General features: G+C 47.0%; 5 protein-coding genes and 1 non-coding gene across 6 annotated transcripts; 3 read left to right on the top strand and 3 right to left on the bottom strand.

The window, feature by feature from the left end:
• Positions 1-34823: 34823 nt before the first annotated feature.
• Positions 34824-38706, top strand: LOC119457991 (uncharacterized). Its single transcript, XM_037719780.2, has 4 exons — positions 34824-35051; positions 35924-36023; positions 37018-37136; positions 37908-38706. Exons 1-4 carry the CDS (start codon positions 34913-34915, stop codon positions 38048-38050), a joined length of 501 nt encoding a protein of 166 aa, XP_037575708.1. The 5' UTR covers positions 34824-34912; the 3' UTR covers positions 38051-38706.
• Positions 38707-43039: 4333 nt separating this feature from the next.
• Trnal-uag (transfer RNA leucine (anticodon UAG)) lies at positions 43040-43120 on the bottom strand. Its single transcript has one exon. It is a non-coding gene; the product is annotated as a tRNA-Leu (tRNA).
• Positions 43121-43658: 538 nt separating this feature from the next.
• LOC119457990 (alpha-ketoglutarate-dependent dioxygenase alkB homolog 6-like) lies at positions 43659-48370 on the bottom strand. Its single transcript, XM_037719779.2, is given in 7 exon segments — positions 43659-44520; positions 44522-44713; positions 46245-46367; positions 47205-47309; positions 47854-47900; positions 47985-48114; positions 48252-48370. Coding segments are annotated over 7 exon segments (726 nt in total). The 5' UTR covers positions 48309-48370; the 3' UTR covers positions 43659-44448.
• A 62-nt stretch (positions 48371-48432) lies between these two features.
• LOC119457988 (endoribonuclease Dcr-1-like) lies at positions 48433-93870 on the top strand. The gene is given in 22 exon segments (XM_049670603.1): positions 48433-48609; positions 48748-48889; positions 52943-53099; positions 53398-54110; positions 55889-56132; positions 58287-59026; positions 63126-63296; positions 66930-67081; positions 68741-68888; positions 70346-70421; positions 70528-70679; positions 72111-72290; positions 73053-73269; positions 75092-75184; positions 75187-75242; positions 76166-76290; positions 77932-78192; positions 81168-81450; positions 84677-86773; positions 88285-88450; positions 90129-90204; positions 90502-93870. Coding segments are annotated over 22 exon segments (6474 nt in total). The 5' UTR covers positions 48433-48568; the 3' UTR covers positions 90686-93870.
• A 5513-nt stretch (positions 93871-99383) lies between these two features.
• Positions 99384-100669, top strand: LOC119457989 (spindle and kinetochore-associated protein 1). Its single transcript, XM_037719778.2, has one exon. It carries the CDS (start codon positions 99747-99749, stop codon positions 100518-100520), a length of 774 nt encoding a protein of 257 aa, XP_037575706.1. The 5' UTR covers positions 99384-99746; the 3' UTR covers positions 100521-100669.
• Positions 100670-106701: 6032 nt separating this feature from the next.
• LOC119457987 (alpha-actinin-like) lies at positions 106702-203309 on the bottom strand. Its single transcript, XM_037719776.2, is given in 17 exon segments — positions 106702-110255; positions 111859-112017; positions 112879-113256; positions 114780-114862; positions 114865-114882; positions 115890-115974; positions 116789-116947; positions 119016-119273; positions 120184-120397; positions 120694-121001; positions 122219-122311; positions 125107-125192; positions 128094-128175; positions 128287-128365; positions 129118-129205; positions 131738-132059; positions 202804-203309. Coding segments are annotated over 17 exon segments (2673 nt in total). The 5' UTR covers positions 202906-203309; the 3' UTR covers positions 106702-110096.
• Between the last annotated feature and the right edge of the window lie 20444 nt (positions 203310-223753).

Below are 223753 nucleotides of genomic sequence, written 5' to 3'. Positions count from 1 at the left end.
GAAATGGTGGGAATTCCCCAAGGATTGAAGCAGGATGCCCTCTGTCACCATTGTTGTTCACGCTTTAACGTCAGGGATAGAAAGACGACTGGAAAACACGAATAGGTTTTTGATTTATCCTACATGCGTATGGACAAATGGTGCAACAGAAAGATCCCTGGACTGATGTACGCAGACGACATTGTGCTACTAGCGGACAATAAAAAAGATTTACAGATACTTGCGAATATCTGTGGGACGCAGCGACAAATCTAGGCCTTAAGTTTAGCAAGAGAACTCAGGATTATGATCTTTAATCCACACGAGTAACTTCGTGGTGTCAATTCACAGCACGTACTACCCATATTGAAGCAATATAGACCTCGGCGTACACATAAACGAAGGAAAGAATTACTCAAGCAACCACCAAGATAATCTGAAAATAAGGGAAGCTGAATGCAGCATTAATGAAACACAGAGCACTGTGGGGCCACAATAAGTATGAGGTGGTGCGTGGAATCTGGAAAGGAGTAATGGTGCCAGCGCTAACATTCGCAAATGCCATATATGCTTAAATCGGATATATTGGCGGGTTTGGAAGTTAACCAAGATCAGTAGGCCGGTTGGCTTTGGGAGCACACGGTAATACGACAAATGAGGCAGTGCATGGAGACATGGTTGGGCCTCTTTTGAAGTCAGAGAAGCACAAAGCAAAATTAGTTTTGAAGAAAGGCTCAGGAACATGATGAAAATAAATGGGCGGCTAAAGTGCACAAGTATCTCTACATGAAAAGCGTGGACACAGAATGGAGGAAGAGGGTCAAGGAAGTTGGCAACCAAGTACAGGATAATCGAAACTGTAAATAGACAACCAGGGGTCCATCAAAGAAAGAAGTGAGAGAAATAGAGCCGTGATTGGATGAAAAGAATGGAAACGAAAAGGACAATGGAGATTAACAAGAATGAGAAGAAAGAAATTAAAGGGCAAATCTGTAGCCGCTAACACAAAGGGCAGTGCCTTGCTATTTGAGGCTCGAGCCGGTTGCCTAAGGACGAAAACATATCGGAACAAATATTCGGATTAGATGAGACATGTGTATGCTGCAGTAAAGATCCAGAGACCACTCAGCACATCCTAATGGAATGCGACGGGATCCACCCAGCGAGAACCGTAGGTAACGTGCAACTCCCAGAAGCGCTTGGGTTTAAAGTGGAAGGAAACATAAACAGATCAGCCGTAGAGATCAGCAAGAGACGATTAGAGTACTGGTGGAAAAAAAGTAGGGAAAAGATGGATGCGACCTGATCTCTTAAAATCATAGGCAGCGGTACAAGGTAAATTTTGAAAAAGAAAATAATGATAGGTATACAAAAATGCAAGATAAAGAACATGTATAGTATACCTGATTAAATCAAGCAGGCTAGGTGACTATTTGTCGCCGCCCCGTTTCAAAGGGGATGCCAATAGATCATCATCATCATCATCATCATCATCGGGACGAATAGGTGACCCGTAAAAGAGCGAAGGATTCTGGGATGCGCCGTCTGTTCGCTGTTACCGGTTCGAGGAAGTGCAGCCGCCGACACTACTTCGCCGTTGAAGCCTATTGATACGCTTGCAGTGCGGCTTTGTTACACACGAAGATTACCCAGTTGCTGGCGCCTAGCAAAACCATGGTGGGCTGTTTAGCCGCTGGCTAAACAGCCCACCATGGTTTTCAAGCGCTAAAGGTAAACTCATGTAACTACTGCCTTGCAGCCTCCCTTGCTGAGTCAGCTACATGTGCGCAAGCATCAGAGGCATGGCTGCCACTTCCAAAACTGAGCCATCAGTGAACAAAAAGCAAATGAACGTACAGTGGCACTTATCAGGCGGCAATGATCTGTGTAAGGGCCGATACGGAATGATTCCCCAAGATATTTCTTTCTATAACATTGACTCATTCAACAATAACTATTTCAGCACTCGCATGCACTTATAGAGAGATGTATTGTGAAACATGCTTTTACGGCGCAAATTTAAACGGGACACAACGAGATACATACTTAATACTGTGAGTGATGTGATCCAAGCCCTACAATACTCGCAGCCAACAAGCCCACCTAAGTTCCTTGAACACAGATAGGGATAACGCGCAGCCGTAATATGTCGGCGATACGACCATTTCCCCATCTTGTTGACAAAAAAAGCGAAAACTTCTAACGTACCACTTGAAATGAACCTTGAGTTTCGACCAAGAAATGCCGTTGACAGCGCGCAGTTTTCAAACATTTTCAGCACTTCATTTTCTAATTACGCTAGCTGCGCCGTTACTGACGATATTGGTTGCAGCGACGATCACAGAGCAGCATTTACCAGACCGCTGTAGCCATGGCCTCGGCACCCGATTTTCTAAAGTAATGCTTCTATACGCTTGATAAATTATCGGATAGAGATAGCTTTTTCATCTGTCTGACTGACCCGCAGGCAGAGCAGTCAGTGACGGTGCGTCCAAGCAGCGGCAAATGTGGCAGAGCTAAACCTGGCAGACACAAAAAAGGCCGCCGGAACGAAAACCAGATTTCGTTTATGAATAAAAGTGTATCCTTGCCTTTCTTGGCTTGTCATCGTGGTGCCCAGAGTGAACTGAAACCTAAAAATCAGCTGCATAATTAGTACGACATTTCTGGTCGACAAAGCGGACGGAAAGATTCGCACGACTGACAGTTGAAACCGCGTAGAAAAACACATGATTGCGTTCGAGCGCCCTCGGCGAAAGCAACCACCTAAAAACGCGGTACGCGCGAGCGGCGCAGCGTGGCGCCAGCGGTCGAGCGCTGTACGGGGGCGCAAATAGAAATACGCCGCCGGGCATGCCGCCGATGCCGCCGCGTCGTCCGTCGAACCGGAAGCTGCTAGCAGACGGCGCGCCCCCCAATTCCCTGCGATCTTTCGTTTTACGGGAAGCCTTTAAGGGAACGGCCTCGTTCAGGAGAAGGAGAGTGCGAACGCTCACCACGCTTGCGGCCGCCGCTCGGTGCACGGAAGCCAGTTCCAACGTATTTTCCAACCGCCAGTAGCCCAGCAGAGGGAAAAGCACTGACGCGCACACACGAACAGACAGACACCACTGGCGTCCCCTCGTCCAAGGAGGAAAAGAAAGAAGGAATGCACACACGAAGCTTTACCGTCCCGTTCGCTGAAGGGAGACAGCACTGTGGAACCTACGCAGACATCAGGGCGTCGTGCAAGCCGTGGGCAAGGAGGCGAGAATGCACGCACAAAGGCTGAAGCCTTTTCGCCGTTGCGGCCTCCCAGGCGTTTTTCAACGGCTGCGGTCGGCGTACTTAAAACGCCCAGGCTTTCGCCGTGGCTTGTTCATTGTTGTTCACCACATAGGCCAGTCGTAACAGCACGCCCAGAATTTAGGTTTGTTTAATATCTCTAATACGGACACGGGGGCGTACGTTGTGTACATTTTCTTGCAGTGACTGTTTTAAAGCGATAGCCTTAAAGGCCCCGTGTCGCAGAAAATCCGGCGTTGGCGAAGGCGCCGGTATCCGCGGCTGAAAAAATCATCCCGAACCACCCCGACCACGCAGGCCCTACGCGTGGCGCAGAGGCGTTAGTGAACTAATTGAATTTCTCAAAGTAAAACGCGTCAGAAAAATCGTGAAGTACGACTGAACCCCAACCTACAGACGTGATAGCGTCGGATTGTAATTTTTAATATACGAGAAAACATATTCTCTTACGCGGAAACTCAAACACAAAACCCCTCTTCCAGCATTTCAACCATTCATACGGCGCACGAGTAGCTCCTTGCAAGAACACCATCCAGATGGCGCTCGCCCCCTCGGCAGCCGCGTGCGGCGGCGAAGTTAGAGAGAGAGAAAAAAAAGCTGCAGTTACCGGGAAGCCTGATAAGCCGTCAGCGATTTTTTAATGCTATCGCGTTCCACTCTTAAAGGCGAAGATTATGCGTCCTCCAAATTTGTTCACCACCTATCCACAGTTACAAAGTTATCGCGACCGGTGCGAGACGCGCCTACATGTAGCAGGACTTTCCGCTAATTTCCCTTCCTTCCTTCCCTGCTCTCTCTCCCTGTCATCTTTGCGTTCCCTCTTCCCACTCCCCCGGTGTAGGGTAGCCAAGCGGACGTTATTCTGGTTAACCTCCCTGCCTTCTGCCTTTCTGTTGCTTCCTTCCTTCCTCCCAAATGTTATCGCCGATTGTACAGCAAGAAAATATTTTCTAATCAGATTGCATGGGCGACACGAATAGTGAATTCGTGACCCTCAGTGTTGGTGCGGTCTGCTGGTTTACCATCACTACGACGCGACAGTACCACGTGCCACCCACATTTTGTGCATGAACCATATATGTATACGGATTGATAATTATTAAGTTTTCCGGAATTTTTCAAATTGCCTGCGGCAGATTTGTCAATTGGCCAAGAAGGCGTGACGTCGACGGCACGACGAGAGTCGGATGACAAAGCTGGAATGACACCGATGGAACGCCCATGATCATGTATGCCTAGTGACCCAAGCTGGTTTACCATTTGGGCAACTGGGTCAGCCTAGGAGGCTAGATGGATAGGATAGATAGGCCCAACAAGCTTGAAGTAGGAAAAGAATATGTTAATCACATTAAAAAAGGAAAAAAAAGCGCGAGCTCGTTTGAAACGCCGCCGCATCGCGATATGATGATACTCTATAGACCGTTTCATTGGCGAGGAGGAACGTAGCCTCGAAAAACCGCGCCGCGCCACTCGTAGTTAATTTTGGAATCGTTAATTTATGCTTTTTTAATGCTGAATTCATGCTTGGCGCGTACTATTTCTCTTGCGATGCCATCTTGGCGAGCATGCCTCATAGCGTCAGTAAAGCTTAGTTAATCGAGGGAGCAGCTAGTTTTCTATTGGTTTATTTACTTTCATTTATTTGTGAGTATTTTTAGTCAAGGTTTATTTTTACGCTACCTACTTTCAGCTGTCCGTTTGATGATTGCGCTTCGTGCTCATACTCGTATACGATGCTCATTCTATAAAATTGAGTTCTGGACATTGTGATTCACAGAAAATAAGGCGATTCGTCGTTGTCATGCAAAACCGCAAGCGACCTTATCTCTCTCTCTTCCTCTATTATATAATATAAATACATATATATATATAGAATTACTATTACAGGAACCGAAAGAGCCTAGAAATGCGTCTCGCAGTTATTTTTATGTTTAACAAACATAGACCTCTCTATCAATCACACATGGTGAACCACGGAGGCCCGAAAAATTATTTCTATTTGCATTTACCTCTTGACACAATATAAAGTATATATATGCTACAGGGCAAAAGGCAATGAGTGCCCAGAGGTCTATGATCCTGCCCAGAGCAGCAGTGCAGCGCACGTAATTAATTATGGCGTTTAACATGCCAAAACCACGATGTGATTATGAGACACGCCGCATTGGGGTACTACGGAGTAATTGGAACCACCTGGGGTTTTTTAACATGCACCTAAATCTAAATACACGGTTGTTTTCGCATTTCGCCGCCATCCAAATGCGGCGGCCGTGGCCGGGATTAGATACCGCGACCTCGCCCTTAGCAGCCGAACGGCCACTAAGCAACCCCAGCGGGTTGTGCAGTGCCCATAAAAAATAACATTTGTTACCGACAATTTTACTAATTAAACAAAGAATTGTACCTGCTGTTTAAGTCTACAGCACGAATGTATCGCTAGTTAAGGTAATACTATTGTCGAGGTTATAGACAACGAAGTACAATAAACATGAATGACTTGCAATATTCACTAAAAAAAAAAAAAAAGACAGCAGATGTGTGCGACCTTACAGAATTACAACAAAATTTCCAGCTGAACTGTTTCTGTCGATCAGTTTGAATAAAAGTTTCGGTTACCGGCAATTATAACGTATAGTTTAAAAAGTTGCCCGTTTGCGACTGTTCTGTGTGAAAGCTTGTCCGCATGTAATGCTTTGGAGCACTTGTTAGAAATTTTGAAAAATCCAGTAATTCCTTAACAAATCTTACTTTGCCATAACATTTACCATTTATCTCCGTCCCCCCCCCCCCCCCCCCCGCCCGCCCGCTCAAATTTTGCTAGCGTTGACATATCGGTTGAGTTCACAGCTCTCCCAGCGCAGCGGGACACATTCTGATTTGTTCATAACACATTCATAAAGCTCCGAATCGCATGCTTGCGTAATTTACTGCAAATATCATTACTAGTCCCCCTTCTTTGAAGTTTACTTACATGCTACCTCTTCTGCCAAAGTATAAAATACCTGAAACGCAAAGACATTGGCATATTGGGAAACCTAGCTAATAATAGCAGCGTGATACTTTCGAATACTTGCTTACAGTTTTTTAATAGCGAAGCTGTTTAAGTCAAACGTAATTCGTGGTTCGTATCAAGAAACTGCCGCATCGTAGCCATGGCAACCAGGAGGGCGGAACGGCGCATGCGCACGCGGTCACCTCCTCACCAGTTCCCTCCCTCCGTGGGGCGCTGAACCAGGAGAAAAAAAATTGCGAAAGCTTGCACTAGGCCGCGCAAAGCTCAAGACAAAGCGAAGCTGGCCGCTTGATATCGAGCGGCTAGCCTCCAACGCGTTCGGCGTTGGCAAGCAACAGCGTTCTTGGAACTGTGCCAACCTTGGTTAGCGTGCCTGCGTTTGTGGCATGCCATGGAACGCTATCGCTCGGAGGCGCCCACCCGTCCAGTGCTACTCACGCGAAATGTCGCGAAAGGGAAGGTACCTCCGAAAATGATCGCTCGAGAATACCTTCCTACATGCGTAGTTAAGTTAAACCAAGTTAAGACCTAGCAGCAACCAAGTTAATACCTAGCAGTAGCAGCCAGTAAGACTTGAGGATCGACAGTTTCGGTGTGCCTAAGCTTTGCACGACCGAGTGCAAGCTTACCCGTTTTTTAAACTGCATTTTATCAACACGCATTTACCATCGCACATCGCATGGTGAAATTGGCGTATTATTCCATCCAAGATCGCGAAACTTGAGATCTGTTGTAGTTAAATCTACGGCAGTGCAGAAGTCTATTCTATTGGAAAAAGACGAATTTAACCCACTCATTTGGGACATTACCGACATATTGCCCATGCTATGCCCGAATTTTCCCCAGATATAAACAAGATGCTTTGTTTAGCTCACCGGGGACACCAGAGAAACAAACTACGCATGTCGTATATAGCACAAAAAACGCGAGAAAAAAACTATGGTTTAATAATTATCTGCAACACTTCCACTTAAAACAGGAAATTGAAAGTTTAGCCACGCATTGCGCTTAAAATTCTCCCTATTTTCACGGAATTTCAAGTCCATATCTTGTGCAGTTGTTTTAGGAGTCTGGGAAACATTTCGACTTGCGGCAGTATGACCCCCACCCTGGAACACTTCAATCAGTAAATTTCTGCAAAGGCTGTAATGAATCTAAACAGAATAAAGATAAATCACTCGTCACTCAGAGCGTTGCTTGCTACTTCGAATAAATATGAACACCGTGCCCCGCATAGCTTACCGAGGATACCGGGGAAGACAACTGAATGCCGTGCATAACGCAGAACATTGGGAGAATGCGAATATTCGGTAACCGTTTTTCGAGCACATAAGCTACCTTTTTGGGTACACGTCACCAAAAAGTGGCCTCCATTTCTTCAAAATATGAAATATCTGTTGTCCTTGCTCATGTAGGGAAACAAGTAATAGTGTAGCTCTTATTTAGAAACGGCCTGAAAATGAAATCCTAAAAATAAGAAGCGACACATGCCTTTAGAAATAATTCAATTCAGTATTCTATTGGTATTGAAATGGCTCTGTACGTTTGACCAAGGTCATTTTCACGAAGATATCCCCGATAAGTCGTTATTACACAATGAAATTTGATAGTTATACCCTCAAGTGGTTTGATTAAATTTTTGATGGTGATAAGATACTGAGACTGCAACGCTATGTGGACTATCTCTGGACGGAGATGCAATAGTTCCAGCATTTGATAATCCAGCGATTTCATGCCGTAAGGCACACGAATCGTTGGGCGCGGCTTACTGTAAAACTTTATCCGGACCTCTCCCTTCGCCCGCAGGTTAAATATAGCAAGCTGAATGTGTTTTTAAATACAGTTAGGTGGTCCCAAAAAAGTGCGCATGATGCAAGTAGTGCAAGTGGACATATTTTTAGGGCGGGAACTGTCCAGCGCCAGGCCTCTCCGCAATGCAAGCGTGTATGGAGAATCGCGCGCGTCGCCCGCTAGAGCGCGTCACGAGGAGGCACAAGAGACAATCCTCGCTGCCCAAGTAGGGGATACTTAGTAAAGAAAAGCAGTACTTACGTGGTCACTCTATTAAGAAAGCAAATTTAGCTTCAGCTGCAGTTTTGTTGGACTTTCCGGCATGCATCCATAAGTGCCCGCTTTCAAAAGTGTGTGTGTGTGGGGGGGGGGGGGGCAATGGCATACTTTGCCCCCCCCCCCCCCCCCCTTCCCCCCGGTAGATATGCCTATGGTGTGACCGTTACTTTGAAGCACGGTGTTAGAATAAGGAGAGGTGCTGACACTCTCCCCCCAACTCGCGCGAAAGCTCCGCTCGCTCGCGTCCAGATTATGTTCGGCTTGGTTGCAGCTGGTTCGGCACCGTCGTAGAGGGCGCTGCGGTATGCGGTCCCAGCCTCGGCGGCAAGGCGCGTGCTGCCGCTGCTTCGTCTTCCTGCTTGCATGTGCGGTTGCGCTGTTTTGAAGGCGTGATTTTGGTCCCCTTCGTTTCATGAGCTTGTGCTTGGGTATTGTCGCCACGGGCCCTCGACGAAGGTGGCAGCGGCCTTCTGAGGGGCGTTTGAAATGGCTAGAAAGTGCTTCGTTCTGAACTGCAATTCTGGATACCTGACTTGTGCGGATCGTGTGCCTTTATTCAAAGCGCCGTCCGACAGCGGTCGTCTAGAGCAGTGGCGCCGTGCAAATCTGAGGGCAGACCGAACTCTAACGCCTACCGACCATGTCTGCACCAGCCATTTTTCAGAGGATACGATATCGATGGCATATTACACGGAGCGCTCGATAAAAGGATTCCCACCTTATTTCCAAACTGTCCAAAGAACCTCACACCGTCAAATAAACCTCGAAAGCCGCTGCGGAAGAGAGAACCTCCTGTGTGCCACAGTAGTTGGCGCAAATTTTTCTGCATGTACAAGATATATACTGGGTGGTTTACTATCATGCACCAAGATTTGAAAATATGTAAATGTCAGGTAGCTGGACAGAACCAAGGTAATGTTGTCTGCCGTCGCTTGGAGATACTCAGATTATTTTTTTATTCCGCTTAATTACATAATTATTTTCATAATTCATTAATCAACTTTTTAATGCTATAACTGGATAAAAAGTGTGAACGAGAGAATTGTACAGCAGCATGGAAAACTCCCAATATAACTTTCTGTTGCTGAATACGTGATACATAAAAGTGTTTTCCGAAAGTGAACGAAACCCGCGAATACAGCAATATTGCCGCGCGACTGGCCGCTCGAGGTACTTTGCGTGTATTCGTGAGCTTCTTTCATGCTCGGAAAAACACTTCTACGTAGCGCGTATTGAGCAATAGAAAGCTGTATCGGGAGTCTTTCATGTTGCTCTACAAATTTCTCATTGACACATTTAATCTAATTATAATAATTGAGAAGTTGATCAATAAATAAGACTAATTATCTAATTAGGCGGAATGTAAAAAAATAACTGAGTATCTCCAAGGGCCGGCAACAACATTACTATGGTTCTGTCCAGCTACGTGACATTTGCATATTTTGAAATATTTGTGCACCCCGCTAAATTTTGCGGTTTTCCGTGCAGATGTGTGCCTGATTTTCAAGTTTGTTCCATCCTGGCTACTGAATTTTTTTTCTACAATGCGTGTGCGGTGTATATTACACGCTTGCATGTTTTTATACAACATTTTTCCATTGTGGGAGTGTATGAGAGCGCAAGCTTCTCGGATGGTTATCACCTATTAAAATTATCGAGCTGCTTCATGCACAAGTTTTTTCGTATTGTGTCTATGCAAAAAAAAAAAAAAAGGTCTATGGGATTATTGTGAGGTGGGTGTAAGTGTATTTGTGGACAGGCTGTAGCATGCATTGTCAAACACGCTGACATTGGCACATTCTCATATGCAATTTAAGAAAAAAGAAAGTCACCTCCTTTTTTAGATCTTGCAAGAGCCACTCAGTCCTCAATGGACGAAAGCCCAATGAATAATATACACGGTCTATGTTAAGTGGAATTAGAGTAAAAAAGGCATTTGCCCAGGTTTTCATCAGTAAACTGTGGTAGTGATGCTCTAATTCAAGATAGACGCCTGCCTTCGTCCCGCCTAATAAATTCCCATTTGAAAGAGTTTTTACATAGCTGATGTGTATTCTCACCTTAATTTCTAGCCATGAACAGCCACTTTGCTCTAGTGCATTGCTTATCGCAAGCTTGCGCCGTTTCATTTCTTAACTTATATCGCGGCCACATTGAATTCGCGCAACGATGATTGAACGGTTTTCTGAGTGTGAATGGAAGCAGCGATAAGCTTGAAATACATTTTCTGGTGCAGTCGCTATTTTCTTCTGATCGAGGGGTAGCACGTGGACTAACACTTTCATTTTTTTATGCTTGGATGAACGGCTAGACCGGACGAAACAAATTGTGCGTGCGAGGGTAACTTCAGTGGCTTTGAGTGCTGCCCGATTGATCCGTGTTCACGTCAGCCACGCCCTGCACAAGGAACCTTCATGTTAGCGAAGCCTGGTACACTTATCACTTTAATGTGAAATAACGATTTTTTTTTTCGCGCTTTGAGATTTACTCACTCCACTATGAACGAAAATTTAGCGGAGGCAGAAGAATGCCAAGCCGCCGGCGCCGCTAAGTTGGATGATGATGATGATGATGATGATGATGATGATGATGATTTATTGGCATCCCCTTTGAAACGGGGTGGCGACAAATAGTCACCTCGCCTGCTTGATTTAATCAGGTATACTACACATGTTCTTTATCTAGCATTTTTGTATACCCCCCCCCCCCCTCTCATTATCTTTCTTTTTCAAAAATTTAGCTTGTACCGCTGCCTATGATTTTAAGAGATCAGGTCGTATCCATCTTTTCCCTGCTTTTTTTCCACCAGTACTCTAATCGTCTCTTGCTGATCTCTACGGCTGATCTGTTTATGTTTCCTTCCACTTTAAACCCAAGCGCTTCTGGGAGTTGCACGTTACCTACGGTTCTCGCGGGGTGGATCCCGTCGCATTCCATTAGGATGTGCTGAGTGGTCTCTGGATCTTTACTGCAGCATACACATGTCTCATCTAGTTCCGAATGTTTGTTCCGATATGTTTTCGTCCTTAGGCAACCGGCTCGAGCCTCAAATAGCAAGGCACTGCCCTTTGTGTTATCGTACAGATTTTCCCTTCTATTTTCTTTCTTCTCATTCTTGTAAATCTCCATTGTCCTTTTCGTTTCCATTCTTTGCATCCAATTCACGGTCTCTATTTCTCTCACTTTCTTGCTAATGACCCCTGGTTGTCTATTTACAGTTTCGATTATCCTGTACTTGGTTGCCAACTTCCTTGACCTCTTCCTCCATTCTGTGTCCACGCTTTTCATGTAGAGATACTTGTGCACTTTAGCCGCCCATTTATTTTCATCCATGTTCCTGAGCCTTTCTTCAAAACTAATTTTGCTTTGTGCTTCTCTGACTTCAAAAGAGGCCCAACCCATGTCTCCATGCACTGCCTCATTTGTCGTATTACCGTGTGCTCCCAAAGCCAACCGGCCTACTGATCTTTGGTTAACTTCCAAACCCGCCAATATATCCGATTTTAAGCATATAATGGCATTTGCGAATGTTAGCGCTGGCACCATTACTCCTTTCCAGATTCCACGCACCACCTCATACTTATTGTGGCCCCACAGTGCTCTGTGTTTCATTAATGCTGCATTCCGCTTCCCCTTTATTTTCAGATTATCTTGGTGGTTGCTTGAGTAATTCTTTCCTTCGTTTATGTGTACGCCGAGGTACTTATATTGCTTCACTATGGGTATTACTTGCTGTTGAATTGACACCACGAAGTTACTGGCCGCGGCGCCATCTATCTGCTCGCAGCAGAACTACTCGGGCGCACATAATCTGGACGCACGCTCGCGTGCAGTGTCAGTACCTAAATATTCTTCCACCGTGCTTTGAAGTGACCTCTGATGTTGTTTTCTATCAGTGATCATTTTAGTGAGCTGGTAATTCACATGAGCTATAAGCCTGTGAGTCCGAGTCAAATGAATAAGTGGGCCATTCCAAGAGATTTAGTGGGGCCTGATCCCATGATTCCGTTGGTATGATTCTGTACGTAATTGCGTGAATCCAAAATAGGCCGAGTGAGTGTAAGTCCGTGAGACTTTGGCGAGTCTAAATACGAGTGAACTAGGCTTAGTCTCAGTCTGAGTGAGCTCGGCCGAGAAGAATATTGGCGAGTCTTGAGCCCGAGTGAGCCCGTCTGAGTAGAATTGTGTTGAGTCTGTGTATTGAGTGATCCTAAGCAAAAAAATAAATTTTGTGAGTGAGTCTGAGTTCAGTTTATTTTGCCGACCTATGGTGAACTGTGCTAATTAATATACACCGGAACACTAGCAGGCAGCGCACTGATCCAGCACGCTTCTTGATTGATGACAACTATTGGCCAATAATAGACGTCTATGGAAATCTTGCATACGGCAAAATATGAAAATCACTGCCAGCTTCGAAAAGGATGAGGAGAAGGCGCCTGCTTGAAAAGAGGTGGTTTGGTAAAATGGTAAATTCGTGCAGCGCTTGTGAACTCCACGCGCCGCGAACGACTACAACATTTGGTTTAGATGTTCGTAGCAGCGTGTGCTATTCGTGGAATGCGTTTTTCACCCAGCTCGAGGGGTGGTTCAGGGCCCTTTTCCCGTGGAACTTAGTGACGTGGCTGAACATCGTGATTACCACCACACTCTTTAAAGAACTTGGACTGGTGCCAGCGGATTACCGTGAGCTACCTTGCCGCGCCAACAAAAAAGAAGAAAGAAAAAGAAAGAAAGAAAGAAAGAAAGAAAGAAAGAAAGAAAGAAAGAAAGAAAGAAAGAAAGAAAGAAAGAAGCCTGACAGGCCCAGCAGGCCTGACAGCTGGATCGTGAGAAAACACAGAAGAGCGGGTGGAACGACGGGCGGCGCCCACAATGGGACCGCGCTTTCGGCGTCATACCCTGCACGCACATCTTGTTTTAACAGTTTCCAAAGCCACGCGATGCATTACGAAGTCGCTTTCGTGGGCAGGCTCTGCTTTTTGTATATAGCTGAAAATAGCAGATAGCGATTTTATTTCTTCCATTTTTCAGTTCCCCTCACGTCGCCTCTCGATGACTCCTCTTGTGTCTTCAGCTGCGGGGAGGACCTGACGTGGACGAAAGCTTCTATACTGCGGAATCGGCCATGCTGTGGTCAGGCTGGCTTAGAAAAGGAGCATCGCGGGTTATTGCGCTTTGAGAAGTGCGCGAGAGCGAGTGGACAGCCCTGAGGTCGAAATGCAGATGCGCTTTGCGGTACTATACTACAGCGACAGCAACTCGGTCCTCCTCTTGTCACTGAGAGACCAAATCACAGTTTCACGTTCGTCAAAGCCGCTGCGGTGAACGCTGCGTTCGCGCAAGAAGCCTAACTGACCTTGGATATTTCTCCTTTGGACAGGAAGAAAAACGTTTTGCCAGTGCTGCCAACTTGAGAGTTTTCGACTCGAACGATGTCGCTGCTACTGTTTCATCGCCTTCTGCTTCTGTACTGGTCAGGTGAGCACAACTGTCACCTACGATGCGACGAGTCAGCTACTGTTATACGGCGTGCCGTAATTTCGCAATGGTAGTAAGAGGAAAAGTTGCTTCGCCGCTTCGATGTGGTAGCGGAGTGTACAGGCACATTTGGATAGCTGGGTTGAATGCTGGATAGCCGGACGCGAATGTTGACCATTCCAGTAACTATCTCGTCGCAGGACGTTTTCCGCCTGGTGGGGGCGAGACTGTCGGCTCGCCTCTTACCACTTCGCTGTGTCTGGCAGCGACTACAACCACTGACAACATGCACTCGCAATCTGTCCATCATTTTTTTTTTTCATTTTATAGCTAAGCTGTTAGCCTCTAGTTGGCCTGGAGTTTTCGTGGCCTGCTCACCCAAAACTACGGCAGCTGGGAAAGGGGCTTGTGTTTGAATTTCCGCTTAACAAAATTATGTTTTCTCGTATATTCGAATTACAATCCGATGCTATCTTGTGTGTAGGTTGTGTGTAAGTCATACGTTACGAATTTTTTGACCCAATTTAATTTGATAAATTCAATCAGTTCAATACAATTTGGTGGTTAAAGAAGCTAAGAATAGGAACAATGACATGGTTACAGTTTCATACAAAACTCAGGCTGTGGATCCGTTTGAGAACAGAACTGAAAAAATTTAAAAATACGAACTAAGAGGCACATTGAATACAATGCAAAAGCAAATCATCAGAAAAGTCACAATGTGAAACGACAATCGCAAAAAAAGGCAAAACACATTAAGGTCATCAAAAAGGTTAGAGTTTGAGGTGATCAGTAAGAAACCGTGTAAAGATAATGGGGTTGCGCTTGTTGACAATTATATCTGGAAAGCTGTTCCACTCTGCGATGGCGCTAGGCAAAAACGATTGATTAAAAAAGCAAATACTTGTGACAACATAAAACGTGAACAAGGTTTATGTTTGTATTCATAATAAATATGAATGTACCTTGCTTTTAAAAACACGGTATGAGCCGATCTCCTCAATCAGGGTAGCTAGAAAAGGCTGTTGGTTTTAAAAGTGCGGAATCTGATAGCTCAGTTTCTCAGTTGCGTAATTGATGCGTGTTTTTTTAAAATATAAATCTTATGACGTAGGTTGTGGCAGTGGTCTTTCGCAAGATGCCTCTGAAAAAAAAAAAAAAAAAAAAACCTGGAGGATTAGATTTTACTGGATTGTAAATTACCATGGCCATTTTTTTTATTACGTTTGTAATGGTTAGTACTTCATGTTTTTTTGAAAAGAGGCGCCGTGTGAAACCTGTGTGGTACTCCTTCAATTAGTCGTACAGCTTGTGTAGTTCAAATCCAGAGCTAATGCAGCTCCACTAACGCGAAACGCTTGCAAGCGCTTGCTGCAAGAGTTAGAAAGGCAACAAGATGTGCGGGTTGGTAGGAGGAGAAGCTTTCCATGTTTTTGTGGGAAGTTATATCGTATAGTCATTGGAAAAGGCACAGCTTTGCAGTTTTCCGATGGCACACCAATGGTTCGAGTCCTAGGGATGATTCAATCGCACTGACACTCTCTTCACGGCTGTACCTGGAAGTGATTATTCTAGCGGCATGATTTTGTATTAATTCTGAAGTGTTAATTAGTAAGCTTGGTGCCGGCTCCAAGTAGTTAAGGCGTATTGAAGTTTACTTTTAGTACGAATAAAAGTTTCATAAGCTGGTTTTCGTGTGGACGAGGGGCGCAGAGCAAGGGTGCGTCTGACGTAACCAAGTGACTTGGCAGTGTCGGTAGCCAATTTTGTGATGTGGTCGCACCAGGTCAACTTGCTGTTAATAGTGATACCCAGATAACGACATGAATCAACGGTGGATAGGGTTGCGAAGTTTAAAGATTACGGGTAATACTTCTTAGAATGTTTACGGGATGTCTGCATAACTTTACATTTGGAGTTGTTAAGTTTCATTATAGAATTGGAACACTAGGTTTCTTATTAATGTAAGTCTTTTTGAAGCGTTACATCGTCGGTTTGGTCCGTAAAGCGATGATAAATTACGCAGTCATATGGGTGCATATACGGCAGGCATTGCCAAATCCTGACTGGGAGCTTACCACTGTCGTTGAAAAGAGAAGTCTACAATCATTGCATTCTACCGGTGCTAACATATGGGGCAGGGACTTGGAGGTTAACAAAGAAGCTCGAGAACAAGTTAAGTACCACACAAAGAGCGATGGAACGAAAAATGTTAGGCCTAATGTTAAGAGACAGGAAAAGAGCTGGGTGGATAAGAGAACAAACGGGGGTAGCCGATACTCTAGTTCACATTAAGCAGAAAATATGGAGGTGGGCAGGCCTTGCAATGCGTAGGATGGATAACCGGTGGATAATTAGAGTTACAGAATGGGTACCAAGAGAAGGGAAGCGCAGTCGAAGACGGCAGAAAACTAGGTGGGGGGATGAAGTTAGGAAATTCGCAGGCGCAAGTTGGAATACGCTAGCGCAAGACAGGGGTAATTGGAGATCGCAGGGAGAGGCCTTCGTCCTGCAGTGGACATAAATATAGGCTGCTGCTGCTGCTGCTGCTGCTGCTGCTGCTGCTGCTGCTGCTGCTGCTGCTGATGATGATGATGATGATGAGAAAAGTCGCATAGAGGATGAAATGCCGTTAGGAAGGTCGTTTATGAAGATGAGAAAGAGAAGGGAACCGAGAACGGACCCCTGTGGTACTCCGGAGATCATGCTAGCAGTGGCTGAACAATTATTTCAGACAGCTGTGTACTGTGTATGTCATAATACACAGAGTCTGACGCCATACATTCCTAACAACACGATACATGACACGCAAAGAAGAAGCAAGCCATTATACATATTTAGTTAGCGGACGTATAAATAAAAATGACATAAGTTCAATGCAAGAAATGTAAGAAGGGTAATGATGGTATGTTTTCAAGTTTACAATATAGCGGAGCAGCTCGTTCTTTGTGAAGTGCGCGGTGTGGTTATACTCGTTCAAAATTAAAGAAATGTTATGTTGTAGTCATGCACGCCATGTATCCAGACATGTACACTACAAACAGATGCACATCCTGTGGCGAGGTTGCCACACTTAATCACATGTTATTTGAATGTCAGGACATAACAAACAATTCGGGCCGTGCCGACACCTCCGTCTCTTCCACCGCCAGCCTCCCCTCGCGTTGGAAGACCGCACTGCTCAGCTCGAACCTGACAGTACAACTCTGGGCCGTCCAGCGAGCCGAGGAAGCCGTTTCGATACACGGTCTCGGAACCGCGTCCGCGGCGGGTGCCCAGACCCACTTAAGTTACGCCGGACTCAAATCTGATTGATTTGATAATAAAGTTTACGTTCTTCTTTTCGTGTTGTAGTGGTTGAAAGTTGTAGTTTTGTTCGAAAGCGAGGAGTGAAGAATGTTTCTATTTTGTACGTGCAGACAATTAAATTGAGCCGATTTACTCTTAATGAAATATGCAGTGAACAGTTTAAATGGTCTGCAAAAGAAAAAAAAAAGAAATGACGCCGGGGATCTGATCAGCCCTGCTCTTAGAGTAGGTGAGATCGCAAAATTTAAACACTGCTGTTAAATATAAGCTCTGTTCCGGCCCGAGCTTTTCTGTTCTGTCCAGAATAGCAGTTATGCAGCCTGGAGTCTCTGAGACGTTATTAGGCTTGCGTTATATCTGCCGATCTTTAACTGGAAAATCGTTAGAGATCGACATCGTTGTTTGTGAGCCATTCCGAGTTTAAAAGTGTCAAAAAGAATCAGGGCGCAAACAAAACGATACAGCTATACACAGCGCATGGCAGTGCGTTTGCTGTTTTTTTTTTTTTTTTTTATTCATTGGCACCGTTCAAATCAGAATATCAGGAAACTACGGCTCACAACTTGCCCAGGACAAATGCACTTTCACAACCTGATTCTACGGAATATTGCTTTAATTGAAATAACGTTTCTAATTTTCATTAGTTCCTGTGTATATCTTCGTTATACTCCGCCGCGGTAGCCAAGTGGCTTCGGTGTTCAGCTGCCCAGCACGAGGCCAGGGGTTCGACTTTGGCCGTGGCGGCTACACACCGATGGGAGCGGAATGCAAAAGGGCTCGTGTACACCGTGCATTTGGTGCACAATAAAGAACCTCTCGTGGTCAAAATAATCCGGAACCGTCCACTGCGGCGTCCCTCATAAACCGCTCTATGGTTTTGCGACGTTAAACCGTACAAATTAATTTTAATGTCTTCGTTATAGCCTATTTCGATTATTCGCTGTGCCTAATACAAACTCTTCGCTTCGCAAAATACTCGCGAAGCAAATTTCCAGGAAACGTCGATAGTGCGCTATCTACAAAGTACTTCTGCGCCGGAATATTTTCCAATGTTTCAACATTTTTCAGTGTTTTTTGACATAGCCCATTTTGCGACGTAACAAGGCGACAGTGCAAGAATTAAGTTCTTTCACGGAAAGAAGCCGTAGCGCAGTTTTTACAACGCTCAGCTGGAAGGTTTGGTTCGATCTTTTGTTTGAGTCCATGTATACCTACATGCACATTATCAGGTTGTGGTGACACTAAGGAGCAGAAAGGTGCGACGTAAGACTAACTCTCCAGTAGCCCAACTTATGCCCATCAATACAAGCAACACTCAAGCCACAACGATAGCCGCGAGCACGGTCGTCACTGGTGCCAGCGCACGATTGTTGTTCCGAAAGTAAGTTTCGTCATTTATTTTCACACGAAAAATTTATTGCCAAAAACCTTTCACCATGACATCATGACCACCTTGAACTATGCACTATGCACAACCTCCTTGCACTATTTTCCCACATAGTCACCACCAACATCGAGACATTTGTCGTAGCGTGCAAACAGTTTGAAGGAACCACTCTGGTAAAACTCGGTGCCCTGCAGGATGCAAGGAATTGTCGCACGTACAGCCTGCTCCACCTCAGCAATTTTTTGGAAGTGACGTACGGAGAGTGCGGCTTGTCTTGTAGTCTCGTAATGTTGTTTTCATTCGTGGATGTGGAGGGACACCCACTTCGACCTTCATCCTCCACACTCTACCTTTCTTCACTGAACATGCGACACCAGCGATCAAACATTTGACGAGACATGACATCTTCCCCATACAAGATCTGTAGGCGTTCATGGATGATGGACACACTAGTCCCACGTGCCCATTCATACCGGATAACAGCACACACATCCATTGGCGACCACGTTGTCAGCACACGTCTGTCTGCTATCGTGATTTGTACTCGAATAACCTCGGGCACTGTCACGACTTTCGGTGGACTAAAGACAGACAGGGACAAGTCGTACGTTTAGGACAAACATTTATAATTGAAAAAACTAACGGCAAAGACAACAGCACGAAACAAACAATATACAGCACGAGTAAATTCTAGAAATTCCCCAGAGTCCTCAGATATCAAAATTCATAAGTCCAAAGTATTTACATTAAGTCCCTCGACGTGGCCACGTCACCTCGTCGTCGCGGCTTCCGGCGACTCGTCGTTGGGCCCGCCGATGCGTCGTAGACTCGAAGTCGCTGTGTCCGACGTTCGGTCCACGGTTGGCCTGGTTCGGGGGTCAGGACGGTGGGGTGACCGAGGCGCCTGGATCGCCCGATCGACTCCGCTAGCCTGCGGATCGTAGCCGCAGGGAATCCGGGAAGCGGTGCCGTCAGCCTGTAGCTGCGGCTTCCAGTGGGACGTCCACTCAGCTCGCGGGTCGTGGCCGCGGCAGCTGAAGAACAGCTTCCATTGGGTTGCCGCCGTCTCCGTGATCCACCCGTCCTTTCCGACCTCCAGCTCCTTCTGCCCCGCGTCGTCCCAGAGCGTAGCTGGGCTGCTCTCTTTTGCTACGTGTCCCTTCTCCCATTGGCCACGTAGCTGCGCGTGCACTTTTGCGCTTCTTCTTCTACTTTCATATTGCATTCCTTTTATTCAGCCGCTCTTATGTTCTAACTTCTTTTTCTTTATTTCTGCCACCAACTCCTCGTGTCTTCTTGTTCTCTTCTTATCTTCTGGTTTTTCTTCTTCTTTCTTTCTTCATTTTGTTGCTCATGACATATGCCCACCTTCAAGAGTTTTTCCATTTGAAAAACTGCTTCTTCCTCCTTGTATCGTCGTCTTCATACGTTGTTCCAGCACTAACACTTGTTCTCTTCCACCATTTTTGTCATTTGCACCACTGGTTATCTTCCCCACACATCACTTCACTTCACTTCATTTATTCACTGCATGCACTGTACACATCGTCGAGTTCACTATTGAACACGAAAAAGTCATTGTCGAACACTACATTATCAAATCCCCGCTATACCACTTGTCTGTGTAGCACCCAGTGGTCCACTGCTTCACACCAACACGTACACCACTTAACCAACATTACTAAACTTACTACATCACTAAACACCGCTCCTACAACACTACTCACAGTTAGCGATCAGCCTTCACGCGACTATACTTAACCACTCCGCCACTTCACAATCTGCGCTACCAAACTCTACAAATGGCAAAATACTATCAGTGGTTTTCGTCCTACAAATAATTTACAACCAAATGTGCGTTTACACGCAACATTACCTTAAATATATTCTTAGGATATTACCTACCACAATGATGGCAACATATGAGCACATTTAGGAACACTGTTCTATTACTGATATTTATACAACAATTTTCATAACTTTTGTGGAACCATTTCTTAAATTCTTCTGAACAAATATCCTGCTAACAAACATCCGCCCTTAAATGCAAGGTACACTCTGACTCTTTCCGCATAAACTATTTTACGTCCTAAACAGGAGTGGTATTCCCAATCAGCTTAACTATTCGAACCGCAAAAGAATCCGTATCCTCTCCCTATTGGAATTCCATTTGATACCCTCAATGTTGTCGTAGTGCCTTTCTCTTGCGTCGCTGTCGAGACCGCCTAGGGTGCCTACTTCTCTTCTTAGTTCTTCTCTTTCCTGTGCCTGCACGGTTCCTTCCTGGCTTTGAAAGTCGCCCGTGTAGTTCAAGTTTCGCTTCCTTTTTAATTGATGGACAATGTTTCCTGAACTCATGTTTGTTCATGCGCCATCTCGCTCTCAGCAGTCTCCTCATCTTCCGTCTGTACTTTCGGCATGTCTGCCTTCTTGAGCGATTAGTGGAGCTGCTGGTTTGGTCCTTGAACTTGAAAAAGTCACTTTTGAAAATCTTTTTCTTCTTTTGGGGACATGCTTGGGATCTGCAGTTAAATACACGTCGCTCTTGCTCTGAAACTTTGCGACGTTCTTCGAAGTCATCATCTTCAGATGCTCTGCTACTTCTCACCCCAAATTTAAATCCCCCTCTCATGGTTGCGTTGCAATGAGCAATGCCATAAAGAGTCGCCCATTGGTGCTTTCTTCGTGTCTTCTTCTTGGGTGATGATTTCGTCTTTTTCTTTTCCTCGAAGCAATTTTTCGATCTGCTCTTTCTCTTATGCTTCTTTCTTTTCTCTTTCTCTGTTTTCTCTACTATCTCTATCTCTCTGTTTGCTGTCATCGCTTCCTCAACGCGCTCTTCTTTCTCGCCACTCTTAAAACTTGTGCACCTGTGGTCGTCTGGGTCAGCAACATCTTGCTTGCAGGTCACTAGCTTGTGTTCACAGGGGTTTCTGCAGTCGAAAGTCTCCATCTCTTCAAAAGCCTTGCCGCAGTCAAGCACTCTCCCTTCCTGCGCGACATATCCAATTGCTCTGCACTGAACACACACCGTATGCGGCGTTGCGGTATTCCCCCCCTCGTCAGTGTCCTTCGTTTCTGGGAACCGTTCGCCCTCATGAGCACGACCCTCTGGCACGTACACTGCACTACCGAAAACACACTCTTCATTCGGGTGTTGTACCCCTTGCTCACCAGTGCAATAGGACTCGGCGGCGCGGTCATCGATAGCCTTATAGTGGCAACTATTCCGTCGCAACAGTTCACTTGTGCGAGACTTCTCTTCAGGTATGCTATGTATTAGGTTGACTGCTTCTGGCATCTCTGTCTTTTTCTCTTCGAACTGTTTTTTCTTCTCACATGCTTGCCGAAGTGTCTCAAGTTCTAAAGATCGAGCGGCATGGACACGGTTCATTACATCCTCAATTAGTTTAAGGCCCTGCTCCTTGCTGAGCTTCTTCTCGCGAACAGTTGCTAATATGCTGTCCCAATCCATCTCTAGACCGCCAAAAATCTGTGACAGGGCCGGAGATGGTGGAATATCCTGGCAAGCTCGCCAAATTGTCACGACTTTCGGTGGACTAAAGACAGACAGGGACAAGTCGTACGTTTAGGACAAACATTTATAATTGAAAAAACTAACGGCAAAGACAACAGCACGAAACAAACAATATACAGCACGAGTAAATTCTAGAAATTCCCCAGAGTCCTCAGATATCAAAATTCATAAGTCCAAAGTATTTACATTAAGTCCCTCGACGTGGCCACGTCACCTCGTCGTCGCGGCTTCCGGCGACTCGTCGTTGGGCCCGCCGATGCGTCGTAGACTCGAAGTCGCTGTGTCCGACGTTCGGTCCACGGTTGGCCTGGTTCGGGGGTCAGGACGGTGGGGTGACCGAGGCGCCTGGATCGCCCGATCGACTCCGCTAGCCTGCGGATCGTAGCCGCAGGGAATCCGGGAAGCGGTGCCGTCAGCCTGTAGCTGCGGCTTCCAGTGGGACGTCCACTCAGCTCGCGGGTCGTGGCCGCGGCAGCTGAAGAACAGCTTCCATTGGGTTGCCGCCGTCTCCGTGATCCACCCGTCCTTTCCGACCTCCAGCTCCTTCTGCCCCGCGTCGTCCCAGAGCGTAGCTGGGCTGCTCTCTTTTGCTACGTGTCCCTTCTCCCATTGGCCACGTAGCTGCGCGTGCACTTTTGCGCTTCTTCTTCTACTTTCATATTGCATTCCTTTTATTCAGCCGCTCTTATGTTCTAACTTCTTTTTCTTTATTTCTGCCACCAACTCCTCGTGTCTTCTTGTTCTCTTCTTATCTTCTGGTTTTTCTTCTTCTTTCTTTCTTCATTTTGTTGCTCATGACAGGCACACCGGTCTGCTTCTACTCTCTCTTCTTGAGCGCTCTGCGCATGCGTCATTCCTCCTTCGCTGACGCTCCTTCCGTCTTTGAACCAGCATCAGGCGTGGATTCTTATGGCGATTGTTTGTGTCACCTGGTGTACCATGCTCTCTTGAAAAAAATGTGGTTGATCCCTCTTATATAGGAATCGGTATAGAACACGAAAGTGAAACGTGTCTTCACAGAAGTAGTGTAATGTTTATTGCACATTGATATATAATGTCTATTGGTGTTTTGTGGCTAAAGCGCCCTTAGACGTTGATGCACCCACGCTGACGCCTGGTGGCACGTCTCCTCCATCACGACTACCAACGTCGATGACCATGAGCAACCGTCGTGCATATGGAAGCTGCACTACGCTGCACACGCTAGCACAACGCGAAAGACGAAGCACGTAACTGACACACTAATACAACGCGCAAGACAAAGCACGTAACTGAATCGTCACCGAGTCAAATCAGCGCGTACAGCGCGTCGTAATTGCAGCCTCCGCGATCAACTTCAGAAACATTTTCAGAGCTAATTGCAAAGGCCACGCTCCGCTGTGCTGAGTACGGTGAACGCCACTACCAACGCCACCTAGGTGGCGTTGGTAGTGCTTCTTGATGCCAGCGTCCCTTCGAATGCTGGCATCGAGACGTCGTAGTGGTGAGACCACCGAAGCGTTCACTGTCGGTGCGCGTTAGTGTCATAATGCAGTACTTCTCTTTTCTGCTCGTAGGCGGCGGCACCGCCCCGAACAAGAGCGCGGGTACACGGAGGAGTGTTAGATATATAAGGCGCGTCTGTGTAGCTCTCTGCAAATGCGTTGTGGCGCAATGGGTTAAACGCTGGCGATCTATCGTCGCGGACCGAGAGGTCGTGGGTTCGATTCCCAAATTTTGCATGTTTGTGGAACTTTTTTCTTCTGGTTTCTTTCTTTGTATTATGTTCTATGACGTATTTCCGTGACGGAAATACGTCAGTGAAGTCTTGGTGGACCCCGGCATAAAACACTTTCGTGTTAAAAAATGACGAAACTTACTTTCGGAACGTCCTTCGTACATTCGACTATGCACTGCCGTGCGCAACAGTAACAAAGCCCTGCAAGCACGCGGCCGGATTGTACTGAAATATACCGATCTCAATCACCACGCCAGGTACTTCCTTTCCACTTCAGAAAAACGTTGGTTTGAGAGCACCTGGAATTCGAGACCCGTGCAGGCTTCGCTCAGTCCGACGCGCCAGACTTCCGCTTGAAGAGTTCTGCGTAAGACGCCACTGCCTGGCGGTGTGCCACTGACACTCCTCAAAGCTACGTGCGGAGGTGTCGGTACGAATCGGCAGGATGTCGCCGGATTTCGCCTTACGCCACAACTAGCACGCCGATATCTCCCTAACCACTCATAACGCGTATAGGAGTGTTAAGGCAACAGGCGATGGCTCGCGCAGAACTGAGAAAGCGATAGCGCGGTGAACTGGATAAAGCTAGCGACCGTGCAAGCGAGCAATATAGGACAGGTATTCACATTCCGTGGGTCTCGACAACAGACTCGGGCTCAAGTGGCGAGGAAGCAGGTGGAGCGGTCATGCAGTTCAGCCTAGAACTCAAGTTCAGCCAAGCCCAGCCACGCGCTCGCAGGGGCCTATCAATTTTGCTCACGACAGTACAACAGCTGTTGCGTCACGCGCGCCATCTGAGCAAACAAAGCTTTCGCTATTAAATCGATGGCCGCGTTCAAGATATTCGGGATACACGATGCAGCTCAAGCAAACTAGGTGACTATCTTTTGCCTCCACGTTCCAAAGGGGATGTCATTAGAAATTATCATCAAGTCGAGGAAAAGTTCCGTGTCAAGGTCATGGTCTAGGTTGTGAGACCGTATCAACTGGTACTCCATCTTGTTGAGTATCGCGAAACCAGCCAAAAGACGCGGAAAGAAGAAAGTGAGCCGTAGACAAGCTGGACTTCTTTTTGGATCCTTTGTCTGGTTTCGCGCTGCCCAACAAGAAGAAACAACGTGGTCTAGGCTCATTTTAGAACACGAGGGTAAGCCCTGCAACATCACAGCGCGCATGTATTCTGCGATTGCACGAGTGCTCAACATCAACAAGCATGCTCAAACCGCAGGACGTCAAATTGCACTTTCCGGTGCGGAGGCAGTTCCTGGCTTGAGTGCGTACGACGACCCCGTGAGGCGCACCAACTTGTACTTCGACGAGCTGCTGGCTGTAGCACTAAAGGAAGAGGCTGCCGGTCTGGACACGCGACCACTGCCGGCTTTCGCATTCGCCTTCGGCCGACTGCAGCGTCACGTGGCCAACTTCACTCGCATCAAGGTAACCGAACTTAGTGCTGTCCGACCGGTCATCAAGCGAAGCATTACACGCGCCGGCGCACTGTGGCAGTCATACATAAGGTAGCCCAGCACAGAGCAGGCGATAAAGAGGTGATTAAGGCCATACATATCTAACTAAAGTAAAAAAAAAAAAAAACGCCATTCGAAAGAAAGCGGGTTAGCAAAAAGATAGTAACTACACATCGAACTACAAGCAACTACATGCTTCTTGTCGCCATGATGGCAGAATAGCTTCTTGTGATGATAGTTGGGCTGGTCGCGGTCTGTACCCTCACGCGTTATTTGATGATCCTATCAAAATTACGCGTTTTCGCAGCTCTTAGTGCATGCTACTAATTTTGAAAGTTCTGGCCTTGTTTATTTCATTAGCTTGACGACACGTGACTTCAATTAATTCACCTGATAGCGTTACGAGGGGGGCGTTACCAAATACGCAGCACGCGACATAGTGAGCTATTCAGGATGGGAAGCAAAAGTGCGTGTTCGTTGTGCGTTGCTCTGTCAACTTACTTAGTTGTGATACATTTGCAGCGATCCGAACACGCATTCTCGAAACTCCTGCTACGACAGATGGTCTCCTCGCAGGCCGGTATTTAGGCAACCGTCAGTTTTGATAGCGAGACGAACGTCGCTGTGAGGCAGCCAATCGCGGGCGACTTTTGCATGACAGAGGTTTCGTGAATAGAGCTTGTGGGGCTTTTGTTTCGTTTCTTGTCTTCCTCGGGCAACTTGAAGTGTTCATGGGCCTTGTGAATAATGTCGTATCCATAGCAAACCTTAAGCCTAATACTTTCACAGAAAAGGTTGCACCCTATTCGTCCAGAATTCTGCATCACAACAACGGCACTTGTTCCTTGGCCATAAGCCTTGTGCGCCACGTACACAAATAGTGTAGACATTTCGCACATAAGGATGGCTCCAGTCGCTGGTACAATTTCAAAGGCCTGTGACAGGGAACAATACCTTATGTGCACGTTTCCATTGTTTTTATTTCTCCCTTCCTAATCGTTCGAGCAGACATGTTATCAAGATATCAAGAGCAAACTCTTCATATCCTCTCAGCCATCCCCTGCAGAATATGAAGGGCACTGGTTCCTTCAGATAGCTTCAGCTGGGTTCAAATGACCCAAAGAACCAACATAGTTTAAAGGGTCCCTGAAACGGTTAAGACAAATTTTGTAGACGCGTAGGGTGCAGCTACAGTAAAACATTCGCGTCACAATTTAAGTGAAGCGTCTCATAAGGACGATTACAAGTTACCCTCCTCCCTAGCCATGCATTTCCTCCTCAACTCGCTCGCCGAGTGATCGGGGATAAGCTCCGCCTGCGCTGGTTCTACGTCATGTTGTGACGTACGTTGTCGTCTATTTCCGGTTGTCTTGGAGCCAGCGCGCGAAGGCTCGCCAACTTCTCCGCTAACTGCCCGGCTGTCGATCCCCAGCGAGAGCGATCAAGCAGCGTGCGTTGCGAGCGATGTGTCGCAGCGCCGAGCGTGTCCGGTATTCCGGTAACCACAGGCGGGCTGGGTGTTTTGACGGATATCCAGAGGCGTAAACTAAATCCCCGCCATACTGCTATGATGAAGGAGCTTTGTAGACGTACGTGAGCGGCCTGATCGGCATGCACGGTCCAGCCATCTAGTGGCGCAGAGCTAAAACAGCCAAATGCAGGTCTAATATTCCTGTAACCAAGTGTAAAACATTTGAAACATATAAAAAGATAACGTGTTCAAGATTACGCTCGTGCCAAAAATTTGAGCCAGCAGCAAAGTAGAAAAAACTTGGTTACTGCTATATTAGCTGTGTGTTTGGTTGAGCTTTGTGCCGCCAGGTGGCTGCACCGTGCAAGCAGTTCACGTTTGCCCCTCCGTTCATCACGTGGTAAAACGGCCAGTACACTTACGCTTGCGTTCACCTGAATACCGGACAAGCTAAACTCTATTGTGGCAATCCTTCGACGTGATGTGACGGCTGCAAACGCGTAGATGCTGGCGCCGTTTGGATACCGTCAATCCGATGCGCTGCAGCCACTGCGCTCGTCTGCTGCCTTGCAGCGGGGCACGATGTCGCAGCTTGACATGTCGCCGATCGCTACGTTTGCAGCCCACAACGCAAGGGCGAACCATGGTGCTTGCGAAAAGAAAGAACAAGACCAACACTGACCGCGCAGCTCTCGTCAACACGGAGCACGTTGTAACACAAGCAGACGACACTTGCTGTGGGCCGGAAGTGCTTTTTGTGTAGTGATACATATCCTTGTGCATTCTCTTTCTTTTACTTTCTTTTTATAGAAACAAATTAACTGACATCTAAACTATTACGAACAACATTTGTTCACCAGAATGCTGGAAAAATTATCGATGACGCGCCCTGGGCAGCCAATCGGATAGCTGACCCAGTGACGTATTCTGGGCAAAACACGTCATCTGGGCAAAAAAAAAAAAAAAAAAAAAAAAAAAATCAGCCGCTTGGCGTGCTGCAATCGGTAGCGATGTACATTTTTAAAACCTTATAATAAATTACACGCTTTACGTGGAGCGCTTAGATGCGTCAAATAATGATCAGAAGGACCTACTCTAATGACTCAGTACGTTTGTACACAATCGTCAAAATCGTTTCAGGGCTCTTTAAGGATAGTTTCAGACAATGAAAACATGCACCTGTAGATACACAGTCTAAATACGATATTAAGAAACTTAGTGGTCAGTCCCGCGCATTTATCGCGCTTGCTTAATTCTTATCATCAATTTTCTGCAAAAAAAAAAAAAATGAAGCATGCGCTAGAGCGAGCGCGAAAATGCGCTTTTCTGGTGATTGCGGTCTGAATGTCTAACGACACGCAATGTCCAATAGTGGACACTCCGTCTCGGTTGGAAATTCAGGCTCGCTAGAAATTCAGTGGGAAACACTATACACTGAATTCACGGGTGCTACTGGCTGCGATCATTCACTCGATACGACGAAAGCGCGGGCTCCGTTAAATTATGCACGTTGTGTCAATAATTCGCTATTGCTATTGGTAACTTAAGGTGCACTTTCCGCGGTCGCGGGCCTCTCTTATCGGTTCCCAAGCAGTATGCGCCAACGATGCGCCAACGCATTTGTTTTTAAATTTTTATGTGTATTTGACTACGCCGGTAGTTCTAGTTGTGAAACGTGCTCGGCGGCAAAAGTTTTTTCTCAATATATTACGAGATGACATTGCTCTGCTGAGCTCGAGCTCACGGGCTCTATCGCGGCCCCGGTGGCCAGATTTCTATGAGGGCGAAATGCAAAAACGCTTGCGTGCTCAGATTTAAGTGGCCGCTAAAGAACCAAGGGTGATCAAAATTAATCCGCACTCTCCCACTGCGTCGTGCCTCATAATCAGCCTCGTGGTTTTGGCACGAAAAATCCCGTAATATAACAATTTTTTTAAATTCCGGGAGAATTCGCAGTGAAAGCCTTGATTTAAAATCTTAGCTTAATTAACTACCGTTACTGTACGTTCGGACGGTTTTATCTTGGCGGATATTGAGCTGCGCAGCATGTTTTTATTGGATTCTAGAGGACTTTCATTGTTGAAGCGGAAACTGTGTAAGAAGAAATGGTAGGGAAATGGCCGCAACATAACCAATATGTTATTGTATACCAGCGTTATAACATATATTCAGCATATAAATTTTATAGCGACAGATGTTTGTATTCCGTAAGAGGCCAACTATTTAACCATGCATTTCGGCCACCGCTGATTGGCTGGAGTTGTAACAATGATGAGGAGACTGGATGCGAATGCTCTGTCCTTCTCGTTGGTGCAGCTCCAGCCGGTCAGCGGAGTCCGAAATGCGCAGCCCACTACCACTAGCTGGACACTTACAGAATACCCCTCTCACCCCCCCCCCCCCCTAATTCCCCCAGGTGACCTTATTTGTTATCTCTCGTCGCTGATATCACAATATATCGATCATCCACATAATTATCCTGATAACCATGTTTATTTAGTGTAATGCAGAAAGTAGACGGAACATAACATTATTTGACCCTCCCGATCTCCACACCGCTCTCATGACGATTTGTAGTTCTGTCATGTCATCCTAGTCTGTAATTGTCAAAGAAGACTTGCTATTTCGAGCGGGATTGAGGGATTTCGATCGATCGCACAATCCAAACGGTGATCTTTTCTTTTGCATTTACCATCTACCTTCGTCGCATCGCACTGCTGCATCACACGACCTGCATTTTTTTCTCTGTTGTCTTCTACCCACTTACTTTCTTATAGGGCCTTTCTTCTCCTTCGCCCCATTCCCTGCAGAGTAGGACGTAGGCGAAAATGCGCTGGCTAGACACTCTGCATTTTGAATGAAGAGCTCTCCACATCTCTCTATTCAACGGCCATTTACCAGCGTATTTTCGCATGGAGGCTTATGCAATCGCGAAGGATGTTTTCGCAGCGCAAGTCGTCTCAAGGCACCGAGCTTTCCATCCCCTTGTGTCACTTGGGGCACGTTGCTCCGGTTTCTTCCACACCCACCACGTCCGCGCTCGCCCCTTCAACTCGCGCGTCTATTTATTTCGAATGGAGGCTTATTTAAAGAAGCCTGAGAGCGGGGAAGACCGAAGGCTCACTCGGGGTGCAAGCAGCCCGGTTTTGGCTAACCCTCACGCGGTCCCACTAATGGTTTGCTCTTCCGTGTTGTTTACATATTAACGTATTCCGCAAATGGCGTCCCGCAAGGAAAGAGTGGTTCGCGGCAGTATCAGCAAGTCGGTGCTTACTCCGAGACATCAACACCCTTGTGCTCTCGTCCTGTGTTGAGCATCCGCCTTTAGCGCGTAGCAAGCGCTCTTTTTGTTGAGTGTCTCTTCTCTATTGTTCTCTATTTGTTTCTTGTTTTTTTTACTTCATGATAGAGCCTTAGCTCTCATAGGCACGTGCGAATGCGATGTACTTTAATGATAAAGTTGAAGTTCGGGCAAGTCGGTGTGGCGTACTTGCTAGTGCCAAGCGCATTGACTCGCGTAACATAAAAAGAAGAGGAACAGACACGCACAGAACGCTCTGTGTGCGTGTGTGCCTCGTCTTTCGTGTTTCGCGATTCAATGCGCTTTCCACCAGCAAGCACGCTTCTACGAGTTGGTGCAGCAAAACAGCGTGCGATGTATTACAAACAGAATGCGGCGCTTTCGCGAATCACAGGCAGCGATAGCGAGGTTGACAGTTGACAGTTGACAAGAACTTCATGGAAAGGACCTGAGGAAAAAGATTGGAGGAGCCGAAGGCACCCCAATCAAGTTGGTGGCTCCGCCCATGACGGAACCGGGAGCTGGTGGCTCTCGGCGACGTCGCGGGCCTCTGGACGGCCTGTCGTTGATGCGTGAAGTCCGCGCTTTGCAGTAGGGCGTCCCACTCGGACTTGTCGTGAAGATCAGAGCCCGCGTTGAACGGGCACAGCCAGAGCATATGGTCGAAAGAACAGTACTCGTGCCCACATTTGGAGCACGATTGCGGGAAGTTGGAATCTATCCGAGTGAGCGCTCTGGGGGTGAGGTACGATATCGTCTGTAAGAGCCTGAACGTGACACACTGAGCTCTGTTTAATTTTTGGTGAGGGGGAGGGAGTTTCCTCCTGCTCAGTCTGTAGTTGGATGTGATCTCGTTAAAGGTGGTAAGAGGGTCTTTAGGGGAGCAATCTTGTGAGAGAGCGGGACCGTTAGCCCGAGCACGGTTCGTGAATTTATGCGCAAGGCAGTGGGCCTGCTCGTTGGGGTTGTAACCCGCTTGATTACCTACCCCTTTAACGTGGGCCGGGAACCAGGCGATGTGGTGACCTGCTGTCTCGTTGTCTGCAGTATTTTGGAGAGATTTGTTTACTAGGCTAGCCGCGTGCACTAGGGCTGACGAGAAGGCCCTGACAGCAGTGCGCGAGTCGGAGAAAACAGTCGTTGGGCCTTTGGCAGCGTAAAGGGCCAAATCTATCGCGATTTCCTCCGCCTCGTTTGCGTGCTTAGTGCAAACGGACGCAGCGCTAATCAGCGTTCCTCGCGCGTCTACGACCGAGATTGCAAACCTGTTTTCGCTGCCGTATTTGGCCGCGTCCACGAACAGTGCATCTGCCCCGTACGGATTAACTCTTTGAAGAATGGCTTTAGCGCATGCAATTCTTCGGCCCTCGTTATATACCAGATGAATGTTTCTCGGTACGGGATCGACCGTTATACCTTCCTTGGCTTCTTTGGACAGGGGGTATCTGTCGAGCGGCGGTTGTATGGATGATATAGCTCCTTCGTTAAGGATTTTGTTACCCGGCTTAGTTAACGAAAGCCTGGAGATCTGTGCATTGAGATGCGCCTCGATTAATTCGTGGATAGTATTGTAAGCACCAAGCTCCAATAGTTTCTCCGTGCTAGCACACTGTGGGATGCCGAGTAGTCTTTTGATACCCAACCTAATGAGCGTGTCGAGCTTCCTCCTTTTCTGCTTTACTCCAATCCGCCTTTTTCACGGCGCTACGGCGCATGCGCCCTGCCCTGGCGGATTCGTCGCGAAACGTTTTGGTAGGGTCGCGCGCGCGGCCGTGCGGCCCCGTCTCGGGGAAACGTCCCCCGAAAAAAAAAAAAAAAATGCGCTCGCACGCGCTCTACTGCAAGTGCAAACTCGTGCTGTGTACCTCGTTGAAACCTCACTGGTAGCTCGACGTCGGTGAGGTACCGAAAACGTGCGTCGCGTAAGACTGCAACTTCACTTTTAACAGAAAGCGGTGAGGGCTTCGTCTAGACTGCACAGGGAACCACGTAGTTGCCGCCTTGCATTGATGGCTGTAATAGCAAATTTATCGATAAACCCCTGCGTTACACTTGGACGACACTTAAAAACACGTTGCTGACGAATACTTCATGCAGCGTCGGTCCTCGCTTGCTGGTAGTGGCAGCGTGTGGCCCGACTTCACGTACTCGTTCAAGGCGCGGTAACACTGGGTCGATACGAGACCGACAAGACGCGCCCGCCTACGATTGACCGACCATTCAGCACTGTGTCGCTGAGACCATTTTATCATACCAGGCCTACAAGACGTAACCGACGAGCGCGAATTGTCGTACTGCGACGGGCTTTCTTGTCGACGGCACCGATAAAATCAGCGTGCCGACCATCGTTCGAACGAACCCCGCGCGATCGGCCGTCGAACCGATAACGCGATAGCCGCAACGGCTTCGTTAGTATATATAAACAATCGCGCTCAAAGTGAGTCGAGACATGCCTACGAAGTTGAAATGCACAATATTCGACCCTCTCAATCCGTGCACATAGGTTTGAGCCAATGTTGATCCTGTTCAGCGAAGGTTAGGCCTGGCACCGTCGAGTTCGCGCACCCGCTACCGGCGGACTGGTACTGAAAAGTAAGCAAGTTATAATGAAGGAAACTGCTTTTATAGACCAATTCTAGCCTTAGCGATTTGAAATAAACTACCCTTCGCTTCGATCGCCGCGTGCGCAATAAGCTGCAAGCGGGGACACAGGGCTGTGCCCAATGCCTGTGCCAACATCTGTACGTCACCGTTCCCGTAGTCTGCCGGTCGTATTCGCAACGTAGATAGGTGGGTTTTTACGTGTTGGCATGCTGACACATTTCTTAATTCCTGAGATGTAGTACTTTTTATCGCTGCGTCAAACTCGAAACAAGAGACGGTACATTCGGCACAGCAGCATAAACAGCCGCTTCGCTCAGTTATATACCAACGGTGTCAGCGATGGCATCCGCGTTTTTGCAGGAGAACAACACGGCCTTTAAATGAGCGCTTATGCGAGCACAGTTTGTTCTAATAATGCTTTATGACACGTGCAAACTAACTATCGTGAAGTTAAAGAAAAGCGAGAATCAGTAAAAAAATTAACAGCCCGATATTTGTAATTGGATCACAGCCGCCATTGTTTAAGTGGCTCAGCCGCTCATACTGACTCGTCTCACGATGGAACAACCTGGCTGATATGAGCAGATATATGTGTTTTATTCTACGTTTTGACATTCTTTCATATCAGCGCCTTTCCCCCATTTTTTGACGCTAACAACGATCTGTGGCTGTAGATGCCGATGTAACCAATTAAGTGCATCGCTTTGCTAAATCCGACGCGGAAGGCTGCGCAATCGAAAACATCTTATTTATGTGAAATCTCTAAAGAATATGTAAAAAGAATTAAAAAAAAGCGAGGTGCAAGTGCAGGAGTTAGCGACAACAAACTCCAAAGCAGCCGCGACGGCAGAGGGAACTCAGCGTGCCTTTATCGGCCGCACTATAAAAAAAAGAGCACTCTCAGGCCTGCTCACCCTACATGTATATATAGCTGGTGAGTGCTACATGGCTTCCAGGAACGACATGCTGCCCCGCAGAAGCCATTAATAATTATTCACGATCCACGAAACGCACAACCGATGCGCACTTAACACGGGCGCAGGTTCACAAATCAACCGGCGAAAGCCCCAGCACCCTACCAAAACGTTTCCAGCGGCGCGCGGCAGAGGGCAGCACAGGGAAATGAAAAAGACGGAGCGCTCGCTCCAGGATTTCGGCGGCCGCTCCAGATCGACCAGTGAAAAACGCTATTACTTACTTACTAACCTCGAAACTCGCCTCTTTGCAACCATGTCTGTATAAAAAATAAGCACCGAAAAATAAAGATTCTTTTTTATTTTCTTCTTTTTTTCTCCTTTTTCTTCTCTCTCTGGTTCGTCTTGCACTTGCCATATCTCGTGGGGGCGAGCGCCGAAGCCGTGCAACGTTTCACTTGAGCTGCTCATCGATCGCGGCTCGCGTGTGTGTAACTCGTTCGAACAACCCTATAAACTACACTTAACTCCGAGAATGCCTTTCCAACCTTATTATTCACAAGAGAAGTGGAAAGGTCGCTGCGATTCTATGCACGGAATTTTAGGTGAACGCCGAAGCTGTGCAACGTTTCCGAGGAATCATCATGGCACAGCAGCCGATGAACCGCAACAAACGAAATTTGCCGAGACCGAAATGAAAATCAAATTGTAGTGAAGTATGCAGTCTCATAAATTTGATTTAGACATTTTATACACGGTGGCATCGCACAAGCGCCGTTGTATACGTGTATTCCCTAGTCCTCCGCCTCCGCCCGCGCCGTGGTAGCGCTGCTTCCATGCTACTGCTAGCATCTGAGAACGAGCTGTATAAACAGGGACGTAATTTAAACACTTTTACTGCCTGTTATATTTACAGCGATACTTGCACGTTTAAATGTCAGCGTTTCCAAGTAGGTGGTGTTCAAATCCACAATAAATGGTAGTGCTCTTTGATATAAAATGCGGATCTTAAAGGCTATGCTTTTGGTGGTTGAATACGGCGGAAGTTATTGCAGGAGCCAAATCACGTCATAGACGTGTTTTGGACACCACCTATAAACGCTAATGATAATTTTTTAATAAACTCCATGCTTTTTTTTACAAAAAAAGTTCAACTATTACAAAATTTATTTTAGTGAACGTAAAAATTTTAAACTTGCCGTGTAGCGGCGCTGATCAACTACCTATTCAGGACAACAATCGAAGTAATTTGTCCGCGCGTTTCGGCAAAGACGCCACTTGCAGACCAACATCGAATGCTGTGTGCGTTTAAAAAGCCTGTCGTTGTTTAATATCTGGCCGGTGCAAACTGGAATTCACATTGAAGAGACCAAGGAAATGACGCATTGGCTGGTGCATCCTCTGCGCGGCTGGCTGGCGTTCTTGTCGCTCACAAATTTGGGCACCGGTCTTCGATGCCTCTGGGAGGATAACTTCCTGCAGCAAAGGATCTTCACCAAGCTGAAATGCGCTGACGGTGAGCTTGCCTGCTTTGTTTGCTTTCTATGGAACTCAGTACGCTCGAATGAGGCCATGTTTGTTCTTTTTAAAGAAACACTACATTCGCCGTATGTTTTGTTCAAATGTGTTCAAGTATCCCCTCAAGGTGTTCAGAGTTGGGCTTCTCCTAAATGGTATTTTTGTGCGCAGTGAAGTGGGAGTTACAGGGGTTTCACATTCGTCTTGACGCTGAGGTCATTGAACTGATGTCAGCGTAGCTCCCGAGCCATTGTGTAGATTTGTTTGTCCTCTTGAACTGTGGCCGTTTAACGGTTCGAATAGGTTGAAGTAAGGGAGCGCGGCGTATCGAAATTGGATCACGCTAAGGGGCCTTTCGTTTTCTTTGTAGTCTTCGACACGTGTTTGTGTTCGTGTCTTGATTCGAAAATGTTGTTTTCTCCTTCCACTGTTTCAGAGAGCTAATTTATTTCGATTTCGTGTGGCCTTGAACCAGCTTGCACGATTTTCTACAATGTTATATCGTTTACATTTCCGTACAATCTCCAGGAGAGAATCCCCAGAAGGAAGCTTTAAACAGCGAAACAAGCAAATAAGCACACAAATGAATAACGAATGAACAAATAAATGGTTATAGACAGGCGAATGCTTGCAAATTTTGGCATTCGGCTGCATCAGCAATTTTTTAGCTCATGCAGATTCAGCCCGTTATCGTTTTCGAGCACGTCTTTGGTCGGCTTTAGTTAACTTACCGTGATTCGACATTTTCTTTCTTTCTTCTATCTATCTATCTATCTTGTCTTGGTATCTAACGTGTCGCGTGGACCGGACGAAAGTCTCGCACTGTGAACGAATCATCCACAAAGTCTCATGTGTATATATCTCCTGCAGGCATCCCAGGATGTCCAGAAGTGGAGAGAATGTTCGGCTTCTGGTCGATATTCAACGCCCTGCTGTTTATGCATTGCAGCCTTTTTATCGAAGAGCCACCGTATGTGCACTTTATTTAACTATCGATGCACGCTCGCCAGTATACGCGCAACGTAATTGGGACTCGTACCATATTTGCCATATTTTCTCGAACCTAAGCAGCCCCCTAATCGTTTTTCATAACGGTCATGATGGGATGCTTAAATTTGAGAAAATACGGTATTGCAACTCATGGTGAAAGACGGCTTTGGTTGGTTGGTTGCTAGAGCTACAAGACGGCTTCACAGGACAGGCCACAAGCCACTGAGCTGCTGCAGCGGGTAAAAAGAAAGAAATGTATAGGGGAAAATTATTGAACGGAATCTGCTTCCGATCACAGTTGTCTTTCAATTCGCCAATGAAAGCCACTACCGGCCAAGAGAGGCCTTCACTAAAACTTGCGGGAGAACCTCCCTCGCCCACAAAACTTAGCCGTTTTTAGAGAGTGAAGTGAATCTATGCAAAGGTCGATAGACTATGTAAGAGGCTTGTGCCGCTAAATGTAGACGAATTGGTCAAATTTATATATTAATCAGGTGATTCTCTATTCCTTTTATCTACATACATGCATACGTACGTACGTACGTACGTACGTACGTACGCACGCACATACATACATACATACATACATACATACATACATACATACATACATACATACATACATACATACATACATACATACATACATACATACATACATACATACTTACATACATACATACATACTTACATACTTACATACATACATACATACATACATACATACATACATACATACATACATACATACATACATACATACATACATACATACATACATACATACATACATACATACGTACGTACGTAAGTACGTTCCCTAGCACAAGGCAACTTTGAGCCCGTACTATACCGGCATCCTTTGCGGCAGCGTTTATTGAAACTCGTAGTGAGATCGATCTGTTTATAGGCTCGTCTCGCTGTTCTCTAGTGCTACGTACTATGCCGATCCTGTCTCCACCGTTTGCTCGCAGTGTCTTCTCCATGACCGTGTGCTCTCTGGCGCTCTACCTCGGCTACTTCGGCAACGAATTGATCATGCATCGATCCATATCCAATGGAGGAGCGGCTTTCTTCCCCATCTTCTTGAGCGGTGCGGACGTGTTACATGCTTTGATTTCAGTGACGTATTTCGCCTTGTTTCTGTGCCGGACCAGATTCTGATGATGATGTGAGAATAATAATAAACTTTGTAGTATTTAACAATGATGAATGGAACTAAAGCGTAAACTTTGTAACCTGTACAATAACCAATGGAATAATGAATGAATCTAAAGAGTGTATAAAAGGCGCCCTCTACGAGTTTGAGAGATCCTGTACAATGCAATAATGTTTTACGGGCTGGCGTCGTTTATTTAGCAGCTCTGGTGATCACATTACGGATGATTATCCTGTGTGTGTGCGCGCTCGCGCCTTAGACTTTAGGCTCATATGACAATAAACCTTTTTAGCGATAACGAATACGCGTCAAATAAAAATGCAGCCAGTTCCACGAAGTGAAATCTGTCGAAACAGCGGAGCTGTGGTCGTTCTTTTTCTGCGATTGTCGCGTATGTTTCTGCGTATTGCCGCTCGAGCCGAGCGGCGTCCATTGTGCGAAGAGCGCGCGGCGCAAACACCGGCTACAATACAGGCCGCCGCCTCTCCTCCTCCTCCCCGGCGCGCGCTCCGATTGGTCGACTCCTCTCCTACCGGCGAGCGGGTCACGTCACGTGACCTCTCCGGCTCTGCTCCTGCGTGACGGCGCCGTCATCGGGGGCGCACGCTCGACTAAGATCAGCTCCACTGTTAACGTGTTGGCGTATTAAAATTTACGCCAGAGACTTAACCTTTCTCTCTCTCTCTCTCCTTCCTGTTCTTTCAGCACTCACGATGACCTGGCTGCTGGTCGCCTGGAAGTTTATCCGGGCCCCCCGTCGGGACGATGACGCTGACGAGAACGAGCAGCTGGCCGAGCGCCTATCCCTCCACAGCTTGCGGAGGCAGAGGAGAAGCAAGCACTCCTGACCGGCGGCGTATGCTTTCGTGCGGGATCCTGCGCGCTACCCGAGATCGCGCCTCAACTCTTTGCACCGCGATTGACGTAGCGCCTATGCGCGGCTTAGAGCAGGCCGTTAATTATTCCGCGCGACGTATACTGCTGCCGTTAGGCCTATCGCGACGCGGACGATATGGCTGCCCACACGAGTCGTCATTATCATCATCATCATCAGCCTATATTTTATGTCCACTGCAGGACGATTAAGGCCTCTCCCTGCGATCTCCAATTACCCCTGTCTCGCGCTATAGCCGATTCTCAATTTCCACCTGCAAATTTCCTAATTCCATCACCCCACCTAGTTTTCTGCCGTCCTCGACTGCGCTTCCCTTCCCTTCACACCCATTGTGTAACTCTAATGGTCCACCGGTTATTTACCATACGGATTACATGGCCTGCCCAGCTCCATTTCCTTCTATTAACGTCAACTAGAATGTCCGCTATGCCCGTTTGCTCTCTGCTCCACACCGCTCTCGTCCTGTCTCTTAACTTTACGTACGCGTAACATTTTTCGTTCCATCGCTCTTTGCGCGTTGCTTAGCGTGCTCTCGAGCTTCTTTGTTAACCTCCAAGTTTCTGCCCCATATGTTAGCACTGGCAGAATGCAATGATTGTACACTTTTTTCTTTTAAACAACAGTGTAAGCTCCCAGTCAAGATTTGGTAATACCTGCGGTATGCACTCCAACCCAATTTTTGTCCCTCTGTAAATTTCCTTCTCGTGATCAGTCATTATAATTATCATCATCACCGCCGTAATTAAAGTCCATACATGTAGGGTGGCCGTATTATTCCTAGTCGGACACTGTCGGTGATACATCACTCCCAGTGCGTGCTGAAGTTGCTTTATATAGCCAGTTGGAATGAATGCGACCGTAGAGTTCCCTACAAAGATTACTAGGGGGAAATCTGGCGCTACGATTGTTCCGCAACTGTAGAAATCGTGGAGGAAGGGGGAAAAACGGGAAGGGGGCGTGACGCGATAAAACTGAAACAGAAAGAGTCAGCCGATCACATTATCAGTTCCCGATAAGCTTTAGTGTCTTTCACGGCCACGCTACCTGCATACGCACAGCGCGCGCTCCTCAAAAAAAAAAAAAAAAAAAAAAAAAGTGAGAGCAAACGTTTCGAAGAGCGAAGACCTAGGCCAATGCATATCTACTACAAGTTATCCTCGTGTACGCTGGCTTGCCCCCTCCCGTAGACAACTATAGAGTCAGCGTTCCCTCAATAGACGTTGTGGAGAGAACTACCTATATACGGTCCAAAATGTCAGGGGCCATATCGCTGGGCGAACGCTGTAGGTGACATGCTACTGAAGTGAGCACCGAATCGGCTATAGCAAGTCGAAGTTTCGATGCGACGAAAGTAACGGCTCACCTATAGTCAATGTTATTTTCACATCGCGTAGTTCTGAAGCGCGTTGACGGGATGCACGCCACTGTCATAAGGGGGTGGGGGGGCTGAAAACATCCTCGAACGTGATCGGCCGATAGCTATCGTATCACCCAGGAGTGCACTGTTCGGGACATTGCGCTTTGCCGGTGACTTATGGTCGTAAAGAATTCACTATTAATTCCGCCATTTTGTTACCTCCCATTTAATCGAGGAGAGCGCGATACAGCTCCCTTCGATCTAGTCAAAAGAGGCAGCATATATGGTGGAATTCAGCCGCGAAATGTATGCATGCGTGTGCCAGGCTCTGCCAAAGTTATTGTCCTGGTATGTGCATGGCCAAATCGAGATTACTTGTGCGCGTCCGGCGATGGAGGTACCTAAATAATATTAAACATTCATCACAATAAAGGCCCTTATATGAGTATATATTATGGACGTCGTGTGTCTTTTGGGGTGCTGCAGAGGCAATAAATGCTCAACCATTGCAAACAGCATTTTTTTTAAACAGAACTCTCACATATACGAATTGATATGTATTACGAATAAGAGTTGATATGTATTACGAATAGAGGATACGGTTTTCTCCAAGCGCACGTCTGTGTACTTGTGCTAATCTGTACAACAGATCATCTCGCAAGCGAATTATTTTCCACGAAGTTTTCGTTCGCAAGAAAACGCTCGGTGTAGCACAAGTCGGGGACAAATGTTTGTGAACCGCGACCACAGAGAGAACGCTGAATTTCGGCATGGCCTACGCATGCAACTTCCAATTGAAAAGGGCCAGATAAATTTTCTCGTTTGACAATCGTATAGTGCGTGATTCGATCGTTTCTCGGTTGTATACACGCTCAATTCGCGACGCAATTCTGGTGGTTTTCGCGTCACGCACGGTCCAGAAAATTTTGTGCCCGAATGTGCATGTAAGCCTATATGTCAGCGTGGGTACTCGCAAAACTTTTTGTATGTACACAGGGTGTTTCAGCGAACACTTTCAATAATTTTAAAGGTTGCCTGCGGCAGATAGCACAATTCTTGTTCATGAACTGGTCTGCACAAAGAGGCGGACCTTACTTCCACCAAAAATTGAAATGCATAATCGACTAAATAAAGAAAAAATCAATAATTAAGTTTTTAACTAATTACCTAGTGGCCCATATTGCAATTAGCAAATTCTAGCCGTGGAATTGGCAAGGCGGATCCACTTGGAACGAATTCTCAGGATGACACCAGCTTCGACATATCTCGACATACGCATAAAACGACGTTTTGTTAAGAAAGCAACTGGAACGCAATGCATTTATCCTCAAAGTTCGGAATTAATATGTCGAAACTGGTGTCATCCTGAGAATTCGTCCCAAGTGGATCCGCCTTGCCAATTCAGCGGCCAGAATTTGTTAATTGCAATATGGGCCACTAGGTAATTAGTTAAAAACTTAATTCGTGAATTTTTGTTAATTAGTCGATTATGCATTTCAATTTCTGGTGCAAGTAATGCCTGCCCCTTGGAGTAGACCAGCTCATGGACTAGAACTGTGCTATCTGCCGCAGGCAACCTTTAACAATTATTGAAAGTGTTCGTTGAAGCACCCGGTATACGCCAAATGTGGTACCGATCGAATTCGGGCAAGAGATGGGAAATTATATTCTTGGCGAACCAAAAGCCTTAAACTCCCATCCTCCCTATCCACCCACGCAGACTGTTATTTGTCTATCGGTCCCGAAAGCGCCACTTAATTCAGTGGCACTATACAAATTTCATCTTGGGACACCGTAGAACCGCGACCGTCGATTCATTTCCGCTTCATGCGTTTTACCGGTTATAGGGCCGCTAAAACCCGCTATCAGTCGTTAATAGTCGACGTGGACAGCTAGGGATATATAATTTCTTCTGACACATCTGTACGCTACGATGTTCCAAGGTAACAGCTCGCGAATCATTTGTCCGAAAATATCGCATTGGAAAGATTTTAACTGCGCTAGAAACAGGGACAAAGGAGCAAAGGAGGACGAAAAAGACAACACGAATACATCTAATACATAATACAATACAATAATATAAAATAAGATACAGTGATTAAGGCAACATTGCAATTGAGGTTAATACTAAAAGCCGTGGACAGGAAAGGTCAATCTCTTATTCTATCTGTAGCAAAACGAATTTTCGTACAGACAAAATGTAAATTCTAGCTTTCTGCAGAGACGAAAAAGAACGAGAACAGACCGGTAAGTATGCAGGCCTCAGCACAGGCGCAGTGGCTATAGAGAAGATGGAGAATAAAACAACGGAAAGCTATCAAGTAGGGCAGAAAGGATCGAGATGAAGAAGAGAATTTTCTACAATAACTCGAGGGACAGCGCACTTTTTTTTTTTTTTTTTTTCAAGCTATGGCGCAGGCTGCCTAACAACGCGAAGTTATAAGGTTCACAATCTTTATTTCATTTTTATTTCGAAAGTTCGCCCAACAGCATAAACCATTAAATATAGACATGTAGGCCGGTTTCGGCGAAGGTTCACAATTACACAAGAACACGATCTGTCGGTATAGCACGCAAAAAATACTGCGGATACAATTACAGAGATCTTGTTGGAATGTCAAAACATACACCCAGAACTGGATAAAAATGTGGTCAGTCTCCACGAAGCCTTGGGGTTTAAAGACATGTAATGAACGGGTAAACATTAACGCAGTAAATAAGCAAGCATCCGGCAATTGACGAACCAGAGCGATGCCGAATGAAAATTGCTGTATGTTTTCCGAACGAGGTAATAATCTATTTAATATAGCCATCAAAGACTTCGAATTAAAACATTTGGGCTTTTCAAAGTTACATATGAATTTTAATAGCATATTGCGGAATTAGTGTGGTGGCACCAAAGAGGTTATAAAGGTGGCACCAAGAAGGTTTTTGGTAGCACGTGCAACTACCCCGTCTCAACGCGAATCCACTGATAATCGTCACCAACGTTAGCATGCGTAATTTAACCTTTTCTTCTCAGCATCTAGGGTTATCACGTACTTTAATGAAACAATTTTTAAACTGTAAGTGCTCTCGCGTGCTTTAATTAATAAAAAATGCGCGAACAAAATTGGAAACCTTGAGCCGTTTGCTTGCTTTGCAATCACTGTAGCGTGCCTTCGGTTGTTTATTTTTACATACGCCAACTCGGAAGTAGGGAAGTGGTTTCCACATCTAATCAAAGAACGAGCGCCTACACGCTTCCTCGCCCCCTGCTCAAAGCGATGTGCAAAAATGAAAGAAAATTATGTACAGATCCCCAAACAAGCTCGCAGATAGGCGATATATAGGTGTCCACGTGTTCAATGTGACTAAACCTTCACGGTTTTTGTAGGGTTAGACTACAATACGTTCGTATCGAAGCTGGATATTACTAATCTCTGGTAAAGCGATATTCGTCCGTCAACCTCACAATTCACTCATGTCACGCGGTCAATGGGGGAACAATTGTCCGGACAATCGCGAGGGTCGTGCCAATGAAAAAGAATGTGTACCCACAAAACAAAATATATTAATATAAAAACTACAAAAAAAAAAAAGATTTGGCAGCGGTGGGATTCGAACCCACGCCTTTATCAGACTGGTGCCTAAAACCAGCGCCTTAGACCGCTCGGCCACGCTACCGCGGAAACTCGCCGCCTACCAGATGCGACGGTATCCAGCTGACTGAATTATTTCGCTGAAGCAATTCAAATAATGCATTTTTTTTTTTTTCTGATGTGTCACTCGCCGGTCATCTAAATTTGCGGAGAAAGAGACTCACTACTGCGCAATGACTACAGGAAAATGTATGCCATGGTACGGGAAAACTTCCAAAAAGGAATGCGGTGCTTGCCGGTCGAACGTGTTATTTGTCGTCTGCTACGAAACCGGCACGCAAATTTTCATGTCGCAAAAAAAAAAAAAAAAAAAAAAAAGCCCTTCATATTTGCGCTTTCTACACCGTTGCGTTATTCTAATCCCCCCTCCAACGTATCGTCTTTCCACTAAAACTCCATTGCTGAAGCTTCAAAGTGAATACGAACCACGACCTACTCAAAACACAGTAGGTCGTGATACAAACACAGGAGAGAATGGTTGAGGAGAGGTGGCTTTTTTTTTTTTTTCTTTTTTTTGTAACCGTTTTCACGGCTCAGTACCAAAAACAGGAGAGGAAAAAACTTTAAAGACAACACGCATTGCCGAATTTACGGGTTCCTTGTGCACGATGCACAATATTCGCGAGGGTCATATCTATTTCACAAGTGGATTAACTATGTTTGACAAATTTCATATAAAAGTCAAATCAGGTAGGGATGTTGTTCTCGTTCAAATGTCTTTATTCAAGAGTTCCAGCTGTGATTCAAGAAGGCCGATTAAAAGGCACAGTTGCATTTTCAATGAGGAACTTTACAACAAAGCTGGAAGATCATTTCTTTTATCACCATGCTGCATGTGTAACGAGCTACCTCCAACAAAAGCACAAACTTCAGAAGCATCTGAAACATATCTCCCACTAGGTTATCGGCTAAAGTCTTCTGTCTAACACTGCTCGTTGGCACCACTTGTGCTCGTCACAGCTTTTGCACTCCACGAGAATGAAGGACCTTTGAAGTGAAAAGTAAAGCAACAATTTGCAGACACCCCTGCACACGATGTATCAAATGAACCACATTCAATATGTCATAATGAAATCAGACGTAAAAGACAGACAAAGACGTGTGGTTTGCTTTTATTACAAACAAAAAAAATCTTCCCGGCCTGTTATATGACCGTCATGCAAATTTGAGGTAGGCACATGAAACGATGACAGGCTAGTAAACACATCATAGACACCCTGTGGATGGAAGCCGCATCTGTGAGCCAAAAGTCTCATTTTGACTCTGAGATATTCCGATCTCATTGCCTCCATGAACGAATCATGACCACTACAAAATAAGCACATTTCCAATGTCTCCGACTGTAAAGATGGTTCACTTCTTGAACAGTGCTTGGAGCACATTCGCACGGAGCACTTTTGGAACAACTCGTATGGTGAGGGATACCTCTTGTGCCCCTCTGTAGCACTGCTCCCTGTTTCACGGAACAGGCATTGATGTTCTTGATGGAATTGTCGATGACATCTTCCATCCTGGCCTCAATGCCGTGGAGGTAATCGGTGTACATCACGCCGCTTGTTATCAAGAGGCTCCGCTGCTCCAGCAGAAGCGAGCCTATGTAGGAATTCTTCTCTGTGTCCTGCATAGGCATTGTAAACTTGTATCGCACAAACCATCACACATCTGCGCATGATTAAATGCACCTTGAAATGTCTCCTAGAAGACGTGTTGAATGTATCAACCGACAACTGGCCAGAATGTGTTGTGGGATTTTGGTAGAAATGAAAAGACCATAATTTATAGTGATAAAAGCAAGTATGCTATTCGCGATTTCAGTAGGAATTATAAAGTCACGAAAACTGGTATGTGGTGCGAAGTGGTATTGAAACCTTAGTAGTACTTGAGATGTATGCAATCAGATTACTGTACGTAAGTCGGCTGTTATTAAATGCACCACACTTATTGTTTAAAATCGCAGTCTTCATATTACAAAGATATTCGTGATTTGTTCTATGCACACTACGACTAAATAAAATTCACGCTCACGAGTGGCACTGCCTTTGCAGGAACGAGTGCAATGGCGAAGCCGTAGTGTTCCTCAATGCATGGCGGCACATATGAGTGCTTTTCTATGTGCAAGTCCTTGCACAGAGAGTCCACAGGACTCTGAGTATGAGTCCTGTGTACTCTCTGTGACGTAAGAAATGTGTTAGCCTAATTGTGCAGCAAATGGGTGCCAACGCTACATGAATAGCACTACTGGAATATCCTACCACTTCCCACCAATGCCCGCATGCAATTGTTATTGTGCTCACCTATCACAGTTTCCCAACACCGTTTACAGCAAACAACTTCATACTCACGACAGCGACTGTGGATTGCAAAATTGAACAATGTGACAGATAAGATTTCCATTACACTAAAGAAAAAATGGGTACTGCAAAAATTGGTTCTCGGTCCTCACAAATCTTTTCGAATGAAAACTATAGAATGCACATCATGCGAGCAGAGCTATCGGCAATCAAATATGCTGCCGGTGCCAAATCCTTGCAGTATCACCATTCTATTGCAATGAAATCATAATCTTTAGTGGCACCAACAATGTACTATCGACCCAAAAAGCTTACGGATACGGGATCTCAGAAAACGCTAAATATCCGAGCAAACCGTACATCACAATGTTGTTCGCATATACCAGTAGAGGCTGGAAATGGGAATACCAGGATGCGGAGATATTCAGCTTTTTGTCAGATCCCGTGATCTGTAAACTTTTTGGTCAATAGTCGATTTCATATCTATTGTGAACAAAACAGGCAAGGATGGCACGCAAACATGGCATTTAACTGAACCCACCACAAAAGGTTACCTCTGTGCGAAATCCGAACAATTGGCTTAACCGTAACTTAACTAACCAGCCAGTGGCTTAACTATAAGAGTCGTACAGCTGATGTTCCTATTTAGACAACAGTCAATGCAAATTACAAATACAAGCTAGCTTCCATGCTTCACGTAAGACAGCACAGAGCACTACAGAACTAAGGTTGATTCATTCTGCCTTATCAAGACTTGCATGCTGGACCGGCCTGAATACAGAGCCTAATGTGGACATCAACATCATGTGTATGTAAATGTCCACAGGGACATCGTGTGTATGTGGTAAGTCTCGGTACCTCTGCATTGTCAGTTACTTCGCAGGTGGTGCTTTTTCTTGGCTTGTAGAAATCGATGACGGTGCTCGAATTCAGGGTGATGTTGGTCACCACTGGATAGTACAGTGGGCCATCTTCGTGAGGCTGTGACAAAAATAAATAAAAAGAAAGAAAAGAAACAACTTTGGCTACGATATCTTGTCCATCACAAACACTCACGTGTATGAAGCTTAATTAGCTGGATTTCCCCTGTGTCCAAATGATCAACACTGATGGTGTAAATTCTTCCTCCACGAAGTGTGACGGCAAAAAATTGAAGGAAGCAAAATTTATTCTTTTTTCACTTTGTAGCCGTGACAAGCTGCTTTGTACAAAGCAGCAGTGTGCAGCAGCACCGGATAGGTGCTGCTGCACATTGCTGCAATAGCCAAAAGTCAACCGACGAGTGACAGCTTCAAGCGATGAAATGGGCCGTCGCATGAACAGATTGTTCGTTCTTGTCGCCCGGTTGCTCAGTTATGGAAACCTAGAATTCGTCGCTCGTCACGCTGAAGTGCTATGAGCGACTAGCCAATAGCGCGAAGCCGGAACAGGATGTACATCAGTCAAGTACTGCAGACCGTCGCACGGAACGAGCAAACGACTAAATTTTGATACGTGCAAGGGTAAGAACCTAGTGCAAGACCTTTAGAAATATTTATGCTGCTCTTTACAGTAAAATGCGTCAACTGAAGTTTACAAGGCACGCGTCATGCCAGTTTAGGCACGTATTTGCTGCCCTCATACTGGCAACACCAGGGAGACGTCGCTCAAACTCGTCGCTCGCGTGGGGTTCATACTTGATAGGACCGAATCCATTACAGGCATAGGTAACCGTAGAAGGTAGATATAGAGGTTTTAAGGAAGAGAGAAAAGATTAAGGCAATTTAAGCAAAATGCTAGAGTGATAAGCATGTATAGACGATGGTTTATAAAACCCACCAAGATTCCTTCGCCAGGCTTGTACTCATTGACAAGGACATGATTGGGCAACTTCTCGCCAAAGACTCCCAAGCTAGCCACTTTGGTAGATATGTCCTTCAGCCACTGCATCAAGATTAAATGTCCATCAACAAAAATCAATCAGCATCCGCAAAATCAATCAACCGCGATACAACCCTGCCTTATGTACCTCAATCCGAAGTGAAGACGTTGCTAAGCTTATATGGAAGCTATGATTAGTTTAGTGTGCTTGACCTCGTCAATCATACTGTAAATTTTCACACTAGCTTGTAGCACGTGCTCTTAGATCAAGAGAAAATTTGCATTCCATCGGAGATATATCCTTGCCTTTGCAGTTTCACGCTAACATTATTCGGAGTCGTATGTTTTTTTTTTTTTTTTTTTTTTTTTTGCACATCGTAATGACTTGGTGTGTGCATAACGATGGGAGGTCCTGACCCCGGTTAATGATTCGCACTGACAGTTTATAATCAAGATAAAAAGAAGCCTCAATTTTTAGAGCATTCTGGTGAAAGGGGGGCGTCGGAAAGACGCAGAAAGTGTCAAGCGAGTTCAAAGCACCCTCTCCATCTCGCGCTTAGTTACTCGTTATCGCAGTTTAGCTTCGGGCAACATCAGAAAAAGTTACTTGCGGCAGAGCTTCCGAAACCATGCCTTTGGGATGGGGCAGTCCACCTGCGAAGGAAACCCAAAGTTCAACGTAGACGCGCATAACAACGCGCGCTTTGGAGATTGAATTCCGTCCGCCCTCGTACCCACCCCAGTTCTGGAGCCGTCTGTGCGCGAGTTGGACCCACTTTGGCTTGGGTGCATCGTAGACTTTGTCATAGAGGTATTTCTCTTCAATATCTGTGATGAAATTCGGAACGTAGTAGACGTTGTCAGGCAGCTGAAAACAAAAGAACATGTTTTATACCATGCCGATCGCGCGAGAAAGTATTGAACATGACATATTGACGTAGACCCTAACGCATGCGTTTCAGACGTTCTTTAATAACGCAAAACAACGAATGTAACGATCCTCACCGACGCTATTCGAAATTTGTCCAGATCACCAGCCGAGCAGCACATGGGCGCTGCCATGTTTCCCAAGCCGAAATGACTTCTGTCTTCGCAATTGGCTACAAGTGATCACGTGAACGTCATCAGCCAATCGCTACCTCGGTTCGGTGTGTGCGCCTTTTGGTTTTTGCCCGCTGGTGTGTGTATTTTGTTGCCGTCGCGAGACGACGATGTCCTGAAAACAATCGCCGTTTTCTTTGGATACAGAAAGAGTCTAGAACTGCCGGTACGTCGCATGGCCGTCCGTAGCTGACCGTGCATACCGCTGGAAACTTCGAACGATGACTCGAAATGGGGCTTGGCTAGCAGACGTGTCTCGAAGGTTGTGAGTTCATCGCTTAGCGCGCGCGTGTGTGTGAAGTGCCCGTGCGACACTGCCTTTTGTAAATCGGTGGTCCAGCAGTTTGTCCCGGACTGCTGATAATCTGTGAGACCTCTGATCGCTGCGTCGTGTTCGCAGATTCGGTACAGAATCGCCCTGCGACTCGCCCAAGATGGTTGTGAAGAGACCCGGCGTCGGCGATGCGCCGCAACCGAGGCAACGTCGGCACCACTTCCTCGAAAACGTGCAAACCAAGACGTTCACGCCCTTGGAATACCAGGTTAGACACACCTGACAGAGATATACATTGTTCACTCTGTCTCTTCTCTGCCTTGTAAGAACTCGGAGACGAAGTTTTTCTCGCCTAAAGTATCGTGGATCGCAAGGCGCAAGTGACACGCTTGCTTTGCGCCGTTTCGTACGATAACGCGCCACTTCTCGAAACTTTCGAACGGGAACATCTTGATCCTGCGAGGGATGATCAAACACCGTGTTCCTTCGGATATTTTGGCTGCTCCTGCGGTGCTGATATCTCTCGTTGACTCACATCGTTTGCTGACTATCGTGTGTAGCTGCGATAACGTCCTGTTAATCGGTGGCTCGCAGCTTCTGGTGACTTCCAGGGTTTAGTTATGTTGCGATGGCCGCGCAAACTACAGCGAAACGATATTCGAGGGCTTGATTCTTGTCCTTTTGACAATGCGTTATCCTCGCATGCCACGATGTCATGATGCCAAGTCAGCGGGTGCAGTGAAATTGAATGAGATCGCTGCCGTAGTTCTTGCATATTACTAATCCTCCCTCGTCGCTGAGACACCACATATCTCACACTAAGTGTGCGTGGTAAGTGCTGGACGTTTGAAAAAGTCACTCACAGGTTTCGTAGTCTCAGCAGTCTGTCTCATCAGTGACTGTAGAAGCGACTTTGAGAAAGTCGCTCGCATAGTTTCGAAATTTTATCACTCTCAGTAACGACTCTTGAGTACTGTGGTAGTGATAAGTAGAGTTGCCGTGCAAAGCTGGGGAGCATATACAGAGGGTCATTCGTTTTTTGGTAAAACCCGATAATTCTAGATTTTTGCACCACAAACAAAATTTATAAACACTGGGTTAAACCTGCTTTCTTTCCGACGTTTGCCCTTTTGTCATCATCAGCCTATTCATGTCCACTGCAGGGCAAAGGCCTCTCCCTGTGATCTCCACTTTTGTAAAGGATAATAAATGTAGGTGTAACAAAACTAATGAACGCTCCAGCTTCTGTGAGCAAGTGGACAAGATATATCATATTATTATTATATAAATATGGTAATGCCTCGTTCTCACTTGAGCAAAAACCAACATACTTTAAAATATACAATCGGTGCTTGCCAGCATTGAGTGAACAAATTATCTTGTTGCTTTTTTAGTAGCCACGTTTACATGAATGCGGCAATGGCGCATTGCATTGCATTTCCTGCACTTAACATACACGTAAACGGTGGTAATGCACTAGGAAGCGAATTAACGCTGTGCTAACAATGTTTTTCCTTGCGAACGGTAGCTGTGAGCTTAAGAGGGTGTTTATCCAACTATGTTACGTTCAAAGACGGGTGGCTGAGTCGTTTAGTGGGTATTCCACTAATTTTGTTGCAATAACATATACTGGCAACCAACAGGTCAACAACAGACAAGGACGAAAGGCCCGTCATGTCCTTAGGATGGACGCAAGAATGCTCCCAATGCATATCTTAATGTACGTCAACAAGCACCTTGTAAAATAAGGAAAAGCATCACACCTCCTGCGAAACGTGACCACGTGCACAACATTTTTGTACTTTTTCTTTGTTTAAAAAAGCGTTGCTAAAAAAGTGAAGAATAGATCACCAAACCTGTCTCTCTTCGTTGTTTTTTGTTAGTGTGGTTTATTTTAAATGTATTTAATTATGCCTGGCAACAATGATTTGTATAGAGATGCGTTCATTACATGATTTGCGAGCAGCTCTCTTTGCCTTTACACGTTCTTACGTGCTTACTACTGTTACATTTTCCTATGAGGGATCTTGCTTGAGTTAATAGTTTGTGAATGTTACCAGAGAAATCCCGAACTTTGGGCTGACAGACAACAAAACCTCTGATTTATCCTTTGTATTCTTCTTTAAGAATAACCTGATTTGTGCCCCCCGAATTAAAAATATGTATATATAATACCCAGAATCGAAGGACCCTACTTATAGTCTGGTAACTTTAGTGATAAGCCGTGCCACAGTAGTGTATTGGTTATCTTCGGCTGTCAGCGTTCGAATCCCTGGAGCTATATTGTTTTACACTCGCGCTTCCTATCATTTGGAATGAGCAATAGTTGAGACAAGCGATATGTGCTGCTCTGTCAAGCTGCATGTCATGCTTGAGGTGCCTCCTAACAAAATAAAGGTGCTACCTCATGATTATCTAATCTTCGGATTTTTATTTAGATCGAAGAGCTGACAGGGACGCATCTTTTAAAAGAGATTGCTCATTGTTTGTTGGTAAATGTGAAGTCTTACTGCAAAGCTTAAACAAGTTGTGTACAAAGGAACATTATCACACATGCATGGTGATGCTCAAGCTAACAACTGCTCTATTTGACATTCAGAGGGGCAAAATATATATGTCCACTAGAGGAAAGTAATAAAAAAGAAATAAAAAAAAAGATGGTGGGGGGGGGGGTGCAATTTGTCCCTGACATGTTTGCAACCGTGATCATAGAACCAACTAGCCTACATACAACCTGTCGTTGGTTGTTTGAGAACCTAGGTACTTACAACAACATAATCTAACAACTAGGTTGTTTTTATTTACCGCGTTGAAGAAGTGACTCAAAGGAAAGCTTGTAAGTGCCACCCAGAAAAGCAGCAACAGGACATACAGTCAATAACCAATGACTACAGCCACACATGCTGGCAGTGGCAACTACAAAGATGAAGCTATGGCTTATACATAGCGGGCACTCGCCTAAATACTTGGTTGAGTACTTAGGTGAGCACCAGTTTTGACTGTATAATCCGCGGCTAAGTAATAGAGAATTTAGGCAAGTACTTAGGCTAGTGCTAATTTTATTTTGACAGTATACTACCCTCACCTGATGAGTTTTCAACCAACTTTAGACTACGGCTTGTACATAGCAAACTTCCCTTCATGTCTTTAATTTCTATGTGTCTATCCCTTCCTAAGGAGTAGGCATGTATTGCGCCCTTTCCAGTTGCAGTTGCCAGCCTGCTCCTTCCCATATTTTTCTTTCCCTCAATTGTATAATGTTCGTAAACCGAATGATATAAATATACCTGAACGGGAACAAGTGTTTTTTCTCTATTCTAACAACTACTTTTGGCCAAAGAAAGTAATTATTGAGAAAACATTATGTCGGCTACAGATACTGTAAGTTGGTTGAGGTGTGTACACTGAAATGTTTACGGTAAAAAGTTGTGCTACATTGGATTTGTAGATTATGCTTCTGTAATACAAGAAATGATTTTCATCATAAGATTTGGTGAGGCAGAAAAGATGCAAGAGCAAACAATATACTTCAAGTTCATGCCGTTTCTCCACGTGGCATTGTGAAATTTGGACAACACCTGCCTAGTGCTTGTTGATAGTCTATCTGCGGTCAAGGATTGTATTGGCTTTTTTTCTTTTTAGTTTAATAAATCGTAATCTCTTTTTAGAAAGAATACTTCAGACTAAACTTAGTGCTGCATTTTGGTGTCGCGGTAACGGCTGTCGCTGCAAAATGCAGGGGTGTGTGAATACTAAATTTGGGAACTGAATCAAATATGAATTTGATAGTGCGAGGAACGAATGAAGTATCAAATACTTTTCAAATGGTTTTTGAATAATGAACTGTCATTTTCATGTTCACATCTTATTATTCATAATGTTAGGAAGTTTCTTTCATTATATTGCAAGTTATAAGTGTTGTTTATTAAAATCAGAAATGGAGCATTGGGAGTTTTTGGTGACTATTTGTATTGCGACTATTTGAGCGACACAACTTGTTCCACTGTGTGACTTTTCACTTCGAGCTTACTATGGTAGTGGGGATAAAATTTATCATACTGTTGCTCCAATTTTGTTTTATCATGCACTGTTGACGATTTGAAATATTCGAAAACTATTTGAAGAATATCTGTACTTCCGAATATTTTTCGATTCTATTCAAAATCGATTGGAAAACCAAATCAAATTAGACAATATTTGGTTTGTTACTCGAAAGCGTCCAATATTCGCACACCTCTAGTTAACCTGCACATGTTCAGCTTTTGCGCGGAGCAGATGCGGCTCCACTCCCACTGCAAGAACAATTTCGTGCCGCTTCCAGGTGGAACTGCTGGACACCGCAAAGCAGCAGAATTCCATCGTGTTCCTGTCGTCGGGCAAGACCTTCATGGTGGTAATGCTGGTCAAGGAACTAGCCTACCAGGTTCGGCCAAGCTTTGCTGCCGGTGGCAAGCGAGTGCTAATTCTGGTTCCGTCAGGTAAGGACAACTCTGGCATTCTCGTTTGTGTTGATCAAGAAAGCTCAACTTTAACATTATTCATATCAGCTGCGTCCAACAATACTGTACATTCTGTGTATTTCAGAATGCTCATCGTGCTGAGTGCGCTTACCTTTATAAGCAGGTTTCACTAGCAAGACCCTTTTTAATTATTGTAGCTTTCTGAAATTTACGAATCACAGAAATTTATCGCTGAGAAAAGTCAAGAACGAAGTGCAAGTACTTCTAAGTACTAGAGCGGTCGACGTGTGCCATCAAAGTGGCTTGTTTCTTGCAGCCGAGTCCGGTGTGCGGCACCAGAAGATGATGGAGGACTACACCGACCTCAAGTCCATCTTTGTCGGCGATCCCACCGGCAAGACCGACGAGCGCGTCGACTTCCCGAAACTGTTCCGCGACCACCACGTCCTCGTGATGACGGCCGGCGCCTTCACCTGCCATTTGGTCAACGCGGATGCAGACATCGCCGAAGAGCTCGTCGACCACTTGAACCTTGTTGTCTTCGACGAGTGCAACCAAGCGCTGCGCCACATTGAGTTTGAGCCCGTGCTGAGCTTTGTCATGGACTACGTCCTCGAGGGCCGGCTAAGCGTGCTGGGGCTTGCAGCGCCACTCGCGACGAAGAAGAGACAACGACCCTCTTTGCTCGAGGCCGAGATCCTCGAACTCGAGGACGGCTTCCAGAGCGTCGCGTGCACTTCTAGCGAGCTGACGGTCGTCAGCAAGTACGGCAGCCGGCCCAGGGAAGTGGTCGTCGAGTACGCTGTGTACGGCTGCAGCAGCAGTGACGGGGAGTCTGCGAAGAACCTGGAGACGGCGCTAAGGCTGCTGGACGAAGCGATGGAGTTCCTGGGCGGCACGGAGGGTCAGCTGGACGAGCGGACCAAGGCTTCGCTGCGCCAGTCACAGCGTTACCTCGTCGAGCTGTGCTACATGCTCGTCACCCTGGGGCCGTGGTGTGCCCGAGAGGTGGCTGACCTGTTTCTCAAGGTGAAAACCCCTTTTGCTTGCTTCCTGTCTGGTGCCCACGTTGGGTTGTTGTGCGCTTGAATCGCACAGGGGGTCGCCGTTTGACGAAGGATGTCTTCCTCTGTGGCCTGGTTGTCAGTGAAGGGGGGACCATTTCAGAAATTTAGGCTTCGTTCACACTTGTGAACCGAAAAGAGAGCCAGAACTCCAAAGTGGGACGGAAATTGTTTTCCGCGCATGTCCAAGATGTTCGCATTTGTTCTGCCACTGCCGCCACAGCTTTTGCCAAATCTACCTACTGTGAGCACTCTTGTCTGTGTGGTGGCACTTGTCACCACGCCATTTTAAACGACATGTTCATTCATCAATCTATTGGTCATCGTAAGGCATGATTGCGTGCAACTTCACCTGCACTGATTTTAATTATGAATGCAGGTAACGAATAAATAGTTTTATTCCACTTAGCCTGTTGTTTTCGGAGATGCGCAAGGAGCAGCTAAAGAAGCTGAAGCTCCGAAAGTGGCGGCGATAGATTCAGCATAAGAAATTGGGACATGGCACTGCTTTGCTGCTGCGCCATCTGCTAATTCTCAGCTACTCAACAATCTTTGTCCAAATCTCGCTCTTGTGGAAGGTGTTCTTGTAGAGGCTGGAAGTTTTGCTGTACGACACACTGGGGTAATGTTTGATCGCATCGATTAGCATTGCCGCTGACACTCGGGGCACTATGCTCAATGTTTGCATTCCAATTCAGCTTTTTGTGATGCAGAAACACTTTCGCTAAGGCAACAAAATTTGGTCCACGAGTGATCTGGCCCGCCGCCTAGTTTTCCGCCCGCTTAGATGGAAAAGGAGGCTGGAATTTTTTTCACGCTTTCACGCGATTCGACATTTTGTGTGAATGTAGCCTTACAGAACCACTGCACTTATCAATACAAGGTCAGATGCATTAGACATGTTAAAATTCTCTTTCCTTTTTTTTTTTTTTGATTCTGTGGTCTGGAAACTCTTGCGGTCAGGGGTAACCACCTTGAGAAAATGCTTACTTGTTTTTGTGAGCTTGCATAGAAATGTACAAGGATGTTCACATCCTAGTGTATTTACAATGTTAGCCAAGCTTCTGTCATTACATTGCACATTTTGATGTGTTTCTTATTAAAAGCATAAATGGAGCATTGGGAAGAAATAAGCAGTTTGTTTACATCCCCTGGCTTCTTCGGAGAGTGGAAATGCTTGGGTTTGAAAGAAAAATGTCTTGCTCCCTGAGCAAAGTTTAGAAAGCTCCACTGCGTGACTTGTAATGTTTTATGTCTACTGTGGCCGCTGGGATATGCCGCACTTCAGCTCCAGTTTTACGTTTCATCATGCCCAGTTGACATAAAAATATTCGAAAACTTGAATATTCGTATTTACAAATAGTGAGTATTCTATTCAAAGACAGAATCGAATTGGACAGTATGTGATTCATTATTCTAAAGCTTTGAATATTCGCACACCTCTAGTAGACAGTCTTGCTGAAAAGCCTTGGACTTCTCTTGAAAGAGGCTGAAAAGTTAGAATCAAGAAAAAAAGAAAATTGTGCAGGGAACTCTTTACGATGATTGGCAATCTAAGCGAACGAACATTTTCCTTGCCGAGTCCGACCAGTGGCGAACCACGAAAACGGGCGAAACAGGCAATAAAGGTTTTTTCCCTTTAAATCTTTGCATTGGAGTGTCCCTCACAGACCTTGCACCTCCTAGTTAGTGCAAGGGATGCAAAAGGTCTTCGAATCAGTCACTCATTTGCTGCATTTGTAGGAGGTGTCCCAAGCGGTGGACAGCCTGGGTCCCGCCGTGAGCTGGTCACGCATGGCGCTCCTGGTTGTCCACACGGTGATCCAGCAAGTTGCTCGGCTCACCGAGGCCTTGGCTACGGATCTCGAGCCGAGTGATGCTGTCCACCAGCCGGCCAAGTTCAGGCACCTGCTGCGGATACTGCGAGAGTACAGGCCGCAGCAACAGCCGCAGCAACAGCCACAGCAGCAGCCACAGCAGCAGCAAGGTAGCTTTTGCTACCGTCTCTCTTTCTTTATTTTTATTCACCTGGGTTGTCATGTGGCATAACATGGGAATGAACTTGCATATAACCATGGAGGCCTGTATCATGTATGTACTGCAAGAGCAACTTCTGAAATGTATTGTCCATGAGCCATCATTCATAGTCTTCTTGTTGATCAGTCCTTAGCATCATATTCCTGAGTACACTTTCTTGGACAGTCTTTGTCTCAGGGCACGTCCCAAGTCGGCGGGCACCTGCTGCAGACGCAGTAGCAGTGCACTTCGGACACTGTTTTGCAATTTCGCAAACTGTTTTGCACATGTCGGCTGCACTTAGGCAAGCCTGACGATGATCACCAGCTCTGCAACTATCTCTACGAAGCTGTGCACAAAATCATTAGCAAAGAGGTGGAAGGCAACTTCGACTCATGCACGTCGGCTGACGCTGATGTTCCGTTGTCACCCCAGCTGTGGATGCTGAAATATTAGGCTTGGTTCTTGGTGGCCCTAATGAGGACGAAAAGCCGATAGACCGAACAGCACCTTGTAATACACCAACAGTGGTGCAGATGCAGGAGAGTCTCCGTCTGCTGCAAAACAAAGTTTGAATGCATGAGTGGCGAACACAACCTCATGCAGTGCCTGACAAACTAGAGCAGGCATTACTCACACCCAGCAGACTCAGCTGACCACCTTTATTGCACCTCAATAACGGTGTGCTTCATTGAATATCTCGCACTTATACAAGTGTCAATCCCGATCTGGCTCGATCGCGATCAAAAATTCACCACATGACTTCCGTATTAGGCTTCTGCGGAGTTGTACTATTTCAGCTCTAATTTCTTAGCTTTTAAGGGGTACTCGCTTTTATCGAAGAACGAGTTATTTTCGTCGTTCCGGTTACTTCGTTACAACGAGGGTTCGCTGTAGTCTTGAATTTCTAGTTGAGAAAATTTAAATATGTTGACAGTCCGTTCATATTTTTCACCTGTATAACATTCAGAAGTGCCTCTGCTGCAAATATTTTTACTGGACAGCATGAAACCGAGTTCAATTCCAATTTTTCCTGAAAGAAATTTTTTTTGAGGCCATTAAAGGTTTTAGAAATTGTGCATTTTTAGACTCGAGCCCCATTTTAACGTTGTGTCGTCCAACACAAGAACGCCTTTATTTTGTCCAATATTTGCGTTAACTTCCTCACACCCAAAGACAGCTGAAGGGCACCATAGCTTTTCAAGCTAGTTCTCATTGCCGACTGGTATGTTATCTTAACCCTGTAACGCCCAGCGAACATGCCGTATTTATTCAAATATAAGGCGAGGCTTTTTTTCGCCAGAATCCCACGTTTGTCATGTATTCACTCGTACGTGGTTGTAGTCGAACGTGGCAAAACTGGATGAATGCTGGATAGCAACTGGCCGCTGTTGTACATCTCACGAGTTGCTTTCAGCGATGCATTAGAGCACACTGCCAAGCTTCTTGAAGAAAAAGAGGCAGTGTTAGAGTGAACATATTCAAATCATTTACGGTAATGGCAATTATGGGGATGCACGAGGTGCATTCACACCGTCATCGCAGCTGCCATGGTACCAACGCGTACGGGTGGCCTGTGCGTGTAGGATTGGGTCGCAATGGATACGCAGTGAATTTGAATGCAAGAGTGGCGAAGCCAAGTGGCCGCACCATCGTGCTTTGCTCAGTCGGCTTTACAGTGGAGCCAGAGCAGTGTTCTGCCTTCCACTTCTGGCATGGGCGCTGTGCATGCACACATTATTGTTCCTGCTGACGAGCTTTGCGCATATCGCACCATGCTGGCTACCCTGGTGTGATCGTAATGGAGATAAATGACATTTATCTACATCAAGCTACATCAAGATACATTTATCTGATCCTCTATTTAGGCACTGACAAACACCAGCAGTTTTCCTTCGGTTTCATCTTGTGCACTACTGAGGTACGACACCTGTAACGTTGCTGTCAGCGTTCTTCGTTATGTCACCGTTCCGAGACGCTTTCAGCACCACGCTATACCTTGCTATCCCTTTCACTGCTTGCTGTCGGGCAGTACTGCCATTCCTTCCTCCTTTTTTTCTTTTTATTCTCAGCCATCTAACTAGGAGTGTGTTATAATAATTGCTGCATTTTTTTTTCTTTGCAGGTACCATTACCAACTCGCATGTTGGACAGGACAACTGTGTAGCTTTACAAAATTCCATCAAGGAATGTGAGTCATCGACAGAGGAAACAGGCAAACCGACCATGGTGGATTCTTCCGTCCAGCCCGCGACAGCTCCGACTTCAGCCAGTGATGCGGAAAGTGTTGTGCAAAATTCAGAAGGCTCCGTCACCGCATTGTCCGACGACATCGAAAGACTGTCCATTTCATCGCCAGACAAGAAAGCTCCCGTAACTGGCGACGCCACGCCATCCGCTGCAACAGACGTAATAGTCACCGCGTTGTCGTCTGCTCCCGAAGTTGGTGCGTCTGGTAGCGTGTCAGTGACAGGTCCGTTGACACCCGCAGTGTCAACCAGTGTTGGTGTGCCACTTCGAACCATGGGCCACCGTGCCGACCTAGTCGACGACCCAAACGCGTTGTGCGGCATTGTGTTTGTGCGACAGAGGATCACCGCCTACATCCTGAGCATGTGGCTCTCGAAGCTGGCGACGCGGTGCCCGAGCGAGTACGGTTTCATCACCCCCAACTTTCTGGTGGGAAGGACTGCTCCGTCGGCGCTCGGAGAGGCAAGCTCAAATCGTAGCGACGGTAGTCTGCGGAGTTTGCCAAACACGCTGACTCCCCTGGGCATTCAGCGACAGGAGGAAGTGCTTCAGAAGTTCCGGTCACGAGAGTGCAATTTGTTGGTGGCCACAAGTGTAGTGGAAGAAGGGATCGAGGTCAGTGTGAACTGGCATTATTTTCTTTCTGTTAGGAATATGACAGGGTTGTGGCACGCAGCTGTTTCTGCCAGTTAAACCTTTGGGAGTTCTTTTTTGGTGTATGCCAATTTTTTAAAAAAGCTTTTTTTGCTATAGCTACATAAGCCTGCAGCAGTTCTACTAAGTGCTCTGTGAAGAATACATTTTGGATCTGTGACCGAATTTTTTCTGCAGGCAATTGTGGGCTGAGAACAGTAGCAATGGGATAAATAACAGTGGCGCAGTATAGGGTGCTGCATTTATACATTACCTCCAAGACTTGCAGCACCGTTCAAGGAGTTCATGCCAAGCATGAAAGAAAGAAACAAAATAGGAGGGGTCCTGACGTCACGTTTTTGAAGCCGGTAGTGCAGCCATATTGGTGTGCCCTTTGCGCCTCCAATCAGCTCGCCGGAGCAGAGAGGCGAGCGCTTTGAACTTGCATTGTTACGAGTGTGTGCTGCCGACGTGTGTCAAAACAAAGCCTACGACTGTTCTGTAGCAGTTTTAGTGAAACAGACATGCTGCTGTGTTTTTCCGTGGCACGTTGAAGAAGACCCGCGCCATGATTGCTTGAGTGTATTTGTTGCTGGCTGACACTCACACTCACAGACCCAAACCACAACTTTAAACACCGTAGAGGCTTGGGCTAGTCGGTACATACTCGACAGGGGAACAGCGCAACAAACATGAAAGACAAGAAGGGAGACACACAGCGCTGGTGTGTGTCTCCCGTCTTTCGTGTTTTTGCGCTGTTTCCTTTTTGACAACTTTCAAGCTCACACACCATACTCCAAAGTCAGCTTTTCTCGCGGACAAAATGTGTTGCGAAAAAGACATAGGCGGAAAATTCTTATCTCACTTTTCAGAGGCCGAGAGCAACAGCGAGAGCTTCAGGAACACGGTTGCTATGGAAATGTTGACGTTTGGGGTCCCAGTCCCAGTGCTCCTTTGCGAAAAACACTACGTGACTTCCGCTACACATTCTCCAACTCTCTCTCTCTCCCACTTTCCTTCCTCCATGATGCCAAGCAACACCGATCAGCAGTTCGACAGACCAAGCAGCAGTTCGACAGTCCCAGTGCTACATATGGACATGAAGCTTCTCAAGTGCAAGAAAAATCTATTACATCTTTTTATAAATTGTAAACAATTTTGAAATCTTATTATGGACAAATATGAAACGTGCTCAACTATAAAGCCATGTCTCTTACGTGTGTCAGAATACATTTGGCCAGTTCCTACCGCGCTTCAACTCAAATTGCAAGAATGTGAAGCCCGCTCTAGATCGGAGCCAGAGAAAGCGTACTTGAGCCAAACGTACAACTGCTGTCCAGATGTATCAGAGGCTGGACACGGACGCACGGCAGTACTGCTTCTGCCGTAAGCAAACGTGGTGGACACACACACACAACACGCACACACATAACTGCCACTCCAGCAGACGGCATGCTAACAACAGAAGTTGCTGCAGCCACTTGACCCAAACTCCGGCAGATCTGTTTCACGCTCCCGGGATGAAGGCGAGAGCACTGCCGAGCGCCGTGAAAGAACCCGGCAAATGTGTCCCGAGCGTTCAAATTCAGTTAGCTGGAATGTAAAGCATGCATCGGGACCATTCTGGTGCTCTCGACAGTGGCAAGTTGAGTGTGCTAGTTTTGTTTGTAACCCATAAAATATGTTTTTTACTGGATTGCGAGAATAGAACATAGTATTATGATATTGTAGCATGATACACAAGAAGCACAGGAAAAAGGGACAGCTCCTGCAATGGCGTTGTCGCTTGTTTCTGTGACCCTCGTGCGTTTGCACTGCTAGATCGTCGTAGTGTAATACCAACTTGCCCAGCATTCCCTCCTTCGAAGAACGTGGTAGTGGGCAAAACATGTCATGCAAATGTGTTAAACATGCTGCTAATGTTATGAGCCTCAGCAGGTTTATCTGTAAGCTGCATCTGTCTGGCGCCTGAACTGTATAAAATTGAGATTTCGTAGGCTGCTCTGATTAGCCAGAGTAAGGAAATCATATTAGCGAGTTCCTGCTTTATTCACTAACGTTCACACTCACCTTTTCTCATTTTTGCCTAGCTCCCACTGTTGATTTGTGATGAATGCGTAACAGAATAGGCATGTGAGAAGCAGGCAGGGGACCAGCAGTTCTGACTCTTTGTGCCATTGTTCATGGTTAGGGCAGAACATGGCACATGCCTTGTTTTACGGTTACAGTAAGGGGTGGGTGTCACAGCTACATTCTTGCGAACTCTACATTTCTTGTGTAGTGTCGCTGCCGACGACACATAGTTAGTATTGCTCGCTGTAGAATGAACAAGTAATACAGTCGATCCCAGATATATCGATATTGTACAGTTGTAAAATCTCCTTGAACATTCCATCAAAAAGTATAGCGATGTACTATGCATACATCGAACTGCTGTTTACCACCACATACGAAATATCGAACGCCGCATCGCACCCCTGCAGGTGCGCCTCTTCTAATGGAGACGCGATCGATTCTTGCATCATCAGAAATATTTAATGCTGACAAATTTGAAATGACACTGTATTGGCAGATGCTGCCAAACAAGAGATTGAATCTCAAGCGCAGAACATGCCACGGAGGGAAAATGAGCACCCTGCTCGTTGTGCATATCGATGGCTCGTGCAAACTGCAGCCGTTCGCTATCACAAGTGGCATTTTAGGATTTTGCTAGTGGCCAAAATGAATCCGAGCAAGACCTGCACTTGGGCGGATCTTTACATTACTGTTTGATTTTCGCAAAACCACCGCGCTCCACGTCTGCACATGATGGAGAGATCCCTTTGCGACATCGGCATGCAAGACTTACCACTGTGTGATTCAGGGGTCCGCGCTGAAGGCATTTCATTCGTGCTCGCACGGTTACACGTGAGTCGCAATGGGCTCGGACGTTCTGCAAGAATAAAGTCACCAACATGTGTGTGGTGTCGGTAGTCACCGACGCAGGGGCCAGAGGGGAAGGGCCTGAGAACAAAGGGACATACCGGCCGCGAGGCGTTGGAGTGCTGAGTGGCACGCAAGAAAAAGGCACACAGATATTTTAGGGCACTTGACAAGTGAGGACAACTGGTTCCAATAGGAAGTCGGGTCCGAAACCAGTCATAATGTCTGCCCGTCTCATTGCCCACGTATTTATCGATATATAGAACTATATAGCAATTCCCTTCGAGTTCGTTATGTCCAGGATTGACTGTACACCCAAATCCGGTTGCTCATGGCTGCTTTTCATGGCTGCCGTGCAGCATTTCACGGCTGCCTCTGTCCAAAACCCGAGTGTGAACGAGTCGGCAGTTTAGCCGAAAGAGTTGGGCATACCCAGCACTCCTGTTTGTAGTCTCCGGGTTCTCTCAAGCCGCCTTTGTCGTAAGGCTTAGGCTTGACGGCCAACTCCCGTGTGCTTGCCTTGTACTACCGGGGTTCGGCGGTACAAAGACAGGCAGAAACACGACAACACACGATAGTGTAACAAGTATAAAAAGGGTTTATTGCTCCATGGGAATTCGCGTGGAAGCAGGCTATAGAGTCGACCTCGACGTTTGTCGTGGTCGATAGTGGTTGAACGAGGTAGGGCACGACAAAGGAAGGGAACAAGATGGTTACCTGAGCTCCGTCCTTCGTCGCGGCTCGCAGTCGTCTCCCCTTTCTCCGGCGTGCACCGGTCGCGCCGATCGCGACCGCCCCGCCTCGTTCTGGGCTCGGTCCAATGAGCGCGGGGCTCCGCGTACATGTCACCGCTGCGTTTGCAACCGGTTTCCAAGAGGATCGCGCCACCGCACGAAAAGCCGTTTGGCTCCCCGAACGGGAAGAGGGAAAAAGGCGTCTGCTCTCCTCACTTCCATGGCGCGCGTAAGGACGTGGGGAAATATGAACCTTCATAATTCCCACATGTTTACACAGAATCTAATACAAAGGAACGTGTAGGAAACTTGAAACATAAGGGCAAGATAGCCTGCAACTCTGTCAGTGCAAGTGTTGAGACAGCAGCACCGTACATGATTCAGTGCATGCGAATGTCTTGTGAAAGGCCGGCCGTTCCACGCAGGTCCCCCGTTGCAACCTGGTGGTGCGCTTTGATCCGCCCGAGAACTTCCGGGCCTACGTGCAGTCCAAGGGCAAGGCCAAGGCCGCCGGGTCGCGCTACTTCGTCCTGGTGCCCGACGACGAGAGCGGCCGCTTTCTGGGTGACCTGCATGACTACCGGACCACCGAGCAGGTGGGATGTTGTGATGTGTGGAACAATTCGTGCGTGCTCCAGCAGGATTCCAGGAATTAGGAGCCAGATAAAATAGATATAAGGTGCACAGTATGCGCAACGCGAAGTGTGCATTGCTCAGTGTCTGTCTTTGTCCTTTGAGCCCCAATTTGTGCAATCCTGCTAAACAGTCTTGCTGAAGCATTAATCATGCTTAGTAGAGGTACGCAAAGGTCCTTGAAATCCTTGAAAAAATGTCACAGTTTCGCCCTAAGGGCGAAGCAATGAATGCGATAGCAACACAGCAATGTCATACGAAGTAAGGTGAGCGGCTTTGGTAGCAACAACACGCAGAACTGTTGTCGACGCCATCGGCGTTTTGCCCGCGTTAGCTCAAAATGCGTGCGGCGTTGGTGACTGTTGCTGGAGCCTCTGATATAAATAGGCACTTGGTGCCGCAGCTAAACGTCGCCTCCCTTCCCTCCCCCTCCCCCACGGCCTCTCGCGCGTCCGAAGAAGGCGCGTTTGCTCTACATATATGGTGATTGTAAAGGAGAAAAGAGACGCCTACTTCTGCAGCCCTTAAGCGAGCACGGCGCAGAACGCGCGTTTGTTCTCCGCCGTGCGTTCACTCCCCGTGAAAGACGCGCCCCTCGCGCCCTTTCACTCGCACATACAGCGTTCGGCGCGCGGCGACGATTTCATCTCCAAATGACGTCATACGGAACCTCACGGCGACGGCGACGGCGACGCCGACGGCAGAAATCTGCTTTTGAGTGTCCATATAATTGCTATCGCAATAAAACCCGCGTGGGTAATGCCACTTCCAAAGCGACTAAAAAGGCATGACCGTACTAGCAGAAAACTGGGCCAATGTTGGCATGTCCCCACTGGCAGCGTCTCTTCCACCACGGCAGCCACATGATAGTCTCTGTCGGTGATGATCTTGGGGGAGCCAATAGGAAGCCGTAGTTCCTCATGCCACTACCCCACGACGTGATTGTGCTTCTCATTGGTTGCCTTGATTGGCGGTGTGCAATGCTGCAAAAAAAAAAAAAAAGCTCTTAGATCCGTCTTTTCTGTGGCACGAAAATGCTGCCCTTCTGCGAAGCAAATTTTTCCTCTGATGTGGCTGGGCTTTTAAAAATCAACTGCTGTAAAGTTTTGCACGTCATAAAGAAGTCTTTGTAGCGATAGGGCAACTACAGAGAAAAGGCTCACTGCAACATTTTGCATGCAAAATGCAGACGAGTGCATCAGGAACAACCCAGAAGAATTCATGTTTTCCATAGCAACATTAGAAAAAGTGCTGCCGTTACAGCTCTGCCGAAAATTATGGAGAACGCAGACTTGGCTTGACCCAAACTAATGTGCCTGCTTGCTGATTCACGCGCATATTGTGTGCTACATGCAACTTCAAGAAGGTTCTGCATACGTTAACGGGAAGAATATAATTACAGCAGATTCCAGCATACCACATGCAATTTGGTATTTTACCTGATGATGTAAAAATAAGAATGACGACATCACCTCGAAATTCTCCTTAATTTTGGAAGGAGAACCTATGGGTTTTCAGAAGTCTTTTTGGGAACTACTGCTCTACAGCAAAATTTTGTCCGTTTGATCTCATTTGGAACAGGCTCTGTTCTCTCAGCCCAGTCCTTGAGGCATTTGGCTGATATAGAGTGAGATTTTAGTTCTGATTCTCAGCTTATCTAGCTCCATTTAGATAGCTGTACTCCTCTTAACCTGCTTTTTGTTTCTGACTGCTCGGTTTGTTTAAATTTAGCACCTATCTGGCAATCTGTGGGTCTGAAAGTTCAAATCCCTGTGGTAGCACAACTTTTTTTTTTTTTTTTTTTAACAGTTTCTTTATAAAATTCTCCTAAAACAGTTTGGGGTTCTTACATGCATCAAGAAGCCTGCAGCATGAACTTACATTAGCCTAAAGCTTTTCAGTACACAGGCCATTGCTGCCTTTACGCTTAAACATTGGTATAACGAAGTTGAGGGGGAAGTCGATATTACTTGTTATATCCATTACGTTATATATAAATTATTGCCCTTTACTGCACTTATTCCCGCTGAGGCACAAAATTTTAAACACGCAGCCAGATTTGTGGCCCACCAAACACACCACTCGCACGATTCAAACACGCACCCAGTTATCGTGGGTTTAAAGTATGAAAATAACAGTGGACCTGAATGTAACATGCGGCCAATTTATTGAGGAAAAATATAGCGTACTCCTCACGTTAGCAATCAGAAAAAATATCACAGTTTCGCCATAAGGGCGAAGCAATGAATGCGACAGCAACATGTTAAAATATTACACGAAGTGTGAGACTCGTAGCTGTAGTGGCAGTATGAATTGAAGTAAACGTAAGCTGGACTAAGTAAAGACGAGCTGCTGTGCTAGGGGTCTTCTGTTTGAATCCTACCATCGGACAATTTCTTTTGTGTTTATTAATTAAGGCCAACGTCTTTCTTAGCGACTTTACCGCCACTTTTCCATACCGGGTATGTTTCAAACCTCTTTCCTGGGCCAATCTCGAAGGTAGTGTGCAGCCACGCCAATAAAATTACATAATTTTCAGGTTTGGGCTCCGTTATTGTTTCGCACTTTTAATATTTAAGTCTGCGAAGACTTAAGATGAAAGGCATGTGCTATCGGTGTTTTGTTTCATGACATTTGTTTGTGGGCTGCCATTCTCAAAGTTCTAAGGAATAATTTGGTCAAGAATGTAAAACCTGGTATGAGCAACTTTAGTGATAGAATGGTGCTGCAATATAACCTGCATGTACCACATGTCATATAACATGGCATGGCATATAGCATACATATACCTAAATATGGTGATGCTGACAGCAAAAATTCGCTTAGAGTGTTCATATAATTGCTATCACAATAAAAACTAGACAAGCACAATTTACTATCACAGAAGGGAAACTTTTTTTTTTAAAGATGAGTTTTCATAATGAAAGCAAGGCATAGTCGTTGCCATTTGCTCTTCATTGGCCACAGATGCCAAGCATGCAGGAGCAGTATCCTTAAGCGATCACCTGTCAGCCTTGTCGAAGTATTCAGCTGAGAGCATTCCTGGCATTGTGACCAGATAGCGAGTTGGGCACTGCACCTGAAGCTCTGGCGACCATGTACGCCGACACATCTGGTGCCGAGTCGCACAAAATCTACAATAGTTACAGTATCTGCAAGTGTGATTGACCGAGAATACTGCTCCAGGTCGTAGTCGAGCACAGAACGAACCCTCAGCAGCCTTCACGAAATGGTGCTCTGTCGCATCTTGTGATGGCGATGATGCTGCGTCTGATGGCTCTGACGACAGGCTGTTATTAACGCTGCCAATGCGTTTTCGCTTTTTTATCTGATTGTAATGCGCAGGCAGTTTTCGGACAGATTTTTCCGGAAAAAAAGGTGTGCGTTAGATTTGTGCAAGTATGGTACTACACGGCTGCATATCCAATTAAATTGCAATAATACAGCAGGCAAAAAATCTTCAGCACATGCAACTACAGCTTCTGAGCACCTCGTACAACACTCTTTATAATAGCCGCCCTAAGTAAGTACGGAGTGCCCTTTTTTTTTTTTTTTCATGTCCCTGTGTTTATGTGTAATGGCTTGAATTGCTGCAGATTCTTTTGGAACGCAGCCACGTGGAGGACACCACGATAGATGAAGAAGTCGACGCAGCCTACGCGGACAGCCTGAAGCCAGCTTACAAGCCGCTGGAGGCTGAAGATGCCCCGAGGGTCACCATGTCCACTGCCATTGCCTTGGTCAACAGGTGATTGGACCACTTAACCATCATTGCTTGTTCATGCTGAGCCACGGCTAAGTCGCTATCTTTTGAATTCGACCAATCCCTGTTAGGTCTTTTGTGCCTTCTGCAGCAAAGTTTACACGACACGTAATTTGCAAAATTGCAAAACTTCAGCAAAGCCTGGACGCATAGTTTTGAATTTCGTGTGTAGTAGCCTTTGCGAATCCACACAGTGATCCATAAAGTTCGAAGCTTCCTGCCTTAACACAGCAGAAGGTCACATTTGTCATGGAACTTGTTAACCGTAAAGTATTGCAGCAGACTGTACATACGAAGGCTACTTGGGTACACAGTAGCTTTTATAGCCATTTAGATTCCCAGGGACCCTGAAGTATGTATTGTCCATCGAACTGTATTTAGGGATATGAATAATTGTGCAGTATTGTTCTTGCACTCCATGGCATGCATGCAAAATGTTCTACGTGATAAGCCATCATCTCTTAACTATGCATATCCTTGTTTCTCTTGGTAAATTTTGTGGGCTTGACTCCAGTCACCAGAGATGTGTTTCAATGGACGCACTACGCAAAAGCACTCGTGTGGTTACATTCAGGTTCATTAAGGAATCCTAGATTATCAGAATGATTCCGAAGCCCTCCAATGCAGCATGGGGGCTACCTTCACTGACTATGGAAATTTGCTGCTGAGTAGGAGATTGTGGGTTTGATTCCTGGCTTGATCCTTTGTGACTGCAAGTTAAGCTGTTTCATCTGTGTTTAATTTCTTTGTTTATTTATTTACATATTCCTCACTGTCTCCGACTTGGAGTACTGAGCAAAGGGGGACGGCACATTGCTATTGTAAAACGATTGACTGTATGAAAAGCACACATAACGCTGTATGTATGCAAGCACACGTAAAAACAAAAGAGATGTTATACAAGGGTTAAATGCAATGACACGAACACTTTCTAGCTATGATAGAACTTGTCATTATGTAGGAAAAAGCTGTTATGCTATAGCTTAACCCTTTGATGCCCAATGTGTATGTTGCTACATGGAGTTCGATACCTTAAAATGCTCTAGGGGATTCTGATTTAAGCATGGAAAACGTAACGCGTATCCTACAGTAATGCTTTTCATATGCTGGAGTGAGCTTTCAGTTGGGCATACTTCAGCAAACCCATTGCTAAATTAGTAATTAGTATAGTAATCATGTCATTACTCACATAACATTTTATTGTTATTACTCACACAAGTGTACTCTCCGTGGCCCGAAATAAGGTGAACAAGTTACCCCAATTTTTCTTGATGAATGTGGAACTGTATTTAGGCACTGCAAGGTTAAATGAGATATCCTGCATTAACCTCGGTAATGGCAAGCACTAAGCAGCGTTATAGGTACTTAACATTGTGTTTCTGAGTACAACATGATCGTGGATGTGGATATAATACTGTCCGGGAGATCGTTCCAGTAAACGGTTGCACATAGCAGCGCAGACATATCGAATGCCTCGGTTTGACTGAAAAAAACGTGCAAGGCTCTATTGATTATGCAACCAGTGTTAGGAAGGAACTTTGGCGAACTTCACTTTCGCCGCAGCTTGTCGCAAAGCTTACGTACCTCTGGCGGAACCTGTGCCTTGACGTCCCTGCCTCTGGTGGTTTTCTTTCTGCCACCCAGATACTGCGCCAAGCTGCCTAGCGATACGTTCACGAGGTTAACGCCTATCAGCAGCATGGCGGAGGTCGAGACGGAAGGCTCGGAGGAGACCCTCTACAGCTGTTCGCTGCGGCTGCCCATCAATTCTCCCCTCAGGCGGTGCATCGTGGTGAGTCGCCCCTGTCGAGGCTATGGCACGCTCGAGCCCCCTTCGAGTGGTCAACCGTGTGCTAACCTGGGAAGGGTCAGTTTGGAGCCGATGGCTTCGACAAGAGGGCTTCACCGGGAGCAGCGCTTCTTCGTGAAGCCAGCGCTTTTGTTAACAGACAGCATTCTGCATCGTGGACTTGGATTCTACATTGTTCCAGGTCGTTAATTGCATTTAATTGAATATGTCATGCTCTCGGGGATTCACCAGCTATATTCCAGTATTGTTGCATTGAATTATAGTTGCGTGGGTTAGTCGTCATATATGTGTAGAATTTCCCCCCCTCCGCTCATTTCTTCAAAAGTTTTAATTAGGAGGAAGCTTTAGATCGGGGACTCCTATCTAAATGCATGGGAAAGGAGAAAGTCTTTTTCTCGGCAACCAAACCACCAAATTTGATGAGGTCTGTTGTATCTAAAAGAAAAGGGTAAAGTGTAGTGACTGTTCAAGTGAATTTTCGATTTAAGCTGTCAACCTTTATATAAAAATTGTCAAAAAACGAAAATTTTCAGAACACGAAACTATCAAGTTTACAACTCTGTAACTCAGCAATGAAAAATGATATCACAATTATGTTAACTGCATCTAATGGTGCATCTAAAGCAGACAAAATTAATATATTACGCATGGGTCTAAAAAAAACAAGTAATATGTGAGTAGAGCTTTTGCAAAACCCTTGTAAACAATCTAACAAACTCATGTAAGATATAAATTGACATATCAAATTTGTCCGCTTTGGATCATCTAATGGATGTAGTTTACAGAACTGCGATATCTGTCCTTGGTGCCGAGCCATGCATTTGTAAACTTTGTGCTTCTATTGTTTTTTTTTTTTTTCACACTTACAAATATTTAAAAATTCCTTTTGAAAATATCAGGCCCTAAATGGAAATTCTGCCTAACAGTCACTAGAATTTAACTTTCTCTCTCAAATGCAACAAATGTCACTCAAATCGACCCAGGGGTTATCTCAGAAAAGCGTTTCTGTGTTTTACATCTACTTTAATAGGCGCATCGGAGTTAGGCTCAAGCTTAAGCTTCCTCTTAAGGGAGCCAGTTATGCACATGGAAGCACGCTGTTTGTCACATTGCTGCAATAAAGATGGCGCTGAGCTGTTTCATTGTCTTGGGATGGTACTCTCGAGTGATCGCTTTTAAGAGATATGTTCACTTTCGCGTGATTTTGAGCGACCAGGCCACCAGATTTGTTGAAGTATTCGGCCAACACTGTGCAGTACGGTGCCATGAAAGCTGTTGGCAGTGTACTTCAATGTGTCACTGCCGACTCGCATAAAATCTGGCAAAAGTGATTGTATCCCCGAAAGTGATTGCTCGAGGGTACCGCCCTTGGTATCTTTAAAAACGGGTGTGTCAAACCAGCAAAGCCAAGCCCACCTAACCTTTGTGTTGATTCACAGGGTGACCCAATGCCAAGCAAGCTTTTGGCAAAGCAGGCGGCAGCACTGAAGACGTGTGAAGAGCTGCACAGAATGGGTGAGCTATGTTATCGGGTTCGGTGGGGTCCACCGTGCTTTGTTTGGGTCGGTTGAGCTTGCTGTCTCAATGCCCGTGCGTGTGGCTCACTCACAACCCATTGCAGGCGAACTCGACGACAACCTGGTTCCACAGGGGAAGGAAGCCATGCGGATGGCACTTGACCAAGGGTCGGCGGGTCGCTTTCCCGAGGAGGACATTCAGCCTGGTGGACCACGGCCCGGTACCACGAAACGGCGGCAGTACTACGACAAGAAGGTCAGCACTTGCATTGCAGTTGCTGGTCTCTCTTGGCAACAAACAGCCAAGGCATCGAATTTATTGGTGCTTGGGTAACCATGTTTTAACATAAAAAGAAAAATTGGTCCTTAGCCAAAGGCCAGTTATCCAAAGACTAAGCGAAAGATAGCAGGGACGAAGTTTAGCTTTGAGAAAGCTGGCCTTCAACAACGGAGTCTGGTAAAGCAAGTATTTGGAGCCATTGCGGACGAAATGTCCTCGGTCCGTTTCTGCGCTTTCAGTAGGTCGGTTTCGGGGATGTCTTGTTGGTTGAAATTGCTGCAGTGAAAGTGCCAAGTGGCACACTTTTGGTTAGCAGAACTGATGTTGGGGTTTGAAGCGAACCAACAGCTAAGGTGCTCAGGCCAGGACACAAATAAGAGCCCGAAACGGTCTTGTTTGTTTAAGACCGCTGATTGAAATCTCCATTATTTTACTCATTGGCTTGGATGCGATCGCATCATGTGCCGAGAGGCCGATCTCGGGACACTGAAGCACCACCGTTACTGCTAGGATCGGCCACTTGGTGGGCATCGTGATAGAGTTCGAGCTGTATCAGACCCATTGAGGAAGGCCAAAAATAATTAAAAATTGAACGGATTGTTAAAAAAACTTTCAGGACAGCTGGGCACTTCTTGTGAGCTGTGAATGCGAAAGCATTTAATGTCCAATTGAACGCCGCTGAGCGATCCTTTGCCCACGAGAACTCCTCGTATCTTGCCCATTTATCTTGCTCAAGAGGTCTGGTACGCGCTCGATTTCTGATTTGTTTAGGAGCTTTAATGTCATTTCTACATTAGTTTTATACTTTGGACACATAGAAAGTTATTGCACATTTGATTAGGGGGCTTGTTAGAATAGGGCAAATACTACCAAATGAATCAGCAGTGTGTTTTGGTGTCTTTTTTGCGCCTTAATTCGACCCACTGGATAATTAGATCAATTTCATCAATCTCGTCAGGGATGGATTAATGAAGGTGGGCTGTAAGTGAGCACTTTTCACAGAATTCGCTGCATTTCATTATAAGTCGGTTTGACTATACTCAGCAAGACAGCCAGTGCCTGAAAAGTGGGAGAGAAGACGCAAGAAAACTTTTCTTTGATAATTATAACCTTGAGAGCTGGTTGGCCCTGTAGTGCTATGCCTGTCCCCAGCTAACTCTGGTACGGAAGTGTAAAACAGCAGGGGGTCATTTAGTCATGGTCATTAAACAGAGTAGGCGAGCAGGCCAGAGTCACGGGCATGTGTATTAGGCAAAAGCCCATGCAGAGCCACTGCTAGAGCCAGTCACCGTGCTTGTGGACAAATGTTCAGGCAGAGACATCATGTGGTAGGGTACAGTGTGCACCTTTTCATTTGCTCACGGTTGGCTCCCCTGTCGCTCACCTCCGTCATCTTCCCAATGCCAGGTGTCCGAGGTGCTCAAGGGCCAGAGGGTGGACGAGAACGACGAGTTCCACCTGTACGCTTTTGGCATGAAGCTGACCTGTCCCATTCCGGAAGAGCAGAACACACGTGGCCGCAAAATCCATGACCCGGCCGACACTGCCCGAGGCTTCGGACTGGTCACCTCCAGGCGGATCCCACTGGTAGGTCTAGTTAGTCTGTCGTTCCACGTGGCTTGCGAAGCTGCTGCCACGTGGAACGCATTTCTGACACACTTGAGTGCGCAGTAGCTTGACCAAGCGTGTGCTAGGGAAGGCCCATGTGAGCACGAGTCTCCTCCTCTAGCCCGGCCGTGCACCCCTCGCGCCCTATATTTAAGGTAATCTCTGGCAAGCGCAAAGTCTGGGCGAGCTGAGATGGCTGGTCACTGCATGGTGGCTGCAAATACATAGGCATTAGTACATGATGTACAATGAAGTAGATTAATGGAGAGAAACACACACGCATAAGGAGATCACAGTTCGCCACTACAGGTGATATGGCACATGATCTCGCAAAAAAAAAAAAATGTTCTCCATTTTCCAACATACTTAACAAAGATAAAACCCATATTGTACGTACTCGTATACTACAGACCTATAAGTGCCGCTGTGCCGGATGCTGCACAAGTTGGGCTGTAATCTGCACATTGATGAAATCGCAGGCCTGCAGTTCAGTGCGACAGAGATTCATAACATGAACTGTCATTGACACAATAATCTAAGACACACTGCACAGGTACTGCTGAAGCACAGCAGGGAAAGCATTATCAGGTGCTGCAACAACTGCTTTCCGGCAGTTTGTTCCATTTTAGTGCAAGTGTCGGTTGTTTGTGTGAAAGAACGGTACCTGTTCTAAGTAACAAAGTAAATGCTTGATGCTCTTGTTTTGCATCTGTTCTTCCATTCGCGTTTTCCCCTTGGCAGATCTGCAGCTTCCCGGTGTTCACGCGGTCGGGCGAGGTGACGGTGGAGCTGGAACACATAAGCTCGGACATTGGCCCACTGTCTCCGAAGCAGGTCCGTGACCTCACGACCTTCCACCGATACACGTTTACCAACGTGCTGCGGCTCGAGAAGTATCCGATGACCTTCAACCCTGAGGGCGACGCATGCTCCTTTCTGGTGGTGCCCATCAATGCCGGTGAGGAGCTTAATTATGCGCAGAAGCCGCAGTTGAGTCAATAATCAACTCCAGAGGATGAGGAGGATGTTGTCTGCAGGAAGGTTTAACCTTGCAAGACTGTGCCGGCACTTGCTTCACCCAAGCAGCAGCTTTCACGAAAGCTTAAAAATGTAAAATCTATAGCTATTCAGTGCACCACCATCCCGAAGTGCAGTGCATAAAAGGTGAATGAGATGCACACTGCAGGGCAGAACAGAATGTAAGCCGACAGCCTTTGAGCTATCCATCGAGTGATGTAGCATAGGCCTGTCCACCCTGCAGTGTTATGCCCTGGAATGAGTCTGCTAAAGGTTGCGATTCACAATGTAAGTTCACATCACCGTTCAAACGCAAGAATGTGGGCACAAATAAGCACAAAGGGTTCTGGCTTTCCCGTTGTTCACGTACAATTTTGGCTTATGACTATGGCGATCTGCACTTCACCACTTCATTTTTGTTGGACACTAGTGCTGCTTTTGCTCTCTTGCGGTGCTCTGCGCTCACCGAGCTCCAAGAGTTGTTCAAATCAACTGCTGTGCGGCAAAATTTGTCCGAATTAACGAGAATTTGATTACATTAAAGGGGGGGGGGGGGGCACACGCCTGTCGGGACCAGAGGACGAGTCCGAATCATCCGTTTTTTTTAAATTAACGAGAGTCGAATTAATGAGGGTTCAGTGTAGTTTGTCGGGCACACATTTTCAGAAATTGTGGTAGCAAAGCAATAAATCCTATAATGATCAGCGTGGTTAGCAGTCACTAAAACCAGCTTCATTTGTTCTAACACAGACTTTCGAACCTTTCTTGTGCATTCAAGCTGTCTAGGTTATTATGAATTGCTAACAGTATTCGGGGCACACAATCAGTCAGCATCATTCAGCATCTTTAGGGCCAGAACACTATGCATCTGTTGCTAAAGCATACCTGCCAACTCTCCCAAATGTGTAGAAAAGTTCTTGGGCCTGTTCTGTGATTTTGTGATTGTTGCGTCTAGTTCTGTGAAAAATGCACTCTATTCGCACAAAATGTTTTAATGTAGGAGTGTGTGAATACCCAACTATTCGGTTTCGAATTGAATAGGGAAAGTTCGAATGATTCAATTTGCAAATTGAATGTCTAATATTCAGTTTCTTAAATATTCAATTTTTCAAGTATCGGTACCTTCGGTGATTGGCAAGGCTGTGGACTGTGCCCTGATGCACACAGCGTTACCACGGCGTGCGTCTCTATTGGTACAAGGTTCATTCAGGTGAACAACACCGATCAAAACGATTAATGTGACGTAGACAGAGAGAACTATAACAACAGTGGGGAAGAGATGGGGAGGGGGGAGACGTCGTGCTAAGCTGCCGTAGGCCTCCCAATTTTCGAACTCCTTACCGTCGGCGCCAATGACTGCCTGCGTCGTTGTGTGGCGCTGATGACCGCATGCGGCGCCAATGACCGAGCGATTTTATTCAGACAACTTCCTGAAGCGATCTAAATCGGCAAAAGCAAAGTTGCTGAAAAAGTAACTGTGATCTAGAAGCACTGTATTGCTTCTAAGTCTCTGCTGTGCCTAAGTATAAATAATCATAAATGAAGTGCATATGTATCCTGCAAAATGTGTGTGCTTTGGCCAAACATAAACAATAGTGCTTACAGTAACCCCCCACCCTCACCCCCTCTTCTTTTGTCGTGTCTGTGAGTGTTTTAATGTTCACAGCTTAGCAGGTATGCTTATTGTGGAGGAAACCAGACACGATGCACATTGTGCTGCAATGGGCTCAAGCCAAGCTGCTGCTCTCTTGCATCACTCGCAGTAAAGACGACCGACGACCAGCCAGGCTCCACAACCATCGACTGGCAGTTCGTCGAGCGCATTTGCGAGGAAGAGAAGTTCATGCCGCGTCGAGTGCCGAGGAAGAGCGCGAGCTTTTTGTGTTCAAGGAAGAAGACTACCTCGACACTGTGGTGAGTGTCTGATCGCACCTCTCTCGTCTTCCGTAGTCCAGTGTGACGAAAAAGAAAAAAAGCCTGCTTTTGTTGAACTAGCCCAACGCTGTGATTTGAGGCCCGGAACAGTGGGTTCATACCTCGAAAAAGGCTTTATTCTAGTTCTGTTTAGATTAAGAGGAGCATGACATTTTTTACTTGTTTTTTTTTTTTTTGCGTCTGTGTTAACCCTATAAGGACGAGACACATAAATACCAGAAAACAAAATTAATTTCTGTTTAAATGGGCAGGAACACATCAAGTGCATGCGTATCGAGACACTGCTGGTTTCACACCAGCGGTGTTTGTTATCAGCAATCGCCTCTGTGATCGTCTTATCGTCACACCTCCTACTATCACTAGCAGCAAGCGCCTTAATGGTGGCTAATGTAGAAACACTGTTGTGTAAAACGTTTTGTAAGTGCATAAGTGCAGCATCTGATTTTTATTTCTGTTTGTGCCTGCAGTGTTTACTTCCACGAGTGCAATTTGCAACTCCTCAAGATATGCGAGGCCCAATTTTCACTTCGCTTTGTACTCTGCTAAATCTTTAGCACAGTTGCCCATCTGGTTAATTGATGCCATGCACTCGTGGACTCCCCGCAATTTCACAGGTGCTACACGTGGTTTGTCGTTCTAGAGAGATGATTGCAGTGATAAACTATTCTCGGGATATGAAAGATGTAGGCACCATGTCAGAATCTCCAGAAGACAGCCTTGTCAATGGGTGGAGAATGTTCCAGGGGTGCTGGAATGTTCCAAGTTTCCGGTGATGCTGCAACATGTGGTGTCGCCATTAGTAGTAGCAGCCATCCTCTTGGTGGCTATGCTGAGGGAATCTAGTGTTAGTATACAACTCTACACAACCCCTCGTGCAACTTTTTCTCTTGCAACTCTCATAGGTGACGCCTTGGTACCGCAACCTGGACAAGCCCCAGTTCTTCTATGTGGCCGAGATCTGCCACGACCTGAACCCGCTCAGCGACTTTCCAGATGCAGGCTTCGATACGTTTGATGCATACTACAGGCAAGCTTCTATTCCCACATCTTCGTGTTTGTAAAGATGCTCTTGGAATGTTCACATTCAAGGCCACAGCTGCTTTTATTGTAGGCTGTTAGACAGCAGCGGAAATTTCGAATACTGAACTTTGAACTACTGAATGTCCCAATAGCCATTGATTGTTGGTTGTTGTTGTCGTTTCAGTGTTCTATTCTGCACACATCATCTAGTTCTGTACATATTCCTGTTTTGTGTACTGAGTAAACAGGTTGGAAGTTACGGCCCATGTCGTCATTTTTCATCCTGTCTGTGTTTTGCCTCTTTAGTAATATAAACATATCTTTTAGTAAGCACCAGCGAAGTAAAGAGTAAATTCTCATAACTTATCGGAAGTTCAAAAGCTTTTCTTGAAGTTTTCAAGGCTGTGGACAAATCCCCCTTGAAATGGAATGCATAGATCTCGATAAAAGAAGGCAGCATATGATGATCACGGCTGCTAGCACTAATGTGCCTCACACATCTTTACTAAAAGTACCTTCAAACTCGATACACCTCCGACTTCGAGCTCACAATTACTAATACAGTCAAACCTCGATATAACGAAACTCGATTTAATGAAATTCGCAATGTACTGAACTATTTTCATTTCTCAATCTTACTTCCATTGATAACCGCATGCTTTTTTTTTTCCCCGATTTCACAAAGTAATTTTGTGACATGGATTCAATTTTACAAAGCTTTTGGCTATTTCAATGTACTTGGACCTTTATGGTTAGCAAATATAGCAAAAGGCTATTAATATGTTGGCCGAGCCTAAGCTATTTCAAGCGTCCTTCCACATGAAAAGTTAAAGTACCAAAAACGCCGTCAAAGTGCGCCCGCCGATACGCAGTAGGCAGGAAAAACTGCTGCAGCATTTGTTGTCTTGGTAAACAACTTGCAGAGGCTGCGGGGCACGCGGCATCTCGCAGCACTCAGAGAAACGCGAGACCTGACAATTCCTTCTGCGCAAGGGTGATGGGGAGGGGGTGAATGTGCAGTAATGTGATCAAGCACTCTCTAGAGGGTGAAGAGAAGGGGGGGGTCAGGAGACGCACATGATGTGTTCATGTTTGCCTATGGGCGCTGACACCATGCTTGTTGATATAGTTCATGAAGCGAATGTTTACAAGTTTATACGGACGATAAAACTACTATCCTTACTTTGTATAGCTGTCTACTAATTTGCTATCGCAATCAATGCTTTGGCTTTCAGGCGAAACTACGACTTTTTTTCACACATAAGAATTAATATTGTGTGCAGTTCAACACTACTCTCGTTTCTTAATTTTTCCTGTTTCTCGGCTCTTGCATTTCCCGGCTCTTACGTTCTTTTTTTTTTTTTTTTACGGTCCCTTGAAAAACATATCAGCGGGGTTCTACTGTATTATGACCTGACCTTCTTGTAATTTGTGCTTACTGACCAGATACTATCCCCCAGGAATGCTTTAAGTATTTGTGAAATAGCTTTTAGTGCTGAAATTTTAAAACCTCGAATTAATGAAATTTGCAATTTAACAACATTTTTTGCTGCAAGTACAACTTCGTTATATGGAGATTTGACTGCACTTCTGAACTCAGTAGCCCTCGAACTTTGAGCTCGCACGATCATCCTGCCCCACCGTGCAGGGAGAAGTACCAGATCCGAGTGGTGGACGGTCGGCAGCCGCTACTAGACGTGGACCACACGTCGGCACGGCTCAACCTGCTGACACCTCGTTACGTGAACCGCAAGGGTGTGACGCTACCCACTTCGTCGGAGCAGACCAAGCGGGCCAAACGTGAGAGCCTGCAGCAAAAGCAGATCCTGGTGCCCGAACTCTGCGCCATCCACCCGTTCCCGGCGTCACTGTGGCGCAAGGCTGTCTGCCTGCCCTGCATCCTCTACAGGTCGGTTGCGTGCTGCCCTTGGTGTTCATTGCTGCATCTCCTTCTATTGTATCGCCACACGTGGAATTTTACTTTTATTGCGATAGCAATTAAACGGACGCACAAGTCGGCACCGCCGGGCTGTCACGATATCAACTCACAGGCACGGCCCATGCATGGAGGGTTAAAAGGTCTCCAGAGACGACAGTGCGTTTGGCTGCAAAAGCGATAAAGCCAAGTGGATGCAGCACCACGCTTCACTCAAATGCATCTGTGAGGCCGTGCGCTACTGTCCTACGCGTCTAAGAGAGGAGACGTGCGGGCTGCGGACGCGCAAGCAGTGCTTGATATTGAGCTAACGTGACAGAAGTGGCTTCTGCATCGAGATCTCGTGGCCAGCATGTAAACTTCAGCACGAGTTTTGAAACAGGCTGTTGTGGTTTCGGAATCATGCTGAGATGCCGGGAGTCACCGCTGGTTTTGTGTCACACAAAGACGATGGACGCTATCAATAATGAAACGCTGGTCAGCTGGTCACCGAGGGTGATCTAGCAACACTGCTCTGCACTAGGAAGCGCTCGTCTCACTTGTGCACATACTGTGTGGCTGCACGCCCTTTCCTTTGTCACAGGTGTACGGACTAGGAGACGCATATGCTCATGTATATGCTTAGTGAGACACATATCCCATGCTCCATGTGGTCGGGCCTAATTTTTATAGTGCAGCCACACGAGACAAAATACCGCGAGATGAAAATACAGTGTACACTGCTTATAACGTAAGTCGCCGGAGTTGCGAATATCCGCACTATGACCGAAACAGCTATCTTATTGCGATAGGAATGATATGGACACTCCAGGCGTATTTGTGTCGTTGCCATTGCTGTTGGCGTTAGGTTCCATATAAAGGTCCAAGGGCGATAAAATTGTCACCGGGTACTGTATGCTGTATGTGAGAGTGAAAGCGTGCGAGGGTGAGCCGGCGATCGCGGCTCAATCTTGCCCACGCGAGAAGGACGCTAGCGGGCGGGAAGCACGCAGTCTTCCGTTGCGTGCAAGGCTCCGAGGGGGGGAGTTCTACTTTGGGCCACAAGGCTTCGGGGGGGTGGAGTGCTCTACTTCTGCCCACTCCGCGCGGAGAATTGCTGGAATGCGTGGCCGGTGCGGCTCGGTGCAGGGGGCAAATAATACAAACAGAGCTATATTCATGCGCCAGCAACGTTGAATGCGCCTGACGACGCCAGACACGCCGGTTGCGTGGTGTCGTTGGGGTATAGACGCCAGTTGTTCACCACCGTGACGTCGCAGGGCGTGACACGCATGCACGTGCGCGTTACGTTGGATTATATTTGCGACTTGAGGGAAGCGTTCACTGTCTCGGTTGACTGCTGAACTTCCAGGCAGCTGCACTGTGACCGGTATTTCGCCTCCCACAACTGCACTATTAGCGATACGTGTATACATAGAGTGCTATGGGAAAATTAACGGGAGTCTGAAAAGACCGTATTATATCCGGTGCTGCACTATAAGTGATTATGTTATAAGTGGTCTATGCTGTAATGCGACTTTCGCAAGAAAATCCCACAGACAAGCGCTATAGCGAATGCACTTCTCAACAAGGTGAGCCGGCCGATGGAAGGGGAGAGCGACGAGGGCGATGGGAAGGAGGAGGTGTAGAACAAACAAACAAGGAATGAAAAGAGAAAAAAAGCAGCGGCGACGTGATGCGGGCACGTGGTGGTTGCCTAGGCACCAGAGAAGCGTTTGCTCAGCCGCTCGTCAGCAGCACGCGCTTTGCACTTAACTCATCTCCATTTTGTGTGCCCCCGTCACGATACCCGTCCTCGTCAAGTGCAGACGTCGCACGTGCCTCCTTGTCTGCCGTCAGTTTAAGTGGTAGACCGCGAATTTAGTTTGGAGCATTTAGGCTTTATGTCTACATGTAAGCTTCCACCATTCCTACCAGTACACGCGCATACGAACTAGGTAGGCGTTCACAGTAGTTGCCGCGGCTGATCGCCCGAGATACCAAACTCCGCTTCACATACGCTGCCTATGTAACCGTCTACAGGTATGAACATGTCAAGGGCGAGCTTCCTGTGACGGCATGCTGTGACTCCCGACAACCCCGCCGAACAGCGCCTTGTTGGGAATCTGTGACCAAAGTTGCTGTTTGGTGCTCGGTCAACGAAACAGGTTGCAGCGGCTGTATGCGGATAGCACTTGGAAAGTGGAGGAGCCACCTCAGTAACGAAATTGAGGGCATGGGTGGCACGAGCAACACTCAAATGGCGGCAACTTGGTCTGCGGTCGCCATGTTTTCGACATCACGCAGATCAGTCCGAAAAATTGTACGTCATCCAAAATTTCGGTCACGATTCTACGTTGGTTCTGAAGAGTTGGTGGCGATGCCGCAGTAAATTTCGAGTAAAGATCAGTCAGCGATTTACTTTTTTCGATGTGGTTGTTTTCTTTATTATTATTGTTACTTTGTCTGATGCTTCGATTCTCAAATATGTGCAGCTGCTTGGTGTATATGTTTTGCATGTGTGCAGCCTTTGAAAAATATTGTTTTGGTTATAATGCGGTACTGCTTATAGTGCGGATATTCGTGACTCCGGTGATTTATGCTGTAAGCAGTCTATGCTATAGTACTTAAGTTGTTGCTTTTTAATTTCGAAATTTATAATTTTTGTCTAAGATTGATGGCATCAATTGTAAATTCACTTTCTGCTTTACTAGGTTATAACTTCTTGTATTTGCTGCAGATATAATCAAAATCGGTGAAGTAGTTGCAGAGACAAACAATTTCTTCGTTTTCATGTATTTAGTTGGCATACAGCTAAAGCTTCCTCTTACTGCTGACCAGAATTGGAACACATCCAAGATAGCTTCTGTTCAGCGGAAAAACGTCAAATTTGTGTCGATACTTGCAACATGCCCTAAGGACAAAGCGAGACAACAAAAAAAAATCCGTGTTGATGCCCCACACTGCAGGATGAACTCGCTGCTGTTGGCCGAGCAGCTGCGGCTCACGGTGGCTCGTGAGGTGCAAGTGGGTCGGCTGGAGCTCCCCAAGGACTTCAAGTGGCCCACGCTGGACTTTGGCTGGACCCTGGCCGATGTGCTACAAAAGGCCCAGGAGGCCGCCAAGGCCGAAGAAGAGCGTGCTACTGAGCTGATGGAGCGCACGGGCATCCAGCCGGTCCGCATCTCGCCACCGCCGGCGATGAACGCCTGGCGCGCACCCGCGCCCTACCAGCCGCCAATGTTCCAGCAGGTAAGGGTGACGTCGGCATCTCTGAAAGCACCCATTAAAGCACGTAGATTTTGTTACCTCTTTCACCCGATTTCGTGGTCTGAGCGTAGACTTTCGCCGGCATTACAAAGGCATGGATGCAAAAAGCACGTGCTCGGACACAACCGAGTTGCGTAGTGCATTCATCACGGAATGCCGGCTGTTATAGCTCTTTGAGACACTTGTCCTGGGCATCTATACTGCCACTACAGGTGTGCTGGTTAATGACTCGGTTCTCTGTGGCATTGTGTAATGAAACAAGATACACTACCTTAATATCCTCATTGCAACAATATACACTTTCAAGTGCATCATTCCTCTAACCCATGGGTTCTCAAAGTAAGTTCCGCAGAACCCAGAGGTTCCACAGGCCCCTCCTCGGGGTTCCACGAGCGACTGGTAAATATTCCCTGGTTCTGTGCTCGCCAAGTCCGCAGCAGAAATCGTATGTGACAGCGTGCCTAATTGTGTAGCTTTTATTCTTGCGTTTATCGCCATGCATAGCACCGCGTTGGCAACTGGCCATGTGCCTTCATTACTGCGCAGTCGCCATCCCGATGGCGCAGTCACCATCGCGTCAATACCCACCACCGTTTCGTCTGCAGCGGTTGCGGCAAACAGTAGTGTCGCTTTGACTCCGTGTATAAATGTCGAGGATGAAGTGCACCGTCTACATCGCAATGGACAGACAATTTGTAGGCGACCAGCTCACTGGCCAAAAAATTTCAAGCTGGAACTCCTCTTGGAGTTGTCTAAGTATGTGTAAGCATTGTGCCACTTGCTCATCTCCACGGAGCCCGGTGTCATTATCAGTCTTTTGATACTTGATCTAGCCAGTACAAATGACAGCGCTGCGGCAACACAAACTGGCGCAGACGGAGTCACAAGGTGCACTGATAACGCAAGCAAAGTACTGCAGGTGGCGGCACCATGTGCACTGAGGACGTTACGATCATCATAAGCCGTTATCGTTCTTTAGCCCCTTGTCCATCTGTGCTGAACCATTATGAACCAGGATCAAAGGACTCCGGCGGCGGCACGACCCATCAAACGTACTCTGGCATGGATGCACGGACCGTATCTTGAAAGCGATATGCGAAGCGGACAGACAGCTCCGACTGCTGATAACTCCGCGCGCTGTGTTTTTGCCGCTTCATTGTCGAGAAAATGAGAGTAAGCAAAGCTTGTCATGTGTTTCTTCGGTGTTCCTCCAAACGAATTGCACTGACAAGTACCACATGACGAGTAACTACTAATGACTCGCGTCATACCGGGGAAGGTGGCGCTAGCTTGCTGATGCATGCAACACCTTTGTCGGGTTCCTGGAGGGCTAGACGACGCTGACATGTGGCCTCGGCATCGCGTTCCCGCAACTCAGGGTCGGTGACGAGGTCCGGGAAACCGGTTGGTGACCGTATGTGTTGCACATTGGTAGCCTGTTTCCTAAAGTCAGGTTCGCCACACAGTTCTCCATAAGGCCCCTGACCAGGCCACATAGCAAATTTTTTTGATACACTGGAAGCTGTTACGTGCCTTCTAGGGAGTGTTCTACCACAATAATTTTTCAAATTGGTTCATTAATAGCCGAGATAGAAATATTTCAGTGCCGCGAAACCATGATTTCTGGAGCCGAGCGTCACCGCCAACATAGACACTCTCTCCATTTGCCCCAGTCTAGCCTGCGCAAATTAAATTCCTTCCCTGCGCTCTCCCATACTGGAGCTGTAGGATCACGTGACGCATGCGTCACAGGCCTTCCTTTTTTACACCAAAGCTGTTATAGGCTAGGTTCCAGGAGATCGCGTCCGGTAAAGGTAAAGCTATAAATTAAAACAAATAATCATTTTGATCGAAGTAATTATGCCGGTACAACAAACATACAGTTCAAATGCTTACAACTTTTGTTCTGGACAAGCTAGAATGACAAAACTCGTCTTATGGCACTCCTTGATTAGTGTAGGTTGTAATGGTAAAGAGTATAACAAAGACTATGCAGTGTATTTTTTAGAAACATGACAAAACATATTTACCATAATGTGTCTGTTAAGAAAGGATGGTGTGACGTATATTAAAATAAGCTTTATATTTAAGACCCGCACATAAAACTACATGAACATTGAAATTTCCATGATCCTAGCTGAAATATTAAAGAAAATAATTCTTGAAGTCCACATATCCCCTTAACACTTTCGTGACCGCGCCTATTCCCGTCGACAGTATGTTGTCGATGGTACAAGTTGAATTTTCGCGCCTCTCCGAGCGCTCCGGACAGCTAGCGCCATCGAGCGGGTTAAAAGAGAGACTATTTTATCATTTTCGGTTTTGTGTTTCTCTTTTCCACCGCGCGGGGATTTTTAAAGCGCCTGCATAGTCGGGGTGACGAGCGCTCGTCGTTTGGCATCTACGTCGCGCGCGTCCGCTCCACGGAAACGGCAAGTTTCGACGGTTTCCGACGCATCTGGGCTCGAATTTGCGGATGATCGTAGCAGCACAGATTCATAAGACGACTTCGATTCGTCGGACTTCGTGACGGACGAATAAAGTGCGGCAAACCGCCCCGGAACATCGACGGGTATCCGCCGTTGAGTTTTGCTTTCTTCTCGGACCGTGTTATCGCTGCCGCGCATCGACGTAAGGATTTCCGGCGTGTTCTAAAGGTCACAGTTCTTATCTGCAAGATGTAAACGTCGTTCGGACGGGATCATTTACCGGCGGTCGCGCAGAGAGTCGAGTTTTGTCCACGAAGACGGCCGGGAGTGCACCTTGAACATTGAATCATGATCCTAGCCTGAAATATTAAAGAAAATAATTCTTAAAGTCCACATATCCCCTTAACGTACAGCAAAGACATAATGCAGAAAAAATATATATATATATATATAAACAGGCATGTGCCAAGACTTCTATACATCACGCGCGGTCAAGAACAATCAAAACGCTCTGCTGTGGTATCATTCACAGGTCAGATGCAGTGTTGGGACATAAAAAATATGAAATAATCAACCAGTATCAGTCAGTTCTGTTCATTTGTGGTCTGAGCCATTCAGTTTTGCATGACTCGGGAACAAGGGAAAAAATTTTCTGCAAAAAGTATAGACAGGGCAAACAATTAGATTGTTACAAACCCATTCCTTGCCTTAGCTATTTTCTATGTAAACTTGACCTCTGTGTTCACATTCTAATGTTTTCACATGTGTTGTCTTTTCAGGACCAGGAGCTCGTCATCGACACATTCGATCCAAGCAAAGTTCACATTCCGGACGATGACCAACTCGACCAGCTAGCTGACGCCGAGGTCAGCGCGCTGAACCTTGGCGGACCCACAGGTCCCAACTTCGACTGGAAACCGCTTCCCAAACTACCAGGGGAGCCCACACCAGTTCCTCGAATCCGCTACGGATCTCCGAGTAACTTCGAAGCCGAGGGCTGGGATTCGGAGTGGGACACGGACATGGAGGACAGCTCGTTCGTCACCTTGGACATGCCGGGGCTGGGCTACATCTCCGCACCCGGGGTGTTCAACATGCAGGGCTTGTCGCTAGACCTGGCCTCGTGCCGCGACGACGACATCTGGGACAGCTTTGACGAGGACGAGGAAGATCCTGAGCTCGACTTTTCGCGGTCTGAGTGGAACCAGTCTCCGTCAGAGGCCGGCGGCAACGAAGATGAAGGACACTTGCTCAAAATCAGCGACAAGTCGGAGAACAAAGACGATGAGAAGAGACCCGAGGAAAAATTGGACTGGTTATCGCACTGCAGCAAGGACCAGCGCAGCAAGTCCGCAAACGCTTTCGTGGACGAGCCAGAAGAAGAACAACGAGAAGTTGATCCATTTGTCGAAGAGAAGGTCGCGGCGCTCAGGGAGGAGTGCGTCAAGAAACTGGAAGTTTGGAGATGCAATGAAGACGAAGCGAAACTCGCGGCTCGGAAAACAATCTACAAGTCCTTCCGCAGAGTCGCAGAGGCGCTAAAGCTCATTGCAGAGTACGAAGACGACCGGCCCCTGAAGAAGGACGAGCCTCTGGCACCAGCAGTCCGTGATAGCGGAGCTACCACCACTGGAGGGGAGGCCCCAAAGGCACCGGAAGGGAGCGTGCTACCATTTGGCGAGCTCTTGCCAGACAGGGACTCCGTCAAGCCCGGAGGCGGAGACGCGTCGCAGGTTCGCTTCGACGAGCGGCCCGATCTCGACAGTCACTGCGGCCCGAGCCCCAGCATCCTGCTCCAAGCACTGACGATGTCCAACGCCAACGATGGCATAAATTTGGAACGTCTTGAAACGGTGGGCGACTCTTTTCTCAAGTACGCCGTGACGGCCCACCTCTATTGCACGTATCCCAGCGTGCACGAGGGCAAGCTGTCTCACCTACGGAGCCGCCAGATCAGCAATCTCAACCTCTACCGGCTCGGCCGGGCTCGCAATCTTGGCGGTCTGATGGTAGCCACCAAGTTTGAGCCCAGCGACAACTGGCTTCCTCCCGGCTACATCGTGCCTCCTGGACTCGAAAGGGCTCTCATTGAATCGGGTCTTCCGGCGGGCCACTGGAACATTGCGGCCCTCACTGGACTCACCCAGATGGACGAAGCGCAGATCCGGCAGACCCTCGCTGAGCGATCCAACAAGGTCCGAAACCTCGACGAGGTCCTAGCTGACGAGCAGACCCTCGACACCGCGCCCTATGTGCCGTACAACCTCCTGACGCAGCACAGCATCCCCGACAAGAGCATTGCGGACTGCGTTGAAGCACTGATTGGTGCCTACCTAGTGTCGTGCGGTCCTCATGCGACCCTCCTCTTCATGTCTTGGTTGGGACTTGATGTGCTTCCCAAAAACTGCACCGCGGAGACGCTGCCGAACTTTGGCGTCATGCTGTATGGTACGCTAGAGCCACCGCTTGTTGTGCCCGACGCGGGGCCGCAGCTGGATGAGCTTCTCTCCGGCTACGATGCGTTTGAGGCGCGCATCGGTTATCGGTTTCGGGACCGTGCCTATCTCCTCCAGGCCTTCACTCACGCGTCGTATCACTACAACCGACTCACGGACTGTTATCAGCGACTTGAGTTCTTGGGTGATGCGGTGTTGGACTACTTGATAACGCGGCACCTCTATGATGACCCCCAGCGCCACTCGCCAGGCACGTTGACTGACCTGCGGTCAGCACTCGTGAACAACACTTTCTTTGCCTCGCTGGCAGTGAAGTACGACTTTCATCGCTACTTCAAGAATGTCTCACCAGGCCTGTTTGCAGTCATCCAGAGGTTTGTTGAGATGAAGAGACTGAACAATGGGCTTGGATACCATGAGGTGAGTCCTCTTATGGCCGCAAAGTTTTCGTCTGCTGCAGAAAAACTTTTTGCTGGTATTTCATATGTGAGTTGTTTACACTGTTACGGAATGTTGAATTACCAACAGTGGTAGGTACAAGTGCTCCTTCTGCCTGAATTGCTATGCTGTTTGGGCTCTAACTTCACAGAGAAGTTGCAGATTTTCTAAAACATTTCCTAATGGTACTCAACAGCTCATCCTAAACCTTTCAGTGCCCACAAGTAAATGTGGCAAAACAAGAAGATGGCAGAACTCTCATTACAATGTTTCCATTAAAAGTGCAGAAGTGCTATTAAAGTGCTATTTTTATGTATAGTGTGGTCCGCTTTTAAAGGGAACAAGTAGTTGTTATGTAGCTACTGATTACTGCTGAGTTGTGGCATTTAGGCATGCAGGCTGTGTTTCAGTGCATAGCGGTCAGCCATTATTTCTTTTTTTCTTTCGATTAAGTAGAGGTGTTTCAGTTATACTGGCTTAATTACCAGCTAGGTGTTTGCTTTAAAAGGAAGCTTTAGCTCGGGCCCAACTCCGATGCTGCCTGTTCAAATATATTTACGAATACCGACTATATATTTAATTTGAAGACTGAGTCGAATAGGGCATTATTCTATCTGTAATTCGAAATTTTCTAGTACTCCCACACCCGTACTTTTCGCAAAGGTGGTAGTTCGGGCACATTGGTATTCCATAAGGACAAGTAAAGAAGTGCAAACTGGATACAGACACAAGAGCACTACTTTCAACAGTTAATTCTTGTGACGCTGTTACTACTTATACCCCACAAGACATAACCGTAATTAGAGCAAGTCAGTGCACAATAGAAGAATACCAGAAAGGACCGACAACCTCTCAAATCTACTTGAAAGGACAGTTGACTTAATTCGCTACCTTATCTGTCTAGAAGTTTATTATCGTTTTCTGGACGCCAACATACGACTTTGTTGCGTAGAAAACTGCCACCGAACGTCCTGCTGCCGCTCCTCAATTTGACTGAATCACCCACGCCAAAGCTGAGACCATGGCGTGATCTCCACGTCACCACCTCTGCCACTATCTGCGAATCAGCCGCTCCTCTCTCAACTCACGTCGACGGCGTTCCTTGAACCACCCACCTCTTGCCTCGGCTCCGTCTCGCGGCTAGCGGGCGGAGCCTGCCGCCCAGTTGCCCTGACGTTGCGCCACGCGTCACACGAGAGGGGTACCATACTCGACAACAGGTGGCGCCTCTCTGATCTTCTATTTTCGGCGTTTTCTCGCTTACAAAAGCTCTGTTCTCGCTACGAGTGACGAGTTCGTTGTTACGGAAGCTTAATCTTTTAGTCTAGATCGACTTAATATTTTCCTTTAGTGTCCCTCAAATCAGTGGTGGCACTCGAAGAAAAGCAAGTTCTTTTGCTGTTAGCGCGATGGCTGTGTCCAGGCCACACTTCTTTAGTCGTCCCTACTTCGTTCCAAGCACTACAGGCAAGCTTCTCTCTCTCTCTCCACAGGAGTACTACTTGGAGGAAGAAGAGTGCGAGGAGGCAGAGGAGGTGGAAGTGCCCAAGGCCCTCGGCGACATCTTTGAATCGGTGGCCGGTGCCATCTTCCTCGACTCCAACATGTCCCTGGACACGGTTTGGCAGGTGTACTATGCCATGATGAAGCCCGAAATAGGTGCGTGTGCCAGAACTCTTTTCATCATGGAGTCATTTGCTCTACTCGTTAAAGGGGTACTGACATGCCATTCTCGACTATTCATTTATTACACCTAAACCCAAGAAAATGTAGTTACAAGCCTCAAAGCACTGTCAATAATTTAACATAATAGCTGTCGTGCAGCCAGTTTTGGTTATGTTCCAGGAGGATGCTGTGTTGCGACGTCATGACACAGTATGTGGTCAGGTGGGGAGCAGGACATGGCGTCGTTTTGACACTCGCTCTGGCTCGCTCGATCACCTCGTGTGTTGCTAGTTGTTGTGATGGCCGATGTAGCAGCATAACAGAACATCAAGCTAGCCGGAGTAAGTGTCAAAACTGTGTGTCCGTCACAACAGTGTGTCTGTCTAAGCGACAGACACATTGCGCTTGTGTCTGTCGTTTCTAGTCCTCGTTTCAAGTGGTGCGCAAATAACATTTGTCATGAATTGTTACCAACTAGCCCAAAGCAGTACGCTTTCTGAGAAGTTATTTCCACTTTCATTCAACATTCCAACGATCAAACTGCCAATATTATGTATCATAGCATATGTCGCGACTAATGCTTCTTGAAATAAAATGATAAGGCACAAAGGCGCCAAAAATTAACACATTTCGGGTGGTAAGGAAAGAGTTTAAGTAAATTGTTCCTCTGCGACGTCACTCACATGCCAGGCATCTCAAAGCCCTAGCTTGCAAAAGGAAAGCTGGTAAGGGCGTTCTTTTACTTTTGTAGGCGTGCGTCCGTGGCCTAATGGGTAGAGCATCGAGCTGCTGTGCAGAGGGCTGAATTTGAAGCTCGCCGTTGGACACATGCTTTTTTTTTTCATTTAGAATTTTTATTTGGCCAGACACGTGATGCGAGGTAGGCAAAAAAAAAGTTCCTCTTAAAAAAAATGTGGACAAAATGATCAATGTGACTTACTGTACATAGTCACGTCTCTAATATTACCCGCCGCGGTAGCTAAGGCGTTGCGCTGCTGAGCACGAGGCCGGGGGATCTAATGCCGGCCGCCGCGGCCGCATTTCGATGGAAGCGAAATGCAGAAATGCCCGTGTGCTTACGTTGTAGTGCACGTTAAAGAACCCCATTTGGTCAAAATTAATCCGGACCCCTCCACTACGGTGTGCCTCGTAATCAGGACTGGTTTTGGTACGTAAAGCCCCAGAAAAGAAGAAGTCTCTAATACTTTGAGCATGTAGTACTATATCCATACTTTCACAGCAGTAAAGCCTGTCGTTTCAAGGCTTGTGACAGGCCGTGGCCTTCCGGAATAAATTTCTTTGTATAAATTATATTGACTGCTTGGTAACAAAATTCAGGCCAAAGTGTACCAACAAAATGTGCAGAAAGTAACCCCCCCCCCCCCTCCCCCGAGACAGAGCGTCAATGAAGATTTGAATTCCATAGTTAACAAACTTTAGCACGAGCCCTCCCTATTAAGTGTGCCTGAGAAACATAAATACTTTCGTGTCTCCATTTTTGAGACAGTTCCCCAATGCACATTTATTAAGGTTTAGACCTGTTCTTTAATATCCATAGTTCTAAGTATGCTTAGTTTCTTTCTTTTGTTCAAAGAGCATGCTCTAAATATGCAATTGTTTGGTTCTGCATGAAATGATAACGGGATGCTGTTGCTTCCTTTTCTCCTTCCAGAGTATTTCAGCACACATGTGCCAAAGTCCCCAATCAGGGAACTTTTGGAGCTTGAACCTCAGACTGCTAAGTTCGAGTGAGTACCAACAAGTTTATTCTGTTTACAAGTGACCAGTTTATTCCGATTGACTGGTCAGCAATTCAACACTGGCTAGCGCTACAGTTTACTTAAAGGGGCTGGGAGTTCGGTCTTACCGAACCAAACCACGGGGAATCTAGTGGAGGCATTGAGCTGCGGTTTGGATCCGATTTTTTCTCTTCATACACATGTAAAATGCAGAAGTGTTTTCATTAGCCAGTCGCATCGTTCGTACCTGCAATTACTAAGAAGGCAGTTCATTCGTAGTATTGAAACGAACGATATTCATTGCAGGCGTGCTGAGATGACCCTCAATGGCAAGGTGCGGATCCGAGTGGAGGTCTTCGGCAAGGGCCGCTTCGTCGGCGTCGGCCGCAACAAGCGCATCGCCAAGTGCACGGCTGCCAAGAGGGCGCTGCGGGCACTCAAGCGCATGCGGCAAGAAGGCGGCAGCACCAATGTGCACGGCACCTTCTAGGTCATCGTCTGCCGGCGCACTCTCAGTCCGACTCCTGCTTGCACCTGGCCTCATTTTCAACCCTGTGTCCTATCTAATTCCGATGCGACCGTTTCTTCTTTTTTGTCCTGGATCAGAGCTTGCATCGTTGCCTTCCGCTAAGATTTTTCGCAAATGCTCTGCACTCCATGTAGCCAAAACTTTGGTGCTGAGAAAACCAGACGGCATCTGTCTGCTTGCATTTTTCGGAGAGTTCGGAGTGTGCAGCCATGACTTCTCAGCATGGCTAGTCGTTCATACAGCACAATGTACTGTGCTGTGGACATAGGATGCTGGGCATTGCTTGCAGGCGAGGTGTTGTGACTCGGAAATGTTGAAACTCTCCATACGGTATATGTAAACGCGTTGTTTACTCCCTGTCAAGGTAATTGTCAGGGAAGCCGGTAGGAGCCATTCTCTCTTCTGGGTCGTACAGATGCATTTGCAAATCACCTGCCAAAAGCGAGAAACCCCGAACCTGAATATGCCTTGCCGCAGGGTGCTAACGGGACGGAACTGAAACAATGCTTTTCTCTGTGATTCTTTAGAATGAAGACTCTTGGATGTGAAGGCAAACCCATGATGTTCTTAGCTTGCTAGAACTTTGTGTCTCCTGTGAGTTCTGCCATGCTTTTGAGACATTTCACTTTTTAATTTTTCTCAGCATGTTTTACCATTGCCAAATGTACACTTACTACAAAAGCACACTAATGCAGCAAGAAATATGTGTGGCGCTAAATGTGTTCGTTGTATTTTGCAACATGACCGTGTCAAGGCTGGTTTCGTTAACATGTTGTGATGTGTGGCGTGCTGTTCTGCGTACAGTCGGAATAGCTGGTCATTGGAGTAACGTTGCTCCTTCTGTGAACAACGTTACAGCCACCAGAAGTAAAGGGCGTGAATTTTCGCTTGCACTCTGTAGATCAACCTAGTAGTACACTTTGAAGCTTTCTTTTGGCTGTTTGCACAGTGCAGGTTGATGGTTGCGCAATCAGTTCACTCACGATGAATTCCATTGGTCGATTCTGAGGCGCTACCAAAATCCTCAAGCGAATGCTTGGATCGCACTGGAATTTCACAAATCCAGAGGTCTTAGGTGGGAACTGTACTGCTTTACCCCGGGCGACCGAGGAAGCACTACGATGTGCCCTGGATGCAGCCATACCCTAATGTAGAGCAGGAGAGAGATCCACCACGAAGCGCTTCAGTTGCACCCATACCTCAACTGTGGAGCAGGAGAAACATCTGCTGTGTAGTGCTCCTGTTGCACCCATACCTCACCGATGAATAAAAACAAACGCTAAAAAAATATAAATACACTTCGAATCAGCCAATGGAAGAGGAAGCGGAGCCTACCTATGAGGCAAAAAAAGGAAGTCTGCTCCATTTCGACCAGTGGAATTCACTTTTAGTCTTCTTTGTCTAGTCGCTGCGCAAGTCAGATGGCACTGTTTCTTTTTTTTTCGTGTTTGCAAGACAGGTTGCCACTATTAGACAGTTTTAGTATTGTGGAAATGGCACCACGTTAAGCGCAAAAAAATAGTGGGGTCAGACTGCGCATGCTCAGAACGCTATTTCAGTTTTGCACGTAGCGTGCGTCCGCTATTTTTCGAATATAGCGGAGACGCTAAACGCTCGCTAAGTTTTTAGCGTTGCAAACATGGCGGCACCCTCGGCCCGAGCGCTTGACCATGCAGGCTCTTTTCAAGGCTTGTCGTGGATCCACACGGCTAGTTTGGTTGTCGAGCTGCTCAGTTTGCTGCTTTGACTACTCGCAGCTAGATGGCGCGGCGAAGTGTGGCGCTTAGCGGCGCATCGTTGTCTTACGCTATGCTACAACTCTATCGAACAGCGTTCCGCAAAGATTTAGCGTGCGTGACACGCAAACGCAAACATTTTCCACAATACTAAAACTCTCTAATAGTGAACTTCATCCATACTGTACCAACATGAAAACTTTCTTGCTACTTAATTAGTGTTTGTGATCCATAACTTTTCAACTAATGCTGGGTGACATATCTCTGGTAACTATGATTGTTTGCTGCTTTCTCTTCTTTCTTTTTTTTTTTCGGCCTGCACAAACACACTGGGAAAGCGTTTCTTTTTAAGTTTGGTTTATAGCTTGGTAGCCTCCCTTGAGTCACATTGCAACAATGATCTTGTGAGTATTTGTTATGTAAATGAGTGTATTTTAGAGCAAGCTTTATCCCAGGAGCTCCCATCCTTAATGAATTATGCTCGCCATTCACTGGCTCGATTTTGACGCAGTTTGTTGCATTTAGAAGAGGAGGTTGAAATCTACCACTTTTTGGGAGATTGTTTTTGTTCAGCATTTCAGTCTAGAAAATTGCCAAAAAGAATCATGAAATGCAAAAACGAAGGAAGCATCAAGTTTATAGCTGAATAACTAAGCAACAGGAACTACACCATCTACGACACTGAGAACTTGCAGACTTATCATTGGCAAGTCATAAATCTAGGAAATTGATGATTAGTAAACTGGTCTGAAATGTTTGTGAATAGGACTTTTGCAAAAAATAGCAAACTGGTACAACAATTCCATGTAAGCTGTCAACGAATGTATCATATTTGTTCACTTTGAACACTCTAATAGATATCTGTTCTTGGTATTGAGTTGTGAACATGGTGCTTGGTGTTTCAGCAATATGAGAAATTTGAGGCCCTAAATCATAATTGTGCTTCCAAAAGTTAATTTAAATCTTATTTAAATTGTTTCTGCATTTTCCCAGAGATAGTATTACTGTGTTTAATGTGTATTTTAATAGTGTAATTTGTGACCTAAGGTTGAATGGTAACTCTCAAGGGTGCAGCACACATTGATGCGTGGGTCGAGAATCAAGCAGTAGTTCTTCAACTAAAGGGTCCTCTTGGATTGTGCCTGCTTTTTATTTCTGACTCTTGCGTTATATTTACAAATTTCTGTAAAAAAAGTCCAAGGAACTTGCATGATATTGGGGTTGTTTTTGCATTGTTTGTTTGTTTTTTAGCTGTGGTTGTATTTGTACATAGGTTTGCATGAGCTACGGCCGTTAACTGCACAGGTTCTTTTGACCTGTGCCTGCATTACACGGTGAAAATGAGGTTCACAGAGCGCATGAAAAAAAAGTGCATAAATGGAATAAACGGAAACTCTTTCTATACATTTATTTGCCGTGTCTTTGTTCACTGAGTCCTTATTGCTAGTTTGTCCGGACACTGCTGAATAAGAACTCGCCACGGTAGCGCTGTAGATACACGCAGTGCTATTTTGCTGCAGGGCGTGAGGTCAGGGGTCTGATTCATGGCCACCGCGGCCTCATTTTGATGGGAGCAGACTGCAAAAATGCACGTGCACTGAAGTGCACACTAGAAGCTCGGGTGGTCAAGGTTATTTTGGAGCCGTCCGGCACGGTGTCTCCTCGTACCGCGTGTCTTACTTTATGACGTTAAATGCCATAAATCAAATCAAGAGCTTTTGCTGATGTTGATTTTTATTATCAGCACAATTCAAACACTTGGTGTTTATTCTGTCCAGCATAGCAAGAAGCGATGGATGCGACAATGCTTTTGGAACTCAAGCAGTAAAACCACACCTTGCTTTCTTTCCCTTTGTGGTCGCATAACATGTGTACTGTGTTTCACTTGGTCTGCCGACAAGCTGCGACACCACAACACTGAAAATGTGCCAAAAGCATGGACTCCAAACTTGTGGCACGATCCGCTGTGCAAATCTTGAGTTTTATCCAGTCCCAACTCCTTGCTACTGCTGCTCCCCGAGTTGAATCAGTCCGAGAGCTGCCGGAATAGTGTTCGTTTTTCGTGGATAGGTAGTCCCAGACACACGCCTACTGCAAACGACGACAGTATGGCGATTGAGGAGATAGCTATAGCCTCGAACTTTAGATCACCAAAGTTAGGTGAAAACATTTATGAAGGCCTTCATTACCTAGCTTGTCTGCGTCAGTGGCATGGCGTGATTTCAGTTGTCCAGGCGGAATCGGCAGATGTTCAGATGGAATGACGAAGCAAAGATGGAAAGCAAAGCAAAGTAGTCAAACAGGATGATATCGATGACCATGACGGAAAGCTCTTGCCTCGAGCCAGGGTGCTCTTGTCTCATCAGTGAGTACAGAACATTCAAGACAAAACCCGCCTGTTGCAGTGAAGCGTACCGTTACTGGCAAGGGCCGCTATTTAAATAGCCTGGATTTTGTTCACCTCATATCGTAAGTATATCGGGAGTAGCAAAGAGTCGTTGAGTATATCGAATCATTTCAGCCTGCGTTCCACTGCATTTACGCGCGATAATGCGCGACCTTATTACCACGCCCGTGAACACGTGTTTGTGTTTTGTCCGGGACTTGACATGGTACACTTAATCATCATATAACTTATTGCATATGCTCATACTTCTCCCGCAGTATGTAAACGCAGGTGCACGAGTCCCGACGCAGGTGCACCCAGAGCCAGCGATAAATGAAACCATCAAAACGCGCTCTGCTGGCTCGGTCTACCGGCGTTGGGAGACACATTAGTCCCTTACTATACCTTTGACGTAGCAACTGTCAATACTCATTCAACGTTTTTATTTTATTTGTGTGTGGTTGTTTAGCTCATGTCGGCACGAAGAAGTATACGCGTAAAATGTAAATTTGAAAGTTTACAATGGACTGCGTGCGGAGATAAATAAAATGAATGCACGTACGTAGATTGGCTCTCGCGGGAAAAAAAAAAAGTAAAGCCCGTTGCAATGTCGGCTTAGCCAGGTCTAATAACTTCTCTGGAAACGGTGGTCAGGCGCATACACACCACTCTCCATGCTAATACACATGCCATATGTCACTTTATTCGATGAATGAATGCACATGCGCAGATTGGCTCTCGCGAAAAAAAAAGCCGGCAGATCCCACGCCCTGAGGGAATCGATGTTATGCGAAGCAGCTTTGCAGGGAGCCTACCAAGTTAACTAAACGACCATGAGAGCACCAAGACGTAAGACCCCTCAGAAGAATCAGGAAGAAAGCACAGCAACTGCTGATAGCCTTCCTGTGAAACATGGCTCATTGACACCTGGCAACACACCCCTGACCTCAACTCAAAGGAGGATCAGGCGGAACAATTGCCGGCTATGTATGCCAGGCTAACCCCACCTGCTTCAACATCATCACCACCACCAAGACGTAGGCAGCTGTTTCATGGCACGCATGTCATGACATTCATGTCATGTGTCCTCAGCAGTCCCTTTATCTATGCGTAAGAGACCTTAAGGCGAAAGCCTTAGTCATGCTCATTACTATGACTTCGACCGTCAACCTTTAGCCTTTTCCTTCACTTAGTACCACATCCGAACCCATTCCATTGGTTTTTGAGGTTTGAACCTATTCCATTAATCGTTTTTCACTCAGTCAATGTCATGTTTGCTGTGTCATGCTCATGACTATGGCTTCAACCACCATCCTTTAGTGTTTCCTTCTCTTCTTACCCTTGTCAGACCTCATTTCAGTGGTTTTTAAATGTTAATCTTTTTTGCTGAGTCATTGTCATTTTTGATGATTAGCCATCACTATGTCTTCTACCACCATTCTTAGTGTTACCTTCACTTATTACCCACTTGCGAACCCCTTTCACTGGTTTTTTAGTGTAAATCTTTTTTTGCTGAGTCATTGTCATTCTTGCTTGGTCATGCTCATGACTATGACTTCTACCACCATCCTTGAGTGTTTCCTTCACTTTGGACTCACGTCAGAACCCATTTGAGTGGTTTCTGAGTGTTAATCTTTTTTTGCTGAGTCACTGTCATTTTTGCTGAGTCATGCTCATGACTGTGACTTCTAACATCATCCTGTAGCGTTTCCTTCACTTTCTACCCACGTCCGAACCCTTTTGCCTGATTTTTTTAGTGTAAATCTTTTTTTGCTGAGTCATTGTCATTCTTGCAGAGTCATGCTCATGACTATGGATTCTACCTCCATCCTTTAGTGTTTCCTTCACTTAAGGCCCGTTTATAGTCTGACGTTATGGGCGCGTCGGCCAGCGTCGTTTGCGGCCAGTCACGCTACGCCGGTTGCGCTGCGCCAGCCGAAACGCCATCTCGGCTGTTATCTTCGGAGCATGCGCAGAACGATCTGAAGCCCGTGCGCCGCTTTGAACGGCTGTTCGCGACCGTCGGCGAAGCAGGGGCGAAGCGGCTTTATTTTTTCGTGCGAAATGCATTGTGGGTCGGCGCAGTCGACGCGACCAACGCGCGAATGGGTCAGGAGCCAATTCGGCGCCGGGCGCGCGGAAGCCGCCGGTTACGTTATGTTGGCTGGGTCGTTTTCGCCAACGTGAGGGAGCGTGCGCGCTCACGTTACGTCGGACTATAAACGCCCCTTTAGTACCCACGTCAGAACCCATTTCAGTGGTTTTTCAGTGTTAATCTTTTTCGCTGAGTCATTGCCATTTTTGCTGAGTCATGCTCATGACTATGGCTTCTACCACCATCCTTTAGTATTTCCTTCGCTTAGTACCCACGTCCGAACCCATTTCAGTGGTTCCTGAGTGTTAATTTTTTTTGCTGACTCACTGTAGTTTTTGCTGAGTCATGCTCATGACTATGACTTCTACCACCATTCTTTAGTGTTTCCTTCACTTACAGACAGTTGCAGACTAGGACATACATCACACCAACAACACTAAGCAGGATCAATCCTGACCTTCCTACTGAAATCCCACACTGCGGCGACAAATACAACTTCGAACACATGCTCTGGCTGGGGCCTGCCAACGAGGGCACGGACTTTCCTGACCAGTCCTCCTGGGACTCAGCACTCAGAAGCACAGAGCTCATCGCTCAGCTCAAGGCTGTCCAGAGGGCCCGGGCCGTCGCTGAAGGACTCTGTCTACCGGCCCCGACCTGGGTGGAGCCACCGAATTGATTGGCGGGGCCTCCGGCCCCGCTTTAATTCTTCCTCCTCAGGACTTAAATAAATATCGTACTCACTCACTGCTTCACTTAGAACCCACATCAGAACCCATTTCAGTGGTTTTTGAGTGTTAAACTTTTTTGCTGAGTCACTGTCATTTTTGTTGAGTCATGCTCATGACTATGACTTCTACCACCATCCTTGAGTGTTTCCTTTACTTTGGACCCACGTCAGAACCCATTTCAGTGGTTTTTGAGTGTTAATCTTTTTTGCTGAGTCACTGTGATTTTTGCTGAATCATGCTCATGAATATATGACTTCTACCACCATGCTTTAGTATTTCCTTCACTTAGTACCCACGTCAGAACCCATTTCAGTGATTTTTGAGTTATCATTTTTATTTCGCTGGGTCATTGTCATTTTAGGCGGCTGTTACATGACCTACATGACACGCATGTCATGAACGTCATGTCATAACCTATCACTTATGTTCGTCATACACTCTTGTCATACCATGCCAATTTTGGTACCTACCAAAACCCTGAGAGCACCAAAACGTAGGCAGCTGTTTCATGATCTACATATGACACACACGTCATGATATTCATGTCATGACCTATCATTTATGTTCGTCATACACTCTTGTCATACTATGAAGTTAACGAAACGACCATGAGAGCGCCAAGACGTAGGCGGCTAGATAGATAGATATATAGATAGATATTGTCAAAGTGGCAAATGTTCGCCAAGAAATGCTTAGAATTTAAAACCCGTCACAATGTCGGCTCAGCCAGGTCTAAAAACTCTAGAAACGGTGGTCGGCCGCACACATGCCATTCCGCAGAACGTTTAAGTATCTATAAACGTTGGTCGCAGCCAGGTCTAATCACTTCTCTGTAAACGGTGGTCGGGCGCATACACGCCATTCCGCATGCTAAAACACGTGCCATGTAAGTTTATTCGATAAATAAACGCACACGCACAGATTGGCTCCCGCTGAAAAAAAAAAAAAAAAGTAAGGTAAGGTAAAATGTTTCGGCCCATCCAAACCGAAACCTTGGATGGGCCGTTGCACAGACTGATCATGTACGTCGGGCCTCTTTGTATGTACTTGTTGGTCATTTTGGCTTTAAGGCTCATCTGCGCCTCGATGCGATTTGGAAGTCGCAGGGTAGCCACTGTGTGCTGGGCAAAGCTAAAGCACGAGCTTTGGCACTTGGTGATACGGAAATAACAAATGCAACGCTCATTCACTCGTTCCAGTATTTGAATTAGCCGCCCAATGTTAGTTCGGCAAACTGCAGGTCATACTGCATGTTATTACAAAAGTTATGAGGGCGTTGCTAAACAGTTAATTTCGTTTGATAGTTTCAAAATTCCATGATGATGATAATTTATTGACATCCCCCTTTGAAACGGGGCTGTGAAAAATAGTCACTTAGCCTGCTTGATTTAATCAAGTACGCTGTACAAGTTTTATGTTTAGCGTCCACTGGATTTAAAGTGCACATCTTAAAGGCTATCCTTTTGCTGGTTGAATCGGTTGAATGCGGCGAAAGCATGGAGGAAAGCGATTTGGGAGGTGAACTGAACTGAACTTGTGGCCGTACCCATTGTAACGGGTGAGCAGTATTCAAACATACTCAGGCAGCCGGTTCTTTAAAGCGAGTTCTTTATTCTGCTCGTCTTTATTCTATGGCAGCCGCGTCATAGGATGGCGCCCTCTGGATAAAAATAATGCAGTTATTGAATTTCGTTTGTTGCATGTGGCGGAAGCAATTGCGAGAGTCAAAAACACGTCAGAAAATTGGATTTTGGACACTATCTAATAAACCTACAAATAGAACAGTATATGTACGCTTTAAAATGTGAGTAAAAATACGAGCTTTTTAGCAGCGCCATCGTAAGTTTTGTAGTAACCTGCAGCTTGCGATTGTCGTTGCCGAACCTCGGGCGGCGGGGCGGCTGGTTCAAATATAAGCGCGCGATCGTCCAGCGCCAGCGCCTTCAGCTGCGCAAGCTCGTTCTTCAGCTGTTTCCGGCCAACAGTGTTTACCCTGCGACTTCCCCGCGACGTCGAAACCACATCGTCGCGCAGACGTTCAGCGGTTGCGTGAGCAGCAAGCCTAACGCCAAAAATGACCGACGAGTACATAGCCCACCTGCACAGGAGGCTCGACGTGCTCAACCTGTGCGTCGGCCTGTCCAAGGTCTCGGCCGACGACGCGTACTTCGTGAAGGACGCACAGGCGAAGCTGCAGCGGGCCAACGAACACCAGCGGCGAATTCGCGAACGCGTCGAGCAGCACGAACAGGTGAAGGAACAAGAGGCGAATCTGCTCGCCGAACTCGACGTCCGTTTGCAGCTCGCCGAATGCCAGAAGGCGTTCCTCGACAGCCTAATTCCACAGCGGCCAGCGCATCAGCAGAACGACGTCGCTCGGGGCAACCAAGGTAACGGCTCGTCTGAACCCGGAGTGGGCGGTGACAGGCCGCAGGCGTCGCAGCGACCAGCTGCTGGTCCTCGGACCTGCACCAACTACATCGCCCACCTGAGCGAGGGCGAGTTTGCGCACGTTCCCAAGTACATGAAGGGTCGCTTCACGCTCGCCGCGCTCAACAAGCTCGTCGACGCGTTCAACAAGGCGCTCGCGTCCAAGTACGAGCTGCTGGCGCTGCCCAAGTCGCGACTCAAGGAGGCCCAGTGGAAGCGGGTGACGGCGTACAACCAGCAGGAGACGGCCGAGACCAAGAGGCTGTGCTTCCTGGTAGACGACGACCTGACCAAGGGAGGCGTCGGTGGGTTCGAGTCCATCCGCATCGTCACCCAGTTCATTGTGGTGATGCGCCACTGCGGTAGGATACGCGAAATCCGAGGACCCGAACGCATCGTGCGCTACGTGGTGGTCTGATTAGACGTTTTATAGACATTTTGTTTCTTTTTGCATGTTCTGTACTGATTTTACTGTGGTATTTTAAAGTTTTTATAGATGTACGAAGCGGCTTTCAATGGCCTCGCGGCAGTGTCGTGTTCTTTTCCCTGGGAATAAAGTGCACTGCTTGAAAGTATCGTTTGAACTAGTTTAGATTCCGCCAGTCGATGCGATGCTCGCATGGCCTAGCAATTCTCAACTATATTCTGTAAATGGAAGCACCATGCATCTGAACTAAGGCTTCAGGGCTACGGATACAACTTTCACATCGCCACCACTGAAAAGTCGTTGAAAGTGTAGGAAGACAACTGGTGAACTTCCCACCTCGCTCTTTCATTTTCCAGATGCTGCACCAACATACATACACAAAAGTGGCAATAATAAGTTTCTTTTATTAGTCACGGTATCCAACCTAGAGCCAGTTGGTTTCCATGTAGTCGCCGACTGGGAACATTTAATTCAAAGTTTGCCTGCTGTATAAAGACCAACCATTAGGGTATCAACTCTAACAAGTCGACTTCTAGGTGGACCCAGTTGATACCCAGTTTACTAGAGTTTCTTATTTGGAATTTTTGCCAGGGTAATTTCCAGGTTGCATGCCAACCTTTCTTTTAACCCTTTCAGATGCCAATGAATTCAGTTGACTGAAAACTTACTTTCACCGCATTTCTTGCATATTCAGTCTCATAAAAAGCATACAGCTGCAGAATAGATTAAAAATTGTCAATCTTTAGTGAGTTTTGTCAAGTTTACAGAACATGGACTCCATGCGAAAACTCACTGCAGGAACATTACATATGAAAACATCAACTATTTCACGTCTAGCAGGCTTGAAAAGCACCCATCCAGGCACTTGAAAATTATGCCTGATGCAACACACTGTGAAAAACAATGAAAAGAGTACACCCACTACATACGACATACTCGCACCGAGCAAGTACCCAAAATAGTCTACTTTCCCACTCGTTTTACTAAAACATTTTGAACCTGTTATTCAAACTTGCAACACGATTTCAATCGGAACAGTTTCAAGATGTATGCGACACATTGGGGAGTTTTAGTATAGTGGAAAACGCTTACGTTAGCGTGCAACGCAACGCTAACGGAAAGAAAGACTGCACTGCACGGTACAAGGCAGTGTTTTAGAATAGCGGAACGGCGCAAAACGCTAACGCAAATACACTTGGGCGCCATCTCGAGGCGGATACAGCAAACATGAGCGAACCCTCTCGTTCAGCCTACTCCGCCGCTAATCGAGAATGTACATCGAAAACAACGTCCATTTGTCACCTGTACGCCGCTGTTGAAGCATAATCATACAAATCTAAAGCAAACAAGAGCATTAGTGGGGAACGAGTGAGCCGAACAGTGCAGGTTGACGACTCGATAGTTACGAAGTGGACGGCTCTCGCTTCAACAGGCACTGCCATCTTGCCCTACGTACAGAATGCCTTGCGTGCGTTAGCGTTGAACGCTATATTCCGGAAATAGCGTACATACACAACAGTTCTGGCTACATTTACGTTCTGCGCATGCGCAGTTTGCAGCACTCAACGCTAATACCAAATCCTTGCGTTTGCTGTTTTCCACTATACTAAAGCTCCCTATTTTCAATACCATTACTGCCATCAATGCTATTGCTGTTGATCCACTTTCTTGGCGTACACAATTGCGTACACAGCGTCTTAAAGTGCTAATGCCATTACGACGTGTCCAATTCTGATTTTTCAGCAGTTATGATTTGAATCCAGCAACAAAATCGGTCATGCAATGCATCGTACTTTGACATGAAACCAGATCAGTTGCATTTTGTATGCTTTTTATCCATATTTATGCCTCCTAAATTATTTTTTCTCAACCACTCAAAGTGTCCATCTTTCATATGACTGCACAGATACTTGCTGGCGTAGTGCAGCAGCTGATTCAGAGAACTAAGCACAGTTTCTTACAGAAATGCTAGATGAAACTCTGGCACCTGCATTGTCTATGGAAGCAGCAAATACGGATGTTCAGCTAACATGGGAATAATGGACAGTACATGGTTATGCCTAAACAGTGCCCTGCTGGCTTCAAACAGCTTTGCGACTTTGGCAACTGACTATTTTCAACAACATAGTGCATTATGGAGGCAACAATCCGCAATGATTACGCATGCGGGAGCAAGGACCAAGCCTTGTTGTGTTTAGAAAACAATGAATGCTTGGAAACGTAGATAACGCACAATCAATAATGTTGCAAGAACAGTGGAAGCCATCAGCACGAAGATTTTGGACAAATCCATCATCCCCACGGTGGCTGATTGCAGAGCCATATAGTTACCTTTAGTAAATTTTGTAGTAAACTGGAATTCAGACCACAATGTATGTCGGGTTTTTCATTGTCAGATTTTATGTTTTTTTAAGCTGGAGGGGGGGTGGGGGGAAGGAGTGTAAAAATCATGTTCTTTTCAAAGAGGAATACGGGAATAATTCTGACTTTTTTGTTGTCTGGCCACCTAAAGTTTGGGATTTTTCTGGTAGCTTTCACAAACGATTAACACAGGCAATGGTATTCTTTTGGATACAGTCTACTTGAACAAGTGAAACCACTCACAGAAATGGGAAATGACAAAGACAGCTGCTCACATGTCGCGTAACAAACTCACCTATACAAATCCTCGTTGGCAGGCATTATTGACACTTTGAAAAGAAATTGCATATGCAAAAACAACAAAATGTTCTTGTCGATGCTTTACTTTCTTCTCTGCATACGTTTATCATGGGAAAAAAACAGTTTGCCGGAAATGATGAACGAACATGATGCATCAAGCTATGGGTACAACCATAGAAAGATCTTCAAGTGATACCTTTTCCGGTGCTTCATACAAATCACTCTATGAACCCAACTACCACCTTACCACAAGGGGCAGCTCTATAAAGTCTCATGCATTATGAAACATGATATGATCAGGTTAGTTTGTAAAGACCATAAACAATGGGACAGGGACCAAAGAAGCACAAGGTTACCTGGGGAAAAGCGTGCGTCACCGTAGTGCTGGTTGTAAAGGCGCTTCCAGACGTCTTGGGAAGCCACAATATTAATGCCAGATTGCAGTGCCAATGCAAACTAAAAAGACTTGCCCTTTGACTGACAATGTCTGCGAGTCGTTGCAGTTCAACACACAAATAGATTTCGCCGAGAGCATACAAAATTGAATATTTCTGGCATCTTCATTATACTGCCACAGTGGACAGGTAGCGCAGGATAGGCACCGAAAGTAGCCAGTCCAATTAATAGCACTACTAAGCTGCCAAAACTGGCAGCCCCGTCTGTTTATTGCAGGTCCGCTTTTCAAAGTGCACTGAAAAACTGGAGTAATGGATTGTTTTGAGCGAAATGCTTGTAACCTTCGCAGGCGTGGCCACTTGAACTCCCACGAGCCCATCGACCTCACCTCTGAGATGTTTCCAAGTCACATTTATTTTCCAGTATGTGTCACATTGGCAATATGAAAACGATATATTCAAAAAATCCACGAAAGGCTTGACTTGAGGCCTGTACAAGAACTGCTTTACAACATTGATTGATTGATTGATTTACTGAGGTTAATTTATTTCTCTAACAATATAGAGCTTTTAAGTTGCTGGTTGATGCTATGGTGGCAGGGGAAGGTTACTTGGGCTGAAAGAAATCGCATCTTGTGGACACTGCCAACTGTGTCAGCTTGAACTATTTTGCAGCAAAGCAACAGCCGGAGTTACAGCCGGAAACACGTGGAATTTCCACGTGTTTCTGGCAGGGGCCAATCAAGCCCACTGCTACTCAGCTTTGGCGACATTGGGAAGCCTGGTGTACTGAGAATGACTAAACCGGTGACCTGGCTTTTGTGAAACGCGTGCAGACACTGACCATGAAAGGGCCACCAATAGTGACCACATCTGCACTGTGGGCTATTGGGGACACCATACCTGAGGGGTCCGGATTAATCGTCTAATGACATATATTCAACTGCCCATTTCAGAGCACCCTGGTGGCACTTCAGGGGGACGTCTGAGACAGCCACTAAGCTTTACTGAGAGTTTATTGCGCAAGCTGCAGTGGTGACAATGCAGCCAGATTGTCGCTCACATCTGCTCATTCTTGCAATGGCAAATCAATTCTGTGGAATTCAGCAAGGTGAAAGAAAATTCCATGAAAGTGAAAAAAGTTTTCGTCCACCTACGAGTAGCATGAACACTAGTGCAGCGCAAGCAAGACAAGGACACAGAATAAAACATGAATACACAGACACAGTGCCCCGTTGTGTCCGTGTTCTCTCCTGTGTCCTCATCTGGCTTCCACTACACTGCTATTCCAAGATGACATACCAACAAGACCGCATTGTAACAATATTAGCATGAAGCTACAAAGAAAACCCATATGGGTTTCTCAGAAACTTTCGCAACTAAAGAAAAAAATTTGTCTTGGTCCGAGGATCGAACTCGGGACCAACGCCTTTCGAAGCAGTCTATCTACCATCCGAGCTCACCAGGAAGCTAGCTCTGTAGCTTCACGATGCTCTTGCGTGGATTAAATCCTTCTCTTTCATTATTCTAGCAACACCGCTTTAAAGATGTCGTGCGTGACTTTGGGAAGAGTTAAGTACTCTAAATTGGACAGGGCGAGCATGCCATAATTTTGATAACATAGGGTTCTCTGAACACGTCCAAGTACAATAGAGAGCAAAAATTCAGAAAGCACAGATAATTTTATTATTTTTTTGCAGCCTGGAATGAAGTGGTGCAATGCACATGTGCTTGTTCGACCAATACAGTACCTCTCCCAAATAAGTTCGTGCTGCACAGCAGCATGAAAAGAAAAGCTTGTTTTCACCAAAGCCATGGTCTCGTAACTTGTGCTCGCAATGGTACAATGCCCCTCATTGCAATACAGCTGGGAATCGTACCCTCGACCTTATACTCGGCAGCAGGGCACCACAGCCACCGAGTCAATGTGGTGGATTATAGCCACACAATAATGAAGAACAACGCAGTTACTAAACTTCACCTGACCATGCTCAAGTTTATTGCTGTTGCTACTGTACTATTTTGTACAAGCGCACATCTGATTTTGTCTTCTCTAAATTTTCATCGTATCTGTAGTCGGTTCGCTTGTTTTTTACAATAACGTAGCAAGTTTAGCCTGCTGATATAGTACTTGTTGAGGAATATATGTGCTTTTTCAGTTTCGCTGCAATATGTCTGCATATTTTCTATTTGACACTTATGATATGAACTTGCGAGTGGTAACTTGTATAACACGCTTTCATGCCTGGTATATAAGATTTCACCCATTTGTAAACAAACAGGGGTGTGCAATTACTCCAAACTATCAAATAATGAATCGAACAGTGTCCTGGCCTTTGAATCGAATAGCGACTCAAATGCGAATATTTTTTCAGTACATTTAATTAAACACACATTTAAACACACATTTGGAGCAAAAGTATGGTAAATTTTCACCCCCGCGGGCATAGTATAGACATAAAACATGAGGACTTGCGTAGTGGAGCAGGGGGGGTATTCTGAAAGTTTCCACCTAGTGGACATGTCCATTTCGTCTGCTGCTGATGCTCCGATTGGTTGGGGGTGCCCGTCTCCTTCTGATGCATAACCCAGCCAATCAGAACTTCAGCAGCAGACGAAATGGACACGTCCACTGGGTGGAGACTTACAGAATACACCCCCCCCCCTCCCCAGGTTACGCTGCTTAGGTAGCCGTACTTTACAGCCTATATATATATATATATACAGCTATCATTCACAATCTCTGAAGAGTCCTGTGCATGTGAAGAAACTACTTGCTTGCTCCTAAAGCTACATTTGTGCTTTTAATAAATGCTTCATAAGGTACTATGTAGTGACATAAACTTGATAACGTTAAGAATACTAGGATGTGAACATTATTTTATATTAATTGTGATAACGGCTGTTTGTTATTCAAAAACTATTCGATTCGCTCCTGGCACTATTCAATTCGCATTCGATCGTCTCAAAATTCACTATTTGCACACCAATATAAATAAATAACCATAGATCCAATCATCCAAGATGGATGGTGAGCAATTCCGCTCATTTCTTATCGCAAGAACAAGCTGTAATGCACAAAACAAACACACACACAAGAAGAGAAGCCAGAACGGTATGTTCAAACACTGTTTTTTATTTATTACAGCCAGAAAAAAAAAAAAAAACTTTTTCCAATTCACAGGCGAGCGACGATATGTGGTGTTTGTGATGTTCCACAAATGTATCTCGGCATATTTCCCCCAGTACCCAGGCCAGTATGTTTCGCACACAAAGAAAAAAAAAAAAAAATGTTCGCACACTGCCATTTCGGAACAAAAACAGACTTTCGTTTTTTTTTTGTTCAGCGGGTAACACACAACCTAGAGCAATGCGGAAGTACATACGATCGAGACAAAAGAGTCAAAGTGCGAGTTGTTCAGCTTCTCTGACATAGCAAAAGCTTGTGCAGTGCGTCGTCTAAGAAAAAAAAACAAAAAAAAACTAATGTCTCTCGTCATCCCGTCAGAACGAATTCTGCACTTGGCAACACCCACTGCAATGAGGCAGTTTAAAAGTACTGTCTACATTTGGCACCTCGCAGTCATGAAGCACAAACAACACATTAAGAAACAGACGCACACAAACACATTACGCGCAGTCAGCCATTGCGGTATAAGCTTCCGACAAACTGCGACTCGACGCGCCGCAGACGTCCGTTTCTCGTCGACTTATCTCTCAACTACACTGAGGAATCTACCACAGATACTCCTCCAGGGTACGAGATCTACCTAGGAGAAGTCAATTTCATTACTCTAAATTTGTGAAGAAAAAAAAATAGTAATGTCATCCGGTTGACACTAAGTGATAGCCAAATCCAAAGCCAGTCAAATATAAAACAATACTGGCAACAGGATTGCATAGTTGGCACGAATGGACAGGTTCCAGTAGTAAACGTACCGCTTGACACTTCCAGCCTTTCACAGACATATTTTGCATTGTTTCGCAGGCGAGAGCAGACAATACAGTTTAAATGCACTGGAAGCTGGCAAGTCAAAACTCTCACATGTGCAAATTTCGCGGCAAAAGTAAACGAATGGTGCATTTCGCAGTTTTTGAGGCAAATTTCCGGATCGACAAACTTTCACCACTAGGCCGCTGTTGTTTGTATACCATATTTCATGTTATCGCTTGGCAGAAGCGTTGCAACCGACTTGTCAAGATTATTCTTCGCCAAAAAAATATAGCTGACAGACAACGGTCAAAAGGGATTGAGAAAATACTCGCACATTCACCACACACACATGCGCACACAAAGAACATACCGAGAAGTATAATGTTCACACATACATAGTACATACATGCACACACAACCAGCCCGGTAGCATCGCGACCCGCTTCACAAGATCCTAAACAAAATCATTAGTACATAATCTATAGAAGTGCGTTCATGGCCGAGGAAAAAAAAAAATCTAGATTCGAGACTACGACGTGGTGGGTTCTAAAAAGGCTCGCCTGACAATTGCTTTGGACGTAGGCACTGACGGCTGATGACAGGTACGGCACAACACACCTCGCTGCCGATGCACCAACGTCGTTTCTCTTCTTTCTTTCTTTTTTTTTAATCTCCTTTTCAGCATTTAAATATATGTGAAGTCTCTAGACTAGCTCTGGGAGATTATGACACCCAAAGAAAACTTTTAACAGAGTGATAGGGAGAGAAAAACAAGAACAAGGGACAACAGTCAAGAAACTGGAAGCTATCGTTTTGAAGACTGAAACAAAAAATGAAACAAGCCGTTTTTAGCCACACGCACGGAAAAGGCGATAACAAAAGTCCTAACCAGGTGTCGAAGAGAAGCGAGGACTGCTTGAGCAAGAGAAGACTCGGCACGCTGTTCCGTTTCCGTAATTGTCAATTTCAAGACGAATACATTAAGATGCTAATCCTCGGAACAGTGAAAGCGCAAGAAGAGCTGGATAGAGTTGAATTTACAACGCTTACGCCCAAAAATGAAGCGATGTACACGTCGACTGCAGCACTTTAAACAAATTACGTATTCAGATACTGCGACACAACACTGTCTAGTTTCTACCCCCAATGCCGGAAAAACGCGGACACATTGACAGCTCTGCAAGCAATGGCAGGATGGTTGACGGCAGCTTGGGAGGGGTCAAAATGATGTCGCTTGTCTGTCACTAACGAACTGTTGGGTTTATTATTTTGTTAATTAGCACCTCGAGAAGCATGCTCCCGACTCGCATGCTATGTTGGCAGTACAAAAATTGGTTACGACAATGACTTCTTGGGCTCGTGGCCGAAGAGCTGTGCCGCGCACGAGATAGAAAATGTTTGGGCTTGGTCGGGAAGACTAAGAAGAGGTGTAGTTATTTTTTTTATTTTTTTGAGTGATTGGTAGAAATATGAGGCCGCGGCTTTGTCTACGTTAAAAAAAAAAAAAGTAGTCTCACGTGCTCGACAAAGCAAAAAAAAAAGTAATCAGCCTATTTCGAGATACATTTTGTGCCAAACAAAGACTTGGGAGAGTCCAAGGGGCAATGCAGAAGTCGGTCGTTTCACATGTTTTTTCAACGCTTTTGACTCAAGCTCACAACCTCAACATCACTGCGAAAACTTTGGGCTTCAGCGAGAAAATTTCGCTCCGCTGTAAAATGCTCAGCAAAGAAAGAGGTGATCAAAAGACGAAGAGATAAGAGTCCAGAACATTTTTTTTTTCCGGCACAACCAATTCCGCAGAATCATCAGATTGTGCCACCGACGTTAGACGCTTTCAATTTCATCAGCTTTGTTCTAAACAAAGCATTAGGTTGCACCGGTGTCGTCAGAAAGTGCGCTTCACGCTGGGATCTTAACCTCAGTCTCCTAGCAGTCATGTATTTGCAAAACTCACTGCTTATAGCTCTCACAGCGCAGCCCTAAAACGAACTGCAAGCTCAAACGATGCGGCACTACATGTATACGAGTTGGAACGGCAGGTACTGCCTTCCAACTTGCAGCCTCAAGCCCTTGCGAGTCAGCGTCAATTTTGTCCCTTCCATGGGACTGGAGACTTCAGATAATGAAATTCAAGTGATCCTTCTTTCATGCTGCGGTTCATACCTCTGAACCCACGCTGACGTAACACCAATGCAAACCTAGACCTGCCTTGGGCAGGGACAACAGAATGATTGGCCGGAAAACAAAATAAAATAGCGGAGAGCCGATCGCACGAGACCTTGACACGGTGGTCATAATAAAGAAAAACCAGCTCCCAGCCACTGATGCTGGCTCGTAGCCGACTTCAGAGCAGTTTGAGCCAAACCTTCCATCAGCGGCAATCGGCTTGTAGCCGGTCTCGGACTGGCTCGTTTCACGTCTTTCCTGCACTGCCCCCTGCCACAAATTCCTTCCAGTACTCGCAGGGGGAGGAAAAAAAAGTGTAAATTTTCTTTCCTTTTCCTTTTTTCTTTTTTTTGCCAACAGAGAGAAAAGAAAAAAATAAATAACAAAGCAAAAACGTGCGACAGTGCTCTAGAGATCGCTCTCCCCGTACAGCGCCGTCGAGAACGACATGTAGTCCAGCGCTCCGGGGACAGCGCCATGGCCCTTGTACGCAGCCATGCGTCGGATGCAATATTCCGCCTGGTCCGGCGGAAGTTCCCGGCGAAGCTCTTCTGCGGTGATGTATGGCTGCAGTGGAGAACACACGCATGTCTCAAACACTGAACCATTGTCGGGATCAACTGCACAGCCTATCTACCGTGTAGACTCGTGTAAGGGCCGCACTATTTTTTACAGTTATTGACTAGGTACGGCCCTTACATGGAACCGAACCTTTTGGGCAAAATAGTGCCGGCGCAGCCAGCGACTACTGCACACCCCAGATCTTGTGCACGCCCTGGCTCTCACCATCTAGTAACGACATGCGAAAGTATGCAGCGCGTGAAAATTCGCCAATGCATGCACACAGCATGGGGGCACCGAACGCGATTGCTTCTCCGCTGGAAATTTTTTTTCTCTCTAAATTTTGGGCTGCCAAGTTGAGGGTGTGGCCCTTGCACGGGTGCGGCCCTTACGCTAGTCTATCTGGTCTATTCCACAGAGCTGTGCTATATTCCACAGAACTTATTGATAGGTTAAAATTGTTAACCCATCAATGAGAAAAGTCAAAACAGGTTTATTTTCTGGACCCGACTGAACTGGTTGGTATTGCTGCGTATTAAGAGGAAGCTAAGCTCGGGTCCAACTCGGATACCACCTATTCAAGTACATGTAAAATGCAGAAATGCTTTTCTGAGATAACCTCTTGGCCTATTTTAATGAAACTTGTTGCGTTTGAGAGGAAAAGTTAAATTCTAGTGACTGTTTGAAGCAGCAATTTGATTTAGGGCCTGAATTTGTTTTACAAGAATTGCCAAAAATCGGTAAGCTTGAAAAAGAAATAGAAGCACAAAGTTTACAAGTTTGTAACTGTGCAGCTAGAAAAGATATCGCAGGTCTGTAAACTGCATCGATTAGAACATCCAAAGCACACAAATTTGATTTAATTTATATCTTACGTGAATTTGTTACAATATTTACAAGGGTTTTGCGAAAGTCGTACTCGCATATTATTGGAGTGGTTAACAGCCATGTATAATACATCAATTTTGTCCGCTTCAGATGTACTATTAGATGCCATTTATAGAATTTATAGTTACAAACGTCACAGTTTCGTTTGTTGAAAACTTGTCATTTTCAATATTTTTTTTTTCAATGATTGACGGCTTAAATCAGAAATCCACTCGCAACAGTCACTGGATGTTAACGGTTCCTTTTAAATGCAACAAACCTCATGAAATTTGGTGCAGTGGTTGCTAAGAAAAACGATTTCTCCTTTCCCATGTATTTATATAGGAGCCTTCGAGCTGAAGCTTGCTCTTAAGAAAAGTAGAGAGTGCATGAGGACACAGCTTCGGAGCACCATAAGGATTAACATTCTCATCCTATCTGTCTGGGCGCTTCACGCATTTGTCACCCCCCTTATCTAGATCATTTACTCCAGGGTGGCAGCTTCCAGACTTGATGCAGGAGACGAAACCTCATGCAGTTTTAGTCATGTAATCCTACTTTTTGTTCATTTCTGTTAAAACCACATCCTTACCGAGGTCTATACTTTTCAAATGATTAAACTTTTATTTTGACCGCTACTCTTGGATCGCCCTGTACTACATGTGTCATCAATCTACGAAGTGACCGTGTGGAGTGGATGCAAGTGGAATCACCGGCTACGACTCTTGCCATGGCAGCTCACCTTGTCACCGGCCAGAATCCTGAAGGAGTCGATAATCTGCTCAGCCGTGTCCCTGTCTGTGCTCTCCCGAGTCATGAAGTCAAGGAAGGCGTCGAAGTGGACGTAGCCCGTGTTGTTCGGGTCCACAATGTTCATGATGCGCCTGAAGTCAGCGTCACCCTGGAAACAACAGGTTATAAGTGACAGTCCTGCAGTATCTACACAACAGTGCACTAAAAAATAATAGCATGCACTGTGACATTTAACTAAAGCCTGCATTCAGGTCAAAGAAACAAAGCACATTTGACCTTAATTTGATTTGTACAGCTGCTAAAAACCGCCAAAACTCTTTATTCAGGACAGAAAGATGAAGTGCAGTTGACCTCCAATTTAAAAAGCTGCCAAAACTTCACTATAACACAATTTTCATTATAACGAGGCTTACATGCTTTATTACCTCAAATAATGTCCACAATGTTTTATTAATTCAGGCATTTGCAAAAGAATTGAACTACAAAAAGCTCAAGATATTTATGAATGTGTAAAGTTGGCATGCAATTTATACAAATGTTTTGCCACTGAATGCAGCTTCACGACAACGTGATAATTGTGTTGCCGTGAAACTGAACTCGAAGGTAATTAGCACTGCCATAAAGTTGCACTGCAATTCAACAGCGAGTAGCAGTGACAAAATAGCATACTACTTTTACACGCACCGTGGCATGGTATTGTCATGCTGCCTACTTGGCATACACTTGGTGAGTGACGGCCATTGCCTCCCAAGATTTTGGTGCATATGTCTCTACGTCTTATCACTTTTTTTTCTCGCATGATTAGACATATTGCACTACAGACACAATCACACAAATAAGTTCATGTAACTTAATATTATAAGCAAAATTTTGCACGCTTACGCATCTCGGAGGCCCATATGACATACAAGGGGCTTCAGACAAGAGGGTCCACGAACCAGTGCAAACACAAACTTTCTGTCGCAAGTAAACAGGAGATCAGACCAAGCAAGAGGAGACTCGGGCCCACCTGGCGGTCGTTGCGGATGCTGTAGCCGAGGCTGACAAGGCAAGACTTGAACTCGTCCGGCGTGAGCCGTCCCGTGCGGTTCTTGTCGAAGTGGTTGAAGGACATGCGGAACTCGTTCAGCTGCTCCTGGGTGATGCCCTTGGAGTCGCGCGTAAGGATCTGGTTCTCCACCTCGTTGATGTTGCGGTGGATGGAAGTCATGAGCTGCTCCCAGCCCACCCGCAGCGTCTCCATCGTGTAGTGCGTGTACCGGTTCTCGAAGATCATCGCTTCCTGCACCTCCTGGTGCGTGCGCTCCAGTTCTTCCAGGTGCGGCCGGTACTGCGCCGCCGCCTGTTCGTACTGTTGCAGCCGCTTCAGCTGCTCCTCCAGCGAGCCCTGCAGTGCCGGACGTGCACAGAGCCTTCCCATTTACATCAATTCATCCACTTTCTTAAATCAGTACCGACATAGCATTCCCGACTATTCGTTACATTTATTTGCCTTAAATAAAGGTCCAACTGCTTAAAGCTTTGAAAAAATACTGGTAAGCACCAGAGCCCCATAGAATTTACTACAATATTGTTTCTACACTACAATATCCTTCCTACAATATTGTTTTGGTACCCAGGAGGTGTATCTGTCAGACTAGCGGACTCTATTCCTGTCATCACTAAGGCTGCCACAAGCGAGCAAAGACAGATGAAACACTTGTTTTTTTTTTGCATGAGCAACATCATCATACCTAGTCTTACTGCTACACAACACAAGCTAATTTTGCTCGGTGTCATAACATACCAATAATGTTGATGACAACATGGTACGATGGCATTTCAAGACCAACTTTATTACCTAATTAGAATGCGTTTCCCATCACTTCTGCTTGCTGATGAGCGGTCCTTTAATGTGTGAGAAGCATATGTCGGAGTTTCTACAACTTTGAAAGTATGAGTCAGTACTCAATGCAGCCGCAGTATTTCTGCCATGGCTGTTGTCAAAGTTTGTGAGAATGTCGTACGACGAAATGTGCAATGTTTCACTAATATCCATATTAATCGTAATGCATCATCAAATTACGACTTCTGGGGCTGTGTAAATGGTGCCCATTTTCATTATAAATGTCCCGATTCCAGAAGCGAACATGCCGTCTTGCTCCGCCATTTCCTCATTCTGCTCCCTTCTCTTACCGCAGAGCAAGACACTGAGCGAAACCACTATATTGGCATGCGTACATCGTTTGTCCTTTCCTGGTGACTATTTTTCACCAGCTAACTGCTATTACAAAGTTATCGCTTGGCGCCAAGACGTGCCTTCATGTATCGGAACTTTCTCTATCGTTGTCGCTGATGGCAAAAGAATCGTGTGATCAGATTACGTGCGTGATGTGAATACTAGTGTGCACTCTGGAATGTGCGCGAGCACCAGAATTTATGCTCGAATGTACTGCGATAGGTGTACAAATAGCCGGCGCACTTGACCCGTTGATCAGATTTTGACTGCGATCGCTGCTATCATTCTGCTTCGAGTGCTACCTCTTTTTCAGGGCACAAGTTCACCCTATAAAGAGTTAAATTTGTGATTCACTGTTTTGCACCGACAGGTTCTTAAACGTCACTACAATATGACAATGTTTCATTTCAGTTCAGACTCTACATCTGTCATTAGTGACTGTCTGGGCAGTTACAAAAGGGCCCCACACAATCAGACTCCATTCAAATGGCTAAACACAAGAGTTGTAGACTATGGGAGATGCAAGCAGTTTGCATACCCAAGAGTACCAAAACTTCTTAGGTCTTGCGGGGACCCAAGCCTCCTGCGTACCCCTAATCTAATACTTCCTATCTGCACTGAGCTGCCGGGGCAGTGGAGGGTGAAACGCTAATGCACTCGAAGAGAGGGAGCACTGGAAATTTTGCGCTCACCTGCATTCCCATGCCAAGGGCCGCCACGGCGTCCATCTGCCTTTCGATCCAGGGACCGACAACGTTGGCCTTTTCGGCAAATTGCGGCGCAGGCGCTCATTCGCTGAGCGTTAGTCAAGGAAGGTACAGTCGGCACCAGGGCACACTCGTTACCATACGCGACATCACTGTGCAAAGTTGATTGATTGACTAATCTATCAACTGAATGACTGGGTAAAACAATTTGCGAAGTGGCACAAGGGCTGAAGGGATGCAGGTGTGAACTGTTCTGAATTAACTAAGACTCCTCGGCGCAGCTGCCAAGTCACTGCAGCCGTGGGCCATGCCATTTATTACAGCGGGTGTTCTCAAACATATGGCTCACGCACAGCTTTTATCAGCAGCCTATAGAGGCCTGTTTAAGCATTCAGCTCATCCCCAGCTGATTATCCTTAGCCTCGGGAAGCCATCTTCTCCTGCAGAACAAGTCACACAGAGTGACAGGCAGGGATCTATGTGTCAGTGTGCTTGGCTCAATGCCCGACGCAAGTTTGAGAAAGAGAGGTGCCTGGTAATGGCAGTGGGGAAAAAGACATCTCCTGTTGCAGAAACAATATCTGTTTCACTCAAGACAGAAACCTGAACTATTCTGCTGCTATTAGAACTGAAAGCTGGACAAGTTGGTGTGGATTCATTATTAACTACAGCGCCAGAGGCCGTTTTTCGAAACATGTACTAATCTACACATGCAATTATTTTTTTGCTTCTTGTTTCTTTCTTCAAATAAATGCAGTTGAGAGTAAGAACTCTGTGTGTTCACTTTGTTCTTGTCCTTTGTCTTTCTGACGCCCTGTAGCTAATAATGATTTCGCTGCTGGCAGTCGGCATTCCCAAGTGATCTCCTCCTCTTGTACTTTCAATAATCTGATGGGAACTGGCACTTTCAGAATGACACGACGAATGGCCAGTTCGAGAGCCCTGCAGAGTGGTGCTAACACTACACTGCACCGCATTAACACCGCATCAAACATGACACGTCTGTTTAATCTATGTGCATCTAATCCATATGAGGCTAATCTGTGCACGTCAGCATTTGACTCTGGACTTCGGTGCAGCAGCACAAAAGGATACACTGTTGCCTCATGAGCTCGGCCTGGAGGACTTGGTCCCTCTTGGGCACCAGCTGCTTCACATCAGACCACTTGCTTGTGATCACCTGCAGAAAGACAGAGGCCAGGTCAACGTGACAGCAGTTCTCCCACATCGGAATTCAGGAACCCAGAGCACCCAAGTCCAGCCTACGACTTGGGATGCAGATGGCTCAACAACTCCAATTCAAGATCCCCCCCCCCCATTGCTTCACAGTATGGTGCAGTTGGTAAATAAGACTTTTTCCTACATCTCTGCAGGCTAGCTGCCCTGCACAACTACGCAGAGCCCCCAAATCTCTCGTCTACAGACTACATTACTACCCCGAGTGCCCAGGGTAAAATGTCCTGGCACTGCCAAGCTGCCTCTAGTCCGTATTTATTACTCCTTCTCCATGAATATTTCAGAAAAATTTGGTGGCTGTCGTGGTTCAGCACTGGGCACTTGAGGGCAACAGTTTTCCACGATGAGGTTGTACCTATTCCTTTTGAGGGACCCCCACCACAAATGTCAGGCAAGGCAACCAGTGATGGTTCAGAGATCAAAGTATAAGTGGCTCCCTACGAGAGGAGCGTTCACCTTTCAATTTTAACTACAAATGCAATGTGGTTCTGTAGACATAAGTTTTTTGGGGGACTGCAAAGTTTGGCAGGGTAGCTGACTTACTTGCAGAGATGGGGGAAAGGTACATTGTAATGGAAGACAAGGACAGCAATAAAGCGCATGAAAAAAACAACAACACAAAAAACAAGGTTCATAGACTAATTACGATGCGTCAGAAGAACTTGTTTTGGCCTAGTTGACCCAACAATGCTAGCTGCCCATGTAATGCACAAACGCAGTCACCGTGCACAGTCAGTACGAGAGAGCAGGACACCGACCTGAGAGGTGAGAGTGGTGTAGGGGTTCTCGACACCGCCGGGCACCTGGTACTGACTGGCGATGGTCTGCACCTCCTGTGCCAGGCCGATAATGGCCTTGTGCTCCTTGTCGGCTTCGCCGAGGGTCTGCTTGAACTGCTCGTGGGCGTCCATCAGGCCCTGCACAGAGACAACGGGGAGTTGTGAAGCCTGCCTACAGGAAGGAGCTGCAAGTGCAGCCAAGTGACACAAAGCTTTGGTCTAGTTTGGGAAAAAAACTGGCGCACTTACCTGTTGTTTGTTCTTTTCTAGTCAAGTGTCTTAAGTATGGTGCTAAAGGACGACATGCTGAATTGAATTGTTCATTAATGCACCCAAAAAGAGCGCACATGCCTTCTAATTTGGTGCATAGTGAAAAAAGAAGACACAAAAAGAGACTGAGAAATACATATAACTTGGAGGAGTAATTCAATACTATTTCTAAAAACAGAGGTATCCTATATGAAAATGTCAGCACTGTCATTATCACTCATGGTGGTAAGTAAACATTGCATTGCATTGATATACTATACGCAAGTGATGCCGACTCTCCCAACTCTTTAATTCCTAAATTTTACAGCAATAGATGTTGTGGGCTGCCAGGCAAGGTGACACAATGCCTGATACAGTAGAACCCCGCTGTTACGTTCCCGGGTGCTGCGTTTTCCCGGCTGTTACGTTGTCTTCGACCGGTCCCGGCACAGCTCCCATAGAACCCCATGCATTGGTAACCTCGCTGTTGCGTCGCAACTGTGGGACCGTTCCCGCATCATACGTTGCGAACTGCCACCCCGCGTCGGCCCGAGTGGCCATTTTGACTTTTCATGTCGCTTGGCTTGGTGGCTTGACGATGGTACTGGCCGCCCAAAGTGCCGGTGGCGACACCTATGAAGTATTTTCGGTTTCCACCAGCAAAAGTATGGCTTTTGAGATCCGTATTTAATACCTAAAGATGGTGTCTATGACGCGTTGTGGCCCTAAAATTAGTTTTGGTGGATAGATGTTCCATAAAATGTCCAATGGTGATAACGCCGTCACCACGCGCTGTATGCTGTATGTGCGAGTGAAAGCGTGCGAGGGTAGCCGACGACCGCGTAACCGCGTCTAAATCTCGCGCATGCAAGAAAGGAAAGCAGGGAGGGAGCGCGCCTTGTTCCATTGCGCTCGAGGCACCAGCGAGGGGGGAGGGAGGGATAGCGAGCAGCGTTGCACTCGATCTAGCATCAACTGCGTACTTCACGGCGGCGCGTGGGCCGTATCTTGAAAGCGATCTTTGTTGGGGGCAGAGTCTAGGCAGTGTAGGTGCGTCGGCGGCTCATAGCTTTGTGCATGCTGTGTGTTCTCGGCGCTCAGTTTGCGTTGAAGCGATAGACAACAACACGAAGGCCACTTCGCTCGCTGCTGCAGCGGCGCTTCCTCACGCCAGCGTTTGACAGCGCGTGTCCGCGCTCATCGAGTGTGATGTGTGTGGGCACTGACACCATGCTTGTTAATATAGTTAATAAACGAATGTTTACAAGTTTATACGGACGATAAACCTACTATCCTTACATTGTATAGCTGTCTACTAATTTGCTATCGCAATCGATGCTTCGGCTTTCGGGCGAAACTACGACTTTTTTTCACATGTAACAATTAAATAATATTGTGTGCAGTTCAACACTACGCTCATTTCTCAATTTTTCCTATTTCTCGGCTCTTGCGTTTCCCGGCTCTTCCGTTTTTTTTTACAGTCCCGTGAAAAATGTATCAGCGGGATTGTACTTTACAGTGCACGAAGACAACAGTGCAAACGTCACTAAGGTGCGACTTCCATAAACAGCACCGCATTGAAAGTGAAGTGCTATATTCGACACAAGCCGCAGCTTGTTTAAACCCACACGTGTGTGCCTTCGAGTGCACCACCGTGGCAGCATTGGCCGAATGAAGGTTCGTCCATCAATGCCTTACATAGCTGCGTGGCAGGTGCGAACCACTGCGGGAGACACGGGCGGCAGGGGCAGTCGTTTACAACATAAGTACCCTCTCTTTGTGACCTCGAGATAATGAAAGTGCATGCCGCACACTACCACTCCACTGAGCTCGACGGCCCAACAACTCCAGCAACTATTCCAACAGTAGCTCGCGCGCTAGTTCATTTTGGAGTCAACTGTACTCGTTATGTTTTTTTCGCATACAGCAGCAGGAATGAGAAAAGGGTCTGTCTCACCTGAATCTCCTCCATGGTGTGAACGATGAACATGTCGACAAGGTCCTCGCGCGCGCCGTCCAGCCAGTTGTTGAAGGGCGCCACCCGCTTGGCGAACTCCAGGTGCAGGTGGTCGATCTTCTCAAGCACACGCTCCGCCTCCTCGAGGGCACTGCGCCGCTTCTGCGTCAGCGTGCCCAGCCGGTCCCACTGGTCGCAGATGCGCTGGCAGCGCGCGTTCACCGTCGCCGCATCGTGGTAGCCCAGGGCGTTGAGCTCCTGCGATTTGCACGACAGCAGGTGTGTTCTCCAATCAAGTTGCTTAACTTGAGACATATAAGAAGCCAGTGTCTGTTGTGTATATTGGAACATACACACATCGTGCCAACTCTGTGCGCTGGTAAGTAGGCCTGGAGATGGCCAAAAAGGGCTTCGAGGAGGGGCTCATCTCCGTGACGGTGCAGTAAGTGCTAGTACCTCCTCTACAAAATGATGCTGGCTAGTGATAAAATGACCTGCCCTTGGCCTCAGATTATTGAAGGCACACTAAATCAAAGAGTTGGTGCAGATACTTTTCTTCATATACCCAAGGAAACCCGAGGGGAACCCAATAAAAACTCAAGAAAATCACCAATTTCTCTCACATTGTAGTGTTCACAAACATTGTTTGCAAATCTTGGTCACAAATTGGCTTCTGAACAAGTCGATTTATGAACAAGGATCCCGCGTGGGAACCGAAATGTTAACGTTACTAAATCTTCTGTGTTCGGTGTCCTGTTTTATTCCATCACAGCAAATTACTGAATCTAGAGGCCTCAGTCCACATATACGTATGCATGTACCCCAGGCAAAAATTTTCTGTTTCCTGCAAGTGGAACGACTTGAAGTGGTTTATTGAATAGGGACCACTTGGCAAGTGGAACCAGAAGTGGTTTATTGAACAGGAACCACTTCAAGTGGTTCTAGTTGCAGCAAAGTTTTGGCTAGGTCTGCAGTTTAACGACTTGCACACATCACTTTCCAAAACATTAATTTCCTAAAGACTGCTCCTTCTCGCCTAAAGAACACTCACGCCTAACGTTTCATGCCCTAACTATGCCAACTGGCTTTCGAAACAATTGCATGTCTTGACGACAGCGCTTGCTAGCTGTCGACGAGGTCTCCCTCTCCTTCGTACGATGTCGCTCACCTGCGCAATGGCAGCGATCTGCTCGACGCGGTCCTGGTGTGCGGCCAGGTCGCTCTCGAAGGCCTCGTGCTTCTTCTTGAGGGCCTTGACCTCGTTGAGGCGGCACTGGCGGAAGTCCTGGCTCTGCAGCATCTCCTCCTTGCCCCGCGTCCACTCCTCGTGGATGTCCGCCTTGTGCTTGAACTTCTGCGCCAAATGGTCGAGGCGCTCCAGCCTGCAGGACGAAGCGGCGACGCAATTCGATCAGGCTCGTTTAGGGATAGTCTCAAGCATTGTTCATTCACATGGAGAAAACCTCATGTAGAAGTGTTGTGGTTGCTCGGTGTGCTGAAGAATAATGAAAATGAGCACATGTAGTGTTTTAATCCCACATAGCCCAACGCATAATTCTTGTTACGCTCAATTTGACAGCTACAAGCTCAAGCTTGGCTTCACACTTTTGCGAACACATTGCTATAGATGACAGACTGCTTCGCAAAGGAATTCCGCGTGATGGAAGCAGCCACTCACCGCATCATCTCGGAGAGGAGCCACTCCTCGAAGCCCTTCTCGGCCGTCTCCAGGCCCTTCCAGGCGCTGGCGATGTCCGAGACCATCTTGCCCTCGGAAGGCAGGTAGGCCGGCCTGTTGCTAAGCCTCAGTTTGGTCTGCAGCGTGTTGAAGTTGGTCTCCAGCTTAGCCTTCTGCTCCACCCGCGGAGGCTTGTGCGTGCGCCGGTAGGCGCGGAACTCCTCCAGCTTCTTCTGCACGCCCGGCAGTGTGTTGTCCGTCGTGCGGTTCTCCAGCCACGGCGTGGTCCGTCGGATCCAGTCCAGAAGCTGCGTTCCCACAAATTGAGGCAGCGATATTTTGGTGGCCAGAAAATATTCAGTGGAATAAAGCTGCAGCTCCCCTTAATCGCTAGTTGCAAATCATTCACACCACCAAAAACATGTACTCATAGTTTCTGCAACACAAAAGACGATAACTTGAGAGACACACAAGAATGACTAAGCTGCATGCTGTCTCTATTAAGCCTTTGTTGTTTGCATTGTGAAAAAAAAAAAAAATTGACAGCCACTTTAGCATACGCCAAAGAGGATGAAGGCAAAAGCTTGCACGCTCACGAGACATTCATTAAATTACTTGACATAGCCATTCGAATGCGTAGTTACTTCTTATTACTTGTTTTCTCCCACCAAAGGTCATGAGTTCGAGTGCCTTAATTAACTATTTTAATTAACTTTGCCTTAACACCGAAGGTCGTGGGTTTGACTTCTTTTTGTACCTTCCGTGTAGTCGACGGCGTTTTCGCTCAAGGACTTTGAAGGTCGATTGAATGATAAGACGCATAAGGCTTTCGCCTTAATAAACTGCTACTAAGTTTTCTAATCTACCGTTCTCCTAAATCGATTTATACCCATTTGGTTACCTTAATGCATATTCAAGACTTCGAAGGTCGACTGAATGATAAGACACATAAGGCCTTAATAAACTGCTACTAAGTTTTCTAATCTACCGTTCTCCTAAATCGATTTACACCCATTTGGTTACCTTAATGCATATTCAATTATTCATATTATGACCTTTTTGAAACTTCTAGGCAATGCACTAGATTTTGGTGCACACTGTCGAAATATGAGTGATCTGCACTAATCTGCCAGAGCCAGGAATTAAGAGTAGCTACGAAACATAAAAATCCGACCAAACACAGAACAAACATTTTCTTCCTCCAATCCTTGTAACCTTACATTTTAGAGTTACTAATTTTTTAAGCAATGCATTAAACATGAGCGCCTACGAAATCAAGTTCTCTACAGCTTTCTTAATTTTCCTTTTCTTTGTTCCTCTTTTCTTAAAGGCTCCTCGATAACGCTCCACAATACACATGCCCTGCCTAAATCCTCATGAACAATATTTCAACCTCTCCATGCACCCAACTCTAAACCATATAACCTTTTGTGCAAAAAAGCACTACCCTACTATGACACGTAATAAAATAGCTAAGGACGTATGTCAAAGACACAGGGGAGGATGTAAACGCAGTGACACTCACATCACTGGCCAGGCGCTCATACTCCTCCATGAGACGCTCATTCTCCTGGTTCACCTTGAGCACCTTGCAGATGCGGTTCGCGGCGGTCTCAGCCTAGGGACAATGCAAGACAAATCAAGGATTAAACATTCTCAGAGTCCGTCGCATTTCGTGCGCACATGCCACCTAGGCATCTGTCTCAGCCGAAGGTGTTTGTGTGAATTTCTCTGCAATTCCCCGTATTTTTCCTGAATGAGAAGAATCGAGAAAACTGAGGGGCTCAATTCATTGTTACTAACGACCAAATCGTGCAAACAGACAACGAAGGCAAATTAATTAATGTTTTATCAAAAGGGCTAACTTGATGTTTGTAATTTGAAATGTAGACATAATAAAAAATACTGGAACAGGGTAATGAAAGTAGAAATTCTTGCAAAGCATTCTGTCTGGACCAATCGGTAAAAGCACACCCTCGACTCTAAAGCACCTGTCAACATGATTAACTCGTTACACTCACAAGCACTCACTGCAGCCAATTTTTTTTAGAAAACTGCAGTTTACAGAACAGTTTTTTTTTTTTTCCCTGACATACAGTCTGAAACTAGAACTCTCTTCCCAATCATTTGAAGTGGCTAACTTTGATGAAGCTGTTGAATTACATTGGTCTTCTTAATAATTTTTTTCAATGTTATTTTACAGCACCAGTTACTGTTGTAGAGGGTACTGCCAAATGCTTTTGTGTTGTTGTTTTTTTCAAATATGTGCATGTTGTGTGTATTACATGTACGTTCGAATTGTTGTTCCATGCACTCCTGCTTGTGCCACTAAGGCTTGCAGTATTGTGAAATAGAATAAATAAAGAAAATACCAGGTGGAGCTGAACCGACATCCTATTATCCGTGTGAAAACGATACAGCCTCTGTATAAATTTCATTGTTTTCATTCAAAAAGTACGGAGAGCACATTAAATTATGAATATGCACACAAATTTCTAGCTTTCTTTTATTTTATTTTTCCTACGGGATGCTCTATTTTGCAATGCTAGTGACTTCTACGCAACAAGGTCTTTTCCCTTTTTAATATAGTAGTATAATGAACAAACTGTAGTAGTGTTTAATGAACACAGCACAGGGATAAAGCAATATCATTATTCTGAAATACAACGCAGCAACACAAGTAGAAATGTTATCTCTTTCTAGGGAGCACTTGATCAGCTAATTCTTATCAATATTAGCACAAAATGAAAAAAAAAGAATTAGCATATCTTGCACTGGAGGCGCAATGCTAAAGAGACAGCGGAGCTGATGGGCACCTAGCTAGCCCTGGCTTTTGGGCTAGGCTAAGCACTACTGAAGTCATCCCCAGCATTTTCTGGAATTTATTGATCATTGATCGATTAGCTACTGATTGGCTATCGATTGGCTATCAGAAGGTACTGGCCACGTATTTGGGCTAGGCTAAGCACTACCAAGTCATCCCCAGCATTTATCGGATTAGCTATTTATTGGCTATTGATTGGCTATCGAAGCTGAGCCTGGCTAAGTCTAGCTAAACAGTCCCAAGCATGCTTAGCTAGACTTAGCGAGGCTCAGCTTCGCTAGTTCACAGGAGTAAATGCCAATGCGCATGTTACGAACTAAATGCTCGGCTTAAACAGCTCCGCTGTTAAAACAATCACTACTGTTCAACTGATGTAACTGTTGATTGACTAATGACATAAGATCACTTTTCTCGAAGGCATCACATCAGGTTTCTTGCTTTTAACCATAGTGCTCTGCTAGCTGTCATAACTGTCCAGGTCGCACTAAAATAGGTTTAGCTGCCCAGTAGATTATTCCTAGCATAGCTAATGACTTTGCAAATCATGATCAACAAGGTTCAATGTTGTCTAATTAAAAATTTTCATGCACAGAAATAAGCACATGCTGCCTCATGAAATGCAAGAAAATGCCACAGCGGATGCAGCAGCCAGTCTAAATTGAGCAACATGCCAAAGCAGTAAGCTGCACCAGAATGACTTAACTTGGGGATTTGGAGCACCTTTGAAGAAAAGTGAATGCGAAACAGGATGGGATGATGAATAACACAGCGTTCTGTGAATACGCTGGGTGCGCTCATCAGCAAAGGTTTTCAGAGCATGAGATTAAAAAAAAAAAGAAAGATGAAATTTCATCACAGCCAATGAAAGATATTTGAAATAATTTTTTTATTCCCCGAATAAAAAAATTCTAGTGAACATTTCTCCATATGGCTAGCACACTTGTAAGTTACGGTTCTTCCCAGCTAAGTAAAGAAATCACTCCTTTGTTCAAACGGTCTCCAGCATGGAGTGCGTCTGTGACCTACAACACTGTGTCCAACAACTTGGTGACCGACGATATTGTGTTTGTCAGTGACCACAATGATTGCTTCTTCTCTGTGCATCTTTCTTCCCTTCTGCTCACAGTTATTGTCCCAAAATACATTTTGTCATCAGCAGAACAAAGCCTTCTGTTTCCAGTCTGTTAACGTGTTGCTGGCTTTGTCTGCTCACTTGTCTGTGCCTCTTCTATGCAATCACTGTGGAACCTAACCAACTACTCCAAGTCAACACCTAATTTCTTGTCATGTCTTTTTGCAGTGCATATCATGGATTTCGTCCCTTGTCTTTACATCTTACTTTGCATACTGGACTGAGTGGATGTGGATGAGTGAGCCGACAAAACAAGCGTCGGCCTGCTTAATCCCTCATAAGTCTTCTGCACCGTAATTAAGTATGGAATCTAGCCAACTAGCCCAAGCCAATGTCTTGCTCACTTGCACCTTCTTCAGCTTTCGACGGCTACCTGTTCTAAGCACCATACCATTTATCGAAGTGTGCAAAACGAGATGCTAAACAAGATGTTGCAGAGTTTGCTGCGCGTCTTTACCTGCTGTGCTCCGGCAAAGGTGTGGTAGTAGGAGGACACGTAGGTCATGATGGCCCGCTCGTCAGGCATGGCTGTGCTGTTCATGTCTGCCCTCGCACGCACACACCACACCACACCAGGCAGCGAGGGCAAAAGTGGGCATTGGCGACGGATGAGGTTTGGGGGGAGGAGGGAAGAGAACAAACGGAACCACCAAGTGCCACACAATTAGTTTGGGCAGGACAGCATGCACGCAGAACTCGGCGTCAGGCAGCACGCACACACGCTAAAACCATGACCTCAAGAAACTACTCTTTATGTTAATACCTAAATGTACAAACATGTTACATGTCTACTTTCTATTTCTGTATTTTGCTGGCTTCTCCTTTTTCTCTCAAACTTTTTTTTCCTGCTTTCTTGTTGTTCAAGGTGCACTGATTACAGAATGTTTTGCTTTCACAAGTACAATTCATTTTGAGCATGCCATCACTGATCATTGATACTATACTTCTCTTGTATAACTGGATTGGCTTTATGTGTGTTATTACCTGTACTTCTGTACACTTTTTTATGTTGTATGCTGCCACTGTATCAAATGATAAAGAATTATCTTACAAAACCAGGAATAACCCCTTGCATTATGGTTACTTGAAAGAGTAAACTGGAGCAAAAACACGCACACGCCAAACAGGAAGTACAAGTAAAACACAGCACACAAGGGGGTCAGTCCACTGCAACAACACTGCAAAACCTCAGGCACTGGTCGCGAGGTAATTAAGTCAAACTATCAGTTAGTCATTAGAGCGGGAAATTGGGGGAGAGAAGTTACTGTCTGCATGACGCGCTCCCAACACTCCACTGCAAACCTTGCACACCACACACGCTGCCGTCGCCGTTACCTGCTGCGCCCCCTGGAAGGCGTGGTAGTAACATGACACGTATGTCATCACAGCCCTTTCATCTGGCTTGGCTGTGTACACCATGTCTGGAGAGGGGTGCGAGGGAATGGACGGCAAGTTATCTCGGAGCGTTTGACACGGCAAACTCGCAGAGAGTAATGCGAGTTACGTAGCGGCGGTACGGAAACTTGCAAATACTGAACGTGTTTAATGTAAAAAAACCTTAATTCATTCCAAACACTGGTACAGATGTACTAAAATCGATTGTAAACGGAGTTCTTCATATGTGCATGACATACGACATGTTGTGCGTGACGTGACACATTGTGCGCCTGAGACAAACGTGTAACGCACCGCACACTACCCACACAGCAGGTGAAAATGCTCACCGTGAACATCAGGTCATATGCTCACAACTGTACAGAATGGCCCACTGTTAAAGGGAACACCTGTAATTAGTATTCTACCGTCAATTACATCTTAGATATGCTATGAAACTAGTACATGCAGTTTACGCACAGACGCCTGTCTTATGCATCTTGCCAGCCACTTTTTTGTAACGTGGTCAAAGAAATACTGCAGCTATAATGCATTTGTTACCTGTTATGTGTTTCCTTTAGGAGTGGGCCATACTGTACCTTACATTTGCCAAGAGCTGAACTTCAAGATGGTGCAGGTCAAGGCCTGCATCATCAGCTGCGACATCATTATCTTTGGCGGCAACCTAAGGCTTCAGTACAAGCACCGTATAAAAAAAGACACATTGAATATGCCCTCTGTTCTTTCATGCTCCAAACCCTAGTTCTTGAAAGATGCCAATGTTGAAAAAAAGAACTTCGTTTTTGGTGCTATGTCACACTAATGAGTAAATGTAATTGGTTGGTGCATCTATAAAAATTTTCTTTGAGTTGGAATGTGGTGTAGTACTTGCCACTGCATTCTTAGGTTGTCACAGGCTCCAGTCGACCCGACATGCCAAGGGGAGACAGCCAGTTTGTTATCAGTCTGCGTTATCATTTTATCTTGAATATTCCAATTCCTGTATGTCAACATGATCTGGCAGCTGTACCATGATAGGACCAGCATGTGGGATGGTAACTGCCACGCCCTTTATCTAGCATTGCAGGTCTTGAGACTCTTCTTCGGCAAAACAAGTTTCTGAGAAGTCTTCAACAGTGGCTCACCTTCTATGCACTACAATGGTAAAGTGATGGGGAAATTTCTAGCCTTAGGAATTAACAGCTTGTTATGTGCTATGCTACCGGTCCGCATGTACTAAGGTATGGCAATCAGTTCTGCGGAATCGTGCAAGGTGGAGAAATCCCGGACCAGGACAAATCTTTTTCTCAATTACTAAGCTTTCTTTATGAGAAGTTTGCACGGATTTCCTTTGTTGCTTTGTACTGCATTTGGGTGCATGACAATTTTCCCTTTTCAAGTACTAAGGTATGTAATGTGCATCACCATGGTAGGCTCTTTTAGGGCAAACAAAAAGGGCCGTTCCAAATTAGTCTGTGTTACTGTATCTATCTGAAGGTCACTGAACACATAAAAATGGAATAATGCGTTCTATAGTGTCGGATTTAACTTATCGGATCATTAATCTAAACATAGCTTGTCGTAACGTCTACTCTGCTTGATGCATTACAACACCATTTTCAGAGCAAAGATTTCTAGTGCGTCTGCCAGATAACAGAGAGCAACATCAGAAACAGCAGCTCATGTTACAACATTACAACAGCTGACCTGCATATAAAGTGATGTACAATGTTTGGTAAAGAAAAAAAGTAAATCAATATAAATTGGGTGCCACTACTTCTACGTCTGTTTTTACAGTCATGGGCACAAGACAGCAGCTTGTTAGGTTAGGTTAGGTTAGGTTGAACAGCAACTTAAGACGCGACGCGAACGAAAAAATAAAAAGGTGTTAAACACTTTCATCAATAACACACCTGTTGTCCAGTATCGCACGGCATTTTCCAAGCCTAACGAACCTCATTTGCTCAAAGTCTGTCAAGCACAAGCTTCATTAAACTACGTTTAAACACCACATTAAACCAGCATGTTAAACCACTCTGAAACAACCAATTAGCACTGTGCAGTTCTCACCTTCAGCGTCCAACATCCTGGGAATGTTCAGGTGCTTCTCAGCGACGTCAAAAGCCAGGTTCAGGTTATCCAATGGGTTCTCCTACACAAGTGAGGAGCAGCGTTAAAATGTAAAACTCGACAAAGTGTCAGAAGCAGCGACATATGGACAGCTTGCATAATGCAGTGCTATCACAATTAACCATGTACTGACCTTCTTGAGCTTTCCATAGTCTAGGAGGTCGGGACGATGTCTATGGATGAGGGCGCAGAAGGCCAAACCATCCTTCCAGCTGTAATGGGAGGACTGGCACTCAGTTATAGCGTCAGCACCGTATAACCATGTTTTGCCATGTTGTCACGCATCAATTTCATGCATACACCAACAGAATTGGAACATGACATGTGACTAGGGCAGGCCCTGGCAATAGTGGTGTTGCCTGGCAACAATAGAGCTACCCTGACAATAGTGCTGGGATCCACTCTGCAGTCTGCAACTCTTCTGCCTATCCGGAGAACCTTTGTGGACAAGATGTTTAGTTGAGTTAAGGTTTGTTCGTTCTTCATAAGGTGAACATACTAACGATTCTTGAAAACCTCAGCAATGTACTGTAATGAAATCGCTGATACTTGGCAACTCAATTGTAGTCGATTCCCTTGCCTGAAACATCTGCCATCAACACTGCAAAAGTAGGGTTAGGCAAGAGCCAGCATGCCTTTTAAGCTAATAAGGTACTGCCCTGTGGAAGCCTCATGCCCTCGTCTCATTGACGCTATCTTAATTGACACATGTGCACCGCTGGCATTGGAGTACATAACGAAGAGGCCCGAGTGCCTCTGTTGTTGTGTGGCCAGCTGTGCAAGCTATATTCAAAGCTGACACAAGTAGTCTGCAAGGAAAGGCCCCAATTCCTATTGTATTGAACAACTGTTCCTGTGTTGCATCTTCTCTTCTTTTTCTCTCTCTCTTCCCTCCTCTCCTACCTTTGAGCAATGTAAATCAATGATGAAAGCAGAGAAATAATAGGTGTGCATATAATCTTGCCTGAGGTGGAAGTTCTGGACGTTGACGTTCTTGTAGGGGGCAGTCTTTCTCTGGCACCACAGCAGCAGACCTTCTTTGGCAGTCATCTCTGCACAAATGAAACAAGACAAAAAAAAAGAAAACAGTTAGCAAAAAAATGACCAATGGCTATACATCAGTTAACCCTCGATTAACGCATTCAGACACTCTACAATTCACCAACATATCGCGGGGGTCACAAATGGGTGAAAAGTAAAGAAAAATTTATGCGCAGAGTGCTTCAGATTCAGGAAGCCAATATGGCTAAACAGAAGCTCATGCAATGTCTTGACAATTTTCCTCATCTTGATTCACTTCAAGAAAGTGATAGCATATGTAACAACAATGCTTCAAGAGCAATGAGAATTTTTTTCTTATATACTAAGGATCTTGGCTGCTGAGGCACTGGGCTCTGCTGATAGCTGTAAGAGGATGACGATTTATTCTTTAAACACAAAATTTAAAAAATGACTTTCATTGAACCTCAATTGCACATTTGTGTGCTCTGTACATCTCTTTGCAGCAGCATCTTATTAATTGTTCCTTAGTTTTTCACATACTTAAGGTGAATATATTAGCATTCACATTCACAGACGATGCAGGCTTAATTCAGTATCTAACTTCACAATCAATTGCCCAATGCAAGTATACATATATCCAAAGTACAAGAGCGACAATGGAAGGGAAGAATCAACAAGAAATGAAGCTTAGATCTTAAATGATTAGAAATGAATAGATTAGATGTGCATTCAAGCCAGCAGCAGGCTCTGTTTTCAGATTTGAAGATCACTAGACAAACAAATCAAAAACTGCATGCATGGTTGATTGTGCCTGCTAAGATGAGCTTAGGGAGACCAATCATTACAGTGTCTTCCTCCAGCGACGCAGCCAATAATTTTTTTAATAATTATGGCAATGAAACATTCATAGCACCCACTAAACCGGGGCTAATGGGTGAGTAGGGCTGGGCAGTCGGCATCTCCTCGTACACAGAAATTCCGGGGGGTTCACGTGCCCGGCGCCGCCCCCCTCCCTCCCCTCCTGTCTACATCTCTGTCTTCATCTAAACTACTGTGGCTTAATTCCATTCGTCATGGCTGATAAAAGGCCGAGCATAAAAAAAAGAAAAAAAAAAACTTGTTTAGACCACTAGTACTTGGGGCCACAATACTGCGCATGCGCAGACCCGTCAGCGCATGCGCAGTTGCATGGTCCCTAGCGCTAGGGGGCCCCAACGCTTGCGTCCCCTAGAGTTACTGTATATGCTAGCAAAGGTAGTTAGCATATACAGTAACTCTAGCATCCCCATAACCTAAAAGTATCTATTAACAGAGAACAGGAGGGGGGGGGGGGGGTGCACACAGCAGTGGGGTTATGTTTCTTCCCAGTGCGCAGTTGAAGGTCAACAAAGAAAGGAGGCGAAAAAAAAAAAAAAAAAAGACGCGTAAACAGATGCCAGACGCGCCTACGGTGGCGGCCGCGATAAGCGTAACGCGCACTATAGCAGCCTCGCACGTGCCGCCGCCCACGTTTGGCCGCCAGTTGTGTGCAGCAGCTCCCCCATGGTTGCTGTATTGCTTCCAAAGGCAAACTGCGTTTGAGGGCATGCACCCATTGAAGTGCGAACAGCTAGAGGAGAGGGTGCGCGGTTTTTGCGCAACCGAGCAAAAAAATAAGCAGAGGGCACGAAGATGTATACGACCAACTGTGATGCGGTCACGAGCACGCTGTTCTTGTCCCACCAGAGTTGGTCGCGTACATCTCCGTGTCCGCCCTCTGCTTTTCGCCTAGTAGGTTGCGCAAAAACTGCGCACAGTCCGCTTAAATGTAGGCGTTTCAATCGTTGATTACAGTACAGCAACTCTAACCAAATCTTCAATGCACTGCCTAGCTAGCGTACGTGCTACTTTAGGCAGAGCGCGAGTGTGTGCGCGCGCGCTTGTGTGCGTGCGTGTCTGCAGTGTACCTGTGTGAGCGTGCGGCGCAAACCTGTCTCACCAATTCCGTACAGTACGTGCTACGAAATCGCCAGCGCCAGTCGGATTTGACAAACGGCTGCAAAGGAAAGGGTTCGCGAATCGTTTGCCGTTAATCCGTCGGTGAGCTTTCCAGTGCGATGGTGTCGCGAACTAGTGGATCAGCGACTCCAGTAAAACCTCGTTATAGTGAAACGGGATATAACGATATAATGGATATAACGAACTAAGCAAAATTCCCCTTGAAATCCCCGCAAAGATGCACATATATTTGAAACCTCCCTTTAACGAAGTAATATTGTCCTGGCAATGGATATAACAAACTAGATTTGACTTTTTTGGCGTGTGTGTCGCAGCTAAAGGCGTTCACACGAACGTGAAACATGAGGACATACACATGCACTGTGTCTGTCTAACATATCTGTCTAACATGTCTGTCTAACCGAAGCCCAATCATTACAGCACAAATGCGTTTAGTCGGCGACTCTGGACAGCTACATCAAAGAACCACAACCTCCGGGATCGGTAGCTTTTCGTTTCGTCGTGGCCTCTGAGCTTGGCACGCACGCCGCCGCCAATCTCTGAGACCACATTAAAAAAAAAAAAGCGAAGGAGGATATTCGTACCTTCGACGGAGATGTCCTGGATGGCGAAGCGGAGGATGATGGTCCAGATGAGACCGAGGGTCATCTTGACATTGCCGTCGACGATCTCCTCGGCGCCGATGGAGACGAGCTTGACGCCCTTGGATGCGATGAAGTCGAGCGCCTTGTTGACGTTGGCGATCTTGTGGAAGCGCATCTTGCCCCGGTCGGGCTTGGGCAGCGTCTCGCCCGAGATCACCTCGAGCAGCAGCATCAGCTTGAGACCGTTGCGGAAGTCCTCCTCGATGTTGTCGATCTGGGTGCCCGCCTTGCGAAGGTGAGAGTTGCACCATGCCGTGAAGGTCTGCACAGCGAGGGGGGGAGAGAACAAAGCGAGGCAACTGTGAGCGAATGAAACAACGGCCATTTTAAACGATTATTTATTTCTCACGGAGGAAAAGCACTACCCCCCCAAACTGCCTTTAGATGGAGGCTAAATATTATCAATTTGGCGGAAAAAAAAGTTGATTACTGCTGAAGAAAACGAAAGCCAAACTCCGCTCCCCCTTTCTCTCGCTCTCTCTTTTTAATTCCGCGCCCAACTATCGTGCACCAAGATTTCAAAATATGCAAAAGCTACGTAGCTGGACAGAACCAAGGTAATGTTGTTTGCCGTCGCTTGGAGATATTCAGATTATTATTTTTTTGCATTCCGACTAATTACATGGTTAGTCTCAATTAATTAATCAACGCCTCAAATATTATAATTAGATCAAAAGTGTCAAGTGAGAAAATTGTACAGCAACGTAAGAAACTCCCGATAAAGCTTTCTGTTGCTCAATACGTGCTACATAAAAGTGTTTTTCCGAGCGTGAAAGAAGCCCGCGAATACACGCAAAAGTGCCTCAATTAAGCGGCCAGTCGCGAGGCAATTCTGCGTGTATTCGCGGGCTTCTTTGACGATCGGAAAACACTTTTATGGGAGGCACTTTGCGTGTATTCGCAGGCTTCTTTCCCGCTCGGAAAAACACTTTTATGTAGCAAGTATTGTAATACCATATTGAGAAATAACTCTGTACACGATAAACGTTGTTCTATAGCTGCAAAAATGCATCAGATCCAACGACTTGGAATCTATATATAGCAAAGCTTTCTGCGAATGCATAAAGAGTTGGAACACGAGTTTGTGTTTATTGGATCGTCCGCACAAAGTGACACGGAAGGCTTTATTCAGGCATTGTAGAGAGGCTAACTCAATGCTGCCGCCGGACGCGCGGAGGCGAGCGCCATCTGATGGTGGTGCAAGGAACCCAGCGGCGCGCGTACTAGATCCGCTGTGACTGGCTGGCCTATCCGGCAAGAGAACAGCCAGGCCGCAGCACCCACGGTCACGAAACCCGGCTAGGTTCGCAAAGAACAAAGGCTTCGCTTTTAAAAGGACACGGATGATTGAAGAGGAGACGACGATACACACGCCACATATACAGACTTTCACACGGAAACAAAATCTAGCATCGCGGCCCGTTTTCACCCGTCCGTGTCTTTTCCCGCCAGCACGCGACGCCGGAAAGGCGTCCGAAATACGTTGCGTATATGGCGAAACCACACGCAACGTATTTTGGACGCCTTTCCGGCGTCAGCCGGCTTCAGCACGCCCATTTCGCGTCGCGCGATAACCACGCACGTCTCTTTCCTCTGTAATCACGCGGGAAATCGTCCTATGGCCATAATTAGAGCGTGGCGCCTGCGCAGTGTATAAGCAGACGCGCAGACGCCGCGGCCGAAGCAACGCTGGAAATACGTTTCATGTGGTTACAGTCGCCTAAACATAGTGCTCAGAGAAAAGGCACGTCTCGGCGCATATATACGAGGCTGTCGTTGATAATACCTTTGAACTGTCCTTCTAAAGAGTGACAGCAATTCTTAAAGAGAAATTGCTCGGTCAATGCTGCTGCTGACAAGAACGGCACACTTTCTCCGAGTGACGAGAGTGTTACGCGTCACCTAAATATATGACGCGGCGCGACAACTTTTCTTACGGAACGTAATCGCTCAGAGACGTGGACAGCCCTGACAGCCGATGAGCGATGTAGCTTCGCTCATATTCACGACACTACAATACGCGCAGAGCAGGAAATGCGGAAATGTCTCACTGTCTTCAGATACACAATGAGACAGCTTCCGTACGACTTCGTTTCTCTCCAAGATATGCTCGTGCGTAGCGTACGGCACTCTTCAAGCAATCTGATTCAATGAGTTGACCGACGCTCGCCCATTCAAAAATAATAATAGAAATTGGGTATATCCGTAAAAAAAAAAGGGGGGGGGGGGGAGGATACAACCTACGTATTATTTTTCATTGCTTTCAAAGCCAACGTGCCGCTGCAAATAGCGGTGGAGTCAGTATGGTGAAAACGAATGCAAAAGTCATTAATGTCACACGTTCACAGGGGTGCTTTCTATAGCGTGCTTGGGCCTGTATACAGATATACTTCGTTTCCATGACAACGTGCGCGACTTACTTTTACGACATGAAATTTGATACTCTGGAACCAACTCTAGATAATGCGAGCGGTGCAAAGCCAAATGCTTAGTACTAGTTTCGCTGCTCAAACAGAGGAAGCTCTATGCGGGGTCATGAACACAGAAAAACGAGCGCTAGAAGACGGAACAGATAAGGAGGGGCACACAGACACTGCGCTGACAGTGCTCTGACAATTTTCTGCGTCATGAAGACATGATACTAACTACCAGTTAATTCTTGGAGTCGTGAGGTTTCATCAAGGAACTCCGCGCGTGGAGTACAGAATGCACATTATGCCCCAAGGCTACTTAATTCACACGGCGTCGTCAATTTGTCCTTCAAGGAAGCTTCGCCTAAGTTGCAAGAATAAGCTAATCCAAAAACAGCAGAAGAAACAGCGAAGGACCCCGTGCCCCGGTGGCCTGCTAAGCCTCCCTTGGCCCCTGCGCGCGCATGCAGCAATTTTCGAAAGGCCCACATTGCAGAGCGCGCGCTCTTCAGAGCATTCGTCAACAGATGTCCCCGCTGGCTGGTCGTCTTGCCCCCAAACGACAGCCTCGGGGCGCACAAAAATTTCGGCCGCGGAATTCCCTGCCAAGAAGGTCGAGGTGAAAAAAGAGAGGGTCGGGGGGTGTTAGGCTTGGCCCACCCGACGCCGCCGTTGCCAGTTCATCGCCGGCAGCGGAGACCGTGTTGACGCAATACTATTCTGGTGGCGACCTCCATCCATCCAGGCTTGCCGACGCGCGCGCCCCCAAACGAAAAACAGGCATTTTCTGGCATGCACAAGTGTGACGGGCGCACCCCCCGGCCGCGACTTCTGTTCTCTCTGTGCACAGCAGAAGCAGAGCAGACGACGTTATGTGTGCATAACACAAGCAGAGCAGACGACGTTATCTGTACACAGCAGAAGCAGAGCAAACAACGTTAAGCACAGCAGAAGCAGAGCAGACAACGTCATCTGTGCAGAGCAGAAGCAGAGCAGACGACGTTAAGCACGGCAGCGCGTCGTCGTGTCGCGATTCAATCACTCGTTTTCGGCCTTCCGCGCGTGGTTAAAACTGTTCTGCACCTAGGCCCAAACATTGGAGAAACATAACAGTGGCGCACAGACGAGTGTAGTGGACGACAGGAGTTTCAACTGGCGGTTTATGTTGCACGTAGCAAACACGTACAACGGGACAGATGGCGGATGTGTATACGCAGACCTCCCTGGCAGATGCGAGCGACGTGACGACAAAAAGGCAAATATAAAACAAAAAAGTACAGTACATTCTGTGGGAACGCGACGGCGCCGCCGTTGTTATTAACTGTTAGAACAAAACACCGCGCCCTAGCGATGACAATCAATCAATCAATCAATCAATCGATTGAACAAACGAATGAAGGAAAAGGGGTCGCATTACTGTATTTCTTTAAGTTCGTCTGCAGGCAATGGCCAACAGACGCGCATTATATGTACGACTGCAACGGCTGGGTTCCGTCGTCTGGCCGCAAACATTTGTGAACAACTCTGCCAATAAGGCGATACTGCGCTGCAAAGCTATAACCGGATATTACGTATATAGCCGAGGTGAGTAACCACTGCACGACAGACGTCATGCCGGCCACAGGTGCGGTGATTCACGATTCACTGTTGTCCTCACATGCAGACGACGACAGCAGAAACTACGCGCGACAGACGACACAAAAGAAATAATGAAAGAAAGGAAGTAAGAAAGAAGGGGAACAGGATGCTTCAGAATTACGGCAGGAAACACAAAATGTATGTACATAGAAGGAAACGCCCGCGAACAAAGTTACAAGGGTGCACCAGAAACCCCACACGAAGCTGCAGGATCGAAACGTAAGCGACGGTATCGGCAGCAGTCTCCGTTTCAGTAAGCGAAACGAGAGCACTAAGCAAGCCAAGGACGCAATTTGAGCTACCGCTTCTTTCCCGATAACGCGAGACTGGTGAAATAGAAAGACTGCATACACGCATACGCGGGGGTTTAAAAATAGGCGTAACAGTAACCGCCTGGCTGAAAAGAAAACCCAAGGATCGTCTGGTCGCAAGACTATCGTGTATCGTAACGGACAAGACGACGTTAACACACCGCCGATAAGGGGAATTGCTACCTCAGAAGCTTCTAAATACGCGAAAAAGGAAGAAAACGTCTTGTCATCCACTCCACCGAATCTCACGAGGTTTGTCGCATTTAAACGAAAACGTTAAAATCTACCAACTGTAGGAATTTCTAGTTTTTTTTTTTCTTTTTCGTATTTTCAGGTCATCAACTCTTTTACAAAACAAGCTGGAAATCGCATCACCTTAAAAAAAACTTATTAATCTAACTCGGCAAAAAAAGAAAATTCAGATTATATAAACTTCGCTTATTGAGATATACAGTATAACGGGGACAAAATCGATATATTGCACTACCGCTCAGAAAAGCAGAAGTTCGGGAACATGACTTCTGCAGAAACATCGAAGACATTGCAACAATTTAACGTAAACGGTAAATTCACATATCACATTCATCCGCTTCAGATGCTCTAGCAATGCAGTTTACAGAACTACGATCTCTGTCTTTGGAGCAGAGAAAAGGATTTGCAACGTTCGTGCTTCAATCTCGTTTTTTCGTATAATTGACGTTTTCCGGTAATTTTCGTAAATACTGTGAGACCTTAGATAAAATGTTTGCTTCTTACAGTCGGTATAATTAAGGTTTCCCCTTTATATGCAACGAATTTATTTCAAGTAGGTTAATCAGTTGTGTAACGTGCGAAAACATTTATGCGTTTTACGCGTATTTGAAGAGGGAAATCATAGTCTGCTCTAAGGTAAAAGGATATGCCTCATCATAAAAAAATAAAAAAAAAAGATTCGTTTCCGCAATGTAATTCAATACAGCACAACCCAGTCATAAACACTTTGCGCAAAAAGGTGCCTGTCGTCACTCGATCCCCCCCCCCCCCCCCTTTTTTTTTTTTCTCTCTCTCTCCGAAGGTAGTAGATGCACGTAAAAAACTTCCATCTGCTCTCGGCAGTACAAGGATATCAGGAAATCTTTGTTGTTGCTATAATCGGATACAACTGAAGTCTGCAGTGAAGCCCCGCCCACGCCCTCGTAACCGCCAGCCACTGTTCCTCCGCGAGGCTGCAAATAGATCATACTTCAAACTTCCCCTGATACCTAATTAAGGCGGTAACCACAAAAATAAAATTCTAAGCGCGTAATTTTCGGCGTTTTCACTCGTCTATTATAGTGGAACGTTCAAGTAGGACAAGTATACAGTCGTATCATGTACGAAGCCATTTTGAAAAGGTCGCATGACGACGATTCTGTTTGCTTCCCCGATTGGCTGGCGGAGTAACACAGCCCCGCGCGGTCCGCGTGCTTTTGTTGCCAACTGATGTTTTTTTTGTATTTTTTGTTTAAGTTGTATCCTACTGTAGACCCACATTTAGATAGGGCGTACGCCTGATGCGTCAGCTGTTGTCAGTTAGTGGGCGACGCTTGGGCCTTCTTTCAAGATTCGCTTGCCGGACGGATTGCGCCCAGTTGCTGCTATTAAAACTATTCCGCGCTAATTCCTCCACCCTGCCAATCACTATGAGCATCACGGCGCGGGAACCCCGAAAATAGGCTACGGGACTAGAGAATAAACGTCACGTGACACGGTGCGTTCCACGCATAACTATAAGGTCGCGCTGACGTCAGCGGCCGAACAATTCGAAACGTATAGCGATTGCCGTGTGGGCGCCGGCCGAGGCCGACCTGTTGTATAGAGAGAGGTTGCAGGCGTTCGCGCAAAGAAACAATCCAGTCTGACTCGTCTGCCGAAAGCATGTCGGTTGCCATAACAGTCACGTTCCTTTAAAAAGAAAAGACACGATTATTAAAATGAAGTAAACAAATAAACCGGTCGGAATAGCGTTGTGAGATGCAGCAAACCATAAAGAGGAAACCTATAGCTCGGAATGCTGCCAGCGCGTTACCGAGGCCAACCACTTACAAGGTAGGGGTCGGATATTCAAATGCGGCCTAGAAAATGCACAACATAGACGCGGGAGCTTTTCGTAGCACCAATCAACGAGGAAACCTCCTTCGCCACAAGGTCTGTGTGTGAGCTTCAAGGCACCAGCAAATTCTGTCCAACGAAATTCTCGCTCTTAAGACACTTATCTCACCTTCCCCACCGTGCTACGTTTTTCTAATATAAATTCTGAGCCGACCACACAGCGTTGGAAATACCGGCGTAAGGAAGCGCAGTGACTCTTGCAAAAATCACGCATGTCATTCAATTGCGTTTCAATAGAAAGTATATTGAACTCAACAAAAACTCAATAGAAAAAACGCTAGGGGATTCCAAGCTTCTTTTTAAAGAAGACTTACTAGGACACCTTCCGAGTGACATCTTTAAACCGCCATATAGAAGTAGACAGGGTGCACATATGTATGCAGACCAGAAGCACATCGACTTCATTGAGAACTGCTCCCTGTCTCGAACAACAATCTCTGCAAAGAAAATTTTCTTTAAGTTGGCCACGCCTATTAAGCTTGCCTGCCAACCTAGTTCACGCAAGTAGACTCGAAAAAAAAAATATTTTTTTTCTGTAGCCGGCACAGAATTAGGGTGCCTCGGCACCACGGAATGTGACAGCAGCGCCGCCGCTTCTTCGTGACGTCAAACCTCCACCCCCATCCCCCTCTAACTCCCATTCCTTTTATTTTCCCAACCACTACGGCGGCACAGCAGCAGAAGTGTATACAAAACCAGAACCAAGCCGCGCGCCCTCAACAGTGCATTCCGTTTCGTTCCCCTCTCCCCCTTTTCCCCCTCCCACCACGGGTTTTCCTGGCGGTCAAAATTAGACCCGGTTGTGAGTAATACGCCCGAAGAGAGGGAGAAAGAAACAGACGGAAGAATAACGAACGGGGCCGCTAGCAGACGAAAAATCTTGCGAGGCGCACGCGCGTCCCGAAAATGAAGCCACGCAGAGCGCGTGCGCACAATGCGGCAACAGCAGTCGGGGGCTGGCGTCCAACTAAGTAAAACCATACGCAGCGTCACCGGGGGTCAGGCGTGGGGTTTCAAACTATATAAGATTACCTAGAGGGAAAACGGGTGCTGCGATGCTGTTGCATGTATGGGAAATGCCGGAGGTCGCTATTCTGGGGTGGTGCGCGATCTTATAGACCCTCTTCGCGGAGCAGTTTTGCTCTAGAGGAACGAGATGGCGCTTTCGGCGGTAGCGCCATGCGTTGCCTCAGCGAAAGCGCGCGAATACGAAACCACATCACCGCTTCTGCTTTTCTACAGTGCGATCAGCTGTTGGAAATGCAACTGCAGGGGTGTTCGCTAACGCACTGCGCTCCACTCGAGCTGCAAAATGTGGAACGGTAGAGGGAAGACGTGTGCAGTAGTTGGCTGAAAAAATAATGACTGGCCTATTAAGGAACAGAATGAATCTGCATGGCCAAGTTCACGGAGCGCGACTGCATAAGGACTGCCTGTGTTACCGGCTCTTCGTGATGCCACGGCTTTCCAGGAGAATAAAAAAAAATCACTCAAGCGCCAGCATTATATCGCTAACCCCCAAAGAAAGGACTTCCACCCCGGAAATTCAGCAAGAGTGAGTACCCGCTCTTACACAGTGATAAAGGGAGTTGATAAACTCTGCCGCTTCGTGGCAGAGTTTATCGCACGTTATCTACACACATCCACCACAACTCACAGGCAAACTTACGCCCACTCTATCGCCAACGTATACCAGGAACAAGTGAGTAGGCGCACTCTAGAATCAATGCGCCGAAGCGTACGAGTGACGGAGACTACACAGATAGCGTGTAGCTACCGAGTGAACTAATCAGAGCCGACATGACGGCGATGTTCGAGGTAAAATTCACAAAGATGGAGATGCCGTTGGATCCCACAACAGCTTCCAGAGTAGTACCCCCGGTCAGCCTGCGTTAATCATGCGTAGAATGCATGACGGCTATGACAAATTTCTCAAAACCTTCTCTTTCTGGGTTCAAATGTCCCTCGTGCTTTGAAGACAGATATATCAGCGCTTAATTAGCATGCGAAAGCGAAATTTTACTCTTAATCAGAGAATGTTCGAGATCGTTTTGGTTAAGAGACCTTTTTATTGGATGGCGAGCGACAACTAGCGGCCGAAATTCCAAAAGGAGGGCAGTGTCGGTAGAACCTGTAGCTGCGCGAGCTGGTTAAACTTTGCTTTAAAAAAAAAAAGCATTTGCTCAGGAAATTCCGACATGACATTTTTTATTCGCCATTTTTCACTATTCAATAGCTTCTTTTTTTTTCGCCAAATTAAGGCTCCAGACCTCGAAACCCTTGGGGGGGGGAGGTAATAAATAGTGCTAAGCTTCAGCGCGCCCCAATTATTTGAATATCATAACTGCTCTCCAAACCAGTTTCGGTTTCGTTTCCTAGGAGGCGTAAGTATGGTGTGTGCCATGACGTAGACGGTAATCGCGAGAGCGGAGAACATCATCCAAAACTTTTGGCACACGTTCCTGCTCGCTCGGTCTGCCGCTAGTCGTTATGCGAGACGATGAAGCAGCATAGGCCACCATCCCGTCATCGGCAGTGCAACTGGAGAACAAAGGGGGGGGGGGGGGGGGGGGAGTAGGCCTACCGTTTTTCTCGGCTGATAATAATTACACCCGTTCCCGCCCTAAGACATTATACTAGACTTTTCTAGGAGTTTATTCTTAGGACGGCTCTGCAAGTGCAAACTGATTTCGCGTGTCTCTTTAGTATCCCTTTAACAATCAGTTGCACGGATTCGCAAACAAAAGTACAGCAGACGACGCGCTCATCGCCGACGTCGTCTTCTGCACGCAGCTCTCGCGAGTGCGTCTATTTTGGCGAGCGTCACACGCTAGAGAAAGGGAGGGAGTCTAGGGGCGGCGAAAGACCGTTTTTCGCCGGCAGGCCCGCAAAAACTGAAAGCTGGCACCGAGGGCCGCCATTTTTAGAAGCCAGCGACCCAGTCGTGCACCCGAGTTCCGGGGGAAGGGGGTAGCGGAGAGGGACAGACGGACGAAAAGGAAAGACGAGCGGTGTTGAAGCAGACGACGTCGGTCGAAACCAGTGCACCGTTCTTTCCCGAGGAGCGTTTGCACGCCAACGGAAGCGGTTGATGAATGGACGGCGGTTGTCCTTTGAGGGCCGGTCTCGCACGCTAGGATTGGTTTCAAACGGCGACTAGCCTGTAGTATCTCAATGCCTACGCGCAGTGACGCCAAACCTAGAGGGCGCCACTTTCCTATACGTTGGTCACGATTTATATAAAGCGCGGTTAGGGAGGCTGCATGACGTCAAGTTTCTAAGCTCGCAAAGAAGCGTCGGGCGGCACACTGCACGGAAGGTTATTCGTACGCGCTCACTCCAGAACAGGGAGGGAGATCACTTAGAGGGCGCCACTTTCCAATACGTTGGCCGAAGTTTATGGAGTAGGTTAGGGTGACGCCAACTTTCGTTCGGCGCGCTGCGGAAGCAAAGGAGCGTCTATGGCGGCGGCGCCATTGAGTTTCCTACAAATACTACTACGGGGAAATCTGGCGCTTCGTGTACGGGAGCTGAAGACATGGCGGTTCATGCCAGCAGGTGAATGATGAACTGTTTGTGCATTCGCCTAAACGTCGTGTTTCTGGCTGCAAACGACGTTGAGACTTTGCAAATTGACCATATTCAACGAAATAATGGGTTAGAAATGCGACCATTAACAATGGTTACGCATGTGCGCTCACTGGTAACGCCTTCAATTGTTCAGAAACTCAAGCTTAGAAATCGAGGCCAATAAGGGCAGGTAAAGCGCAATAAATAAAGCCGCAAGAACGTCTGAAGCCATTATCACCAAGATGAGACAAATCCGTGTTCTAAACCCATCATTATAGTACCATCATACTCACGGTAGACGGAAGATCACCGCGGCAACGGCTTTTTTTTTTTTTTTTTTTGGGGGGGGGGGGGGGCTATGTGGGGGCCTTCCACGAGGAATTGATTTCAACAGCGACTATATAGCCTGTCCATAGCACCCCCGTATTTTCTGCAATTCCTGTGTACTGACGCCAAAACTAGGGGGATCCAGTACATAGAGGGCGCCACTTTCTCTGAGATGGTTGCCACGGCTTGTAACGGCTAGGGTGCCGTCAACAATCTTTCAGCGCGTTGCGGAAGCCATTGACGAAGGAAATAAAATACGAGGGAGCAATAAACTAACAGGTAGTATTACGTCATGCAGCCAACCTCCGTGAAGCCATCCCCCTCACCAAGTTTCTCTCTTTCTTGCTCTCTCAAAAAAAAAAAAAAAAAAGTCGGGCCAGCACGCGACCCTGCGTTCGGCGGATTCGGCTATCTGTGTTTGTACCCAAGTAGCTTTTAATCGAGGTGTTCGGGTGCTTAGTAAACTGCGCTGTGCACACTTTGTCTCTCGATATGATCGCGCGATACGGTCGTTCATTTGCAACGCATATAATTTATCGTCTCCGTTGCAACGAGCTACAGTGCGGCAGCCGCACACCGCAGCCACGCCCGTTGTCTTTCCCAACGTTAGTAGATTAGCTAATCTAGTAACGTTGGTGATTTCTGAAGAGAGTGCGCTGAGCGCGGCATGGGCACGTGTGGGACCGCCTCTTTTCTGGCTTCAAGAACTCTTTCTAATGGGAGGCATTCTGGAGGAGGTCTCAACCAGGTTTTCTGTAACGGGTATCGGGTATCCGGCCGTTTTCCTGGGCCATTCCCGAAGACAGTGCAATCTAAAAATGCGAGCCACTGCAGGTATGTGCCGCACTTCAATAAACATACCTGACGCCCACTTGAGTCCCTTAGTATCACAACAACAAACGCCCACGTAGCGACATCTACGTAAAGCTTCCATTACGTAGATGTCAAATGAATTTCGCCGAGTAATGTGACACGTATACACACGGATAATCCACAGGTGACACAGATCACGTTTTTTTTTTCTGGCGGCCCAAACTTTTTCAAACAGCGCGCCCAATGGTGGCAGCAGACGGCGGGGTATGTCTTCTCCATTTCGTTACAGTAAAAGCCCCCCCCCCCCCCCCCGCTCCCCCCCCCCTTCCCTTCTTCTCTTACCCTTCAACCTTCCGTTTTTAAAAGCGATCCTTGTGTGTGCGTGTATGCCTGCCTGGTACGGAGGAGGCTACGAAGCTACAACTGCTTCCTCTTTTTCTAGCCTCCCTGCTTGTGCAACAAGTTCGAAACCTCCTCCTCCACTACCCCGGGCAGCAGCCTTCGACGCCATCATTTTTGTTTGTTTGTTTTTCTCTCGTCTTCGTTCCGAGTGTAACGCGTAACAACTTCCTCGCTCGCTCAAATTCGAAGCCCCGGTGGCGGCTCTGGTGAGGGTAGTAGTACCCCGGGCACCAGCCGACGCAAGAGAACACAGTGGGCGAGGCGCCTCGTCAAGACGTCAAGAAGACGGGCCGACTGAGGTGGTGCAGATGAGAGAGAAAGAGAGAGAGAGAAAGCTTGAAGAAGGCTGTGTCGAAAGATCAAAAGACAAAAAAAGGAAATTACCCTAAAGAAAGAACGGGCAAGCAACCCCCCCCCCCTCCCCCTTTTCTCGAGGCGTGTATCGGGAATGGCGGGGGCTCCTTGTTTTGGCTGTGAGTCATCGCGAGCAGCCCGCGGCCGACAAGGAGTTGTACCTCGGGCGAAAATGCAAGCGCCACTTCTTCGAGTGGCGGGGGGCGGTAGGGCATGTGCTCAGAAGCGCTCGAGGCGCCAAGAGACTTCTTCAAAGCCCGATGGTTTTTTTATTCTGGTGGGCGTGTTGGCCTCGGTGGCCCCGGCGTGCGTCCTGGTACTGGGACGGTTCGCATGGATGGATGGATATTATAAGAGTCCCCCCTTTGAAACGGGGAAGTGGCGGATGCCACCTAGCTCGACACTTATTTTATTTTTTTTTTCTGCGCCTATCATCCGCATTTAGGACACCCACTGTCCGTGTTTAACAAATCATTCTCCGCCGCAGATTCATCAAGCTTTCCTTATCTATCTATCTATCTATCTATCTATCTATCTATCTATCTATCTATCTATCTATCTATCTATCTATCTATCTATCTATCTATCTATCTATCTATCTATCTATCTATCTATCTATCTATCTATCTATCTATCTATCTATCTATCTATCTTGTGGCTCAGTCAGCTAAGGCGTTGCGCTGCTGAGCACGAGGTCGCGGGATCGAATCCCGGCCCCGGCGGCCGCATTTCGATGGAGGCGAAATGCAAAAACGTCCGTGTGCTTGCGTTGTAGTGCACGTTAAAGAACCCCAGGTGGTCAAAATTAATCCGGAGCCCTCCACTACGGCGCGCCTCATAATCAGAACTGGTTTTGGCACGTAAAACCCCAGAAAGAAGAAGAATCTATCTATCTATCTATCTATCTATCTATCTATCTATCTATCTATCTATCTATCTATCTATCTATCTATCTATCTATCTATCTATCTATCTATCTATCTATCTATCTATCTGAAACTTAAATTCTGTTTTACGTGCCAAAACCACGATATGATTAGGAGGCACGCCGCAGTGGATTTCATCCCGCGCCATCGGGCTTTGCAGCGCAACGCAAAATCCACTACGCCACCACGGCGGTTTTTTGTTAACATATTATTTACACCATTGCACCTCTAAGCGTTGCATCCACTCTGTTCCTGCTCCACGGGGTTTTCTCGTCTGGCATGTGGCCACGAAGCAAGCGAATTTCGAACAATCGCCGGCAGAAGGCACGCGCAACAACGGCACTGTCGTCTGCTGCGACATAAAATTACTCAGCTGCGCGCAGCCGTTCGGGAACCACACGACAGATTTGGGACAAGACAATATACATAGAGTCAGTGCACTTAGCTCCTGAGTGCGATAATTAGCCGGTAGTTTGAGTGAACCACTAAACGTCATAATGAATGCAGTTCCTCGTGCAAATCGCCCGTTTCTTTCTTTAATGCATGTGGCTCCGGATTTGAGGTCGAGGGCCGTCCGTTTAAATCCTCGCCTCGCACAATTAACCGCCTGGACAAAAAGGGGAAAAAATGTAGGCAACACTGGGCGGTGCTCGCTGGTAACAATGTTGCCAGCGCCACCTGGGAGCGGGCGGCGGCCAGACGAATTAAAAACGAGCGGTAGTCGACCAAGAGCGCCCCAACATCTTCCGAGAACAGATTAGCGTGAGCGCAGCCGTCGAAAGGCGAGAACCGGTTAATCCAGCCGGGCAAAAACGGAAATAATAAGAGAAAGGAAGAAAAAATATCGAAAAGAAATAGCGGAGGAGGCCGTCCGAAGTCAGGCCAACGTGGTGACCTCTCAACGATATAGCTTCGTTCAAGGAGCTCGTAGTATACATCAGGACAACGCGGAAGAGAAGCAGAAGCCTCATATTTCTTTCGCCCCGTTTCCACTACAGTGCGATATGGATCGGATCAGACAAGAGGGAGGACGCTCCAGGCACGACTTCTGGTGAAAGCATGACAAGGCAGAAGAAACAAAAGATGTATAAAGAAGGATACGAACACAAGGTAAAGCAATGAAGAAAAAAAAGAAAGAAGCAGACGACAAAGAATAAGAGCAGAAGAAAGCTTTCCAGGCACGACTTCTGGTGAAAGCATGACAAGGCAGACGAAACAAAAGGAGTATAAAGAAGCAGACGTAAAAAAATATATATATAAAGCAAGGAAGAAAAAAAAAGAAGCAAACGACAGAGAAGAAAGCAAGCGCTAACGCGAGAAGCACGGGACGGTTTTGTTTGAAAGAGGCGCCGTGACAAGCTAAGCACAAAAGAAGCGTTAGCCACTATCGTCGGCGTTGTTGTTGATATTGTCGTTTTAATGTTCAAAGAAGAAAAAAATATATATATGGAAGAGAATAATCTGCGGGTATCGTATAACTGCCCGCTGCCGGCGAACAGCTGAACCCTTCCGCGGCCGAGAAAAGAAGCAGAGAAGGGCGACACCAAAAGGTCGAAAGAAAGATAAACTATTTAAACATTTTCGGTGGTAATTAGCTCCGTACTGACTTCAATTCAACTAACTCAATGGTAACTCCATCTTCAAACGTTCTCGTATACTTAGTATAACCGTTCCTGGAGACGACACGAATTGACCGGCGTTTCCCAGGAAACCTTTGCCAAAGAAAGAAAGAAAGAAAGAAAGAAAGAAAGAGAAAGAAAGACAGACAGGCAGGCAGACATAGATAAACAGATAAAGAAATATAGACAAACACCGACAAAGAAACCCAGACCGCCAAAAAAAATTAATAATAAGCACACGAAAAACGACAAACAAAAGAAAGAAAGAGACATAACAGCTAGTATACGGCCTTCGAAACTCCGCCGTCACGTGCGCACCACCGATCGACACCGTCAGGGGAACAGGGCCAATTTCGCAGTTTCCATCGACTGTTTCGAAATCGTCATCCGGCACTCTCCCCGTCAGCAGACATCACCACCACCAGCGGCACACATTTACATACACAAACAACGCCCGCACACACGCAATATACCGCGTTGTCTATCGCGTCTCGTTCCCATTTCCATCCATGCATGTATGCAGGGAGGAGCTTCTACCCTCAACAGGCGGCCCCTTTCTCGTCTCTGTATTTCCGCAACACGCACTTCTGTCGCGAAGGCAAAACCAGAAGCTATACAGTGAAGGACCTCGTGGTAAAACGGCTCGTTTTCCGAGCAGATGGGCTTTCCTCTTCTGCCTTGACGACAAAGTGGGTTTTCTTCATCTTGACCTCGCGCGTTTTCCTATATCACTGCGGACTTTCTCTCAATGAAACTACTTAAGGAGAAGATATCTATGAAAAAAAAAAAAATGACGAGGTGAAAAGGCAATCGCGGATAAACATCCATCGCGGTAGCAGTAGACGACGCCTGCATACACAAGAAGCAGACGGACGCCCACGATTGTATATATACCTCCTTGCGCAGAAGTAGCTTTCTCCCACTCTGGTTTCTGTCCTCGGTTTTTGAATAAGCTAGCAATACGTCGGTCGTTGTTTCTACTTGTTTGAGGCCGTCCTTCAGGTGTACGACTCTTTATTTATTCTCCAGGCGCAACAAAAGTTCGATTATCACTGGGGGAAAAAAATGAAGGCCAAACATCGCTCTTTCGTATTCCGCGCCGAAACCTCAGCGCCAGTCCCGTCAGTGTGACGTCACGATTTTCAAATCATAGTTTCGTATTTGTGCCGTCGTGGCTCAGTAAGAGTTCACCAAACTCGATAAGTTTTTGGGGTTATTTTTCAATGCAATGCAGCCCATCTTTAACGATGAACACGTTGAGCAGACGCCGTCAAAAGTCCATGACGTCACAGCCAGCTCGAGCGGGAACTTCAAGACGGCCTCGTCACCATACAGTCTTTCGGTTGTGCGTATTTTCTGGTTTGCCGAGTATTTTAATTCTCACGGTATGAATGGCTTCGTTCTTTTTTGTATTGCAGAATGGTAATTACTAATGCAGTTGAAATAACATTTCTCTTCAATGCCCCTTTAAGCGGCTGGGATACACCGATTTGCACTCCTTCGCGTAACTGGCGAGCAAAGCGTAATGACTCAAGACCGACGAGCGCTTCCAGTTGAGAAAAAAAAAAAAAAAAAAAAAAGAAAGGTTGAGCAATCCCCGCTACGCATGGACGAGGAAGTCGTAAAGACTCGCGTTGCATATGTCAAAGGGGAATCTGCAGGTTCACTACAATGTAAACACAGCACGTGCCCGAGACGAGGCAATAGAGTTGAGCGCATGGTAGACGGTCTGTCTCGCCTGCGGCGCGGGTGGCAATCCTATGCACGTGAAGATGACGCCACATGAGCGTGCGCCGCTGAAGCACGACGAAAGACGTATAGAAATTAATTGCTGACGCCTCTTCTGCATGCGTGGATGAAGGGGGGGGTATCACAAACGCCCCCCGGTGGCGGGTAGCGACAGCTGCGTTGGAATGTATAGTCTGCTTCACCGATAGGGCAGACGAAAATTTCGCAGAAAGCGGTGCACTGACTCTGGCCGGACGGAACGGTCGTCTGCTACGTTGTCCGGGATATAAATGAGAAAGGCAGGGCCACTTATATCTAGTACAGACGACACAAAATGTCGTCTAGCCCGAACTGTTGTTTGCGGCTCAACTATATAGTTAAGCACCAAACATTAATCGGGCTAGTCGATCGCTACGGATGCCTAACCTTAAGGCAGGGCAAAACAGACGGGCACACAAGTGACAGACGACATGATCGCTAACTTTGAAATGATATCATAGAAAAAAAAAAAAAAAACACCGACATATGGAGAAGCATACTTTTCGTACCCATATCTTTCAATGTTAGATATATGTCGTGAAACATATCTCTCATACGCGTTTTGTATATGTTTTTCATATTAAAATCAGTTGAAAGTTAGCACTCGGTCGTGTTGTCTGTTCCTTATTGTATTCCCGTCTGCTCTGCGTTACCTTAATAGCAGCTCCCGTCCTGAATGATTAATTTGTGCACAGCACATTAACGAAGTTGCCATACTCAGCGATGCTACAGATAAGACAGTATCTTAGTTCACAATGGTCCTAATTAATAGCTCAGCAAAATCAACTCTAACTCGTTTTGAAAATTACATACGATTATAGTTTCATCGATATCGAAGCATCGATAACCTCTCAAGCACGAAACCAAACGAAGCCTCGCGCTCGTAGTATGCAGAAGCGGGCGCGTCTCGATATTTACATTGTGCGTTCATGTAGCAGAAGTGTTCCATAGGCGGAAGACGAAAAAAGCGAAAGCCTATAGCCGTAGCCACAGAGAAAGCCGCGAATCCACATCTTGCGAATGACCCGGCACTTGAGCGGGAAAGCAAGTCGCATACATATATAGACCCCTTTTACGCTACCGCTATTTCGAACTTCCGCCACGGCACGGCTGAATGGTCGCGCGGCACGATATCGTTCTTTATTTTTTTACTATTATTATTCTGTTGCATCTTGCACTTCACGGCCGAGCGCCATTTCCGCGTTTCGTAACACCGCCTCGGTAATATTACGCACAGCCGCCGACGTTCGAATCGAGATCGTATCGAAAGCCGCGGAGATGCGTGAACGGCAGAAGGAGACGACACCGCACTTACATTTATCGTCTGCATTCAAAGCGGTTCGAGTACCAGACGAATTGTGCAGACGACCAGAGAGGTTTCTATACACGTCGGAAATTCACGAGCGGAGGCGGAAAAAAAAAAGTGCTGTGTTTATATACCTAACGTTTGCTTTTGTGAAGAGAACTGACAGGTTCAAGTCGATCTAACTTCCGGCATAAAAAAAAAAAAAAGAAATGGTACAGAATATATGTGTACTGTTTACACAACGCAAACATACGCATTGTGTTTGAACCAATGCTGCGTTTTCCTTTATTTTACGTGCTAAGCGGTCAATGTTGTCAGAAAGGATAATACTAAGTGCGGTAATCCGGCGGTAAGCAGTAAACCTGTTCTTTTATTATTAATATTATTTCATTTGACACGCGGACTTTGCTTGCAGACGACGCCAATTCCGTGAAACAGACGGACGTCGACGATAAGCATATAGGCCATGCAGAAGTTGCGAACGCTGGCCACGCCAGAATAAAAAAACAATTAAAAAGCAATCGACGAAGTTCGGGGGCTGCTATCTAAATATGTGTGAACGAAGAAATGGTTTTCTCGTCAAGAAAAGCACCAAATTTGATCAAGATTGTTACGATGCAAAAAGTTACAATCTAGTGACCAAAGGAAGCAGGTTTTTTTTTTATTTAGCCGTCAATTTTTTCATAACAATTGACAAAAACTGCAAGATTGCAGAAAACAATACTATGAAATTTACAACACTAACTCGGCAAGGAAAAACAATATTACTATTCTGTAAGCTGCATATATTGATTATACATGTAAAGGGGACAGAGTTGATGTATAATAATACACCCCTCTGAAAAACACCACTAATTTGTGTGTGGGACTTCTGCAAAACTCTAGTAAACATTGCAAAAAAAAAAAAAAAAAAAAAAAAGATACGCAAGCTGTACATTTGTACATCAAATGTGTTCACTTTAGATGCTCCAACGGTTGCAGTTTGCAGAACTGCGACATCTGTTTTTGGTGCATGCAGAGGTACAGTTTTGTAAACTTCGTGCTTCAAGTTACTTTAACACGTACGCATATCCGGGAATTTTTGCAATAAATTCCGGGCTCTAAACCAGAATGCTACTTCCTACAGTAACTAGAATTTAACTCCCTCTCTATCTCTCTAAAATGCAACAAGTCTCATTCAAATTGGTCCAGGAGTTGTCTGGTGAAATTATTTCTGGGTTTTACATGTATTCGAATGGGGAAATTCGAGTTGGCCCCGAGCTAAAGCTTCCTCTTTAGAGCGCCGATTTGAAGATTTAGATTTCAATCACTTCCGATTCACGATGCACATCGTGAACAAAGCTCGCGCGTCTGATCAATGCCAGTTCCACTTGCACCAACTCTGCGCAAACCCTGCGCAAACGCTGCACCACCTCCCTGCGCCAACTCCGCACCAGCTCTGCACCACCTCCCTGCACTGTGATGAAACGAATGGCGACGTGCACATTCCGCCACGTTGAATTGGTTATACGAGTGGCAAATCTTAGCGATTGAATCGAATGGACCCTGTACAGTTTTACGGCGGGAGAAGCGGTGAATGGCGAAAGCGGAGCACGCCCCACCACCCCCCACGTGGCATGACGATCGAGTACGGTGATCGAGTGTGCGTAGCATCCAAGCAACGTGCCTCACGTGAACAGAAACCGCTGTTTTGCCCTCGTTGCATACTGCCCAGGCAGTATCGTCCTGCACACGCGTGTATAGCTTATCGCACTCACGTAGCAAGGATGTCGGGGAGGGGGGATTCGACGTGACCACTCAACACCGTCGGCAGAAAACGAGTTTCCCGTTTTCCGATATCTTTCTCGCTTTGTTCGAGCACCACGTGTCGGCAACATGTGATAGAGCTTCCTGCAAAAACATTACCAGAAAGGAACTCTGACGTTGATATCGTTCAGCTGCCGTGTGAATGATGGTCAGTGCATGGCTTTGTCTAATAATGATCGTCCTTGTGGCGTCAGGCGTTCAAGTAGACCGAGCTATTTACTGCGTTTCATCTCTTTGAATTTCCAAGGGATCCCAGTTTTCATCCCAAAAATAATAAAATTGCGCAGTAACAAACGGCCTTGAAGCCAAAAGGACAAAGTTAAAGCACGTATGCTAATTATTCCCACGCTTGTTGAACCACCATGCATTTCTGTACAAACGTCTGTTCGAAGGCTCAATTAATGTTTTTTTTTTTTTTTAAACCCACCTACCAACAATGTCTCCATATACCAGATTTTTTTTCTTCTTCTCGCATATGCAACAATTTGCATTCAAAACAGCTCAGCGGTTGCAGGAGCGAAACATTTCTCCGTTTCACGTAAGTGTTTAAAAGCAATGTGGCCCCAGCCGAAACACTCGCCGTCGTCTGCTAGAAGACACTCAGAATTTCGTCTGCTCGCAACCCAGCCATGGCGCATGCGCACAAGCCGATCACGCGAGCGCGCTAACAGCACCATGCAAATAACCGCACTTCGATGGGCGTCGAAGTATACGCGCATTCTGCAAACGGTCCCAGTTCCCTTCCTTTGCACAGACACGCCCGCGGTCGTGCAAACGACGTTTTTTTACGGTCGTCTGCATGCGCTCGCCCGCCCCCAACGCCAAGGGGAGCTTCCGTTCCGCTTCAGCTGCGCTTCGCTTACCACGATTGTTTTATGTTCCGTTTCTTTCTTTTCTTTCTCAGGGGACCCGCGTTAAAGCGGCGCCGACGAAGTTCATTCACGAAATGTGAGGCGGAAATGGCCCGTCGACTCGCGGCAAAACGGCTATGATGGCGCCATATAACGTCTTCGATTTCGAGAAAAAAACGGGGGCGCATAAAAATCCCCGCGCTTCGGTTCCTGCGAAAGGGGGCTGGGTGGCAGCGTTAAGCTTCTGTATACACGGTGCGTCGATATACGAAAAAGCCGGTAATCTTCCATGATCCCTAATCAGCTGAAACCGAGAAAACCAATAAGAGTTCCGCTTTAGAGGGATATATCGACTCCATCAACAGGAGAAATGTGTGGCAAATAGCATGCACGTTATATAGCGAGGCTCTCCCGACTTACGCGTTTGCAGGAATCGCCGTTTGAACCACAGAAAAAGTGTTGCCTATCATGTCGGCGCGGGTGAACATGACACGTAGAATAAACAGCGTTTATGATATGAGAAAACAAGTTTATGATATGAGAAAAGTAGAACAAGAGTGCATTGAAGAAGACGCAAAGCAGCAATCAAGCAGTCCGTTTTTCGTAGAGGATATTCTCTCTCCCGTCGGCGCCATAAAGCCGCTTGCATATCGGGTGGAGTTCTTTTTTTTATGTTTTTTTTTTCTTCAAGCATACGTACGAGAATGCTCGGAAGCGTGCTAGAAGCGTAATCTGAAGCGCATAGAAGCATGGTCCTATCGAGTCCCCACTCTTGATGACACTATATAGTTCAAAGCACAGACAATGATTACTGGCTACTACGCGCATAGTTTCGTTTTTTTTTTTTAAACGCATTCTTTCCTAATGCTTGTTTTCTTCAATGTAGATAGCAAAATCGGTATACAACAAACGCATCGCAAAATTCGTTCAGGTTACTTATACAGGCGAGTTCGGGGATGTCGAATCACCAGATATATCGAAGAATGTTCAGCGAATAAGCCAGTTCGTTATAACCGGGTTCGACCGTATAATCGAAACAACCGCGCTGAAGAAGCGCCTCCGCGCGCGCTCGTCTGCGATCGTCAGAAGGCAACGACCGCAAGCAAACGCGCGCATAAGCTCTAAGTGAGTGTGAGAGAGAGAAGCAAGAGAACTGAGTCGCGCAAGATGCCTGTGGGTAACGAGGAAAATCCTTTTCCCGCGCGCTCGCGCGCGCGGTAGCCGCATCATGGCCGCGTCCCAAAATGGTCTCACACGCGGCGTTTGCAGCGCCACCGCTCTTGTCTCACCGCAGACGAAACGTCGTCTGTTCCGGCCCGCGCTTCGTCGTCTGGTGTGCGTATGCGCTAGCAGACGACAAAAAAAAAAAAGAAAGAAATCCAACGAAACCACCAAAAACCACGAACCTTTAGGAAAGCACGTGAACGAAGACCGTCGTAAAGGGCTTTGCGTTGCAGCTGGAACCGTTTCCTTTATTGGTGGCTCTTTCACTCTGTCTCTTATTTTTTCTTCGTTTCAAAGAGAGAAAAAAAAAAAAAGAATGAAAGCTCTCTTCCCTGTGCGGTCGTGCACTTCAAGCGCGTGTACAGCAGGAAAAAGGAAACTACAAAAATTAAGCGAAAAAAAGAAATAGAAAGAGAAGGAGCGAAGAGCTTCGACGATGGACGCGGTTTCAGAGAATGACCGACGGAGCGGAGCTTTCTTTTTTTTCTTTTTTTATTTTTTCTAGTGCAGACGAAACGCGGTGCTAAAGGCGGCGAGAAGTTCATTGCGAAATAGTGGCAGCGCCACCCGCCGAGGGCCCATAACGAAAAAAAAAAAAAAAAATGACTAAGAAAAGAAGAGAGAATTGAATAGGAGCACTCAACAACGTATACAGCCTCTGTCAGCGAAGTTTAAAAGGTCGAGGTCGTTCTCAAGTTTGCGGTCTCTTTCAATCTGAGTAGAATAAACGGATCTCAAAGGCCGTGCTTTTCATTGCTGCATGCACCGGAAGCGATTGCAGGAGCCGGAAACAACGTGACGGTCACCACGTTTTGGGCACCGCTGATAAACATAATTATATTCCACCAACATGCGAAAGCCAGTTTCGTCTGGTCCTGCGTGGAAGTCCCTCCGAGAAGCTGCATACCGATCTACTCGGCCATCGATGGGACCGCGCGCGTTCTGCCGGCAACCTTGACACGACGGCGCATGTCAACAAGGCAGGGCGACTACGAAGCACTCGGCATCGAGCGGATAAGCAGAGGCGATGCATGCAGCGGTGCGACGCCGCGCGTGCTTCGAACCGGCGAAAGTCATTTGTCATCCGCGCTTGCGACACTAAAAGAGGCAACCAACGGGTTATACGTCCGTACTCTCACCGCCTTCGCCCCCATTATCGAACAAGCGGTGCGCGCCGCAGAGGGTGCTTATACACGCGGAGAGATACCGCGCCGTAGCATACAGCGCGCGGAGGCGGCAATATAGGCTTAGCAGGCAAGAGGCAGGGGGCGCCTCCTAACGGCAGTGACGCGCACTTCAATGAGGCGAGGCGAACGCGGTGCACGGAAGCGACGGTTGTACGCGACTATACATCTCGTTTCACACGCGTAGCAGGCGACGACACGAAGGCTAAACTCGGGGACAACTTTTCGCGGCAGTGCAGGGAATTAAAGCTATGGGACCGAAGCGCAGAGTCTCCTTACGCGCCAAGAAAAAGTTCCCTGAATTCATATTTTCACATTTCCCTAGCTCAAGTAAGTTCTACTTGATTAATTTATTATTATGTTAACAATGCTATGAGAAGCCGTACATAATTTACTATAACTATCGTGCTCTTTGAAAAATAATTCCTTACATTTAAATATTTGCAGTTTTTTTATATCTCGGATCCCACAAAGCTTTCTGTGCACCTGTTCTATACAGTAAACACGGTGCAGGCTCACGTATAACAACCGAGCTGAGTGGCGCGTTTGTAGACATATCTGATAAAGGATACATTTGGTGAGAACGTAGTTATCACAAACATACGAGATCTAGATACGACATTTTCAACGGTCAAATCGATATTTCGTCAAATTTTATTAAACATCCAGGGCTGTATCGGAGGTTGTGAAGACGGGCAAAGGGCGTACACAGCGTGTAACGAAAACCAAAACTGGCACCGAAAGCAGCTGCGCACTACTTGGCGGAGTAACACAAATGTGCAAAAAGCTCCGCCCCCTCTATAGCCTTCGCCTCACTGCCAAGAAAAGTTGTACCCGAGTAAACAGCGAAGAAAATACTCACACTGCTCGCATTAGTGGCCAAACAAATAGCGCGCCACATAAGAAAGTTACGGGTATGCCATCACGTTATTCGAAGTAAGAATAAGTCCGATACTTTTATGGCGCGAATGATGACGTAATTATGACACTGAACTCGTCGTCGATCTTAGCTTATTTTTCAGCAAACGGGTCAATTGACACGCTTCCGCTAGCAGGGGCCACTACATGTGCGGCCCTGCGTTTGCGAGGAAAACCAAAACATAGCACATACGTCGCATACTGGAAGCACAAATGTGCACAAACACGCGATTCGACGTAACCTTACGTCCAATAGCTGCAGTTGCGATATATGAAATAGTTATTCCTCAGAAAGCGTCACAGATCAAAAGCAACTGCTCTATATAGCTACATGCGAAACGCTCGGAGTGATACTGCTTTTACAGCACTACTTGCGCGCAGCTTCCTCAGCGATGCCGGCCCAAGTAGGAAACGGATTATTATTACACTGGACGCTCGAGCGATCGATCGATCGATCGCGCCAGCTTCGCTTCGATGCGCGCGGGTAAGTTCGACGTACGCCTCGCGCGGATGCGACGGCAACCGCGCAGTCGATATCGGCTGTATAGTCCCGATGACAAAATTAGGAGGACGCTTAAGCTTCGCCTTTAAGAGTGGAACGCGATAGCATTCAAAGATCCCTGGCTGCTTCTCAGGCTTCCCGGCAAACTGAATTACGTTTTCTCGTATATTCAAATCACAATCCGACGCTATCACATCTGCATAGGTTGTGGTTAAGTCTTACTTTACGATTTTTTTCTGGCGGATTTTACTTTGAGAAATTCAATTTTTGTTCACTAACGCCTTGCGCAGTCGGGGTGGTTCGGGATGGTTATTTCCGCCACCGACGCCGGCGCGCCCACGCCGACGCCGGTTTTTCTGCGACACAGGGCCCTTAACGCTATCGCGTTAAAAAGCTACCGGTCAGGTGGCCCGTTATCGCGTGCACCGTCCTCGAAGTATCTGGCTTCGCCTGAGAAGTCTCGCCAAAACGTTGGTGTGGGGGGAAAACACTCATTTCACGACGAAACACGCTTTATACGTCGACGCACTGTGTGTGCAGCAGTGGCCGAATACCTTCGGGGAAGAGGAACAGCACCGCAACAACTTCCCCTAGCCGTGAAACACGGAAGTTAAACGGTATTGTTTAAACGGACATGAAAATGGAACGTTAAAGGTCCCCTAAAACCAACGTGAGCTCGAAAGCGTACGGTACGCTCGCTTCTGTCTCGCCTTCGCTACGGTTGCTCGCCGCGCGAACTTCCCCTAGAAGACACGTGACCCCACGTCAGTATACCTAACGCTACCTTGGCACTTATCGTTGAAAGCATACCTACAACTTCCGCCTTTCAGGTCTTTGCAAGCGCACCAATCGACAGCCTTCCACCCTCGTGACGTCACACGGCGCGTTACGTAACCTATTGGCGTCACGACGTGTGACGAACGAACCAGAAAAGCCCGAAGAGGAAAACGAAAAAAAAAAAAAGTAGACGTGTTTACGTGCGAAAACCACTGTCTGATTATGAGGCACGCCGTAGTGGCGGACTCCAGATTAATTTTGGCCACGTGGGGCCAACCTGCACCTAAATCTATGCACACGAGCGCTTAGGCATTTCGCCCGCTTCGAAACGCGACAGGGATCGAACCGGCGACCTCGAGCTCACCAGCGCGACGCCACAGCCGCTAAGCCACTGCAGCTCCGGGTAGTAGGAGGACTACTACTACCCGGTATCAGTTTATTGAGCATTCTTTTTCACACAATGGTATGTTAAAATACAATGATCCAATATTCGCACAATGATAGTGGTTACACAAAAAAAAAACGAATAAAATGAAGTAGTGAAAAAGACGCAAGGAAAGGAATTAAAAGCTGCTGAAAGAGCAGCTTGACGCGCGACGTCAGCCCATATTCGCCAAATGAACGTATAGGGTTTCTAAAGAGCATCGCAATCTACGTTGATCTATAGCGTTGTTCCTCCCCCCTCCAGGTGTGTGCCAGCGTCGTCGAAGTCACTTATTCCGTGAAGGATGTCATACAGGAAGTCGTGTAGATGCGGTGTACAGTGCAATGCCGCAGCGATGAAAATGAAAGCCCGGTGTAACGGCCTGGGCCACTCCCCCCATCCTCATGACCACTATATGCCGGAATGTCCGAGGAGTGTCCGAGAGGAGCTATGCCGGCGTGTATGCTACCACACCACACAGCGTTCCATTTCCCCGGGCAAACGCGTGTGCCGACCTACATACTGTCGAAAGCAGCTGGCGCCGTCGAATTCGTTTACTGCCGAGGCGCTAACGCTAGTAAGCGCTAAAGCAGTAACTCACAGTATTATATATATAGTCCGAGGTAGCAACACAGTAGCGAGTTGTAGAAATGGCGGAACCGGCGCTTAAATCAGTATTTTGAGGCACCAAACTCGGCGTAGCAAAAAAAAAAAAAAAAGAAATCTTTTTTTTTTTTTTTGGCTACGCCAACCACTTTCGCTACGCTGAGTTTGATATATCGAACTGCTGATTTAAGGGCGGTAAGCTTAACGCAGAGGCTATACGCTGGGGAGAATCTTCAGTTGCGGATAGTTCGGCAAGCAAATTGCTGGTTAAATAGTTATTATGCTAATGAAGTTATAAGTTAAAAAAGTGTATAGTTGTCTTTCATTTTATTATTTTTTTTTTCTTTGTATGGGGGCCGCAGCCTGAAACGATCCATTTCGGCGACAGTACCGCCTCGGCGACAATATCGCCGTCAGGCGCGCGCTGATTGTCTGGTTGAGCAAAATTGGATAACTTCGTGCTCAACCAGCCAATCAGCTCATCAAATTTTGCTAAAACAGCTAATCAGCGCACGCCGTTGGCCGAGGCGACAGTATCGCCGAAGTGGATCGTTTCAGAATACGGCCCCCGGTGCATTTTCCATGGCCGCAACAAGTTACCGCAAGCTATACAGTTGTACTAATTTCCCTCGATGTATCGTAACTGTCTCCGGGCATCAAACCGGAGTTAACAGTGAGGCTCGCGGAGATGGCAGCGCGAGTTGCGTCGCGTGTGACGCTCGTACGCGGAAAGCGCGCAGTTCCAGCCATCCGGAACGCGCGCGCCGAGCACCGACCGGCTGCGCGCGAAAAAAACACGTGGCCCCGTTCCTCCCGCTCGTCGGCGTCGTCGATCGGGGGAGACGCATCCGTGCACGGAAGGCCGGGAGGCACGCTTGCTGCTGCCCGGCGTGAGCGAGAAAAGAAGAACCGGGAAAAAAAAAAAAAAAAAAAAACCGCTCGGCACGAGGTCGGAGAGGAATGCACCGGAGAAACCCCAACAGTGACGTCACACACTTATGCCCTTCCTCGCGCTTTCCATCCCTCGCTCTCTCTCGAACTTGTTCATCGACCAGCTCATTAACGGCGTTGTTTGTGTTCCAGACAAAGGCACGCGGCGGAAGGGTGGTTTCACGCATGACGCATGTATACTGCCGCGTCTCGATATACTGTAAGTGCGCAATTCCGTTGTTATTTAGCTCTCAGAAGGGGGGGGGGGGGGGGATGTGCATAGTATGTATGTATGTATGTATGTATGTATGTATGTATGTATGTATGTATGTATGTATGTATGTATGTATGTATGTATGTATGTATGTATGTATGTATGTATGTATGTATGTATGTATGTATGTACACCCGTTAGCAAAAGTATACGGACCACAGGGTCGCTGAAAAACTGAATTTCTTTGTAATTACCAAGCATAAACTGGAATTGACAAGTACACTAAAAAGTTCGTAATGCCAAGTTTGGACACCAGTCCTCAATTTCAAGTTGCGTTCACAAGCAGAGGGAAAAATCGGCTTTATCGCCCAACCCCTGGTCCGCGTACTTTTGCTCACGGTGTACGTATGTATGTACGTATGTATGTATGCTTGCAGGTATGCACGTATGCGTGTACGTATGTATATATATATGCTTGCAGGTATGCATGTACGTATGTATATATGTATGCTTGCAGGTATGCATGTACGTATGTATATATGTATGCGTGTATGTATGCATGTACGTATGTATATATGTATGCGTGTATGTATATATGTATGCGTGTATGTATGTATGTATGTATGTATGTATGTATGTATGTATGTATGTATGTATGTATGTATGTATGTATGTATGTATGTATGTATGTATGTATGTATGTATGCATGTATGCATGCATACGTGCACCAAGTATGTAAGCGAGACATATCGGCAGCAGCCACCTCCTGTCAAGGCACGTCTCGATTTTAAACGCTAGCTTAAATAGACGCTAAAAAAAGAACAGTAAAGCCAGGCTGTATTAGTTGCATTACAGTAGATAAAGCACCTGTAATAACGAAACGGGCACTCTTATGGCGACAGGTATAAGACTCAGCGAGCCAGAAAAGACGCCCTGAATCGAAATTCTGCCCCCAACAGCCGGTTGAACGTACCGTTTTTCTGGCCTTAAATGCAACGAGTTTCATGCAGACCGCTTCAGCGGTACTGTGTATTTAATAGAAAAATCAGAGTTAGCTCTGAGCTAAGCCTTCCTTTTATTAGGTGGCTTTCACTTAGGGCCCAAATCGCTAGTCACTCTCAGAGCAAGCACGAAAAAAAAAAAAAAAAAAAAAGAAGAGCATACACGGTGTATCTAAAAAAAAAAAAAAGCAGGAAAAGCTATTACATTCATATGTAATCGTTGGGGCCGTTATTTTTCTCCGTAGTCATATGCTAATCAGCTATTACTGAAACCATTGGTCCATATAAAAGTGTACTTGCGACCACCTTAGTCCGCTACACAAGAATGTTCACGGGAAAAACCCTCAAAGCCCCCCTATCGTCTTCACTAACCCTTCTTCTGAACCTCCACCCACCGAAGTCATCGTCTCAACATTAATTGTCCCGTTAAGATATTCACCAGATTGTTTTAAGTTTGTTTCGATGACGAATTCACCGACCGACTGCGTGATTACGTCCACTGATCATCAGCATCAGTGATTAATGTCGCTTGATCAGATGCCCGATACTGACTGTGCTTCCTTTATATACTGTCTCTCTGATCCCACACAGTGTTTCTGTTGTGTGCTTGCTCTCTATTTTTTTCGTTACTAATATCCTGTTATTCGACTATTTTTCTTCTGTTTATTGGAAATGATGCACGTACCTACTCCTGTACAACAACATCTTGCAGCGCAAGATAGCGGTATTTGTAAATAATAAAATACGCCTCCAATCCGAGGCGTTTTAAGTCCTCCTGATAAGAGCCTGGATACAACGACCCGCAAACATACGCCCAGGACGACGACACTTTACTAGTCTTAGGTGAAGACGAGTCATAAACGGTACCGAGAGACTATAGGCTTTATGTACTCACGCTCGCGTCGAGCTTTCAAGGGTTTGCGTGCGCACGCGCAAAGCTCCTTTTATGGCTTTCCAGGTGTTACAGCGACAGCCGCTTCCTGCGCCCCCTAACGGTGCAACGCCCTGTTTTCAAGCGTGCGTTTCTACGGAGATAGAAAGATAAAGAAAGGGGCCTGTGTAGAAAGAAAAAAAAAGCGCGTAAACGGTGTCCTCCCGTCGTTAATATCCAAGCAACTTTCAAAAAGGAAACTGAGGAGAAATGCTGTAAAAACCTCGTTATAACGATATCGCCTTATTCGAAATATCGCTTTACTCGAAGTCCTTGGCGGTCCCGCCTGCAATGCATCAGGGCGGATAGATCAAATTGGAGCGGAACCGGCCTCCGGCTTGGAGCGAACTGACTGCGAAGCCGGGAAATTCGCTAAAGGACCAACACGCCGCAGGGTCGGACGGTTTTTCTCGAATGAACCTGCAAAGGATATGGGAGCGCTGCGAAGACGTCACTCTTTGACGTATTCGCAATGCACACAGACGGTCGCGCCGCGTAGTGGCCAGCGAGAGAAATATTTCAAAGAGTATCCGCACAGTCAATGGCACAGTGCTTTTTACCGTGTGGCTCTCTATACGCGGGCGCGTTTCTGTTTTATTAACAGCTTCTGCATACGCCATGGAAGAAAAAAAAAATATGTGTTGGGGGCGTGCCTCAGCGCACCAACCGAGCGGTGAAGGATGGGACGAGCCCTCATTTGTTTCCGCTGGACGCGTATCTTAAAAAGAAGTCGGCGGTAAAGCTCCGTATCGGCAAGCCTGTGACTCCGCCAAAAATAGTTTGTTGCGAACACTTCGTCGCCGAAGACTTCTTCTCGAGCAACATCGGTTAGCAGAACGCTAATCGTAGACGTTCACGAAGGCATAAACATTACACTTTTACGATGTGGTAGTTGTAGCTTACGTGAACGGCACGTTCAATGCGGCACGAAAAGACAAGCTAAAAAGTTCGCGCTTATGCCTTACGACGTCCGAACGCTACCGCTACAGCTGAATATTTGTAAATAAGGCTGCCCAAACGCTCCAGCAACAGTTGATTATTTGTAGAGCCATTTAGGCAGCTGGTGTCTGGTTTTCGAGCGCAACTAGGTTCGGAGCTTCGCGCCGATCGCTACCTCTGTGGTATATTTGCTTGCACTGACCTTTTTTGATTGATTTCAAAACAAGATCGGTGTACTTTCTCTGGCTTAAGCCGAAAATATGCACTCCAGCCATAGCGTTAGCTTTAGATACACTTCGCGTCGCATATACATCCTTCAGTAAGGTTAAGGGCGTCATTCGCCGTAAAATAACAAGCACGCACGCACTTCTCGTTATGCACGCTTCTAGTTATGCAGCGACATTCCACAGCCGATGAGAATAAACTCTGAAAAATAAGAATACACTCAGCGTGCGACGAGAAGGATGAGAAAAAGCCCGGCGTGCTACCACACGGACGCGCAGTCGCCGATTTTGATACTCTCTCGGTCCGCCATCACGGATCGCCTTGCGCGCCACCTGTAGTCCGTGTGCATTGCGAATACCGTCTGCAGCTCCTCGGCGAATATGTGACCATCTCACGACGGTAACCGACTAACCAGACAGTTGCATACAAACGGGCGGCAGGAGAATGTCGCCACATTCCACACATATACGTCACAGTGGATTGCCACACGAGACTTCCTTTCAAATTTACGTTTTACGAGCGTCAAAGCTCTATACCATATCCCGAGAGCCCTTACGGTGAAGTTTTCCAAGTCGCTAGAGGCTTATTCCAGGGAAACCCGCCGTCGTTGCTTAGTGGCTATGGTGTTGGGCTGCTAAACGCGAGGTCGCGGGATCAAATCCCGGCCACGGCGGCCGCAGTTCGATGGGGGCGAAATGCAGAAAACACCCGTGTACTTAGATTTAGGCGCACATTAATCAAAGAACAGCAGGTGGTCTACATTATTCCGGAGTCCTCCACTACACGGCGTGCCTCATAATCAGATCGTGGTTTTGGAACGGTAAACCTTATAATTTAATTAGTTGAATTATTCCTGGGAACGTCCGCTTATAACGAAACATGGCTTTCAGCGAAACCTGACCTAGCTAGCCACTTCGACGGCGAGTTTTACTAACGTGACTTAGTGCGGTTATTAGGTGCGCGACGACCCGCCTTCTGGACGGGCTTGGCTGCGCGCGGCTTGACGCCTGACCTGCGGCGCAATCGCAGCCTGCGCTTCAGTCCGCTTGGCTTGGCTTGGCCGCAGCCAGACACACGGGAGGCAAAGCAGAACGACGCGCTCGGCGACAACTCGGGTGTGACGAACTGCTCTACTCTGCAGAGGGGCGGTGGGGGGAGGGGAAAGAGGGGGGGGGGGGGGGTGAGGAGCCTTTCTCGGCGGCTTCCAGATGCGCGGCCATTCGACACGCAGTCACGGTTTGCGGTTGCCGCCGGCCGAGCAGCGCACGAGGCAGAGCCCATGCGTTGCCACGCATGAGCCAATTACGGCACGAAAAATAAAACTCTGCGCGCGTGCCCAAAGCTGTCTGTCTTACGCGTTCGTGTGTCACAAAGAGGGACGTCCGCACGCTCCGTTTTGGACCGAAATGAATCAACAATGAGCGAACGAACGAACAAACTTTTGTTTTCTGTCCGCTCATCGCGACCTTCTCCGGACAGCAATCAAGGAGCACTTCTAGAATTGAATGAATGAACGAATTAACTAATGAATTAACGATTAATTAATTAGCCATTTAGTTAATGAGTGAATGAATTAACTAATTAATGGGTGAATTAAGGAATTAATTGTTCAATTAATTTTTGAGCCTACTCGTCGTGACCTTTTCCAGGCTGCGATCGAGGACCACCTCTGAAGAGAGAATGAATGACCGACCGACCGACCGAACAAACAAACCAGGTTTTGGGTGCCCAGAAATCTTCCGGGGATGACACTTCAAAAAGAGAAAAAATAAACGCGCGTGGGAAAGAGGAAGAAGAGTACAAGAAGAAGAAGAAAAGAAAATAGATCGAAGCCAGAGGGGGGAAAAAAGAAAGAAGCGAAGAAGAAGAAGAGCAGAGTTGATCGATTCACTTCGGACTCGTTTACTGCGCGCCAGCGCAGCAGGCACTCATAGTGGACGCCGTTCTCGGGAACGTATTTGCGATGCAGACAAAGCATATCGTGCTATAGAGTTTGCTGTACACATACCGTAGGGTGGCTAGAAGAATGCTGCATAGTTATGTGACCAAAGTTTGGTTCCACTCTCTGCCACTACATATATGGCGAGGAGGCGGCACTGACGACGGCGCGCAAGGAGAGACCTCGCAGCTCAAACGGCATCCCGAGATTTTCAACTGTTGCACCGCATGCAGCAAAGAAATCAGAACACCGGACGAGAACGTTAAGGCGCAAATCAGCGGCGGTATATACATGTACGATGCCGCGAATACACTCGCGGTTTCGCTACGCATGCAGTATTACAGAAAGAAAGAAAGAAAGAAGAAAGAAAGAAAGAAAGAAAGAAAGAAAGAAAGAAAACTAACTAGTCTCGGCTTGGCAAGGCAACGCTGCGACCTCAAGACGTCGTTGCCCGCTGGCAATAAAATAAATAAATAAATAAATAAATAAATAAATAAATAAATAAATAAATAAATAAATAAATAAAGAAAAAGAAAGAAAGAGAGAAACGAGACGCGCCACACAAACGGAAGAGACGGCGGGATTATTACTGGGACCCCCCTGAACACGCAGCGAACCAATTCGCCGTTCGCTGCAGATTGAACGATAAAACACGAGAACGTGAGTAAATAAAGAATCACGCTGGCGCGTGCCGCTTATCGCAACCTGTAGCCTGTATACGCTCGGATAACAACCCTACAGCTACAAGCCTTACAAATCCCGTTCGCTTCGCCACTGTTGGCAACTGAAAGGAAAGAACGACAGACCGCATGCACTATAGGTGTATACCCACAGGCTGCTTGAATTGATATATCTGATTACGTCCCGCTAGGTTCTCCTCGGTTATCTTTTTTTGCTCGTCGATCCGAGCGCCCCTTGACGGCCGAACCGAGGTGGGATTAAAGTTTCCAACAGACGCGCAGGGCGAAAGAAAAAAGCCAACAAGAAGATGGAGAGAAAATTAAGGGGGGGGGGGGGGGGGGGGGGGGGATGAAAAAAAAAGAACAGAGCGTTATCGAAAGGCTTTGCAGAAACCAAAACAACGACAAAATACGAAACAAAGAAGTAGAACTTGCGAGGAGATAAAGCGTATACACGACCAACGCGTTTCTCTATACGCCGCTGCGAAGCCACTCGATCGCCTCGACTATAGGGAAAGCAAACTGCTCGATGATTCTCCGCCTCCTGTTAATAAGGACAGCCAATGGCTCAGAAAAAGAAAACGAAAAACGAATGCGTAGAAGCGAAGCGAACGTAGTGGAATATAGATAAGGACGGAGAGCGAGGGTATCGGATCATAATAAGTATCTATAGACTGTATACTGCGACAGCCCGAAAAAGAAGAAAAAAAAATGAAAAAGTGCACAGCAAGGAAAGATCAACGACAGAGGCACACACGCTTTCCGTGTCAACGTGAAAGGGGTCGCGTACACTATATAATCTCTAACGCGTGTCCCTACGTATGTACTGTATATACGTATGCATAGACGAGGGCGATGAAGTCTATATCATACGCGCCAGCGCGCGCGTTCTCCGCATACACAGTTCGTATAGACGCATGCACACACACCGCCTTCCCGCACAGGCAGCGCGGACCGGATATTCAGGCCGGACAAGAGACACGCTGCGTACTGGGTTATACATGCTAAGCGTATGTACCCAATACGTGTATGCGGGTCGAATCCGCGGTATACCTGTGTGTGTGTGCTCGTCTTCAGACTTTCGGGCGCTTAATCTTCGTTTCGAGGTTCGCCTATTGGACACTATAGGCGAAATGTACATATACGAAGTGTGTGTGTGTGTGTGTGTGGGGGGGGGGGGGGGGGGGGGGGGGACCTTCAGCAATGTGAACCTTCTGCAATGCGTTGTGTGCGTATGTTTGCAACCATTGCACGCGTGTTTTGCACGCTAGGAGATTGGGACCACGGAAGAAGTATGTGCAACGAAGCGAAATGAGAAGGGGAAGGAACAAAAAATAAGAGTGCGTACGAGCCGCTCGTGCAGAGATAGCCTTCGAAAGACTGATGATTCTGGTTGAACGTCCGAGGAGTGTAGCGACGAAGCGGTTTTGGTTTAATGTTAATCGCCCGGGGTCGCTCTTGGGCCGAAACATAAAAACACGGGCGCGCTTTTGATTCCGTCGGAACATGTATGCAAGCGCTGCGGCAGCAATCGCTATAGACGATCCGCATTTACTCGTTATAAAGAAGAAGTTTCGTTATCGTATAATGGACAACTATATACGCGTTACCACTTCTAGATATATTCCTAAGACCTTCAGAGAGCTGAGGGAGCTAGACAATCGCTTTTCAAGTCGGTTCTTATTTACTTATAATGTATTTTACAAATGTGAAAAACTTCCCCTTCACACATACGTGAGGGGAAAGAGTGCAACACGCGTGTAGAGTATACATGTGCGCCCCCCACGTGACTGCACAAATAATTGCCCAGCTTTCGTCAGAATGACTACGTTGTTGGTGGCGCATCGACAGAGCTATATTCCACCGTAGTCGATTGCGTTTCCTTTGCATTATAGCCAGGCCTACATTGCTGCGTCATAAAACACTAAGGCTAACTAACTAACTAACTAACTAACTAACTAACTAACTAACTAACTAACTAACTAACTAACTAACTAACTAACTAACTAACTAACTGCGTTTCCCCTTCTCTTTGTACAAAACATTCTGCTATAGTATATTCTGAACAGACTTTCTGCTGCAATTCGGCATGCCCAAAGACCCCGCAGGCGCGCTTTCTCAAGTTTCGCACACTTTCCTTTTTTTCTTCGCTTTAATGCAACGCCTCCGCAAAGAGCAGATAAAGCCCATATTGTACACCGCTCCGTTGACAGCTCTACGCGAAGAATAACGCAAAGAGTGGGAGAGAAAGACGTTCTATATGCAAAAGATTGGCCAGAAGATCGGTCACGTGCCCCCCACCCCTCCCCAACCGTCAAACGCACCCTACGCAACCGCACATATTTCGCTGCCGTATAACGTCGATAAGTAAGTCACTATATACAACCAGACGAACACGCAAACAGACCCATCGAACAAACGCAGAAGAATAGTGCTACACCATCCGCGACAAGCCAAGTCGACAGCCGTTAAGTGGGGCGGGGGCGGAACATCACTTCTGCACGGCGTATACGCAAAACAGACGTGGGTAGCGCTAGCAGACGAAAAACGTATTCACGCAGGGTGAAGAAAAACGCTTCCGACATATTGGATGCACCCACACACTCTATACAGAGCTCTGGCATATATGCGGTTTGTCGGTGCGCTTACGATTAGCGATTCTGTTACGATCTTGCTCGACGTTGGACGGCGCGTTCCAATTCCGGTCGGAAAGCCACGCAAGAAGCAATCAACTCGCGTCACCCTCCCTCTCAGAATACTGCAAGAAATAATAACGAAAAAAAAAAAAAGTGCGAGGAAATGAAAATGCGCCGGACACACTGATAAGTCGACGCAATTGATGGTGTGCGCGTTTATTAGTGCACCTATTTGGCTGGCTCGCGGAAATAATCAAACCCGCAGGTGCGTATCGCAGTCGAAACAGACCGAGGAGGAGGAGGAAGGCAAAGAAAAGTAAAACGTGCAGCGAACAGCATGAGAGGTATAAGCTCCCACGAGAACTCCATGGACAGACGGCACAGAATCGAAAGAAACGCTTAATGTTTAATGCTGCGGGCTGTGTGCATCTTGCCTATGTGTTGCCATTCATGTGCAACCTGCCCGTATTGACAATATTACACTTTGTCGTCTGCATCCGAGAGGAACATGCAGAAGGCGCGGGATTTTGGTGTCATCAGTATATATTGTTTTGTTCAAGTCATGAACGCTGGCGTTCTGACGAACTGTTCGTGAGAAGTTAAAAAGACATGCCAGATGAAGTATGAAGTTGTTGTTTTTTTTATTAGAATACTACAAATCGCGCTTCTGTATTACCAAATACGGCACTTTAATTGAGAACGCATATTTTTTAAGGAAACGATTAACGCGAGGGCGATTGCAGCGTAGTCCGCTGAAAGGTATATATATATACTCTGTGATGTCAGCGACTGCGGCAACGTGCAGTTCTGGCTAGTGAACTGCGCGTTAGTTAACGAGAATGATTGTCCTAGCTGTGTTCAAAAACAAACTTAAATTTAGCCTGAGTTACTCCTACACTAAAAGAAAAGAAAGTCAACTAGCACAAATAACAATTTTTGCGACGTCGTGCTGACGTTACTGGAGTGATTCAGTTGATTTTGACATTCAATAAGAAGCGTGTTTTTTTTATTGTTTTTTTTTTTCCAGTTCCTTTCCGCTACCTAACGAGCCATTTTTCATGGGCCGAAAAAAAAAAAAGGGGGGGGGGGGGCAGAAGGCAGAATGTTCCACGGGATCAAAATGGATCCTAAACCTGACTCAGCATTCCCCTGACTGCCTTTCTTAAAATAAAAATAAAGTTTGAGGCTGTAACTACGCAATCTCACTTGCCTCCTTGAATGCGTCAAACCTCACAGCTAAATGTCGTGGCTGCTAGTGGACGAGATTGACTGTACCGCGAGGTGAGCAACTTTCAAACATCACTTAAGCTTAGCACAGAGGCATTGCACAGTACGGTTGACTTCGTACAAGAAACGGCACAGATTTGGTCAGCAATATACCTAACACCACAACCAGCGTGAAGGACACGGAACGACAGCGAATACCGCTTACACGGCGCATGCCAACGTCGCAGATACGGAATATTTGTCCCCAGTAATTAGCAGGGCGCACAAAAGCAGGGCGCCAAATTATCTGGACCGCGACCGAAGCAAGCGCCGGTCAACCAAAGTATTACTGGTTAAGAGTCCGCGCTGTTTCTCTTCGCGTTTTTGTATTTCTTTCTCTTAATCTTTTTTTTTTTCTTGTTCTTTTTTTTTGTTACTGTTGTTAATTTGTGACGGCACAGAAAATGCCGAAGGCAAAAAACAACGAAAGAAGAAGATAAAAATGCAGTCTTTCCATTTCAGCAATCAAGGCGGAAAAACCGAAGAAAGCGGGCTAAAAGAAAGCAACCAGTGGCGACCTAGTTTCGGAACAGCAGCAGCAAGCGAGCAAGCAACCGTCGCGTCGTCTGGAACAGCGATACAGCAGACGACGTGTAGCAGACGACATAGCTGGCCGCAGGCCAGGCGCGCGCGCTCGCGCGCCATATATGCCTTGCGGCGAGAAAAAGAAAACAAAATCTCGCAACAGACGGCGCTGTGGGAGAAAGCGAGGGTAACACGGGCGAAGACAGCGCGATTGCGGAGGCATAAATGGGTCGCTTAATTATAAAAAAAGAGGCGCTAAACGAGCGCACGGAATGCGACTCTCCGCGCACGTTTTTTCGGACGCGTTTAACCGTGCTAATTGCATTTGTACATAGACACGCTCCGCGCCCATGCAAATGCGCCAGCCACGCAACGATAACGAAGAGGAGACGACAAGGAGCCGAGAAGGCCAGAAATAAAAACAACCGTTAGATTGACGTCATGGTAACGAAGTTACGTAAACCGTCGAAGCAGACGACGGGACATAAACGTCTCCGTTCCAGAAGTAAAGAGGCATAATACCTCTGACGTTAACGCGAAAAAAAAAAAAGAAGAATCGAAAAGCAGAAGAAAAATGGATGCCGCAGCCGTCACTGCCTTGAAAGTCAGTGAAGTTAAGAGAACGAAATCACGGAAGTTGAAGACGCGCGAAAGTGGCCAGCAGACGAAGAAATTTGACCAGCGAAAAGTAGTTCATGCAGACAGGAGCAGACGGAGCAGTCTACAGGGGTGTCGCAACAAGCAGACGACACGAACAGAATGACAGCGCTGCAGAAACGTAGGAAAAAAAAAGAAAGAAAGAAAAGTGACGCAAGCGTTAAGAGAAACCAAGAAGCACGACGCGACGAAGTAACACCTTTCGAGAACACACTTTAGACGCAGAGTTAAAAACAGCCCGAGGCGTAAGTTTGAGAAGTAAAAAATTTTAAAAGCGCGGTCGAGGGTGCTCTGCTATAATGTTTCCGTTCAAGCGAGACAGTTGACTCAACCGCGGCTCGTAAGTCTGGCGTGAGCGCCACCGAGGAGGAGCTCGCGTCGTCTGCTAATTTCAGCTTCAGCAATGACGCGAGCTCCTGTTCGCTTACACACAGCCCTGTCGAAATAAGAACAGATTAATTACCGACGCACGGAGTAGGTGACGCAACTGTCTCTTTTCAAGATTATTATTTTTCAACTCGACAGGGCGGGCTTATTTCGGAAACCGTTCCGCGCCTTCCTCATCTCTACGCGCTTTAGGATCATCTGTATCTTGATGATGAAGCAGATTCCTAATGACATCCCCTTTGGAACGGGGCGGCGACAGATATTCACCTAGCCTGCTTGATCTATCTAATCAGGTTTTACCACATCTATTGCAGTCCAGCATTTTGCCTATATCTCCTTTATCTTCTATCTCTTCTATAAAACCTCTATCTCAATATCGTACAGTTACACATGCCTGTAATAACAAAGGCTCCCACCGATCTCTTCCCCGCTTTTCTCTCTCCACTAACACCCTAAACGCCGCTTGCTTATCTCGACAGCTGACCATCAGCTAACACTCCCATTAGCTTTGATGGAAGCCAACGGGAACGTTTAGAGGATTTAGAGGGCTGCAGCGGAGCCAGCTAGCGCCTCAGCGCGTACTGTGGTTATTACGTTCATTACACTGCACTCTACATATTTGTCAACTTTGAAAATTTCAGGACAATGCAATCTCGCCAACGTAGGTGCGAGCCCAGTGACCATTAAATTGAGCGACGGTTTGAGTATATCGCTGTAAAAACAGAAATTGCTTGCGGACCGATTCGACACAGAGAAACTTCAATAGAAAGAACTGACAGACGAATACAGCAAGCAAAAATTGGAGGCCATTTCTTTAGAGATAAGCGGCCAAAAATGACCTATACTATATAACATCTTCCTAAACCATACGTTTTAGCAAATGAGTGCTTAAAGCCTCAAAAATTACGTTCTTCCGCGCAGCGGAGTTACATTTAACGCGGCGTGTACTACCCAGTAATCACCTGTGTGACAAGTTTCGCTGGCAGATTGCTGGCGCGCTTTAGCAGCCTAACTCCCAGAGTTTCACGTTTATGTGATCCACAAACACCCAAAGTCACAACGTCGGAGTAAACAGATGATTGTCATTGTCAGTTATTATCTCGGTATGGTCTCGGCAGCCACAACCGGAAACCACAACGCCAGCGAAACGCTAACGAAAGCGACAGAAGAGGCGACGATTCGGCCAAGCCCAACCAAGCCGAAACACAGCCAAAAAAAGGTCGTCGTAGACGACACTAGCGCTAGCACAAAGCAGCATGCTGCCGTGGGTGATACGTCATTGGTGACTGGCGGCACACAGAAAGATATACATCACGTCTGACTGTACAATGTGTAGGCTGACGCTACCACCCACTGTTCTGTACTCGGTTCTTCCACCCCCCATCTGCTCCGTTTGCTTTATTATTATTATTACTCCGTGGAATGCAGCGCGTAAGAACAAAGTCCAACGCATTTATCCGTGTACTGTGCCTAACGTTAAACAATATCCATACTTTGTAAACGAACAGGCGAATGTAAGCATGCAAGGAGGAAGAAAAGAAGAAACAAGGCAGACGACTAAGTTGACATTTCTGTTCATGTTCGCCGTTCTATACCAAAAAACTATCTTTGCAGTAACTTTCCGAAATATGTCCCCGCATACATTAAAAAAAGTACTGACGCATGTTTCCGAAGATGTAGAACCTCTACCACACGTCTCTATAGCACGTAAAAGGATTACGCTTAAAAGTATGAAGTTTGGAAAACACTATGTCCAAATCCACGGTGAGGCGTGGATTTGGACATCACCTATAATATAGTAAATTATTTAAGTCCCTGTAACATGTATAAAAGTTGCGAGTAGCAAATTTTATGCCAGTTTTCCTCTGAATTTTTTTTTTCCTGCGGATAAAATTCACGCTGTTAGAGCACGCCTTCTTTCCTTTTCACTTTTTTTTTTTTTTTTTTTTTGCGCCCACAGGGAATGACGACAGCGCCACCGCCATCGTGACGTCACGCTACCAGCTGCGACCCGTCTAAAAGAGACAAGTGCAGTCGGCGTTTCAATCATAGAGCTTCCTACTAAAATTCCTACTGCCGCAGAGATCATTCCGCTATCGTGACAATGCAGGTTAGTACATGGATTTGTCTAATCTTTGTACTTATGGCACTGGTGGCTTTCTTTACTGCGCCTTACGTGCATTTATTGTCCTTAATTTCGAAGCGATCCAATCTTTCTAAAAGCAGAAGGCATTAAGACTCTGCGCACATACATGCTCACTGAGTGCGCGTTGCCGCGTATAACGCAATAGTTTATTGAATATTGTCAATCCGCAAAGTCGCAAAGCCGTTCGAAGCCAGAAGGACGAAATTTAGGCAAATCCACGTACTAACCATAACTATAGGGGTGGCCTACCACAGCTCCCATGCTGACAGAACCGCCACGATTGCAGCTATCATAGTGCGCTACCACCAGATTTCCCTCCAGCAATGTTTATAGGAAAATCGATGGTTTCAGCATGGCCTCCGCGATTCGCATCAGCGCACGTTTAGTGCACCGGTGCGAGTTTCGGAGGCCATGATCACAATCAAGTCACGAAGATCGCGAAGCAGACGGCCTGCGTAACAGGTGCACTCCATGCAACCGACCGACGATCAGAAACTGTCGCGCAAGCAGATCGACTGTAAAGCGAAATCTGATATCAAGCTGCTCACACAGCGTCACCGATCGGCGAAAGCCGGAAAGGATAAGATAAATTATAGAGCACGCAATCGCTGTGCTGGCTTATCGGCGCCTGCTGCGCCCCGAGCAGCAATGCATATTGCGGAAATTAAATGAACGAATAGATACAACTGAATTGAATTCTGGGGTTTTACGTGCCGAAACCACGACTTGATTACTAGGCACGCCGTAGTGGGGAGGACTAGCGATTAATTTAAACCACCAAGGGGGATCTTTAACGTGCCCCCAATGTACGGGACACGGGCGTTTGGCCGAATATCCAAAGAACTATAGAAAAGCCGTCGTTAGGATTTCATTAGGATACCTTTTGAATTGCCTGTTTCAAGGCTCGCACAAGATGCGACGAGTCGGTAAATAATATTAGTAAAGCTATAGCCACATCACACGACACAATTCTGTAACTAATCGCGATGTTGTTCCAACATTTACCGAAATAAATACAAACCACCACGGAGCGCTCCCACCACAATGGAGGAAGATGAATTCAGGTTAAAAAAAAAAAAAAACACGCACACACACACACACACACACACACTAAACGGTACGGGCGTTTAGACCATAGTGCACGCTTAGAACAACGCTCTATTTCGAAAATGTACGAAACCTTTTATAGAAACGTCGACCACGAGGCGCGGCTTCTTCGACACAAAGTCCGCGCGAGTTTGTATGTATATACACTGCCAATAGCTAGACTATCTCAATCTCGCTAAAGCGGTGACACCATTACACAGTCTGGCCCAAACCACCTGCCCCGCAAACGAGCAAATAAACGCAACGGGTTTCTGGTTTTCGAACAATGCTTTGTCCTTCATATAGACGTACTCTACCGCCCATCGCTGACGCTTATCTCCGCACCAGGACCGAAGTACAATACCTTTCTTTGCAACCCGCAGTTTATAATAGTACTCTGCAACAGACGGCGTCGCTCGGAGAGCTGCATTTAGAAACGGGATACACGTTTAGACGCGAGGAACAGAAACAGCCGTTCGCGTCGCGTTCACCGAAGACCGTCCGTTCGGTAATTACGTAAGCGGATACTCGAAGACGGCAGAGAGGGAGGGGGGGGGGGGGGGAAGCGATACTCCAGTGCAAGGCTCCGAAAGATCGTCGGCTAGCGGCGAGCAGGGAGCAGACGACACTCCGCGGCAAACGAGAGCAGACGACAAAAGAAGAAGCAGAAGGCAACGCGACCACTTTGCCGCTCCGCGGTGCGACAGACGACAACGAAGACACGCTCCAGCAACGGTAATAGTAATACCTGAAGCATGCTGGATCACTTTAGGTTGTGACAGGCGCACGCTTGAAGAAGAAGAAGAAGAAAGGAAAACACAGAACAAGTACGCGAGCGAGGAGATCGAGGCAGCCCACCCAAAAGGGCGCGCGCGCGCTTGTCATGGCGGTTGCAGACGACAGATTCCAGAGCTCGCCACCAACACCACGGCGCGCTCAGTGCGAAACGCCAGACGAAAAGAACGGCACCACGTCTGGTTCGCCAGGAGCAGACAAACTTCGTCGTCGCAGAGGGGCAGACGATGAAGTGCAGCCTGCTGCTAACCGTCACGCCGGCATAAAAGCTCGGCTCTTCGCTATGTTTTCGCGAACGCGTTAGCGCGCTCACGAAGAGCGCCATTGCCCTTCATCCACAGCCTGTAGTATAGTAGTACGTAGCCGGGAAAGCCCCAGCACGAACGCGTGCAAACATCAGAGCGAGAAAGGCACACGTAGTAGCTAGCCTGCAGTATTATGTGGCCCGTAAGTATCGTGCAGCTAAGGCAAAGCTATACACGAGGCGTGAAGAGGCGGTCACTATAGTATACACCAGATAATGTAGCCACGAGTTTCAGGTGTATACCTGCAGAAGTCACGCGGTAGCCTGTGTTGCCTCCACTAGCTCACGCCCACGACCTCCGAAGAGATTCTTTAATTTCGAGCCTGCAACTGGCCCACAAACATAGGCAGGGAAGGAATTCCACGGCCGCAGTTATCCGCGCGTTTTATTTCTCTCTTTTCCCAATACGCGCGCGTTTGCTTTACAGCAATCAGGGCGTTCGAAAGATTCCGTCTCTCACTCGATCTCCTGCCCGTCACTCGACCTGAGTGATTGGTCCCGCCTCACCAATTATCCTCCCTACCAGAGTGATTGGCGGGGTCCGCAGGAAATTTCTCGGGGAGAACAGAGGCAGTTGTTTCAAGTCCTCCAGTTTTTTTGTCCACCGAAAACTGTTCCACTTCCAAATTCACGCCAGCTCGCAGCAGAAGTGTCGTCTGCTCTCTTTCCGAACAGCAGCAGACGACGCAGCCGACCGTCGCAGACGTCACAGGGTGGGTGCTTTCTTTTACCGCTCGTTGCTCCGATTTGCCGAGGGCGGCGCCAGCATCCACGGCGCTAGCTAGCGTGGTGGCTCCTTCCCAAGAAAGCACAGGAACACACACCACCAGCCGTGTGAGGGCGCCTACTCCCTACTGCAAGAGCGATCGCGGGGAACGCTATGGCGGTTCGTGCCGCCAAGGCTATGAATAGAAAGGCGCTTTGTTTGCAAGTCTACCCGCTCGCGATATTCGCCGCCCGCCCGCCGGACTGGGCAATGGTGTGGCGAGGTTGCCGCGGAACGCTATAGACGCCGCGGGCAATGGAGGGGCCGACGAGCGATGCCTCCTACACGCCTACGCCTGACGCTGTATACACGGCGGAGGGGGGGCTGGAAGGACCGACGAGTGTTTACAAACCGCGCGCGCAGAGCGCTGAACAGGGGGGAGTCAATGTCCCCGAGATCTCCCTCGCCAGCAGCAGCTTTTCAGACACCCTCAAAGGCTTCGGGACTCCCCCCAGATGTGCAGGCAACACTGCCTTACTTCTGTTGCTTGAGTTCTGTTCGATAGAGGGCACGCTGGATTCGAACAAAGGTCGTTACTGCTTGAGACAATGATTCCCCTTATTTCCGAACAACAACGAAAATTTCGCCCTGCAGAACGACATTCTATACGAACTCACACACTTCGAGCCTAAGCAAGTGAACTGCCCACAATAAATGGCGTAACGACGTCAGTTGCGGCCTATTCAACTGCACTACGCTTTATAAGCGCACCGGACTGTGGTCACAAGGCGACAGACAGGACAGTGAACGACCACTCGGAGGCCGGAACACCAAATTGAGCGCTGGAACGACGGGAAAACGACAATAATAATAAATAAAAAATTTATTCCTACCAGCAAACATGTACGTGTACAGTGGTAGGCGAACCCTGTCAATCACGCTAACATGCCCTACCCACAGTCGCCGTAATGAGGGCTGGCGTTTCGCTGCCAAAAGGCTGAAAGTTCCAGAAGAAGGAAACGAAAAACATAAAACAACAGATCCGACAGCGGCGCAAAGACCCCCCCATCTGTTACCGCCTTGCCCGGTAGGTGGCGCGAGCTGCCGCTCCCATGCTACCGGCTGCGCGCAGATCCAGGACAGGCAGCGCGATAAAGCGGCAACATTAATCAATTTGCCCCTCCCTGCTCGCCGGGCCCCACAACGCGTTCGTGAGCTAACCGCTCTCTGACGCACGTATATGACTTCCTTCCGCGTGGACAACACAGGGCTCGCGGGGCGTGGAGCTGACATGCTGACTCGCCATTTCCCGTCGACTAGCTATAGGTGGCACCAGCTATACCCTCCCGAAACGGGGGTCCCTGCTGCGGGGGCGGTTTAATACAGTCCACAAACGGATCGATACTAACAGGGGGAAAGCGACGAGCAAGACGCGCGTGCACCGGACGCGTGCCTGGCCGAGCTTCTATCGCCTAACACGCGTGGGAACACGATTGGCCGCCGAGGCCAGCCGAATGAAAGCGCGTGACGTCACGAAGATGCGGCCGTACAAGTCGAATCATTCCGCTTGCTCCGAGGTGAACCGGTTCATATACGCGACGTCTTCTATACAATAAATTGTTTCATATATTACGACTTACAGCTCATATACAGTCAATGTTACGCTAACTTAGACAACACAATCATTTTCCGAGCGAAATTAGCTACTCTTTGGTCGCCGATGAAACCAGTGTGAAACGTCGCTCGCTCACAGTGTTGCCTGACGTGTATGAACTGTCAAACTTTCATCACTGTGCGGCTGGATGTAGCAGCATAGCAGACGACCGAGCGGCGAGCCGGTGCGAGTACCATGACGTCACGATGTCCGGTTCCCACGTGACTACACTGTCACGACACGTATACACCTCCTTCGAAACGAAAGCGAAACTGGTTCGCAAAGAAAATAAGAAAGCTGTCATAGCAAAATTATTCGGGACACTGTGTAGCTTGGTAGTATATTTTCGAGGTTTTCGGCCGAGGACCTACATTTAAGAGAAAAAAAAAAAAACACTCGGAAATGTAATATCAATACTTATTTCAGATGGCCGCCGAAGACGGCAAAAGTAGCTGTCGATTTCGAGATCTGGAACACGTACATAGACGTATGTATATATACCCCTCCACTGAAGTAGGGTATAACCTCCCACAACCTCCCAATTATCGCTTCCCAGCGCGGAAGCAAGCTCGTTATCGACGGTAAAGAACGATTTCGCAGAAGCACGTAGCGCAAACTCTAGCAGAAGACAACAGGCCGTGCGGCAGCAGGAGCAGACGGCGAGCTGCAGACAAGCAGACGACAAGTATAGGCAAGCACTGATCAGCAGCAGACGACGCCGAAAAAAAAAAATGAAAGAAAGAACAGACAAATTAAAAGACACGGCGCGAGCTCGGCCGCTTCGAAAAGCCCCAATAACGCCTTGTAACGCGGAATGCGCCTACGCGGGAGGGGGGAGTTTTTATTCCGCGTCGAGATTATAGGTATCAAAATTCCTAATTGGCCGTGGGCCAGGTAGACGCCCCGATTGGTACACAACGGCTGTTCGGCCCGAGCAATCACGCTGTGGGCACAAGCGCCTTCGCCGAGCACCACGGCGGGCGGAGGCGAAAATAAACGCCATCGCCGCCGCCGCGACTAAGAAGACAACGTTGCGTTTTATTTTGGGCCACAGGCAGGCCTTATTTTTAGCCGCATAGCGTTCCGAGGCGCGGTCTTCTAAAGGAAAACCTGGCTTCTCCTTCTCACTACTCCTCTCCGCTCCGCTGAACACTATGCAACGCACTCGCGAAAGCGGGCGCGCCACAGAATGTAAGGTTGGGTTAAAAACTCGGTTTAAAGAAGTCGGTGGGTCGCACCCGATAATTATTTCGGGTGCGACCGAATTGAGCGTGTGCCGTGTATCCCTTCATGACCGCGACAAACTTAAGTTAAAGGAGAACTGGCAATATGCTTTCGACTATTCATTTGGCACTTCAATTGCACTTCATTTGGTCACTCTTCAATATTGTTCTAGAAGTCGATAGAACCTTTGATCTTCTGATCTAACACTTTTCTAAACCTTAGAAACAAAAACAGAGTACTGGCAAGCCTTAAAGCGCCTTTGGTAATTCAATACAATAGCTTTTCCACAGCCAGTTTAGGTTTAGGTTCTCCAGGAGGGTGACTGCGTCGTGACGTCATGGCGCAGTAGGTGGTCACGTGGGAGCAGGACTTTGTGACGATTTGGCATTAGCGCCGGATCGCTCGGCCGCCTTCTATATGCTTCTACCTCGTGACTTCTTGACACACAACTCCCGGGAAACGGAAGTGAAACTGGTTGTAGAAAAGCTATTGTATGAAATTACTCAGGTTGCTCCGGAGCTTGCAATATATTTGTCGGGTTCAGTGGTCTATAGGACCATCACTTAACGGAAAACAATGAATAGTCGAACATATCATGTCAGTACTCCTTTAACAGGCCCCCGGCGTCCGTCAATTGAACTGAACCACGGCATGCATGTTTTCCCCATATTTTCCAAATTATTCTCCGAAACTACGTTAAAACGGAGCGAGACGTTCAGTTCGCTTCGTTGTTTCGGGGTTTTCAACGCAGGTGTCGGGATATCGAAAGCAGTTGGTTAAATCGAAAATCTCGTAGAATCGACTTCGTTAATTGCAGGTTTCACTGTATACAGCCACTTTCGTGCAGCCAGAACTTCAAGTTCTTAAATGTTGGTAAAAAAAAAAAAGTACTTCGAAGGAATGCGGTAATCAATACAGCAAAACAAAACAGCCCATTTGCGCACGACACATCCTCTGCTCCGCGTGCGCGTACACAAACACCCACGATACGCGATGGCCTATTCTCTCGCCTCCTTCGAAAAAGAACACTTATATAAAACCGAAGCGGCCGCCGCTTTTCCAAAATGCGTATTCGGCGACTCTCGAGAGTGTGTCAACAGGTGTCCCGGCAACGGCAAGCTTGGCGCGTCTAAAAACAAGGCCAAGTATCAAACGCGTGGCCGCGAACAACTTCGCAGACTACAAGTGCTCCGAAGCAGACGACCCATAGCAGACGACGCACGGAGAAGCTCACGAACAGACAAGTTCTCACGATTAAGCAGGCGAACGCGGCTTTCTTACTCGGCTACTTTCTTTCCTTTATTTTTTTTCCTTATCTGCAATGTGAGAAGTTCCTCTTTTAAAGACCGCAGCGTTCTCGGGAAAGCAAGCGAAAACGGTTTTTATAGCGGGAAAACTACGCTTGAGACCACATTGACTGGCCCTAAAACGACTTCACTGCAGGACCAGCAGCGAGGCAGTTGCTGAAGTGAGTACGGAAGAGTATAATAATAATAATAATAATAATAATAATAATTAAAAAAAGAGTACTCGTGCGCGCATGCGTGCGTGCTTGCGTGCGTGCGTGCGGCAGATAGGGCGCAGCCGGCAGCAGTAAAACGCGGTACAGTAAAAACCAGCAGCTGAAAAGCGGAACAGCGCCGCGCGCGGTCACCCGCGATCGACTGCCTCCATCCGCAATCGCTGTTACGCTTGGTTTCGTCGCCTAACGTATCTACCTCCGAGTTTCTTTTATTTTTCTTTGTGCTGTGAGCACCAGAACGGTAGTAACGACGCGTAAGACAGGTCAGACCTGCCTGCTCCGCGAAGAAACAAGAAACAGCGCACGCAACAGCGGCAAAATAGCAGACGGGGCAAGGTCGGGCGAGCAGACGAAAACGCGCGAAGAACCAGCCGTGAAGGAAGGAAGAAAGAGCAGAAGGAAAAAAACGCGGCCGCAAGCAGACGATATACAAGATAGAAAACGCCGTAAGCAAAAAGCTTCGGCGCGTGTCGTCTGCGTGCGCCCTACCGCTAGCAGACGACGCGCAAGCGCTTACTATATTATGCTTTTCTTTTTTTTTAATTGAACAGGCGTCTTTTGAAAATCACTTATGCAAACACTGTTATTCTGCCTTTACAGGTTAATTTGTCGAAGGTGCGGAAATCACCACGAGAAATCTAAAAGTTTAGGTAGCTAATTAAAAAATATTCACTATTTAAACTCTTCTAATTTCTTACTACTTAATTGAAAAATTGAAGCCGAGCAGTAGTGAAGCGATATTTGCTGAGCAAATATCGTAAGACTACAGGAACACTTCCCAAATATCCTGCTACGGAATACATTGGCGTTTCAGCCGACAGCATTCCCAAAAGCGAGCGTCGAGCAGTTCAGGAGGAATTTAACCGTAACACCAACGCACTTTTTTTTTTTATTATTTGTTAGCATACGTTGGGAATGGCTATCTCGAATGTGGTACCAGCAGTCTTGGCATTTCTGCTAACTAATAAAACACGACTTCACTACATATACTGCCGGTCTTCTAATTTCGCAACTGTAACGTGCGGCCCCTAATGTGAATACATTGGCTATTATAGGCTTTAGAAGTCCAGACTTGGCATCGCAGATTCGAAACCTACGGCTTGCCGACACCGGCTCTGTACTTCAGAGCTCCGAACGGAATTAGGGAGAACATTGTGCACAGCGAGAACCTCGAACTGGAGATCGGTGCGAACTGACACGGGAACACCGCCATGTCTACATACTTTGAATGTATTAGCATACCGTCCGGGTTCCTCACACCAAAAACGACCTGAAAGAAAGAAAGAAAGAAAGAAAGAAGGCATAGCGTTTGCGGTCGCATGCCGGTCCCCCTTTGTTCTCTTTTACAATCTCCCCTCCGGTGTTTAGTCGACACAGTGTGTTTGAGCGCACTGCCTTCTTCCCTCCAACCTGCCGCGCGCGCGTTCGTTCAAACCGTTATAGCCGCCTCCTCTCCACACGCATGCCTTCTCGCGCGCCAATCTCCCATCGGGTCGCAGTAAAGTGACGTCACTTCCAGTCGTTAAAAGAAAGCAACCAAGCAGGAGGCGGCAAGCGCAGTCGGCGTCGTCGGGGCAAGTGTGCTCTCAACAACGGTACGCTTGCCAGCTGCCTTTCTTTTTGCGAGTGCCGGCTCTCTCTCTCTCTCTCTCTCTCTCTGAGGCAAGCGAAAGCACGTGTACATTGGCGACACATTCCTAACGTTCCTGCGCGTTTGTTTGCCGCTGCCGAGTTCTCATTTCTGCTTCTCGTTTTGTGCCTGCTTTTTTTAGTTTTTCGCTTAGTCTTATCGTTTTTCCCGCTGCATCGTATGGCGCATTTTCACCCCCGGTTACGAATACGCGTGAATGTCTCGTACGCGCGAAATCCCCGCCCAACAATCTGCAGCGCCACCATGCGCTCGAACTTTGCATAGCTAAGAGAATGCGGCGCCTTTTTTCCGTCTGTTCTCATTTTTCCCGTCTTCTGCTACGCTGATTGCGAAAAACGCGGTGCCGATGACTCGACAATTTAGCATCAACCATAGATGTGAAGAGCTAGGGGTGGTGGACGGTGGAAGCAACAAACGTAGCGTGCATTATTTTATAAAAGAGCGCGAGAGAAGTTTCACGCTAAGCCTTTTCTCAAAATTATACACGGTCGCGCAGCCCGCCGGTGATCGTTTATTAAAAGATCCAAGGGGGCATAGCGTATCGTGGCAAGATCACTAGGGGGAAATGGGGTTATTATACAATCGCTCGACGAAAAATGAATCCGGGCCAGCCTGCGCAGATTATGACTTGCTGCAGATTAGGGCTTTGCCTTTTCACAGGGCTATTTCTTTACGAAGCTCTCGGATGTATACCCCACCCCTCGAAAGTTTTCGGAACACGGTATCCGAGTAAAATCTAAATTACATCGCAGCCTATAGGCACAGGTCCTTCAACCGAAAGGTAGAGTTGATACTTCTCCGTACAGTCATCACATTCCTGGCATATATACATTTCACACTCTGCGGTGAAGTCGCGAGAAAATGCAACTTATTCTATTTTCTGAAATGTTCCGAGGGCGGCTGCACGCGGCAAACTCTGCTCCCCGCAACTCATGATGGCCGTTGAAAAGTAGGGTTCCTGTCCCCAACCAAGGCCATTCATATAACAAAGAAAACTGATAGCGACGTACGTAATCGTTAGGGCCTTCTTTACATCACACGAGGCCAATAATCGCGTGTGCAGGCGAAGCAAACAGTCCGTGGCTCGGCAAGCGTAACGACTCTCTCTCTCTCTCTTTTCTTTCACTATTGTTCAATCTTAACCGGCGAATACCTCAGAACGTGACCGCTATATTCTTTGTCCCTTTTTTTCTAACTCCTCAGTTAAAGGTCAAAGCACTCGCACAACTCGACCGACTGCCGGAGGCTGATCGTGATTTCTAGTGGAATCCCCATTGAAACGGCGCGGCGACAAAGTCAACTAGCCTGCTTGAGCTAATCAGGTCTTTAATTGCTACAGCTATCGCAGTCTATCATTTTGCCTATCTCTCATTTATATTCTCCATCTTCATTAAATCCTCCAACTCTATAACCCGCTGTGGTGGATTTTAGCGGCTATGATGTTGCGCTGCTAAGCACGAGGTAGTGGGATCGAATCCCGGCCACACCGCGGGACGAAATGCGAAAACACCCGTGTACTGTGCATTGGGTGCACGTTAAAGAACCTCGTGGGCGGTCAAAATTAATCGGGACTCCCCCACTCCGTCGTGCGCCTCATAATCATATCGTGGTTTTGGCAAGTAAAATCCCAGAATTTAATTTCCTTTTCCATCTCTATATCGTACAGTTACCTCATCCTGCAATGTTTATGTTTTTCCCCAATACTCTAAAAGCCTCTTGCTTACATCGGCCGCTGACCGGTCAACGCCCCCACCAGCGTTGAGCCCCAGCATTTCTCGAAGGTGGATTCGTCCCACTGTCCTATAGCTGGGTGCACACCTTCGCATTGCATTACACAATGTGCCGAGTCATAACCGGACTTTTGCTGCAGCAGTCGCACGCATCGTTCCCTTGCGAATATTTAATCCGGTACGTTTAAATGCGATCAGCATTCTTCGGGAACTTCACCCAGTTTGCGGGATGTCTGTCCGACCATCTCGCTCTTAATTCAACGAACCTCTTTTTACAACAACTTAGGTCCCTGGATAAGTTTCACTGGTTCTGTGCAACACCACCTAGATAGCACAAGGCCTGTCCACTCCGATTCATGACGTCATGCTACCTGGCTTGAAACTGCCACTGCCAAGCCTGCGTGACGAAAGCGGTGACGTCGAAATCACCGCTACTTACTCGGAAGCATGACGTCATGGATCGGAGTGGACAACCTTGTGCTATCTAGGTGGTGTTGGTACGTGCCGACACTGGGCACTGCCCCTTGTGCTATCGCACAGAGTCCTTCTTGTTGTACGGCACGCGCCGCCTATCGGTTGAGCAGCGTTCTATAAGCTATGAACTAACCAGAGGTGACCGGTGGACGGTTATGGTATACCTAGTTCACTATAGTTATGGTCGAACCAGACAGAAGTGATAATAAAGGTTACAGTTTGGTGACATCAAAGCGACCAAAAAGACAAATCGTTACAGAAAGAGGTGCGGACTTTCGCAGGGAACTCGATAGCCGTGTAATTGAACCTACAGAGTTCAACAGTAACACAAGCATAGTTTTGAAATTGTACAGGTCAAGTAAACTCTACCGCAACATTTTTATTTCATCACTGACACGTTTATAACGATATACCGCAATACTACAAATAATATTCAGGCGAAAAGCATCCGTAGTACAAGAAAGACCCAAATTTTCGCAGCGCAGAAAGCAGTCTCAAAACAGACAGGCAGTTCGTGGACACCCAAGTCCGCTCCCACAACAGTCTCTTCCCATCCCCCACCTTCCACGCCACCGCAAACAAGTACAAAACAATACAAAACAAACAAGCGAAACACGGGATGTCAAGACGGCGTAGGAAGCACAAACGAATAAGACCGAGCGGGCATAATAGGCGCGAATCCGCGCCCCCCCACCCCCTCCCTTCCTCCCAAACACACGCACGGAACAAACGCACCTTCGCGTGCTTGGCTCGTGGTCATAAACAAAACCTGTACGCACGCGGAGTTCGCGGCCACCTTCATCAAAGCGGGACGGGCCATCAAGGCGGCCGCAGAAGTGGGACAAGGTGAACAAAGCAAGGGCGTGTGTGTGAGCCTGTGTGCATGTGTATGTGTCTGTGTTGTTCGCGCGTCGTCTGCAAGCGCGTGCGTGTGTGCGTTTCAAGACGAACGCACGGGGAATCGAACCTTCTGTTGTGAGGCGAGTGCCTTCACGCGCACATGCCGTCCTGCGTGCGTACGTATAGAAAGAAGCCTTTGACGCCTTTTTCTTCTGGCGAGATCCTCAAGAGCAGCAGCGATTCTCACGAGCGACGCCGACGATTTTTGGACAGCAGACGACCACCACCTGCAGCCCTGGCCCATGTAGCAGACGAGTTGGCCAAAAAAAAAAAAAAAAAAAAAGCACGGCCACACTATGCGATCCAGGAAGAGCAAGAAGAAGCAGACGACGAAGAAGCAGAAGAAAACGGCGAAGGCCCACTGAGTTTCATACAGTTAACTATAGGGGGAAAAGTGGCGCCGCAGTGCTGCTGTTGCTAGAGTTAATGTGATAGCCACATACAGTATAACTCTAGTAGTTGTAGGCATGCAGGAATGCCGGGAAGTAGAGTGCAGGACGGAAGGGAAGGCTTTCCTCACTCACGGTCCTTCTGCTATAAGTGAGTAAAGATTAGTGCAACATGCATTACGGGAAATCCCTATAGGCTTTTCACGAAGCTCTAATTTCACGAAAGATTCCCCAGCGTAGCCGCATGACCACGCTTTTTTCGAACGGTGGAAGCAGTACCCGTAAGGAATACATGTGGTACAGAGAAAGGGAAAAAAAAAAAAAAAAAAGTGGGTACAATAAACAAACCGACGCCGACAACACTTGCGCTCTCTAATCTTGTACCGTTCTTTCGCGCTGCCCTGAAGTATTCATGTAGATACGTACTAACAAGCTCAGTTCACAGCACGTCAGGCAACTCGGCATGTTGGTGCCGGATTACTAGCGCTGCACCTAACAAACGAGCACTTCAAGCGCGCTCGAAGTTGAAGGACCACGTACAGTACAGTACACGTGCAGAGGGCATCGGCCGTAAAAGCGTGCAGTTTCACACGAGCCGCGCTAAATAGGCACGTAGATAGTGCCAACAGCTTCCTATAGGGCGGGTGTGAGCGGTTTTGGCAGCGAGCTAGCATATAAGGAACGGCGAATACCGAGTAACAGCTGCGACTGCGCGAGAGGCACAGAAGGGGCCATTAAATGCCGCCTCAGCAAGACGACGAAAGAGAGACCGCTATGTATACAGGCCAGCCGCTTTAATTACGCCGCCAGCACCAACGTTGCTGTCCCACATACAAGTCTTCAATCACGTCTTCATTCCGTACAAGCTCCGCTACTTCAAAAGCCGGATGAGGTGAAGAGAGGAATGTGTTTCCTCAACCTCGCTCCCGCTGTATGCATAATCTTTTCTTTTTTTTAATTATTTCTTCACCTCGACGTTCTCCTTATCTCGAAGGCAAAGATATTTAGATAAACCAGTGTTTTTAAAGCGGAGATTTCTCGGCCACTTCCCCGGACTTTTGTGTCCGTTTGTAATAGTCTCTAACCGCCATCGATTTGCTGCAAGCGCACTCCATTCAAGACCATATACATCCAGCACCCTTAGCTCTCACTAATATCTATAATCAGCCCCAGTCGATGATGATGATGATGATGATGATGATGATGATGATGATGTTTTTTTTTTTTTTGTGGCCCAGTCGACTATGGCGTTTGACTAAAGGGTGTGAGCCGCACGTGTTCTTAAATCACTCACGCGATTTTGACGCATGCGCGTATAGAAGCAAACGATTCAAACGCGCGGAAATCGCCAGCACGTTGTCTTTCGGCATGTAGCAAGAGCCAGTTGCGTTTCGCCAATAACTGGAAAAAGTGAAATAGTTTCAGCGCTGACAGACAAAAAAAAAAAAACGCATTAAAAGAGACACAGGACACACGAAGCGCTTCGTCTGCCATGTGCCTCTTTTTGTGTCCTCGTATGTCAGCGCTAAAACAATTTCACCATTAAAATAACCAACCAGCCCCAATCACCACCCTATACATGAGGGAAAAAAAAAAAGGTGCTCTGGACTACTGACCAATCAGAAAGAGGCAATTGAAGTCATCGGACTTATATAAAAGAGACCGCCGCAGACCTCTTTCTCTCAGTTGTGAATAGCGCCCCCACGGAATATCTAGACAAACTGCGGTCGAGAAAAGAAACGACCCTAAACCATTGGACTATAGTAATATGTAAATAAAGAGACCTGCACACTGTACACGCCTTACGCGTTGTGTTCCAACGTATCGTTCTCCAAAACTAAGAAAGCTATTCGTGGACAGACATCAGGAATGCGTCCAGCCTAAATTGCTTTCCCGAGTGTTTTTTGTCACGAAAAAAAAAAAAAAAAAGAAAGAAAGAAAGAAAGAAAGAAATACCACTGTGACATCCCAGAATGATGACCACATTAAGTGGGCAGATTCCACAACATCGCGTGCTAAATAATAAACATTAGTAGATACTGGTTCTGATGGGCGTATACTTATAAAGACTGTCTTTTTAGCGAGTTACCCCCGCTTTTCCGTATCGGGTGTTCCTAGCCTTTCTTTCGCGGGCCCATCGCGAAGATATCGCAGCCTTATAATGTGGGCCGATCCCTCAGATAGCGATGCGCAAAAAAGAAAAAAAAAAATGAGAAAAAACTTGAAACAGACCTACTCCTAGGAAAAGTCCTATACTCCGCTTCTCCTACTCCCCTCGCAGGGGTGACGCGTTATAGAGTGCCGTGCGCAGAGAATCCGCCCCGTTCTCACCCACCTCACGAAAGCATTGTCTTTGCATCGACTTCAACGAGAAGTTGAACCACTTTCCAACATTTTTTTTTTTTTTGGACCTCTATTCGGTCAAATAAAACGCGCCAAGCTCGGCGAGCGCCGAGAACACCTCGCGTACAACCGCACGGCCGCGAACTGACCAAGAAGCTTTAATCGTGGAATCGCCGACCGCCTGCCATGGACTACGCTAGCAGATTGCGAGCGCTATATAATAGAGGTCGAGCTCGCGTCACACAGGAAACGAGAAAAAGGCGTTAAAAGAACGAAAAAAAAAAAAAAAAAAACCGAGAACAGAGCACGCGGCTGTCACCTGGGCAACGAACGCGGCTCGGGGGAGCACGAAAGCGATTCCAGGCATTTCCTATACACGTATCGCCCCGTTCTGCCATTCTTTCTTTTTTTTTCTCTTCATAAAAAAAAGAAGAAGAGGGCGTTCACATCGTTCCTCGAGGCCACCTACACAAGCGGCACGTCGTTTCGTCAGGCTATCGAGCCAGAGAGCAGCGATGTCATATACACCTACACTGCATTTGATGTATTGATTTACTCGCTTATTTATGCGTTAGCATTAGGAGTGTCAAAGTGGGAGAAAAGTGTATGAATGTGAAGTGTGGGAAGCCAGTCACGTGGTAGAGGTATAGAGGGGAGGGGAGAGCTTAGGAGAGCGTGTGTATGTATATATGTATGTGTATATATACAGTCGAGCCCGGATATATCGAATCTGAAGGGGGTCACAAAAAGTTCGATATATGTAGGTAATTAGATATATAAAATAAAAATTGCATACAAAAATTTTCAAGGAGATTTTACTGCCGTTCGTTATACACAACAATTCGTTATATCCAGGCTCGACTGTATAGAGCAACTGACAGTGGTCTGCTCCGAACCACTGTCAGGATGCCAAGACACGTCAGGACGTGTGGCCAGTGAGCTCCTGAATTAACACTTTGCAATGTGGTGAACGCCGTTTAAAGCATGGATCCTGGACCTCGACATAACGCATGTCTCACTACATCAAATTTATCAGTAAATCAACACTGAATTTATTTATTTGTTATTTAGTTATTTATTTATTACGCACTACACACTCGAGGTCCAAGCAGGGAAGGCATAATGAGACAAAAAAAAAGAACATAACCAAAAAGTAATCAACAACGTACGTCACAATTACAACCAATGTCGTCCGATGTGTGGAACGTTCTGCACACTTATTATTATAGAATGAGCACACCTAACGAAGAATATTAAGTTTCATCAGTAAATCAAGCCTTGACGCGGGCGAAAAGGCCCCCGAGAAGGCTTCCTGAGCGAGGATAGAGATAAGACGCAGACACGATAAGAGGGGATGGAGAGGTCGCCCTCAAGTTTTTTGCCGAGGTGGGTCGAAATTAACTTGAAACCACCCCCTCCCGCTCCTCGGCCCCGCTGTCTCTTTCTTTCTCTCTCTCACGCACACACAAGAATAATAATGAAAGAGGGATTAGGATCGGAAACCAATAGCACCTACCGACCGTTACGCAACGGGCTCGATCGCTTATAACCCCCACGACCCCGCCACGCGTTCTGTATATCTCGGTGCTCCAAATGCACGGAAGCGCGCGAGGTTAAGCTAGAGACCGAACGCATCAAAAAGAGAGGGAGAAAAAAAAGGAAAGAAAAAAAAAAAGAACCAGAAAGCGGAGAGGACAGATGTGGCGCACCGCGTAAGAGCAGTCGGCAAAAAGAAAGAAAAAGGAACGCCGAACGGGCGAGACGCGTAAAACGCGCGAAAGTGGACCGCCACGCACGATCGGGCGCGCACGGGGCGACATCAAATGCGCGCTGCCGTCGCTTCGCTGCGGCGGCGGATGCGGCAACGGCATACCGACAGCTTCCTCCTCGCCCTTCCTCCATCGCTGGCAGCAGCAGCCGGTAGACCGTGACCGAAGCGGGCTATGGTGAGAGGAGAAGAGACGGCGGACCGATAAACCGACGCCGCGAGCCGATCGCATGCTCTTGTTTTCGGTCACACACACACGCGCCGTTCCAGAACAAGTATACGCGGACCAATGCACGCACCGACGGAAGGAGAAAGTTATCGAAAACCTCGATATAACGAAGTCGGCGCGAGCCGAGAATCGCTTTAACGTTGAGACCACCGGTAAACTCCAAACGCATCATATAGTATGTTATATAAGCTGCGCTTGCCACCTCAAAATGTTTTGAGTTATGCGCGGAAAACCTTACGAAGAGCCCGTGCAGTAGCGTTCTTGGTACACTCGAGCGACCCTTAATATCGAGGTTTGAATCTAGTTGTTCTCCGCATAAATGCAAGAAAAAGAAAATAGCTAGCACACCCAACTATACACAGTACGCTAAAGTGATGTAGGGTATACGCAACGTTTCCGTTGAAAAGAAGCTTTTGGGTTTCCTGTGTACGGATGCGAAGCCGAGCGCAGCAAATCGAAATCATTTATGCTTTGTTGTTCGGCACTCCGGGACAGACGTTCTACGCGCGAGAGAAATTGACAGCAAGCTTGGGAGGAAAGAAACGACGACCCCGCAAAATGCCACACGATCCAGGCTGAACGCGCGCAAAGGCAGCGCTCGGGAGAAAGAGAGAAAGAGAAAGAACGAAAACAAAAACGACCGTTAGGGCCACGGGGTTGGCATGCAGACGAACGAACGCCATCGACCGGCAGACGATCGCGAGTCTTCAATCAGAGGACACCTATATATGTACGCCGATGAATAAAGCAGCTGCTCGTTGAAGAGAGTTATCGCCCTGGCGCATAGAACAAGGCATCGTTTATCAAATACGCCCAAGTGCCATCGCGATCTCGCAGGAGGACGTCACCGCGAAACTACGACGCAGGCAAAGCGGTGACGACTGGGCGGAGGCGGTTCGACGTTCGAGAATGCGAACGCGCTGAAACGCGCGAATATCACGGAGACACGACCGTTACTGGCACGACACAAGTGAACTCCTCAATACGTCGCGCGTCGCTAGAACACGACCGCTGGCTGGCTACAGCGGTGCTGCATCATAGTAAAACCAGAGCGTTGCATTGAGCGAGAAGAGTTGAGCTACATTAGAAGTGAAAAAGGGAGAAGTGACGACATCTCAGTAAACATCAAAGAGAGATTCGCTTATCACTAGGTAATATAGTGTATAGTGTCTAGGTAATATAGTGAGAAACTCTATGCTCGAGCCGGTTGCCCAAGAACAAAAACATACCGTAGCAAATATTCGGAACTAGATGAGGCATGTGTCTGCTGCAGCAAAAATCCGGAGACCACTCGGCACATCCTGATGGAATGCGAAGGGATTCCACCCAGTGAGAACCGTAGGTAACGTATACACCTTCCAGAAGCGCTTGGGTTTAAAGTGGACGGAAGCGTTGACCGGTCAGCAGTCGAGATGAGTAAGAGACGTTTAGAGTACTGGTGGAAAAAAAAAGCAGGGAAGAGATTGATACGGCCGCATCTCTTAGTGATAGGTAGCGTACATGGTAGATTTTGAAGGAAAATGAAAAAAAAAAAATTAAGGAGATGTATACGAAGATGCTAGATGAAAAACATGTATAGCATACCTGATTAAATCAAGCAGGCTAGGGGACTATTTGTCACTGCCCCGTTTCAAAAGGGAATGCCATTAAATCATCATCGTAACGATCATCGAATGGAAACAAAAAGGACCATGGAGATTTACACAAACGGCAAGAAAGAAATCGGGCCGGAAAATGTGTATGATAACGCAAAGGGCAGTGCCTTGCTATTTGAGGCCTGAGCTGGCTGCGTGAGGACAATAACATAGTGCGGTAAATATGCGCCACAGGATGAGGAATGTGTGTACAAAAAGAGAGAGAGAGGGTGAAAAGGAGAGAGAAAGCCCGTAAACGACTCGGCACATCGTAATGAAATGCAAAGATATTCACCCAGCGAGACCAGCATGGAGAGTCCACCTTCCAGAAGCATTTAGATTCAAGGCAGATGGAAGGATTAACTGGTCAGCAGTCGAGATAAGCATCGAGATAAGCATATAGATAAGAGTATTGGTGGAAAAAAAAAGCAAGGAAGATATTGATATAACCGGAGCCATTGCAAGCGTACGTAACGGTACAAAAATAGCGACGGAGGTTTTAAATACGAAAGCTAAGATCGAGATCAGATCAGCAAAAGGCTAGATGGCGATAGATGTAATACCTGATTAAATCAAGCAGGCTATGTGACTACTTGTCCCCAACCCGTTTCAAAGGTGATGCCAATAAACACAATCATCATCATCGAACACTGACACAATTCGGTTTCTGACGCAACACAGCACACTCTACAGTTCCACTCGATTCGCCCAGCACTAGTGTCGTGCGGCTAATTAGGCGCCTTACACGTGGAAGTACAGCTGCACGTAATCACGGTTCCACCGGAAGTGGTATAGAGTCACTAATGAAAATAGCTCATTCTGGTTCAGTACCAGTTCCGTGCTCGTACAGAACCGCCCCGGCACTTCCTGCACGAAGCCATGCGCTGTGTGAAACGAATGGCGACGTACAGACGACACCATGTTGCACTTAGTGCAGCGCTGAAGTGAAGGCGAATCGAATGGAGCAACAGTAACAGAAGCAACAGCCGGGCATTTCCTGCCGTCTGCTCTACGGACGAACCTCATGAACAGACGATATACACAAAACAGCACCAGAAGTACAGCGCTCAGCAATTTTTTTTTCTTTTATTTCGAAAGTTCGCCCAACGGCATAAACTATTAAACATATAAATACAACGCGATATACTCGGACAACATGGCGGCCGACACTTTCTTGCGTCACCGGTGGGCGCTGGTGACACTAAGATGACGCATTTTTGCGTCACGTGATAGCGAGAATCTTTTTGATGCATCGTATCTGCATTCGGCCCCCTCGGCGATCACCGGTGGCGCAAAAAAAGTATCGCGTTTCAAATCGCTCAGCGCTGTACACTGTAGCAGAAGTAACAGCGGGCCGCGTCCGTCTGCTCGAAGAAAGGTGCGTCGTCTGCACACCGCGCCGAACGGAATAGGAAGCTGCGCACATTTCGCACCCAAACGACGCGAACGCGCCACTTTTATGAAAGCTCGGGCGAACCTCCCCGCTCTGACGACGATCGCGAAACGTGAGGCCATTTCCGCGCGCCGGCCGCTATAGCTGCGTTTCGAAACACGAAATCGATGTAAATAACAATTCGCACGCGAGAGCGCGCCTGCCTGCATGGGGAGGGAGGTGCGTTAGAGCGTCGTCACGCTCTGAATGGCAGGAGGTCAAAGTCAAGGTCACATTCCACATGTTGGCACCACCGCAACAGCAACGCGGAGTGCGGGTGGCTCTATTGGACCGGATTGCATGCCGAGGTTGGGAGGAGAGAAGGGAGGGATGTCGCACCCCAAACCCACTGCGTCGATCACGCGACATCTATACAGAAGCGTCGCGTTTGTTTCGAACCTTCATTTCCTCCTATGCCGCTTTTGTCTAAAGCGCGTTTGCTTTCACGACGTTCTGCATTGTTCCCACCGGGTCCATCGCATTCCGTGGCGCAGAGACACACGCGGCGCGCCAAAAACAACACGCGCTATAACGCACACGATATACACACACGGCGCAGCAAGGCGTATATATGCCGTATATGCAGATGTGTACGGGAATAGCTCTATATAGCCGTTCTGTGGCTACAAACGCCGGAAGCGTATGATAGCGCGAAGCTCGTCTTCCTCCCATAGCGAAAGGAGTATACGGTACGTGTAACATTCCCGGCGAGCCGAAATGCACGCGTGCATATATTACTGGCCGAGCGGCGAACAGACGTTCGCGGTTAAACAATCAAACTTGGCGCGGTGGGGGCTCTGCATTGGGCTGAGCGCGAGGTCGCGAGTTCGACTGGCTGGCGGCGGCGCTAGCTGTGGGGATAAATGGTAATATATATATATATATATATATATATATATATATATATATATATATATATGAAACTGTGTATTTGGTGGTTTCTTAGCTTTCCTCTTGCTACGCCAGGTGTCAACACATGCCTTACTGGTTTGCTTTGCCTCCTCATAGAGGGCGCAGGAGTTTTGAGGCGCGGACATAGAAAAAATCTATGGAGGGTAGACATATACAGCTCCACTGTAAAGAAAGCGTCCGCGTATGACGACCAGTCAGGCTAGTCATCACATGACGAAACAAGACAGGAAACGAAGCGTGTGCCAATCGACGTGCGCTAAACGCGCATTAAATAGCAACCAGTGAATAATTTTTTTTCAATGCATTTATCTACATGTATTTGACGGAAAATAAGGTTGACTATACTGGCGGAGAAAATGAAATGCAAGATTATTTAATTTAGCGACGACGTCTGTACACAGACGTGAAGCCACAAACTTCAATGCACCGAACGTTGCTTAAATAGACGCGCCAAGTACACCCGACTCTCCGTGCTAAACCACTGGATCGTTAGCGCTTGAATTTAACCATGTTTTTGCCGTAAGGGCGACAGATGGCGCCACAATTCCGTTGCAGTGAAAGCGACACGTTACGAGTGGCAATCGCCACATTCACTCGGATTTACTGTTGACGAAACTGGTGAGGTAATGCCCCCAAGCGTGGTATTAAACTAAGCACACCGCAAAGCGTGCCATATCCGTGCAAAATTTGAGCGTGACCAAGCCAGCGCGGTTCAGCATGAAGGGTCATGAATCATTTCGGATATAAAAAAGCGCACGTAAAAACCAGGACGGACAGACAGAACGACACACTTCGATGGTTTGCATAATAAGGAAATGCTGTTTCTGCAGAACATACATTCTTAACTATTACTTAATGAGAGCGCTGTGGCAACTCGCGGTCACGTGTGCATATTTGTGCTTGTTTATACGCGTGAATGCGTGAATAAACCATTCGGTTGCGAGTTCAGCGCTGGTGGTGTGTGTCGTTCTATCTGTCCGTTCCACGTTTTCTTATTTTTCCCCCTTTTTTTATGTGCAGTCTATCTGAAACGAAGCAGTACTAAGTCGCCCAAGTCGAAGTTTTATTGGAGTCATGTATACAGCTGGCGTTCCTATATATGCAAGGCTCAGTATATACGTTTAAGTATTCGGACCGCGTTCTTGTGCAAGAAATGTTTCACAACGATGCTATGCAAGTCGAATCTTTAGGTGCAACGCGTAGTCCCTCTGTTTATCGATAAATAATTTAGTCAAATGCTCGTAATTTATGGCGTCGTCGCCACATCTACCTTTTCCCTCCGCGTTTATTTGTTTTCTTTTTCGAATTATCAAATCACCGCTTGTGGATAGACTGACCTTATTTTGATGGGCGAGAAGTGTAATATGACCATTAAGGCTTAAGCCTAGAAGACAAAACTAAAAAGCAACGCTAAGTCAGCTGGTAATCATTCAAAACTATTAATTTGGCGCAACAAACGTCGACTATTACTGGAGGAAATGAAGGCACACGTCCCCTGTTTTGAACTTCGCGCCAAAGCCTGGCCACTGGCACTCAGTGCGACGTCGCGGATTTCAAAGCATTCACACATATTCCGGACGTTTGCAAAGTTCGCAGAACTTTCTAGGCTGAATTTCTGGTTCCTACGTAAAACGTGACGTAGACGCGAGGAAACGCTGTCGAAATACATGACGTCACGGCGAACTAGTGCGGGAACTTCACGTCGGCGTCGCCACCTATACGTTTCTCTCAATTTTACGCCTTGTTCTGGCAACACCAAGGCCTCTTCTGGCGGTGGCCATTTCGTCATTGGAGTATATCGTACAGCTTACAAAGCTTATATACAGCTGAAGTCGAAATTCCAGTTTACAGTACCCCTAAACGTTTCTCTTTCGTGTCGTGCTGGATTGATGCCCGACCTTCGACTGTATATTACGGCATACACACAAACACGTGTGCGCATTCCTCCTATATGCAAGCATAAAAGGATTTCCAACGACCCGCAAGTAAGCGCCACGGCACCTATCACGACGGTCACACACGACGGGAGCCTTATATAGCTGCAATGCACCGAACCGTACACTTCATACCGTGGCGATTCTGAGCGGTCCGCCGACTCCGGAAGCGATGCAGCTGCGCGATTTGCGCCGTGACGCGTGCATGAACGCAAGAAAAACAACACGGCACAGCTACAGCGCTGGCAGAACAAACTGCGCACAGATTGGCGCCGCTTTGTTTTCCGTGCGCTGCGTACGCAGATGGTTTTTAGAGAAGCGCAACGCGACGCCGCCACGCCCTCGGAATCTGTACAATAAACTTTTTTTCAAGTTTACTGCCACAGAGTAGTTTTTTCACGGCTAACAGGGCACTACCACCGGTCTATAGTTGGCAAGGATCCATGGCCATGGCTGTAAAACCGGGCAAGGACAGACGGAAACAATGAGAAGCAGACGACACGAGCAGACGAGAGCAGACGATAGCTCGTGCCGTCTGTCTTTCGTGTTTACGTCTGCTTCGTGCAGACCATATAGCGTCGCATGCAGAGAGTTAGACCGTGACAATATCCGCGAATCAAGGCTAATCTGCGAGTATAAGAAAAGCCACTGGCAGACGCCCTTGTCATCGCGCGCGACCCTGAAGGAAATTAAGTCTAGCGACTCTGCACTTTCCAAGGTGACGACTGTACAGTGCTCGTCTAAATAACCAAGGGTCATAGAAGACAGCATTGCGTAGTCACGGAAGGTGACACTTGCAGAGCCGGATCTCATCTTACGGAATACCAAGAGCTCCGTGAGTAAGAATTGCATCCGTAGGCCGGATCACGTCACATCCGTACGTTTGCACGCCTTACGGAAGCAGATGCGACCGAGGAACTCGTAAGGATTCCAAGACGTCATGTTTATTATCTGTGTCCTCCCGGTGAATGCAATTCCGACTTCCAATACGCATCCCGAACAAGCGAAAATCAGTCGGACTAAGAAAGTAGAAGGTGATTCACGTTGCCGTATTTTCAGTCAGTTATCGCTTCCATCCCTATATCCTCAACTGTCTCGTGGACTGACGCAGCTTAGTGGCTTCCTTTAGCGACATGTCGAGAGGCACTAGCCAAAGCTGTGACGCTCAAAGGTTCGCCAACTGTATATGCACCGACATTACTGAAAATAAAATCACCGGACAGAGTTCGCTGCTTTTATGCCCTGAATGAGCTGTTTTTGCACGCACTTGCCATATAAGCATCCATTTGTGCCGTCGTCTGCCACTTCACAATGTAAAAGCAAAAGGACGAGCAGGCGCTGGCTGGCACTTCAGACTTTCGCTATTGTCTGCTACTTCACCGGCAAGACAGACAGAAAAAGGCTTCAGCAACAACTTTTGACGTTTCTGAACGCAGAAGCAGCGTCGTACTGCATTCAGCCCCGCGAACCTATCACATAACTATACACCATAGAGCATACAGGCACTATACAGTCACAAGCCTGTATACTGCCAAGCTGCACAGAAGTTCAAAGTAAACCGGAGCAGTGAATCGGAATACAGTGAATACCATCGCGATCGCGAGGCGTCGCCCGTAACGACAGGACGCGAAAGGCCTAAATCTGGACGTGCCGTCACCTTACAGCCGAGCGTAAGGAACGGGTCAAGAATGACGAGCGCGGTAGTCTTCTGCTACTTTCGGTGTCGTCTGTCACTTTAATACTTTGTGTTATAACGATGCCTAAAAGACGAGCAGACGACGCGTCAGCCCCTTCTGACTTTCGGTATAGTATCGTCTGCTGTTTTTCGGTGTCGTTTGCCTCGTTTTAGAGCGATCGCTAAGGCAAATAAGGCGTGCAGACAACGCCTTCTGCCATACAAACTTCTGGATTATCGTCTGCTACCTTTCGGTGTCCGTCTGCTACCGAGCGCGGTAATCTTCTGCTACTTTCGGTGTCGTCTGCCACTATACTTTGTGTTATAGCGATGCCTAAAAGGCGAGCAGACGACGCGTCAGCCCCTTCTGACTTTCGGTACAGTATCGTCTGCTGTTTTTTTCCGTGTCGTCTGCCTCGTTTTAGAGCGACCCCTAAGGCAATGCGGCGAGCAGACAACGCCTTCTGCCATTCAAACTTTTGGTATACCGTCTGCTACCCTTTCGGTGTCCGTCTGCTTACTTTTCCAACCGTTTCTCGGATGCAGAAGCAACCGGCGAAAGCCTTCTCCGCGAGACGAGGCAGAGCGGAGAGAGCCCGTACGGACTCGCTGCCACCCATCATGGAGGAGGGCGCACCGTGTCATCCGAGCCGGGCCCGAAACCAAGCAGAGGCGAGCGAGCGAGCAAGCAAGAGAACGAGCGGCACACCGCGGGGTCCTCCCCACGACCAAATCGGGAACGGAACCGCGGGCCAAAACGAGTTGGCTGCGAGGGAGGAGGGGTAGGTGAGCCGCTATAGCGAGAAGGCTTCGGAAGCCAGCCACCGGACGGAGCTCCAAGACGGTGAAAGGGAGAAGAGGAACCGCGGAGGAAACACAAAAAAGAAGACGCGAGGAGTCGTTTTCGCTTCCGTTTGCCACACGCGCTAGCAGCAGCGCCGAAAGAGACGGACACGCAGACAAACAGACAGACAGACAGACGTGAAGACGCCGGCCGTTAGGAGACTCTAGCGGTACTGGTTGCCACGGAACATCCACGGAAGCCGCGGACAACCTCGCCGCGACGCCGTTACATTTGCGCTCGATACACACCCCGTCCCTGTACACCTCGGTCTTTCCACCTTTAATACCCCGCTGAAGCTATATAAACCTCAAAACCGTGTTGCAGTCGCGAGATGTTTCCGGGGCGATTACGAAGTATCGCCACGCCACCTGCGAAATCTGGGATATTCTATACACTATAGCGCAAGAATCGCCGTCTAAAGTATTTTGCGCGTCGTAGTTTTGCGTCGTCTACTTCGTCCTTCGAGTCGTTTATCCTACGAAGTGCACGCACAATTCTGTGCCGAGTCAAGGCACATGTTCCCTGTATAGTTAAGCGGTAGTTAGGTGGATAGCGGTTCCGAGAATGCGTCAACTCCGTCAACAGCGATTACGACTCATTATCGATTGACCCAAGGAAACTGTACTCGTAGGTTATGCGTTCACCACGCGGTGATCACGAAGCACCGCCAAAGAAGCGAGGTCGCCGAGAACATGGCGGCCGTGACATTCTTTTTAGGCGTTTGGAGAACGCGAAACCTCGGACTTCGAGATCGGTTTCCGTTATATTCCAAGGGAGCCGTCGCCTAGGTGGTGCCGGCATGAACAACCACTAAGGAAGTGCAGGGTGCAGTAAGGCAGTGTATCAGGGTGACGTGTGGGTCGGGCCTCTGTTGAGGTCGAGAAGCCGAGTTTACGAAGACGTTGAGCATAAAGAAATCGAGAAAACCTGTACATAGGGGGCAGTGCAATTGCTTTCCGAGGCTCGAGGTGGCTGCCGGAGGAAAACCGCGCCGGAGAAAATATTCACAACAGGATGAGACACGCGTATCAGAAAAAAAAAAAAGAAAAGAAAGAAAGGGCGTCGGAGTTCGAACTCGGGACCAACGCCTTTCTGAAGCGGTCGAAAGATGATCTCGTATTCTCAGAAAACCGTGTCGCGGTTTCATGTGTAGCTTCCTGCTACACAGTCAGGTGGATGACAATTTTTTTCCTCTCTCTCTCTCTCTCTCTCTCTCTATATATATATATATATATATATATAATTGTTCTAAGTATGTCGCTTCGCGACTTCTCCCGACTTCAGAAATCTATCGAATTTGGATCGTAGCGTGCCGAAAGCGCACTTTCCTCGAAAAAAAAAAAAGAAAGTAAGAAATAAAAAGAAAACAAATATAGCGAAAAAGACGTCAAACGTAACAGTCACATCGAACGTGCGTCCAAGGCGATGAAAAGGCGATCCGCTTTCTCGAGCAGCATGCACGAAGCGGTTCATCTCGTGGCCACCGCCAGCGGGGTTGAAGTTTTACGGGCGCCGATAAGGTTAACGCGCTGGTCGACGCAACACACTTACCGGCCGTAGCGCGAACGTGAGAGCATTACAAATTCACTCGAGTCCTTGATCATTGATGGCTGACGTCTCCGGTCTATATAGCTTGACCGCAAAGAAGCAGACGACCGCGACACCGTTACCAGGCGCTTCGCGGACGCAGCAGTGGTCGCGTAGAGTGTTACTGTAAGTTCATTGATCGATTGATTGACTGATTGATTGGATTTAACGTCCCATAGCAGGATATGAGAGTCGCCGTAGTAGAAAGCTACGGATTTGTTTCAACGACCATCTGGTGCTCTTTAACGTGCATTTAACTGTAAACACACACACATGCGAGCGTTTTTTTTTTTTTTTTTTTTTTTTTGTCGTCTTTCTTTTTTCGCTTGCATCGAAATGAGGCCGTCGAACCGGCAGTGGAACCCGGTACCTGGCTCTGCTCGTCAGTCAGACCGCTGTCGAGTCACCACAGTGCTTTTACAGCAAGTTACAAGAGAGGCAAAAAAAAAAAAAAAAATGACAAGAGCCAACACAAGATGGATATTCAACTTCGATCATCACTGGCTGACACGTGACGAGCACACGTATAAGTGATCGTGTTCCCGAAAGCATCGCTACCTTTTTTTTTAACTTTTTTTTTTCATTTCGCAGCAAACATTAAGCATGTTAAACAATGTTTCTTTAGGCAATGATGCACGGTGTCATCAAAGTTGTTGATGCACTACCGGTCAAAGAGCACTCGCCACGTCTTAAACTGGAATGACTGAAAGAGTGGATGAATTTGATTGATTGGAGGCTTGATTGGTCAGAATAAAACACGAGGCCTATAAGCAGGGCAGCATAAAAAAAAAAAAATCCATAACACTGAGTAGGAGGAGTTGGAAGGCGGGTGTCCGTTTTTATTTTGACCACGTGGGGCTCTTGAACGTACACACAAAGCACGGTACACCATCGATTTTACATCGACCGAGAATAGAACCTGAGACCTTGTTCTCAGCAGCAGACAGCCGAATATCCAGAGTCATCGCAGACTAGCGACTTCGGCTTAATTACGGCCGCGTGAAAGTATACGCAGTCGATCACTGTCACAGCTACAAGCGCCGCATAAAAAAAAAAAAAATTAAAGACAAAGCCAATCTGCTGCACAAAACGGTTCCGAAATTTCCAAGAAACACGCACGCGCCAGTTTCATTAGTGTTTTTTTTTTTTTTTTTTTTTTTTCTTATCTACGAAAGCCATCAAGAGCCCAGGCGATAAGTACCGCTTCCCGATCAAGCCGGATATAAAAAGCGCATAACAGCGCCAACAAATTGACGTCAAAGCCGGGATGCATCGCGCCGTTGAGCATGATCGCACTGATCCGCGACCAATATCGAACTATTTAGTACACGCCAATAAAGGCGTCAAGATGCGACCGGAGTCGCCGTACTTCCCTTTTCACGACTCGTACGGATACAGCAAACTTTCGCTGTAAATGGAATTGGAACCACGCATGTCCAGCGCGTAGTCGAACCGACGAAGAGCCGTCGACTTAACTTCGCTATTATACAAAAAATAACGTTTAATAAGAAGCTCCTTCGTCCAAAGTGCGTTTTTAAATGATTCCGTTCAGCCTAAGGCAGCAATCATCTGAATTATCTCATCGCAAATGTGGGTTTAATTGACGTCTCGTAAGCGCGTGGGCTACATAAAGGATATGCCGCAACCAAAGATATTGGGCATTTTATTATTATTATTAAACAGCACACAGAGCACTTGAACATATGATACTGCAAGCATTTTTCTTTCTTTCTTTCTTACGAGCTTGCCTTGAGTGCACACCTTTTGTGAGTACACACGCACTTTACAAACGTCAATTTACCATTAGACGCAGCACTTACGCAACAGCGAACTTGGAACAGCACTATAACTCACAGAGCAACACACTGCTTTTAGATCACAGTGACTTTTCGAGCGCTGTTGCCAATTTCGCCCCCATCTCTCCGCCTCTCCTTCAGGAAAATGTCCGAAAAAACTTGCTCGAAGCAGGTATATACCCATCTGGTGTTCTTTTCACAATCAGAAGACTTCCACAAGTACGGTCGGAGACCGAATTTTTCTCGTCGTAAGACTTCGCGAAACATTCGCAATCAGAAAAGCTTTAGAACGGGCTCGAATTCGTATAGGACTTTCGGAACATTCGGGAAAGTCGGCAGGTATGCATGATACGGTAACATTCGGGAAAGTCGACAGCTATGTATCATACGGTTTCGTTTTCCAGTAACCTGCGCTGCGCGGCTTACTCCAATAGATCACGCTCATGCCTTCCGGCCACCGGTATCCGAAACAGGGCTACACACGGCTCTTTCTCTCACCCCATCCCCCTTCCCTTACGGTGTCTGCACGTCGCATTTCCTGAACCGTAGTAGTAGGTAGGCAGGAGACAAGTCAGGGCCGACAGCCACACGGCGCACATTTCGTGCGCAGAGTGAAAGCTGCGGCGTGCCTATCGGAACCGGACATCGACAATCCCCCCCCCCCCCCCCCCCTTGCCTCCATCTCACCGACGGGCGACAGAAGCTAAAAAGTAATAAGAAACAAGGTACCGATGGATTAAAAAAAAAAAAAAAAAAAAAAAAAAACCGAGCACTCGCTCGACTCTCCCGTTCTGTTATATCACCAGTCCGCGCACGACCGAAGCAAAGCGAAGGAGGTTCTTTTTATTTTTCTCTACAGATCTGGGTCAGAGCATCGCGCCGGCGCATACGACGGAAAGCTACATCCAAACGCACTTTTTCCTTGCGTCTTGGGAAACACGAGCAACATAAAAAAACAAAAAAGAAGGAAAGAAAGTGGCGCTCTTCGTGGGCACGCTTAAAGTACGCACGGTATGTGCTTTCGTGTCTCTGGAAGAGACATGCCGTCCCTGCGTGTCTGTTTACGTTTCTGTCCTGATCCGTCGATGCAGACCGGATCGCAAAGCCAGGATGGTGTAGACGGCGTAGCGGCGAACGCATAAACCCGACGCCAGGGGAGAACGTACTAGTTTCTTTCGTGAACCAAAACTAACCCGCAGTGACCGCTCCGAGAATGCAATTCCGTCCAACAAAACAACGATCTTCTTGAAAAGCTGGACGCTTGATGATCCACCGGGGAGATTGCCGCCACTGTTCGGTAGAGCAGACGACGCTCTCGCCTTCGCATATTTTTCGTACGTCTGCGACAGAAATTCTCGCACTTTTCTGAAAACAACGATCTTTTCTGAAAAACAACGATCACCTTGAGATCGACGGAGACGCGGCCATTCCAGCCATGCGGTTTTCAATCTTCCCGCTTATTATATTCGCGAAATTCGAGACACAGCAGACGAATTTAACTTCACGCTGAGCAGACGACGGCGCAAACCGCCTTCTGCTGCTTAGCGCGTCTGCAACGAAAAAAATATGCCGTGGCTCCAGAAGCCACGCAAAAAAAAAAGAAGAAAAAAAGAAAAACAAGATCGTCCTCGACCACCTTGGGGCGAGGCAACGCGATCCGTTAGGCCTGTGCGCTTGCTACGAGACACATTTGGCTGCGTGCTGCCGCCGCCACGGGAGCGCCGGCGAGGGGTCTTTTAATCGCCCGCCCCTGCTGCTGCTGTTGCTGCCGGGGCGCCGTTGACGTGTTTTGACGGCGGCTTCGCAGGGTTCGCTCGCGCCCACGCTCCTCGGTGCAAGCCGAAGGGCAAAACACTATAAGGGTAACGCTTCGGTCGAGACGGGCAAAACGTGCGACAAAGTTTCTTTCGGGGATGACATCGATTCCCGAAGTCCACGATATACGATAGCAGCTAGCAAGCGCAGGCGGCTTCCCAGACACAAGTGATGTTCCGCGTTATCTGATACGGCAGCGACGATTCTTTTATCCATCCAGGTAGCCGCGGCGATAGACAACTTGAAAAAAAAGACTCACCTTGCGTTGCTGTTTCTCCCATGCCGGATCGAGTAGTCCCTCGCGCTCCCACTCCTCTTCCTGTTCCATGTAGCCGTCAGAGTACGGACCCCCGTCTCCCATCTTGAATCGCAAGCACTGAGGAAGCAAGTCGCGCCGGCGGCGGTAACAAAAAACTCGCTACTACAAGCACAGAGGGACGGCGTCGACGGCGATTTCCGCGCAACACTTAGTCGCTGGAGTCGGGTGTCGGTGTTCGCGGCGTGTAACGTTTAGCCGAGCTTGGCCGGAACTCGATCGGCGCCGAAGGGCGGCTTCACTTCTTTTCGTCGGTCGTCTGCGGGCAAGTTATCTTCAAATGTCGCGCACACCGTCTTTTTTTTCTTCTTCCTTCCCGGCCCGGTCGAAACAGGCGCTCGCTCGGCTCGCCTGAGGTTCCTTCGGCGGTCTTGCCCGTTGGATAACCTTCCCGAAGCAAACCGCGGCCACCGGCCCGAGTATATTTAGGGCTTTTCGTGAAAAAGCATCTCTCCAGTCTGTGCCAGCCAATGGGAACACACAATGCCGCCATCACGTGTCGGCGCCAGTGGCGCCATCCCCCGAGCTTACCGCGCACTCAAAAGCGGCGGCGGCGCCGCTCTGAGTCACGTGACCAGGGTCACCATAATAGGACTCGCAGAGCACCCTCAACCGTGACTCACCGCCGCTGCGCGCACTCTCTCGCTCGCCTGCGTAAGCGCGTCGACCACGCGGCACCGACCGTCGTCGTCGCTACCGTTTTTTCTTTTTTTTTCTCCGAAGCTCCTGGCGTTCGCGTCTGGCACGAGCTTTCTTGTCGCCGTCGAGCGAACGACGCCTCTGGACCGCTTATCGTAAGACGATAGAGGCACATTGAGCAGCGATAGCACCGATATCTACGCCGTTCTCCTTGTTGTTCCGATCAGTTCGCTCACTGGCCTCTTCATTCACTTGAACTCCAGTGCTCCAGTGTGCTCATGGCCGCGTTTAATGTTCACTGAACCCATTCGATGCGGGCTTTTTGCTGCATAACTCGCAGTTCTGTGCACAGCTAGATTAGAGCGAGATTCTCAATGGTTTGCCCCACTCAGCAATAAAGCGTATGCGAGAAGAATGTAAGGGTCCGGCCTACCAGAAGCAGGAGGACGGGATTGGTTGTTGGTTTCCTCTACGTATGACCCATGTAACCATTATGAGGGATAGTCCGCATGATGGGATTAGAAAGAAAATTAATAATTTTTTAAAAAATAAACACCGATGAAATGTTTTGACAAAATGAAACGAAAAGAAAAATACCATAAGGTTTTCTGTTGTGCTACGTTCGCTTCTTATTTTCTTTCTTCCTTCCTTCCCCCTCCCCCCCCCCTTTTTTTTTTTTTCTTCTATGGAGTCTGCAGGAACTTGGAATAAAATTATCTAACTTTGAGGCATTTACTGACATTGCATTTTGTGTCTGGTTGCAAACATATATAGGATGTATATATGTAGGCCTGATTGTAACTCGTCGTAGAGGGACAACAACCTACGCTTACATGCTTACCGATAGTCTTTAGACCATGGATATAAAATTTTATAAATATAACCTGTGCAAGATAGCGTAATTGGAATCCTTGAGCTGGGTTACTTGAAAGTGGCGGACATTACTCGCACGAGAAATGGGAAATGTTTAATCGAAGAATTAACGAACATTCACTAAATGTCGTCTTACTTAATTGCTTTACGACACATATTGCAATTTACGAATTGTAGCCGGTGTGTTCGCGAGGCGTATCCACTATAGGAATGAATTTCCCGAATGAGTATCGAGATGTTCATTTTCCAAGGCTGCGACGAAATACCTGGGCGTTCCAGTTACTTTTGTGCTTCAATGCATAAAACGGTGGTTTTGTAAACAATATCATTAATTTTTTTTAATCGTAAGTTCCGCGGCGCATATCTGAATCCCGTAAGTGGATATGCACTAATGTCACGTGCAACAGAAGGCAACAGAACGGAAGCCACGACAATGGAAAAAGTGCTTCAGCAGCGGTCAGCAGTGTACGACCGGCAAATCAGCGTCGCGTCATCGATGGATCAGATCGGAGCTGCCGGAGGTAGCATCAACATCGACTCCCTCTGCGACCTCATCCGATCAGTGGTACGCGACGAGCTGCAAAGAATTCCCTGCCCGCCTCAACCTGCTGCGGGATCCATATCCAGCCTCATCAGGAACGAGGTGCAGCATGCTCTGCAAGTCCCGCTTGCCAGGGAGGTCACACCACCTGTGCCGACGGAGCTTCGGCGCGCATCATACGCGGAAGCTGCGAGCCGGTATATTCCTGCTTCTCCGCGCTTCGTCCGCCCCACACCTCACGATACACTTCCATCAGTGCAACCGATCCAGCACTTGGAGAACCGCCAACCACTTCAAAGAAAATCGGATGTCTGGCGCACACCGGACAGGCGACCGCTGTGCTATCACTGTGGCGAAGCCGGACATGTGTACCGTGAATGCCCATATCGCCGCCTTGGACTTCAGGGTTTTGCCGTCGACTCTCCAAGGCCAAGATTCGGCGAAAGACCAAGAGCCATTGAGGAATACCTGTCTCAACAGCGCATGCCACTGCCCTTGCGACGGCAGTCACGGTCACCGTCGCCGAGACGATTTTCCCCAAATTCCCGGAGCTCCCCAGTGGCGGCGCAGGGGCGTTCGCCAAGCCCTAGACGGGAAAACTAAAGACAGCGACCTTCGGGGGCGAGGCCGCTGATAATCGACGCGAGCAAGGCCTCCCAGCGACGCGACCAGGTACCGGCAGTGATTCGACAACAACTGAACTCGGAAGCCGACTGTCTTTGGATATACCTGTGGTGCTCGACGGTCACCACGAAGTCAGTGCGTTATTGGACACAGGGGCTGATTACTCGATCGTGAGCCGAAAACTAGCGACACACCTGAAGAAAGTAGTTACGCCTTGGTACGGAACACAAATTCGTACTGCCGGCGGACATGTAGTCACCCCACTTGGTATATGCACACTCCGAGTTGGCATTCGTGGACGTACGTTTCTCTCCAGTTGCCTTGTACTTCGCGAATGTTCCCGAGACATCATCCTGGGAATCGACTTTCTACGGGAATATGGCGCTATTATCGACCTGCGGGAGCGCACCGTGACCTTCTCGACAGAGAGAGCAGCAGACAAAACCGACGACAGCCATCTCAGCACGTTTCGCGTTTATGCCGACAACGTCGCGTTACCCCCCCGTTCGAGTGTCCTCGTTGATGTCGTGTGTGACAAGTTACGTGATGGTGAGGCAGTCGCTGAAGGCAACATGTCGCTCTTGCTCACTCTAGGTCTCTGCGCCGCTCGCAGCCTCGTCACGCTTCGTGACGGACGTTCTACGCTGCTTGTGACGAATTTTAGTAATGAGCACCGTCACCTTTTTCGTCGCACTGCCATCGCTCTCGCCTACCCCATAACAGAGACTGCTGAATGTTTTACGTCTGCATCACTGGACAATGCTCTCCAATCGACACCGGGGGCTGCGACGGCATCACTAAGCAAAGTAGACATTAATTCGACTCTACCGGAAGAACAACAAATAGCGCTGCATGAATTGCTGCTTCAATTCCAAGAATGTTTCGCCTCGTCCTCTAAGGTGCGTCAGACGCCCATCACGAAACACCGAATCATTACATATACCGACGTGTCGCCCATAAAACAACAGCCTTACCGAGTTTCGGCCAAAGAACGGGACGCGATACATACGCAAGTCGAAGAGATGCTTCAGGACGATGTTATACAGCCTTCCAAAAGTCCCTGGTCATCGCCGGTCGTCCTCGTGAAGAAGAAGGACGGAACACTACGTTTCTGCGTTGACTACAGGCGGCTAAACAGCGTGACTAAAAAAGACGTCTATCCACTGCCCCGCATCGATGATTCACTCGACAGACTGCGACGCGCCAAGTATTTTTCATCTATAGACTTGAAAAGCGGATACTGGCAGATTGAAGTTGATGAACGAGATCGCGAGAAAACGGCCTTTGTTACGCCGGATGGCCTGTATGAATTCAAAGTGCTCCCTTTCGGCTTGTGTTCTGCACCTGCGACATTCCAGAGAATGATGGACACTGTTCTCACTGGTTTGAAGTGGCATACTTGCCTCGTTTATCTTGATGACGTCGTCGTATTTTCGGCGACCTTTGAGGAACACCTGAATCGTCTGAAGACTGTGCTGGACGCCCTCCGCGCCGCTAACCTCACGCTGAAGCCAGAGAAATGCCACTTCGGTTACAAAGAACTTAAGTTTCTCGGCCATGTTGTGAGCGCGGATGGCGTTCGGCCTGACCCTGACAAGACCACCGCCGTAGCCTCCTTTCCTGTTCCCCGTGACAAGAAAGCAGTCCGTCGCTTTCTGGGGCTCTGCGCATACTATCGCCGCTTCATCGCCAACTTTTCTAGGATTGCCGAACCTCTGACTCGCCTCACACGAGAAGATGTACCATTTGTCTGGAATGAAGAGCAGGACGCGGCTTTCACCGAGCTGCGGGAGCGTTTGCAGACACCACCAGTTCTTGCTCACTTTGACGAGGACGCTGATACTGAAGTCCATACCGACGCCAGCAACGTGGGTCTTGGCGCCATCCTGGTCCAACACCAAGAGGGCACAGAGCGCGTGATAGCTTACGCCAGCCGTACTCTTTCACGCGCAGAAGCAAACTATTCCACCTCAGAAAAAGAGTGCCTTGCAGTGGTATGGGCGACCATGAAGTTTCGGCCTTACCTCTACGGTCGCCCCTTCAAAGTAGTGACCGACCACCATTCATTGTGCTGGTTGACCAATATACGAGACCCCGCTGGGCGACTCGCACGATGGAGCCTTCGTCTGCAAGAATTCGATCTGACCATCGTATACAGATCAGGCCGCAAGCACGAAGATGCGGATTCGTTGTCGCGTGCACCCACCGATGTTTGTGATCCGGCCGCTGAGGATGACAGTGGATTCCTTGGGGCCCTCACCGCAACGGACTTGATTGCACGACAGCGCGAGGATACCGAAATCCGCGCAATCATCGAGAACCTCGAAGGACGCAACTCTCCCATACCTCGACGCCTTTCTCGCAGTCTCTCGTCTTTCTGCCTTCGAAGAGGTGTCCTGTATAAGAAAAACTCGAACAGCAACGGCAAACCCTACCTTCTCGTCATACCTGCTGACATGCGCGACGACATTCTTCTTGCCTGCCATGACGAGCCCACATCTGGTCACTTAGGCTCCTCCCGAACTCTCGCCAGAGTTCAACAGGCGTACTACTGGCCCAAACTATCTACATCTGTAAAGCGCTACGTCAAGAGTTGTCGGGAATGTCAACGCCGCAAATCCCCGCCACTGAAGCCCGCGGGGCTGCTGCAACCGATCGCACCACCCAGGGCACCATTCGATCAAATAGGCATGGATTTACTCGGGCCTTTTCCACTATCATCAGCCGGCAACAAGTGGATCGTAGTCGCCACAGATTACTTAACCAGATACGCCGAGACAAGGGCTCTACCACGCGCTACGGCTGCCGATGTTGCCCAGTTCTTTATAGACCAGATCGTTCTTCGACATGGAGCCCCGTCTTACGTGATCACTGACAGAGGCACAGCTTTCACGGCCCAGCTTATTGACGACGTATTCAAGCTAAGCTACACGAGCCATCGCAAGACCACTGCATATCATCCGCAGACCAACGGGTTGACGGAACGATTGAACAAAACCATCGCCGACATGTTATCCATGTACGCCGATGTACAACACAAGACGTGGGATCAGGTTCTACCGTACGTAACATTTGCGTACAACTCTGCCATCCAGGAGACGACGCGATTCACGCCGTTTCGTCTTGTCTATGGACGTGAGGTTCAGACCATGCTGGATGCGATGCTTCCACACGATTATGACGCGCTGCTCACCCCTGACGCTGAGCAATTTACGCAGTACGCCGAAACAGCTCGCCAATTGGCACGCCTACACATCACGCAACAGCAGAGTGTAGATGCACGTCGCTACAATCTTCGCCATCGCCAAGTGGAATACCACCCGGGCGATCAAGTTTGGGTGTGGACGCCGGTGCGCCGCCAGGGGTTGTCAGAGAAACTGCTCAGTCGCTACTTTGGACCCTACAAAGTGCTGCGTCGCGTTAGTGACGTGAACTACGAGGTTCTCCCGGATAGTGCCATGTCACCCCAGCGTCGAAGGCAGCACTCGGAGATTGTGCACGTTGTACGACTCAAACCTTATTTCGCGCGATAGTGCGACAGCGTCTCAACTTTATGATGTACTTTATTTTTCTCTCCCTCACCCCCCACTTGTGCTTACTTTATGTTCCTTCCCTTTTTTTTCTTTCCCTCTACCTACGTCGACCAGCGCTAGCATCGGGACGATGCCCGTTTTTTTCACAGGGGGAAAATGCCACGAGGTCTCGAGCTGCGGCGAGCGCGAGCCAGTATTCAGGCAAGGAGAGAAGAAGAAGAGGTTTTTCGTTTTTGGGGTCAGCCATCTTCCTGGCTAGTACTCGTCTCTGCCGGTGCAGGACTTCTTGCTCTGAAGGCCTTCTGTTGCACGTGACACTAACTATATGTACAATTCGTTTATTACATATATTGTTCTTTAGCATGACGAGCACTCTTATTTCTTGTTTCTTGCGCAGCACTTCCGGTTCACCGGCTCCTCAGAGGCTGAGACGACCGGGGACGAAATTCAAAATAAATCACAAGAAATAGAAAACAAACAGTACAGTGCAAACTTCATGGGTTTCATTATAGATATGATATCGGACCGTAAGTTTAGTTACAAGTTGAGTTACTGAAGTGTCTGGGGATAATTAGAATTAATAAAAAAATCACGAAAACCAAAATAAATAAAAAATAGAAAAAAAGTACAGTACAAGATTCAAGGGTTTCATTTAGGCATGATATCAGAGCATAAGTTTAGTTGCAAGTTGACTTACTGAAGTCTCTGTAATTAATTAAAAACCACTGATTACCGGGTTGCGCGTGCCACTAAGAGACACCTAAGCCAAAGATTAGGGTCGCCTACCGTTTTTTATTTATTTATTCTTGTCACAAAGCATTATGGCTGTCTATTCCAACCACATCTCGGATAATTTACTGAATAATCACGTCTCTTCTTTAGATCTCAAGTGCGGAAACTGGCAGCAGAAGTGGACGAGCGAGATCGCGAGAAGACGGCATCTGTGACACCATGCATGGGTTCAAGGTACTATACCCTTGTTCGGTCTTTACTCTGCGACCGTCACGCTCTATAGTGGACAATGGACACTGTCCTTACCGGACTCAGTCGTGCCTCGTCTACATTGACGATGGGGTGGTCTTCCCTAGCTGTTACATTCGAGCAGCACGTACAGCGACTCAGTAAATGGATGGATGCTATGAGCGCCCCCTTTGAAACGGGGTGGTGGGTAGCGCCAGCTCTTGTTCTTATTTTGCCTAATGTCCTACCTATATTTTTGAGACTGAGAGCAGTACCAAACGCCATTGGCACGGCGGAATTGGCCATAAAACTTACAGCAAAAGATTTACTTCGGATTTTACGAGATCCGCTTTCTCGAACACATCGTCGATGCATGTTGAGCGGGTCCGCCCGGATATCCCGAAAAAATGACGGCAGCAGAAAAGCACCCAAAGACAAAGGACAAAAGGTCCATTAGACGTTTCCTTGGACAAATAACTTGGCGACGACTTCAAACCCACTCATTCTATTCCCCGTACATCTATAGTCCTCTTCACATCAACATGCACGCTCTGCAAGACACGGACCACATCACCCTGGACCACATCTTCTGGGGATGCAGCAAGGACCCTCATCCAACAGTCTTCCCAGGACAAACACCGTCGAGTGAAGCCTGGGACATAACCATAACGCCCAGCCCCGGGGCATCAAACGCACTGAGGAGGTGGCGACCAGGCACGGCCTGACAGCCATTTCCTCGTAGGAAGCCGAAGGTTTTCCGAAATAAAGTTGTTTACTATACTGTTGCCTACTACAGGGCGTAAAACATTTGACAGTGTATACATCTGCTTCACAAGAACGAGATTGCCTGCTTCTTGTCGCTGTCAACACGTGGAAGATGACTCTCGTTGACTCAGCATTCGCGAACTGCATAAACAGTTACTCCTGCCTATCCAGTACTTGGAAGGTATGCAAATGAAAGTTCATCGGATTCTTGCCTGCGGCTTGTGCCCGTATGCCCTCGGTAACAACGCCCTCTACAAGAGAAGGTGCAGGCTGGTGGTGTTGCATGTCGTTTTACAGCATGGCTGTTAATGCGACTTTATAAGCGCTCAAAAACGCTACGTGCCTGTTTTCCCGGTATTAAAAAAAGAACGAAATCTAGATCACTCGCGAAGTTTATATTTTGAGGGAAAGTGCGCAACGTTAGGGGAAATACACAACCAAATTTTGATGATTTTATGTATTACTTAGGGGTTAAATAAAAATTACTAAACCCTCATGTTGGATCCCGAGACGTTATACATGAAACGCTTACAAAGTTGTCCCGTTTCTCTTAGAGCCCAAAGAGAGGTGGCCATTTCATATTTAAAGGAAATAGGGGTCATTCTATACGGCTGATGTGTTGAATTGCCGCGCGACTGGCCACTCGAGGCACTTTGCGTCAGTAGCGCACCCAGGATCTCTGCCTGGGGGGGGGGGGGGGGGGGGGGGGGGGGGTTGACAGTATGCCTTAGTTTTCCAATACCATCTAAACATCACTAATTTCAATTTCTTGACGGGAAATTATCAAAAAATTCGCTTTTTGCGAGTGTGCGGACGATTGCGCGTCTTACATCTTAGTTACAGTACTCAAAGGCACAAGGAAAAAAAAAAGGGGGGGGGGGGTTAAACAAAAGGGGGGTTGACTCAGCCTCAGGGGGGGGGGGGGTTACACCCCCCCCCCTCCCGTCAGTGCGCCACTGCTTTGCGTGTATTCGCGGGCTTCTTGCACGCTCGGAAAAAAACACTTTTATGAAGCACGTATTGCGCAACAGAAACCTATATCGTATGGGGAGTTTTTCGTGTTGCTGTAAATTTTCTCATTGACACTTTTCATCTAACTGCAATATTTGTAAATTTGATTAGTTAGTGAAGACTAATTATGTAATTAGGCGGAATGCAAAAAATAATCCGAGCATCTCCAAGCGACGGCAAACAACATTATCTTGGTTCTGTCCAGCTATACGTGGCATTTGCATATTTTTAAAATCTTGGTGCATGATAGTTGGGACACCCTGTATATACATATACACTGCTGCCATCAGTGTGCGAAGTTAAATGTGTGCGCATCAAATACAGCTTTCGCAAACATTTTTTTTTTTTTCTTTGAGCAAGCAAGTGTTCGAAAGTGTCATGCGGCCGCCATGATTCCTTAATGTGGCTTCTCACTAAATTAGGCGCATTTCAAATAATTATTGAATTGCCTTTTTCTTCCTTTCTTTTTGTCGTACTGTTTTAGTTTTCGTACGTTATACGAGGTTCACCCGGTGTCCTCAATGAACTAAACGAGGCACCTTGTTTATGTTCGGTAAGGGCAGATATACCGGGTGTTCAAAATAGTCGCCTGTGGCAGGTAGCATAATTCTTATCATTGAGCTCAGTTATTCGATGAGGCGGACATTAGTAGCCAGTGAAATCGAAACACATATTCGACTAATTAACAAAAATTCACTAAGTAACTTCTTAGTTGATTACTCTAAGACACATATCTGTTAGCTGTATAACTTTTCTAATCTTACAAGGGTCATATATTCGCTATTTTTATATAAATTCTAGTAATACTATATTTGTTATTCAGTGATATTGTTATACTAACCAAAAGTATTGTATTTCACATCGTCATTGGTGGTTTTTGCAGTAGTTAATGAAGCTTTTTCTCTTTTCTTTTTTTCTTTACTGTACCATGTAGCATGACCTGTTTGTTCCTCTTTGAAAACTGTCTTATACAATGCCCACCTGCTTTGGTCTCACTGAGACTGGCAGTATCGCAAATAAATAAATAAAAATATTGCAATTTACTAATTGTAGTTGGTGAGCTTGTCAGACGTATCCACTTGGAATGAATTTCCAGAAAGACATCAGTTTGGAGATATGCGCCATCGAACTCGCCGTAAAAATGCACTGTTGTTCCACTTACTTTTTTACCAAAATGCTGTTTGATACATTGAAGCACTAAAGTAACTGGAACGCCCATGTATTTCGCCCCGCGCACTTTGGGAAATTATATCTCGAAACTGGTGTCATCTTGGAAATTCATTCCAAGTGGATGCGTCTTGCAAGCTCACCGGCTAGCTACAATTCGTAAATTGCAATATGTGTCGTGAAGTAATAACGAAGAAGTTAATTAGGGAATGTTTGTTAATTGGTTGAATATGTGTTTCGATTTCTCGTGGTATACTAATGTCCACCTGATCGAATAACCCAGCTCAACGATAAGAACTATGCCACAGGCTATTTCTAAAAATTCCGTAAAGCTTAATTTTGAACACCCTGTATAATGTGTGATGCCTATAGCAAATGTCGAAGTCGTTGGCTTAATTGCGCCCTTTTCAAAATGTTACTGTGCAAGAATTCAGCCCATTGCGATCAAATTTAGCGAAGAATTGGGGGAGGGAGGGGGGGGGGGCGCTTTAGCAAATTTGTGTTCACAGTTAAATGTGTGTTGATCAAATGGAATACGTGGAACGCAACCGCGATCCCATTTAGCGATAAAGGAACGGGGAGGGGGTGGGTTGTGGCCATTGTTGGGGTGAAATTAAGCGTGCGTGGATGAATGACTGCCTTTGTGAAAATTGCTTAACAAATGCTCGAACGCGGTAAATGCGAACAAGGTTTCAAACGGGCCAGTCTCATACGGAATGTATGTGATTTATTAAACAGGCAACGGAAATTATTATGCCAATTGCTCAAAAGAAACTGCTTCGCTGGAAATTGGTTTGTGATTCTTCAAGGTCACACAAGTCTTCTGTCCTTTTTTTTTTTTTTTTGCGTGGGTGTGTGTTCATTGGGGACACCTATGCCCGGTCACTCAGGAGGCACTCCGGAAGCCTTGGAAACAAGTTTACCTAAAGAGATCCAAATCAAGTAATAAGTATAAAATTAGTGTAGACAGGCGCTCTGGTTTAATTAATGAAGTCCTCGGAGAGTAGAACACCGTAGCAACAGGTTACACAGCTGCATGAGGCAACACAGGCACAAGGCTTCGGTCAACTCGTCGTCGTCGTCTTTCTCGAAGCTGTGCGCATACTGCTCGCTCATCTTCGGTGCAATCATCTCCCCGGAGAAGAGGAGCCTTCCCCGCGACCTACGGGCAGGATAGCACATTCAGCTGGATCGAAGTGAGGCTTTAGCCGCTGAACGTGCACGATTTCGCGCTCTCGGCTGCGCTTATCCGAAGGTGGCGCAAGGGGTTCTACCATATGGTTCACACGAGACGTTTTGACTGACCACACGGTAGGGATCCCAGTACTTGGAAACAAGTTTTGGTGAAAGTGCAGGGCTGCCGGCGGGAACCCAAAGCCAGACTAGTGAGTCAGGGGCATAGGGTGCGGGAGAGACGGGAATATCCCGACGGCGCTTCTGTCGCTGCTGGTCTTCAGAAGGTAAATGTGCGAGCCAGCTTTCGGCACTTTTCCGCGTGTGCAGCAGCTTCGGGCAGGGTAGTAGACTCCGTTGTGTCAGGGCGATACGGGAGGATGGTATTCATTGTGCAGGAAGGCTCGCGTCCGTAAAGAAGAAAGAACGGGGAAATTCCGTAGTGGTCTGTGTGGCGGTGTTGTAAGCATACGTCACGAAAGGTTGAACGCGGTCCCAATTGGTCTGCTCGGACGCGACGTACATACATGGCTAACATGTCGCCAAGAGCGCGGTTAAAGCGCTCAGTCAATCCATTAGACTGCGGCTGGTATGCAGTAGTGGCACGGTGAATTACGTGGCATTCCTTGAGTATAGGGCTTCTATAACGTCAGAGAGGAAGACACGGCCTCTGTCGCTCAGCAATTCTCTGGGAGCTACATGGCCAAGTATGATGTTAGGCAGAAGGAACCATGCAACATCACGCGCAGATGCGTTGGGCAGAGGCGAAATTTCCGCGTGGCGCCTAAGATGCTCTATCGCGACAATCACCCAGCGATTGCCGTCTGAAGTACTCGGAAGGGGCCCGTATAAAGATCAACTCCGACGCGTTGATGGGCAAGGCAATGGTTGCAACGGAGCAGCTGAGGGACGAGGGGTATTCTTGCGGCGTTGGCAAGAGAGGCAGGAGCGGACATATCGGTGGACGAATCGGTACATCCCGCGCCAGTAACGGAGTCGCAGGCACGCGTATGTTTTTAGTACTACTGCATGCGCGCATTGCGGGTCACCGTGAAACGCTGCATATATGTCCGAACGTAGATGCCGAGGGACCACGAGTAACCATTTGCGGCCGTCCGAGAGGTATAGTTACGGCGGTGTAGGAGCCCGTCACTATAACAGCGAAGTTGTGTGCTTGGCGACGCAATGCACGGCCAGCAGAAGGCGCTGATGGGTGTGAAAGAAAAGCCAGCATGGAAACAATCCATCGATCCTTCAGCTGCTCCGGAAGCATGTCTGTGGCGGTAAGGGAGGACTCGCATATTGGTACCTTCGGATAACTGGGCTGGTCTGACACAGGGGAGCGGACAGGGCATCCGCGTCCGAATGTTTACGGTCAGAGCGCTACAGCACTCTCAGAGGCGGAGCGCCCATCGAGCGAAGCGACCTGCAGGATCTTTTAAGGACGACAGCCAGCAGAGGGCATGATGGTCAGGTATGACGTCTAATGGGCGGCCGTATATAGGTAAGGGCGGAATTTAGTTAGGGCCCAAATGATAGCCAAGCATTCTTTTCCTGTAACGGAATAGTTGGCTTCTGCTTTCGTGAGTGCGCGGCTGGCGTAGGCAGCGACGTATTCATCGAAGCCAGTCTTTCGATCGCTGCGCAAGAACAGTGCCAATGCCGACGCCGCTAGCATTCGTGTGTATTTCTGTCGGTGCGTTTGGATCGAAATGTCGGAGGATCGGGGTTGAGGATATAAGAAGACGCAGCGTCGTGAATGCAGGCATCGCGGAAGTGACGGCCAGGCCGTGAGGTTGTGGCTACCCGCGAGAAGCTGCGTCAAAGGCGCTATTATGATGGCGGAGTTGGGGATGAAACGTTGAAAGTATGAGCACAATCCTATGAAGATGCGGAGTTGTCTTTGGTCGTGTGAATTCGGCGACGGCTTGGAGTTAGGTTGGATCTGGGAGCACACCATCTTTCGAAACAACGTGACCAAGGATGACTAGCTGCCGGGCGGCGAAGCGACACTTTATGTTGAGCTGGAGTCAGGCGTCGGCGAGGCAAGTGAGGACGCGTTCGAGTCGGAGCAAGTAAGAAGAAAAATCCGGGGAAAATATGACAATGTCATCGAGATAGCAAAGGCATGCCTGCCATTTGAGGTCGCGGAGAACATTATGCATCATTCAATCAAATGTGGCAGGCGCATTGCACAGGCCAAAGGGCATCACGGTAAATTCATATAAGCCTTCAGGCGTAACGAATGCCGTTTTCGGGCGATCTGGCTCAGCCACCTGGACTTGCCAATAACCGGATCGTAAGTCTAAGGACGAAAAGAATTCAGTTCCTTGGAGGCAGTCCAGTGAGCCGTCGATACGGGGGAGAGGATATACATCTTTCCGGGTTATCTTGTTGAGTCGTCGATAGCCCACACAAAATCGAATTGACCCATCTTTCTTTTTGACCAGCACTGTATACTGGAGAGGCCAGGGACTGGGTGAAGGCTGTATCGCGCCGCGTTGGAGCATGTCTCTTAAACGTGCTCGTCGATGACACGGCGCTCCATCGGGGACACATGGTATGGATGCTGGCGTAGCGGCCCCTGGCTGCCGGTGTCGATGTGATGAACGACTGTGGAGGCACGTCCTAAACATTTTTGTTGGAGGTCAAATTAGGGAAGTACCAAATCGGTTGAGGAGGTCGGCGATCTGCGCGCGCTGACTCGGAGTGAGGTTCGGATCAATACACCGAGCAAACGTTCTGTCACATGCCGGCTCTGATGCAGAGACATGAAGAGCCATGGCGTCAACCTGAAGAGGAGCCGAGTCATCAGGCACATCTTAGACAGAGCTCGTGTCAAATTCGTCAGCAGCAGACGGCGTGATGCGTAGGATGAGAGGAAGCACCATCTTAGAATGATGACATGAAAGCAGCGGGGAAGAACAACAAACTCAATGTGATGTAAACTGTCTTGCGTGGCGACGCGGACGGTGCGTGTTCCTAAAGGCTCAATAATTGGCTCAGCGCTTGCTGTGCGTAGCGAAATGGCAGAAAACGGCGTCGCGACTTTTCGGAGCGTATACGGCGAAGCTGGTCGACAATCACTGACACTGCGGCACCGGTGTCGACAAGCGCGTGACCGGCGATACGTTCAGCATAAACTTCAATGACGTTCGCAGAGAATAAGCGAGGGCTCGAGCAGTTCGATGAGATCGCAGCTCTTGCCTCCGGAACTGCGCCTTTTAGTTTTCCTCCACAGCTGGAGGGCGGCGGATAATGGGGGATAGCGACAGTCAACGGGGAGACCGGCGAGTGCTGAAGCTTCTGGGAACAGGAGACGAGGAAGCGAAGTGAGGAACTGGTGAAGCTTAGCGGGAAATGGGAGTCAGGAGCATTCCATTTGTGGTTTCGCAGTATCGGGGGGGGGGGGGGGGGAGGGTACCAACCCTGCCGGCGGCAAAACCGCGCCACGTGGCCAGCAAAGCCTGCTGTTTCACCGCAGAAGAGGTTTTTCTCGAGATATTCCGCAGACTTCCGGATACAACGGAAATTACGTTATCACCTCACATGGCGGCAGTTGGCCCGCTTCAGGCCCATGGATTCCGGATAGATCAGTAGCAGTTTCTAACCCGTTTTCGCCATTCACGGCAAGTGAATGGTGTTGTGGACTTTCACTATATATGATTGCTTTTTTCGCCTCGGCAGTCAAAGTTTGGGCGTTATCTGGCAGGTCTTCTTGTGATTGGTAGCACACAGACAGCTCGCGATGTCTCTGCAGCGGAACGGCAGCAGAGACTTTGCTATGGCGGCCGAGACATGTCACCGCTATGGCGCAAGGCAAAAATAAAAAGAAAAAATGAAAACACACCGCACGTTGACAGATGGCACAACCGTTTCGTTGCAGAGAAATCGCTATCCTTTAAGCCGGCATGCACTTTCCATTGCCATAGAGTGGCGTTGCGTCAGGCGCAGCATACGCCTGCATATATGCTCCCCTCGCTCGTGCATCAACGCTATAGGATGCGTGAAATCGATTATATAAATACTTCATGAACACTTCACGCATCTACGAGCGTGAGCTTCTCGTGGCTAAACTTTATACTTCAGTGACGCGTGTGACAATCCTGCAAGCCTCCGTCAGGAGCGATGGCTGCATCGACGGCTAATAATTAAACGGAATGAATTCTGGGGTTTTACGTGCCAAAACTATGATTTGATTATGAGGAACGCCTGTAGAGGGGGACTCCGGAATAATTTTGACCACCAGGGGATCTTTAATGAGCCCCTAATGCACGGGACACGGGCGTGTTTGCATCTCGCCCCCATCGAAATGTGACCGCCGCGGCCGGGATCTGATCCCGCGAACTCGTGCTTATAGCAATGCTCTAGATTGCACCGCCAGAGAAAGCGTACGGCTGACAATCCACTAGGACCTTCCGAACTAGCAAGGCGTGCAGGGACCGGGCTAGTGGTTCAAACCATGCAGATCGGCAGCCACGCGCTATTAATACACATTTCAATGTTATACGCTTGCAAACCAGCTTGTTACTATTTTCACTGTTCCTATGGCACTCAGCTGCCACAGCTTCTGCGGTAACCTACTTAGGTTCATAAATCAAATAGTAGTCTCGAATGTGTTTTAAAGGCTGCACATGAAAGTGACAAGGTACCCATCCACCATAAAGAGTACAACGTATAAGACGAGATGCTAATCGCTATAACAATGTCCGAGTTTCATGTGCAATTGCTCAGATTGAAATATTCTATTGTTAAAGGCCAGTCAATCTAGCCCGAAAGGCGGAGAATTCATAGAGATAGCAATTATTGTATTAAACTATACAACACGAATTAAATTACGTATCCTTATCGGCCGTATATGTTGCAGTAAACATTAGCTTACTAGTTAAATTAACAAGAATGGTGTCACGCGCGCACAACCAAACATGAATAGATCTTATACTCGACGACCGCGAACACTCACTGTACAACGCTGGGGTGATGAAGAGCGTGAACTGAGAATAGATAACGCTTCGTACTGCCTCTAGCTTTAACGCCTTTCCGAAACTCGAGATCACGCGACCTCTAACACTAGACGCGTGGGAAGACAGCGCACATGAAGTGACCAGCCATCTCGGCTCGCCCAACATTTGCACCCGCCGCAAATTACTAGCAGTGCGTGGATATTCGAAAGTTTCAAATAAGGAATCGAATAGTGTCCTATTCGATTCGATTTTCGGATGGAATACTCACTATATTCGTAAGAACCAATATTTCTCGGATATTCCAAACGTCAACCTGTGCACTGTTAAAGGGACTGACAACTGGCCAGAATGTGTTGTAGACGTTGATGTAAATGAAATGACCATGATTTAAATAGAAACTATGATTTTAAATTGCCAAAGAAGCCTCAAAAACCAGTAAGTGGCGCGGTCTGGCGGTGAAATGTTGGTACCAATACTACAATATTAGCGCACGCGAGGGTACGGCAACACGCTGGCGTATCACGTGTAAAAGCGTCGTTTCGCTTTCGAGAACTTAACTTGGCTTGGCTAAAAAAACACGTTTGACTGGTTAATGACCGAATCAGTTGGACAGGAAACCACGAAAACACGTACCTATTATTGTAGAAATAATTTAACGCTTCGGAAAGCATGAACAGCAGGAAAATCGGCTTGATAAACAAAATAATACTTTCTCACAGCTATACGGCGGCACTTGTCCTCTGCCTCCCATCAATGCAGGCGTATAATCGCTATCGGGCTCACCTATCACTGTTTTCAGCATGCTTCCAGTGAACGACCACATCCTCAGTGCTGATCGAAAAATTCTGATAAAGAATTTTCCGCGTTATCATTTCATGATTAGACACTCTGACTGGCAAGCTTGCGATTGCACTAAAAAATGGGTATCATGAAAATTGGTTGTCAGTCCCTTTAAACATAAAATTGGAGCAAAAGTACGATAAATTGAACCATAAAACATGAGAGCTTACGTAAAGGAGCTTGCTACTCAGTCACAGAGCCTAGGCTTTGCCGACAACACGGCGAACATTCGCACTCTCCTAAGAGTCCAGCGTGTATGCGAACAAACTGCTTATTTGATCCTAGTGCTCTAGTTGTGGTTTCAGTAAGCACCACTTCATAACCTGCAATGTTCTGACGGAAAATTGCAAACGTTCTGAATGCTAGGATGTGAACATCACTAAATATCATTTCTGAAAACGGCTGTTCATTATTCGAAAACTATTCTAAAAGTATTCGATTCGATTTGGTCTCAAAATGTACTCTTCGTACATTTCGTAGCTCCAAGATACGGCGTGTGGGCCGCGTATATATGGGCTCAGCCGCGCGAACAGCCATGCGCAGCCACGGCCGCGTTAAAGGAGGAGACGCGTAGACGCAGGCCGCTCACGTCCCCCCCCCCCCCCCCCCCCCATTCCTAGCGCGCACTTGATCACGTGGCTTTCAACAATGGCAGCACGGCTCACCCTCACACGCTTTCCCTCGCACCTACGGCATGCACGATCTCACTGCACTTGGATTTCATAGGGAATTTCGCGGCAATGCCAACGGCGAAAGTTAGCCGGGGTTGTCCGTATAATTGCGATCGCAATAAAAAATAAAATGCAAACAATTTGTTATGTATTATACTACCATTTCAGCAGCAACCAAATGCGAGTGAATGAAGCTCCCGGCCATATAACCTAAAGCTTCTTCCTTATTAGTGCCGTCACGGCTCAGCTGTCCCCCCCCCCCCCCCCTTATTAGTGCAGCCACGAAAATATGAGCCGCGCGCGGCGCGTTTCGCGCGCTTCTTCAAGACTTGGCAAAAACTTTTATGTAGCACGTATATGGATCAACAGAAAGCTGGACAATAATTTTTCAGGATGGTCTACAATTTTCTCATTGACATTTTTGCTCTAATATAAAATTTGAGAAGTCAATTAATTATTAGTAAATATAATTATGTAAGTAGGGGAAATAGAAAAATAAGTAGTCCGACTTTCCCCAAGCGACGGCAAACAAGATTACCTTGGTTCTGTCCAGCTACGTGGCACTCGCATATACAGGGTGTTTCAGCTAACACTTTCAAAATTTATGTAAGGTTGCCTGTGGCAGATAGCCCAATTCTAGTTAATCAGCTGGTCTACTCAAAGAGGCGGACATTACTTGCACAAAAAATTGAAATGCATAATCGACTATTTAACAAAAATTTACTAATTAAGTTTTTAACTAATGACCTGATGGCCCATATTGCAATTTACAAATTGTAGCCGTGGAGTTCGCAAGGCGGATCCACTTAGAATTAATTCTCAGGATGACACCAGTTTCTAGATATCAATTCCCGAACTTTGGGGAGAAACGCATTGGCGTTCTAGTTAATTTTGTGCTTCAATGCAAAAAGCGGCGTTTTGTTAAGAACTTAACTGGAACGCCAATGCATTTCTCCGCAATGTTCGGGAATTAATATCTCGAAACTGGTGTCATCCCGAGAATTCGTTCCAAGTGGATCCGCCTTGCGAACTCCACGGCTACAATTTGTAAATTGCAATTTAGGCCATCAGGTAATTAGTTAAAACTTAGTTAGTGAATTATTGGTAATTATTCAATTATGCATTTCCATTTCTTGTGCAAGTAATGTCCGCCTCTTCGAGTAGACCAGTTCATGAACTAGAATTGTGCTATCTGCCACAGGCAACCTTTAAGAATTTTTGAAAGTGTTCACTGAAACACCCTGTATATATATATTTCTTTAATTGTGGCACAAGTTACATGAGACACAGTTGTATATGTCCGCTATATTTACCTGCCATGTCCGCTTTGTCCTGTGCTTCAGTACGTCATTGCCTTCGTTGATCGTACCACGTGGGCGCTCGAACAGGGGGTCTACTAACTGACGTCGCGTAATTAACGAAGCAGTCAGGAGAGGGAAGGGGCAGTGACAGCTGATCGATATTTTCCCTTCCGGTATTCATCACTAACATAAGCAGCGTGATGAATAAGCGGGATCAGGTCAATTCTGTGGCGTGCACGTGCCTGTGATGCAGACATTATAATACTAAACACGATGAAGTTCGAAAGTATCGAGTAACGAAATCCTTGAACACTAACGAACATTACGATCTGTATCGATCGTAATGGTGGCGGCACTTTTGATCGGTGTGTCAAGCGCAATTCCCTCATTTAATGTACACATGTCGTGTCCAATGTTGAAAATAGTGTGGGTGGGCATTTCACTCAAACACAAAACGGTGATATTATGAGAATGATGTTGCCCTCCCTTGCAATGCCACGGCGACGTTTGTTGGTGAGTTTCATGACGCCATTGCCGATATTATCCTATATTAACTTCCTGCCTGACCGGTCATGCTCTTAGGGGACTTCAACTTGTATTCAACTAGCATTAGATGGACCGCGGTGTCTTTTTCCTGAGGTAAACTCTTATTATACTCAGTGCCATCACTTTTTAAACATGTCCACATGCTTCCATTTCACGCAGCCATATATAGTGACGAGGCCCAAACGAATTTACGTCTGATTCGTCTATAATACGCTGGATTTAATTTTTTTTTTCGACGAGCCCACAACTTGCATCTTCTATAACCAACTTTCCAGGTCTTAGTGATCACTGGTTCCTCCATTTTAACATTAACATTTCCTCGATACGTGTTCAACGAATAAATACAAGACAATTCGTGATTACAAAAGGGTAATAAATTTCGGCATTAGTAACGAGAAACTGAGCGAAATTCTGGACTTTTGATGATTTCGACCTTCCAGACAATCAGGAAAATTGGAAATTGTTTACATCTAAAGTAAATGAACTCATTGAAGCATATATGTACAACCTCCCGCGTTTATAACTATATCGCGCGAGAACACTAAAATATGCTCGTACGTCGTCCTGAAGGGAACATCGCATTAGACGACTTTTGCACAGGAGAGTGCTTATTGCACTTGTGAGTTCGCTGCCGGGTTCGCTGATTATCGCCGCTTAAAGGCGCTAAAATGACGCGTGATGGACGCTCTCGCGATATTAAAAATGCGGGAGGCTGTACCTGCTAGGCGCATAGTATCTCACAATAATGCGCCATGGTTTGCTAATATACTCTTAAACGAGAGTATATTAGCAAACTATATATGGCGCAGAAAAAAAAAATGTAATCCGGCGCGCGCACCCGGCTGCCTCCAGATGGCGCTACAAGCAGAGGATTTGGTGGCAGAAAAGTAGGGAGACCACAAACAACGGAGGCGTACAAAAACAGAGTTCCAAATAATGGTTCAAAAGGTTTGATGCTGGGAATTCTTTGTATCTGCGTGTATTCTCAAAAATATAGGTATAGGGCATTAGGCAAAATAAGAACAAGACCTTGGTGGCGCAACCCACCATCCCGTTTCAAAGGGAACGCTCATAGCATCCATCCATCTAGCGTCCATGGAGGCGGCTGTAGAAGGCAGACCACGCGAGATCTGAACGTACTCGTTGCCTATCTTTTCACGCGTTGCGGAAGCTTTTCACAGGACACATCCAAGGTAATTTCTCAGCTCTGCCTCGAATATTTTGCCGTCTCAACCATTTAGTCATCTTGTGGTTTTATTTTTAGAGCGCAGCTCATAGGCGCCCG

This window comes from Dermacentor silvarum, chromosome 7 (genome assembly GCF_013339745.2).
Source record: "Dermacentor silvarum isolate Dsil-2018 chromosome 7, BIME_Dsil_1.4, whole genome shotgun sequence".
NCBI lineage: Eukaryota > Metazoa > Arthropoda > Arachnida > Ixodida > Ixodidae > Dermacentor > Dermacentor silvarum.
This window is presented reverse-complemented; position numbering and strand designations above follow the sequence as displayed.

What these genes read in the sequence shown, in the direction of transcription:
- LOC119457989 (XM_037719778.2), top strand. Translation starts at nt 99,747, where the DNA reads ATGACCGACGAGTACATAGCCCACCTGCACAGGAGGCTCGACGTGCTC.
- LOC119457991 (XM_037719780.2), top strand. Translation starts at nt 34,913, where the DNA reads ATGACGCATTGGCTGGTGCATCCTCTGCGCGGCTGGCTGGCGTTCTTG. An exon ending in CTTTTTATCGAAGAGCCACC is followed by an intron (nt 36,024 to 37,017) that starts GTATGTGCACTT and finishes GTTTGCTCGCAG; the next exon opens with TGTCTTCTCCATGACCGTGT. An exon ending in CTTCCCCATCTTCTTGAGCG is followed by an intron (nt 37,137 to 37,907) that starts GTGCGGACGTGT and finishes CTGTTCTTTCAG; the next exon opens with CACTCACGATGACCTGGCTG.